The sequence below is a fragment of the Elgaria multicarinata genome, chromosome 6 (assembly GCF_023053635.1).
Source record: "Elgaria multicarinata webbii isolate HBS135686 ecotype San Diego chromosome 6, rElgMul1.1.pri, whole genome shotgun sequence".
In the NCBI taxonomy this organism is placed as follows: Eukaryota; Metazoa; Chordata; class Lepidosauria; order Squamata; family Anguidae; genus Elgaria; species Elgaria multicarinata.
In genome coordinates, this window is record NC_086176.1 from 59,264,878 (window position 1) to 59,553,235 (window position 288,358).

The 288,358-nt window shown below is 41.1% G+C and overlaps 4 protein-coding genes and 1 non-coding gene across 6 annotated transcripts; 1 reads left to right on the forward strand and 4 right to left on the reverse strand.

Moving 5' to 3' along the window:
* Positions 1-774: 774 nt before the first annotated feature.
* SPMIP10 (sperm microtubule inner protein 10) lies at positions 775-6,177 on the reverse strand. The gene is made up of 3 exons (XM_063129473.1): positions 6,025-6,177; positions 3,158-3,266; positions 775-1,516 (listed from the first exon to the last, which is right to left on the reverse strand). Exons 1-3 carry the CDS (start codon positions 6,102-6,104, stop codon positions 1,310-1,312), a joined length of 396 nt encoding a protein of 131 aa, XP_062985543.1. The 5' UTR covers positions 6,105-6,177; the 3' UTR covers positions 775-1,309.
* A 1,133-nt stretch (positions 6,178-7,310) lies between these two features.
* PHAX (phosphorylated adaptor for RNA export) lies at positions 7,311-23,060 on the reverse strand. The gene is made up of 5 exons (XM_063129471.1): positions 22,891-23,060; positions 18,942-19,573; positions 16,597-16,717; positions 13,039-13,122; positions 7,311-9,938 (listed from the first exon to the last, which is right to left on the reverse strand). The coding sequence occupies exons 1-5, from the start codon at positions 22,987-22,989 to the stop codon at positions 9,669-9,671; spliced, it is 1,206 nt and encodes a 401-aa protein (XP_062985541.1). The 5' UTR covers positions 22,990-23,060; the 3' UTR covers positions 7,311-9,668.
* Positions 23,061-28,757: 5,697 nt separating this feature from the next.
* Positions 28,758-55,301, forward strand: ALDH7A1 (aldehyde dehydrogenase 7 family member A1). Its single transcript, XM_063129472.1, has 18 exons — positions 28,758-29,005; positions 29,994-30,047; positions 31,816-31,881; positions 33,963-34,043; positions 35,209-35,332; positions 36,286-36,418; positions 37,604-37,648; positions 39,186-39,263; positions 40,048-40,145; positions 41,840-41,881; positions 42,886-42,980; positions 45,513-45,597; positions 47,309-47,415; positions 48,922-49,038; positions 50,826-50,923; positions 51,080-51,153; positions 52,907-52,982; positions 54,879-55,301. Exons 1-18 carry the CDS (start codon positions 28,787-28,789, stop codon positions 54,931-54,933), a joined length of 1,647 nt encoding a protein of 548 aa, XP_062985542.1. The 5' UTR covers positions 28,758-28,786; the 3' UTR covers positions 54,934-55,301.
* Positions 55,302-74,998: 19,697 nt separating this feature from the next.
* Positions 74,999-136,591, reverse strand: GRAMD2B (GRAM domain containing 2B). Of its 2 annotated transcripts, none has more exons than XM_063128595.1 (14): positions 136,381-136,591; positions 96,055-96,177; positions 93,145-93,232; positions 91,796-91,862; positions 91,111-91,214; positions 87,631-87,726; positions 85,965-86,036; positions 85,778-85,858; positions 84,112-84,223; positions 82,551-82,673; positions 81,597-81,684; positions 80,635-80,739; positions 78,024-78,117; positions 74,999-75,700 (listed from the first exon to the last, which is right to left on the reverse strand). In XM_063128595.1, exons 1-14 carry the CDS (start codon positions 136,515-136,517, stop codon positions 75,659-75,661), a joined length of 1,332 nt encoding a protein of 443 aa, XP_062984665.1. In that variant the 5' UTR covers positions 136,518-136,591; the 3' UTR covers positions 74,999-75,658. The 2 variants fall into 2 exon arrangements, with proteins under 2 accessions (XP_062984665.1, XP_062984666.1); XM_063128596.1 differs by lacking the exon at positions 136,381-136,591 and adding an exon at positions 115,376-115,464.
* A 116,804-nt stretch (positions 136,592-253,395) lies between these two features.
* On the reverse strand, positions 253,396-253,514 carry LOC134400997 (5S ribosomal RNA). Its single transcript, XR_010025629.1, has one exon. It is a non-coding gene; the product is annotated as a 5S ribosomal RNA (ribosomal RNA).
* Between the last annotated feature and the right edge of the window lie 34,844 nt (positions 253,515-288,358).

Genomic DNA, 288,358 nt, shown 5'->3' on the forward strand with positions numbered 1-288,358 from the left:
ACTGGCAATGCCTACCATGGCAGCCATTTTATGAATGGGCAAGGTGTGCTCATGGCAACCATTGACACACACTCAAAATTCCAAAAATGTCCACCAACGGCCAACCCCCAGAAGTTGGAGATCCCTGTAATACTGTTACCACATGTTTATGCAGTTATCATTTCTATATTTCAGATTTTTAAAAATTATAAGCTATTTCAAAGCAGGCCTGGAGTGAACGTTTGCAGCAGGGGCTGTGCAAATTCAAAATGGCAGAATTGAGGTAGGCCTATTCACTGCAAGCAGATGCCAGCCTCTATTCTGTTCACTTGCATGTCTTCTGCCTGCTAAGCAACTCCTAAGAAGGAAAGAACTCACCTTGTTTGTGAAACTGAGGTTTGTAAAAGTGTTGCAAAAGGAAAATGAAGGGAAAGAGGAAAGAGCCCTCACCGAGCCATTATGACTGAGGGCACAACTAGATGGGATGTGCCATTAAATGCATCTTTTGATTTAAAAACAACAACACACTGCAGGTAGTATCAGCTGGAGAAGGGTCTGGTAATGATCAAGACCACAGTAAACATGGAGGGGAATGTAACCCTTGCTTTCCCTTGAAGTAGTTCTGAGGAAAATCCTCCTCTGAAGACACTGCAGACATTGAGAGGAAATCCCTCACTGGTGCCAATGGGGTAAATACCAGCATTAGTGGAGGGATTTTTGTGAACTGCCCAGAGAGCTCCGGCTATTGGGCGGTATAGAAATGTAATAAATAAATAAATAATAAATAAATTTTCCTCAGGATTGAAAGGCTAATTTCGATCTCTTCTGGAATCTTATTAATTACCAGCCTCCGCCCAGTTGATGCTATTTGTATTATTTTAAACTTCCACGTTAAAGGCAAAGAGGCATTTAATGCTATCTCTAAGTTTATCCCTGAGGCAAAATTTAGGTGGGCTTGACTCGTTATGGATTGGGGCTTTCTGGGAGTCAGTTTCCAAGCCTTTTGATTTCTGAGATTCCACTCCATCCCATTTCTCCGAAAGGACACCAACTTGCAGATAGAAAGTTAAACTTTGCCCAAAGACTTGGATTCTCCTCAGACAGGAATCCAGCATAAGGGCCTGATTCTTAAATACATAAAAGCTCTAGCTCAAAAATTTGGGGTTGGTTCCAAGCGGATCAGATCTCAAATTATTACTTTAACAGAACATCTCACAGACTTCAGGAGGATTTATCCTATTTAGTAAGGGGGTAAAAATGTCCCATGCTGTTTTCTTGCAGCATTGTTTAATACATGGCCGATGCAATCCCAGCTGGTGGAAAAAGCAACTCAGAGTTTGATCCTGAAGCCATAAGCCACCATGGATTTGTGGTATCGAGAGAGGTGAGAATAAATGGGAATGTCCACAACGGTCATTTGGTGTGGAACTTTCATTAGAAGCTGCTTTCGGTCTTCTCCGTGGCAGTGCCTCTCGCATTTGTCCAAAAACAGAGTATCTTCAGGGGCACCAGTGTATAGCCCAACATTGTCAGCATGCTAGGGAAGGGAATTCAAACAATTATTCTGTATGCCAGTGAAATTGTTTTGTGAATAATAACACTACGATCCATAACCATTTTTAAAAAGAAAAATCCACATAAAATTATGGACTGAGAAACATTACAGTGGAGGATATATATAAATTGGGGTGGGCAACATGGGACCCTAGGCCTAGTCAATGGTGCAGCTATGTAATCTTAGACTTTGGATTTAAGTGAATGGTCTTCGGCCAGGAGTGGGGTGGGGGGCTTTAGATAGCCATTTTTATTCAGTTGTGAAACACACCACTAACATTTCTCTTCTCTCCCCAAGCCATTCCATGCTATTCAACATTCCTGATGCATTATGGGGGTGGGGGGACTGTTTGCCAGCCCTAATGAAAAAATATATTCTGAGCATTTTAAACTCACTTAAATCATAGCACCCTCATAATTAGGAATAAAATAAGAGTTTGCTTCTGCTGCCTTGATGTTAAACACATTTACTTGGGAATAAGTACCATTTTGTTGTAGAAAATAGATTTTAATTAATTGCATTTATATCTTGCCTTTTTTCCTCTTGCAAGGAACCCAAGGCAGCTTACATGATCCTCCTCTCCATTTGATCCTCACAACCCTGTGAGGTAGGTGAGGCTGAGAGTCAGTGACTGGCCCAAAGTCACCCATTGAGTTTCATGGCCAAGTGAGGACTAGAACCTGGATCTCCCAAGTCCTCTCACCACTGCACAGTGGGTTATATAAAGTAAAAATAATAAATGAACTTCTGTAACTATACACATGCCTGGCTGCTGCTCCCCTGACTTTAAAACGTCTTTTAAAATATGAAGAACGAAAGGATGCTGCAGTGAGCAGCATTAGCCTTAGTGGTCCTGGCATGCTGATGCTGGACTGGTTTGCCCTTGCTCCTATCCCCTGCCACTCTCTGGAAGGTCATTTGGGTTGTAGGGCCCTGGGCTTTGGCCCTGAAGCCCAACCCTAGCTGCACTACTGGGCCTAATTTCATGTGGCCCTTGCCTGCTTTCAAAGTCCTCCAGAAGCAATCAAGTTAGATCTCAGGAAGTGATCTGTCCTTCCCTTGTCAGCCTGCTGGGTGTGAAGGAAGGCTGGAGAGGAGAATGGGCTTTCAGAAAGAGAGAGAAAAGAGGTGTCCCCACCCAAGGCCCCAGACAGGGAACATTTTCCTCACCCCTGAGGTAAATAATGGGAAACTATCAGAAGAAAGAAAATGCTCAATTCTAAGGAATTCAGTGGGTACTTCGTAGGCCCTTGATGTCTTTCAAGAATAGGCCCCCCGTTATGCTGGGTCAGAAAAAAAGGAGAAATGGGTTCTCAGGATGCAAATAATTTATTTTCATGAAGCCCAACCCGTTTTGGACTGTATTTTATTCAAAGGCCTTCCTCAGGGGTTATTAGAAGACAATGTCTGCAAAATTTCCTCTAGATTGTCGCAGGGGACAATTATCTTGCTAGAGGAAATTCTGCAGACGAAACACATCGGGTGTGGTGAAAATTAATTATTGGCATCCTGAGAACCCATTTCTCCTCTTTTCTGACCTGGCTTGGATGCTCGCTTCCTTTTATTTTTGGTCCCCCATTATGCTGCACACAAAAAAAGTAAACATATCCCCAATTTCCTTACCTTTAATATCAGTTTTCGGTACTTCATATCTTGTTTCCAGGGCATCACATAGAGCTTTGGGAACATTCCATGTCTGTATGAAAATCTTGGCAAGTGGCAATGAACAAGCCTGGGAACATGGCAGAGGTTTTAAAAGCAAACAAACACGAATGCTTGTTTTTTAAAAAATAAATCTTCAAGTACAGAGGGGGGGAGGAAGAGCAATAAAGATAATACTCCCCACTCTAAAGCTCTAAGGCTCACTGTCTAGCTCCTTCCTATCTCTCCTCTCTCATCTCACACTATTGCCCTGCTCATGCTCTTCACTCCTCTGATGCCATGTTTCTCGCCTGCCCAAGGGTCTCTACTTCCCTTGCTCGGCTTCGTCCATTTTCTTCTGCTGCCCCTTATGCCTGGAACGCTCTTCCAGAACATTTGAGAACTACAAGTTCAACCGCAGCTTTTAAAGCTCAGCTAAAAACTTTTCTTTTTCCTAAAGCTTTTAAAACTTGATTTTGTTCTGACTTTATACTGTTAGTTTTACCCTACCCAGTGCCTGTTTACCCTGCCCTGTGTCTGTTTGCATTCTCTTCCCCTCCTTATTGTTTTATTATGATTTTATTAGAATGTAAGCCTATGCGGCAGGGTCTTGCTATTTACTGTTTTACTCTGTATAGCACCATGTACATTGATGGTGCTATATAAATAAATAAATAAATAAATAAATAAATAATAATAAGCATTTTGCCCAGGCTCCACTCCTCAAACCTGGAGCCAACCTAAGTCACAGCTTGTGATCATTAGAATTCAATTAGTCAGAAAACAGTGAACCATTTTAACAAAAAATTTACTCCTCTTCTAATATTTATTTAATACATTTATATCCCATCTGTTTTCCTCCAAGGAACCCAAGGCGGCGTACATAATCCTCCTCCTCTCCATGTAATCCTCACAACAACCCTGTGAGGTAGGTTGGGCTGAGAGTATGTGACTGGCCCAAAGTCACCCAGTGGGTTTCCATGGTTGAGTGAGGACTAGAACCCGGATCTCCTGACTCCCAGTCCAACACCTTAGCAACTACACCACACTGGCTCTTGTGGACGTGCATGTCAAGTCTATCAACTACTGCATAACTACTAACTTATATCTCATTGATTTCAGTGGGTCTACTCAAACATGGCTAAATCTGTATCCAGCCTATTATTATTTTCAATTAAAAGGAGAAAATAAACCTGCAGTTACAATGGGAATTCTCAAAGCATTCAAAAAAAGAAGACATTTCTAAGAGTACACTTGGCTTATTTCCAAGATTTATTGGAGGGGTAGTGAACAGACCCAGCTTCGCTCGGGTTAGAATTGCCAATAGGTTAATACAGAAAAGCCTTCAGGCAAACTTACGCAGCTGCCAGTTGACACATTGTGCCTGCTCCACCTGAGTGAAGGCATGCTTGCTGGCACCCCTAGGCACGGCCCCTGCCATGGTCCACCCTGATAGCCCGCTGAGGGAGGAGTCAGTCTATTCCATCACCCTTAGATGGAGCTGCCCCACAGCAGAGAGAAAGAAGCAGGCCTATAATATGGCCTACTAATCTTCCCTGGCTTCAAACTGTGCTTCTTCTTCTTTTCATACTCCCTCCCCTCCCACCCCCCACTATTTGGGCCTTTTTTTAAAAAAAAGGTCTAAAACACATTTTAAAAACCATGAATGTTATATGCTTAAAATCTCCTCACTCAGTGCTGAATCATGATGGGAGGGGTTTGGTTGAAATCAATCAAATGGTATTGAAGCAGTATTATTATATTATATTAGTATAACTTTAAGCATTTTGATTTGCCACCTTTTTCGTTTAAGATGGCAGTTGAAATTTTCACTATGCCTAAAACCATCCCAGATAGAGATATAACGAATCCTAAAAGTTTCATGTAAGGTTTTTGTGTCCATCAAGGACATACACCCAAACACTTCCTTTAGATAGATAGGCAGACAGACAGACTAGAGCTTTGCACAGCTTCCCCCTCCCCCACCTACCCATTTGCCTTGGAGGTAATTTCGGAGCTTCCAAATGAGCTTCGATTTGGCTTGGGGTGCCTCGGTACCACCACGGCCGATTTCAGATTTGGTTTTGAATTCGAAGCAGGCCGGGTGTTGCAGTTTCCAGGGTGCCAGGAAATCCAGGCACAAGGCTGACTGGGAGTACATAGGTCTCCCCTCCCGCTTGCCACTTCTCCCCTCCTACTGGCCGCCTGAACCCACAATCCACCCATGGCCTTTTCTGTCTTACTAGTGCAAAAGAGAGGGGAAAGAGCACCACTGAACAGAGGCGAAAAAGAAAGCCAAGCTCTGATGCTATAAAATGATCTTTTTCTTTATTCTTTAATGAGTTCTTCAAGAATGAAAAACTCATTAAAGAATAAAGAAAAAGATCGTTTTATAGCACCAGAGCTTGGCTCTCTTCCCCCCCCCCCTTTTCTGTCTTGCAATAGATCTATGGCAGGCCAGAGTGGTTCTCCTGGAGGAAGGACAGCTCGCTGGCACACGTGAAGTCTTCTGGTAAGTCCTGCGGGTAGGGGGCAGCAGCTGGCCTTCAGCCTGATTCGGGACCGAGGCAAAGCATACCCTGAATATTTGCCTTGTTTGAAGTGTTCTCTTCCTCCAAGAAGATTGCAGACCATTCAATATCCCTGTTTCAGCAGGGCCAATCTATTAAGTTTTATATAGCATCCTTCATTTCCAAAATGGTTTAATATGCTTATGTTCATCTGCACAACAACCCATTAAATGATAAGCAATCAGAATCCCATTTTACAGAAAAGTGAACAGGAAAAGGCCATTTGTTTCCTGCTGGAGATGATCACACTTTTTTCAAAGACTGAAGTCTCTCTCTTACCCTCTCAGGTTAGTGTTCACTGCCTTAGAAACCAAATTGGTTTTAGACCCCTGGGGGGCTGCTGCTGTTGGGTTACTCATGCTGCAGGAGCTGCACTGTGCTGTTTGCAGCCTATCAAGAAACCTGGCCCTGGAGCCTAGGTGGGGATTATGATGTATCCACTATTGTCAGGGTGATGACACAAAAGTTAACAACAGGGAAAAAAACAGGTAGATCAAAAGCTACATAAAAGGATACTTGAAAGACATGGCTAAAGCTAGGCTAATTAAGTCTCACAATAGAAATATGGAAGGGTGTTGGAGATTAGTGGAGATTTGAATCCAGATTTCCCTAGTCAGGCACTCTAATCCCAAGGGTAGGCAACCTGGTGTGCTCCAGATGTTTTGGGTTGCAACTCCATCAGCCCGTCAGCATGGGCATTATGGGGGCTGTAGACCAAAAACATCTGGAGAGCAGCAAGTACCTAATCCTGCTCTAACGACATCTCACTGGTACTCAGCACTAAGTATGCTTAAGACAGCAGCCTAAATCAACGGTATCTTCTCTAGCAGTGGCTAGAGATTTCAATGATGTATCAGACCTCTCTATACTGCTCACGGTATAAAATGTCATAAAATAACTTTCTTGCCTGAAGGGCTCAAACTTCAGGAATGAAGTAACAAGCTCAAAACATGAGATAAAAAGTGTGAGCTAAACTTGAGTGAAAGGTAAGACAATATTGATCAGTCCCAGAGGCAGAGGCCTCTGGCCATCACCTACTTTATCAACTTTTTTTTCCTTTTTGAAACATCAGAACAATACCTTAAAGAAGGATTAAAGGTTTCCAAGGCAGTATGGTTCCTTTGTAAGTATAAAGGGAGTTTTTACTGTTAGGTTTCTGAGTACAGCTGTCATAATGAAAGGACTGCAAAGTAATAAAGGGAGACCAGAGGAGCTGGGGGAAATAAAACTTTGCCAAAGGCAGTTAAGTGATCAAATGCTTTTTGACACACAAGAATATTGAAATGTTTGTGCTCAATGCCATCTCTCATCAAAATGTTTCTGATAGCGACTCATTCTGCAGGTCTGAATTGTGCAATCATGTACACATACAACCTATACTGCTAAGTGAAGCATCTACATAGTAAGAACATTAAGCATATAATGCTGGTGTTTATTAACACAGAGTACAAAATATAAAATAATCCAAACGATGTACTTTTTATTTTGCTCCCTGGACTTTTTTTTAAGAGGCCACACCCTGCAAATTCCTGAAAATATGTTAAGAAATTCAGCAAACACTAGAGTTTTCAAAACCAAGTCTTTATTTATTTATTTTACTCTACAAATAAAAATAAAACCAGATGTGTGCAATTCCACTTTGTCCTTTCTGAGAGCTTTTACAAATAGTATACTTGCATGCCTACAAGTAAGGTTCAAGCAAATATGTTGCTAACTGTCCTGTCCCTTTTTTTAAAAAAAAAAAGTTAATTGGAACTCAGTAGGGTGAAAGAATAGTGGATACATTTTATAGGCAGACCCCATTTTCAGAACTATTGGTTAAAGTGAACTTTAGAGTCTGAAGAAAAGAAAACAAAATAAACTACTCTGTAATTGAAGATGAAAAAACAGTTTAGGATAGTAAAATGGTCTTAATTCTGGAGGGAAAGTATCCATAACATATTTCTTAGACTTGCTGCACCTAGCATATGCCTGCTTAGAATGTGGCATATTGACAGCAATGTTAGTGAAATGTTTGAAAACCATAAACTACCAACATTACAATGTTACACTGACATCTCAGGCAGCCTATTCCTATACTCAGCGATCCCACTACATTCACTAGGACATGTTTCCTAGCAGAATATCTAAGGGTTGTAGGACCTTCGGATATTAAGAACAAGGATTACAGAATACCACATTTCTTAGTAAATGGTAAACAACCTTACCAAGTTTACTGCAAAAGAATGATCGTGTAGCAATATGGCATAGTCATCTTTTAAATACTTCAACTTTACATAAAAGAATTGTAATCCATCTACAAAATAATGTAATATTTTATTACCTAGAGAAATCAGCCATTACCTGTATTTGGAACAGAAGTTTTAATCCAATGTTTTGAAAAACAACAACACTAAAATATATCAATATTCGGTATACAGAATATCGAAGCAACTATTGGCTCAGTAGTTTCAAATTTGTTGGTCATTAATAATCTGTTGATACCTTAAACTGGTATACTTGCTTTTGTTTGTGCAGAGACTCACAAAACAATCACATAAAACAACATATTTAGATTCAAGGCAATTTAGTGTCATTAACTTTTTGTGTAAGTGACAGACATCAAGGAATCTTAACAGCTTGATGCACATCAGGGAACCACAGCCTATGCCTCAACAACTCTTTTGCAGTTAGCTGAAAGGATCAGCTTGGAAAGGCTACCAAAGTGACCACCCCCATAGGTCTTGGGTACATCTCAATACTTGTATTCAGCTCAAGTATGCGCAAGCCAGAACTTTTCCCCAGAGACAATGAAGCAAACAAGACTGTTAAATTTAGGAAGAACAATGGGCAAATCATGTATGATAACCAGCATTCTGTATCCCGTTACATTGGTTTCGATCCAGACTCAGTCATACCTACAGTAGACCCAGTGAAATCAATGACATTTAACTTAGCCATGACTGCTTGTGCCATTGATTTCAAGGGGTCTACTTTAACGGTGATCAAATCTGTATTATGATTAATTCTAAATGGTTTCAGTAGTGCTTAAGTACATTATCTCACTATATTACAGCATTAGCACAAAAATCAGGCATGAGCAGTAGATGACTGATAGGGTAGTGCAAGGGATCTGTTTATCTGAGCCACTGCAAACTTTTATTAAAAGTGCTTTTTTAACACTAGCGGTCCAGTTACCAGAAGGAGGGATCAGAGATTTGCATCATGCAGTATCTGCTGCTGCACATTTATTTGGGGTGGGTGGGGAATCAGGTGCTTTGTCATTGAAACAGGAAATAAATCTGAACACTCCTTAAAAATTCTTTTGAGAGAACATTCTTTTGGACAACAGTGGGCATCTAAATAAAGGACATCTAATATCACTATACTATATTCCTTCCTATTGTTAATATTCCATCTAAAGATACATTTTCAGTAATTTGCAAGCAGATGGAATACCATATCTGATTCATGACCCAAAACAGTGTTTCCAAACTCATCAATTGAGGCCATGGTCATGCTCAATGCTCCAAGTCAGTGTACATTTCAAACTGTGCTATATCACTTTGTTGCATACTACCTTTGGTTAGATGAAGAAGTGTTTCCATGCAGTTAAAATAGGCCTCATTCACAAGTTTTCCTCTGGAATGAAAGCATTCTGTTTTGCCCTTATCTAAAACAAATAATGCTCAGGTGAGTGAATATGACCTAACTAGGTGTTGAGTGAGGACTGAAACAAAGGATGGAGATCGTAAACATTCATGATCTGAAAACTGAAAGCTCAAGTATTGCATTAAGTTGGAAATAAAAAGGCTCTCTTCAGCATACCATTGATTGACATAACATGTACTATTGCAACTAATGAAAACAAGATATAGACATGATATAAAAACTGCAATTTAATGTATCTCACAAAGCTTATGGTGTCTCAAGTATCCAGTACATTAAAAGATGTCTAAATCCTGACTGTTATCTATTTCAATAGCATCCTCTGGATCCAATTTCATTTCACTGTGTCCCTCTTGCAAGTCATCCAGAGAAGCCAGCGCTTCGTTTGTATCGCTAGCAAAAGTCTCTCGAGAGGCATCGTCATATTCTTGAAGGTTGAGCCCTTTAATAGCTTTCTTCATCTTTTTCCCCAGGACTTGAATTCTCCTCTTCTTTGCAGCTTTTTTGTTCTCATACTCCTTTTGGTTTTCAATATAGAAGATTTCCTTCAAAGAGAATTTTAATACCCCATGAAGTGCTAAGGAATAATGGGTAAAGTCGTTTTTCAGAAATCGACAGCTGCGTTAGCTAACCTTTAAATTAAAGATGAAAGCTAACGGCATGACAAAGATCAAAAATATTTTTGATGAATGTTATATCCTTTCACAAAACTGCTATAGAACATTTGAAAATTAATTCTTCTCCTTCCTAAAGTAAAAGGGATGCCCTATTTTAAATATCCGCAGGTCTGAGCATTTATAATACTAAAAGAGAAGGACTTTAAAAATTGAGACGTATCACCACATGAAATAAAGTATGTATTAGAAAGATCCATCTGAACATTATAATTCCATCAATTTACTGCTGAAGTTGAAAAAACAGGCAAACATACTGACATTTTAGATATGAAAAATGCTGGTAGAAGCAGTTTCTACTGCCTTTTGTTTTGAAGAGTCGTAGTGTAGATATTCATAAGGGTAACTGTACCTATCTCCAAACTCAAATATAACATCAGAAAGACAAGAAAATAGGGATCTCTACTGCAGGCTTGCCCAGAGACACTTAGCTGGTATGTGTGGTAAAAACTATGAGTTCCAATTATTCCTTCCAGCCTCAAAGAACAACTGGTGTTTTAAAGTCAGGAGTCTCACCAGGTTTTTGGTAGTACCTATGTCCAATATCCAAAACACAGTCCTGGTCAGAGACCCTGCACTTGCACATTTTCCCCTTCCTTTTTAGTCAAAGATATAGGATCTAAACTGGAAGGTGGAGTGGACCCACACACTTCCAACTCAGGGTCAAACTACACATTATGCTAATTATATAGCTTGAAACTGACCCCTTCTTGTTCCTTAATCTACAGTAAGAAACAAGGAGAGGGGTGAGCTGCAAGCTACATAATTAACGTAACATGTTAATGTAACATGTACTTTGACCCACAGTTCTGCTTAGGTCAAGCCTTTTTTCATTCCAGATTTAAGAGCTCTGGTTCTGCATCTATATGTATATATTTATTTACTAACGAACTGTATTTATCAAATACATTTATATGCCACCCTTCAATATAAAATATTCTCAGGACAGTTAACAAAATACTAAAATACAATAAATACAATTAAATTCTATCAGAAAGTAAACGCCTAGGAAAATAAAGAGATTTTGCCTGATGCTTAAGTGACAGCCAAGTCGGCATCAGCAAGGCGCTGGATGTCACCAAATAAAATCCTCTCCCCAGTTGCCACCTTCAAACAGAGATGATCGTAGCACATGAGCAGGATGAGATTTTTGTGAACCGCCCAGAGAGCTTCGGCTTTTGGGCGGTATAAAAATGTAATAAATAAATAAATAAATAAATAAACAGAAATAAGTGTTCCTTGGGAATTGGAAGCACTGAATTGGGAGTAGGAAGCACTGTTTCATCATGAAGCACTGTTCCAGAAGGTGGTGCTTGGGGACTACAGTTCTGCCTCTTGGAGGCTCTGTGGTGCTGTCTCTCGGTGCTTAATTTTGTTCCCCATGTTGTTGTTTTTAAACATCTATATGAAGCTGCTGGGAGAGATGCCCAGGGAGATAGAGTGGAGTGATATCAATAAACAAATATCAACTCAGCTCAACCTTTCCTTTTCATCAGATGTAGGTGAGGCAGTGACTATCCTGAACATGGTAATGGGCTGGATAAGGGGCAAGAACCTGAGACTCAATCCAGAGAAACCAGGCAGTTTGTTAATACGTGGTCCATTTGTCTGGTTCAGTGGCATTCAACCTGCTCTAACTTCCTTAGAAGGAGTTAGTTCAGAGTCTGGAGGAAGCACATAAACCAAACTCAATCACTTGAAGCCCAAGTGACCTTGAGGCACAAAATTCCTTTTATCATCTCTGTCAGATATATCAGCTACAACCTTACCTGGACAGAGATAGCCTAGCTATAGTTATCCACGCACTGGTAACCTACCACCTGGATTATTATTTTTTTTGCAATGCATTATATATGTTCCTTTCTCTGAAGATGGTCCAGAAACTTCAGTTTGTGCAGAATAGAACAAGGCTGCTTATGAGGACTGGCCATTTTGAACATAATACTCCAGTGCTGTGTCAACTACACTGGTTCCCCATCAGTTTCCAGGCCCAATTCAAAGTGTTGGTGCTGATCTCTAAAGCCCTAATTGGCTTATGACCAGTTTACCTGAAGAAGCACCTTCTCCCATATGTTTCTGCTTGATTGCTAAGATAACCTTCATTCTAAGATAACCTTCTCTGGGTGCCACCACCCACAATGGTGCAATGGGTGGTTACAGGAAAAGAGCCTTCTAAGTTGTGGTGCCCTGTCTGTCGAATATCCTTCCCAGGGAGATACCCCTGGTGTCTTCGCTGTATTTATTTAGATGTCAGGTCAAGCCTTTTGTCTTTCAGCAGGCATTTACTCTTTAAGATGTTGCTCTGATTATCAACTTTAATGCTGACCCTTTAATATTTTAAACATTTTAATATTTGAATTTTTGTATTTATTGTTTGGTTGTTGTTTTTTATCATTGTAAACCACCCTAAGGGCAGCTGTCAGTCGGGTGGTGTATACATTCAATTAATAAATTCCTACAATATAATAGCCTGTCATATTAATATTTTGACACCCCTAGAGACATCATTCTGTATATACTTGGCCATTGTTTTAATATTAACAAGACTTTATTAGTATGAACTTGGGCTGCAAAGTAAAGCATTTAATTAATAGGAAATGCTAATGCTGTTTGTGTAAACTTCATTTGTGCCAATTATTCTCTGCAGAGACAAAATATTAAGTGATCATAAAAAACTAAATCAAACACCATAAACAAAGTTGGCAAGTTATATTTCCACATGAAACTGTAGATGCTGAAAAATCTCAAGAGAAACCCTGTTAATCTGTAACAGCAAGAACTTCAAAAGTGGCATCCAAGAGTAACTGGTTTATTGGGCCATATGGTTTCACAGGCAACAGCTTACTTCAGAAGCATCAAGAGAAGTGAGAAGGAAGTAGAAAGTGTACTCAGAAAATTCTATTTAATAAATGCTTTTTAAAGTTATCTAAAATATCCTGTTAACGGAGCTTATAAATATGACCATTTTTACCTTGATTTGTTCTCCAGTTACGCTAGGTGTGTTTTTCAGCAAGTTTAAATAAACTCCACCTGGTGTTCTTCTTCTAGTACCATTCTGTATAATGGGGAAAAACATTTTGGGTTAAAAGTATAAAACAGATTAAATATGCTGCTGCTCGAAAACTCGAATATGGATCTGAAGATAAACTTTGTGATGAAAATATTAGTTTCCTTAAAAAACATTTTTCGTGAAAGATTAACTATGGAAAACTCTTGTTTCAGGACCTAAGAATTCAAAGATGTAAAACTCCCCACCAGGATTGTGGAGAACATTGGTTAGATTCAGGCTTGCCTCTTAGTGAACAGGAGGATGGAAATGGTATTCAGTGGATGTTTTCTGCTGGAGAAACAGGGTGGGGCAATTTTCTCAGATTCTCCTATCCCCAGTGTCATATCCTATGCTGTTATGGAGGGTCCACCAACCATCCAAAACAGAGTGGGAGGTGGCACTGAGGGAAATAAGAGAAAATTGCTTTTCCATCCCCTTCCACCAGTTCCAGTGAAACTCTGTTGAGCTCAACTCTGGATTCAGCCCAATATATATCTAGTTTCCCTAATTAAAAACAATATTCTTCTGGCTGGTGATGTAGAAAGGAACAGTGGTGTGTTGCCCTAACAGACAGCTCTCTAAAGCCTGCCCTGCACTTAAAGCTACCTTTCTTCTGTCTGTTGAGTACTGATCACAAGGTGTGCACATCACAATTATCCCTTGGTTGCTTTGCGTATCACACATTCCCATATTATGCATTAGATTATTCTAGGGAATGCCCTTAGGATTCCAATTGCATGGCTTAGTTTCTATTATTCTCTTAGGACCTCCTTCCATTTAAAAAAATAACTCTGCTGTGTGAATAATATAATTCTGCATTATTATTGCTTTTAAATAACAAATAATGCAAAATATGCTCATGTTCCTTCATAGTGGATACTAATGTGTATTTCATAAATTTGCAAGCAGCACAATGACACAAAGTATAATTCTAATAGGAAGGCAAGGGTGTGTGTTTGGGTGATGGATGAGGAAGTGGGGAGCAATTATTTATTTTATTCATTGTTACATTTATAGCTCTCCATTTTTTTCTTTTGCCAGGAACACAAGGAGGCCTGCAAGGTCTTTCTCATCCTCTTCAGTTGATCTTCACAACAACCTTATGAGGTAGGTTAGGCTGAGTCTCGGTGATTGGCCCAAAGTCACCCAGTGAGTATTATGGCTGAGTGGGGATTATAGCCTAGATTTCCAACACTCTAACCAGTACACCATACTGGCTTTTTGTTCAATTAGAGGTGAACAACAGTCACAATGGGCCCGTTCAGACAACACTGAGGGATCTGTGGTTAGCTTAACCACGCTTCTCAGTGCTTAGCACTAACCACAAGCATAACGATCGCACATGATACCGGTAAACCTGTCCGGTTCCCAGTTTCCTTAACCACATGCTAACCACACACCTGTTAGATGAGCACCTGATTCCTCCAAATGCTCCACCCCATATCCCAGCAGTCCTTGCGCTAACAGAGCCGGCAGTTGCGCCTGCCATTTTAGTTCCATCTCTACAGTCAGCAGCCATTACTTGTATAATGAGGCCCTTGAAGCTTAGTGATTCCAGTGTTCAGTGGCTCAAACATCTTTTGCTGTTCAGGATTATTGAACTCCAACCCTTTCAGTGGCCAGGAGTAATGCCAGCAGACGTATTTAAACAGAAGGGGCAGTAGTGCCATCCTGCTCTCGCCACTATTTTGGGAGGGTCAAATGCTCTAATATATGTGGTCAGCCATTTTGAGGAGCCCCCAGAGCCATCCCCGCTCTCATCCCTTACTAGCACTGCAGCAATCAGGAACAGCTAGAGCGGCCCGGGCAATTAGGACCGCTCTATACTGCTAGCTCTATGATTTCGGCCCCTTAACCACAGGAGTGTTGCACACGACACCTTAAACCAAAGTTAGTGCTGCTAACCCTGCTGCATAACAGGGTTAGTAAAACCAACCCTAATGTGGGTGCTAGCACTGCAGCAATCAGGAACAGCTAGAGTGGTCTGGGCTACTAGGGCCACTCTATACTGCTAACTCTATGATTTTGGCCCCTCAACCACAGGTGTGTTGCACACGACACTTTAAGCCAAAGTTAGTGCCACTAACCCTGCTGCATAACAGGTTTAGTGAAGCCAACCATAATGCGCTTAGTAGGGGCACCTGGTTAAAGAAAACGCATTGCACGTGACACCGTAACTCTGCAGCTTAACCAAAAATCCTTAACCAGCAGGGTTAACGGTGTCGTCTGGACAGGCCCAATGTTGCATTTACAGCATTTCCAACCACACATATGCATACACTGCTGAATCAAGGGACTTTCCTCTTTTAACAAAAGGTATAATGTTAAGCATAGTAATATTGCATCTATACATGATTACGAGGAAGACCTCATGTAGATTGGTTTAAACTTAGTAACAGCTACTAATTTGTTTCAAGCATTACAACTAGACTTGAATTGCTTTCTTCTGTGTTAGAAACAACAGTTTTTTAACCACCCACTGCAATGAAAAAATAGTGTGTTGCTGACTTGCCCCAACTTGCCCTAGTTTCATTCCACTGCCAGCAGGGCAACCATTGCAGTGGGGTTTTCCACGAGTGTCCACAACGGACCTCTGGCATGACAGGTTCCTCTCTGCAGGCAGAGAGGGAGGTCGGCAGCATCCAACAGCCCCTCAGTTGCTCTCTCCAGGAGGTTAAATTACTAAAGCTAGTAATTTAAATAAGGTTCATGCTAGGTGGTCATGCTATTGCAAGAGAAAAGAGATAATTTGATCCATCAAATAATGGCCAAATATTGTCAAATGAATTAGCTAACAATTAGTAACTTTAAAAAATGTAACAGTCATAAGGTAAGGGGTGTGTGTGTGCGTATACACACACGCACGCACACACACGATTCTGCACAGTTCTTCTCCTTGGCTTTTAACCTTTAAAAAAAATAAAACAAAGTAACAGCAACTATTAAAACACAAAATTTGGTTTTTAAAGGTGTATGCTAAATAGGTAACAGGCCAATTCTTCGAGCATTAGCAGCATCAAGGCTCATTTGACAATATTTGACCAGAATCAAACAGGTGATCAAATGACAATATCCGATCGGCCAACTTGCCAGTCGTAGTACAGCTGATGCAATTTAATACATCACAGGATTAATCTGAATATTCCAAGTTTTCACAGCAGTATGACCAGAGCTACTAAGAAGGATTATAGCCACCCCTTTTCTAACGGGATTGGACTTCTTGTGGATGGGATGGCCAGGAAGGCACAGATGCTGCCAGGACATATCTGGCTGGCAACAAAGACTTCCCATTTTCCAGCACCAATGCTGCCTGGTGGCAGCTAATAAAGTTGGGTTGGATGTGGCTAAGAGCAGCAGCAATAGTGGTGATAACCAGGACAGAACAATCTGGAAGCATTGGTGGGAGGAGGTATATCCCTGTCTGAATAGTAATAGCTTAAGCTGCAATTCTAACAAACTATACAATCAGTTATTTCTTACCATTATGAAAAGGCCTCCATTTTGTTCCACTTCAGCTGTTTCCATCAACAGTTCAATGGATTTTTTCTTCCCAATGATTTTCACTACCCGTATAATCAGATCCTTCTTCGGTTCACAAAGCCTAAAAGGAAAATAAAGTTCTATGAAAAGAGGCAATTCTTTAATTTTGCAAGCAGTTTGAGTGACAAAATATTTTCATTAACAAACCTACCTCCTATTACTAGTATTAGTACTATTTGTCACTTTTTTGTTACCAACAACACAATTAAGTCAACTTTAAACCAAATTAACATTAGGAAAAAAATACTACAGCTAAAATCCTATGCACTCTATCTGGAAGAAGTTTCAACAGAATACAGTAAACATGTACAAGACTTGAGCAAGTAGGGTCTTTCTTTTTTGTGTAGATTTAATTTTTGAAAAGGAAAAGTTAAGAAAAGGTAGATCTCTGATTGATTTGGAGTAGGTAAGTAAGGGTTTCAGATTTCCAGTTGTCTAATAATAGTCAACCGTCTTGCTATAAAACATTGTTAATGACTCTGTAATTATTTTACCTTTAACAAAGCATGTGGGTAATCTCATCTTATGGATCCTAAATAGTAGAATGCACTAACTGCTTACTTGCTCAAGGCACAACCGAAGCCACTCCTACTAGGGGAAGGCCATTGCTCAGTGGTGGAGCACATGTTTTGTATGCCGGAGGTCCCAAGTTTGATCCCCAAATTTCTAGAAAGGTCTGGAAAAACTCCTGCCTAAAACTTTGGAGAGCCGCTGCCAGTCAATGTTGACAATATTGGGCTAGATGGACCAATGGTCTGATTTAATATAAGGCAGCATCTTATGAGCAAGACTGCACTGCCTTTTGCCTTACAAGCACATAAGGTAAATGGGGGCATCGGGTTCCCTTTCTCCCATAGTACATACATTCAAATTTTAATAAATGCATCTGTTAAAGGCCACAGAAGAAACTAGATGTTTATAAAAGATAAACAGAATTAAAAATAACATTATTAAAGTATATACAAGCATGACAAAGATATTGATAATATATTTATTGATAATATATTTAGCTCCATTTTTTCCAGCTAACACAAAAGAATCCACTGCCCTGGTAATTTTAGGAGTTTTGTCACAAATCATAATAAATGCTTAGGATACAGATTAGGAGAAGAAAGAAAAACAACATAGTACCAATATGAGAGTGACACACATTCTTAACTTCCCATAATAAGGCAATTCTTTTAAATTACACTTATATAAATTAAGGCCTATTCTAAGACCATAAAGAAAAGAATGCCACATGCAAGTCTGAAGATCTGAATTTTATTGGGACCTCTGGTGTTTCTACTTCAGTGGAGGGGATTGGACTGAGAAATCCTTGGACATTCTACTTAAACCTGTATTATTTTGACTGGATTTTAACTTTAATAGGTGTCCTACTTACCTCAAGTTATTAGTTGGGGTTGTGCCTGTTTATAAAGATAGAGACCATCTTTGAATTAAACTACTGCTAAACCATAGGTTAGCAGGGTGAGAATGAGCCAGAGGCTCATGCGCTTCCCCTCCTCTCCTCTCGCACAGCTGTGAGAGGAGTTTGTAAGCATCTGTTTCCATCTTCCATGATCACAGTTCAGCATTTTGTCTAAATTTTAAAATGTGGTTAATGTTAAGTACCATCTGTTTAAACAAGTCAGGTTTATAAATCATGGTTTGAAATTGGCTTATTTCAAACAAGCCATAGTTAACATTAAACATAGATTATATCAGATGAGACAACATGACAAGCTGTGGTTAAGCAAAAAAAAGAAGCAAAAACTTAAAAACTTCTTTTTGCGGTCACACCAGGAGTGGGGGAAGGACAGAGCAAGGCGCTCTTTGTGGCTTATTCTCTGCAAGCTAAACTATCATTTAACACGATGTTCAAACAGAGCCACTATTTTCGCAGAAGAAACTCTGAGTAGGTCTTATTTTCTGAAAAAGAAATGTCTCTTTATATACAAGAACAGGCCCAATTCATAATTTTAACTTTACTAACTTGAAGTTATCCAGTCAAAATACAGGTTTAAAGAGGAGATTCAATCGTTATTCAATCCAATCTTCTGCACTGAACCAGAACTCCAATAAAATTAAAACCTTTAAATCCAGATAGATGAAGCAATGTTTTGTCTATTAACGCAATATATTTTGTCTAATATCACACAACTCGTTAATTTAAAAACAAACTATTAAAGCGATTAAAAGAACAATCAGCCTCCCTTAAGCTTTGTTGATATTGCATGAGATGACATTTACTGAAGATCTACCCAAAAGATGAAGGTGTGTTACGTAAAAGATCAAAACCTTACCGGTAAGCAATTTCATCTGCCACTTTTTCCTCAGGATCTTCTTCAGTAATTTCATACCTCCCTTTATAATTCATTTCTTGTCTTTCACCCAATCTGTTCTTTATAGAACGTTTCCGTTTCAATAGTCCTTGTCCATTTTCCTCCTCCTCCTCTTCCTCCTTTGGTAATGTCTTTTTGCCATCGTGCATGTATTCATCCAACTCTTTGTCTAGTGTTTCAACCACTTCTTTCTCAGGTTTGTTCAGCAGCTTTTTTGCCAACAAGTAGTTGTAAGTCTCTGATGCCCGACTTCTGTCTATGGTGCCCTCCATCCCTAGGATCCCAAGTTCTGAGGCAACTGCATCTTGATTCTGCTCCTGAAGCACTGCACCCCAAATGTTGTTGATCTTTTTACCCCCAACGGTCATCTGTTTCAGAGGGTTTTGGTCAAACTGGAAGGGTTCTGGTTTAGGGGGAGGAAGGTTAGAACATTTCTGCCGCTTTCGCTTCCACAGGCAGCTATCTTCATCTGAATCTGAGAAGCTCTCATCACTCGAGTCTAGGCTTTGGGTTGCCCTATAAGGGACACTTGGTGCACATGGTGAAATGTTGCTTGGGAATGATCTGGCTGAGCTATTGGTATCGTGTTGTTTCTGAAAGTTAATAAGAGCAGATAGTACTTTTAAAAAAGAACTCTTCATATCCACTGCCATCCTCCAAATTATATACATGCTGATATTAGATGCAAAACATTCTGATGCAAACTAACATTTCATCCTCCTCCCTCATTGCCTCTCCCCAGAGAGGAAGGCAGGAGCATGAACAGAAAAAACATCAGGTTCTTCAAGGAGAATGGAAGCTAGAGACAAGGTTTGATTAACACAATAGCCCGTGACATGTTTATTTAACCCATCATGGCTTATTGTGTCATCTGTCGGGTATTTTTTTAATCCACGATGGTTTATTTGGCCCAAATAACCCACTCATAACCCACGGTCTACAGAGTGGGTTATTTAACCCATTGTGAGTTATCATGTTGTCTGTTGTACATGGTGGATTAATTTGCTCACCTATGCAACTTTTTTTGCAGGACCCTCTTGTCTTAAGATAGCAGAAGACTTCCTTTTGGGACAAAATAACGTTTCTCTACAAGATGAAGAACTGAAAACATTGTACACCTCAGATAGAGGACATTTAATAGGAGTACAAGGCCATCTATATAGGCTGTAATGACTGGATTTAGCAGGAAACCAATAATAATAAGCATAAGTCATGACACTGTGTCATCTATAATGCTTAACCTCAGGTCAGACACTTTTCTCCATGGAAAAATTCTCTTACTACTTTTGTATTTTTTTTAACATGTTGAAAATTCACTGCTAGTGGAATGCTTAAGTGCCCATACAGTGTATGACAGATAAATTACTGCAATACAAGAAACGTGTTGCCTTTTTTGACACCTGCAGGGCTTCAGGAAAGTGAACTTTATAAACAAGCTGTATTTTCACACATATTACATTATGAATTTAGACAAACATTACATACATTCTTTTTTTTTCTTTCGTTACAGATTAGCCCCAGAAGACTGTTTTAGATTGTCTTAGTCACATTATGAAATATTTAATGGCTTAAAGGACGTCTGATAGTCGAAGACCTATAAACAGATTTTAACAATGCCCAAATTATTGAGCTCTGTTACAACTGTTGATGTCAGCATCACACAGAAATTGTATAAAATGTGCTGAAAGTGAAGACAAAGCAAGCAACATCCTTGTGTCATCACAGAACATCTAGCTTTTTCTGCTATTTCTATAAAAAAAACTTAGCATAAATTGAGGCATGGGGAGTAACAGACAATCCTATGATCCTGTTACTTGGAGTAAGCTTCTAAGTATTATTTATTTATTTCATTTTTATGCCGCATAATAGCCAAAGCTCTCTGGGCAGTTCACAAAAAGTAGATATGCATAGGATTACACTTTATAAAGGTTAATGCAATAAGAAAGAGTAAGCAAAGTGAACAGATAGTAGTTTCAAACTAGGTAACAATGTACTTTGCATTAGGACATGAATTTCCTAACAAGATGGAGGGAGAAGGGAGGAATCTAGAACACTCTAATTCTTTTCAATTTACCCCCCCTTCCCAAAAAAAACATTCTTGATCAGCTTACAGTGTAACCATTCATGTTGCTGTTTAGAAGGCCACCCTGACCTGACTTTCTAACTAAAATAATTTCTAGTTCAACTATTACAGTTAGCGTTTGCTTTGTGTTAACTATTCTTAGCAAGGCTGCAATCAAATTCCCCTTGGGTTGGAGGAGAACCTCAGATGATTAACTTAATGTTATGGTAGTTGAATATGGGAGGAGACATTCTATCATGTAACCTGGTCCCAAGCTGTTTAGAACCAATTCACATGTAAAAATAATTAGGGTCAGTACAAATGCAGAAATACTGTATAGGCTTGTATGCCTCCACCCCTACATAAATGATACAAGATGCACATCCCTGAGTATGACATTCCTATATTTTACAATCTTTCCACCCTTTTTGGAGACTGCAGGTGTGCAAGAATTGAATGTGCGCCTGATGTACATGGCACGTTGTATCTGTAGCATTTATCCAACTGACCATTTCGTAGACGATACGTCTAATCTACATTTCCTACCAACACTAAGCCTCACACAGAAATGGCATTACCTTGTTAGTTTTGATTTTACTAAAAAAAGAATGATGCTAGAGTCTTATACAATCACACAAATACTTGGCCATGCTAAAAGTTACTGTAATCTAACAGTCAATCTGATGAATCCCCTTCACTGTTACATAAAGGCTAGCTGACTGACTTGGAAAAGGAAAGCTGCAGTTTCTTTTTATTTTTGTTCCAAACACACGTCAGCTGACAAATTTGGCATAAGTTGAAAGCCTTTGCAAACATTTTTTATGCAAGTGAGTCTGGTGTAATACATGACACCATTGTGTATTCTCTCCCTGCCCCTCCCCCCCAATTCATAACTGACAAAAGAACAGACTTAAATACAGAAACTGAGTTTTGAAATCTTCTCCATGGGGGTTCAGTAACTGTGACATTCAAAGACACCTCACCCCTACATATACCATTAGGAAGCCATATACCATTTAACGGATAGACAGCTGGATAGAAAATCAGGGAGAATTGAGTTGAATCCCGCCATGAGACATGGCCTTGGGGGAAGTCAGTCTCTCTCAGAGCTTCAAATCTTGCTCCGACTTTTTTCCTTTCTTTTTTAATAAACAAACCAGTATTGGTTAGCAAAGTTGACAGGCTGCAAGAAAGCTGTTAATCCTGTATACTGATAACAAACTCATTCTTCAACTATGGATCCTTAAAGCCAAAACAGAATCACAAGAAGAAGGTATCAAGAGACTTTCAGATATACAGAAGTACAAAACAACTTTAGAAGGAGAAGATGAAAAAACTGTTGCGGGACCGGTGAAAGGGAATACTGGGAAAGGGGCTGGCTGGCACCTTCAACAGGAACACTTCTTCGCAGGGCAAAATTCTGCTGCAGGCCGCACGTGTCTACTCTATTATCCAGGAGATACATTTGCAACATCTTACGTTTCAGTATTAGGTGAGCACATCAGCGCGTACCGGCAAATGAGACGGTGCTACAGAGTTTCCCTCAGCTAAGATTACCAGGTCGAAAGCCTCAAGGGGCTCCTGCGCACCGGAGAAGGCAGCGGCGGCGACCAGGGGCAGCTTTTTCCCTCTTTCGGAGCTGCTGGGAAAAGGCGCCCTCCCAAGCTCTGAACCTCACAGGCCAGCGAGTAGCCGCGGCCGCCGGTCTTTCACCTCCCTACGAGGGCGGGAAGCTTTGCCGCCGGCGCTGCAGAGGCCGCCATAGCCCAGCCTAGGCAGAAGCAGGCGGGAAAATGTGCCCACAAGCAGAGCTCTGGAGGCGGGCTGGTGGGTGGGTGGGAGGCTGACCTGCGGGGGGCTCCTGGCCGCGGCGGAGGCCGGCATTTCGCAGTCCGAGATCTCGCCTTCCTCCACGTCCTGCTCCATCCCTCGAGTTTCCAGCGCCATCTTCCCGCCCCTCAAGCAGCCGCGGAGAGAGGCGAAGACCGCGAGCTCTTTCCCTTCCGCAAACAACAAGGAGCAGACTGCAAAGTCCCACTGAGACTACGGAGCCCATCATGCTTTGCGCCGAGAGAAAGAGGCGGGCCGGGAGACGAGGGAGGATTTTGTTTTTTCTCCGTGAGGCATGTTGGGAGTTGCAGTCTTTCGTTTTCAAACGCCCTTCTGGGTGACAGAACACCCATCTGGGTTGTGCGTTACGGGAACTTAAGATCATGATTTTAAAGCTTAAAAATGGGTCAGGATCGCGTCAGGGTTTAAGTTACGAGCTGTTAGTTGTGAGAAAGTTTCTTGGTCATTGTGTCGTTTATGAACAACCCTCCAGTAGACTCCAGCTGGAAAGTACTGAACTCCGAAAGTACAGAACACGAATTTTTTTTATTATTTTATGGTTTTAATTATTAGTTTTATTGTATTTCCTACTAACTTCTACACATTTCTATACTCTCCTGTCTAAAACCCAGCCCGTACTATATGATTCATTCAGTACACTCAAGAAATTCTGAAAGACCACTGATTTTCACCTACAGTTACCAGCTAAAACTGCTCCAAACACTATCACTGGTGATCTACAGCTCAACCTAGGCCAGATGTACATCATAGAATCATAGAATAGCAGAGAAGGGTCCTACAAGGCTTCATCGAGTCCAACCCCCTGCTCAATGCAGGAATCCACCCTAAAGCATCCCTGACAGATGCTTGTCCAGCTGCCTCTTGAAGGCCTCTAGTGTGGGAGAGCCCACAACCTCCCTAGGTAACTGATTCCATTGTCGCACTGCTCTAAAAATCAGGAAGTTTTTCCTGATGTCCAGCTGGAATCTGGCTTCCTTTAACTTGAGCCCGTTATTCTGTGTTCTGCACTCTGGGAGGATCGAGAAGAGATCCTGGCCCTCCTCTGTGTGACAACCTTTTAAGTATTTGAAGAGTGCTATCATGTCTCCCCTCAATCTTCTCTTCTCCAGGCTAAACATGCCCAGTTCTTTTAGTTTCTCTTCATAGGGCTTTGTTTCCAGACCCCTGATCATCCTGGTTGCCCTCCTCTGAACACGCTCCAGCTTGTCTGCGTCTTTTTTGAATTGTGGAGCCCAGAACTGGACGCAATACTCTAGATGAGGCCTAACCAGGGCCGAATAGAGAGGAACCAGTACCCCCATGTGATTTGGAAGCTATACTTCTATTAATGCAGCCCAAAATAGCATTTGCCTTTCTTGCAGCCATATCGCACTGTTGGCTCATATTCACCTTGCGATCTACAACAATTCCAAGATCCTTCTCGTTTGTAGTATTGCTGAGCCAAGTATCCCCCATCTTGTAACTGTGCATTTGGTTTCTATTTCCTAAATGTAGAACTTGGCATTTATCCCTATTAAATTTCATTCTGTTGTTTTCAGCCCAGCACTCCAGCCTATCAAGATCACTTTGAAGTTTGTTTCTGTCTTCCAGGGTATTAGCTATCCCACCCAATTTTGTGTCATCTGCAAATTTGAGAAGCGTTCCCTGCACCTCCTCGTCCAAATCATTAATAAAAATGTTGAAGAGCACTGGGCCCAGGACTGAGCCCTGCGGTACCCCACTCGTTGCCTCTCCCCAGTTTGAGAAGGTTTCATTGATAAGTACTCTTTGAGTCCGATTCTGTAGCCAACTGTGAATCCACGTAATAGCTGTTCCATCTAGCCCACTTTTAGCTAGTTTGTTAATCAGAATATCATGGGGCACTTTGTCAAAAGCTTTGCTGAAGTCAAGATATATGACATCCCAAGCTGATATTACGCTATGAAAGCGATTTGAAAATGGTATATGGAGTGTGTCATGGGCCCCAACAGTTGTCAGTGCACTTCAATAAAGTTGTAGTGTAGATCCTGCCCTAGCTAATGAATACTTCTCTTTCACAGGCTTTGGGTGATAGATATTTTCCTACTTACAGAGAGAGAAACAACTAGCTGCCAGCAAAAATGGACCACCTAAACAAGAGACATAAATTCAGGGACTAAGGTCTATAAAAGGCCCAGGTTCCAACTCTGTTCCCATATCAGTACAGGCAACACTATTGCAAGTTGTAATAATAGTTGCTGATCATACCCTTCTTCTGGACTTCTTAGGTTTAATGCACTAGTCTTAAGTAGGCAAAATAATAAATGGGCACCAATTTGACAACAACAAATCAAAAGGAGCATCTAGCATTAAAGTGCTCATATATCTGCAAATTTGGTTCTGTCCATCTAGGTTTTAATAGATCACATATATTTGTCTCCCAAATGTTAAATTAGCAAGTGATAAATTAACAAAGCAAAACTAAAAAGATTGTGCTATATTGATGTTGTAAATGTCACAGATATACTGTTGTTCTTGAATTTAGAGTGGTCAGATGCAAAAAATGTAAGTCCTACTTAAAGAAGACTCATTGAAATGAATGGGACTTAAATTAGCCATTCATAACTTAAGTTCCATTCATTTCAATGGGTCTACTCTAAGTAGGGCTTAGGTTAGATTTTACCCCATATCACAGATCAGTTTCATATGATGATCCATTCCCAGACTATACAGAGGCCTTAAAATATGCATAAATGTGCTTCATTCTGAGAACACAGTCCTCACTGGACAATATTTCTAAATCTATGATTTGGTATGTTGGGCTTTTTTTAAAACAACAACAACAACATGCTAGACCCATTCTATATTCATTGCACACCAGGAACAGATTCTGGGTACACAGTGCTGAGCAAAGGAAAACACTGCCTCTTTCTAGTGGAAAAGCTAGCTACCATAGGGCACCTTTCAGACTTTATTGTCTCTTTGCCAGATGTCAGAGTCAGAACCTGTGAACAAAGTCTCTCTGAAGTTTCAGTAGGGTCACCTGAGTTCACAGTCTCTGTGAAGCATCTTGTCAGTTTCAAATGCTTGTGCCTGGGCTGCTCCCCTTTCTGGGGGTTCATTGTGCCAGTGAATGGCAGATCAGGGCAGTTGTGGTCACAAAGGCCTCTTAATTAACTGAAATCAGAGGATGCTCTTAAGGTATAGGTCCTTACTTGTACCACCTCTGCTGCAGCAGAAGTTCCAAGTGCATCAGAAACTGCATAACTTAGTCAGCTGGAATCTGCTTGAACTCAGAAACTCAATTAACCTTTTAGAAATAAGTGCTGGTCTAAGGGTTACTGGAACTAAGCAAGAGAATGGTTCAAGAGATATGGAAAGTGGTACAAAACATTTCTCAGATCTATTTAAAATCTTAACATCCAGGATGGCTGAAATTGAATTTTTCATAGATTTTATGAAAATAACCAATGACATCTGTTTCCAGTTTATACCTACTGGTAATTATAATAGCGATGAAAACTGGTCTGTATATGATTTATCCAGTTTAAGACTGCAGTGCTATACACATTTACTTGGGAGTAAAGTGCACTGAATTGAATGGGGCTTATTTTTGAGTAGACATGTTTAGCATTGCACTGAAAAAGCCCAACTGATATTCCTTAAGTTCTATTTATTGAGAAACAAATACTGAGGTTTTCCGATATCCAAAAAGAAACTAAACATAGAGATGAATTTAGCTGAATGTCATTCTAAAACAATCCACTGTAGGGAAATCAAATTTTCAGAACCAGGGTTTAGTATGAGTTGTGATTCCACCGTGAACATATTTTGAGTAGTAAATTTCATCCCTGATACATGAGTAACAGAGAAGAGAGTGCCCTTAACTACACACATCTGCAGTTAGGAATAGAGCCTCCATCCTGGATTCCCTGGCTTGAATCCCAGCAAACATGCTTTCAAAAATAAGAATGTAAGAAAAGCCATGCTGGATCAGACCAAGGGTCCATCTAGTCCAGTACTCTGTTCACATAGCTGTCGACGAGGGTCCCACAGGCAGGACATGGTGCAATAACACCCTTCCACCCATGTTCCCCCGCAACTGGTGTATACAGGCTTACTACCTCTGATACTGGAAAAGCACATAGCCATCAAGACTAGTAGCCATTGATAGCCTTCTCCTCCAGGAATTCAGCCAACCCCCTTTTAAAGCCATCCAAACTGGTGGCCATCACTACACCTCGTGGTAGTGAATTCCATAGTTCAACAATGCGCTGTGTGAAGAAGTGTTTCCTTTTATCTGTCCTGAATCTTCCGCCAATCAGCTTCATGAGATGACCCTCAGTTCTAGTTTTATGGGAGAGAGAGAGAAATATCTCCCTATCCACATTCTCCACACCATGCATAATTTTGTACACTTCTATCATGCCTCCTTTTTTCCAAGCTAAACAACCCCAGCTGTTGTAGCCTTCCCTCGAAGGGGGGCAGTTTGATTCATTAGCATCAAGCGGTAAAGCTTTGGACCCTAACACTTTAAGTGGAAAGTTACATGTCTGGTTCCTGCTCCCTTCTCCAAAACAGAAGTACACATTTTAAAAATCCTTAGCATGTCATACAGAATCTTTCATTTTAGCCTTCCTTCTGTTATTCTGCTTTGCTACATGCATGTATATATAGGAAAGCATTCAAACATTCACAGCCCTACCTGCAGCTTAAAGTGGTAATGTTGTAGAGTCCACTTGATTTTGCTGACAGCATAAACTGGGTTTCAGAGAATCAGACCTGCTATCAGTTAATTGATAAGAGGATGGGCCTGTTCAGAAGACCTCTTAAACCACAGCTTTAACCACAGTGAATAAGGCCGTGGTTTAAGGGGTCTTCTGAACAGGGCTGATGAGTCATACCTAGAAATCAAGCCCTATGACTTCTACGTGTTGTTTCATTATTTGTTATTGATCTCTACCAAGGCATTGAAAATAGCTTCTGACTTGCCTTGCTACTCCTACTGTCCCTCCACTTCTTTTTTTGTTTTGCCTGTCATACTCGTGTTTAACATGACAATTTGACATTCATCAGGTACAGAAACACTGTTAAGTTGAAAATGTTTGTTTAATTTCTGCCTGTAGCTTGCACGGGATCTCTGTGAGGTGTGCATGTGTGTGTGTGTGTGGCAGGAGAATAGCAAGCTGTTAGAAGAGGTTGGAGATGGTGAAATGAAAACCAGGGGGCAAGACATTGGTCAAACTGTGCCCAACCCCCACTCCACCCCACCTATCATTTGTTTTCCAAATTTACTCTCTGAAGCAAGACCTTCAGGGGCTGTTTCCCCCTTTTCACGCATGATCATTCTTGTCTCTAGAATTTAGCTGCAATAAGAACTAATTCAGGTTTCTGCGTCCTGTTACAAGAAATCTCTCCCTCTCTCTCTTAGACCTATAAAATCACCTTTTAAAATGCATGGAGTGTATGGACTCATGGCAGAGCAAAATGACTTAAGGAATATACTGTGGTGGGGAAAACGGAGCATGGCTGCCCGGCTAAAAGTCAGTATCGCAGCATCTCTGAATCCACTGCGCTTTCCTGACGCTACGACAGCTTTGATTTCCGCAGGCGCGAGCTCCGCCTCTCCCAACCCGGCGCCCTCCAGATGCCTTCGACTACAAATCCCAGCATCCCCAGCCTTCTCCAACCGGGTTGCTGGATAGCCGACCCTTTCCCACCGCCGTTGCTTTGATCTCGCTGGAGAGGAAGGAGCTTTGCGCACACTCGTCCGCGGAAACGCCGAGTCGTCTCGCGCTGGTTGAAGACGCCCCTTGCCGGATCCTGCCCGCAACGTGGACAGAGCCAATGCCGACTCTCAGAGTCGGGGGGCGGAACCGCTGGCCACCGCCTCCTCTTCGATTGGCTTTTGGAAGCATTACGGCCCCATCCCGCTATGTTGCTGCAGCTCGGCCTCGCGTCCCTCTCCAGACACGCTTTGGCAAGGAAAAGAGCCGCCTTTCTCCTCCGCCGCCGCACGCCTGCCTGCTGCAGACCAGCCGCCTTCATGTCGACCTTGCTGATCAACCAAACCCCGTACGCGTGGCTGAAAGAATTGGGCCTTCAAGAAGAAAACGAGGGCGTTTATAATGGCTCCTGGGGAGGAAGAGGAGAGGTAGGCGGCTCGCACCAGGGGAACTTGAGCAGCCTTGGCTGGCAGCCTAAAAGCAAAGAGCGCGCGCTCAAGTGAAGCCAAGTTTTGGAGTTTGCCCCCTTTGCGGCAAACTCTCCCGTAAGGTTCCCGAAGGGAAAAGCGTCGCTCCAAAAAGGCACCCACCTGCTCTTCTCGGTTACAAATCTGCGGGTGTGAAACAAGGGGTGAGTTCGGACGACACGCTAATCAACGTTTTTTTTCCTGTTGCGTTCCTATTAACCCTCCCAGTTGATTAGCGTGTCGTCCGAACTCAGCCAAAGTTTCTTTTCTTTGGATTTTCTGTGCAACTTGAGTGCTTCCCCTTATGCTGCTGCCGTTGTGCCTCTGCTGCAGAAGCTTGTCTGATTCAGGTACAGATCAGGGGGTAAACACGTCGGGGGTAAAATCCAATTTAAATCCTACTTGGAGGAGGCCCATTGAAATAAGTGCTATTTAAATAAGTTAGCCATGACTAATTCCTGTTCATTTCAGCGAGTCTGCTCTAAGTAGGACTTAGGTTGGATTTTGCTCTCAGAATTGAGATGTATGGCTGTACAAATAGACTGTTCAGACAACACACTTAGCCATGGTTAGGCTGCTAACCCTTTTGCAGCAAATGGTTAGGGAGCGTGTTTAAACTATGGTTATGTAGCCACCATAGTAAGGAACGGTTCTCATGACATGCTAAGTCACAGTTAGGCTACTAACTCATTTGCAACAAGTGGTTAGTGAGCGTGTTTAAATCATGGTTATGTAGCTACTATGGTTAGGAATGGTTCAGATGACATGTTAAGTCATGGTTCACACAACATACTAAGCCATGATGTTTAGCTCAAAATGTGGCTTAATATGTCAACTGAACAGGGTCAGAATCTTTTATCCAATGTATAATGACATTTAATTATTCATTTAAAGAACAAAGCAACTTATATTCAGAGTAACTAAATGGACTGAAATATCTTCTCTTCAGGTTGTGACAACATACTGCCCTGCAAATCATCAGCCAATAGCCAGAGTTCGTCAGGTAAGGTTATCCTTCTATTTTCATGGTCTTTAGTTACTAAAGGAGTCCCAACGTGGTTTACAAAGAAATAATAATATCCCCCCCTCACCAAATGCAGTATACAACAACATCTTAATTTAAACCTTGCAAATGTACACAACTATCCAATTCTGAAAGATTAACTAAAGGACAAAAACCATCCACTCTCCAGGACAGAAGTGAGCAATAAAAGTAACCACCAGAGTCAAGATATTAAACTGTGGAAGAACGAGCCCACTCTGCATTTTTAGGTTCAAAACACACCTGAGAATTTTATTAGTAAAATGGCAGAGCTGTATTAGGAGATTCTGTCATATACACAGAGCTCCTCCTCAGTCTGAACAAAGGTAGTTCATTATATAGAATAAATAGAACAAGGCAGGTTTTGAGGTAGATTAGTTTACACAATCAAGCACACTTCCCATGTAGAAGCTTCTCAGCAATTGTAAATTTTAGACAGACACACACACACCAGAATTGTGTAATATGCAAGCCTCTTAGTTTTTGCTTGAGCATTCACCTTCTGCCAGAATTCTTAGCAACTTACATAGCAGGTCAAGAGAGAAGGCCTAAAGGATTTGATTCTACAAAACTATCCAAATGCCCAGCAAAAGTCTTCTCCTGGCACCTAAAAGATGACAAAGTTGACACCAGGCGAGCTTCTGTGGGGCTACCACAGAAAAGGCCCATTTTCTTGTTGCTACCTTTCAAACCTCTCCAAATGGGGCATGGAGGAAGGGCCTCAGATGTCAATCTCAAGGTCCAGGCAGGTTTCTCTGAGGAAAGATGGCCCTTTAGTTAAATGCCATACTAGGGGAAAAATCTCCTTGCTCTTAACTAACCAAAGCCTAAGCTTGGAATGTTAAGAAAGGTGATAAAGACAATTGCAGAAAATGGCTGAGGGCGATGTAAGTCATAAGTCTCCCTTTCTCTGCTGGATAGAGATCATATGTGTTGAAATAGCTCTGCTCTGCTGATTATATCACAGAAACCGGTCCATACCATGCTCCTGTTCCTACTCTACCACTTCAGAAGCTTCTTAAGCTTTTGCTGACAAAGACAAGATATTCCAAAAAGACCAGCATAGCACTTCTCTTGTCTATCAACTTCTCTGGCATAGCATATCCCAGCTTTCCCCAACCTGGTGCTCTCCAGATATTTTGGAATACAGCTCCCCTCAGCCCCAGTCAGTGTGGCCAATGGCCAGGGATTATGAGAATTGTAACCCAACACAACTGGAGGGCACCAGGTTGCAGAGAGCAGGCATAAGTGAAGGCTTGTTCTAAATCAGATAAAGCAGGGGTGGAGAACGGTTTGTGGCTGAGGGACCAAATGACATCCCTCTGCCTAGTCCTTGAAAGGCTGGATGACGTCAGGGGGCATGGCCACGCTTTTCAAGGGTGTGGCCATGCCCCTGATGTAAGCCAAAGCACTTTGACCAGGAACTGGCTTTACTGCATGTGGATTTTTCCCAGCTGGGACAAGCTTGCATACGGCAAAGCCACCCCGACTGAGGTGGCGACTGGAGGAGCGCTCCAGCCAGTGTCTCAAATGGGGCTATTTTGCTCATGCTGTGGCCTCCCCAAATCAGGATGGTGCAGCATGGGCAGCAGCTGGAGTGTTCATGCACCACCCCTTGGTGACCACATCTCAACTGTTATCTCTGAATTGTGGTAATAGTAGATCTTATAGATACTTGTGACAGTAAATGATAAACAATTAAGGTTTTTAAAATTTCTCTTTCTTACAGGCCAGCTTGGAAGACTATGAAGAAACAGTAAAGAAAGCTAAAGAGGCATGGAAAGTATGGGTGGAGGTATGTTAAAGCATTTAATATTTTTCTGAAATATATGTAATTGATGTTCTTCAATGAGCTACAAATCCCTTAAGGCTCCCACTTACCTCGGAGTAAGTCCCATTGAATTCAGTGGGACATGCATCTGAGTAGACATGAGTAGGATTGCAGTGTAAACCCTCTGGCTTTCTTTGAGCTATTCACATTGAATAAAGCTTTCCCTTGAAACAAAGTAGATTTGATCTTGTGAGAATTACCACTAGTATAGATAACTGAAGTTCACAAATCTTGTAACGACCATGCTGCCTTTTTAGGGTTGTATTTAGCTCTTATCATACTTTGGCTCCAGTATCCATAGTACCACGTCTGTGTGATTACCTTTGAGGTTTATGGCCTTTTTTCTTGTGCGGAGATTGTACTTGTCTCATCCTTCAGTGATAAGCAGTCTGTTTGACTAATAAACCCTGTGCTATTTGAAATTTTTAATTTCTTTTTATTGTGAAGATCAACAAAACAGAACAGAAAATACATTGTGAAAATGAGGAAAAACCCCATACATTATGTATATAAGATTATTGTCATTTTCCATCATGTGTACCATTCATTAAAAAAAGGGAGAGAGTTATACAAAGGTTTCAAGAAAAGCAGACCAGATTTCCATATATTTATCCATTTGCAAGTTGCGTCTATATAAGACCCATTCAAAAGTTGATAATGTTATTAAGTCCTGGATCCATTGCATTATGGGAGGTGTGGATTTGTCCTTCCAATGTGGTAGTATAAGTCTTTTGGCTGTCATAAGGGCTCTGAAGCTCCATCTGTGCTGACCATGTGTTAACTTCCGAGAAGCCGGTAGGTAATTTAGGAGGACGTGCACATTGTTCTGTATTATAGATAGTTTCAGTACAAAGTTCATCCTTGTTATAACCTCCTCCCAAAAATGGGCAGCTGCAGGGCATTGCCAAAACATATGAGTTAAAGAAACATTAGATGCATTACATCTCCAACAATTGTGCAAGTTAGACAAACCCTCTTTGAAAAGGTGTTGTGGAGTCCAATAAATCTGAAACTATTTTTTTTTGGCGCTATTTGAAATATTCTAGGAAGATAAAAACTTTGGCTGAAGAGGAGTGTAAAGGCTCCTACCTTAATTTACACGATAGGCGAAGAGGGGCCGACCAAGGGCAAGATGGATGGATGATATTCTGGAGGTGACAGACTTGACCTTGGGGGAGCTAGGGGTGGCGACAGCCGACAGAAAGCTCTGGCGTGGGCTGGTCCATGAAGTCACGAAGAGTCGGAAGCGACTGAACGAATAAACAACAACAAAAATAGCAGATATACAGTTTCTCATACTGTATTTACTTACACCTTAGCCCCCATGGGCAGGATCCAACAGGGGCCTTCTTGTTTCGGGCCTTACCTCCGGAAGCACTACATTGTGGCTGCCAGCATGTGTAAAGCCTCCATTGCATCCTGCCCAATGCATCCATATATGTCCTAGTCTTTCAGCCACAGTCCTTTTCCTCTTTGGGTTGGGAGCAATGGTGAAACCTAGTGTCAATGCTAGGTAAGTGTTTCAATAAGAATTTGGTTACATGTTGGCATTAATTACATGGAATACCCATTGCGAAGCATCAGCAATGCTGATTTGAAAATAAATTCAGTTATTATCATGAAGACGTGGTTGAAGTGGTATTTTTTGGATTGGGAGGGGCAGGAGGTTTCAAAATAACGAGAAGGTGCTGGGGGAGCCAGGGGAATGGGTGAAATGATAGAGAGGAGACTGCAGGAACTGGGTGAAATGGTGTGATTTGTGCTGTAGTAGAATGAATAGCATCTGAATGGCAGAAGTGATCAGGAAGAAAGTGGAAGTACCCCTGTCATTCTAGCCAGTCTCTATATCTTGCCTCCATGTTATTTCAACCAATTTAGATTCCTTTGAATGCTTTCAGTGCTGTTGGATTATCATTCTAATGGAAACCTTGATGATTTGCTATTGGTGCAGTACATGCTTGGTAAAGTAAGTTTTAAAAAAATGTGTATGTGCTCAATGCTTTTTAAGTCTGGGCTGAGAGAATTAATTTCCATTCTTTGTATAGGTTCCTGCACCTAAACGAGGAGAAATAGTGAGACAAATCGGTGATGCCTTAAGACAGAAAATCAAAGTTCTGGGAAACCTGGTAAGTTTTACTGCTGAAACCGCCCAGAGAGCTTGTTGTAAACCGCCCAGAGAGCTTCGGCTGTGGGGCGGTATATAAATGTAATTAAATAAATAAATAAATAAACAATAATCACCCTGGCTAAAAATTACAGTTTGTTCTAAAATGCACAATGTCTGTAAAAGAAGAAACGGCCCAGTTCTGGCTGTGTTACGTCTAGCAATACAATATTCAGTTGATTATTAAATTAAACGTTAATGTTTTGATCAGTGTAGCCCAGTTCAAATTAACCTGGGCAGCTGGCCTTAATTTTTTTTTAACGCAAGTACTTAAAACATTTCAAATGCCAAAGGCAATCTTAAGAGGCGTTCCCATCTATGTGAGAGAAGAAGAGGAATGAACAAAAATATGCCTTTTTACGTCGGAACTGTTGTTTTCTCAGGAGTACCTTCATCCAGAAACCTATGCACTGGCCTCTTCCAACCTGGTGTCCTCTAGATGCTTGCAGTACAACTCCCAGCATCCCCACTCAGCATGGTCAATGCTTCAGGATGATGGGAGCTGTAGTCCAAAATATCTGAAAGGTGCTAGTTTCTGGAAGGCTACTAACTTAGAGATCCACCAACTGAAGCCAGGAATTTGCTTTGAGTACCAGAACTGAACAGAGATCACAGTTGTTCCATGCAAAAATAAAACCACTCCTGGTTATTCCAAGAGTGGAGGATGTGTGTGTGTGTCATTTTATTGCTGCTGTTGTTAAACAGCTGGGTTTCAGCAGTAAATTACCCAGAGATCTCCCCTTAGATCCAGATCTACCTTCTGCCCACCCTATACACCACATGTGGTTACTTTTAAGAGATGTTTACAATTAAATGGTGGACACAGTGTATAGAAAATGATATAAAACTAGAACAAAAACAACTCATTGCAATTTTTCAAAAGAACTAGGAGATGGCTACAAACATTTTAAATAAACCACTAAATGAAATTCCATGGGCATATTGGAGCATCTAAGGTACTTATTACCTATATTCTACAGCTACTGTTTTCTCCTTTCTTTCTTTTTTTGTCATCTTGTGTTCTAAAACATTTTGGCTGGGCCCTATTAATTATTAATGTAGTGCTTAGTGGAAATTTAAGCACTTCACAATTAGACAGCATTAATACTTGTCCTTAATGCATTCAGGTTTCTTTAGAGATGGGGAAAATCTTTGTTGAGGGTGTTGGTGAAGTGCAAGAATACGTGGATGTCTGCGACTATGCTGTTGGCTTGTCCCGAATGATTGGTGGACCTGTCTTGCCTTCAGAAAGTAAGCTTGTACCTTTCTTTTCATATGGATATATCCTGGTTGCTATAAAAGTAAACTGACACAGAAAATGTCAGTAGTGTACTAGCATTGACTCTGGGTCAAACTTCTCTGGGTATCGCATAGTGTGTAGCTGAGACTTTTTTTAAAAAAAATCTAGAGTAAGTGTATATGGTGTTCATTTTGGAAAGCAAACGGCAGTTGTGGTGGATGCTTAATCCTCCTTCTCCGCGTGCGTGGTGGTCCCTGTCCGAATTGAGGTTGCACATACTGTCTCTAGACTTAAAAGAATCCTCATGCTATGCAATTACTGTAACATGAAGTTTGACCATCTGTAGCAGCATTTATAGCTGTTGTCTTTAGTTTGGGGCTTAGAGGTTAGATTAGACAAGCTTGTAGGCTTGTATTCTTCTTCAGAAGCAGGTTGAGATCCCTTTTATCTATTCTAGCTGAAGATGGTATCAGCCCTGCTAATCACCATGCATAATCTTGACACCACAAAATAAATAATGTGTACTCAGGTTCTGTATATTCTTATTGAGAAGTAAGCCCTGCTATTTTCAAATGTGTATTAGATTGAAACCTTAGAAACTTTAAAATTCTCATTTCAGGCTAGCTAAGTTTGCCTATAAATGCTTTGTCCTTAAAAAAAGAAAAACAAAAAACAAATAAAGACTAGTTCATTAAGAAACTTGTGACCTACAATTGGCTTGGGAGCAGTCATTGTTTGATGCTAGAGTCTCCATTTTTGGATTAATGACCAAGATAAACTCACTGACCTAGGACTACTTGCAATTATTCAGGCTAACCTACTTCGCAGAATGGTTGTAAAGATAAAATTGGATACTACTTGTATCATTTGCCTGAGCTCCTTTTACAATGGGATGGATAAATAAAAATAAATGAAATTGTATGCTTGCCAAACTTCTTTTTGTTCTGTGGCCTCTTGTTTTCAGGACCAGGGCATGCCTTAATAGAGCAATGGAATCCTGTGGGATTAGTAGGAATCATCACGGCATTTAATTTTCCTGTAGCAGTTTATGGCTGGAACAATGCAATTGCAATGGTCTGCGGCAATGTGTGTCTCTGGTAAGGTATCTGTATTTCTTCAGGATGAAATATGTGAAATTATGGTCTCTAAGTTATAGTGAGAGTGTGATGTGCTTTGAGTTATGCAGTGAGTATCAGTGTCTAAATTTTCAGGAACAATCGATTCAATAACATGATAAACTCATTCTTTACTTTTTCCATGACTAGCTTTGTTAAGTTTCAGTTCAAATTCTATTGGCAGAGAGTCTTTATTGTTTAAATATGACTCTGGATATTATTCCTTTCTTCACACCCTTGTACGCTGATGGGTTGCACTTTTAGAACTAGACATACCAGTGCAGATGACCAGTGTGACTAAAACTGAGGTTACCTGTTCACAGTCCCATACCATGTACTATTTGAACTTGATGAGCATCTAAACATCCAATCCTTGTAAGCCTTGACAGTGTTTGTGAAGGGTGTTGAAAAGTGTTATCAGTGCCAGACATTGACAGCTGGATCACAAGGCAGATCATGCTAGTTTTGTACTTATAAATGCATTCAAATATCTGACTCTGAAATTATGCGGATGGCTTGTCAGCTCAGTTAACTACGACCCACATAGCAGTACACTATCAATGACAGACACAGAACGACTGAGGCAGGTTTTTGTAATGGAAGTTGTTCGATATTATTTGGCTGCTTAAAGCTTGGATACCTAAACGGCAACTGCCTGGTACTTCAGAGCTCCAGGTTGGACAGAGTTCTTCCAGACGGAGGGATCCACATTGTGGAGCAATTCCATCTTTTTGGCCTTAATGGTTTTGTGTGTTTGTGTGTGTGTAAAGAAAAAAGGTACAAGGAGTGGTGGAAAAATACATGCGGGTTAAGAAGCGGAAGATGGTGTTATTTGGACCCCCTGTAAAATTCCATCAACTAGGCAGGGTGACTACCCAATAAAAAAAGCCTTGTCTGGAAACACTCCATGATTTTAGTTTATGTTTATAGATCAGCCTTCCCCAACCTGATGCCCTCCTGATGTGTTGGATTACCACACCCAATACATCTGGAGGCACCAGTTTGAGAAATGCTGCTCTAGATGAAAAACTCCCTATGGTAATCATCTGCTTTGGTAGTTTTAAGTGACTTAATAAATGTAGCACTATGTTGTAAAATATAGTACAATGACCTTTTTAAAGTAGATGATTAGGAACTGGAATAATTTTCTCTCTTCTCTTTCTAAAGGAAAGGTGCACCCACAACATCCCTCACTAGTGTTGCTGTTACAAAGTGAGTTTCCACTTTCCTCCATTACTAGAACTTGCAGGCACCTTCTCCCTCACTTGTTCATTCTTCCATATAGTTTTAAGAAGCTGGTTCAGATAATTTTGGTCTCCTTACTGTTCTCCAAGGCTCTGATTAGTGATACTCAAGTGATGTGAGTGCCACTTCCCTCTGACTGCATCTTGACCTTTTGTAACATCTAAAATGAAATCATGCAGGAAGTTCCACTACACCCCTCCTGCAGTTGGGATGGCAGAGGTGTGCATTTGCCATGCGATCTGCTGCTTCATCGCACATTTCATACATTTTCCTGGTAGCTGAATCCCATGTTGTTTAGTAATGTATGAAATGAGATCTATTAGGGTAGGAGCACTGACAATGGAACTTCACATGTGACCTCTCTCTTCGATGTGACTTCCTCATTGCTGTGTTAACTGGAGCAGTATGGGATACAATTGCAGGAAAGTAGCACTCAAACACTTGAGTGACATAGGAATTGGACCAAGATGATAGTATTGTAACTACACATAACCTTATCTAGAGTTGTAAGAATTCTGGAAATTGTGTAATAATGGGAATAAAATACTTTCCCACCCCCCAGCTGGGCGGGGTCCAGAATATTTTAAAATTTAAAAGTAAACTCAGTAAATTTGTAATTATTCTCTGAATATACTTTTAAATTTAATATACCAAGCATAATAATTCTATGAGCAAGCCAAGCTACATATAATCCATTTTAGGGTTCTATTTTATGTCTGAAAAGAGAAATGTCAGTAAATAGTCCCTGTAGTCTTTCATAAAAGTCTTCCTATTATGTAGTTTTTAAAAATTATTTTGTCAGAGTTAAGTTCAGGTAGCAATATATGAATGCATTATCTTAAACGTTTTAGTTATCATTCAAAAAGAAAATATTTAATGATCCAAAATTGTTCAGTTTTTCAAAGAACAAAACAAAAACATGCTTGGAAAAAATGGAAAACCAATTTTCCCCACTGGGCCTTCACATCTCTAATCTTACTCAACAAAAGCAAATTTATTTTTATTTTATTTGTATTTATTTAAAATTCTTTTTAGCACCCCCCCTGCCCCTTGAAGGGTCGAATCCTCTTAGCAAAGGATTTGTGAAGCTGCTGCATTTATATTGCTGTCCATTCTTAGTAGCATGGCCATTTCCTGAAGATGAGAGAGACTATTAGAGTACTTTCGAAAATAACTGCTATGAATTGAAATATATATATGATATTGCCGTGGCTTGCTTAGTTTAAAAAATAGTGGAAAAGTGAAAGTTGGTTTAAAAACTAGTGTAAAAGTCCATTTTATACTTCTAGTAAAATATTGCCTTTAATTCTACTCTTACTCTAAAACCTAATTAAGCTGAGTTGAATTTCCTGTGAAACAGGTTTATATCAAGCAAAAATGTAGGTGTGCTTGCAAGATGAAACTATTCAAAGAAAAAACCCGTTAACTGAATGTCCATGTAGATTTCATTCTCAGCCAAAGAAAAATCACGCTTTCTTAATGAATGCTTTTGTTTCCTTTATAGAATAGTTGCACGGGTTCTGGAGGATAACAAACTCCCCGGTGCTATCTGCTCTCTGATTTGTGGTGGTGCAGATATTGGGTAGGTACAACATTTTGTGTATTTATGCAGAATTCAGAAATGTAGTCTGGTGGTTCTTAAATTGTGCTGTTCTCAGTTCATCTCTTAGAAATATTTTGAATCTTTATCTACCATCTTTTCCACACTCTTGATTGACTTGATCAAGAAGACCATTACTTGATGAACTCTTTTATTAAAGGAAAATTCATTCTGTCAATGGACATAGATTGACAGTGCAGCCTAGATGTGTCTATTCAAATGTAAGCCCGCTGAGTTCAGTAGGCTTACTCACAGGTATAGAATTGCAGTTTGAATCTGCTGCTACAAATGAGACAACAGCACAATCCTAGCCAGGTCTACTCAGAAGTAAGACCCATGGAGTAAAATGAGGCAAGCAAATGAGTATATGACTGTAAGAAATGCATACATTGTTATAATGCCTATTCTGTATATCCAGGAGGAGGTTTCTTGCACACTTAATTATGGGTGCTTGACTTCCATCAATTTTGGTCTGACTTACTTATATGGGACCTTCCCAACAAATATGGGCACTTCTAATTATATATAATACATGTTTGTAGAGCTGAACACTAAGGTATTTGATATTCTGTTGATACTGTAAAAAATAAATAACACTTTATGATTGAAGAGAGTAGCATGAATTTGAGTGTTACATATCTCATTGTCATAAGTGTAGCAGATATTAAAAGTAAATGACAAGACCCCCTTCTTATCTCCCCTGGGTACTTTCTGGCTTTACTTGTTCTAACACTGACTGAAAATATTCCTGTGTTGTCTTCTGTAGCACAGCAATGGCGAGGGATGAAAGAATTGATCTGCTGTCCTTCACTGGCAGCACACATGTGGGAAAGCAGGTAGCACTAATGGTTCAGGAGAGAATTGGTAAGTGAAATGGGATGACTCAGCCTATCTCCTTCCCTTCTCCCCATCTTCTTTAAAAAGTATGGGCGACAGAGGCATACATAGATGGAAATTGATTTGCACATGTACAGCGGTCATCAAATTTTGCACTTAGCTTTACTATTCAAGTCATTGATCCCTCCTTTGCCAGAGTCCTACGGCATTTGCAAAGGGAAGGGAGTGGTGTTTGCTCTTGAGCCAGTCTTTTGTGAAAGGTGCAAGCAGCACACCGCTGCTGCTGCCTCCTAAAAAAACACTCAAGGGGAAGGGAGATTGCTGTTGATGTCTCCTCTAAAAGCTCAGCAGGAAGAGAGGTAAACCTTCCCCTCTTTCTTCCCACCACCCCAATACCTGCTTCCATTCTCACACATGAGATGAGCTTTGGCAAAAAGCTCTAGTTGTGCCTTGCTCCCTCCTGCAGGCAGGACAGGGAGCCAAGGACTGAGACTATTGGAGAAACTGCATCTCCCAAAAACTGAACAAGAAGGGAAAGAGTTTACCCCTTCCTTCTTCCATGGAGAAGAAAGAGGGACTGGTTTCTGTTTTCCATCTTAGGCTTGTGCAGGCTGTAGCAGTAAGGTGCTGCTGTTTTTATGTCTTTATGTTTTTATGTTTTTTTCTCCTGCAAGTTGGGCCTTTTTTAAAAAAAACAATGACGACACTTTCCTGTCCTTCCTAGAGGACTGGAGAGGAAAGGAGGGGTAGCTTCCCACAAGGAGGGGTTTTGGTGGGAGCACAGATGGTTGCCCAATGGGGCCCACAGGGGAGGGACTGAATCTCAGTGGTTGAGCACCTGCTTGGCATGCAGAAGACCCCAGGATCAATCTCCGGCATCTCCAGGAAGGGCTAGGAAAGAATCCTGCCTGGAACACTGGAGCGCTACTGCCAGTTGGTGTTGATAGTACTGAGCTAGATGGACCAAGGGTCTAACACTCAGTATAAGGCAGCTTCCCATATTTAAGGAGGCAAGTGGATTTATTGAAACTTGTACACTTCTCTGTGTGCCAATATAATATATATATGTGTGAGTGTGTGTGTGTGTGAGAGAGAGAGAGAGAGGGAGAGAGAGAGAGATGTAGACTGTGATTAGTACCATCTTCAGCATTGAGGCTCAGATAAAAAAATGATGTTAAACGTGTACAAGATTACTAGTGTAACCAATAGAACTTAAGGAAACAAGCTCATTCCTGTAACACCAGACTAGCAGAAGAAGCCTGGGACTACACGATAGGAGCCCGGGCCACAGTTTCTCCCCACTCCAACATTACTCTGAAGGTTAGCGAGCTGTGAAGACCCTGATGGTGAGGAAAGAGAGGGATCCTGTTGTGACTCCCATACTGCTGAGGTAATGTGATTTATGAAAACAGCAGAGCCTTTTCCTCCTGCTTTCCAAAGTTCATAGCAAGCTGCATTTGCAATTTAGTCTATCTTGATTACTGCTTAGGCCAAAAAGCACTACTGAATCTGCATAGGCCATTGCAGGTGGGTAAAGGAATTCTGGGTCATTTTCTTCTTCTTTTTTGAACTTGTACAATAAGCAGCTTTCATTTGTTGCCATTTCCTTTTTCTTTATGGTGGTCCTGATAAAACCTGGTAACTGGGGATGGTTGAGGGCATGGTACTAGTTAATGGAGATTGTGGGTGATACTCACATGATTTATTGCTTATTTTAATAGGACGGTTTCTGTTGGAGCTTGGTGGAAACAATGCTATTATTGGTAATTAAAACCTCCATTTATTTGCTTATTACATTTATATACCAGCCAATAGCCAGATCTCTCTATCCAATTCACAAAATGCTACACCTGATTTGCTAATCTTTGGCTGAGTGAACACATGGCTAGAATGGTGTTTGCTTGAACAGTTGACTAAAACTTGTGAACTACTTTCATGCCAGGCTTCTCATCTTTGTGTTATTAGGGTGATCACAATCCTTATAAAGCCAAATATTTAAAATCCTTTCCTTGTAACTCTTCTCCCCATCCCACACGCTTTTTGCTTCGTCTGTTGCTTGCCGCTTTCTTGCCAACCTCCCCCCCCACCCGAACCTCCTTTGATTAGTTAAGCCCACTGCATAAAATACCAGAGGAAAATTCAGAATGCCCCCTTCCGGTCCCAGGCTAGGGAAAGGGAAATGCTATACATCTGACTCCTGATATTGGCTTTAACGAATGGAGGCCAGAAGTTGCTTCTAGTGGCTTCACAATATTTGCTACAGTTCTGGATAAATGATGGGAACTAGAAGAGATGCCGCAGAGGTTGGCCTCGTACTTTGAGGAACTAAAATATCCTTGATAAGCTTAATGTTCTGCTGGCTACAGAAACTCTGTATAAAATCTTTGGGAATCCTGATATGCTCTTGGTATGACGAGGCTAATTTTCAACAATAGATGCTGCTTCTGTCTTATAAACGTCTTGGAACAGAGATTTTGTTTTTACTCTGTCCATACTGCACTGTAATATAGCACTTGACTCACCAGCTTTGCAGGGGGCTGGATTACTTTCCTCAATTCAAAATGATGTCTTGTTGCTTGGTAAACTCTGCTCTACGTGGCCTTGGCAGGTGACTTGCTCTTGGCCATCCATGTCATCTGATGTATTTAGACTCGAAACCGCCATCAATTTCTCCCTTCCCCTAGTGTTTCTTGATTGATTCTCAACCCTATTTTGCCTCCAGTTTTCATCTAGTCTGCCACTTAACCTGCTTCTCAATTCCTTGTAGCGTTTGAAGATGCAGACCTTAACCTGGTCATCCCATCTGCCCTTTTTGCAGCCGTGGGGACAGCAGGCCAGAGGTGCACAACTGCCAGGCGGCTGGTGAGTAAATGTGATGATTTCGAGGATCTATTCAGATGATTTTTTTTCTGCACATCCCCTCTACCTCAGCATTCTTGGTGCCCTCCAGATGTTTTAGACTATAACTCCCAACATGCCTGAACATTGGCCATGCTGGCTGGGGCTAATGGGAGTTGTGATCCTAAACATCTGGAGGGCACCATTTTGGGAAAGGCAACAGTGACATTAAGAGTGGGTTTGGGGTTTTCTTCCTTCCACTTGCACACAGAACGTAATACCTGAACTGGGGGATAACATGCGGTATCTATTGTCTATTTAATGACATCCTCTCTTGCTTTGTGTTTTGTGTGCCGTGAGGGTAGGACGTGTGTGAGTCTAAAACCTGCCTCCTGATTCAGTGTTGTGCAGAAAATTCTAAGGGAGTGTTGTCTGAACAGGTTACTAAGTATAATGAACTGTTTGCTATAACAATGAATGTAACCTTCATAGACCTACTTCATATCATAAGGATACATCACATCATAACAATGACATTCTCTGCATTCCATGTGCTCATTCTATTTAGCGGCAAAACTAGTGCTTTCTAAGGTCTTGTTAATTAAGAATTCTGCTACCAATAGCCGGTGCCGTCCAGCCTTACCACATCAAAACCAGATTTTAAATCTGTGAATGCAGAAAAAAGGTCACCTCCTTTACTCCTTTGGATCCGAATACTTTTATGCAAGATGGCCCAAAAAGTAACACTGAGCTACAGCTGAATGAAAGCCAGTTTGTTCATTTGCAAAAACTTCTGCTTCATCCATCCTAAAAGATGTTTATGTAAGAGCCTGGCATAAATTTTCCCAATAGAAAGAAGACTAATTCAGCAATAATTACTAAGATCATATCAATCCCTTTTTATATATAGGCACTACCATTGCTTTATGCTGTAAATGGGGAAGACAACCTGTCTTACTGCATAACATATAAAAGAATGCAAAAAATTTTATTCCCACCCGTTCAAATTAGGGATGTGCTCCGCTTCTCCTCAAACCGGAGAAGCAGGAGCGGAGTGGGTGGCTTCGCCTGCCCTTAAGGCGGAGGCAAAGAGGATTGGGGGGCCGGCGGAGCGTGGCGAAGAGGATCAAGGTGAAGGTGGATCCTTCGCCTCGATCCGGAGCTCCGTCAGAAAGGTAAGTGGGGTTTACCGGGCCCTGCCACTGTCGCTGTCGCCCATGCGGCGACAGTAGCAGGGCCCGGTAAACCCCCCCTCCTCTCCCTTTCCTGCATCCGTCCGCAGTCCCTCGACTTCTTCAATTGAGCCCGCAGCTCAACCAGGAAGTCTAGGCTGCACTTGCGGCCCAGACTTCCTGGTTGAGCCACGGGCTCAATTGAAGAAGCCGAGGGACCGCGGACGGAGGCAGGTAAAGCCCCCCTACCCCTTGGTCCCTTATCAGGCTCTGCCGCCGTTGCCGCACGGGCGGCGACGGCGGCAGGGCCCAGTAACCCCCCCACCCTCCTCTCCCGGCGTTACCTGGCGCCACTCCCCTCTCTTGTGGAGCTCCGATTTGGAGCTGGAGCTCCGCGGCGAAGAGGAGCGGAGTATGGGTGGAGCGGAGCGGAGTATGGGCGGAGCGGAGCGGGCTGATCCGGAATTTTTGGATTGGCCCGCAGGGCGGATCGGGGGGTCCATGCACACCCCTAGTTCAAATTTTTAAGTGCAGATGGGGAACTACTGTTGAGCCCTGTACCTTATTCTATTTGATTTGTCCAATTAAACCACACTAGGTTGGATATCAGGCCAGTTAGGAAGATTTCCTAGACAATCCCTTCTAAATGAATCAGCACAGGTCTGTTCTGGAAATATACCAGAAAATGCTTTCCCCATGTTTTAGCTGTAATATCTAGTCCTTTTCATCCAACGTAGGTTTAGAAACCAAGTCCCAAAACAGGTTTTGTTTCTTTGTTATTTCACATGGCGAGACATAACAAACCCCATCTTTCTTGATCGCAAATGAGTAACTTGTAAGTCTTTTTCCGTTTTTTATTTATTTTATTTATTTATTGCATTTATATACCACCCTATAGCCGAAGTGCTCTTGGGCCATTCTTTGAACTAATTGCATTGTAAAGGAGAGCGCTCAAAGAGGAAGGTGACTAGGTCCAAGAGCCAAGGTGGGCAACTTGTGGCCTTCCAGGTGTTTTGGTCTACAACTCTCATCCCTAGCCAATATAGTCGATGATGAGCGGCTGATGGAAGCTGTCAACCAAAACATCTGGTTGCCCCTGTTCTTCTACTCATGCCATTACTCTGCCTTCAAAAATAGATTATAAATTTCTGCCATCTGGTTGAGAATGATATGTGCTGTTTGGTACATATATGGGGAGAAAGGCAACTTGCCACAGCTTTTTAGTTTAGCAGTGCTAAGGCCAGGAAAAAGAAGTACTTGAGCTGAATCTAAAACATTCTGAATACTCTTCAGAAGATGCCAGTGTTCTCCATTGGACCTTGAAATTTGCCCTGTAAGAGCTGTGATTGCTAAACTTACACAATATTCATGACTTTCTGCTTAGTTTTTGCATGAAAGCATCCATGATGAAGTAGTGGAAAAACTCGTTAAGGCATATGCACAAGTCCGCATTGGAGATCCATGGGATGGTAAGAGTTCATTTCTGTTCATGGAAGTGTAGCATGATAAATAGCTAATCTAATATCTCTACTATAATTTGATGTGATAGATTGATAATAATTTAGTGTTTATATTGTTTTTGATGTATGTGTATATATATGTGTATGTAATGAAAAATGTAATAATAATAATAATAACAATAATAATAATGTGTAACATGATGGTTTTTGATTGGTCAAGATTAGTAGGCTGGTGGCAGAACCCAGGAGAACTAAAGACCACTTTGAGGTAGTCATCTGGGGAGGGGCCCCTCTGCATATTTTCCCCTCAGGTATCTGAGAAGAAACTGTATGTCTATGCACATACATGTGGATTTAAATGGCATGACAAGGCCTAGTATCTGGAGTTCTTAAGCAAGTCATGGTGCTCTTTGCTGTTGGCTTGTTTCAAATACTTCTGCGAAAGAATGAGCATGTAGAGGAACCACTACAAGGGTGCAGTCAGTGTTAAGGTAGAATAGAAATGTAGATGGTGTCTCTTTATCACAGGAATGGCAATGTGTGCACACCCACCCACCCATGCACCCCGATGATATTAGACTGCAACTCCCATCATTTTCACCTTTGGTATGCTGGCTAGGGCTGATGGGACTTGCAGCCCACCAATGTCGGGGGGGGGGGTAAACGTTTATAATCTAGGCTTTACCAAAAACTCTAACTAATATAGGTGAGTCTACTATAGGTGAGTAGACACATAGCTGTGTCTACTAATCCATTTGGACATTAGTCCAAATGGATTAGTAGACACAGAAGAAACCTAGCTCATTGATGGAGCACATGTAGACAGTCCTGTCCTTGGCATGTTCAGTTAAAGGATCCTAGTAGGGCTGGGGAAGCTTGGAGCACTGCTGCCAGTAGAGCAGCTAGTACTGGACTCGGGGTGGTGCGTTGGCTTCCCTTGAAATGGCTGCTTCCTGTTTCCTTGGGTTCTGAGGCAGAGTAAATGGCTGGTATGATCCTCTCAGTCGGCTTAAAAAAACCCCACCTGTGGTGGATGTGCTTTCATGATTTCTGAGAGTCGCAATAGCTTAACTGTGAAGCACCTGTCCAGGTGTCATCAAACAGCTGCTTCTTTGTTTATTCAGAAGCAGCCACCTGCTGACCTCCAAATTTCAAGCACCTCCAAATTTAGCCAAGAAACCTTGAGCATTTTTTTTAATATGAGGCATGAAAATGGAAACCAGCCATACACATAGCGGATTTCTCAAGGCAACATGCGCCTTTAGCAGAAGCCATATGTGTCTCTCAATGCCAATTGCAGGGGAACCCCAGAGGGAGGGCGTTCTTGTGCTCATGTCCTGCTTATGGGCTTTCCATAGGCATAAGAAGAGCCAAGCTAAATCAAATTCAGGATTGACCTATTCCAGCATCATGTTCATACAGTGGCCTCCCATCTGCCTGTGGGAAACCTGCGAGTAGGACATGAGTGCAACAGCACCTTCCCAGTTGTGTTCCCCAGCAACTGGAATACAGAGGCATATTGTCTCTGATATTGGAGGTAGTATATATAGCCATCAGGACTAGTAGCTATTAATAGCATCTGGTTGGCCACTGGGGGAACAGAACGTTGGACTAGATAGGCCATTGGTCAGATCCAGCCGGGATCATCTTATGTGGGTAGGCATTCTTACAAATATTGTTTTTGGATCCCACTCAAATATATATATTTTTGTCTTTGCAGCAAACACTCTGTATGGTCCTCTCCACACAAAGCAAGCAGTAAAGATGTTTCTTGATGCAGTGGGCCTGGCCAAACAGCAAGGTGGCTCTGTGGTCTATGGTGGGAAGGTGATTATTCACATACATATTTCTATAGATCTATATAACAATTCAAGCTGTGGTGTTGAAAAGAACATGGTGGCTTTTTTTTCTAGGATGATGGAAAGCTCTTTCTAGATGGTCTTCTAAACTGCTGCTGCTGTTGTCACACTTCAGAATATTCTTCACATGGCATATACTACTTTCGTCAAACATGTTGCTTGTTCAGTATGGCATTGATATACTCCACAGTAATATTGCACACTTTGCAACCTCTTCAGCACAATCAGGCAGAGCAAATGCTTTCGATGACTGTTAAAGTCATTGACACCTGAGGGCCAGGCTGGAATTTGTAAACGAGGAAGTTTACAAAGGAGGAAGATGGCTTCTGACTCATCTTCTAGTTTGATTACAAAGTGTTTCCACAATAGTCTCTAGCAGTCTAGTCCAAGCAAAGGCAAGGTGGTGGCCGATGAGAAATGGACTGAACAGTTCCAGTGGTTTAGAAAAATGATCCAAATAGCTGCTTTATTTAGCTGCTAATTTGATGCCTCTTCTAGTCCTTTGCCACCACTTCTATTTAAAGTGTAACTTTTTTTAGTAGATAGATCGTTTTTGAGTTTAGGCAGAGAATAGTTTGAGCCCTTAAAATATTATTGGGGACAACAGTGGGATATTTTAAAAGAAACAAGACTCCTTTTAAGATTAGAGTAAACCACCTTAAACGACTTAGAACAGCTTTCTCCAGCCTGGTGCCCTGCATTCCTGCGCATTGGACTACATCCCTGCACATTGGCCATGCTGTCTGATGCTGATGGGAATTGTTGTCAAAAGTATCTGGAAGGCACCAGCCTGGGGAAGGCTGGCTTAGATTCTGTCTTAAAGCTGGGCATCTCCTGTGGGTTCTGAATGTGGCTGTTTAACCAACTACTGCCAAAGAATGCAGGCCCGCATGCTTAGAACCGAGAGTATATGAAGAGAATCCTTCTAGCAGCCCAATTCACACAAACATGTTTATGGTGTGATCAGTGGCCAGCTATAGTGTTTAGAGTTGCAATTTTTCAGCTATCATTGCCACTTCTATGCCGTGAATGCAGCAACTAAAGGCAGTTGTATGAAATCATGAATTTAGTGCCTGGGAGCTGCTTCCTTGTGAACCAATAGAGGCAATCAAATTGGCACAATAGATAACTTCTTAGTGCATGTAGTGATGACTGCCAACATGGGTGGCATTTAAGGGAATTAGACACTTTTATGGAGAAAAAGGCTATCAATGGTGGCTAGTCATGATGGCTACATTTTACCTCCAGTATCAGAGACAAAGTGCTTCTCAATACCAGTGGGAAGGTGCCATAATTGTGCTCGTGTTCTGCTCGTGGGCTTCCCATGGGTATCTCGTTACCCACAGTCAGAACAGAATGCTGGACTAGGTAGTCCTTCAGTGTGATCCAGTACAGCTCTTCTTAGATTCCTATATGTAGCATGACTTTGCTGAAATTAATGGGTACCATTTTGTGCGTGTCTTTTTCATTCAAGGTTATAGATCGTCCTGGAAACTACGTTGAACCAACCATTGTGACTGGCCTTCCACATAATGCACCCATTGTACACACAGAGACGTTTGCCCCTATTCTGTATGTGCTAAAATTTAAGGTAAGCAACCCAGTTCCTAGGTGATATACTGGAAAGCATAATAACACAATCTTAATCGAGTATTAGAGCTTCCTTTTTAATGTTTCTAAATGTTGAGGCTTAATAAAAGGAAGAGGGGAATAATTCAAAGATGAATTGGACAGTAATGATGGTGCTGAATTGCAGCCAGTGCAGTTGCTTGAGCCAGTGAACACTTGCAATCAATACTTAATATTTTGAATTTAAAAGCCTTCAAGCTTTGTTTGATGGATGGTGGTAGGACTGGGATTGTATCTTTTTAATTGACCTTTGTATAGGGAGTGCCACAATAGCCAAATGGTGCTGTGTACCCAGTGTTCTTTTCTGGATTATATTTATTAGCACACTTTACTCAACACAGTTCAAAAAGAGACATATATTTCCCATTAAGTTCCCAGAATAATGGACTGATGATAGACTAATTAATACTGATGCCTGGACCCCACTTTTCTTCTTTGCCTATTGGTTAGGGTTTAGGAATGGGATGGCATTTTCTGGGCCAGGGTGATGTTGCTGGGCTGCATCAGGATATTTATTTTTATGCATTTAAAGTATTTTTATACTGCCTTTCTAAAACCCACCAAAGGAGTGTACAAACTTTTCCAAAAGTAAAACAATAATCAGAAAAACATACTAAAGCAATAGAAAGAACATTCAAAATGATAAAAACAATTTCAAAAACCAAGTTACAAATATATGTCTTGACCCAATGCAGAGAGAGAGTGTGGACCAGTTGCAGCTCCAGAGAGAGACTGTTCCAGAGTTTGGGAGCAGCAGAGGAGAAAATACTTTGCCACATGCTTAACTTTGCAGGCCTCTGCAAAGTGAAGATGCCCAACTAGCAAGTGAGGATGCTTTCAAAAGAGCCTCTCCTGCTGATCTTAATAACTGAGGGTTCATGCCATGGCAGGTCTTCCATCTAAGCCATGTAGTGCTTTGAATGTTAGAACCAACACCTTGAATTGGTTGAATCCTTAATTCAACCAGCTTAATTCAACCAACCTTAATTGGTCCATCCTTAATGTCCTCCTCCCTTGGGAAAAGCAGAATGATGACAAACTCTTCAAACTCAAACTAATTCCCTGATAACGGCGAAGGGCATCTCTCAAGAACAGCAGACGGGAAGTTTCTTGGCTTGATAACAGGACACGGAGTCAATTCTTCTCATTCTTACTGTTTGAGGATCCACATTTTTAAATGTTCTAAATGCTTACCAAACTTACCTACAAGTCCAGCTCCCTAACTAATGCTGTATGTGCCTACTTTTGGTTCTGGCTGAAGCAATTAATCTGCATGATTGTCTTCTTTGGGGTTCTTTTGATACTTCAGAAATGAATGATCACTGATAGAACAAAGGTTTTTTTTATGCATGAAATTAGAGATGACAACTTAAAATATGGCTTAGATACTACTGTGCACAGTGCCCCTAGCCTACCAATCCTTTCATGTGATGAAGTTGCTACCCATGTATTGGCAGAAAGAAGGGGCATTCGTGCCTCTCTATTATAGGCAGAGAGTGGTAGACACTCCATTTTGGACCTTTTGGGAAAACATTATATACATATTTTAATAACATCCTCATGGTGGACTAACTTTTCAAGATGCACTTCAGTCCCTCTTGTGGCATGTTAGCGTTGTCCTCCTGATACACACAAGTGTGGCAATCTCTCCAGATACCATTTCTGCCCTTCCCCCCGCTTTTTTTTCTTGGCATGTTCAACTCTCAGTTCATTTAGCTCTGGCTCAGCTGTGTGTGCTTTCTTTTCCAGTCAGAAGAAGAAGCCTTTGCCTGGAACAACGAAGTGAAACAAGGCCTGTCCAGCAGCATCTTTACCAAGGATTTGGGCAGGATATTCCGGTGGCTTGGGTATAGCACTTCCCTTTTCTTTAAAGGGGGTGGGGGGAACCCCACAAATTTGTTTTTAAATAGGCTAGATTTTTTAAAAAAATAGATTTCATTATTGGATGTTCCGGGCAATCCATATTGATGTATGAGTTGCTAATCTTTTTTTCTCTCTCCTAGGCCCAAAGGGTCGGACTGTGGTATTGTGAACGTCAATATTCCAACTAGTGGAGCTGAAATTGGGGGTGCTTTCGGTATGTTGACTGTCTGCACTGATGATCATTGTCAGTTCTACAGTTATACCTAGATCTATATAGTTTCAGTAAAGCTGCCATTCCATAGATGGCATGGTCATAGCTCAAGACAACCTATAGTCCAGGGGCCAGAAGTGCATTTTGCTGCACATTCTGACACCCCTGCTCTTCCATGTACACAAGCAGTTAGGCTCTGTAATAAACCTGGCACCATCTACAAGTAAGGGCTTCCCAGTTATGGAGATATGTATGTGCTTAGGCATACATTAAATATAAACATTTATTTTGACAAAAATCTTAAAGTTTAAAATATCTCTTATTTCATCACAAGTTTCTACCACAGTGTTACAAAAGAACTTGGCTCCACTGGTGTCTTTACATTTACTCCTAATGCTGTGACTCTTAAGAATTTCCACCTTGACTGGGCAAGCTATTTCAAATAAAAACTTGGACATACAAGGCAGTTGAGTAGTTACACATGGGCTGTCTAATTCTGGTGTACACAACAGTTTCCACTCCTATGCAATGGATGTGGAAACATGCAGAAGCCTTCTTCCTGCCCAGTCCCTAACCCCGTCCAAGGCATACCCTTGATTGGTCATTCAGAACCCTAAAGAGAGGAAGCTCCAGGCTACCAAGGGTAAACATACTATACTCATTAGCATCTCTTCAGGTTAGAGACTAATACGCAGAATTTGCACATGGATCTTCTCCTTTCCACCCTACGCTTCTGCACTCACCATCAATGGTAAGCCCAGTAGTACTGTAAATACCCCCTCTCCCCTATTTCAGTCCTATGGGAAAACCCCACCCCTAAACCAAGGTGTTAAAAAGTGTAATTTGCAGTAAAACAAGGGCAGGGAACATGTGGCCCTCAATATGTTGTTTGATTCCAGTGCCCATCAGCTCCAGTCAGCATGGGAAATGGTGAAGGATGATGGGAGCTGTAGTCCAGCAACACCTGGAAGGCCACAGGTTCATCATCTAAAGCCACATGATGCAGCTATGTTGATGAACCCAAGCATGTCTGAGTCTGGTTGGTACCAGCCTATATTCCCTGACAGATCTGAAAGCAGCCTTGAGGTCCATCATGGAAGAAAGGCAGGAAATAAATTTAATGCCTTTGGCTTTTTTGCATAATAAAGGTTTTCTGTAAGCATTCTGTAAAGCAGAATTTGCAAATTGCTGAATCCCAAGAAAGGAAAACCAGGGGTTGTGAAGCTGACTTGTTTGAACAAACCATCATTAAAATTAAGCACAATTTCGGGTTTGGACAATACACCAAGCTGTGGTTACTTTAAAATCGAAGCAGAGTCTTCCAATCTTCTCCTTCATGGCCATGCTGGGCATTAGTGGGTGGGGAAAGCACACATGGTCAAGATTTTCTGGGTCTCATTCTCAAAACACCTAAAATATAGTATTAGTATTATGTGCAAAATGGCTCAGAGTGGCAGATAGAATAGATGTAACCTGCCTGCTCTCGAACTTTACCCCACTTCTGTGTAATTTTCTCTCTGGTTGAAAGAATGTGTGGAGTATATTGCTATTTTTTGAAATGGAATATTTTCTATCACAGCTATACAATTCAGATGACTTGGGTATTTTCAAGAGAAAATTGGGATTGCTCACCGTTCAGAGGAGAGGAAAGGCATCTGTTTTTTCTAGTCTGTCTGGTATTAACACTTCTTTGGGAAATATATCGCAACATCGCTTGGCTTTAGGCCTGTAACTTCTGTTTCCTTTCCCCTTCTAGGTGGCAATAAGCACACTGGTGGTGGAAGGGAATCTGGCAGTGATTCATGGAAGCAATATATGAGACGATCCACTTGGTAAGATCTGCATCGCCCTTGGGGGAACCCATTGTTTGACATATCTAGGGCAGCCTTCCCCAGCCTGTTGAGATATTTTGAGCTACAGTTCCCATCATACTGGAGTATTGGCCATGCTGGGAGTTGGAGTCCAAAACATCGGGGAGGGCACGAAGTTAGGGAAGGCTGCACATGTGTCTCTGACAACCCATCCTATATCTGCCATTGTTAAGACAGGCAAAACTGAAACCTGAGGACCAAATCAGATGATACATTAAATGTGTGCATATGCATTTAACACATAATAATAATAATAATAATATTTCTTACCCGCCTCTCTGTTTGGATTGAGGCGGGGAACAACAATAAGTATAAAATACATAAAACTGAATTAAAAACATAGTATACATTATTAAAACATCCTAAAAACATCCTAAAATTCCACTGGATAGGCCTGCCAGAATAGATCAGTCTTTATAGCTTTCTTAAAAGCTAAAAGACTGTTAAGTTGACGAGCCTTGTTTTTATTATAAAAATAGCAGTTGTAGGAGAAGCCAATGAGGTTTGGGACTGTGGCACATGGGGACGGGGTTAACCCTTTCCCCGTACACTATGGTCCCAGTGAAAATGCCCCATCGGCTGCTATTTACTCCAGGAGGAAGCTGTCATTGTCACCGGTGCTCCCTATCTGACAGCTGTTATTTTTAAAGTAAAAACAAGCTACACTGAATGCATGTATGCATTGTCTAGTTTGATCCCGATTTTGATTTTTTGCAAATTGGACTTTTCCTTTCAAAATGACAAGAACATTCTCTCCCCCACCCCCCAATTTGACATCCTGATTTGAATAGGTTTGTTTTGTTGCTTTAAGCATTCAGGGCACAGTATGGTCAACTGATGGAGCGTGCTATTATTGTGTGACTTGTTCCTACAGTATGATACCAAAACACCAGAGGGCACTGTTCATGTACAGTTCCTTTGCATGCATTACCTAGTTGCTTCCTCCAGTGTGTTAGACCCAGGTTCAACTTATGTATTTCTGCATTGTATGCTTTCATGTCCTTTTCATCCTGTCAGCCTCTGTTAGAGATGTGCATTGACGTTGTTAAATTTATTTTGTGTTTTCTAACAGTTTAATATGAGATGTGCATTGGCATAAATGCAGAAAGTCCTTTGTTGGAAACTGTATGGCTTTTCATAGTGGTGTGTCTGGGGAGAGTAGTTTCAGTTTAATCCACATTCTCCTTATCTCTGAGAGCCTTTTTAAACCTGGCCCCTGTCTATACAACAACGGGATTGCTCCTCATTAAATATAAACCCGAATTTTCATTTATTCGAATCTAGCTAAAGAACGTTACACTGCAACAGTGATTTATTTCCTGAATTTTTTTTATAGTGCAGTTATAAATGCGCACATACGATGGACAATGCTATGGAGGAGAGATGATGGAAGCTATAAATTTTATATGAGGAGCTCTGCAGATTCATATACAGACAAACCGGGGAGGGAGAGTAATGAAGCAGCAGAATCAGAGAATTCAAACTAAAACTGGCACGTGAACGAACAAGGCAGCTGATAGGTGGGAAAGTGGGAAATCGGCCAATCACGTTATCCTACCCTCAAAGCTCTGCCCACATGTCAGAATGCGATTTAACTCCCCCAAAGACACATAACCATAATGCGATGCAAACTCGGACATGATCTAAAAGTTGTGGTAAATCGTGAATGCGAATATGTGCATTATTGCATTAAAAAACCCAGCGCTACGGCGAATGGATGGCTGCGTCATGTGTCCTGAAATGGGAATATGCCCATTTAGGTCGGGGTAAACAAGCTGTGTAGACAAGCCCCTGGCTGGCCTCTGGAAACAGGATGCTGGACTATCTGCATTTCTAACTTCTCTGTTTATCTTTCAGCACAATCAATTACAGCAAAGATTTGCCTCTGGCTCAAGGAATCAAGTTTCAATAACAACCCTGTGAATGCAGTGCCTGGGCTGAACTTGGCATTTAGGAGTCAAGCACCTGTTGATTTGAACCTGCAGACGTGGCTACATGAAATGATCTAGCATTGAGGAGATTTTTAACTTCTGCAAGGCTCCCCTCCAGAAAACCCCATTATTGTGAATGGCTACAATCATTTTGATAATGTATCCAGACTCTGATGGTGTGCTCAAAAGTTCATGTCAAATGTGAGGAAGAGAATTCCCCTCCTTCTGAAACTTGGATTTTGACCTGCAAAATCCTAAAATGCCTTTTGTACTTCTGCCAAAATCATTTAGAAAGAATGTGTGATTAGTACGCTTCAATGCAGAAATAAAAGTTTTCAACCTCTTGCTATTATGGTGTGCCTGTACCTGGTTACTTTGTTTCCACTTACAGCATTCTGAAAAGGGAGATGCCTTCTGTTTGACCACGTCTTCACTGGGATTAGGTGGGATTTTGTATGGTTGGAGTACGTCGCTTGTGGCGAGGTGACACTTTCTTCCTCTGCCTTTAAACAGAATATGGAGACAGAGCAGAGCTGTGTATACTGTGCACTTAAAACAAAACAAAAACAAATGATGGCAACAAATTCTGCTTTAGGGCTAAGCTGAAGCGATCAATGCAGTTTGGGCTTTGTTCTTGTTATACAAAAATCTCTTTGGTTTTTCATAGTTTTTGACAGCTTCTCAAAATGTTTGCTATTATTCATCCAGGTGCTAGAATCAAAGCACTGCTTGTATGAAGCTGGGCAATACTGTAAGGAGCCTCAAAGAGCTATTTTTCCAGCTTGTGGGGACTGTGCAACTAAGCTCAGGGATGCTCCCCAATCCAACCAGGAAAAAAAGCTCAGATGTTAATTTAAAGCCACAGCTATGTCTTGTTCTCATATGTACTGTTGAATAGGTGCAGGGGGGCTGATCTAGATCAGGACCCTAGTGGGAGGGGTAGGGGGCTTTTGAGGTCACAACTGGGCCACCTGCACCTACTCTAGAGTAAAGATGGAGGGAAGACATAACTGCGAGATGCAGATTTAAAGTAATGTCTGTTTTGGCCCTCGGTCATAAGGAAAGAACTGTGTCTGGGATTCCAACTCTCCTCGTGACAAGCCTGATTACACTCTCACCTGGACACTTCCTCAGACGTTGCCTTCCGATCTGTCTTGCAGGGGTTCTGAGGTGGGGGAAGTGGGCAGGAGCCAAAACTTTGTTTTAAATCAAAGCTTGCAGAATTCTATGCTTTGTACCAAATGTGCATGTAAGATTTGTGATCACAGAATAGGTGCAGTCTTAGGAGCAGTTTTGGGTATAGGAGGGAAGTTGAGATGCCATTCTGTGTGTCTGAAATGCAAGAGGTACCATAGTTTGGTGACATTTCTTCTCAGACGTAAATGATGTATTTTCTAGGGGTTTGGGGTGCAATGCTAATTGCCCTTGTGGGCACAACAGGTTATCCAGGGAAACAATTTGTGCCACTCCTGCTCTATCCAAGTAAGAATTCCCCTTTTTCTAAGGCCTTTCTCATCCCCAAGCAGGAACCACATTCTCTCATACACTGAGTTTTGCTGCCACCAGGACCTTTAAGGCTCAGGCCCAACCAACCCTTACTCAGTTCTCTCTCTGTGATATCACACAGACTTCATACTTAACCTTATATTCTCCCTTTATTACCTTCCCCTTACACAGCCAGAAGCAGGAGGTGTAGCATTTTTCATGCTGTATTCTCCCTTTGGGAAAAAAAAAAGTTTGCTGAAGAATTGTGACTTCCATGCCAGAGGCCATGTCTTCTAGGAGACTGAAATGTTCCACCACTGGTTCCTTGAGGCTGCCACTTTTAACGTCATATTTTTGACTGTGCCAACCTAGCTGCTATTATCTGAATATATTGCACCCTTTCCTGTTAATTATGTATCTGCACAGGGTATAGGAACATAGCAGGTTTGTTTATACAGTCCTTTGGTTAGTATGCCTTTGGGGAGGGGATTCCTTTGTCCATGTAAACATGCCAGTGACTCATGGAAATCACCTGAAACATTAAGAACAAGTGTTCCTCACCTCCCTAACATGCAGCCAAATCTTCATGGGATCAAATCGTCAGTCATTGGCTCTCTGCTTATCACTAGAGCACTTTAGCTATGCCTGAATGCACAGCAGCAAGGTGAATCCACAGGACCTCTTTGTTGACGGCATTTCTACTGTGCCTACAGGCAATTTCAAGCAGACTTGCTGTAATTCCATCTAGGGGCATCTCATCTTGCAGAGTGACTACTATACTTAATAGTGCTGATAAGGAATTTAGTCCTGTGTGTCTCTGTGTGTGTGTTTGTTTTAATCTAATTGATTCTAGTGTGTCTGTGTATCCATTCCCCAAGCTCTATCTAGGCAATTGTTTTGTTTTGCACAGAGTTCCTAAGAAACAACAGCTAAAGCGTTAGGTCTGCTATCTAGGCTTCAGAACCACTCCAATGGGAAGAGCCATTTCAAAATGAACACATGTGACTCTTAGCAAACATTCTTGGCATGGATTCCAATGTTACAGATAAGCTTTTTAGAATAGCAGTATTTATGAGGAGCTAATAAAACAAAGGCAACTTTAGAGATACTGTAAACAAGTTGATGTTCCTTAATTTCTGGTTTAATTATCAAAGGCTATTGAGTAGATTATAAACTGCAGTAGCTGCTCCTTGATTATTGTTCCCAGAGGAACACTGTTTGAGCAGTTGTAAAATATGTCCTAGAGCTGCTACTGTATTATGGGTTGCAAAAAAAGAAGCTGCTTATAGTTTAATACAGCTGCTGTTTGTAGCTTCTGCTGTTGCGTACACTTAATTACCATTGAATGTGTAACATCGGTGAATCCTGAGTGTTAAATTACATGGATGATCAATAATTCATTTGCTAGCAGTGTATTGTTTTACTACAGAATGACCTTGCAAGAATATAAGGGCAGGAATTTACTGTCCCCCCCCCTCACAGCATCTTGAGTTTGGTCAATGAAACAGATAAAAATGTAACACTATAAGTTGCCTGCAAAACTCCTGCAAGTGGCTGTTGGGGTTTATTTGCTTAGTTACTTGGTGACTCGTTGTAGATGCTAATGCTATGACTGATGGAACGTAGTTGTTAACCAGGAGTCTAAAAGAGCGAATTCACTCAAGGAGCTGTTTCCTTCCCTCTATGATCCCTACTTGAAGACAGGATCAGTTGAAGAAATGTCGGTGTTGCATGTGGATATCACTTTCATGTAGGAAAGCTAGATGTAGTATCGCGTGTGACCCGCGTGTGATTGCTTTTTACCGCAGGGCTGGGCTGACCAATCTTATGTAGCCTTTTACAAGAATGTTAATGACCCAAGAATATGTGTTGAAGAATATAAGTTTATGGTGATATTTTTTAAAAAATAATATCACCAGTTGTTTCCAGTGTATTTTCCCCAATGGTTTGTATTTGCATCCCACAGAAGTCCATTGAAGGCTTTACTTTCTACGTGGTCACAATTGTTCAAAGGAAAGAATGAGGCCATGCCTGCCCTCCCATCCCTATTAGGTCACCCCTGCTGTTCACATATCAGCAAACATTTTTTTATTCATGTAATTAATTTCAATTTCACCCAATAGCTAAAGCTCCTTGGGTGGTTCCCAGAAGTTAAAACCAGAAAAGCAACTTAATAAAACATAACATGAAACCTCTAGAAGTTTAAAACTACAATATGAAACCAAAGTAAAAGCCAGCAGCAATGTAAAAATCTAAACATACAGTAACACATTCAAAAACAACAAAAAACTAAAGGAATAAAATGCCTTGGAGAATAAAAAAAGACTTTTGCTTGGTGCTGTAAAGATCATAATGTAGGTTCCAGGTGAACTCTCTGGAGGCCATTCCACCACCAGGGTGCCACAACTGAAAGGGCCCTCTCCTTAGTAGCTACACATCTTACTTCTTTAGTGGGGATACCCAGAGGATGGCCTCTGAAGATGATCTTAAGGTCTGGGGCAGTTATATATGGGAGGAATGCCTGTAAAGACGAAGCCTGGTATACACCTCCAGGCTCCCTCCATGTTTTGGAGTCCAACACAGTCAGCGTTTTGAATTACATTTTTCCCCTCAGTGTGATTTGTGACTGCATGGTGAGAAATGCCTACAAGGGGCTACAGTTATTCCAGAATTATCTTTGCTTTTCTTAGGTTTTGTAGAGACTTTCCAGAGACTGAGGCTTCAAATTATTTCCTGCTAAGATTGCTGTCATATCCTTATTTGTACACATGAACCTAGACTGTTTTGCTTAGTTTTCCTCTGATACAGAAACCCTCAGGGCTCATTCTTATAATCATTTCTACATGTGGTAGCCATGTGTTTGAGCTCAAAACACATCATCTGAGCCATCTCAGCACATGGCAACCATGTTTTGAAATCAACCCAGATTGCTTCAAAACTCCAGCTGCCTCTGGAATTCAGAAAAAATACATTTAATTTGGGCTTAATTGATAACAGCGGGGATCTTTCATATTGTAGGTGTTAACTTAGCATTACAGGAAACATAGTATTTATTTATTTATTGCATTTCTATACTGCCCAATAGCCAAAGCTCTCTGGGCGGTTCACAAAAATTATCACCAACACCAGTACTGAGATGATTAATTGGTCATTGTTTTGATCTTGTTTATATCTGAGCTCTGCAGGTCTACTGCTGCCTCTTGTATTTCATGGGCTTTTAGGGTCACTGTTTACAATTCCCATCAGGGATGTCAGTACCTGACAAAATGCTTCCCACCATACAGGGCTGGTGCCAGACTATTTTGCACCCTAGGGCGGATCCACACTTAAGGTTTGGGACGCCCTGACGGCGCATTGGGGCGTCCCGAAATCGATGATGTGAACCCTACCTTAAGCGTTGCAAGAAGAGGCGGAGGAGGAGGAGGAGGAGGAGGAGGAGGAGGCCGAGGCCGCCCCTCGCGGGGACGGGATGAAGAGTAAACCGCGCCCGGCGTCTTCGCCGGGCAATCAGCTGCCGCCCACCTACCCGCCGGCCTCCTTTTGCCGGCAAAAGAGTCACCCGGGGCCCACCCGGGTTGGAGAGCTTCGCGGAAGAAGCTTCCGCCGGCTTCCGCATGGGTCATAGGCAAGGTGAGCTACTTGCATATGCGCCCCCCCCCAAATTGCCAACTTTGATTCAGCTGTTCAAGAAGAGTTTCTGAACTATTATATTTTCCTTTTATTTATTTATTCTTAGAACAGCTAATTTGTATAAAACTGTGACCCTTAAAGAGCAGTACTGCACCCCTCTGAGGTCTGTGCCCTAGGCGGCTGCCTAGTTGGCCTGATGGTAGCACCAGCCCTGCCCCCATATATACTTGCTCATGCTTTAAGGTCATGAAGCCCTTCTTCCAGTGCCCCCTCCTGCTGAGGCTTGTAGAGTGGCAACCGGAGAGGGCTTCTTGGTGATAGCCCACAGTTCTGGGATGCTCTTTCTAGGGAAACATGCTGAGCTGACATTGCTATGTGTTTGGTGTCAGGCTAAGACTCTGTACTTATTCAGGCATTTTAAAGTAATTTCAGAAGGGCTGTGCAAGCCTTGGGCCTCGGATTTGGAAATCCAAATCAAGGAGGTCATTTTATGGCAGATCCATCATTTTATAATGGATCCGCCATTTCCTTGCACAGTCCTAGGTCCCCATACAGCCTACAACTCCCAGCATGCAGTGCCTGGGAAGGCTGTATTTACCAGGTTCCAGGAATAGAGGGAATACATGTACTCACTGCCGCCATCACTGGCTTCCTGGCATGTTCGCTAGTTCCTCCGCAGATTGGAATACACCATTGACCCTGGAGTGGTCCCCGCATGTTCCACAGGTGCCCTGCAGCCACCTGCTTCTCCTGAGAACCCACTCTGGTAATAGAGTATTCTGGATTGTGGAGGAGATGGCAATTGCACCGGGAAGCTGGCAATTGCACAGAGGGGCTGGCGATTTCACCTGTGGAGGAGCCAGCAATGGTGACAGCGAGTACATGTATCCCCTCTGTTCCTAGACCCTGGTAAGTACAGACTTCCCAGGCACTGCATGTTGGAAGTTGTAGGCTGTATGGGGGCCTAGGACTGTGCAAGGAAATGGCAGATCTGCCATAAATTGGCCTCCATGATTCAGATTTCCAAATCCAAGGCTTGCACAGCCCTAATTTTCAGTAGATAAAATGTACTGTAAATGAGCTCCTCTAAATGAGGAATGTATTGCATGCTTATGATTGGCCACACCTGGAAGTTTGCGGATCGATTACTTGACATCATCAAAGTCCAGGACATTTCCCATGCTATCTCCTGGAAATCCCACTTTAAAACAACAACAACAACACAGAGATATCTGGGAAATAACAGGATCTCCCAGTGTGTAAACACAGTGTTGCACTGTAATTCCACCACTAGATGGTGCTGTCTTATTAAAGTGAATGGAGCAAGCAGAGAGAGGAAGTATTGGATTCAAACCATGTAGCTCCTGTGGCTCCCAGCAAAAAATCAGAAGCAAAAAGCCCCAGTAAGGTAGAGGGATTTTTTTTAACGTACAGAAGCTCTTAGTCTCTACAGTGTGGCTTTAATTCTTGTACCTGATGGTAGTTTTAGTTTTTGTATTACGTGTTATGTTTTTATATTGGGATATTATGCCTATTGGTTTTATGTTGTGTTGAATTTATTGTTGTGATTTTGTTGTATTTTTATTATGTTTTTAACTGGACAAATATATATTTATATGCTGTTTAACAAGCATAATATATAAATAACATTTCCTCCCTCAGTACCTCTGTGTGTGTGTGTCAGAGAGAAAGGGGCAGGCTGTGGGGGGCGGGGCAGGAATATAATATAACTATGCGGCTAAGTAAATTGGCTTTAATCCACAAAACTCGTGTCACAATAAATCTGTTCGTCTTTAAAGTGCTGCAAGAATCTTTGCTGATTTTTCTTCCAACAGACCGGCACAGCTAGTGCTCTGGTATAAAACAGACAGTAACTGCAACAGTACCTCACAATGCCATATTTTCTTTATATATAAGTTATTAGTGAACAATGCCCAGGCCATTACAGTAATGTTTTATTAAGGACAGAAAAAGGAACAAAGAGATCTATGTATGGAAGTCAAGCTTGGAAGAAGAGGGAAACGATTGTGTGATATGTACGAGTTTCTTGACTATTATTTTGTAGCCTTTAGGTGTCACTGTTGGTCAGAGGGAAAACACACACACACCCTTGATCATTTGGAGGAGTGCGCTTTTCCCAGTTCACTCTTTTTCTTCTCATGAGGTCACAATAGATCAGCCTTTGCATTCATTAAGGCAGATGTGTGAAATGCAAGCCTCCACTTTTATGAGCTCCTTTACATTCCAGCACAGCTGGGGACATTACTTTTTTTTTTTAGTTGATAATTACATCTACTTCACTCAGCTTAAGTCTCAGTTGATTAATATCATTCTACACATACACACAGCTCCAACAAGTAAGATGAAAACAGTGTTTCAGTTTAATTGCAGTCTATCAACCATATTCTGCTGTGAACTGTACACCATATTATCTAAGCAATCCATACATTGCCATCCTACTTTTAAGGGTGTGTTTCCTCACTTCATGCACTAGGCTGCCTTCCAGTGTTAATACCAATGCTTTATCACCATAAATTGACAGGCATCTTTTTGTTTGATTTGCTTCTGTGGAGTGCAGTTAATGTCCCCCCACTTGAAGGCACCCCCTCCCAGTAAAAAACAACCATCGGAGTTATAACAAAATTAATGCAGCTTTTTTTTTTTTTAAAGGGGGGGGTCTCAAAGTGATGAAATACACATTTGACAACTTGGGTGCCATCATGAGAAACAGGAAAGAATTGGGGAAAATATGGTCTTGGATTCTAAAATAAACTTCTCTCCCCCTCCTCTCTCCTAAATCCACCAGTACCCCCAAAGAGCCCTTCGGGATGGTTAGGAAGATGTTCTGTTCAACATGGGATTGGGAGGGGAGGGGAGGGGAGGGGAAGGCACTCCAAATCAGGCATGCCGTAGTGATTTTTGCCTGCTTAACAAAAATAACTGTGTAAAATAAATCCCTGTTGGGGTAACCTCAAACAATAGATCTTTCCAAATGCAGGACAACTGGCTGCCTATGTACACATAGGAAAAAGGTAGTAATAGATGTAGTAATAGACTGATCTCACCCACAGCCTGTGAATTGGAGCCTAGATGTTGGTTTGGAATTTGAAATATCGTGGAGCTGCATATATACAAAATTTCTTCCAATACTGTTTTCCCACATGTTTGGCAAGGCAAACTTTGAGAAATGTAACTTCTAATTTAGTCCCTGTACACTAATTTGGCTTTGTTGGTGTAAGCCTTTCTCCTGTGCCTGCAGCGCTTGTGTTATTTAACTATAATGTCAGAAATGATCCTAAGATTTGCTGCAACAACAAACAAAATCTTTTGGATAGGTTTAAGCAGCCCCCTAGAATGATCTTGGGGTGATATGGCTTTGGAAATGGTCTTTTGGATCAAAAATTACATAGTTTAGCTTCAGTTGTTCTCTCTGTCAAGTTCACAGCAAACCTGATTTGTAGCGTGAACTGCTTTTGTTTATCTTAATTCCAGGTAAGATGTTTTTATGTACTAGATGCACTGTGCCAATATGCCTTCTACTAACAAGTCACACAGGGACTGCCCTGATCCGTGCTAGTACAGCAAACCTAACCCAACTGGGTTTACATGGGTGGCACCATCAATAGTGGTGCAATTTCTTATGCAATGAGGCAACTCTTCATTTCAATACTTCCCTCGTTCTGGATTAGTGCTACTGTACATTGATGGTGCTATATAAATAAATAATAATAATAATAATAACCAGGTGTGTATATGTGGAGGGGGTTGCAGAAGAGGATAAGTAATGCTGATATATTTTGGTCAGCTTTTGCTCCTGGTGAATGTTATTTCCTCTTACTGCTCTAACCAACTAAAAGGAAAAGAAAGTTAAAAAAGTAAAGAACTTCAGAATATTGCAAAATAAATCAAAGATTGACATTCATTATTAATCTGCTATCTGAGAGCAGGGAGAAAATACTTCTTTTCTGAGAGTATTAAAGATTTTCCTGTATTACAGTTTCAAAAACAAGAGGCGTTATGGCATTGCAGAGTTCTGAAATGGGGGGGGGGGGAAATCTGTAGAAGGGTAGATCTCTAGCCACCCAAGTTTTCTACTTGCAGTTTGCCTAGAGAATTCCTTCTCATTCAACTTCCTGGAATGATGGGCAGAAAGCTAATTGAAGGATTAATCTAGGATTTACTTACTGTATTTGTACAGGGTGGCAGCTAATGATAATTCTGTATATGAATGAGCCAAACGCCCTACTTAGTGTTGCTGAGGTAAATTTAAGCTTTCAAATCACTTTGCAAATATAAAGGAGGTTTGTACAACCCCCGTGAGGTAACTGTAGATTTAAAAAAACCTCAGCAGGATAAAAAATATGGCAGATTTTTTTTTAATAGCAAGGACAGAACAAAGTACAGCCATTAAGGTTGCAATCCTATGGACCCTGGGAGGGAGGTCCATAGGCCATAGGATGTTTTGGATGCCAGGGATATACATTTGAGCTTGGAGAAGGAGATATGACCTTGTAACTCCCTTCCAGCTGTTGCCAAAATGTTGGTGGCCTTTGCCTCACCTGTGTTGGGGCTCTAACTTTGGTAGAGGCAAAAAGGGTGGTGGTGTTCTGGATTGTTGGGAAGGTTTGGATCTGCATGATCCATAGCTTTCCAATTCCTCTGACATGATCCCATAATAGGGGAATATTTACACCAGCTAGTGGATATAATTTCTTTCTCAATACAACCAAATGGAAGGAAATCATAAAAGAAAAGAGAAAACCTGAAAATTGGTGTGTGTGTGTGTGTGTGTGTGTGTGTGTGTGTGTGTGTGAGTGAGAGAGAGAGAGAGAGAGAGAGAGAGAGAGAGAGAGAGAGAGAGAGAGAGAGAGAGAGAGAGAGATGAGTCATCCTTCCCTTCCACACCGTTGACACAAGCTGAACTGGGCTTTGGATGAAGCAGTTCCTCTGCCTTCAGATCTCCCACCTACCAGTAGTATTGCTCTGTAAGTAGTTTATCCATGTAATTCAACAGGGCTTATCCCGAGGTAAGTTGGACATATGATTGCAGCAGGTATCTTCACTACCCTGCTTCTGAGTCCTCTGGAGGCTGCTACCTCATTATAATGTAAGGCAAATTTCTGTGACAGGAATTCTCATACCAGCTTTAAAATGAAGTCCCTCATAACAAAATCCTACCCACATACCACACTATTCAGACACCAGTTCCTCCCCACTCATGATACAGCCTGAAGTGGGTTGCTTCACCCTGTTGCTTGGCAGGGCTAGTCTGCTCCTGTTGTTAATAATAGTAGTTTAATGAAGCTTTTAGCCTAGCCTAGTAAGAACAACAGTGGCTTTTTAGAAGATATCAATGGCACTCCATTGATGAACAATGGGAAATATTGTAGGTAGCTAAAGAGAACAAAGGTAAACATTGTACAGCACCTTTGCTTCTATCACTATATGGTATATGTAAAAATATAAAGGCAGATTATCTTAAAACAGCAGCGTTCAAAAGGCAACGTTCAGAGTTTCTGAGTAGATTGATTTCAGTAGGTCTGAAGCTATACAGTACAGGTCAGGTTCTACTGCTCTTATGAAAAAGTTAAAACAACACCCCAAGTCAATGTTCAGAAAGCTTCCAAGCTTTCATTTTGTACACCATTGATAAGATATTGCTAATTTTTAAGTAATAGAATACTGCACCCCTGTTTAGATGCTACACATAAGGGGATATACAGACTGTCATGACTAGGCCTGTTCCCCTTAGGCTGGGGAAAGGAGTTTCAGGCAATCAATCTGAATCAGATTCTGAAGCAGAAGAGACAATGCCAGAAATGTACCAGCCTATGCAAGGAGTGGGGGAGGTGATTCTCATGGGCTCTTCACCAGCTGGGAATGAACCTTCTCCAGACCTTATCTCTGAAAATGTTAACAACACACAGTCTGTGGGAAATCAGTATTCTTCTGAGGGGAAGGGCACTGCAAGGCTAGCTGACCCTAGAGTATGCTGCATACTAAAATGGGCGGAGCTAAAGGAAGGTGAGAGAAGGTTGGCCTAGCTAGCTTCTCGCCAAAGCCTCCTTCAGAACTAGTCTCCCTGAAGTTAAAGCATTTTGGGAAAAGGCTTTCCATTCTTCTTGAAAGGACAATTGTCTCGCTTAGTTTGCATAGTTGCCTAGAAGAAAGTTCCTAGAGGTTGAACTCTCTTCAGGTGGGAAGAGATGTTTATTGCCTGAATAAAGCTTTGTTGATTACATGGCAGACCTCCTTGTTGTCTCCCAACAAGGCAGGAGGTTTTGGGAAACATGGCGCAAACCCACATAAAAGGGAAGGAGTTGCAGATGCTGGCTCCGCCCCATATCCCATTGTGTACCAGGCTCTGCCCTCTCAGTCCTGCCCTTACTGCATTGAGGTAAACATTTGAAGAGAGCCTACTTTCAGAAATTAGTGATTTGACTCATTTCTGATTGCCTCGGGAACTGCTAATTTCCCACTACACAAGAGGGAGGTAGAGGTTGGGCAGTATGGGAGGCTGCCCTAAGTGGATAAATGATGGTGGCAGCATCAGTCCTACACAAATAATGCTGTGATCGCCATGTGAACCAACAAAGCTTTCTGTGGGGAAAGCTTGGCACCAGCAGTCATTTCATACATGTTATTTTTTTTGTCTTAAATATCAAGGACTCTCTCCATGTTGAGGCAGAAAGACTCTCACAGTATGTACACTGTATCCAGGGTGAAGAGGTGCTGTCAGCTCATTCTTTCATCGTTGGGTAAAATTTTTGTTATTTATTTATAAATAACGATTTTAAGGTTAGAACCCTCTCAAAGAAAAGTGTGAAGTAAAAACAATACAAATCATGCAAAAACAAATAGAAAAGAATATACATTCCATGAAATATTATTAAGCAGATAACATCAATACAATCTGCAGCCCATACATTATGGATAGGGCTTTGAAATGCCATAACTGCCTTTCTGAGTACTTCCAAAGAAGAGGCCTGATGAACCCCTGATGGAAATTGAATGCAGAGGTGTAGGCCACCACTAAAAAGGCCTTCTCCCTTATCAGCCTAACTGCACTTATCCATAAGCAGGCAAGAAGGGCCCATACTGATGACCTCAGAAGGCTTCCCTATACTCGGCATTTATTGTGTGCTTGTCATGCCCTATTCATAGTGGTTGATGGGCTCTTTAGATGACATTGTGAACCTTCAACTAGGAACTGGGTGACTTTGGGCCAACCACTATCTCTCAGCCAAAGCTACCTCCTATGGTTGTAGTCAGGATAAAGAGGATGAGGAAAGAACCATGTGCATTGCCTTCAGCTCCTTGAAGGAAAGGATGGGTATAAATATAATTTTCTCTCCTGTACACTTTTAGGGTGGCTTCACATGACTGGAGGGCACACATGATTCAGTGAGTCAGGTATACCCAAGTTTTTTTTATCATATCTTTTCTGAATGACTTTGTGGTCTCTAAGATTACACTAGTGTAGCTGCAATGTTAACCATAGTTTACTCTGGTGATGGTTGTTATAGTAGGAGCCTAGGCCATTCTCCCAAGCACCCTGCCATGGTTAGGCATATGGGCAATGTTATGTTTGCAGCTGGCCTTTCTGGAATAGCAGCTTTAGAGTTCAACTGAAATACTTCCTTGATTGCTGGCACAGTGGGTTATATCTAATGTTAGTCTCTCTTAGGTCCCATTCATTTCAATGGTTCTGCTCAAAGTATGACTCAGATTATATTTTAAGGCTGGCCTGTTGATAAGAGAGAAAGTGTTTCCGTAGAATTTGCTCTTAAATCAAAACACATGTTTTTCAGGACTGGAAAGTTGCATAATATGCAATTTTGTTGCTATTCATTTATGTATTGCTTGTTAAGAATTAATGTTCCATGCTTTTCTTATCTAGTCAGTGATAAGATTAGGTGATGTGTTATTAAAATTTGGATCTAGTCTGGATTCTTATAGCTTTTTGTATCCTAATTGATCACTTTCCCTATTTCTGGGTAAACATGGTGGGTCCCCTCTCCTACCTCATCCTCTGCTGTTACTCTTCTCTTTAACTTCCTCTGTTTTAGCTGGATTTATGCCATAGATTTATACCATAAAAGTAGGGGTAAATTATCCAGGATTTAGTCAGGTTATGCATTCTAAAAGTAACAAAAAAATGTTCAATGAACATGATGACTTTTTCTTTTTTTAAAAAAAAGAAATCAGTGATATACTATTCCATTCTGCACATTCTTTTGGTTCTTTGTCTATTACCCCTGGGCCATATTGGTACTCAGTTTATTTTCCCCAACACAGAGATTGGTATTGGCGAAAGTAATGTGTGAAATCACCCACATTATTTGTGGCATACCAGTCTGCCTGGACAGCTAGTGTAATACATGGTCAGTGACATAATGTTGGCATAGCAGGGGGAATGTATGTCCAATCCCATTCCACACATTTCTTTAAAGTCACAGTGATATTTAGGTTTGAACTTCCAGTTCTTTCACTTTTATATTAGTAAGAACCATTTTGTATATATCTCTGACTAGTACAAACAGAGTAAATTTTTAATTTTTCACTTGGCAGCACAGTCAAATTATTGGCTTCCAATCTCCTGCTAAGCACTGGCAAAATGCTTTCTCAATGGAAAATTGCTTCATCAAATCATATTATTTAAGAGAACAGGAGCTGGCAATTGCCCTCACGTTCTTGACCTACATCTGTGTTATCTATATTGTCAAAGATAACAAAATTGTTTATGAAAAGCTGGTGGTATTTAATACTAAAATAAAACTGCTTAAAACAGCAGTTTGCTTTTTATTTATCCTGATTTTTTCTTTTTTAAAAAAGCATTATTAAGGGAGCTAACAATTTAGATAATAAACAATAATATGCCAGGCTAAGGAGGGTGGGACAAATAAGCAGTTAAACAAATATTTTAAAATGAGAGCAGACTAGCACAATATTAAGAAGAAACACCCTAAACATATGTATAGGAAAAGGTGAACAGACATAGAGTAGGGTGGAGCTCCCTTAGGAGGGCATAAATGCAACCAGAATAAGTGCAAGAGGATTTAAGCCATGATTAGACAGTGTGGAATGCATTTATAGTTGGGGTAATAAGGGAGTACTAAAGCTGAGCTATAAGAAAAATGTGCTTCCAGGTACAGCTGTAGGGCGACTTAGAGATAAAGATGCATGTGATGAAGTATGTAAGCTTTTCACAAAAGCTTATGCTGCAATATATTTGTCATCTCAGGGCCAAACTGGATGTCATGCTTAATATGTCATTACAAAATACGTCAGGGTTTTTGTTTGTTTTTTAAAAAAAAGTACTGACAAAGACACTTACACAGATAATTTATTTTATTACTTTTATATATTTCTTCACACAACCAATTTTCAGAAAATAATAAAACATAAAACCCATATAGAGTAGCATATTCATTAAAACCACACAAATTGGCTGAGTATGAATCCACAGACTTAAAGCCACCCTCCCCTTCAACATAAGAACAAACAGCAAAAATAGCACTAAAATAGTTATTAAACTATTCAAATGCCCAGGAGTAGATGGAGCATAAGGCCTCCTCTAAACAAATGACTCGTTATTGTCCACTCTCAAAAGTTTGTGGGTCTTTTACATGATGTCATCAATGACCAGGACATCTCCCTTGGTATCCTCTGGAAACTTCGCCATGAAAATAGCCACTTTTAAAGTGGTAACATTCTTAAAACTGTGGAATCTTCCTCCATTTGATGGTGCTGTCTCATTGAAATGAACAGAGGGGAAGTATTCAATTCAATTCAAAACACATGATTGCCCCTCTCTGTTGTGTAATGCAGCCCATAACAGTCATGCCAAAAAGCAGGAAGCACAAAAGCCCTGGGTAAGCAACACTCAAAAAGATGAGAAAGTTGGGGCTGGGCAAGCTTTGAGAGAGCTACCACAGGAAAGGCCCATTATCTCATAGCCACCCTCTCTTGGGGAGGGGGCATGGAGAGGAATGTCTTAGATGTTGATCTTAGAGTCTGGGCAGGTTCATACAGGGAAAAGTATCAGGCATCTTATGAATTATGTAACAAACATAGTATTTTTAACTGCAAAATAAAACAAAGTTAGCATGTTGTCATTAATATATTTTAATAAGACAAGGTTGTTCAAAGAAAGGGGTTGCCCAACAGTTTTTTTTTTTACTGGACCCCTCTTTCAGGAGGATCTTCAAGCTGTAACCTTTGCTGTGTGGCTAGTCTAGAGAACTGCCTCCCACCTCCTCTCAGCTCCACCTGTGGCAAACTGTGGGATGTGTCAATTCTGATGCTCCCTCTCCCTCTAACAAAGACTTTGTTCCCAGGGACGGGGCGAAGGGGGAAGATGATCTCTGAGCCTGGGCCTCCTGTTTGAAGGAGAAGATTCCTCCTTGACTCTTGGAGAATTTCCTCCTGCTCTTCCTCTTCCTGTCTCAGTTGGTCTTCTTCTCCTCCTTCTCCTTCTCCTCCTCCTCCAAATTGAGATCCACACCAAGGAGACTGGGCCTGATCCTGACAGAAGCTTTGTGGCTAAATGCTCTGTAATGTATGGTAGCCTCAGAAGCAAATGCATTGTAGCCTAGCCTTATGAGCCATATTATGCTTGTAATCAATAAACTCAGGGGGTGTACCTTTTGCCTTTGTAGTCTAGATTTCTGTTCCTTACACTGTTTGTATAATCCTGGCAAACCCTTATGCTGAGCAATGTCTGTGCTTACATTGTTATAAAAAAAATAACAGCAACAATCCTGATGTAGTTCATAGAATCATAGAATAGTAGAATTGGAAGGAGCCTATAAGGCCATTGAGTCCAACCTCCTGCTCAATGAAGGAATCCACCTTAAAACATCCCTGACAGATGGCTGTCCAGCTGCATTTTGAATGCCTCTAGTGTGGAAGAGCCAACGACCTCTCTAGGTCATTGGTTCCATTGCCATACTGCTCTAATAGTCAGGAAGTTTTTCCTGATGTCCACCATGAATCTGGCGTCTTGTAACTTGAACCCATTATTCAGTGTCCTGCACTCTGGAATGACTGAGAAGAGATCCTGGCCCTCCTCTGTGTGACAACCTTTCAAGTATTTGAAGAGTGCTATTATGTCTCCCCTCAGTCTTCTCTTCTCAAGGCTAAACATGCCCATTTATTTTAGTCTCTCCTCATAAGGCTTTGTTTCCAGACCCCTGATCATACTCGTTGCCCTCCTCTGAACCCTCTCCAGTGTGTCTGCACCCTTCTTGAAGTGTGGTGCCCAGAACTGGATGCAGTACTCAAGATGAGGCCTAACCAGTGCTGAATAGTTTGTGATGATGCATTTAGAGTCACATGTATTTGAGCTCTCAGGTACCATAGAACTCTTTGTTATATTTGTAATCATAAACTGGCACGGTTTGGGTGCTCTTCTGAAAATATGGAACCTGGATTTCTTTACTGCCCTATCTTGGGGGCACAGGTCAGGTTAAATACATCACTTTCTAATTTACTGTACAATCCTATATATGTCTACTCAGAGTAAGACCACAGAATTCAATGGAGCTTATACCAATGTAGGTGAGTATAGATTGCATCCATAATCCTCTGTGGTAGCCAGTGACTTAACATCCTGTGGTTAAGTGGAGTTTCACATATTACAAAATACCATCACAAGGTCAATTTTTGCAGCCTATAAAGCTGCTCCAAGTTGTTGTTGATCTGACTCACTTGTTGATCCATGTCAATCCAACCAACTGAATAGACAACCGTTGTCATGTTAGTTCCTGTGTTTAAGCAATAACTGTGTGATACTAATTACCAGAATAATTTCTGTGGGTACAGGAGAGCATTCCTATATCTTTAATTTTAAGCTAGGCAGCCAAACCCAATATTGGAATCTGAGTTTCATCAGGCAAACTGTTTTCTAGTAGCACTTAAGGGAGCTAAGGCCTTAACTAGACCTAAGGTTTACCCTGGGATCATCCCGGGGTCATCCCTGCCTGCTTCCGGGATCCCCTGTGTGTCATTTACATGAACAGGGATGACCCCGGGACAATCCCGGGATAAACCTTAGGTCTAGCTAAGGCCTGTCTCTCACCGTTTAAGGGCAGCCACATTCAAGAGCTTGGGGCCAGATTATTTGAAGGAACCCCTTTTCTCATGTATACCTGCCTTGACCCTAAGATCATCCTCAGGGGTCCTTCTCCGTGAGCCCCTGCCAAAGGAAGTGAAGTGGATGGCTACCAGGAGGAGGATCGTTTTGGCTGTGGCACCCCAGCTGTGGAATGAGCTCCTGAGAGAGGTTTGCCTGGCACTTACATTATACTTTTTCCTACACCAGGTAGGAAAATATTCTCAGTATTTTAACATTTTATCATCCCAGTCTTTTAACTTTGCTGTTTTAAATCTGTAGTTTAAATCTCTGCATAGCTGCTTGGTTTTATTTGGATGGTACTTTTATGTTGTGGTTTTATATTGTGGTTAAAGTTTTATATTTAAGTTGTACTTTATGGTTTTAATTTTTGTGAACCGCCCAGAGAGCTTTGGCTCTTGGGCAGTATGGAAATGCATAAAAATAAATAAATCCTACTTCTAGGTAGGGAATTGCATGAACCCATGTATATTTTATTTTATATTTTATTTAAAATATTTCTTGGATATTTTAGGTCAGAAGACCTTTGAAGGCAACTTACAGCAATATGTTGAACCCTGAATACCTAGTATCTGTCTGAATGATCTCTGTGTTTTTCCAGGAATGAGATTGTGTGAATTGGCTCCTGATACGTCATTAAAGAGTTTTGGATCTGCTTTTAAAGTGTTACTACTAGCTTTATTTTAAAATTGGAAAAATGTCTACAGACTACTGGTTTTTGTCTGCAATGTGCCAGGCTCATATGATTTATTTAATGTATAACATACCTGTAAGATAAGTAATGATAGTATCAGTGTCCAGATCTTGCCATTATGCAATATTCTTACCTAATATGCTTGCTTCCATTTAGCTTTACCTTCATTGGAAAGTTGCCATATAGGACAAAGGACATTTCTGCACCCAGACCTTTTCAGTTTGCTCAAGAACAGCAAAATGACAGATTGGAAATCTACAGTGAATAGGAGGGTTTGCTTTTGATTTGCAATAGCATGCTAAAACTCAGTAAGGTGATAGGTCATATTTCTAGACCAAAGGTAGAAAGGGAATATAATGAATAGGAATATTGTCTCAGGCAAGCTCTTCTCCATCTGTATGACTCAACCATTTTTTTTTAAAAAAGACAGAATTATATACTGCGAAAAACTAAACTCTTCAAGTTGTATTCAATTATTCAAATTAAGCAGATTTGCATCTATATTACATAATTTATTGTGCTTCAGCTGGTTATAGGAGAGGCTGTGAACTAGAGACAGCATTGCATCTCCAGTCATTGGAAATTCTATGCCCACTTTCTCCAAGCTTCTGAGATTTTGCCGGGCATTGCCAGCACACGTTCAGGCCTACCCTGGCAACCACAGGAGTTAGAAAGTATGCATGTGTGTTTTAATGACAGCAAAGATCTTTGAGATTCGGGTTTTGCTCCTAGGGCCAAATTACACACTTTTGCTGCACTTGCGTAGGATCTCAGCATTCACACGGCTGCATGTGAGCAGAATACAATTGCAGCCTTTGCCTGCAGAAACAATTTAAGGTATCTAAAACTACTGCTATGAATGACCTATTTTATTTACATATAGAATTTCTGCAAATGGGTTTGTAACTTCATTCTATTCTCTCTTTGTCCCGGTTTTCCATTCATGGCACTGAGCATTTTCAGTCCTCATTTGATTGTTTGGGGACAGTTCCTTCTCCCTTGCACTTCTCCCCCAAAATATTTTGTGTACTTTTGCAAACCTTGGGGTTTTCCTTAGCCTGCTGACACCACCTCTTTTGGTGTGGATAGTGCTGTTTTTTGACTACATAAGAGATCATTGGAAACAGAAGGAGTGGTCATATGAAACATTACCTAAAACCACTATTGCAATTCATACCTCCATTTAGCCCAATGTTAGGATTATATAAACACTGTTCAGAATTAGCCACCAATCCAAATCCACTGGAAAGGACACTTGCACACTGCACTTTTAGACATAGTTTATTTTAAAACCAAATAAGTTACATTTCACAGAAATGATAAGATATATATCTACTATGTAAACAGAACACTGTATTTTAAAGATCTAAGGTATTTTAAATAACATTAATATGTGGCAAAGGAAAATAATTAAATCACCAGATTTGTCATTGGTAAGGCACTGTGAAGGTGACAGCATATAGCAGAAGATGGGTTATATGGATATTGTAGTGGCAAGAATAATGCTTTCCTTCACAATTAAAATATCACTGAGCTAATGGAGCCCATTACACCATCACTTTTGAGAATTTGCCCTCATTGAGTTGCCATTATCTCAACAGATTGAATAGAAACAACATGATTAAAATCATAATGAGAATATGACAGGTTGCAACCCCACAAGGGCATTTAGGGCACAATCCCCCAAACCCAAGGCCATGTAGGGTGCATTCTCAAGCCGGCAGAGCTGGCTTGGGAATGCTGGGAGTTGAAAGACTTTGTTCCCCATCTAATCATGTTTAGGATGGCATCCTTAATGGGCTAAATCCTGCTAGTATATTTCAGCTCCAGTAAAATGCATGGGTTAGATCCAGACCAAGTTAATTGCACTTGGGTCCCAATGAAATTAATATATGAAGTTAGTCATGGCTAACTTAAATTCCCTTGATTTCAAACTGACCCAAGTTGAGCTAACTTGGTTTGGTTCCAACTCAATGTATTTAGGCTTGTCAGCTTCTTAATTAGCCCTTCTGATAATGCTTCTAGCAACAACTGGCCATAAAGGAACATTAGCAATTGAAGCGTCCCTCCTCAACGCCCCCCCCAACTCCCCCCCCCCCGCTCTATACCAGGAAAAGTTTCAATTGTTAAATTTTGTTAACTGCAGTTTAGCTTGCAGAAGTCATTTGGCAACTCTGTATGGAATATGCCAACTCCCGCCAGGCAAGAACATGATGAAGGAGAAACAGAGTTCACTGAGTACCTTGCAGTATGAAGCCCATAGGGGCCAACTGATTAAATATTAGACATATTAGACTCCGATGTCTGGAAAGGAAAGAGAGTAAAACAAACTGGAGTGTGCATTCAGGCACAAGGATGTGAAAGGCATGAAGCTTTCCAGATACAGTTGTACAGCAAATTGTACATCCAAGGCCAAGCATTGCTCTTAGTCATACCAGTTTAAGTCTAAAAGTCAAACAGTCAAAGAAAATGGAATTACTGTAGATACTAGATATAAGCAATATAACAAAGTGTCAAGATCAGTCTTCTCTGTTATTCACACACCATTATAGATAATAGAAAGGCATCACCCCCTGAATAGACACACTTTATTGCACAGATGCAAACCTTCATTGCTGAATACAAGAGCTGCAAAACAGTGCAGCATTGGATTGAGTTGAAGTACATCCACCCTGGCCTGCAGAGCCTTATGTCACCTTTAGAGTTGTTTATCAGGAGGAAAATGAGGTATGAACAAAGTCGTTCAAAGGGAACTGGCAATTCATTCATTGTCTTCAAGTAGTCTTTGTAAATTGCTTTGTATCTTTAATAAAGGAAGAAAAGCACAAAAGAAAGGACTTAGATAAAACTGGCTGCCCCTTGCCCAATGCATAAACAGCCCGGTGCCACAGTCTATTATAGAATACTATTATTCACACCTGAAGGCAATGGGGCCAATCCGGTTAAATCTATCATAAGCAGGCTATGGATTACATTATATAAAATGATGCAGGATAAGCTGTGTGAGCCCGTTAATTCTGTTGCAATGAATTGTACAAACAAACAAGTCCTCCTCACCCATCCTCCTCAGGTATTCCCTTGCCTGGAGAAACACATTAGGTGAACTTGCCAAATCCATTTCCCCTCATTATGACACTGGAAAAAGTGCCTCCACAGTCACAGAAAATGCTGGTCATACATATGATTGCTCATATCTATGATTGCTCAGTTTGCACAATATGTTTCTTCACATGAAACCCATCCAGGGGATCGGTTGGAAGGGGAAAAAAACATTTGTGTGTGAATCAGCTAGAGTAGGCTCATTGGGTCTAGTAGCCTTAAGGCAGTTTGATTGCCTCTTCTCCAAGGTCTATGAAGACTCTGCTCTTCTGCTTGTGATGCAAACTTTATTGTTGACAAATATAGTTTAGGGGGAATTTTCTATTGTCTGCTATAAAACACATGTACCAGTATTAACCTATTACAACAAAAGGACAATGTGCACCATGGCTTCCTGTTATGCCTGAACTTCCACATCTCTTTGAATGTGGGAAGTGAAATAAGCTAATTCATTATTTATTATTACATTTATATACTGCCTCCCCCCCCCACTCTTATAAGGAGCCCAATACAGTGTACCTGATCCTCTTTCTTTCCATTTTATCCTCACAGCTACCCTGTGAGGTAGGTTAGGCTGAAAAACAGTGACTGACCTTAAGTCACTCAGTTAGCTCCATGGCTGAGGGGGTACTAGAACCTGGATCTTCCAAGTCCCGGTCTAACACTCTAGTCAATACATTACACTGACTTTCCATTATTATCATGGTAGAAGTACACCTGACAAGTTAAGCCATTCAGACAGAACACCTCATTTTAAATACGTCATTACAATGGAGAGATTATTAGCACACTCCTATCCATGACTACTCAAAAGTAAACCCCACCAAGTTCAATGGTGCTTACTCCCAGGAAACTGGATATGGGATTGCAGCTTAATCGAGCCAAGTAGACGGGGACCTCCTGCCTAATTTTAGACTTAATTCAATCTCCCTTGTAGGGGTTAGAAAGTTCATTTATTTCTGCAATTAGCAAATGAACCAGAACTGATACCATCTGCAGGGAGCAGACAAATAGACAAACAGTGCTCGGAACAGCAGAAAGCAATTGAAATTCCAATAGAATTCCAAGACTGTTTAGGGAACAGAGAGAATGAATAAGGATTTTTTTTGAAGATAGGTTTTCTTATTTATTGTGGGTTGGTTTACACACTGTAAAAGGACTTAGCATGCCTTGTTTCAACTTTCCTCAAGGACATATTCTCATGGAAAGCTGCTGCCTGTGAAATGAGCCCTCTGCAGATGACTCAGGTTCCTAGTACTAATTTCTGTATGGTGGCAGTAAAGACTGTACCATACATATAACTATGAGAAGCCTTGTCTCTATCTGTGGAAGGGATGGTTCACGTCTTGGAATTCTCCATGCAAAACCATTCCCATATACAGTATATGCAACTATTCTGGGGGCTTTCAGAGTTAAGGCTAAATCCTTGACACCAGTGACAAAGTTAGGACTGCAGCCTTTATTTATTAAGGGATCTGCCTTCCATGAGAGTAAGGGCTCCACTCACAGAAGCTTCCTCTGACAATTTTGGAGGGGATCACCCCTCCCCCCCATACCACAGCTCACCCCATTCAGAAGGGTCTCCTGACTCTCTGTGTACCATGTTCAGGGGGCTGGAGGGGCTGCCATGGTGGGGACAAGGAAGTCTTCTTCCATCAGGGCAGATGTTTCAGCATAAATCTGAATCCAACCCAATTATTCTCCACTCCCCTGTCACACAGGTGTGCACAAATGCACCAATAAGGTTTGGGATTTGTAATTAAGCACCATGCCACAGCACTTATCATTTTGGAAGATCTCCCCTTCCCCTTGCTGAAAATCTCTCTTCTAAACAACTATTAAAGGTGCAGGAGCCCTGTCCTCTTTTGCACCCAGCCACTCTACATGCTACCATTATAAACATTATTTCCATCTTCCATATCTACACATCTCTACAGTTTACCCCCACAAGCATTTTCAAGACATGGCTACTTTTGGTATTTTTAAAAAACCTAACCATTATTTGTTTATCAATTCTCTGTATTCACCTTTTCCAATTTGATAAGATTAGCTGTTAGCTCCTCACAGAGACCATCAACATTAAGATGCAGAGGAGATTCCAAGTCTTCTTGTACTGGATGTCTGAAATTGAGGATATGGTGGGGAAAGGAAGATAGAGGACAATTACAATTTAAATGAATTAGATAATTGGAGTTTATTGAATAGTGGGAGCAAGCAATCAGAATTAGAATGTACAGGAATACAGCAGTGAAGGAAATGCAATTTTATCATAGATTAATATCCTTAAGAACAGAAATTTTGAGACAAAATACTTCTATTGATAATCCATATCCAAGTCACATATTTAGTTCTAATATTGGTATATATTTAGACCAAACTGACTTCTCTGTAGCTCAGGAAAACTTGGGTAGTATCCAAGCTGACATGAATGCTAATGTAAATTATGTTGCACTAGTGTAAGGGACCTCCAGCACTATGCTAATAGCATTAGCAGGCACAAAAGGGTTTCCAGTGAATGTTGTTAAGAACACAGGAATTGCTGTGCTGAGTCCATGTAGTCCACTAAGGGTCCATCTAGTCCAACACTCTGTTCACACAGCTGTCAACCAGGAACCCACAAGCAGGACACAGGTGCAACAGCACCCTACTGCCCATGTTCCCCAGCAGCTGTGTATATAGGCTTATGGTCTCTGATACTATTGCTGATGCATCAGAGGACCCTTACATTAGTGCTTGTGTTGGCTTGGATACTGCCTCTTAGTATTTATTTATTTTACTTATTTAGTAATGGAAAAGATGAAGGAAACATGGGCCCAGTTCACTGAAATTGAATGTCCATCCAAGCTCTTTGGGAATATGACAGGCTGTCAGGCTCTCCAGAATTGAATGGTTGGGGCTACTGCCATGATTAATAATGATCATGGCAGCCTGCAAAAGGAGCCCCATTACCATATACATTGCAGTACTGGAGCAAAAGGCATGATGTGGAGGTGCTAGTACTCACAAATGGTGGCAGGGCCAGCCTCACCATTAGGCAGAGTGAAACAGCTGCCTCAGGCAGCAAATGCTGAGGGGTAGGAACAGATGGAGGAAAAAGACAGCCTGCCCTGTCTTGCTCCACCTCCCCAAGCTAGTCTACGGTCTTCAGGTGTGGTGGGGATTCAAAGGCCAATCCAGTTAGCTTCTACGCATGGAATAGACAGAGGTGCCATTTTCTCCATTACTTTAGCCAGCAAACTGTCTTAGGAAGCCCTCAATGGCAGGTTCTGAATTTGTATAAATTGCTTTCCATTAAGGTTGCTACAATCTGTGTTTGGCACAGTGTTTTTCTATTAACTATCTGCTGAAATTGCATAAACGTAACTGGATAAAACTGCATTCTGCACAATATCAAATATTTTAGATTTTTTTTAAAAAAACACTGCTTCCGTTTCTGTGGCTTCAGCAGTAGCCTGGCCTGCAGAAATTTAGCAGACAGATATGTCCCCATCATTCTATCTTGATGCCAGGAAAAGATCCACATGCTACATTTCTTCATGTGTGGGTGCTTGTAAAAGGCACAGAAGGAGAAGCAGTAAAAATCTGGCAACCCCCTTTTATACCATGTCCAACTGTACATTTCTCAACAGGGTAGAGATGCCAAAGGTAAATATGCAAAAAATAAAATAAAATAAACATCTCTCAAGTTTGGACCCAGCTTCATATAGTTTTTGCTTTCTAGATTTTGAAGTGTTTCATTTCATGTTTGCATATGCTTCTTCTCAATCATGAATTAAAAGCTCTTTCACTAAGGAAACAAAAAGATAATCACTTAGGGACTTAGGGTTGGGAAGAAGCATGCATTTTTAAAAACTAGCTCCATTGGTTAATGGTGTGATCTCAATAACTTTGTGGTATGAGGTTTGTCTCTTTGAGGCTTGCAAAATGAGAAAAGCCATTAATGTGTGCATTAAAAATGATTATTTTTAGAAGGCTGATGTGGGGGAGGAAGCCTCTATGACCCTGTTTAGAAGACACACTAAACCACAGTGGTTAAGCATTTTCAGCTATACATTATGGCTTAGAGTGTCATCAGATGAGTGTTTTATCATATGCTCGTTACTGCCCACTCACAGTTTTTTATCGGTGATGCTGTCTGCCTCCCATGCATCTCCCGCTCCTTCTGGCCTTCTTTCAATCACAAAATAAGACCCGGTGAGTCCAATTTATTTTCAGAAGTGAAATTTGCCGCAATCTCCTTCTATGTGCAGGAAAAGTGGCACAATGAAAACGCCCACTGAATAGGCCACACAGTCTTTGTTTACTTCCTCTTTCTCCTCCGTGGCTAAGAGGAAGTACTGTGTGACAGAAGGGGAGGGGGAGAAACGATAGTAGGGAACCGTGATTTTCCCTGTCTGATGATCCTCTTAGTGTGTCATGTGAACCATTCCTAACTATTGTGGGTATGTAACCATGGTTTAAACACACTCACTAACCATTTGCTGCAAAAGCCTTAGTTGCCTAACCATGGCTTAGTGTGTTGTCTGAACAGGTTCATTAAGTGTAAAAAACAGAGAAAGACAGAGAGAAAGAGTAATGATATAATCATAAAAAATGGAAGATGCAGAAGGTTCCAACAAAAACGATATGCACACTTACTCATTAATACGTGAATCCACAACTGAAGCCATGGAACCAACTTGCTCTTCCAGCATGTGGATTTTATATCTCATGTAGAATGTAGAGCAAATGAGTACACAAACCCTGCAAGAGAAATGTGGTGGGAAACAAACATTCATGTGTGATTGCTGTACATCACAGGGATGTATTTGTTGATATGGAAACATATTAAGATACCTAGGTTGTTGTTATATTAATGAAGCGATGTAAAACCATTAAGAATTCAACCATCAAATCTCCATCCCAGTTAAGTTGGCATGCTTCAATTTAAGACAGCAAAGCCATGCAAAGGGACCTTTGGAATAAGGTTGGAGATATTTTCCCTCATGTAGGCTTAACAGAAATAATAGAAAAAAATCCCACATGCTACAAATAAGGAAAACAAATTTAGGTGGCCCTTTGACCATATAAACTCAACCAGAGCTTTACCCTTTACAATCTCCTAAAGTTTTGAAGAGTCCATGTGCTTATCTTCCCACTGCATGCTGCAGCCAGGAAGCCATTAGATATCACTGCACAATGCAGCATGATTTACTCCATGATGTTCCACTACTCTCTGCTCCACCAAGCCACATATCTGCAGCTTGGGTTGTGACATTGCTGGCTGCCCCAATTTGACAATAATCCTTGAACATATCTATCAATCTTCTTTTAGTTAGCATCTGGGAGTTTGGCAAAATGCTTTTTGGAAAAGTACATAACAACTCTGAGGAGTTTATAAAGGTCACATTCCTCTCTCTCTCCATTTTCCTGTGGAACATATTCAGGTCCTTATGGGTGTGCAGAAAATAAGAAAAAGGAATGTGTAAGCTATTTATTTCACCACAGGAAGTCCAGCTTTCTGATTAATACTAGATTAATACCCATTCAGCCCCAGGGAAGATGCCTTGAGCTTTGCTTTTAAGCCTTATAGTTTGGGGAAATGGGTTATATATACTTACAGAATTGCATAGAGAATAAGAATGTGATTCACAGACAAAGACCTATGGTAATTCACTCTGTAGAAGAATCCAAGGACTCCAGGAGGAACTAGGAGATGAACAAAATATTTATGATCACCAACCTAGACTTTGAAAAATTGGAAAATGCCACAACTAAACACATGGTGGGAGACTAGAACTGCCAAACAAATATACGTTGATTGTTGTTGTTTTTCTCACTAATTAAAAATATTCCAATATGTTAATGCAGGTTATGTTTTGACACCACTTAATGAAGGTTAACAGGCTTTGTCTACTATGAAACACGAATATAATATATGTTAACCCTACTGAGCACGTTGCTGACAGTAATGCCATCAGTGCTGGACACGTTTACACCTCAGGAAGCCTTGATTAAAATCTACAGCTTAAATATGTGATTAATAAATTAGTGAGCTCATGTTCTCAGCCATATGGGAGATAGAACTCCAAAGTTTAAACTGATTTGAATGGAGCTGTAGTCAGAACAGTGGGGCAAAGAGACGAATTCTAGAACTACACAAGGCTGTAATCCTGCAATGCAATGCAGAATCTGCTTAAACAAGATCTGGTGGCATATGCAGACTTCCAGCTGTAAAGCAAAGGAAAGTGCAAAACAGCCTTTGTCAACAGAAAGCAGATCCTGGATCGAGCCTGTTATCTTATTATTATTATTATTATTATTATTATTATTATTATTATTATTATTATTATTAATTATTGTTATTATAATATTTCTTTATCACTTGTGGCAGCTTTTCTAGATGGACATGACAGGCTTTGCCAGGTCATGCTGTCTTTTACAGATTCAAGAATTTCCTGGTTGCTGCTGCTGCTGCTGTTGTTATTATTATTATTGTTGTAGGAACCTAACCTCACCTGGCTATATTAGCCTAGCTCCAGCACCATCTACAAATGCGGATTTGGTTTACTTACCATTTCTTGAAACATTCCTGACATTATCATCACACAAACATTGAGACCGTGCATCTGTATGGCCAGGCTTTGTTTCCATCTTGGAGGCTTTCAGAAGAGTTTGGGTCTCAGCAACACGGTAATCTGTTGGAGAACAAGATTTTTAAACTAAAAGCAGAAGTACATAGAACTTTATTAACAACTTAAGACTGCACAACTCTGTGGAACTCAATCAAGCTACATTAATGTTAATGTGAGTTTTGCCTCATTTCAGTAGGATGTGCCTTGCATAACGATGGGATTTTTGTAGCTGTAAGAATTGAGGAACAGATGCTTAATGGTCAGGTTAACATTTTAGTATTTCAAATGCCAATTGCATTTTAGTATTTAGAATAACAGTATTCTAAGGAGACAAAGAGCTTTTCTACACAAGGTTATTAATCAGCTGTTAATCCACTGTTTTTACTTCCGTTTTACAGATTTGAAATCCAAACACTACACAAAGAGCTTTTCCTTTCTGATTTTTCCACTACATAACCTCTAGGTGACACTGTGGTATAGCAGCATAGCATAAAGACAGAAATAAAAAAATGCTTTCTTTTGCTTTTACAATTATATACCACACTTTTGTTGTTCTAAAAAAACCTCGCTGAAAGTGCTCTTTACACACAGAAGCAAAACTAGAGGGTCATGACATCGTCTAAAGTACTTTGAGTATTTATTTATTTATTTATTTATTACATTTTTATACCGCCCAATAGCCGAAGCTCTCTGGGCGGTTCACAAAAATTAAAACCACAATAAAACAACCAACAGGTTAAAAGCACAATTTTGAAATACAGTATAAAAAGCGCAACCAGGATGAAACCACGCAGCAAAATTGATATAAGATTAAAATACAGTGTTAAAACAGTAAAATTTAAATTTAAGTTAAAATTAAGTGTTAAAATACTGAGTGAATAAAAAGGTCTTCAGCTGGCGACGAAAGCAGTACAGTGTAGGCGCCAGGCGGACCTCTCTGGGGAGCTCGTAGGGAATGACAAGTGCACAATAAATGCTTCATGCAGAAAAGCTCAAAACAGTTTATCTAGATTCTGAACATTTGGTAAGAGACAGTGGGAAATGGGAGGAGATGGTTAAAAGTGGTGATTTCAGGCTGCTCAAGGGAAGCATGAATATGTGGATAATAAATACTTTGATTTGCCATAAGGACTTGACGAATGAAACTGAAGCCTCAAGACAAGGCTTCATGCAATTATGTTCCCTTGATGCCAGTGAATAGCTCATGCTTCATTGGCAGTGTGATTTTGCATAGAGGATGTTAGGACTAAGCTATGAATTCTCTTGGACAAGTACCAATCTGTTTCAAACTAGGAGAATAAAAATAAAAACCAGGCATTATATGGACATACCTCATAGCTACATTGTGAAAACAACAAATATAGAGAATATAAAACTCTTTGCACATTGAAGAAGTAATGCAAACACAACAATGGCATTCCCCACTTTTGGGGAAGGCATTCTAAATGCATAGACAAAAAGGCTTTAGTCTACATAGCCTCAAAAGAGGTCATTATCCAACCTTGGAAATGTTCAAGTTCTGGAGTCTGAGAACCAGTGCTGCTCGATTCTTCCATCTCCCGTCTGCGCTGGTGGATGATGCCATCTAGTTCAGAAAAATCTTCATTGAAATCCTGAAAAGGGTCAAAGTATCAAAAATGACACTTAATAATTAAGAGTCTATTAGATATTACCACCATCCCCAGATGCCCTCAGTAATTGCGATTGCCACCAGCACTATATAACAGACATTCATGGTGCAATCCGATATGTCTACTCAGAAGTAAGCCTCACTTAATTCAATGGGGCTTATGTCCAGGTAAGTGGATGTAGAATTGCATTCTTAGTGTATCTGAGGCAACGTGGTGCAGTAGATAGAAGACTAGAACTGAAAGTGGAAGTTCTAGGTTACAGTCCAAGAAAGGTAAAAAGATAAACTTCATCAAGTGAGTACTTTCTCAAACTAATATAGTCTGCAAATAATATAATTTATTTCAAATTCTTGGAATATATTGGGACACAATACTGGGGCTTGATCAGATGTTATTTAACCGCTTAGTACAGAGACCAGTAAGTGCTGTTTAATCTGAAGAAGCAGCAAGCCTATATCTAAGCAGTTGTTAGAGATCTACCATAAAACTGCAGCCCTCTGCTCATTTAGCATAGAGACTGAACATTATGAATAAATGTTGCAAACCTATAAAATGTGAACAAAACTCCAAGCTTATACAAATAAAGAAACTCACTTAACCTCAAGCTTAAAATTCTGAATGTCTGGGGAAAGGGCAAAACAAACTTAACTACCCAAAACGTGATCTACCATACAAAATTATATAAACACTGATTAGCTCATTTAAGGGAGGTGTAGAACAAGGGACCATTTACAGTAGCATGCAACAGAGAAAAACATACTTGATATGCCACATCTGAATCCATGAAAAATTATTACACATAGTTTCTACAGAGGGCCACAGTAACTTATATGAGTAAGTGCATAGATAGGCTTTTGTGTGCTAATCCACTGCAGGGAGTTTTAAATAATCAGAATGATTTCAAGTCCGGTGTGTACCTACATGCACACACACAATCAAGAGATTGTCCATGATGAGGTTTGAACTATGAATTTCTTATAGATCCCCAAATACTGGTCAAATTCACACATACAGGGGTGGGAAACAAGCCCCTCTCATTTGCTGAGCAGCACCTATGCAATCGATGACATTCAGTTCTACTTGCTCCATCCACCCAACCTCGAAGTATGGCAGCTTCAAGTGCTGCTTGACCTATGAAAGTGGGCTCTTACATAGTGTATACTCCACTTTTCCTGCTTCATGTGCTGCTGACAAACCAAAGTGATTTCATGAAAATCTGGAAGAAACCAGAAAACGCTTCTGAAAGTGTTTCCATGTAGATTGGGCCCAGGTTTCAACATCAGGACAAGGACCGATTAGTCTAAAATGTATTTACCATGAAATAAAAGCAAGACCCTCTGAAATCCTTATGTCATTGCCTCAGAGGAATGGAAGAGTGCATAAGCCTGAGGTCACTGCAGTGTGTTCTCATTACATGTGAATGCAGTCATAATAATAACATAATTTTTTAAATTGAAAATTATCAGTGTTTATGCTAATTCTATGTTATCCATCATTAGTATTTCACTATTCATTTTGTTATAAAACCAGACTTGCCAGAGGTAAGGTTGTAGGACGATGATTCCTGAAACTATTTTCTGGAGAAGGAAGATTGGGACTGCTGCCAACACTGACATCCTGAAAACACAGTTTTAAATTAAACAGTTAGATAAATGAGTAATACTAAGCATGCCCGCACACACACACACACACATAGACACATCTAAAGATAATTGTAACTCACCTCTATATGCCGACAAACAGATTTTAATAGTTTGTAAGCGGTGTCCCTTGACAGAAAGGAGCCGAATATATACTGAAAAGAAAATTGCCAGTAATTATTCATTAAAACCATGGTAAATTGCCAGAGCTTGCCTTACATAGTATTGGTATACATCTGGTTTAACAGTTACTTCTAAGGACCTGAGTTATCTAAAAAGGCACTGCATGCAGTATAATGCAGTAAGCTACTTCTTATCATAGATCTTGATAATTCTTGTTCAAGCTTATACAAGACTCTCTGGATTGGCTATCTTGGGTCAAGCATTCCTTTATGTCACCCTTTGCCCTTTTATATTGAGATATGTTTACTCGCTCATTTACTTTTGGAATCCTTAAAGCCCTTCTTTTTCATCCTGGTATGTATGGTTGCCTCCTTTCTCCTGACACTGATCCTTCATCTTTAATAGTTGAACAAGCATGAAATTCAACAGGTGAAGTTTCTTTCCCTTACTACATTTTCATGCTGGGAAAACCTTTTGCCGATTTCCTGTCCTACAGCTGTTAAAAGAAAACCTTTCTACGTGTGCAAGACCCATTTCAACAAGATATATCTGGAAGGCATCCTATGTTCTCCATTTGTGGGGGTGGGAATGCATTTTTAACAGCACCTAGAGACTGCAATTAAGTTAAAGAACAGAACTTTAATATTAATTAAGGCAGCAATCCTAAACATATATATGTTTAAAAACAGAGCACGAACATAAATCACAGTTATACTCCTGTTTGGAATGGTTTAACATGCAAGACAGAGCTGCCCCTTCAGAATCCATGTTGCCCCTTTCCAGTATCTTTCCCCCCTTGTGTCAGTATTGACTGGTATCACTAAACAGCTCTCCCTTTGGCTCCAAAGCTGCAGTACAGCTCTCAGGGGTTGCAGCTTTCTCTCCGATTGCTTCAATCCCTGACGTGGAAGCAAGAAGCAGCAGCACATGCTGCTGTCAATATTGAGCTCAACCTATAAATCGGCCACTACTGGGTTGTTCCAGTTCAATGGATGCAATCACATATAAGCCTGGTCAACAGCTAGATTTCCTGGAGGGACTTTGATGAGGGAGTAGAATATGGTAGGCCTGTATTTCCATTGTCACTGATCTAAGTGGCGTATTTGCAAGCCCCAAGGATGTAGCCATCACTCTGGCCATATACCCTGAAAACCATAGATCCAGATTTGACAACTGCAGAGGGCAAGTCTCAGGTGACTAGATTGGTCCAGGGGCTCTTGGTTGCTTCTTCCTACATTATGAAGAAAATATTCCAAATATCAATCTTCCCACTGCATTAACTTTAGATGCCTCTGTTCAGCATCTTCTGGCTCAATCTTTCCCCTCGCTAATCTTTTCAGAGTTAGCATTTCAGATAGGGGCCTGAGAGTGTACGGTACTGGGCTAAGGTACAGGTGAAAACACAGGATATGAGGAGAATTAAAAAGTAGTAGTAGTAGTTATATCCAGAATTTCTTTTTTTGAAGAAATTCAAAGTACTAAATCAAATAAATAAAAATAATAAAAAACATCAATAAGGAACAGAACAGACAATTGACAGAAGAAATCTTAAAGAAAGGGAACATAGAAAGGATAGGACAAAATGAAACAAAATGGGAAATTAAAAGGTGCTAAATGAGAACTTACCCTATCAGAAGCTGTTGTTATAACCAGAGCATTTGGCACTAGAAGGGCAGTTTTAGTTTTCTTTAGTTGTGTTACGGAGAGCACAGGTATAATAATCTGAAATGAGATCATATCACTCATTAGAGCAGACGTGCAGAACCTCAGGCCCAGGAGCCCATCTGGCCCTCCAGATGGACTTCTCCCTTCCCTTGCCTCACCCCTTCCCCCCCCCCAACCATGGATCATTTTGAGGATTCCTGGCTTTTGTGCCTCTCACCCCCCACCCCCACCCCCACCCCCATTATAAAAGAAGAGACATTCTAAAGGTTTAGTTACTAGCAGTAAGTGCTAAATATTCTGACATTTCTGGCATTTGGCCCCAGCAGTGTAGCCCCCAAGAGCTTCTTGGAAACAGAATTTGAACCTCAAGGTGAAACTGGTTCAACACCCCTGCATTAGAGTGTTAAAATAACAACTTACAGGGCAATCCTGTGTAAATCTACTCAGAAGTAACAGATACTGTTTCCATCGGATTTGCTCCCAGGTAAGTGTGTATGGGATTTCTCCCAGGTAAGTGTGTATGGGATTAATTTCTATAATCTTTATGGTTACTTAGAAATAGCTGTTGTGAGTCAGTGGATTTTTGCATGGACTACTTGCAATACAGTTTCTGCTTTGATGATACCTAGACACTTTCAGATAAACTAAGGGCGCAAACCTATCTGGACATCCATCAGCTTCCATATTTGGAGGCTGTCAGTCATCTTATGCAGGGCAGAAGGAATGCAGATGTGATCATCGCCTCTGTGCTCCTCGTGCCCTGCATTTTTGCTAAACAGGTGATTTTGCTCATGTAGCTGAGGCTCTGCAGGAATGGGAGGAAAGGAGGTGGGGGAAGCTTGAGGATTCTTCGTAAGCCAGCTGCCCTGGCCTCTTCCTTTCCCCACCCATAGAACTGTGCCCTTTTTCTTCTCTCCAAACTCAAGCTTGCAAGCTCATAGAGGCAGCTGGCCCAGTTCTCTCTGCGCTAGCTGCAAGGGGGAAGGGCGGGGAACTTGAACTTCTGGATTCAAGGACAAAGCGCTGTCTCTGATCTTCAATCCAGGAAACCAAAGTATCCTATCTCCCCCTGCCCCGACCATCTCTAGGGGCCATAGGATTGCTCTCTAAAACATGTTCCTCTTTTTGTACTTATGTTTGGGTGTGAGTGCCAATTTATTGGCTATACTATGTTATGACAGAAATAATAAAATGTGTTAAATAGATGGCAGTTATTTTCATGAAGCTTAAAAATTTTGAAGTTTCCATCTGTCCTAATAAAGACACCAAACTTGTGAACAGTGTTTGTTGTGGGTTGTCTGTTTCATTTGAAACCAAACAGGAGATAATGGTTTTAAACACGTTAGTCTAAGTTACAAAAATACTCAGTGTTGTAGCATTTATTTCCCTTAAAAACCCAGTTATGACATTTCCAAAAATTCAAAAAAGAGAAATTAGAAATGCAATAAAATAGAAGTATTAGCAAACATGTTGATACTAAAGACTACTCTGAACAAAGCACAATGTTCCATGGAGTCAATGGAGTCATGTTTCAGCTACAAGATGCGAAGCACCCCACAGTTTTATGACCCTCTTAATAACGTTACAATGAAATAAATAGTTCCAAGGGTTCTTGTTATGAAAATTGTGACTTAGGGCACTTTCTATTATTCCTATTTTCTATTCCTATTTTCTCTTAATAAGGAACTTGCAACTGCTTCTCAGTGCTGGGCTTTCAGGAAACATTTAATGCTGCAGTCTTAAACTCTAGGGCCAGCCCAAGACATTTTGCTGCCTGAGGCACAGGACAAGGTGCTGTCCCTTTATTCCATGAAGCCAACTGGTCTGCAGTCAAATCTTACCTCAACATTAGCAATGGGATACCCAAGGACAGCAAGTTGGCTTAGTGGGTGCAGTAGAGGCTGTGGGGCACACACAGTTCTGTCCTCCAACAGAAGGGAATGGCCAGGGTTGAACAACTGTGGGTGTTGCCATTGTGACCCCTAGTATTTGCCACCTGAGGCAGTTGTGTCACTATGCCTCATGGTAGGGTCAGCCATGCTAATCATACCTCTCTGAGAGTAAGTCCCACTGAAGAAAATGGGGCTTGCTTCTGAGTAAACATGCATAGGCTTGCACTACATGAGGCTGCAATCCTATACTTGGGCATAAGCCCAATTGAACCCAACGGGTTCTATATGTGAATACATGCAACTTTAGTTCAGGAGGGAAGTAATAGTTTGTTGTTTTCTTCTAATTTGTCCTGTACAAAGGGGGGCATCTAGAACTGAAAATGCTAGTCATCTGGGTCACAGCAGCAGTTGGGCTGCAGATAATAATTTACATTAAACAAAAAATCTACGGTTTACAAAACAATGTTAAGGCTCTACAGTTTTCAGCCAAGCACCAAAAAGCAGGGAAATTGGGAGTCAAGTCTCACAAGCCTTGATGCCACATCCTCCCTAAGGAGGCAGAAAGTGCAAGTGAAATTCTCCCAAAGCAGATAAACCATGAGGATATGATATGCAGAGGTGACTGTGGGGTTACGGAAAACTGATGATGAACAATTTAGGGCCAACTACTTCTATTTTTTTTGTTTAGAGCAACCTTTCCCCAACCTCCAAAGGTGTTGGACTACAACTCCCATCATTGGAAGTCAGTATGTCCCATGGTCAGGAATGCTGGGACAAACATCTCAAACACCTGGAGGGCAGCAGGATGGGGAACGCTGTTCTATATCCTTTCCAAGGGGCTGCCCAATACAAGTCCCATAGGTTTTTTGTTTAATGATTCACTCTAATAGGTTGAATTAAAAATTAACTAAAACTCAACCAAAGGGATTTTTTTAAAAAAGAAAAGGTATTCTACCTACTAGAAGGAAGGAAGGAGGAGGAGGAGGAGGAGGAGGAGGAGGAGAAGAGATGATGACACAACCACTGGATTAATGAGTAAGGGCTCATTCCTCCAAATTTCATGGATAAAACAATTGCCAACCTAAATTCAGTAATCACAGTGAGCCTGAGAGGCTTTTTTCTACTTTAAACTGCCCTCCTTACTTCAATCTTTCACCAATTTTCCTGAAATTTTCAGGGTATGTAAAACCTACATTACTTTCTGGCACATGTAAATTTCTGGAAGATTGGTGAAACATTTTTTATTTTATGAATGTTTGAATGACCAGCCAATTACGCCTTTATAATGGTAGAATGCGCCTTTTTTTTTTTTTACTGTCCAACCTTAACTAAAGAAACACTGCCATGTCTTTTTAAATGAAATCACTTCCATTAAGAAACATGACAGTGTTAAGGAAGTTGAAACAATGAAATATTTTCTTATTTTTGATTCCTATGTGTATCATGTTGTTTCCATTCACATTTGCACCATTGACATCCATATTAAATAAGAATTAGGCATTACTCTACTGAATCAATTTTTTTTAAAAAACCCTATGACTTTACATACCTTAGTGTCTTTGCCAAAAACTTTAGAATGGAAGCAAATCCAGTTCTCTGATATGAATAGCTTCCCTTGGTATAAGATTTCTTTCTGTAGGGCGCAGGTGAAATCTACAAAGGTCACATGTACCATGTTATCTAACTGTTGCACTTGTGCAATGCTGCAAGCAATGTATTTAATATGATCTACACATACCAGATAAATTCCTTTAAAAAAAACCCACCACTGTAAGTTTAAAGGATATTATTAATGGGAAACTTTGCAAAAGCTAGATGGTCTTGGATCACATGCTAGTTTTCTATTAACCTAAATTTTGATATTTAGGAAAAAACTACTCAGTACTATATGGCCATTGGATTCTATGGGTTGTATCCAATGTTAATCTAAGCCACATTAATTTCAATTGGTCTGCTACTTTATATAGGACTAACATTGGATACAATCCTATGTGGAAAAGCAATCATGCAATTACATCTTGGTTGTGAACCAGAATAGTCCAACAAAAGATCAGACTTCTAAGTTCATGAACCATTGGTCAAAAATCTCTCACTAACATGGTAAGTAACAACAGACCCCACCCCCGCCTAATCATTGTAGCAGAAAATGCATTAAAATTGGGTAGTATGATGAAAAATCTAATCTATAAGAATGCAGCATAATAAAACCAGTAAAAGGGAAATATTCAGCTTACTTTGTCTTAAAGGTTCATCAACTGGGACATCCAGAAACAGCTTGTGAAAGTGAGCATTTGACTTAAACTAAAGTTGAAAAAACAAGGAAATATATATTGGTTATTGTTGCACTCATGTTATTGACTACATTCCTACTTGCCACTTCTCAACCTGTGCCTATCTTACCATTAGCTAACTGGGAGCACTTTTTTTGCAATAGCAAGTGGAAGGAACCGGGGATCATGTCACAAAAACCCAAGGGCTATTTTTGAATTGGGGTGGTTCAGAAATCACAATAAGCCAGGGTGACGTTCACAGTGCCCCCCAACACACACTGCAACCCTCCATGCCACAATGAAAATTACAGGTGCAAAAGTAGGGATCAAGTGGTTAAAATTCACTAGCCCGACACTAGAGTCATGATCCACAGTGGGCTGTGGTAATCATGCAAACTAGGCTAATGAGTACCTATGCTTCTCAGAAATAGAAGGACTGTGGGTCTGATAAGAAGCAAATGACATTCCATGCAATGGATTCCAGTGGCAGTGGAAACAGAAGTCCAAAAGACCCATATCTTGTGTGCATCTTTTGATACTTTGCCCAGGATGTGAAAATGCCCAACACTAGTCCTGAACACAGTTATATCACAGGGCCCTCTTTGTACTTTGGCATAATGATAATATATAAACCATGCATGTGTGTGTGTGTGTGTGTGTGTGTATACACACACGCATGGATGCACACATCCACCCACACCCCGTATTTGCCTAAACTGGGTAAATAGCCTCAACTCTCTTTCTTCCCTACTGTTGAGAATAGGAAGGCCTATGGATGCACCAATTCACAATAGCTTGCTGTTTCATGGCATTAGGAGTAGGCCGGGTGAGTCAATAATATTTTAGTATATAGTTTATGCAGCGGAAGGGAGAATTTGGGGGTAAGGGTGCTGAGCTGTATAGCTGTGGGGCTAAGAAGAGAAAGGCGTGTCACAGGGACAGTTGCAGCATTCCAAACCGCTTGACACCTGCTCCTGCGCTGGATCCTTTGGTTCAGGAAAAGAATAAAAGAGCAGTGTAAGGTGGGGGTCATCCCAGTCACTAGATGGTATTGGACTCAGTTGTAACTGGGTGGAGTGTTTGTGTTGAAGGGAGCCAATGAAGTTCTTGTCTAGCTTCCTGACTGCTGTTTCACGACCGTGAGTAAAATGAGTTAAATAAGCAGAAGTGTAAAATGCTTCTAGATCCTGCCCCCACCCCATTCAGTAGGCGAGGGAGTTGCTTGTCAGCTTTGCCTTACTATTTCACCACTATTCTTTGCAATACTTTTGTTCTCCTACTCAACAAATCCCAAACAAGTGCATCCTCAGTACCTGATTTGAGGCATGTTTCTTCCTTTCGGACTTTGAGTCATTTTTGCCATCTGTTACCAAGAAGGTATTATCCACAATTGTCTTTGACCTAGAGTAAGGAAAGATCCCATGCTTAGTACTGTTTTGTTATTCTAGTTCACTAAAGCAGATCCCCCCTGCCCAAAATATAGTAGCTAAGTCTTGAACAAATGCACTTATTTTGAGGTTTGTAAATTACTACCACTGCAAGCTTTGAATTATTAGGTCTCACTCAGACCTAAGCAACATATTACTTTGAAGATACAGCTAGGAGCTATATTATGCTTTTTTTTTTTACTCTTAAGTAAAAGAAATGAATCACCTTTAAGCAATGAAAATTACAGGTGCAAAAGTAGAGGTCAAGTGGTTAAAATTCACTAGCCTGACTCTAGAGTCATGATCCATATCAAGCCCCTGCACTTACTTCAGAGTAAATGAGAAAGAAAGACCTGGCTACTAGCTATGTATTAAAAGTAACATGTAAATTATGCATTGTAAGGATAGCATGGAAGTACAACATGGGCTACAGCGTACCGGACAGGCTGTACACTATGTCATGCCAAGCTGATGACTGAAGACTCTACCTTTCTCACAGGCAACGAATCCACACGTCGTTCTCAGGGTGCTTCCATCCGCCCCCAGTGCACCCCGAAAACGATCGTGTAACTCGCCTGTAAAAGAGCCGAGGAAGAAGCGTCCTTGCCGCCGCCACCGGCGCCACCCAACTCCCTCCTCGCCAGCCGGCTTGGAGAGCTCGGCAGAAGAAGGCCGGGTGGAGAGCGGAAGAAGCTCTCCACCCCGCCTTCTTCCCCCGAGCTCTCCGTCCCAGCCGGCGAGGAGGGAGTTGGGTGGCGCCGGTGCTGGCAAAGACGCTTCTTCCTCGGCTCTTTTACAGGCGAGTTACACGATCGTTTTCGGGGTGCACTGGGGGCGGATGGAAGCACCCTGAGAACGACATGTGGATTCCCAGGAGTAACTTGACTGTACCCTGTCCAAACCCCTAATTAATTGACAATGTTGCCTTATTGAGATGCAGGCTAATGAAGCACGGCAATCACTTCTGTTATGCCCTGTTGTTCAGCTGGGAATCTATCTCAAGTGGAGGAAAACAAAACTAGCTGCTCCACTCATCATGTGGACAGAATAATGAAGGATTTGGCTGCATGTCTATCCCATACAGATACACAGGAAAGGATGGGAAAATGAATGGGGAACGGGATGAATGCGCACACAACGTCTGTCTATAATTGAGACGGAGGAAGAGGAGAAGAGAGAGAGAGAGAGAGAGAGAGAGAGAGAGAGAGAAAGAAAGAAAGAAAGAAAGAAACAGGCAGGCCCCTGTGGATAATTTGGGATGGGGGAACTCCACTGTTTATAGAACATAAGGATTTTTTTAATGCCTATTGGTTCTATACAAGCATGTCACAGGGCACATACTAGCATCCTGCTTGTGGCATGTGACCCCTTGACATGATTAGCCAGACTTGATTCACACATAAATGCACCCCATCTATTGAGGGTTATGCAAGGATTGTTTAACATGTAAATTATGCATTGTAAGGTTATCAGTATGGAAGTACAACTTGGGTTACAATGTACTGGACAGACTAGACACCATGTTAAGCTAAGCTGATGACTAAAGACTTTCCCCTTTTCACAGGCAACATTAATAAGAACATAAGAAGAGCCATGGTCCATCCAGTCCAGCACTTTGTTCACACAGTGGCCAAACAGCTGTTGACCAGGAACTCATTAGCAGGTCATGGTGCAACAGCACCCTCCCACCCATGTTCCCCAGCAATTGGTGTATATAGGTGTAACCTGACTGTATCTTACCTTGTCCCAAGGTTGTTTAACCCTTGAATAACTCATGGTAGCTGATTCACATGACACTGTGTAACCCCTGATCACCCCAGTCAGGGATTGTATATTCAAAATGATGCCCACACATTGCAGCTTGTCATGAGAAATTTAACCCACAATAGCCTGCCATATCATGCAAACTGGGTCACACACACTACCCGCTCATACACAAACATCCATTCATTCACACATGCACATCCATTTTCACCCGTAACACATACAAACAGGACACACACGGAACATGCGGACACAACAGACACTCCTCACTCCTCCACCCGCTCCATGTGGGAATCAGGTTTTTTAAAAGTCTCCATTTGCACCAATGGAGGTGTGTTCAAAGCCTGATAACAGAATGCAGAATGATTTTTCAAGGGGACTTGTAGTGTTTGCAAAGAGGAGGATTAGCTCTTCCCTGCCTAGCAGCAACCCCTTCCCTGGAAATGCCACCATGTGACCATTGGAGCACCAATGGAGGCTTTTAAAAAGCCTGATTGCAGCACAGCCACTGTGGTTTCTCAAAGGTGGCTGCAGCATCGGCCGGGGCAAGGGGGGGAACAGTTAACCCTTCCCTCTCCAGCAATGACCCTCCCCACCACCAAAATGCCCCTCCATGCAGGAATTAGGCTGCCTTTTATAAAACAAATAAATAAATCCTGATTGGAGCATGGTATGTGTGCTGATCAGAGATAAGATGGCAGGAAAAATATTTGCACCAAGGAAAACCTCTTATCTCTGATCAGCTCCTTGGGAGAAGAGTAGGAGGCTGGGGAACACCTACATAACCTGCAGTCAGTATGTTTCCCATGCTTTGGCTAGGGAGTAACTCAAGGCCTTATGTAAGTGAGGGTTGCTGATTCAAAAGGTAAATCCAACACAAGTCCTACTTAGAGACAAACCATTGAAATGAATGGGACTTAAATTAGTTATGTCTTACTTAAATCCCTATAACAATATAGTCATGCTTCTAATAACTTCCTCTGTCAGAGTTTTAACAGTTTAAAAGTTTCTGCTATTTCGATGCTTTATTACCGTGAAGTTGAAACTTTCTTCTGGTCTTCATAACACTCAATATCACTAGGTAGTCTCTGTGACACCCCAGGGGATGGTTTTCCAGTCTTCCTCTTTTCTTCTGCTCCATTTTCTGTCTCTGAACTGCAAGAAAGTAGTGCTGTTTCTTAGATCTAACAAGAGATAAAATCACTGTCTAACTGCCCATATTCCAGTTGCCAATTCCAACCTGTACTGGTATAGTCTAGCTTTCTACATTTTAAAAGCAGAAGCTTAACAAGGCAAACAAAACCAGTTCCTAGAATTAGAGTGACCTCAGATGTTATGTCCTGTCAGAGGTGGAAAACCAGAAGCACCTTTGCATATACTTTCGAAAAATGGAAAGTTGAACTTGCTTATATCTTCCCTATGAGATGCACCAGCTCCTGCCCCAGGGCTAAGCTTGCACATCAACTGAAATTTTATTTATGTGTAATAACAGTCAGATGTCTGCATCTGAAACCAATGGCGTTAACATTGAATTGATTATACCAGCCTTCCCCAACTCGGTGTTCTCCGGTTGGGTTGCAAATCCCATCATCTACGGCCAGCATGCCAGGAGTCAAGCTGTCTCAGCATGATGGAAATTGCAGTCCAATACATCATTCTGACACCATTTTCTACCTTCCTCCAGTAGTGGAATTCAGCCTGGGCCCATGGTCCCTCCAGCTTACCTAATTATTTTAAAGGGTGGGCCTAGACTACCCAGTTACCATTATCTTGGAGTCTCAGTATTTAAAAACTTAGGTTAATAAAAAAACACAATACAAATGTTTAGAAAATGAAATTTCAGTGTTTTTTTTTTAAATCAAAACATTATTACATCTAAACAATTAAATTGACTATTCCGGAATGCCCTGTGTATGTTTGGTGCTCAACAATGAATGATAAGAGTGTCCTCCTATTGTCTGTGGGGACCAACCTTCTTCTTGGGCTAGAATTCCAGCCCTGCCTTCATCTGCCCCCTGTACTGTGGCCAAGTGATTTCTTTTACAGAGAACAGTCCTCTATTTGAAGGGTTGCCAGAGGACTGTCCTCAATTTTGAAGATTACCTCTATTTGAAGTCTGGTTTAAAGATGAAGATCAGAGGGAAGAGCTTCCCTCTTTGCCCCCTTTTGGGTGATTCATCAGTGGCCACCATATGATGCTGCCTACCGCAGGTCACTTTACCCTGCTACATGGTAGGGCCGGCCCTGGGATGATAGCCTTAGGAACCATAAGGCACTATCATAATAGAGAGACTATTGTGTCCATCTGTATATACAACATTTCAGAGTTTTTTGTGAATATTGCCAACACAAGCAGGATGAAGGTAAAACACCTTGTCAAAAGGCAAATAAAGGAAGCTACTTGGCATGTTGAAATAAGAGGACTTTGTTTTGCTAGTGGAGGAAGCAAATATTGTATCTGTTCTGAGCAACATGAGCTGCCATTTACAATTCTCCAGCAAAGGTCAGAGAAGAAATAGCTGCCTCAGTGACTTTGCAACCCATAGAATCACTTGACTAGTTCTGGACAAAAGGACTAGATCCAACTTTATAGCAGTAAATGGCTTGATTCGCAGTCAAATGCAGAATGTACTATGCTCAGTCTTAAACACATTTATGTGGAAATATGGATGAACAAATCTGTCAAGATCAGTTTCTCATTTTTTTCAGCCCTAAATTCAGGTCATCCCAAACTTTAAGAATATCTTTTCTAAAGTTTGCATGAAAATTTATGTGCATTTTTGTGCACATTGCTTCAAATAAATCCAATTTGGATGCATTTTTGCTTAACATACAGTACACATATTTTGCAAACCATTTTTCTGATATAATGCATATTTGAACATTATAATTTTGTATGCTTTTTTTTAATTGGAGAACACCATTCAAAATTGGGAAAAGTGCAAATTTGGGAGGATAACTGAGTTTCGGTATGCATAGTGGCTCGGAAATGCAAAATTAAGAAAGTTTGTGTTAAAGTGTGAACTGAAAGAATTTATATCCCATCCTTATGTGGAAGCCAGCTTCATTTATTTCAGTGGCACTTGTTTCCATGCAAACAGTAGTAGTGTAACCTTTAGCGATTGGCAGATTGCAACCTTAGGAGTGTAACCTTTAGCGATTGGTAGATTGCCACTGGAAAATAAAATTTAAGGTAAAAAATAAACCATTGCTCCCCCTTCCCCCACTCTCCTGCACAGGTAACTTGAGTTAAGTTCCCTTTAATAAAAAGTGCTGAAGTTCAAGCATTCTTCAAGCTTATATCCAGTGACAATGAAAAATGAGAGACTGTTTTCCTCTGTAACTAGACAGTTTGCATAGTTTTTAACCAACAGAAATTGATTCAGTGTGTCTCATTCTTTAGGAACCCAAGAGTTCAGAATGAGAACTCTCCTTGAAAAGTAACTTCTTTTGAAAAAAACCCCTCTTTCTCCTTTCTGAACTCCTGAGATAGAAGTGCTATGGGATTAATAGTCATGAATAGCAAGAGGGGGATAAAAGAGCACAATATCAAAGCTGCATATTTTCATCTCTACTAGACAATATTATTGGCATTTTTTTCAGAGATTGTATCTGAGCTTTGTAATCATTATTTTCATTGGTTTCTGAGAAAGCAGAACTTAGAATGTTATTTTTGCTTTATACTTGCTATGTATGAGGGGAAGGAAAAAAGTCATTAAAATGATGCAGTTTTAGGATATACACTGTTGTTTTAGCAACTACACTTTTATTTATTAATTAAGACGTTCGTATTTTGGCAACCTGTGCCAGAGCACTTTGAGGTGTCTTACAGTCAGAAAGGATAAATAGCAATAATATCACATAAGCATAAATGCCAATAATATCACACAATAAAACAAACAATAAGAAAATATAAAACCCAAGCACCAGTACAAAACATTCCGCCTATACCATAAAAGCACAAATCTTAGAACAGCAACTCAGAAGGACCCAATGGCCTCTGAAATGTGATGGCTTTTACTGCCAGAAAGATAGCAGTGAGGGGGCAGACTGTACTCCTCTACCCAGTAGAAGGAAGTTCAAACTCTTATCACTGTTTTAAAAAACCTGTTGTAATTTAAATTAAGCCATATGGTAGACGCCTCTTTAGGATTTTTTTTTTTTTTTTTTTTTTGCATATGGAGGTTGATTAGTTAATAAAAGACCATAAATTTAAGTCTTCTTCAAACCTTGTTGAAATTGGAACGTAGCCCCCATCAAGTAGTTACCAGGATTTGGGTGTCAACTTTTATTTTTAAAAGAAACATCTATATTTAAAAGGTAGTTGACTCATTTCTTCACTTTTGTAGAACAGAACATGATGGAAGGGTTAAAACAAGTCTTGGCTTTGGTTGACAAAGTGCATTGCACTGAAAATGTTTTGCCTTCCACACACGTCTTTGAACTAGTTTGGGAGTACTGGGTGCTACCACCCAATTTCAACCTTAACCCCTGCCTCCCCTGCCACTTTCTGGTGGAGATGCAGATGCAGTGAAGTCACTAACCAACTGGGCAATGCAGCACAAAACCCAGAGTGTTGCTGCTAACAAGGACATTTTAGCCAATCAGTCTTGGCTCTCATTAGGTGGAACGAGGCAGATTCATCAGGCAGAAGATGGTTGGTGCCATGATAAGGCAGCAAATGGTTAATTATCCATTTATTACTTTTGTATTTTACTGCCAGGGAGCAGGAGAGGCACCCCCTTAGTCTCAAGTGCCAAAGGAACTTGGTTGGCTTTGGGTGCTCCTATCCAGGTTGACTTCGGGGTGGGGTGGGTGCCATTTGCTGCTCTGCCTCAGGCAGCAAAATGTCTTGGGCTGGTTCTGTAGCCAATGCAGCTTGCATTCCCTAGATATTCCCCATCAGTGATGGCTTTGCATGAGCCTCAATTTGCTGAGGAGAAGAGATGGAGCAAGTAGCATTGGAGAGAGGGAAGAGCAAGGGTGAGCAACCAATTTTGGAAGGGAAGCCTCTTTCACGTGCCCATGTGCACTCCTTTTGCCTACTTGTAAAGTTTCACAGGCCTTTTGCTATTTAACACCTAACTGGCCAATATTACTGATCTGTGTGTGCCATAAAAAAGGTAAAGATAATTGTAAAAGTCAGGATTTTTTTAAAGCAAATTTTCCAACTGCACAAATGCCCTGTCAGACCCCCTCCCCCTGCCCAAGCCAAACACATTATTTCTCTTTCATAACTGAACAGATTATCACCAACACTAGTAACACCTTAAACTTAAACACAGATTGACAGGGCCATAAGGATACCCAGGAAGGTCAACAGACCAAGAGAAGCACACCACTGGTTGTCACCTACAGCCTGCAATTGAAACCACTACAATGGATCATCAGTGAACTCCAACCCAGCAGCAGCAGCAGCACAGACACTTCTCTCTCACAAGCCTTGGGAGGCAGACCAGTCCTGGCTTACAGACAACCTCCCAACCTGAAGCAGATGCTAACCAGCAACAGTACACAGGACAGAGAGGGACCAGACCATACAACAGACCCTAGAGCCAACTCTGCCCCCAGATCTATTCAGGCAACACTGTCACAGGACCCAACAACATCAGTCACACCATCAAGGGCTCTTTCATCTGCATCCTTATATAATTTGTGTTACATGCCATCCCTGATTTTGTCTATTGTTAAGTTCTTACTAAACACACACACATAACATGTCTTACTTTTTCACCACTTTTTTTCAACTGCACATTATCAGATTTCCAACTGCACACTAAAAAAACAAAAACAAAAAACCCCTGGTAAAAGTACCTACTTGTATTGCCCAGTTAACAATACTGGAATTAGCATAGTCATAACTTCCACAGTTGAGAGAAGTGATTGCTTGTAACCATGTGAAAGAATGAACTATTTAGACCTAGTGGAAAAAATACAGAGAAGTATTAATTTGTTACTGTATCTGTGCTACAAATCCCAGCAATTCCCATTTAAATGAGAGAATTTGCATTTGTATCCTGTCCTTGCTTCCACATAATCAAAACAGCTTGATCTGATTGATCTTATCCACAAAGAAGCATTGTGTTTTTCACAGTAGAACCCCTAGACTATAAAATGTGGATGGTAAACATGCTGAATTAATCATGTTTGGAAATCTGCAGAAGAGGAAGATGACATCCTTCCTATATGCACATTTCTGTTCTGTCTTTGGAGTTCTTGAATGGCAATCTAATTGCTGTGTGACATGACATTTACAATTGGTAAATAAAAAAGGGGGGCTTGAAATATAGAAACAATGTTCGAAACTCTCCATTGAAATGCTTTGAAAGAGAAAACAGAAGCACCTTTAGATTGTTTAATTAGGGTTTTTGGAGGTGCCTTATTTCAAAGTCTCATAGTGGAAAGATCTCCCCTACTTCATGAAATTTAAGAGAGATCATAGACAAAAAATGTCCTTCCAAAAATGTAATTGGAAGATGGTTTCCACCATTATAATTTTTTATCTTTAGAGAAACATTCCAGAACTGCTGCGAGACTCTCTCAAAATTAACTTTGTCCACCTATGTTTTGCTTTTAAGTAATATCATGATATAAATTAACATACTGCTCTGTGTAACTTGCTTATTAACCTTCATGAAATACATCATATGATGGGAACCTATTTGTCTGACAGCTGTATGTGTGAAATTGAAGATATTAACACACCAACTGCAAGCATAATTTAAAAGGATGACTGAGTAATTAGCTCATCCAAGAGTGGAAAGACATTTCTTCATTTTTACAGTAACATTAAACTTAGTATTACCAAAGCTTTTGAAATGGCATTGTCCATGGGCAATTAAAAAAGAGCCATAAAGTGATCTGTACAGGAAGTCAGATTAATAACTCATACATTTGCAAGAAGAGGAAAAGGATTCATCATGTGTTTAGCCAATTTTAGCATGAAACTGCCAATTATTTCCAAAATCTGTACATCATTGTTGACATCTACTCCTTAAACTTTAGTCTCTACATCCTAGTGTGATATGTACTAGGTGGAAACAAATCCATGTCAAATTTCAGCCGTAGTTAGCAGATTTTTCAGCAAGTGGTATGAATATTACATGTCACTCTGCCTTTATAATTTTCAAAATTATAATTTTCTACAATCTTTTATATTAATGACCTGAAATAACAGAAAATATCGTTCAAATCTGATGTCTGAATACAGAATGTACATATGAGTCCACAGGAAGCAATACACTGGGGATCTTTCTGCCAGGTCCATTTTTTTTGGTGCAATACATGCATACTTGTGCACAGTTCATATATTTTCCCCTCAACTTTGCACCTCTGAATTGGTTCCAAGACAAGGCAAATGAGTTATAACTAGTGTAATATGCTTTAGTTCATTCAAGATGTAGCAGCTCATAACAGCCATGCTGGATCGGACCAAACCTCCATTGAGTCCAGCATCCTGTTCACACAGTGGACAACCAGCTTCCTGTAGGATATGAATGCAGTAGTATCTTTCTAGCATGTTCCCCTGAAACTGGTGTACATAGGCATATTGCCTTAGATACTGGACATAGCATATAGCCATCAGGACTAGTAACCATTGATGGCCTTATCTTCCATGAATTTGTCAAATCACCTTTTAGAACCATTAAAATTGGTCCCCATCATTATATCTTGTGGCATAAAATTCTATGGTTTAATTATGAGCTGTGTGAAAGAGTATTTCATTTTAGCTGTCTTGAATCTCCCACCATTCAGTTTCATGGGATGGGCCCTAGTTCTAGGATTATGAGAGAGGGAGAAAATGTCTCCTTATTCACTTTCTCCAAATCATGCATAATTTTGTACACCTCAGTCACGTTACAGCTTATTCCTGTTGGTGTACCAACATTTATTGATGAAAAAAAATGCACTAGTACAAATGTTGCTTAAACTTGTCACTCTTTTTTTTTAGGAAAGAACTAAGGTAAAATCCAAAAATCCAAATGTAACAGCATACTGCTGTCCAAATATTCTGTACTGCACTGAGGGTGAGAGGCAGGGATGAGTATACATCTTCCTTGATTTACAGGGGAAATCTTTTCTCCCCACTTGATTAAATGCAAACAGGATAATCATAATATGCTATTGGCACTGAAGAGACTTTGCTCCTGCTGTGGAAAAATGCTGGCAGGTCAAGTGGCTTTGTTTTAGGTAGTTTCACTTGAGAAGGTTTTGAATAGTTTTAACCAAACTAAAGATGAATGGTGCTTCCAGATGAAGTTTTAATTGCACAATCGCCCTGCACCAACCATGGAATTTTACATGGGAAGGGCGAGTTCCAAATGTTGTTATCCTCCATTTGTAGCCCTCCTGTGTTTTCCCACCACTTCTTCCATCCTTTCTCTTTCCATAACCCTCCCCCCATAAATAATCAAGTAGCTGCACAATGTCTTTTGATTAATAGTGCTAAGTGCTGTCCACCTGGAAGCACTGTATGACCACATGTGAGAAATTGCATTATGAGAAGTAAACCTTCTCTTCCATTGAATTCAATGAAACCTTGCTCTTGATTTCTCCCCTCCCACACACACATACACTGTTCTTTTTGTGCAGTTCATATGACCTTTGATCACAGAGCCAAAGGGTTTTTTCCAACCTAGGTTCTCTTGTTGTTGTTGTTTATTCGTTCAGTCGTTTCCGACTCTTCGTGACTTCATGGACCAGCCCACGCCAGAGCTTTCTGTCTAATGACCCCATACTAATACTCTTACTCATGTGAGTTGAAACAAACATTTTTAGTGTGTGAATTGCCTAGAGAGCTTTAGCTATTGGTAGTAGAAATTAAAAATAAAAAGGTAAACAAATAAACTGGATTTCTCTAGACTAGAAAAGCCTACACATTTGTAAGGGCTGTAGCCCGATTAAAGGCATTTTAATCAATTTATCATGACTTTTAGTCAATTAATCATTAATTAAATTTGCTAATGGGTCAAAACAATATTTTGAACTTCTTTAAAAAAACATTTAATGAATTAATCAATTACACATATGCATTGAGCCTATAATGTGAATGCTTCCTGACTCTGAAGTTACCTTCCACAATGAATGGGGTTGTTCCTATAACAGATCACCTTTTCAGCTGTGTTATTTGAAATGTAAAATGACAAATTCCATGCCTTATTCTCAAAAAAATACTCAAGGACTGTTGAACTTTAGGCTGTTAGTCCCTGAATAAATGAATAGCTGAAGCTCTGAGAATAATTTCCATTGTTAGTCACTGAAGCCAAAAGCAGAGCAGATGCCCAAATAGCTAGGTTTGTTTGCATACCTATATGTATGGGTCTTTGGATAGAAGGTATTGATGTCTTGGATGAGGGATATGTAAAAGTGATGATTGCATGGAATGATTTGGCGTCTTAATATGGCTGGAAGCTCTGAAACTTTGGTTGGTCGTTGTCCCATGCCAATTGAATTTGTTTTCCTGATCAAGGAAAGGCCATTGAACTTCTATGCAGTTCAAGCTATACTGGGATCTAGCCAGGCTCCAACTATGAGATGGATGCAGTTTACTAAACTCTGCCATGAATAAAACTGAGTGCTTGCCTTCTTCAGAGCTCATGAACCATTAATAAAAGCAAATCTAAATGAGTCTAGCCTTTATACTGTACATTTCTGTTCTTGCTTGTTTTGTGTGTCTGTAGTTAAGTACTTGAAATGGCTTTTGATAAATCACTTTTGATTTTGTCTGGGAATTCATGGGATCCTCAGGCCCTATTTTGAAAAAAATCTTGCTTCTAATGTGCTGCAAAAAGTGCTGGGTAGGAAAAGGTGGAAAGACTCTGCTATAATGTGAACACAAGTCTGTCTAATCTTCTCAAGCCTGTCTCTGTAGTCCTGATGTGTCTCCATCTTAGCTTACAAGCCAGGTATTTCTCATCACAGAAGCAGCAATGGTACCAACATGATGGTTTGGGGGCCTCTATTTCTTTTTTGTTTTGGTTTATACAGCCAGATTAGGCTTTGAGTGCTTCTAAACAGAGGCACAACCAATCAAAAGGCAATTTCATCTTTTCCTCCTCAACAATTTATTTTTTCTAGTAAGGAAAAAGATAGAAGAGGCTGTGGGAAGACATAGGAGGGTTACAAATGGAATATGGTGATATATAGAGCTCCCCTCCCCAGGTAATTTTCCATGAATGAGGCACTGAGATTTCACAATAAAAGCCTCACCTGAAAGCATATTCAAGTCTGAGGGAGTATAGCTACTCCTCATGGATCAGATCCCTGCTTTTAGCAATCACACGGCATTTGTAGCATGCATATGGCGTTACAGTACACCACCCACAATCTTAACATTAATTAAGAATTATATCCCACCTTTCAGGTTCTAAAATAACAGCCACCCAAAGCAGCTACAATCTAAAACAAAGGTTAAAACTGGCAGATAAAACAACAACTGAAGAACTCATACAAAAATGGAGACAGAATATATAACATGTTTGTGAAAGTCTTCATAAATAATCCCTTTTTTGGAATACCATCAAAGGGGTCAAATGAACCTCCTGAACCAGAGGCTTACAAAGGTTGGATGACACAACTGCGAAGTTCCTCTCTTGCGTTCCCATTAACTATGCCTTGAATGAACACACAGCAGCAGGGACAACCTTAGGATAAATAATGCCCTGGGTGAGGAGTGCCTTTGGTGCCCCCCCCCATGTCCACATTTACAGGGATATCCGGAAGGTTTGTGCAGGTGTGATGCTGGCACCCCCTCAGCTCTGCTTGGCTGCCCAGCTTGCCCACCCTTAAGGCCAGCCCTGCACAAGACGGCTTCCCCCACTGAACTTGGTAGGTGGGCAGGATTATATGGGTGGAGATAGCCTTTCTAATTATCCTGGTCCTAAGCAATTTAAGGTTTTAAAAGGTAATGATCGGCACTTGAGTTACATTCAGAAATGAATCAGTACTTCCTCCTTCCACAAGCCACATTGCTCAAGTACTGCTTTACTTGACAGCTCTTCAAGTACCTTCCCTGTGAAATATTCAGGGATAGGGAAAAGCTGTTTTGTTTGACCAAAAGCACACCTAAAGCAAAGCATTAGTATGATGCAATATTTGAGGAAATAGCTGTGGTAATGGTTATTGGATGAATAAATCTTCATTCATTGACAGAAAACGTACAGTGCAATCCTATGCATATACGTTCAAACATAAACCCCATTTAGTTAAATGGAACTAAATTGTATAGGATTGCAGGTATAGGTATAAGGTATAGGATTGCAGCCCAAGTATTGGATTAAAATGTCAGTCACACTTTGCAGAAGTCCTAAAGTATGTTATTTATGACATTACTATTTTTATTTACTAAATTGTTTCTCTGGCAGACACATCTAAATGCTGAATGAAATGTCTTTATGTTCCCAGTAACAGATCTAGTACTGTGGATGCTCAAGAAGTGATTTCTTTCCAAAACAGAAGGCAGAAAGCAGTCCTTTCATTTGTGTGACAATGTCAGAGCCAAATTTAGCATCTATCTGGGTGATTATATAAAATGATGCTTTGACACCTGTGCAATGATTTAGTATAGGAGAAGGGAGGATTGACCAACCCAAAGTAAACATACAGCAATTTCAGATATGGTTTTGTGGAGGTGGTTTCGGGAATTAAGTGGCCAGATGCTCATTAGATGTACAGCATATTAACATAATTATAGACACGTGGTCATGAGGCAACAGGAATACCTCCTGGCAGGAGATACCTGATGCAAATTGAAACATCAATAGGCAATTAATTTAAAAGAACAAAATACACTAACAGGGCAAACCTGTGGATGTTTACTCAAAAGTAAATCCTATTATGTCTAAAGGGGCTTACTCTTTGTAAGTGTGTTTAGGTTTGCAGCCTGATAGTGCAAGTTTAGTTAGGGCACAGACAGAAAATATCCTCCCAGTATGCCCCTGCCAGGACTTTTTTCTGTCTAAATATGCATAGGATTGTGTCTTTAGTTGTTCAATTAAAGCATTTTAACCCCATTCTTTATGCAGAAATTCTCCTAGAACAACATATAGGTCAAGACTGCAAAAGACAACTGAGTAGGCAATGTGCTTGAATGCTTGCATGATATTGCAGACACCCAGAGACAAAAACAAAGTAAACTGTAAAGAAAAAAATGTGGATTCACAGGTGCACTGGTAAAATGAGACTGTCAGAAACAGGCAGCACTTTTCTTATTTTTTTTTTTAATGGCCACAAACGGTAGCTGCCCAGTCTGAAAGGCAGAAGGAAACAGCCTCTTTTGATAGGTCAAACACATTAGCAGCAGCCTAGCACATAAAAAAGAAAAAAGAAAAAGAGGGGGAAACTGCAGTTTCAACTTCTCCTTTAGAGAAAGGAACAGAGAGACTGCAAGGCAAACTGTTTCCTAAAAATGCCAAACTGCTGCAGTATCTGTACTGGCTACCTACAGTATTCTAGATACTGCTTGACCAATAAAGCCATTAATGACATGAGCCATAATTGCCGAGGGATAGGCAACCTGTGGCCCACCATATTTTTTGGCCTACAACTCCCATCAGCCCTAGCCAGCATAGCCAATCATGAGGAATGATGGGAGTTGTGGGCTAAACTATTAGTTGGGCCACAAGTTGCCTGCCTGGTCAAGAAATAGGCACCGAGTCACAATTCTACAAGTGCTTGCTCATGTAGGATTTCCGAGGAACAGCATTTTTCATCAAGCATGTGATATGCCCAAGACCCACAGCTTAATTTGTTTTCTTCCTTGTTGAGCAACATACAAAGCATACTGTTGTCACAGTTTTGAAACTTTAGTGCATCCTCCTAAATAAGGAGATAAGAGTAACTGTACAAGCAGGGCAATGGGAAGATGAAGTAGAGCTCCTTATCGGGATACCAATCTAGCTACCTGGAGTTACATTTCAGAGAACTTAAGTTTTCACAGCACATGGAGACAACATTCCTGTGAGCCTTTATCCATTGAAAGCTAATAATACTGGGCAATAAAGTAGCAGCTGCATTTGCTGCCGACCTTTAGGCTTCATCTTTCTTGACTGATCACCATGTGTGGAAAAGTCAAACATCAGTGCCAGTGAAACTCTCATTCTACCCTTCCTAATTTTGCATAGTATCCCAATATACATTCTTGGTCATGAATCAAATGTCTGAGTTTTAAAAGAAATTGAATTTCTTTAGCAATGACAGATATAATAGTGATGAGAGGTATAGGCAAGCAGTAGATAGGAGGATGACATGGGAAGGGAATGCATTTGGAAACCTTGAGAAAAGGAGCACCAGTGCAGGGCAACACAACAACCTTTGAACTATCCCTTGAAATATGGAGCCTTTAGTAGACATTGCTGGCATGTTCTCAGACTTGACTTCCAGAGCCATGAGGGCTAGAAACTTCAAAATTAAAACGGGAGTCCTAGAAATCACTGCTAAATTCCATATATGATGCTGCATTCTGTGTAAAAACAATACCGATACAGTGCTAATTTTAGTATATGTGGAAACAACACATGGGATTCCATCTGCTCAGCTTGTGTTTTTGTGGCCAACTAAAAATGCAGCAAAATGAAGTCTTGATATTCACAGTAGTCTTCTTGCTAAATACCTGCTCTTTTGACCTGACTTCTGAAGATATTCTATAGCAGTAATGATTATTCTAGCAAGAGTTTTTAAAAATATACATGCATGAATTTGTATAAATCCATAGCAATGAATACATATGAAAGGCATCTCTCTCTGTGTGTGTGTGGTATTATACATAAGCTTTAAACAAAGCAGACAAGATATCCAAATAAGTATCTATTTGAAGGTGGTGTCTATATGCCACCTGCTCAAATGTTGAAAGTATTCTACGTCCTTAATACATTGCATTATAGGAAGGGAGCGTGCAAAGTTGTAATACCAATCTTTTAGCTGTCAAAAGAGAGCGGAGAATCCATTTACTTTGACTTTTCGTTAATTTCCATCAAGCAGGTAAGGGCATGCACATTAGTGAATATTAAAGACTGTTCCAGTACAACATTTATCCAAATAATAACCTCCTTCCCCAAAGAAGCAACTACTGGACATTGCTAAGACATGTGTTTAATAGAAACATTAGTGGCATTGCACAACCAGCAATTAGCTGAATTAGACAATTTCTTATTAGAGATGTTGTGGCATCCAATAATAACTGAAACAAAAGTATTTGAATTATTGTAGAAAGAATCCAAGGATGCGGGCAACACCTTGGCACTCCAAATAAAATGAAACATTCACACCACTTGATTTTTACATGGCCCCATAGATATTAATGGAATATTTACAGTTCACATTCACATTATCAAAGCGATTAAACAGAATGTGAGCAATATAACTTTAAGAAATTAGAACCAGAAGGACCCTTAAGCGAAATCATTAATCAAATAAGCAGAGTTTCCATTTGCTATTGCTTGACTTTCTAAATGGAACTTTGTCGTGTGTGTTTTGACACAGATGATTACTTTTGCTCATATGACAAGAACAAAGCCCGATTCAAAACACTATTAGTAACTTAGAAGAATGCAGGACATTAGCCAATTAGCAGAACTTTCCTGTTTCCTGAAATGTTTCAGTTGCTGGAGATGGGGTGTGTGTGTGCAGGGGGAGGGGGAGGGAGGGGAGAGAGAGTCTTAATTGTCCTTAAAACTACAAACCATGGCAGCCTTCTCCAACCTAATGCTCTCCAAATGTGTTGGACTACAACTGGTTGGAGATGCTGGCTGGCTGGGGAATGTTGGTAGTTGTAGTCTGACATATCAGGAGGACAACAGGTTGGCGAAGGCCATACAATGTGACAATATTTGGGAGTCAATTCACACCCTTGCTACTCCTATTTCTTTTTCTCTCTGTGCACTGTTACCCTTGCACTCTTTCCCCCCTCCTTCCTGTTGTCTTTTTCACCATCAAAGTTTAGTTTGTAATCTGCTTTAGGCAGGGAACTGCTTTTGTGAACTGCCCAGAGAGCTTCAGCTGTGGGGCGGTATATAAATGTAATAAATAAATAAATAAATTTTCCCCCTTTTTCATATATTACCTTGTAATGTTCCATGGCCTTATACATAATAACATGAACATTGTGAGTTTCTTTTTATTTCTAGAAGCATTTCTGCCTTCATCCACAAAGGAATTTTATATATCATAAACAGAACAAGTTCAAATATCCAATATTAACCAATTCCACAGTAAGAATAAGGATGTGTGTTATTTTTATATGCCCTGTAATTACTGAAGTGATGCCTCTAGGTTTAGATACTTGGGAACACATTTCCAATAATTTTGAATACCCAGCTGTTTTACCCTAGACCAGGGGTAGGCAAACTAGTTCCCTCCAGGTGTTTTGGACTCCAATCAGCCCCAGCAGCATGGCCAATGGTCAGGGATGATGATGGAGGGTGTACTTCAAATCATCTGGAAGGCACCAGATTGCCTACCTTTGGCCTAGACGCTAGGCCCCAGAGTAAAAGAGTTGGAAACCATCACAGTGCTTCTACAGGAAGTAACACAAATTGTTTTATATAACCTGTGGGTAGCCAGCTTTCCCCCCAACTGCTTCTTTAATGGCTGCATGATTAGTAGAAATTTAACCACAGACGCTTTCCTGTTATGACATTTCTGTTTTAGTAATTACTTTGCCTGCTAAATATTTGCCTGCCATGCAGTTGTTAAGAACATAGGAGCTTAGGCAGAAAACCAGGGTGGGCAGCTTGCAGTCCTTAGACCTTCAGTGTAATTTCAAAAGCTCTCAGTAAACAGTCAGCTCAGACCTCTGGCAACAGCAGCCTGCCCCTTTCTTGACAGCTTGCTGGACAAGGAGAAGGAGGGGAGGAGTGTCAGAGCGAAAAAAGGGAATGTCAGAAAGAGAGAGAAAATGGAGGGTGTGTGTGAGTGAGGGAGAGAGGAGAGGAGAGGGAGGGAGGGAGGGAGGGAGGGTTGGCCTGCTCATTTTTGGCTCTGACCCTGCCCACTATTGGTTTCAACCACACCTGCCATTGGCATGTGGCCCTCTATAGATTATCCCTGAGAGTATGTGGCCCTGAACAGAAAAAACATTTCCCCATTCCTTGTCTATGCTGTCCTGGAAACGTACATGATTCAAGAAAGTAAACTGAGCCTGAAAATTATGGGGATTAATCTATTTATTTACATTTACATCAAGGGCACATTGCATGGATTGATATTTGGCATCATTTTGCATGCAAGTATTCCTGTCCGACCAGGCACTTACCCAAAGTATTAAGAGATGACTTCTAATGCAATCCTATGCATGTCTACTCAGAAATGTCCCAATGAGTTCAGTGGGCCTTACTCCCAAGTACATCTGTATAGAGTTCCAGACTTCACCTAGATGACTTATCTTGTGTATATAGCATTAGACGTCATTTATCTGATATTAATTTTTTACTCTACACAGTTTGGTAGAATTTCATATTTCCATTATATAGCATGAAGATTTTTTCAGTCCCTTAGAATAATTTGCCTTGATGGAGTACCGATGTAGAAAGAATCACCAGGTGACCAAACTACAAACAAATCTATAATAGCATGTTTAAAATGTTTTTTTTAAGGCAACATGAAAGCTTAGCTGTGAATATAGTCCTCTGTGTAACCCGCTGGGAAAAATATAAGAGGAATATTGAGAGTAAGCAAGTCCTTGCCGTTTCTGATGACACCTGAAATTAAACTGGTGATCTCCGGACAAAAAGCATGATTTGTTGTATTTTGGAGTTTAAAAGCCTGCCTTTCTCTACCTGAGGCTGTAACCTCATCTGGACTAGATACAGAGGTGGCAACCCAACATGATGGCCCATAAGTTAGACAACAGCAGCAAGACAAACTACTAAATTTATAAGAAGCTGTTGAGCTCCTCACAGTCACAGAGAGAAATTGACCTTCAAGTGACAAGACATTTACATGGAAAGATGCCTAAGCTGAATATGTTAGGCATTCATACTCTTTAGGGCCTTCTGCAGACAAGTGGGAGCTTTCTGCATGACAAGTTTCATCTAGATAGGGCAAAAATGACAAGAGCTGCAGAAAAAAGCATCTTTAAAAAAAAGCAGCATGTTATGGAATATTCTAGCTCTTTTACTTGCACCAATACCCATTTGTATTCTTGAACTGAAGGAAGGAAGGAAGCAAGCAAGCAAGCTGGGATAAAATCCTGGATAGAAACTTAGATATGTGACCCCCTACTCCCTAAACATGTTCGAAAATGTGGAACCTACTAGCTTAAAGCGAGAGTCCAAATTGGGGTGGGAGGAGCAGGGAGACCAAACCTGAGCCCTTCACATTTAGAAAGCTACAGATTTGTCCCACCTCCATTCAAAGGCCCTTCATAATTATTGCCCCCCAGAAGTTTCCAACATGTGTGGCCATCAGCCTGATTAAAAAGGGCAACCTGGCCTCCAGTTCTGGATTGCTTTGTCTTTCCTGACCCATCGATGCTCAAGATGTCTATCTAGATCCACTCAAGTTCAGTGCTTGAATTATAGAGGGATTAGAAGGGGGCTGGCCTTGTTCACTTTGAGATGCCCCTTGTTTGCTCCTGTGTTTAGAAGGCTATAGAAGGCATGGTTTGGCTAAAATTGGGTAGGGGAGAGGGATAGTGTTTGTGGATTTCATTATCCCCATCCTTTCCTCCATAATTTGAGCACTGGAAAGAGAGACCTGTGAAATAGTATATTTAAGATGACAAAGAACATAATAAATTGCCTTATAGTGAGTCAGACCATTATAATTGCCTTATAGTGAGTCAGACCATCTAGCCCAGTATTGTCCACACTGACTGGCAGCAGCTCTCCAGGGTTTCAGGAAGGAGTTTTTCCTAACTCAACCTGGAGATGCCAGTGACTGAACCTGGGACCTTCTGCATGCAAAACAGGTACTCTATCACACTGGGCTCCTCTTCTTTATGAGAGCAATTTTGCAAGAGCAACTTTTCAAGATCATAATTCTTGGAGTCTAGTTACTTTCTGGCTGAATTCTCATACAGATTTCGTGTTTCAATTTATAGATCCCTAGCCACTCAATACAAATCCCATTCAATACAGACCATATAGGAGCAAGGGGTGGAAGGAGGGAGACACACACACAAAATGTATTCTGAATATATCCTTATTATATTCCTAATACAATGGTGCTGTCAAGCACATTAATTTGAAAACTTTAGCTTTGCGCAATCTCATATTTATCATTTCACATATAGAATGCCACTGGTACAAGATACAAAATGAGTACTACCAATATGAGCTACTTTAATTAACAAAGTAATTTCAATCTTCTATACAATGTGGTACTAGTAGAAGAGATACATTCTAGTTCTACAAAAGCCCAATGCAAAGAGATAGCAGCAGAACATTGCACTGGGTACCAAATCTGAGTGGGTGGCAGGTGATGTCAGTGTCCCTGCTAATCAAAAATTGCTGGTGCTGAGTCCCAGCAAGCCCTGGCTCCATTACATCATTGCTGTGCAGAATGCCTTCCTGTTTGCTGCTGAACACAGTCCCAAATATGCTAATTGGAAGACAGAACAATCAAGGTCTCCTCTCTTGTCATCTTACAAATTAAGACCTGCCTAGAATCTATATAATCACAAACCATTGAATAGGAAACTTATAGACAATGCAAGATATAGGACTTTTCTATATGCACTCGTCATAGTTTATGGGCTCCTTAGACAATGTTTTGAATCTCCAATTTCACTTTCATGTATAACCAACATTTTGGTGAGGTTGTTTTTATTATTGTAAGAGCAAGGAAAATGTGGCATTTAATTGTGAAAGCAAAAGGAAACATGATTTCCTCTTGTGTATTTGCACTATTCCGTTACACCAAGTGCCACCTAGAGGTTCTATAGCAGAAAAGCAGGAAAAGAAATGCTCCTCATCTAGTGCTCTCAGTTCTGTGACAAAACCAAAAGTACATACAGCAGATTAACAGCTGATTTAATGCCTCATATAGAAAAGCTTTCCATGTGCACCTTCATTATTACTGAATTTGGAATGAGTAATAACTTCATCTGGCTACCAATTGGGGTTAAAACAGATAGGGAGGAAGTAATGTCCAAATCAATGGCCTTGTTCAGAAGACACTTTAAACCATGATTTTAACCATGGTGAATAAGGAAAAGCCTTATTCACTGTGGTTAAAGCCATGGTTTAAGGTGCCTTCTGAAAAGTGTCAAAGAGATAACCTGCTTTCCAATCCATAATGCTATCCAGGGGCAAGGGGCAAATCCATCACAATATATGCACAGCCTTATATCCCAGTCCAATTGTGGCATTATTGTTATATTTGCACACATTGCAGAAGATGAAACCACCCCTCCCCCCAATGAGATCTACTCACCAGCCATATGTGGAAAAAGAGATTAAGGAATAGTGCATACCTGCATTTTCATCACTCACTTGCAACATCAAGTGAAGACTTAGAAATGTGGAAGAGACATCACAAATGACGTATCAGTCATCTGGTATCATCTCATATATACAGTGCTTTTGAAACACTTTCAGTTAAAACAGCCTTCCCCAAAATGGTACCCTCCATATGTTTTTGGATTTATTTATTTATTTATTTATTACATTTTTATACCACCCAATAGCCGAATCTCTCTGGGCGGTTCACAAAATTAAAACCACAATAAAACACCCAACAGGTTAAAACACAATTACGAAATACAGTATAAAAAGCAGTATAACAACTCCCATCAGCCCCAGCCAATATAGCCAATGGTCAGAGATGAAGGGAATTGTAATCCAAAACACCTGGGGGGGAACCAGATTGGGGGGAAGACTGAGCTAAGAATGATCAAGTGAAACATTACTGATTTATATAAACACATACATGAGAATGAGGCACAACCAGACTTCGATAATGGAAACTTATACACCATCACATGAGAAATTTGGGGAAACCTGTTCCTCCTTCAAGATTACACTGATCAAGCCATATTACTTTGTGGGTATTGCAATCCATTTTATTGTATCCACAAATAAAAACTGCTCTGTCTCTCTCAAACATTATCTGTAACCCTTTAAACTACCCAAATGCCCAGCAGTGCAAAAAAAAAAAAAATACTCTCAATGACAATCTGAACCATTCATTAATTCACACAAGGCACCCTTCTAAAACTGGCCCCGTGGCTTTGTTTGTAAAATTTGGACAAAGAAAGGACGCAATCCTCAAAGCAGACAAGTAATGAGAGTCAGAGGGAAAACTTTTCATGAAGTTTTCTCTGATATCTATAGATAGATAGATAGATATAGTTGGACTTGACGACAGGCAAGCATGGAGCTCTTTCACACAATACATTGCTCTGTAGAATACTTACTGGATTAAGGCAGCATTTTCTTTTTTACTGGTCCCCCTGAAAGACTTTAGTTCTTCCCCATTATGCTGAAGATCAGTCATTAGCACCATCGGAAGAAAAAAGCCCTCGCTTTGGCTCAGACGACTCCTCTTTTTCCCCACCACCTCCCGCTCCTAGCAGGACTCACTCCAAGCCTTCCCAGCCTTTTCTCCCGCCTTCCTGTCACATTACACTGCTTTGCTACCTCAGAACACAAACTGCGAACAGCTGTTTTCTTTTTCTTTTTCTTTTTTTAAGTCTCCAACTAACCTGAGCAAGTTTGAACTGGTATTGTTGTCTGGCTCTTTACGTTGAAGTGAGTGAGGAGAAGGGAGGGGGAAACCCCTGGGCCGGAGAAGACACAACCCTCTTCTCAACTCACACACTAGTTAGGCGGAAGAGAATAAATAAATAAATAAATAGAACCGGCTCAACGAGCTTATCATACAGGAAAGCGATTACTCAAGTGAAGCACGTGAAAACATTCTAATAGTTCGAGAGGTGCGTTTTAACTTGGGAAGTAGTATAATTTTTTTTGGTTTTGTTTTTTAATGTCAAGAAGGCTCTTGAAGTGGGATTTAGAAAAGCTTAAAGTAGGAAGTACTAATTACAACTCAGCCAAACCAGAAATGGAGAAGTGGCGGAAGAGAGTTGCACGGCAACAGATCACGATCCTGGCTCTTTATATGACGCCAAGGAGCTGGGCCTTTTTACACAGCTTAAAATATTCATACTGGATGTTGCCTCCTCAGGTACTCTCTTGGTTACTTAAAGCAAAAGGTCAGCTGAATGTTTTATATGAGAATGACAAAAGTGACAAGGGAAAGAAAGTCGAACATGACTAACCTGTTAGTGCCCAAGCAAGTGTAACTGTAACAACAACAACACACACACACTCCAAGTTGATATGAAAAAGGGCATTTTAAAGCCTATTTCCAGCTGGGCTTGAATAACATGATGTTACAGTGACAGGTATGTTGATGGTGCTCTCAGGCACTGTTGCCAAAACTGTAGAAAGACAACATATAGCTGGGTTTCTTTAGAAGTCATTTCGTGTTTGCATGACGCAAGAACCTTTGTGTGTGTTTTTAAACCAAGTGTTCTTGTGAATGAAACAGGTGCAAGTAAGTGTGCTGCAGCTGGGTGGAGCTAAACAACCCAGGGACAGACTGGCTGAACCCTTAGTTGTGGGTTGTTGGGGGGAGACAATGCAGAGAGAGAACCCAAGAAATAACCATGGGCTTGAACTCTGGCTGAGTTCGGACGACATATTAGGCAATGGAGCAGGGAATAGCACACTCACTGTGCATTACTTTGCTAATACTCCTCACATGACATGTTGCCCCTCCCCTCATCACGCAGCTAAAAGTCCCAGTGTCCTTCTGGGCTGCTGCTGGTCCGTCCTCCTGGCTGTATCCCATCAGCCATTGCGAGTTCTGTCTGCTGTACAGGAGCAGCCGGGGTGTGTTCGGCCGCTCCTGCTAGAGAACTATATGGCCAATGAAATAGTGCACTCAACAGGGGAAGATGATACAATGGAGGCCTCCACACAACATTTTAATCAATTGATTATTTGATAAGCAACGGAGCAGCCTGTTGTTTTTCCACATTGTTTAATTAATTTTTTTTTACTGTACTGTGTGTTTGTTTTGTCCCTCCCACATGACACAATAATCAACTCAACAGACGGTTGACTCCTCCCCCCGTTGATTAGCGTGTCGTCTGAACCAGGCCTCTGGGTTGTCTGTGCCCAAACAACCCATCATTATATATTTGGATGTCACACTAACCAACCCAGAGACCCTGGGTATTTAACTCAGTGGGGGTGGGGAGGCAACATGTTTGCTGGCTCCCACTGATTTACAACTATTCTTGGTTTAAACAAACCATGGATAGCTGTGATATGTGAAATGAAATATATCTGCGTGAAAATAGCCCCTTCCCCACAACAACATGTCACCCTACTAGGAAATGCTTTACTTTTTGTGCACCAGGAAGCTGTAAAGGTCATGATAACGCTACCAGAAATAAAAATGAGAAGCCCTATGCCTCCTATACTTCTGTGAATCCCCCCTCATAGATTTACATATCTGTTCATGCTACTTTCTCCTGGATTACTTAATCTGCAATTGCATTTATAACATTGGTTTGAATTTCATAACACAGTGGAACTCTCTTCCTGTTGAAATGTGCCTAACCTCTTCTCTACAAGCATTTATGTGAGCAGTAAAGTTGTTTCTGTTTAAGACAGCATTCAGCTGAATTTGTAATTGCTTGTTTGATTATCAGTAGTTTTGCAAAGTATTCTGTTTGTTTGCTACTGTGGCTTGTGTCTGACTGTACTTTTCTTTGCATACTGCTTTGTGAGGGCATAACCCTGAAAAGTGGCTAATTATTAAAAAAATATATAGAATAAAATAAATTACAGTAGTCCACACATCCCAGACTAACATTTGGCTTGGAACCTAGCGAGCCACTGCTCCATCATTTTTCCTGATAGTTTTCACCTCAAATAGTGTCAAAATACATTTGAAATGTGTATTTTGAGAGAGAGTACATCTAAAATGTGTACTTAAATGTGGGGGTTTTGGGTGCAGTTTAAAAACATTTGCAGATTAATGCAGAAAGTGGGCTAATGAGTGAACACATAAGAAACTAGAAATAAACTGATTCACCCATTACCAGTTTGAAATACCATTCTTTATAGAAATGTGCACAGAAAGAGGTTCATCCCACGTACACTTCTGTTCTGGTTTATTTTATTTATTTATTTATTACATTTTTATACCGCCCAATGGCTGAAGCTCTCTTGAATTATCCCATTTTGGTTTTATAGTGCTTATATAGCATATGAAAACTTGTAAACTTATACCTCTGCTGTAGCACATTGCGGAGATCACACTCACGTTGTTATCCCCACCCCCCAGATCTTCTTTGTACTTCCTCCTACCATTTATTGGTTTAAGAAAAGAAAAAGGTGGAGAGATGCAGGATCCCCCCCCCATGGAGAACGTTTCCATCTCTGCTTCCCCCTGTTTGTGTCTCCTGCCATCCCCCACTCAGCTTCACATGCTCAAACGAATGGAAGTACAATCTGTGTCCTTCCCCCACCAACTCCAGTTCAAATAAGAACAAGAGCAACACATGTTTTTAGGGAGACAAATCAATAAGGGAAGAGACACACAGCCTGTGTCTGTGATGTTGTGAGGAGCCCCATCCCCATGGAGAGTAAGGAGGGGTAGGGAAAGGGGTAGAGTAGGATGGAAAAGGACACACACACACACACACGCACAGAGAGCGATTCAGAAGCGGCCAAAGGACTTAACTTGAAACTGACAAGACATTTGGGTGAAACTGACCAGCTTTGTATTGCTTTGAATAGTGCTTCCATGGACCCATGGACTTCCTTTGGGGTGGAAAACTATAAACTGTAAGGGTTTAAGGGAGGATTTTTTTTAAAAAAATCATATATAATCAATGGATAAAGCAATCTGATTAAAACTTGGTATACTGAAAGCACTCCTTAAGGCCTTCCACTGTGCCAATTTGGATCTCTTTATCTTTAAAAATGAGGGTGCTGCTGATGAGGGTGCATTTTCCACATGCTTTGAAGCAAAGGCTCTGTTAAAAACACACACAGATCTAGAGAGTCTCTCTCCCCCCCCTTCCTTTCTTCCCTCACAGACCTATATATATGAGGTTGAGGGTTGTTGCTGCTGCTTTTTGCTTGTAAAACTGGGGATTAGCTGGTCCTGTTTCCCCCGCGAGGAGAGAATGGGGGATTTTAGAAACAGGAGAAGGAAAGGTTTTCAATTGGCACACCCCTCTCTTTTGTCAGCAATACCCCCCTTTGAAACCACACCCACAAAACAGCGCAATTAAACGATGTTTGAAAATACATGTTAAAGTTTGAGCGATGTGCTTTCACATGATTGGAAGAACCAGACTTTCCACACAACAAAATATTTCGCTATGAGGGGCAGAAGAACCGCAATCACAGCAGGACATAGTCGACATCACTGTAGTCCTTCACAGGGAAAGCAGACTATAATGTCCGCATCATTTGAGTACATTGTATAGAATGCGCTGCAGCAGCACAATATAAGGCTGGTGGGATGAAGCCTAAAGATGGAGAGACCTGTCCCCCACATCCTTTTATTTAGGACATAGAGTACAATCATGTCTATTCAGAAGTAAGCCCCACTGAATTCAATGAGAGTTACTTCCTGCTAAATGAATATAGGTTTGCAACTTTAACTACTTGGATTGTGTTAATAATTGGGTAAGGGTGGACTCCTTGAATATTTAGACAGATGACAGATGCATAGGATTGTGGCCTAAGTCTGTCAGACTATTTTAATCATGAGATTGTTCCAACAACTACAAATATGAATCACCAATACCCTATTTGCATTACATTTTTATCAAGTTATTTGACTAAGAACTCATTCACATGCACACAGGATTAACTAAAACATCGGAGCATGCTAAAATGAGAATTTTCTATAATTTCTCTTCATGCCATATTGATCCATATTCATTTATATCAGATTAAATAATTTGTGAGTGTTCTCACATCCAAAAATGAGGATTAAGAAAGGGGATTGCCAACTTTTCAATTACTGAATTAATTTATTTCTAAAATATGCTATCTGCTGACTAATTCAAAGGGGTTATTGCAACACAGTAATAGAAAATGTAATTAAATAGATGTAAACATTGAAAACATCTTAAAATCACTAAAGGAACTAATCCCAAATCAAACAAGCAGATTAATATACACTTACTTGTGAATAACTCCTTAGTCACCTTGAGTTACTTAAAACACATTACTTAAAACACGTTACTGAAGGAATTGCTGTATAAAGTTAGTCATATATCTTAAATTGCAATTTCCTGTAGCTTGTTGTTAGAATCTTCCCTGTGTATAGTATTTTCTCTTAACGTGACAGATAAAATGTACCCTTCTGTAAGATGCTATATCCTTCCCCACCAAATTTATTTATTTTGAGGGTTTATACTCTATCATTCAGTAAAATATCCTTCTACACCTACTCTCAATTGCTACATTGTTATGATATTTCACATACATGCTGCTTAGTTTGCTTCTGAACAGAGGGCTCCAGCGGTAGCAACCTGAAGGCATTTATATTATATAGAGGGTTTTCTTAAGTAAATTATCCTTTGCTGTCCATTGACAGAAGGGAGCTCTGAGACACATACACTCTCACACACGTGTGTGTGTTGCTTACCAAGATCAGTGACTTGTTTGTAGAGATGCTAGGATGCAACCCAGAAATTAATTCTAGATAAGATGGAATTGGAAGAAGCCAGGGTTTTGCTTCACTGTTTTTCTTCAACCAATATTTGTCAGTGGATATTAATCATGATGGCTGCATATTACCTCCAGAATCAGAGGAAGAAGTATGCTTCTGTAAACCAGTTGCTGAGGAACATGAGTGGGAGGGTGCTGTTGTACTCATGTCCTACTTGTGAGCTTCCCTTTGGTCTGATCCAGAAGGGCTGTTCTTATGTTCAGCACTACCCAACCTCCTCCTGTTTCAGTGACAAATACAGAAATACAGAGGGTATTTCTAGACTGTGATTGGAAAGCTTTATTTAGCAGGAGGAGAGAAAATCAATCTTCAACATTGTCGGGGGGGGGGGGAGGGGAATCTTATTTGTGTACATGCAGTGAGATGAGGGTGGGATGGGATTCCCACAATGGTCTATTATGCAATTTTGTATTTTCTTTTGTACTGTATCAATGTCAGGTTAATTGGGACAGAAACCCTCCTTTAGACCCTTTTAACTAGTACACAAAAGAAACTAATTGAATTAGATACATCTTTTATTTAATGAACTCTAATTATTAAAAGATGTTTTGTATGTTTTTGAACTGTGCCAGGCTGTTCATTTTAGCTAGAAATAAATTGGTTTTGGTTTGTACATGTTTAGCCTTTGCCCTATGGTTCTTCCATTGACTCCTCTCACCCTTTACTGACTATTTAGTCTTTTGTGATGAAATACTTATGTCCAGGGTTTATTGGCAGTCAGGTCTCATTGGGGTCAATTTCCAGGATCAAGGCTATACAGGAGTTGGACCTGAATTTGGTGCATGGTCAAAATCAAGCAGAAGTCAAGGACCAGAGCAGCAAACAAGAACTGGAGGAGCCTAAGGGGATCAAGCATTTTATAGCACACTCATTACTGGGCACTCAAGGATTTTTGCTGATCCTATTCACAATGCCATCTGCCTCCCATGCATCTCCTGCTCTTTCTGGCCTTCTCGTGAAAAAAAAAAAAAAGAGACTCTGGTAAGTCTGATTTATTTTTTAAAATGTAACTTGCTGCTATCTCCTGCTGTGTGCAAGAGAAACGGCGCGATAAAAACGCTCACTTAATGGGCCACATGGTCACTATTTACTACCTCTTTCTTCTCAGTTGAGAAAGAGGAAGTGTTGTGTGACGGAAGCGGGGCAGAGAAGTGACAGTAAGGAACCGTAATTTTCCCCATCTGATGAAACTCTAAAGCAGCAAAATCCAAGAAAGCAATAGTTGCTCAGCACTTAATTTTTTTAAAAATAATTTTATTGATTTTCTATAGTTACAAATAATAAATCATATACATACATTAAAAAAATATTCATCTTCAATTCTAACTATACGTTATACTTCTTAAACTAACTCACATTAATAAGTGCACCCCAACCACTGGGGTCCTATTCTACTTTCCAAAATTGCATTGAATCCTCTGGAGGTGTTCTTCCTCCCCCTTTTACTAATACATATTCTAAGAAGAATTTCCATATCTCTTCAAAATCGCAGTAAGCACTTAGCCAAAGGCAGGTAGAAGTCAAGATTCAAGCACCAATTAGGAAAAGAGAGCCAAGCACAGTCCTCACTCTAGAGCCTGAGAACCAAATTCAATTTCATAGAAACTCTCTGGGACCACATTCCAGTGGTGGGTGGGGCCAAATGCAAAAGGGGCAGACCCAAAATACCAGCTTAAATCAGATACTACTAGAAACTAAGCCTTAGGAGAGGCTTTTCACCCTTTTGGAATGGGGAAAACCCTGTGCAAGCCCGGGAAACTTCTGAATGGTTGCAAGTAGATGGTAAGGGGGTGGAGCAAGGGAACATTGCCATTTTGGGGAGCTAGGATTGGGACCTGAGGTGAGCTGGATCTGGCCCCAGGCCTGAGGGTTGGCACCTCTACTCAGACTGAGTTCTAAGCCCTGGGCTTGATGTGATGGGACTGGCCCTTGGGGTCAGCTGTTTAGAAAGGCAGGGATTGCTGCCTTGAAGCCGAAGCTGAGTCTACAAGGCTTGCAGTTGGAACAAAGTGCTGGTGATACAGAAGGTAAGGAACTGGAACCTGACAGCTGGGAACCTGGGTTTGAGACACCCCCATTCCCCCTGGACTTATCATGTTGTTGTTTAATTTTTTCAGTACATTTGTTTTGTCTGCTTTTGCCCCACAAAGAACTTTGAAACTCAGAAGTGAGCTTCACTCCCTAGTATTAGTGCAATAAAACAGATATGCTACCTTATTTTATCTCTGTTATGTATGTGCATGGATTTACTGAGTTCACCTGGAGGATTTTGTCAGAATGCATATCTTCCCTTTGGAAGCCAAGAATTAGGAGCAGCCTATTTACAGCAATCCTTAAAATGAGGTAGAGGCTATAGATAGCTATTTTATGCTTTATTCAGTAACCAGGAGTTGGGGAAAATATATAATCTCTGAAACGCAGTAAATCACTTCTCTTTGGGTTTTGAGGAACTTGAAAACACTAAATCCCTCTAAGTGACACAAACAGAAAATATATATGTAGATTTCAACACTTGTTATTGACTTTTCAAAGCAACCTCCCCTTTTGGGGGATTGTACTCATATTTTATGTAGCATAGAAAGTTCTGGGCCTGACCAAACGTACTAATTCTTGTCCTTTAACTATAAGTAAAAGAGTCCAGGAATGGGAATTATAAAAGTTGAGTTCCAACACACAGTGGAGGCTGGTGGCTCTGATGTCAGTAGGTCAGTGAATCTGCTCTGGATTTCAGTCAGAACCAGTCAAGGAACTTTGGATATCTCCTTTAGAACTCTGACTGAAACCAAGAGCAGATTCACAGCCCCACTGACATTGGAGTCACCAGCCTCCACTGCCAACACATCTGGTGGGCATCACGTTAGCGCAGGCTGGGGCATTTGCACTCATTTCCTTTGAGTGCAAATGCCCCTTTTCTTCCCTTAACCATGTGACACGCTATACCTGCACTGATGAAGGCTAACCAGAGTTTTCAGTTAAGTGAATATTTGAAACAGTTTCCAAAGGGAAGGGGAATGAGCAATTCCACAGCCTGTTCTCCATTGCATAAACACCGTTAAATATGGAAATGATTTACATATTTACTGTACTGGTCCTCTATAGTAACTGGAAAGCATCCACAGTTATTTAGGGTTGCCAGGTTGAGACTCTGAGAGGGAACCTGCTCCTTTAAGAGTTGCACAGAAGAGAAAATTCAGCCAGCTGTGGATTTTCTGGCTCTTGCAACACTGTGATGGGGAACCCACAAAATGGTGACAGTCTACCTTCTATTGTATGCATCATACTTATCAAAAAATTCAACTAATTATTATTACAACTCATTGGAAAATTCAGGGCAGAAAAACTTGGATGGTAGGAAAAGAAACAAATCCAATTTAACTGATAATAGTTTCTAGTTACTGGTCTATATAGGCCCAGGCTTATTCTGGCCCCTAAGGAGATTATGGACGCCCAGACACTGCTTTAGGCTTCTGCTACAAAAGTGAAACTATTTCTTCCAGTTCATCCACATGGCAGCTCTTGTGTTGGGACTTCTGACATGTCTAGGGTGACCATATTTGGGAAACCAAAAAAGAGGACACCTAGTGTGTGGGGGGGGAAGCAGCTTTCTGAGTCCTGCAGAAAGTACGTTATTCCCCCGCCACCTTAAAGAACCCGATTGGAGTGGAGGAGGGGAAAGGATTTCATTCTGCACCACCACCACCCACTCCAATTGGGGCCTTTTCTATAATGTCCACGAATGACCCACTTTCCCCTTTAAGACCTCAACTGGAGCTCGGGGTGGGGAAATGATGTGCCTCAAGAAAGCATGTCATTCCCTCCTGCCATGCTTATGGCAGCCTTAAAGGGGAAGGTGTGTCATTCCAGGACATTATTGAAAATTATAGAAAATCCCCCCTGACACCATGGAAAGAACAAAAACGAGGACAAATCCGGGGAAATCCTGACAGTTGGTCACCCTAGACATGTCTCTTAAAGAGACAGAATATGTCACCTTCCTTCTCTGCAACACTGAAAGACACACGAGACCTCTCAAACTCTGGATCTGGCAACTTTACACATGCTATTACCACCAGAAGAATTAATGGCAAAGCGGAAAGGTTTTTACCATACCTCAGATTTTTGTGGCGTGAACTGAACTACTCACCATTTAACTGCCATTAAAACATTAATGTCTTAATGTGACCTTATGTTTCAAGCTCACAGAGTCTTATAAAAGATAAATAGGAAATTGAGTAGTTGCCAATGTGGATGGAAAATCGTCTCAAACTGTAAGCTTTTATTCTGTGGTAAGATCTTGTTACGCAAGTATGAGGCTCAATAGTAGCTGTATTATTATGTAGTCTTAATAGCCTATGTATTATGGATGCAGTAAAACATCTCTTTGAAAAGCAAATGCAACACAAGTGAAACCCACTATTCATTCTAGCAATCCAAACCCTAAAGGCCAATCTGGATGATTATCAAAAATGCAGTTTTCCCCTTAGTGTGACATTCTAGTCATGATCTACCACCAGCAATACTATATATAGAGATGAGCAAAACCCACTAGTTAAATTCTATCATTGTTGCATTTCCCCACACCCTGTTAAGTGGGGACCCATTCCTCTTATTTTCTCCTGACCATTCTGAAGTGCTAAATAATTCCAGATCTTGAGAGATGCGTCTTCTTTCATTTGGCCTATACTTTAGAGAAGGCTAGAAAAATCAGATGTCCCTGCTGTTTCTTTGCTTCCCTGTACTTCAGTATTGACAACTTGAGGCTCTTCTGACGTCTTGGCCTAGAACCCCCATTATCCCTCACCCTGCTTTTAATTAATGTATTAGTTTTAAATGTTTTAATTAGTTATATGATGTTTGCATTCATGTTGTACCCCACCTCGATCTAGAGGGAGAGGCGGGTAACAAATAAATTTGTTATTATTATTGGCTATGCTGGCTAGGGCAGGTGGAAGTTGTAGGACAAAGATTTGGAGGGCCACAAGTTGCCCACCCTTTCTTTAGTGCAAGAGAAATTCCAGCCTTCGGACATACACAGATGCAGACTCTGTTTCAGCATGTGACATCCATCATAGGGATGCTTGAGAAATTTGACATTTTACTGAATTCTGATTGGAACTGACCAGATCAGCACCTCCCAGACTAATGGGGAAATTGGAATGTCATTGATTTCACACCCTATGAATTTTGTGATGCAGCTCTTGGCTCATACCCAGCCCCCAAACCAAAATGGGATTGAAAATGCTTGTTTTATTATATATAATAAAATATATTTAGAATTGTGTTCATTCAGATCAAATGTGTTAATGCAGAAATAGGGTTGGATCTATATTTAGTTAATTTTAGAGCAATGGGACCTAAGTTAGTTATGACTAATTTAAGTTCCATTTATGTCAATGGGTCTACCCTATGTATGATTAAATATAGATCCAACCCACAAGATGGAAGGGACTTATGAATGAACGCATGTGAAATTGACATGGAATGGAAATTGGCTGATCCCCCATTCCCTTAATCCTTTAGAAACAGCCGGGGGCCCAGTGGAGCCCATCATCAACATCTGCTCTAGGATTCCTCTCCCTTTCCACCATTTAAATGATGTAGCATTGCTCTGGGGCACTATGAGAAATTGAAATAGTGGCCTCTAGCTATCTAGCACTGATGCACAACATTGTGACTGCTAACATTTAGAAGCAGCTGGACACAAGATAAGCCCATGAGGAAGCCACTGAGGTAAGAACAGGTCCTTTTATGTTCAGAGGCATTATGTTTCTCAATACCAGGTGCTGAGAAGCAAAGGACAGGGGGCCTTCATGACCTGATCACATGTTTTCTGGCTGATCACATCTGTCTGACAGAAATAGGATAATACTTAACTAAATGGAGTTTTGGTTGAATCCAGCAATGCTGGATTCAACAATCTTGTGGATGCCTACAGCAGTGAAGATGGAGGTACGCATGTGTGGTCCCTTGCCTCTGTAGTATCTGATTCCCCTGATGCATTCTTTCCATGTGTGTGGGCATTTGTGTGCACTTTTGGAATTTCTATCCTCCTGGATGCAGACATTCAGACTGGGTTTAGACAACATAATAACCAATGGTGGTTTAAATAGTCAACGATTGGTTATTTGACCCACTGTGGGGTATCGTGTTGTGTGGAGGGAGCTTTTTAACCAACTGTTGGTTATTTGGCAGAAATAACATATGCAAATAACCCCCTCCCTCCTGCTGTCACCTGTAACTGCTGAACTTTCCAACTAAGATTGTAGTGCCTGAATTTGCTTTCCTTTTCCCCCTCCTCCTCCCTCCCAATCCCCTTTCCTTTTGTGTCATGTCTTTTAGATTGTAAGCCTGTGAGCAGGGACTGTCAAGAAATACTTTTGTAAGCCGCCATGAGAGCCTTTTTTGGCTGAATGGTGGCATAAAAATCCTTAAATAAAAATAAATAAATAAATAATCGGACTGGCGAATTAGAAGCAGAGCGGGGGGCTTTGCCTGCCCTTAAGGCGGAGGCGAGGAGGATTGGGGGGCCAGCGGAGTGAAGGCGGATCCTTCGCCTCGATCCGGAGCTCCGCCGGAAAGGTAAGTGGGGTTTACCGGGCCCTGCTGCTGTCGCTGTCGCCCATGCGGCGACAGCGGCAGGGCCCGGTAAACCCCCCCTCCCTTACCTGCGTCCATCCGCGGTCCGTCGGCTTCTTCAATTGCGCCCGCGGTTCAACCAGGAAGTCTAGGTCGCACTTGCGGCCCAGACTTCCTGGTTGAACCGTGGGCTCAATTGAAGAAGCCGACAGACCACAGACGGAGGCAGGTAAGGCCCCCCTCCCCCTTGGTCCCTTACTGGGCTCTGCTGCCGTCGCAGCACGGGCGGCGACGGCAGCAGGGCCCGGTAACCCCCCGCCCTCCTCTCCCGGCCTTACCTGGCGCCACTCCCCTCCACTGCGGAGCGCCGATTCAGAGCCGGAGCTCCGCAGCGAAGAGGAGCGGAGTATGGGCGGAGCGGCGCGGAGCGGGCCGATCCGAAATTTTCGGATCGGCCTGCGGGGCGGAGCGGGGGGTCCGTGCACACCCCTAATTATCATATTGTGTGGGGAGTACTCCCCAAATAAACAACTGATGAGTTGATTAATACCCCACCATTGACTATTGTATTGTCCAAACGCAGCCTCAGTGTTTGCTCACCTGCTAGTCAACTGTTTCTTGAAAGCCCTTAGCAACCTGTGGTTCCCTGAAACAATTCCCATTGCTCTTTGGAGTTTGTCCTCTTATCCAATCGATATGGAAACACTTCAAACCTATGGCTACCTGCAACCTTTATCTCTTTTCTTTCAAGATAGGATTCCTGGGGCCTATCACCTCTTCCAGGAAGAAAATTCGTTTTCTGCTCTCTAATCCCCCACATCTATGTATCTACCAGGACAAAGTACTTTTGTATCTAGGGGGGATTCCACACGTCGTACTGAGGGCGCTTCAATGCGCACCCAGTGCGCACCCAAAGTGATCGTGTAACTTGCCTGTTCGAAGAGACAAGGAAGAGGCGTCCTTGCCGCCAACGCCAACCACCTACCTCCTCGCCGGCCGGGTCGGACAGCTCGGCCGAAGAAGGTGGGGTGGAGAGCTCTCCACCCCGCCTCCTTCCGCCGAGCTCTCCGACCCAGCTGGCGAGGAGGTAGGTGGGTGGCGGCGGCGGCAAGGACGCCTCTTCCTCGTCTCTTCCAGGCAAGCTACACGATCGCTTTGGGTGCGCACTGGGGGCGCATGGAAGCGCCCTCATACGACGTGTGGAATCCCCCTAGATATGTTTATTCTTAGGATTTCTCTAATATTCCTTTTAGACAGCTCCTTCCAGTTTTCATGCCTGATCCTAAGACTGATACTGAGTCGGCCCTCCAGACCCCTAGACATTTGGCCTTCTGACTTGAGAGAACAGTTCCTTTCTTCAAAAAACATGAATCACTTGATTTGGTTTGGATAGCCCAGTCTCTTCTCAATGGTTTCTCACTGGATTGTTTTCACCATGACTTTATGTTATTTGTTGTTGGAAGGTCAGCCTCTTTGGCAATCACCATATGCTCTACCTTTTCTGAAAGGTTCCTGGTACTTGAAATCTGCAGAGAAACTCTCTGGTTAAATTTATCTACATTTGTAAAACATTATGACCTTGTTCCGACACCAAGCTAAGCCATAGTGGTTAAGCATTTTGAGCTAAACATTATGGCTTAAGCATGTCATGTGAAACTTGACAATATGTTGTGTGAACCATTCCTAACTATGATGGCTACATAACCATGGTTTAAACATGCTCACTAACCATTTGCTGCAAAAGGGTTAGTGACCTAACCATGGCTTAGCATGTTGTCTGAACAGGCCCTATGTCTTGAGGTCTTGAGGAAACAGACCAATACTCCTTTTAGTAGAGCTGTCCTCGACAAGCTACTCAACTGCTGTTGTCCACACACTCATTTGGGTATGTATCAACTCTTTAGTTTTGCCTGAATGGAGAACATGAAAAACAAACAAACTCAGGTCGCTTACCTGTAACTGAGCTTCTTTGCATAGTCATCCATGCAATGCAATCACACCACCACCCTCCTTCCATACTGCAGGTGCCTCTTTCTTATATGGAGTATTCTTATGGCAGTTATGAAAGAACAGGGTGGGACTATGCTTGTCCTAGCTTTCAAGGCACGCACAAAAGCAAAAAACACCACCAGCATGTTTCCATTTGAGAGTTGGGCTACCAATGTCAGTTTCTAGGCTTTAGCTCTAAAAAAAAAATGCCCGGACATTGCTCTATGCTGGTGCATATGTTCATGGGCATTGTTATATAAGGGCACATCTTAGCATTTTCCCTGGATCTTTTTATATACCTCAGTGACATTGTCTGCCTTAATATAAGCCTACCTGTTTCCTCTGAGCTGAACAAACTAAAAGATATTAGAACTCACTTCCTTGGCATACCAATAGTTGTAGCATGAAGGCAGAAGCCTTTTAAACTGTACAATACACTGACCCTCTCAGACGACATCCTAAGACATGGTGGCTAAGCATTTTAAGCTAAACATTATGGCTTAGCATGTCATGTGAACCATGGTCATGTAGCCACCTAACCAAGGTTTAAACACACTCACTTGCTGCAAAAAGGTTAGTGGCCTAACCATGGCTTAGTGTATTGTCTGAACAGACCCCTACCACCTTCCCTTCCACAGTCTGTTCATTGTTTTTTCTTCTTCCCCTTCTCTCTGCCTTGCTTCTCTTATATGCCCACTTCTAGGAGCATGCTTGCAATGAAAGTTTGAAGAGAGAGGGGGAAGGAGAGGAAGCTAGACTGGTATTTCATACAGCATTTGATTTTATTGCCCCAGACTGGAACAGAAGGTCAGTCGGTTCAGCATGACAAAGGATAAACTAGCCTTCACAAACCTCTTTCCCCCTTCACCTTTAATTTCCCCCCACATATCTGTAGGCAGCAGATTATTCCAAAAGGAGAATTAGGGCTATATGGCATCATGTTCCAGGAAGGGCTGGGGAGGCTACGTGCAGAGTTCCTCATGGCACTGCCATAGGAACACAAAAAGCTGCCTTATCATGAGTCAGACCATTGGTCCATCTTGCCCAGAATTGCAGACAGCAGCTGGCAGTGGCTCCCCAGGGTTTCAGGCAGTTTTTTCCCTGTCCTATTGGAGATGCCAGGGATTGAACCTGGAATCTTCTGCATGCACACCTAGTACTCCACCACTGAGCTATGGCCCCTCTCCAGTGGGGTTTTAAAATACGTTTTACTGTTTGTTTTTAAAAGAAAAGAAAACCTTTCAGCCACATCACCTCATAAAGTCAATTAAGTATGTACAACCCTCATGTACCTTCCAGCCCAATTTCTCTTCCCATCTGAAAAGAGCTACATGGGTTTGGGAATTATTTCTCTCCTCCTCCTTTTCCAATCACCATTTTTCTTTTCCTCTTCTTCCCTCCTTTATCCCATCCTGGGCTTTTCCCCTCTTCTTTATTCCATCCAGAGCAAGTATTGGGGAATTCTCAAGAGGGGAGGGTGGTGGGTAAGAAATGTTCTGAACTATATTTGACAAGAGGATTTATTTTTCTCCTTGTCCAATTCTTTGGGGAAAGTGGGCTAATGACATAGTAGTAGAGGAATGATTCTGGGGCTCTTTCGTTTGTCAGTTGAGATCCAGCGATGGATTGAAAAGCTTTAATATAAACAGGAAATAAATGTGTGTGAGGGGGATAACTGCTCACTTATACAATCCTATATATGTCTACTCAGAGGTAAATCCCATTATGTTCAGTGGGGCATAGTCCCAAGAAAAGTTCAGTGGACTGAAGCCCAAGTTATTTTTTGCTGCCTGATTCTCGATATGCTTACTCAGAGATAAGTCATGGGATGTGACCATGGCACTGCAGGGTTAATGAGCTGGCCACTGCATTCCACTCCACTGATGTAGCTACCCTTTCAGCTAAGTCCTGTGCATGATTTGTCATTTGGGCTCTAGCTTCAGTGGTGAGGGAAAGGCACTTTGTACATGCTCAGAGGTACTTCTTTCATAAGTAAGCCCTGATATTGAAAACAGACTCCTTGTCTGAATTGTGGTGAAGTCTTGGCACAAATTAAGTTATTAGAAGGAGGAGAAGAGCTTGCACATAACAAGGAGGATGTAGTATCTGTTGGATGGAGCATTGCTGGAGGATGGAAAAATGAGGAGGGATTGTTGTTAGTGGGGAACAGAACGTTCATTTGTATGGGATATATTCCATGGAGGGATAAGTTGCAATTGCTATGTTCAGAGGCACTTTTAGTTTTTGCTAACATTAGTGAAATGTAAATAAAGTCTAGTAATTCTAAATTTGCACGCACACACACACATGCACAACATGTCTGTCTGTCTGTCTGTCTCTCTCTGTGTATGTGTAATAAGCATGTGCATATTCCAGGGGTGTACTATGTATGACTTTCATCCCTCCCTGAAATAGTGTGTTTGTGTGTGTATAAACATAAACAAAATCTGCAGTAGCCATTTTGAAGTGTTTTTGGCCCTCAGAATTCTCCATAGCAAATACAGTGTGTCCAACTGGGAAGTCTGAGGAGTAAAACTGGCCCCCTGACCTCCCAAAGTTGCCCACTGCCAATATATACATATACATAGTATATACATAGACAGATGCAATTTTATGTCATGGGCCTGTGCCCCAGATCTTTCAAGTATTTAGCAACGCCCCTGAGCATGTGTGACTGAATACAGACTACCTAAAGAACATAATCTATTCTTCTTCTACAACCATTTAAATGTCAAGTATGGTATGAAAGGAGATGTGGAGAATTCTTAAGTCATATCTCCTCAGCAGTACTAATCAAATATATATGAGAAATGGATACTTTCCCTGCCTCCTCTCCTCAGGTTGGCTCCTGATTGCCAGTTTTCAGCTATTCATCTAATTACTGCCTCAGATCATTTACCTGTCACAGCTGACAATGATATGGATGTTGGCCAACCTGAAATCGCCTCATTAAATTATTTAAAGATCAAATATTTGTGAATACTATTGTGAAGAATATCCATCCGGATAACAAGAGTGATTTTGTATTTTTAGCTGTGCCTCAGAGTATTTAAGCAATGCTGTACTTTGATCAGCTCCACTTAAAGAATAGATTGACTGCCCACCAGTAATTTAAAAGTAATAGGGAACATTATTATACCTGAATTATTGACTCTGCACTTAGATATAAAATGACTTTCCAATATTCAGACAGATCCTTGCTTGAAAATAAAACTTGGTGCTGGCTCAGACATTTCATTAGGCCTGGGGCTACATCTGCTCTGCCTGGGGTCCCAATCCAGTTCTCCGGGATTTCCCTTCCCCCGGCCCTTCCCTCTGTCTGCAGATCATTTGGTGGTTTCCTGGCCTTTTCAGTGTTCTTTCATATTTGGAATGGTAGAAATGCCTCCCCTAAGGCTTAGTTATTGGCACTAAGAGCTGTAAGCTAAAACAGGCTGCTATTTGGGTCCCCCCCCCTTACCTTGTGGCCTGCCCAACACTGGAGTGCAGCCTGTGAGACCTTCTCTGAAATTGAATTTGGCCTTTGGATTCAACACCCCCTTTTTAGTGGGTACACATGGTCAAATGTATGCACTCATTTCCCCCTGTGCATGCTGCAAGTTATGTACAGAGAACAGTCACAATTGGCCCTTCGCTCCCTGCAGTACGATTAAGATATATATCTATATATATATCTATATATATAGATATATATATAGGGTTGGATCCACAGCAGTGCTGCCACACATGCTGGAGGAAGGAGGTGGGGAAGTGATCTTCACAATTCCTCCTTGTTCCTGCAGCCTCCTCTGAAAGCTGCTCTGAGGGTCTGAGCGATCCTTTGGAACAGCATGAGAGGTGATGCAGGGGAATTCAGTGGAGAATGCTACCCCACCCCTTTCCTCCAGCAGTGAGTCTCCACTGGATCCTGATGCCTTCTTTGAATAGGACAAGCCCTTCTGTTCACAGAATGACCAATCTAGGAGCGTTTTCAGATGGGGGAAATCACATCACTTTGCCTCCTGCTTCTGTCCCACAATAGGGATGAGCAGCTTCCTCTTCCTTCACATGGAGAAGAAAGAAGAAGCAAGTAGTGACCACGTGGCCCATTCAGTGGGCATTTTTGTAGTGCAGCTTCTGCTGCACACAGCAGGGAATGGCGCTAATTACCATCAGAGCCAAGAATAAATGGATTTTCCAGGTTGTATTTTGCAGCAGAAAAAACAGCACAAGAATATTAAAAATGGCTAGCTGCAGGCCCTGACACTCAGCATAGCCCACTTTGGCTTAATCAATATTCTGAACTGGCCTGTTATGACTACTCCTGGAACCTGATTTTTCTGGTAAGGCTAGTATGCCTTTAGTTGTTGCCTGTCCTGAAGAAATTTAACAGCTGCAGCTTCTTCTGTCATGAAGACAAAATCACTAGTAAAGTTTTAAGAAACAACATGTCTTTGAATCCAAACTTTATTAGTTATTTCTTTGATTTATACTCCACCTTTCTACCAAAAAATAGCACTCAAGGCAGCTGTAAATCTTCTCCACTGTAAGATAAGACTATAAATCTTCTCCACAGTAAAATATTTACTTACAAGATGTTTTTAAAGCAGTGAAGTAAAACATTAAGAACAGGAGTATCTCCATATTCTCAAAAGTATTTTTTGGAACTTTATCATCCCTTACATTTTAAAAACAAAACAAACATACAACCATACAAACAAAAGCAATCAAGTAAGATAGGATATTTTCCAGGCAACTCATCACTCTGGATGCCTTCCCCAGCAGGGGAGTAACAATGACATTATAACAAGTACATCGGAATGTATTATAGCAGTATCCATTTTCACACAGTAATCCCCATTACTTGGTACATCGGTCAGCTGGGCATGATTCAGACTAATATTGCTTGTTACACCACAGTAATTTCAGATTGATTCCATCTACATTCTCAAGTTACAGATACTTCATCATCAGGAAGACATGTCAAGGTATGCACTTCTATAAATGATTGTACCCTTGCTAGCAACTTCCTTTGGTAAGGTCAAAACAGCAGTCTAAAATCTACTGCACTCTGAAGGTAAAATACAATTTGTGAACAAAACCTGATAGTCTCTTTCTGATGTCAAATACAATATGATCACCAAAGGTGTCTTTCATATGGCACTCTATGGTTAGCTTTCTAACACTATCTTGGAAATCAAGCATGAGTAAAACATGTAATGGAGTTTTATCCGAATCTCTTTTCTAGTATTGGAGACAGGTTCCAGAGGGTGGTAAGGTCAGATATTTGCTGTGGTTCCAAGACTGGCAAAAGCCCACCAGTTCCAGAAAGTCACTATTTACTTTACATGAGCATCCAAGATGTCAGAGGCTGAATGAGAGAATTCTTGATTTGCATGTACCCCTCTAGCAGGGGGAACACTATGAGTACTTTGCCCAAATGCCCCCTCCATGTGTTTAGGGCACTTTCAATTAGGGGTGGGGAACCTTAGACCCAGGGGCTGAATCTGACTCTCCTGGGGACCCAATCCTGCCTTCCACGACTTCCCAGGTACCCATACTTCCTTCTCCCCAACAATCAGTTATCCTCCAGGGCATTTCCTATGCTTTGCAACCTTTATAGAGATGCCCCACTAATGTGGAAAGTCTGGTATTTCTGTGAATGTCAGCATGAGACCCTGGTTTATTTGCACAATTCTGCTATACCACCACAGTGCTACTTAGTGGTTGTATAATCTAAAACATAGAAAGGCAGAAAAAGAAAAACCTGGGAAATCAAACATGAGTAAAGGAGCCAATCTCAATCTCCCAAAGATTCTGGAAGCAGAATCCCCGGTAAAGTGGTGGCTCAAAAGGCTTATGAAGAAAAGCCCTGAATCTAAAATATGCTGTATTATTTTTTGTATGTTGAGCACCACCCCCTTTAGCCCTGTCCCCTTTGCCTTCAAACCCACCCACCATTGTAATGTAGCCTCCAAGAGCATCTCAAGAATTGAATTTGGTCCTTGGGCTGAAAGAAGTTCCCCTGCTTTAAATCAACTATGTGATGAGATTCAAATATACTTTACAAATAATATGGTCCCAATTCACTGTGGAAGCGTGAAGTTTTACATAAGCAAATGCAAAGAACTTTGACATCCTTTCATATCGCTGTCAAAGTGCTGATTATACACTCTAGTATTGCTTAAGTAGCAAATGTTAGACATTGTACAGAATTGAATATTTGGTCTCCCCACCCCCTTCCTGAATTCCTTTGGTGGCTTGTTTGATTTAGCTATAGAACGTGAAGAACTGTCAATAACACTAGTAAATGCAATCATTTCTGTGTGCTTTGTGCAGGCGATTAAATTAGGTTTGCATTGCAGTTTGTAAAATGTACACTGCATGTCTTAGACTAAGCTGCTGGTTGTTCAGACAGCATTTAAAGTGTCATATAGAGAATTCTGTATACCTGTGGGCAGCAGTGTTGAGATATATGTGGAAGGGGTTATGTGAAAGGTCCAGCATTACCTGGCACATAGGTTTGCTAATTGTATTGGTTGGGAAGCCAGAGCACATTGGCTCTAGAAATGAGAGAATTTGTCTGTTTCCAGTCTGGGTCACTTTTGTATATTTTACCCATCTTTCAGTTCAGTTCCATTTCTGAATTAATCTGCAATTAAGAAGAAACTCTTTCAAAATGCACATTTAAATGTGTATTTTCTCTCAAAATACATAACTAAATGTGTATTTTGATACATTTAAACTGCCAAGAACTGCACCAAAAGATTTGGAAAACCGCAACATCCAGGGACAACAAAGTTTCGATCTGCACATTCATCTGAGAGGTGCGGGGGCTGTCTTGATGGGGCTGCATTGGTGCTGTGTCCCTTCAAACCCTCGCATTTTCACTCCCTTGGGACTGCGCCAGGTAATCTCCATTATTTATTTATTTATTTATTTATTGCCAGGCTTCAATTTTATCAAATACAATTGCGGCCGTCCATATGGTGTGCCACTTGGAAGCAAAGCCATCACTGTCTTCATCATCACAACAACCCATTAAGTCAAAATACTCACAAAAAGTCTGAAGGACCTCCCCCCCTTCCCACAATGTACCTAGCATACCTTATAAACACAGATCCGGTACTTTCAGTAGGGCTGAGGGGGGAAGGCTCGCCACTTGATGTCCGGAAGCTCTGTTGATTCTTGTATGAAGAATCTGAACGAAGTTCCAAATCAGCACAATGTCTTTTTCTTACCATTTTAACAAAATGAAATGGATATTAGAAAAAGAATCTGTGTTTCTCCTCTGTCCCTAAGCACAGATTTCCACAGCACAAACATTTGCTGGCATTCGACGTGGATTTTTACTCTGAATCCAGCTCAAGCAGGACTTTCTAAGTTAATAAGTTACTTCTTGGCATGATGTCACATGCTATTTTGCCTTCTCACGGTCAACCTTTTGTGTACCTGTCTGAAGGTAGTCTTATTGACTTTAGTACTCTGGATATTAGTAATACTAATGTGCTGCTAAGGCATCAGAGTAAAGGTGGGGGAAGAGATTGGACATTGGACACATTTTCTTGTGGTAATTGAATCAGTATTTGAAAGTATTCTCTTGTAGTATGGATCATTTATTTATTGCATTTCTATACCCCCCAATAGCCGAAGCTTAACCTGCCTTTATACAGAACTGAGTAACATCAGTAGTCATAGCTTGCCAAATCTGTGTTATAAACTGAGCACTGGCATTGGAAATAAATTATATAGTTTAAAGGCAACCTTCTTCAACCTGCTGCCCTCCACACGGGACTTTAATTTCCATCAGACTCAGCTAGCATGACTAATGGTCAGCTTCTAGCCCAAAACAAATGGAGGACACAAGGTTGGGGAAGGCTGTTCTAAGCAGTGGTAAATTAGGGAAATCTGTCAATTTCAGTTACTCTCAGTTTCTCATTATTTCAATCTTAAATTCAGTTTGTCCCAAATATTGGGATTTTAAAAATAAAAAAGTTTGCAAGAAAACTTGTATGCATTTTTGTTTGCACTTCTCCAAATACATGCATTTTATGTGCAATCTTGCCTAATGAGAGCTTCGGCTATGGGGTGGTTTATAAATAATAATAATAATAATAATAATAATAATAATAATAATAATAATAATGTGCACATTTTTTGCAAGCAGTTTCCCTAATATAATGCATTTCAATGTTATTTTCATTAATATGGCATTCTCTGATTGGAGAACTTCATTGAAAAATTTCGGGAAGTGTGAATTTTGAAGAATTGAATTTTGTGTTGGGTATTACTTTAAATGCTAAATTAGGCAGGTTTGCATCAAACAGCAAACTAAACAATTTCTAGCCCCTCCCTATCCCACATGCAACCCTGCTGAATTCATTGATTTTAATGGGATTTCAACTAAGTAGCAGAGCACATCTTGTATATATGCGAGGTTGTGGGCAAGACTAGGAAAAACTTTCCCCTGAGACTTTGGAAAGCTGCCAGCACTTGGGGTCAAACTAGATGAGCTATAGGAGACCTGTGATTGGATCTCCCATGTTTATTTCACAGCAGCTATGTTGCCCTTGGGTTGGAGGAGGGCTGCAGTGCTGGGAGAGGACTTTTGAAGCCTTCCTTCCCATGCCATTCTCTGAATTTCAGCCAATCACTTCCAAAGCTGCTGTTTGCAGGTTAAAGATGATTTTTCCAGTGGAGCAAATAGCAGCTTGGGGATCATTTTGAGTGGAAAAACAGCACTGGAGGAGATGATTTTAAAAAAGTACTCCTCTTCTGATTCCATGGTTTAATAGCTGCTTTTAAGAAAGAACAAAATTAGGACCAAGTGCCGATCTACACCAAGCAGGATATAACACTTTTAAAATGGTATGAAAACAGTATATGTAATGTGTCCTGGGCCTGAACAGTTGTCATAACCCTTATAAACTGTTATAAGCAGTAGTGTATATCCTGCCCAAGAGATCAGATCATGAATCTCCCTGATATACTCTAGTTTGGTATAAAGGCTGTCCTTCCAGGAACTACCATAATTAGGAAGTATCCAGTACTGCCACCACTGTTTCTGTTGCACTAGCGGGACCGCCGCTAGTCTAACACAAGCCTAGCATGTCATAAAGCAACCCTAGAAATGCTCATTTCCAGAATGGGGCAGGTCAACAGAGCTTGCAAAGTGGACTTTGCAAGGTCTGTTGATCTGCCCCATTCTGGAAAAGAGCGTTTCATTTCAGGATACACTAGCTTCTGATTGTACTAGCAGTGGGTCCCACTAGCGTATGAGAAACGTTCAATATTGCCTTTTGTCTACATGTACAAAATTTCATATAACATCAAAAGTGGGTATGCCAGGGCTAGTAAAACTCACAACCAAGCACAATCCTAAAAGCCTTTTGGTTAACATCAAGTAATCTTTGAGTAAAGGGGCCTGAATTTTAATCCTGATTCAAATCCCATTGAGGTAGAGAGAACATCTTTTAAGACAGTGACTTTTCTTAAGCTTGCACATAAGCTTAACACACACACACCTTGCAGAATTGGAAAACTGCATCACATCCAGCAATCAACTTAGTCTAAAAAAGTCAACGGGTTGGTTGTATTTATTCTGTGAGGAAGTAGGTAACGTATGGCAACGCAGGAGAAAGCCCACCTCGCCTCCCCCACCCCACTCTTTGTTCAAATGTGAAATTGCATTCAACCAGCACAGTTTTGACACTGCAGTGGTGCCTTCCACTTGGGATCATGGAGTTGAGTTATGGCACCCTGTCTTCCTCTCCTTATTTCAGAAGCTCGTTAGTGTCATGGCAACTTAATGTTATTATTTTTAATGTTATTAATAGAAATGAACAAAAATGACCTGAATTTGACTCCAGAGAATTTAGGGAGGCTATTTTGTTGAACTTTTGGGGCTTCATGAATTTTTCCAAAATCTTGGCCTTAAAATTTACCCAGAATGACCCAAACAGCATCATTTTAGGAAATTCTTTGGGTGGTGGTGGGGGGGGAGAGAATGGTTGGTCAACAAAAGGAGCTGCTAATGATAAGGAACCCTTACCTCAAACTTTTAGAATAATCCCACTTCCCATAAAGCATCACCCTTTTTACCTGCTTCACAAATTTGAGCTGAAGGTTCTCCCCAGATAACTCTTGAGTCAGCAGCAGTAATGCTGGAGGAATTCAGACAGAACAAATTGCATTTCATACTTTATGAATCCCTGCTATATGGAACAACTAACAGATCAAACAGTCTCTTCACTGCTTCCATAGTTTCCAAACTCTGTAGTCAAATTGTATGCACATATAACAACTGCCAGGAACACCGAACAACCAATGGTTGGGGGAAATGTGTGGAGGCCAGGGGAATGGAGCATGGCAAGTCTAGGGAAATGCAAAGGGCCACATTTAGTCTGTAGGCCTGTGATATGCCTGGCTTAAAATCACAAATAAAGAATTCAGACAGAACAAATTGCATTTCATACTTTATGAATCCCTGCTATATGGAACAACTAACAGATCAAACAGTCTCTTCACTGCTTCCATAGTTTCCAAACTCTGTAGTCAAATTGTATGCACATATAACAACTGCCAGGAACACCGAACAACCAATGGTTGGGGGAAATGTGTGGAGGCCAGGGGAATGGAGCATGGCAAGTCTAGGGAAATGCAAAGGGCCACATTTAGTCTGTAGGCCTGTGATATGCCTGGCTTAAAATCACAAATAAAGCAGCCACCTGGTCCTCCATACGAACCACCATTTTTATGGAAGATGGGGGCTCTGTATTTTCGTAGATCTAATGTTGCATACAAGGACGGCTGTAAAGCACCATTTCCCCTTCCTTTCCTTCCCCTACACTTCCAAATCTGTTACAGAGGAACCCCCAACCCTCTAGAAAAGATCGGAGGGCTATGTAGGGAGGCACAGGGTGGAAGGGGAAACTATTTCCCCAGCAGTTTCTGTTCCATTTGTGAATAGTCCATATTGGATACAACCCAGAGTGTTTAACTTTCAGAGAGGTAGCCACGTTAGTCAGTTGCAACAAAAGAACTAAGGTCAAAACAGCTTTTAAGTTAAAATGTATCAGTGCTATCCATTAATAAATAGAGCTGTGAACAGACCCCCTAACCTTGTAAGAACCCGACATTACAGAGGCCAATTTGGACCTTCTGATTCAGCCCCAATCCACTTTAGACCCAATTGACCCATTTTGGATCTGGATCCGAATTGGGCCTTGAACATCCAAATCATTCAGATGGGCCCTAGCTCCATGTGATAGAGCACCTGCTTTGCATGCAGAAGGTCTCAGGTTCAATCCCTGGCATCTTCAGGTAGGACAAGGAAAGAATCCTGCCTGAAACCCTTGAGAGCCACTGCCAATCAGTGTCAGCAATACTGGGCTAGATAGATAAATGGTCTGACTCAATATAAGGCAATTTCCTATGATCCTATGTTCCTATTTGGATGCCCACCTTCCTGGATGCCTGCCGAACAGCAGTGCACAGCCCTATTAATTAATTGTCAGCTGGTGTTATTTTAAAATGTATTAATGTTATCTATTAATTAATTGTTTTGATTGTTCTGCTATTGTTAGTTGTCTTGGATATTTGATATAGAAAGACGGGATACAAATATTTCATTAAGTATAGCATGAAAATATGTTTACTAATAATTTAAATTAAGTACAGATATGACGGCTGCTGTTTATTACTGTGAGCAATAATTCAAAACTGCAGGATTCATGTTTTGCAGGAACTGAGTTACTCAATCCGAAAATGTACTAACACACTCCCAAGGACTCCAGGATCAAAACACATTGAATAAGAGGGCAAGGTCTCTCATCAAAACTGCAAAGGAGTGATGTGAAAGGCCTGCCTGTATCAATCTATCTAGGCGAACTGAATGCTGTTGAAGAGAAGCTGACATATAGCAGAGTATTTATCCATCAAATCTGATGGTTTTGACATCCTGTGGTTTATCAAGCACTGTTGGGAGATGGATATGTCCCAGGAAAAATAAAGAGAATTTTCAAAGGATTTTGACAAATATCGAATGGCTAACACACTTTTTAATACAATCATTCTACTGTTTATTTAGAAGAGCAGCGAGAATATTTTTTTATTAAAAATATTTTATTTCCAGTTTCTATTGTAGAAGTTTTGAACCCTAGCTATCAGCTGAACTTATAGATGCCACCATAAATGAATGTTTCATACCCTGGGGGTGGTGTTGGTGTTTGAGCACTTGACACCTCTATAAGCAATGACCCATATAAAAGCTTCCAAATGTTAGATGGAATGACTTATTCATCAGCACATCTGATAGTCATGAGCTGAGTTATTCATAATCAATTGTGACACAAATCTCTCTGTCTAAACTGCTAGAAAGCTAATGCTTGATCATGGGTTCCCATGATAGTGATTTGCTTTTAGACAGGAATCTGATTTGTTTAAATAAAGAGAAGTATTCCACATGGCATAATTGAGCACAATATAATACAATTATCCAATATGCCAGGCTATATATTGTGTCCAATCTACATATTCAATGATAAATGGATTTTAATTGCATCAAGATATGGGCTACAAGACTAGACTGTCATAGCACAAGTTGGGAAGAAATATGCATGCAAATGGAGGGGTTTTGAAAGCTTTTGGTTCAGTTGAATACCTGGCAGAACAGGAAGTTTCTCTAAAGGAACGATTTATTGTATGCTCATGATAGGCCTCTCACAAACGTTTGCAGGTCCATTATATGACATTGTCAACAGCCAGGTCACCTCCCATGCTCTCCCTTGGAAATAGTGCATTTAAAAACACACACAGAGATAATGTGGTATTATCCAGGATATCGCAGCATCTCTTCGTCTCTAGATAGCACTATCTCATTAAAAAACAATGAGGATTTTCCAAAAAGGAAAGTTTTCAATTCTAAATCACATGGCAGCATGTGAAGGAGCGCATCGTGATGGTGGGAATACTGAGAGGATGAAAGCCCTGTTAAGACTATGAAAAGCTCAGGCAAGCCAATTTTCAATGTGGCTTGTCTGTTCTGTTTGGTGGTCAGTTGCAGTAGACCAGTAGTGGGGAACCTCTTTCAGTCTGAGGCCTGGATTCTGGAGGGTGGGATTGGGATCCCAGGAGGCCACATTTGGCTCCTGGGCTTGAGGGACATCACCCCTGCAATAGACACTTTCAAAAGCTCTCTGGCTGTGCATGTAGTTTTCTTTTGCTTGTGCATTGCCTGCCTACCACTGTGGCCAATGGCTGCTAAGCCATGGAGCTGTAGGGCACCCTAGCACACTATCAGCAATTGATGCTTTAATGCTGTATATTGTCATGCATATGAACTAGTTTAAGTGGGATACTTATGAGGACAACACATTGGCAATGCCTATTTAAGTCAATGCCAACCTTTATGCAGTTTCTTAGTAACAGCAGCCAAGGTATCTAGGAGAGCTCGAAAGCCTGATTCAAAGGAACAGTTTAAACTGCCCTCCTCAGCACAAACAGTGAAGGAGTCATATGGATCTCCTTGGGGACAACCACTGAAAACCCTCTACACTCATGTGTTGTCACCTTATGAAAGATAGTGAGAGCATCTTCTGTGGAATATTTTAATTCTTGGGCAGGATTATTATTATATGGAGGGAAGCAGTCCTTCAGGTAACCTGGTCCCATGTTATTTAGGGCTTTTTTTAGGTCAATATGACATTGCATTGTACACAGAAACAAATAGGTAGCCCAAACATTTGGTGCAAAAGGGAAGCTAAGATGGGCTCTATGTTCCACCCTCATAAGAAGCCTGGCTCAGCATTCTGAGCCAATTAAAGTTTCCTAATGGACTTTAAATGCAACCCTACATAGAGCACATTACAATAAACAACCTTGAAAGAGAAGAGGTTCATCAGATGAGCATTTGATTGCACGCTTGCTACTGCCCACTTACGGATGTGCGCACATCCTTTAGACGATGACGTCCACCTCCTACTCCTTCTGCTTGTTTTTCCACAGCAAATAGATCCCTTTTATTCTGACTTTTTTTTAAAAAATGGAATGTGTTGCAATCTCCTGTTGTGCGCAGGAAAAGCAATGCGATTAAAAACAATCTCTGAATGGTCCATGTGGTCTTTATTCACTTCCTCTTTCCCTTCTGGAAAGAATGAGGAGGTGCAGAGAAGCCAAGGTAAGGAAACACGATTCTACCCCATGTGATGATGCTCTAAGGTATGGATCACTGTAACATATAGTTGCTATTGTAATGTATATGCTTCTATTGTTAACTGTAACCTGGGTGAGACAGGGTTAATAGTATGCTAGAGAGTGAGTGAAGGGTGGTAGGTGTGTGTGTGTGTGTGTGTGTGTGTGTGTGTGTGTGTGTGTGTGGGGAGAGAGAGAGAGGTTCTAAGGTTATCTAAAGGGAGATCTGACAGTTAGTCAGATGGATAGGGCTTAAGGATTGAAGAAGCAACATATAGGATTTTAGAAAGGGTAGAGTAGGTAGGGAATTTAGGAACAAGCATTGATTAATTCAATAAACAAAGAGAAGTAGGTGGCCCTAAGTTGTTCGTCATCAGTTTTCCACAACCCCACAGTCACCTCTGCATATCCTATTCTCCATCCTGTCCTCATGGCTTATATCTGCTTTGGGAGAATGAGAATTTCACTGGCACTTTCTGCCTCCTTAGGGAGGATGTGGCGTTACAGGCCTGTGAGCCTTAACTCCCAATTTCCCTGCTTTTTGGAGTTTGGTTGAAAACTGTAGAGCCTTTAATGTTGTTTTGTAAACCGTAGTTTTTTTGTTTATTGAATTTCATGGTTTTGTGTAATGGATGACCACACAGTAAAGGAGCCATATAAATGTATGGGATGTGGGGAAAACTTCTGCTGTAGTGGGACCTTGAGTAGACATCAAAGAACCCACACAGGGGAGAAAAAAATATTTTTAAAATAATTTCCCAAATTACACTATTTAAATTTTTTAAATTATGACACTATAGTGTAATTATTTTAAAAATTACACTAAAATTTATAATTTTTACTATATTGACATTAAAGAATCCACTTAAACCAAGGATCAGAGTATCTAGCATTTTTCATATAACTGCTTGATAACCCACATATCACATAACTTCCAGATGAAAGGCATCACCAAATGTTGCTTCCTTGCTCGTATTTTCTTGCTATGTCAATAACTGGAGATCATTGTTAACAACACATTTAGGTATTTATTGCAGAGCTTTGGCTATGGGGCGGTATATCAATTTAATAAATAAATACACCCAGGCTATGGGGTGGTATATAAATGTAATTCCTTATGCCCCCCCCCTTCCCGGCTTTCCCTCAGCCTACACTACCTCACAGGGTCATTGTGAGGATAAAATGAAGAGGAGGATGAAGAGGACTACATGCCCTGGACCACTACAACTACTGAGGGGCATTGAATTCTATGATTCTGTGAATCTAAGTCTACAGCAACTGGAGGGTGCCTGGTTGTAGCAAAAACTAGGTCCCTTAACCATTTCTCTGGTGTGAAGTAATGTTTTGGGTATAAGATTCATGTATGTATATTTTAGAAAATGTTTTCCTTTCATACAAACATAAAGCAGCAGATTTAGCTTATAAGAAGCAGGTACACAGAGAAAGGAAAATATTTTCTTCCTTCACACCAGAGATTTTTTTTAAAGAGACCTATATCTGTGTTCAAATTCAAAATACACACACACACACACACATCTATAAAAGAAAGCTTAAAATGTAGTTCAGCATCTTTTAAAGAAACACACACTACCTGAAGAAGTTTAAACTCATGGCAGATAGGCCAGGGTTAACCTCCTCTCATTCCTAGTTTCAAAATATTTCTTTCCATAAAGTTTAAACTTTAAGAGGCTTGGGTGAGGAACTGCCACCCCAAAGGAAAGTTTGCAATATATTCTTTACTTTGAATTAAGAAGCATGCACCAGCACTTCACACACTCCCCCTCCCTCTTCACAATCATAGACACACAACAAAGTCAATCAAATCCCTACCTGAGCCAGCCAGGTTTTCTTTTTCCTTGGAGGCCAGGGAAGGGCCTCCCTCCAAGCAAGGCAGATAGTTTCTCTCTCCCTCCCTGGCCTCCACAGCACTGTGGGGAAGGAGAGGGCCCAGACAGGGACTTGGCTTATCTGCAGAAGGAAATGGCTCCTAAATGAGCCAGGTGGCCATCTTATTTCAGCCAGGCAGCCATCTTATTTCCAACATTCCAATCTATTTGAGACAGGAGGGAGGGGGGAGAGCGACGCTACTGAGCATGCTCCATTTAGGAGTTATGAGTCTGTACTCACTTTAATGGGGCAAAGAAATGTTCATTAAAAAACAATGGAAGCGAATTTTGAAAAAAGAAAAGCCATTCCACCAACTAGAAGGAGAGGGGGACAAGATCCCACCACTGGTTTGAAGGGTAAGGGTCCCAATTTGGAGCTTTTAGTGAGCAAAAAAATCGTCGCCACCCGGAAATAGAAAGCCATTTTGAGCCAGAGAGGTTTTCCCCATTTTTGTACTTTGAACTGCCATCCTGCCCTCAATATTTCACAAATCTTCTTGAAACACGCAGGGTATGTAAAACCAGCATTTCTTTCTGGCAGGTCTCTGTTTCAGAAAGATTGGTGAAACATTTTCCATTTTATGAACGTCAGAATGACCCACCCCCAATTTCAGCCTTAACATGGTGGAATGCTCTTTTCACTGATCGCCTATAACACAGGGAAACACTCCCGTGTTTCCCTGTAATATAATTTGTGTGGTGTTGTTTTTAAATGCAAACTTCCACATGTTGACTGACTTATTATGCTATTAAATCTGTTTCCTTGTTACTTCTCTTGAACCTAGAGAGAGAAAGGGCTGAAGCTTGAGTGTCAGTGGGGACAACTGAACCAAGTTAAAGTAGGCATTCCTGAGGATTTTGCTTCTCAGTTTCTGAGGTAAAAACTGGAGAAGAGTGGAACTTGCGGAGGAATGTCACAATCACCATGGATCAGGGAAGGGATGTAGAAAGGGATGCAGCTGGTGCACCAATCTTATCTGTGCAAAGGTCACACTTGAGCCCTAAAAATCCAGGTCTAAGGTGATTCTGAGTTTTCAGAGGGAGTGGAGCCCTTCCCAACACCCAGTGAACATCCAAATTGAACGCCTTCCAGCTGATTGGAAGAATCACTGTCTTGCCTGGATTTAGTTTCAGATTTTCAGTCTTATAGAAGACTAACATTATATTTCACATTATATTTGCATATTTAGTATTTTTATACCTTGCTTTTCACCTTTCAGCCATGATTAGCTCCTGAAGTGGCTTGCCATTAACATTCACAAAAAGGTACGAGATGTGAGAAACCCTTGAAGGAGTGTCTCCTGGACCTGACAGTTGATGACTTAGTCCAAGCTCTGCTATCTGGGAGAGAGGGGGCAGAAGGAACTGCAAATGGATATAGGGGCTTGCAGATGTTGAAGGTAAACCCCACAGAAGCAGCCCTTCCAATGATCTGCAGACTATTCTAGTCCCTGGATTAAATGGTTTAGTGGGAAGGAAAATAATATTGTATACAATCCAACCAATGTTAAACTGCTTGAACTCCTATTGATTTCAGTGAGAGAGTTAAGCCCATGCTTAATTCTCTCCCATTATAATCAATGAAACTTTAAAGTGCTTAGCTTTGACTGGATCATATGCTGTCTTTGTATTCTGATGAAGATCAAGAATGCATTCATGACACTTCACTCTGCACCACAGTGTAATTATGCCATCTACTGTTCTACTTCAAGTATCACATACAATTTGGCTTGGTGTGTTATTTGTTTGGTGAGCCCATTTATTTTACTTAGGATCAATTTAGAAGGAAGCTTTAGATCCAAAAACCAAAGATACCCAATGTGGAGGATGCAGCAATACAGGAATACAAGGAAATCTACTCCAATGAAATATAACCAGTTCCTAATGATGTATAGAAGTAGAGCATAAATCTGCCTTGAAAGGCACCAAATGATGGTAACGAAATCAGAGAATCATAGAGAGGTTAGGGACCTTAGAAGTAATCTAGTCCAGCCCCTTGCACAATGTAGGATCTAAACTTAGGATGCAATTCCAGGATCCCTGAGATATGGCCATCCACCCTTAAATGCCCCGAATGATGGAGAACTCATCTGGTTGACTGTTTTATAATATATGAACATAGATAATCATAAAAAAATTAAACAAACCCAGAAACAAAATCACTTAAAATATTTGTTTCTATGTTCATGCTGACTCCATAATTGCTGTATTCTTTTGAATCAAAGATCTCTGAATTCATCAAATTTCATGCCTAGAATTTTAAGCATAGAATTTTGGAACAAGCATAGTTCATGAACTTTTAGGTGCAAGGTTTGAAGACATCTAATAAGGACTCTAGCAGCACTGAGTTTCATGATCTGTCTCATGAGGACCTTCTTGACACAGAAGTCATAAAGTTTTGGAATAGTCACAATCCACAATGTGAACTGGTTTATCATACAGGGACTGGCAATTTATTTATATGTTATTTTTGTACAGCAGTCACCTATATATTTGCCCCATATTTGATATTAATTTCAAATGTTTAAAAAATCTCCTTTTTGCTTTCTATCTTACATCAGCAACATTCACAGGTTCCAGACTAAAAGGTGTTTTTGCATCGCTTGTAAAACCTCTTTAGAAACAAGCTGAATGAGACATCCAATGGCCAGCTCTTAGTGGAAATGAATCTCTGGCCTCAGCTAGACCTACTGGTCTAGTGCGACGGAGGGGTGAAGATCTCACAATATTTTTATTGTGAGATCTCCCCCTCTGTTTACACGTGGTGCGCAATGACTTCAGAGGGAGAGGATGTTGCGCCTGCCATTTTTTTAAAAGAGGAAGCAGCGCTTGTGCACAAAAGGTAAGTGGTTATTTTTTTTAAAAAAAAAATCCCGCTCCCCCCACCCCACCTCCAATGGGCGCAGAGCTCCTGAGGAACTCTGTGCCCCATGCATGGGTCCCAGCTCCTTGTGAGTAACTGCGAGGAGCCGGGACAAACCATGACTGTGGGCCACACTTTCCGTGGTCTCGGGAATATCCCGAGACCACGGAAAAAGCAGGCCTAAAGTGTAGGGCCATATTCCGGTGCAAGGGAGGGATCATCCCTCCCTGATCCCGGGATCCCCTGTGCATCAAGTGAATGTACAGGGATTATCCCGGGGATCACCCCGGGATAAAGCCCCATGTAGCTATGGCCTCTGTCTGTCTCCTTGGTCCAACAAAGCGATAGTTACCAATGATTCACCCTTTCTCTTTTTTTGTATTATAAGATTTTTTAAAAACAGCAAAAGTCCATGAAAAAGCCCCAGGTTCAGTAGATGCTACAAATAGTGTGTTGTATCAAACTATGATCATTCACCAGTGGAACAGGAAATGCTTGCCAAAGGGTTGGGTTGAGGGACCCTCCAAATCCAATTGGGAAGGTGCTCAGTGGAGGGCTGCAGGGAGACAAGAGCAAGATGAAGTTGCAGTGCAAGAGCAGAAGTCCACTAGCACGATGCTGGACTTAAGCCAATGCAATATTCTTCAAAGTGCCTGCAGGTTGGTCTTAATTTACATTATTTATTCTGATCACACACTATAGGTCTCAGTAATAAAATCAGATTTGGAAAACACATATAGAACTTTCCCTTTGTTTTTGAGGGCAGCTTTTGAATACTTAAAAAAAGAACTTGGCATGATAATGGTAGTTCGAACTGCTTTCTCTTAGCTTTGATTATATTCTTAAATGCCCCCATAGCTCACAAAAGAGGAAATACATGGAGAAAACAAAAACAGCAATGACAAGAACCTGTATCATTTATGAACAGGATGGCACCTTCATGTGAATATAAAATGATGAGGTGGAATAAAGGCTTTCAGTGAATAAGGTTTAATTATGTAACAGCAGCAGAAAGAGGCAAATTACTGAGCATTTAACGGTGTTTGGGATTTGATTTATTTTTCTTGCTTTCTCTTTTGCGATGTGATGCCTTTTCTTGCCTTCTGAAATTCTGAGGTTTTATTGTATTTTCATTGAGTGCCAGAATATCTGCTAATGAGGGCAGAAGGGATGCAAAGCAGGCTCAATTGAACATATCCAATAAGCTGTTAGCAGCTTCAGCAGATGATGCTTTTGCATCCAGACAAATGGAACCCAATGCATTTTTTCCTATTAGAAGCTACAGCCAGTGTGAAAAGCTGCTAAACAGCCACTGAGCATTAGCACAAGTGCACAAAATTCATGATTTACATGAGGGATTCTTTATAATTAGATCTAATTGCATTCATCAGAACACAATGGTTTCTATAATCATTATTGCCAAGGATTGCTAAAAGAAAATAGTTATTTTTCAGCTTCTTTGTCAGCATCATGAGTAGGCATGTCTGGGCCCTTGCTGTGGGCCCACACCCCAACTGTGGCCCACTAATAAGATCTCCCTGGACTTATTTTATTATTTATTATTGCATTTATATCCCAACTTTTTTCCTCCAAGGAACCCAAGGTGGTGTACACAATCCTCTTCCTCTCCTTTTTCTCCTCACAACAACAACCCCGTGAGGTGGGTTGGGCTGAGAGTCTGTGACTGGCTCAAAGTCAACCAGTGGGTTTCCATGGCCGAGTGGGGACTAGAACCCAGATCTCCAACACTTTAGCCTGCTGGAGGAAACTCGTCAGCTTGACTGTCTTTTAGCATTCAAGAAAGCTATCAAGACTGATCTCTTCCAGCAGGCCTATCCAGTGGAATTTTAGGATGCTTTTAGTATGCTTTTAGGATGTTTTAGGATGTTTTTTTTAAACAGTGTATACTATGTTTTTAACCAGTATTTTATGTATTTTATGCTTGTTGTTGTTCCCCACCTCGATCCAATTGGAGAGACGGGTAATAAATAATAATAATAATAATAATAATAATAATAATAATAATAATAATATCACACTGACTTGTTCCGCCCCTTCACTGCTTGTTCTCCTGAATCTCACTCTGGGCCAGAAAACAGTAGTAATGAGAAGGAGAAGAAGTAGATGCCACTGCCTACTTGGTCACTGGCTCCCTGCTGTCAAGCAAGCTAGTGGAACAGTGATGAAGAACAAGAGCAACTGGTGACAATGGTGGTGTGGGGGTTGACTCACTGAGCAAAGGGGCTCATGGAGGGTGTCTTGTCCAAGGGCCCTAAAAAATGAGGTGTTCATATATGTAGATTTAGTGCATGACAACTATGCAAATCCCTGTACTGACATGTGAGGCCAGATCTACACCATGTGACAAATCATTATGACCCCAAAAAGTTTTGTTTCGGGCTTATTGGGCTCCACAATGCCTTTTCAATAAGGGTTTGTCTAACTTGCATAATTGTTGGAGATGTAATGCATCTAATGCTTCTTTAAGCCATATGTTTTGGCAATGCCCAGTAGTTGGCCCCTTTTGGGAAGAGGTTATAATAAGGATGAACTTTGTACTGAAACAATCTATAATACGGAAGAATGTGCACGTCCTTTTAAATTACCTACTGGTTTCCTGGAAGTTAACGCATGGTCAGCGCAGGTGGATCTTCAGAGCCCTTATGACAGCCAAAGGACTTACATTATCACATTGGAAGGACAAATTTACACCTCCTATAATGCAATGGATCGAGGACCTAATCACATTATCAACTTTTGAACGAGTGTTATATAGATGCAACTTGCAAGAGGATAAATATACAGATATTTGGTCTGCTTTTCTTGAAACCTTTGTATAATTCTCTCCCTTTTTTTCCAGTTTATATGATGTATTTTCTGTTTTGTTTGTTGATATTCACATTTTTTTTAAAAAAAAAGATCCCATCATGGTAACACTATATCCCTTTTTTGCATTGATATTTCGTAGGATCCACAATGACATTTGTTGCGGTATTTTGGATAATGTGGAATAAAAAGCAGGAAACAACAGTATGAAAGAGGGACTATGCAATGTGTAATGTGCCCAACAGTTATCAATGCACTTTAATACAAGAAGTAGTGTAGATCTATCCATAGATAGCAATGATTACCCTTCATGTATCACATATCACCAGAAGGGAAGGGGTGGAACCCTTCAAAAAGTACTATGCCAATACATTTTTCCATACTTCTTCTTCTTGTAAAACAAACTCAAAGATTTAAGTGGCTTTTGGCAATTGTATGGAACTGTTTCCAGACAGCTGAACACAATTAGGCCCCAGTGCTGTTAATGTTTACTTTGAACAAATCGAATGCTGCTGGACAAGTCCAACAAATAATGCAACATCCCTCCTTCTCTGCTCTGTGATGTTCTTATTTATGGTATCCTTAATTGATTCTGTGAGGCTGAGAGATCGCTTCGGCAGCCAACAGAATGATTCCAAGCAGATTGAATTGTAAATAACTAGATGTTACTGGAATTTTAGACAGGGGTCACTGTAGGGAAACACAAAAGGGTTGGCCTTTTCACTCCATTGTAACACTTTTGCCGTATGATGTCAATACCTTGGTCTAATTGATGCACAATACTGAGAGGCTAATTTAATATTGTCTAGTAATCAAACCAAGGAGCAGGACCAGGGCGCTTTTGCGGCTTTGTTTGAGGCAAATGCATTCTCTTTTCATAAGAACTTTTTCTTTTTATCTGTAACATGGGGATCAAATGTCCATGATTTACAAGGCAATGTAGCATTACTTAGAGCTGAAATAATATTTTGCACATTTTCAAAATCTATAAGAAGTTGAAAAACAAATTATGGCCTCCATGTTTGACTTCAACAATTGCTGGAATGTGAATGTATTGGACTTGTGGGGCAGTTTCCTTGGTTGGACCCTGTCACTTGGATTAAGGAATGATTTTTATTATTTCAGATTAGGATCCCTGACCCCATTCTTCTGTTCCTCTATTGTCTGTCTAGCAAAGACAATGGTCCTCCTGAACAAACATTATTTCACTAGTATCCTTTGCATAGTGACTAGTATATTACTCATAAGCAACAACAATAATTATTCAATGTTTTAATCTGTTTTATTGTTTTTTATCTTGTACACCGCTCCAAAATTTTCAGTGGGGAGCAGTATATAAATATTGTAAATAAATGAATAGCTCAAGAAGTGGATGTCTGTGAGTTTTCTAAGGCATTAAATACAATACTACTATGGTGCTGTACTAAAACAGATGAGTCTTTGGGCTCATCTACACCAAGCAGGATATTCCACTATGAAAGCATTATAAAAGTGGTATATAAAAGGCAGGAGCCACACTACTGCTTTATAGTGTTATTGAAGTGCACTGACAACTGTTAGGGCCCACGGACACATACCATATACTGCTTTCATACCGCTTTGATAGTGCTATATCCTTCTTGGTGTAGATGTGTCATGGGCCATAATTGATGTCAGTACAGTTCAGTACCACTATAAAGCAGTAGTGTAGATCCTGCAGTGCACTTCAATACCGCTATAAAGCAGTAGTGTGGCTCCTGCCTTTTATATACCGCTTTCATAGCGCAATATCCTGCTTGGTGTCGATGAGCCCAATGACTGTGTTTGTGTTTAAGTAGAATTTTATTTGGATTGTTTCACTATCCAGGTTGATTCTTAATTTAAACATATGCACATATCTCTTATTTAACTATAATGCCAGATGTATAATGAACTTGTTAGTTTATGATATGGTTGAAGCTGGACAAACACTCTTCAGAGGCCCATTTCATCATGTACTAGGATCCTGAAATGGCCACCTCAGGCACCCATAAGCTCATCCCTCCTATATTGCATTGCTCAGGCAAATGGTGGTTCTAAAAGGACTTGGGTGAGCAAAAAGTAGCTCAATGTGACACTTAAACTGGACTTCAGAGTACTACTATACTACTGCTATATTATATACTACTATACTATATGGGAAGAGGTATGGCTACCATACCGGTGATCTAATATGGCATAAGTTCAGTTATAACATCAAAAATAATTTGACTAGTGGACACATCCCATCTAATGGCTGAAATGAAAGAACTACTGATTGCCCATAATTAGAAGCGGAAATTCAGGGGGTAGAAATGTGCATCTGTCCTTCTAATAATAGCTCTTAAGAATTTATAACGTATTTCCACCATCTAGTTATATCCCTAGATGTAATTCTTGACTTCACAAATCACTTGAGGATCTACATGGATAGTAGGAATAAAAAGCTTGAGTAGGTAAACCTGGTGTTATTTTATTCTAAACTTATTTGATGACTACAGATTATTAGCAGTCATTTGTACTCCATCTAAAACAGCCTGATGACCTGTAATGATGAAGGTTTGAGTCCCATAATCTGAATTTACTTAACAAGATAATTAATATTTAAAGTCAGTTCATTTACAGGCTAGAAGGGATTATCACTCAGCATACACAGAATTCGGTCCTTTCATTAGTATGCATGGCTGCACTTCCCCAATTTTTGTTATGGCTTGCCTTTCAAATCTCATATCTCCGTCTTTGGCATAGCAATTAGGGTTGTAAAAAGCTTTCGTTGTCCTAGGAACAAAGGGAACGGAGAAAAAGGATGAAATGCTGAATAAGGCAAAATGGATCCAGTCTGCAACAAGGTGGAGAAAAGCACTCAGAAAAGTTAATTAAGCTCAGGAAACAGGCAGCAGGATAATTAAAATGGGGCTTAATTTTATACGGTATGCATTCTGGGCTGTTTTGGCCCAAGACGAAAAGGATGTCATGTAGAGAGAGAGAAACTCCATGCCTTTGATCAAATTCTCAGAAAATCATTATGCCTGATGTTAAGCAGCCAGATGTATGAACGTGGCAAGATAAATGCTTTTTTACATTTCTTAACAATGTTGCTATAGCTGTCAACAAACAGGAGCAAACAATTTGCTGCTGCAGGCAAGGATATGTGTAAACTGATTCTCAGCTAAAATAAATGTTTTTAAGAGGTGCTGTGGTTAAAATGTTCCATGCCAGATGAAAATCTGTGCTTTAGGTTGCAGTGAGTGTTCTAGGAAATTACTGAGCAAACATTTTGTATTTAATTGAATCAGTCAGACTGGAGAAGTCTGGCCATATCCTCGCCTCTCCTGCCCCGCCCCCGGAATGCACACTAAAATAAAATCTGTGATATGATATCTTTGCATTCCAAATTCCCTTGCACCCACAAGCTGCACCTGATGAATGGGAGGACAGTGACATCAACCATGTTCTAAATGGCTTAGGACCCAAGTATCTCAGGGGCTACTTCTGCCTGCATAAACTCATTATTTATTTATTATTTACCATTATTTTATAGAACCTTTAAGAGTAGAAGCCTCTCAAGGTGGCATAGATGATCAAAAATCTATACAAAAGCATACAAAGATAAAGAGGCAGTAAATAAATATACAGTAACATACTATAAAAACAGACAACAGCAATAAACCTGCACCTTACAAGATTATACAAAGGCCAGTGAAAACAAGTGGGCCTTCAGAGCCTTCCTGAAAACCTGACAAACCCCTGATAGAAGCAAATTCCAGAAGCATGGGGCCCACCCTGTAAAGGCCTTGTACTCACATTAGGCCAGATCTACACCAAGCAGGATATAACATTTTGAAAGTGGTTTGAAAAATGGTATTTGGAATTTGTCCTGGGCCTGAACAGTTGTAAATACCATTATAAAACCTTATAAAACAGTAGTGTAGATCCTGCCTAAGTGTGAGTACAGTTAATCTACCTCCATATTAAGATCTCCTTCAGAAATGCTTTTCTAGATCACACTGCATCCACAAATGAGGAGGATGAGAAAAGAGAAAACAAATCAATAAAAGGTTTAACGAGCGAAATATACAGAATATTAGTGGAAAAGGGAGAGACGGAAAGTGTAGGCAAGATGGTATGGGAAACTGATTCGAAGGAACAAATAGGGCAACAGAGTTGGAAAGGGATATGGAAACAATGAGTGTTGAGAAATATGTCTGTGAGGATAAAAGAAAATTATTACAAGCTTGTCTGGAGGTGGTACCTAACCCCTGTGAAATAAAATAAAATAAATAAGATGAATTCAGCAATATGTTGGAGAGGTTGTCAAGAGAAAGGATCGTATTTACCTATGTGGTGGGAATGTGAATTTGTACAAAAATTATGGAAAATGGAGTTTAAAGAGATAAAAGAAATGATAGGAATGGAGATTGAAGAGACACCTACTGTGGCATTATTATCAGTTTATGGAGAATTGAATTGTAATCAAGAGACAAAAGAATTGATAACGAATTTGTTAACAGCTGCTAGACTAATGATATCCAGGAATTGGAAGGTTCAAGGGGATTATCATATAGAAGTTTGGTATAAAGAAATATGGGATATTGCTATTAATGATAAATTAACATGTAACATGAAAGTTAGAAGAAGAATGATAAATACGAATGATTTTGAAGGAATATGGAAAAAGTTTTTAGAATTTGTACTATTAAAGGGGAGAGGGAAAACACCTCCAGAGGAAGTAATGAGATTTTGGAAATATGAATAAGATCCCATGGTTGGGGGGAGCACACTTTTGTTAATTATGATTATGTTAAATGCAATTAAGTTAGAACATATATTTATTAAATTGTTTACTTTATATTATTGTGTATTATGGGGCACTGTTTTATATTGTATTGTTGTATTGTTTGGATGTTTAAAAAATATATTAAAAAACAAAAAACAAATGAGGATTCTGACTGAAGAGAGGGCTTTCCCTGTGGTTACACCCTAGATTTGGAACTTTCTCCTGAGAGAGGTTTGACATGAGGTGAAATCCTTTTTATTTTTCCAGTCATTATAGATTTTTGCTCTCATTTAGTTAGGATGTTATTGTGTTTCATAATATTGTTATTGATTTTAGCTTATCATTGTTTTATATTTGTTGTATGGAAATTACCCTGAGAATTTGTGTTTAATGTCTAAACAAACAAACAAATTTTTATTTTATTATGCAATAGGGACCAAGAAAGAAGGTAGACAGGGAGCTGTTGCAGGCTGAGTAGCTGTTGTGCATCTCTGCTAAGGTCTATTTCCTGACAGGCAGTGGTTGTTTGTAGATTTAGTTATTTCAAAAATGAAAAATCACTCCACTTTCTGTTGCATTTCATCTATAAGCAAAGTTTGTTGTGAATGCTGCACCTACTCAGAAGAGAAATGTGAACAGGAACACCATCATTTCCTGACAGATTGTTTGCATGTATTGATAGTATGATACAAATTTTCCTACAAGCTCTGCTACACTTCGCAACAAGCATCCTGGGAGTTAAAGTGTAAACACAATCTGTGCCACTCCGTTTATGTTCAGAAGCTTGAAATAAGGACCTTTTTTTTGTTTGCTCATGTTTACAGTCAATTAAATGCTTGAACCACTTGCTCAACAAGATAATGTCATTTCAGTGGGATAGCTTGATTAGTAATGACATTTGCATGGGATTCTGTACAGCCTGTTTCTCCTTTTCTGTGTTTGGGCTGGAATTAACCTTCACTTTCAACATAAAGAAATATTAAGGATGAGCTAAAGCTATAAAGAATGGTTTAAATGTACAACGGAAGCAGAATTTAAATAATAGACCATATTGCTGTGAAATGTTCCATTCACCCTTGCCTTTGGTATGCACTCTTGCCTTTGTTGCCAACCTGACTTAACCAACATAAAACTCAGAGGCTGTCTTGATGTCTTTGTTGCCCCAGGGTGGCTCCAAATCTGCATGGCACGGGTTAGATGATACAGCCACAGATTCAAAGCCACCCTGGAGCAAAAAGCCAAAAATGTGTGGCTGAAAAGTTGGGGATGTACCCTGACTTTTCCAGCCAGAGCAAGGGCAGCCCAGCTTTTCCACCGGTATGTCTTTGCTTCAGAGCTGTTCCGAAGCCACTCTGGGGGAGTTCATGGTGGATGGTGACTCCTAATTGGTCATCGTCTACCAGGGCGGAGGGCTGGCTGGCAATTGGAATGGACACTGCAACGCCCCGTGCTGCCTTGCTGTGGGGAGAAGACTAGTCTCTTCCAGCAGGCCCACCCTGATGAATTTTAAACCTAAGAATTGTAAGATGTTGTGATTATTTTTTTACTATTGTATTGATTTTATATGCTCTTTAAACTAGTTTTATGTAGTGGGTTTTTGGGGGAATGCGGTGCCAATTCGGCACCATGAAAATTACCCCCAAGATTGAAGTCAGGTTCCCCCAATGTATTAATCTGATCCTGTGGTCCACTCTTGATCCCTAAATGGCATTTTCTTTTCACATCAGAATCAAGCCTAAGAAATTCATTCATGGTATAAACCCCAGTTAGGTGGTGGGTGGCCTTCCTTGGCATAATGTGGCTTTAACTTGTATGTGATCTGCTATGCATGATCACACTTCCAGTTAATTAAATGTATCATTTTCAATTAACGTTCTTCTCCTGGATGGCTAGCACCACTGTTTTTGAGATCATAGATTAATGGAAAATGGAGAGCATGTTGGAAGCACAGTCCTGCTGGTGACATTTCATCTTCATGTGCTGTTTCTGGCGAAAAATCTCCCCAGTTTTATATCAGCTACCCTCACTGCATCTTGGCTGCAAATTAAAATAGTAATGCCACCCCAACCCCCGCCTTGTGGCTTTGCAATTGGGGACATACTTGATCTTGTCGCCAATTATGCCTTTTGCGAACAATGTAGCCTGTCTTGTCTTATGTCTTCTGAAAGGACAGCATATATTGAAATTAAATCAGGAAATCAGAGGAGGAGGGGGAGGGGGCAAGAACAGAAGATTAACACCCAGATCATTTTTCACTGTGGCAATTTATTAAAACTTAAAATACAATGTATGGTCTCATGTGAAACTGACTCCATTAGATGTTAATTATTATTCTAAGATCAATAAGCTCATGCACTTGCAGAAATTCCAGTTAGTAAAGGCTGAAAAGGGTGATCTTTCAGCTACTTTTCTTCCAGGACAGTCCAAGGTATTGAAAAATAGTGGGAATATTTTTAAAGGCTTATTGACGTGGTGTTTTGTTTCTAGAGCTGCCTATTGCTCTGTCCCATTTGTTGTCGTTTGTTGTTGAAAACTAGATCATTAGACAAGGATTCTAGAAGTATGTTTACTTAGTATCAGATGATGATGATGATGATGATTTATGCTCTTCTTCCAAGGAGGAGTGATGCACATGGTTCTCCCATAGTTCATTTTATCCTCACAAAAGCTCTGAGAGATTGGTTAAGCTAAGAGATGTAGTACATGGCCCAGGTCACCCAGAGGCTTGAAGGTTGAGTGGGGATTTGAACCCAGGTCTCCCACTCTTGCTTATTTATTTATGTGGTTATTTTTTTACGCTACCCTTCAGGAGGTTCCCAGGACGGCTTACAAAAAGTTAAAATTGCTCTAACCACTAAACTAAACTGTCTCTTAATTAGTGGTAAGCACAATGGGACAATTTAGTAGGTAGGCTTAGGACTGAATTCATCACACATATAGGTTCATCAGAAGAAAATAAGAAGAGTCATGATGGATCAGATCAAAAGCCTATTTAGTCCAGCTTTCTGTTTCTACAGTGGCCATCCAGATGCTCAAAGAAAGCTCACCTATAGGATATGAGCACAATAGTACCCTCCTGCTTATATTCCTCAACAACTGGTACTGCTTCATGTTACCTCTGACCCTAGAGGTAATATATAGCCATCATGACAAGTAGCCATTGCTAGCCTTATCTTCCATGAACTTATCGTAGCCCCTTTTAAAGTAGCCCTAATTGGTATCCATTGCTACATCTCATGGTCACAAATTCCATTGCTTAACTATGTGCAGTGTGAAGAAGTACATGATTTGACAACTGGGGTGCCACTACCAAGAAAGCCCCTCTCCTTTGGAGACGATCGTCGTACTTTTGGTGGAACAGTGGAGAAAGGCCTTGGCAGAAGATTATAAGGAACAGGCAGGGTGATATGGCAGTAGGCGTTCCTATGCAGTATATGCTATGTGGTGGAGAGCTGCTGTAGCCAGCATGTGGAACTTTGTACATTGTGCTCCTTAATATAGAGAGACTGCATGCACATGCCAGCCTTGTCATATACTGCCTTATACTGAGTAAAACCATTCATCCATCTAGCTCAGTATTGTCTATACTGACTGGCAGTGGCTCTCCAGTCTTTTCCAGCCCTGACGGGAGATGCCAAAGACTGAACCTGAGACCTTCTGCATACAAAGCATGTGCTCTACCACTGAGCCACAGCCCATTAGATAAACTCTATCAGCAGTGATAGCAATAATGTTTGTTTGTGGTGTGGATGGAGACTCTCTTTTCTCTATGCTACAAAAGATCATCAGTGCTGTCAAAACAGATATTTTTAAGCAGATTATGGATTTGATGACCTCTGGGTCAGGACCATACACATAACTTACCTCTCTTATTCTTATTTTATTAATGAGCAGTAAGTCAAGATGATGTATATTTTTATGCTCTTGGAGTCAGTAAGAAACCAAGCCCTGTACATATTTTTAAAACTATAGCACAATTTATTTTCCCTCTTGTCTAATTTCTGAGCCTTTGCACAGAGTTATACTCTCTCTCTATATATACGTACGTATATTCATATTCTTTTGGCTATAATCATGAAAGTTAGAAACTTAGAAAATCAAAACGAGACCCCTTCTATTGCACCAAGGGGCTCTTTCCACAATGCACTTAAAAACAAAAACAAAACCTCAGTGTTCTAGGAGGAGGAACAAGTAAGGTAAACTTTATGTGTTGATGAAGTGCCATTGATTTAGCAGAGATACATGAGCAGATACGAAATTTAATCAGGTTTTATGTAAATCAAGCCCCTGGTGTATCATTTTAATGACAACCGAAAATAACTCACTCTCTTCAAGCAAGACTTATTTCCGTGTGCAACACTCTTGTCAAAGGAGCCTGGGTTTTGCACCAGACAAAAGAGAAACTATCAGTGAGATCACTGAATCATGCTGCCTTCTAAGACATCAGTTGTTTCTCCCACTACATTTAGTTAAGAGGCAAGCATTGTGATTTTTCATTTCAATGGGTAAAGTATTTTTTGTGGAAGGAAAAGCTGGGGATTGGGATATGTGTGTTGGCAGGCGGAAAGGAGGAACACTACATTAAAACAAACAAAAAACCCTGCAGAACATTATGCCAAAGAGCTACATATACCTTTTAATTCATTAGTGTAAGCATTTAAGTATGGCTCTATCAAATAATCATATGTGAGAAATTTTGCACAGCCACATCCCTAGCAACCAAAGATGTCCAGATTCTATGTATGTGGATATAGCCACACTCACACGTAAAGAAGTATTATAATTCTTTATCCCGCTCAAATTGGAATGGATAGTATAGTGCCAATGGTTGCTTGACGGTTGCTGCGGCCATTTTGTAATCGCTGCAATTTATGTACTATGTTTGGAAGGCATATTATTGAATAAGCTTTCAAAACTTTATGTTTTGAAAAGGACCTATATTGAGGCCAAAACACAAGTTTAACACCAGCCCTATATCCTGGGATTGTCCCGGGATTGTTCCTGTGTATCCAAATGCCACAAAGTGGATCCCAGGAGCAGGCAGGGACAATCCCTCCATTTTCCTGGGATAACCCTTAGGTGTAGAAAGGGCCTAAATGGGCTATTGGTTTATCTTTATTATAACATCTCTATGCAATTGATCTCATTTCTAGTTCTCCATTCATTGGCTACAGAGCTGAAGTGGCATATGAGCGAGTCAGATGTTTGCAGGTGTTGTGGTCTTTGTATTGCTTCAAAAACCTCTCTGCCAAAGATTTTTATTTTTGTTTAAGCAAGTGTAACTGCATACTTTAAAAGCTTCACCTTCAAATATTACAACATTCTTAAAAAGGGGGGGAGGGGAGGAGTAAATCACACATAAACTTCAGCAAAGACAGACCAAACATCCAAATATAAGTCTGTTTGTGAATGGCACCTATATACCACTCTTTCAAATGTTGCTAGTGTTCATTGTATTATAGGCAGTGAGCTTTTCTCTTTCCAGTGTTGTAGTGTCAGTCTTTTAGCAGTCAAGAGGGCATGGAAAGAAGCAGGTACATAATTTAAACTTACATGTATATCAAAAAATATTAAAGAGTTTTCCAATACAAAGTTTATCTGTCTGATGACTTTCTCCCAAAACGAGGCAACTATTGGGCATTTCCTATCTGCCAGAGATGACAGAAGGACAAAAGCAATGTGTGCTCACCATGGAAAACTACTATGTTTTTTATTGTACCACTTTCAAATAGGGATGGGTGAATCTGTGAAATTAGCTCTCTCTCGTATTTGATTTTAAACAAAACAAAACAAAACTCAAGTTCTCACCAAAATATGAACTTTGTAATTTTGAGGAAATAATTATCAAAAACAAACAAATTAATTCCTTACTCATCTGCACTGGCTGAATTCAATAGTTGTTGCTAGCATGAAGAGAACCGTGTTGGACTTACCTGACATGTAGCTCTTGAAGATGAGGCGCCTGTCAGAAAGAAAGAGATGCCAATCCAAGTTCAACAGCACAAACATAGTTGAATACACAGAGATTCAAATGCAGATGTTTTAACATCTATGTACTCAAAACCCTGGGCCTGGATGAACAAATCTGTCAGTTTGGGTTTCTCCCACTTTCAGTTTTTTTGATATCACAAGTTCTCTTTGTCTTAAAGATTGAGTACTTTTCAGAGTTTGGTAAAATGTTATCAAAAGTGAACTCAGATGAATTTCTTACCCACTTGTCCTGTCAAGTCTCTGAAGGGTCATAACATATCTCCAGCCTTAAAGGCAGCCACTTGGACTACATATGACCACAGATAGGGTCACAACCCTTATCCTTGACTGCTCAGATCTTATCACCCATATTAATAAGGGATTGTATATGGCTTTTTTTTACTAGAGCTGTGTGCAAATGGTCTCTTGAGGTTGTCCACCCTATTTGTGGGCAAAGAAATCAGTTAGACAACTTCACTGAATTTCTCCTGGTGGAGAAGTTCTCAACAGTTTCTCACAGGTAGGGTTTGCCATTGGCAGGGGTTTCTTTTTTCTGATGAGATTGTGTGTGTGTGTGTGTGTGTGTGTGTGTGTGTGTGTGTGTGTGTGTTTTGCTGCTCTGCAAGTGGCCATAGCATCAACTGTATAGACAGCCTGGCCTCCATTTTGCATGTTCCACAATACCCCATGCATAGTATTATTCCAGGGCACGGGGGTGTGAGGAGAAATGCAGCCACTACAAAAAATAATGGTGAAGAAAATTGTGGTGGGGGATTTGCTTGATTTCTAAGGGGCAAGAAAAGAAATATCTCTGGACTTTTCTGAGCAAAATGGCTTTTGGGAGATTTTGATTCTGCTCTAGTTGTCATTCTTTAGGGTGTTAACTGTTAAATTTCTGAGGACTGGTTGTGGCTACATCTTGTATTGAATGTGGGTATTGATAACACCACTCCTTCTCTGTAAGCGCTGTAGCAGGTGCAGGGGTGGGGCAGGGTGCATCAAGTTCCAAGGAAGAGGTCGAGCTAGTGCTGTGCCAACAGCTGGCCACTAATTTCCTGAATGTGTTTTCCCCCCATGAAAGAGGACTCCATTTTTCTGCCTCATTCCCAATGTATTTTATAATTTCTTTTTAATTTGTTTTGGTGGAGTTTTTGACCTTACTGAACACTGTGAAGGGACCAAGGGTACTGTGTTCCTCCTCCTCTTTCTTTCTATTAGACATCTCTCAATTGCTCTGCAGTTTCCCAGGCTGCCTGCACTTCCTGATCTGAAAAACCTCTATGGGAATAATTATCTCACGATATCTTCCCCTAGGCAGGAAGTATGGGAAGCCAAGGAGGTTACAGGCTGCCAGAGAGATGATTGTTAAAGGCAGGTTATTCATGCACACTCCTCAGACACCTTGTAAGTAAGGTAAGCAAAAGAACCCTGAACCAAACCCATGAGAATTTCTCCTAAATTTATTCTTCTTTGAATTTCTTTTCAAAAGCAATTTTTTTTCTATCAAACTGAATGAGAATGGTTGAAAATGAGCAAGAAATCATTGGAACAGTGTTGTGTTTTACAATCATGTTTAATGTGGTGGTGGTGGTGGGAAGCATCATTGTGACACCCTGTAAATCATCAAAATGTTGCAGAAAAGAATCTGTGATACTGCAATACCATGAAGTAAATTTAATCAAAGCTCAGCTTATCACAGAATAAATCAGGAGTAAACCCAGTGAATTCAGCAAACTTTTTCCACTTTACAAAATCCTCAGTAGATGAAAATTCAGTCTGCATTTAAGAGAAAATGTTAGACTTGTTAGACAATATATTCTGCTATGACATTTATGGCCCCAATGAACCATCTCAGTGCACTGCAGTAATTAAAAACTCATTTCACAGGAGCGTATTATTCCTTGATTCACAATTACTGTGTCTTTCAAGAGCCTCCAGGACCCAGGCGTTATGAAAACATGATGCTTCCTTTTCTTGCGTGATTCCTAAAATCTTCAAAGGAGCTGTAAAACCTTTCTGAAGCATGCTTATAAGAATCATGAATTTAAAAAAGGGGGATGATATGAGCATTTTAAATGAAAATAATTAGGCCACAGTGGATGCTTTCAAAGATTTAAGAGCTGTGCAAGTATGAGAGAACACCCCTCCTTCCACCATTAAAGGATGTGCCACAGAGCCATGTAAATAGGAGAGAAACGCTGCATTAATTAATGTGACAAAATATTAGATCTGCAAAGATTGCCTCAGGACCTCTCCCCTTGCTGCCTACAGAATATAAGATCTATGTCCATTCATGAGCTTTCTAAAGCTACGAATCCTTGACAAGACTGGCCCTACCATTAGGCAGAAGGAGGCAGCTGCCTCAGACAGAAGATACTGAGGGGAGTGTGGCAGACCCCCAGGCCAGTCCCCTTGAGCCCTCAGGACATTCCCATTCTCCTGAGCCCGAGGGAGAGTTCATTTTGTTAAAAATAAATAAAAAGTGGTGTGTTTTTAATGGAAGAGACAGAAAAGGATATAGGATCCACCTACATGTGGCCTGTAAAATTCCAGAAAGGTACTTCTGAAACAGTAACAGATTCTGACATTTTGAATTCTGCTCTGTTAAAGATATCCAGAACAGTACAACCTCAGAATCTGGTTTGGGATTCAGCAAAGCATCTGCGTTTTTTAAAAGCCTTTGAAGTGTGTGTGTGTGTGTGTGTGTGTGTGTGTGTGTGTGTGTGTGAATTAATCTAGAGTAATATAATGTGTATATGCTTCAGGCTAGTTGAGTTCACTTTTGCTTTATTAAAGGTGTGTATGAAATAAACTACCAGTAACTACACTGTTAAATATTGATTTAGTCATTTGAATTAATGTAATTTTCAGTTTCCTCTCCTTACTTAATGCACTGCAGGACTTCAGTGACCCAGTCAATAAGATCAATAGTCCTCAAATGAAGCAGCAGTTGACTTACCTTTGCCCTTCTGTCTGCTTATTTCAGCAGGAGGCCCAAGATAGCTCTATCATAACCTGTGCCACCTATGATGGGTTTGGAAATGCCCTAATGTTTGAAAAGAAAGTATTTCTCAGCTGTTACTGAAATTATATTTTTAGCTAGGAATATACTCTGCTTTCCAGTACTTAGCATGTAATATAGTCCCAGTAGAAGAAAATGAGTTTGTGGGGGGGGGGGGGGGATTCATTATTTTGTCTTGCAGTTTCTGCTAAATTGACACATTCTATATAGGTCAGAAAAGGAAGACAATGCTGTATCTCCTTTATAGAACACTTTTAATGAATACTGGAAAAACAAAAAGTATGCCTCTGTAAGCAAAGAGATACATATGTAGCATTGAGAGAGAACAGAAACTTCCCACCTCATGAGTGGGGAAAAATTCATTTGGACCACATTTTAAAGCAACCCTACTTAATTTGCACTAGCCCAGCAGCTACTATGTAGAACAGAACACTTCGGATTGCACAGTTATCTGAATTTTGTGGTGCAGCCCTTGTGTCAAAAATTGCATGTATATGTTAGGAAATGTATACATTAGGGAAAGTTGCATGTGAAAATACCTATATCCAGGAAAACTGCATACAAAAATAAATGTAATTTTTTAATGTGCTTTTTTAAAAATAAAAATTACAGACTCATGCAAAAATGGGCAGAATGGACTAAAGATTGAATACATGCAAAACTGACATCAACCAGAAATAGAATGATTTGCCCATCCCTACATAAGATGCACAAATGAACCTTCTTTTGTACTGGGTTGTTTGTGTTTCTATAGCAGTGTAGAAATAGCACTGGACTATTTTGGATTTCACAGCCTAGTGGAAAGCAAGAAGAATTGTATGTCCTGTGTACTGCATCCACTCAGTGTTGCCAGATAATCAACTTGCAATCCTTGGCACAGTGCCTTTGTGTTTTTCATTGTTTTTCAGTTTTATTTATTTATTTTAAAGGCTTGTGTCCTGCGTATTTCCTGGGGAAGTCAACACAGCAAACAATTGAACTCAACAGTATTTAACACAATCTTAAAAATGCAAGACCCAGATAAATAAATAAATAAAAATATGTGTATGAATACAGCAATTAATCAAAAGGCCTAAAATATTCAAGGGCTATTAAAACTTTTAACCAAGTGTCTTCCTTAAGACACTTGGTTAACTTTTTTTAATAACCCTCGAATATTTACATGCCACCTTAAACAGTGTAGTGTCAGGACCTGATAAATCTCTGCTGGCAGAGCATTCCACAAGGGCATGTGTGTGAAAACACCAAAAAAACACACCAGACCAGCCTCTCCCCCCACCTAGGGTTGTCATGTTCTGAATCCACAAAACTGGGATAATTTTTTTTGTGAGGGGCTAGGATTTTTTTTAAAAACTCAGCAATATGTAAAGGTCTAGGGAAAACCCAATTTTCAATTAAATCATCAACAACTGTAAAATCAGACATCTTAAATTTACTGCAACTTACTTCCAAGTAACAGATTTGAGGCTTGCAACCGAAATCCAAGGATTTTTGAAGGGCGATTTTTTGGGAAGTGACTTTCCTTTCCTTTCTCCTCTCTCTCCTTTCCTCTCCTTCACCCCCTCATCCCCCACTCCCTCCCTCCCTCCTGTCCCCCCCAAACTCTCTTTCTTCCCCCACAAATAACCCAGCAGCTCCGCCCCACGCTTACTCTAAAGGTCTGACCACAACCAGCCAAGCTCACCAAACTCCTTTGCATTGAATGGGACTCAGGTAGCCTGAGGAAAGAATGTGCGCCTTTCCTCACTGTTGTTTTTCTTCTATGCAGCCACAGGCGCAATAAGGTGAATCACGGTGAGTGACTCAGATGACCCTATGGAGGAGCGGTGATGCTCTGGAAAAAGCACTGGATTGATGCATCTTTTTCTCTGCTGCCACCACTTCGCTGAATAGGCTCAAGGCACCATTTTGGAGGTCAGAATTTCTCCAGCCAGCTGGACCAGGAATCTGGGATTCTTGCCCAGCCAGTCGGGACATTTCAGAATCTCCTGGAAATCGGGACATTCCCGGTTTTCTGGGACGTATGGCAACCCTACCCCCACCTGGTGTCCTCCAGATGCTTTAGACTACAACTCCCAGAATTCCTGATCATTAGCCATGCTAGCTAGGGCTGATATGACTTGAAGTCCAAAACATCTGGGGGGCACCTGGTTGAGGAATGCTGCTCTAGGCGTGGCTGCATTTGTAGCTTCGTGAGACTGGGGGAATCTGAAGTAGGACTCCAGATGATGTGCCATTGTACGGTGCTGCAGTTCCTGTCTCCCCTATCTGGACAAGATGTACATTGATGGTGCTATATAAATAAATAAATTAATAATAATAATAATAATAATAATAATAATAATAATAATAAGATTTGGGCGTGTGCATTGGGCATCTCCAGGAGGGGAGCGGTCTCTTGTCTCTTCAGGTCCATGAATTACTACTAGAATTCTTGTTAGAGTTTTGGATGAGCACAATGGAAAAGCAATAATAATTATGTGTGCTGAATATTTAAAGTATATCACTATTTCCTATATAAAATTACATACCTGTTTTGTTTATACTAAGGGTAGAGATCCACACCTAGGCCTTCTAAGGGTAGTTGCTTTCTCGTTGCATATTATGGAAACACTGCAGTAGATGTTTCCTGGTATTGAATTAGAACCCTCTAGCGCTTGGGTAATGCAGTGACAAGATTACAGAAAGCAGCAAGGATAACGCAGGCACCACATCCTCACGTTTGATGTGCATGACAGGCAAAAGCATGCAGTCCACTCTCATCTCCCCCGGCTTTGTACAGCTTAGTGAATGTGATTAGAAAACAATGGCTTAAACTGGGTAAGAAGAATTAAATTAACTGGAACAAAAATGGTAAAGTGGAACCAGGCCTTTTGTCCTAACTCCAGGTTACACAATGGAGTACAGCGATCGATAATGAAAGCCACATGCTTTTCCTGTGGTGCCTTTCCACTTCTGAGAATGAATTCAGATAACAACGCCTTGGTTATTTTATGCACTTCACACAAACCTCTTCAGAGCTTATATAACACTTTGTGTAGGTAATACGAAATTGGATTGCTACCAACAGACACAAGAAGGCCAATGGGCTGAGCAATAAAACAGATCAGCTATAGGGGTGTGCGTAGAAATCATAACATTAAAATCTAATTTATTATTTGGACAATTTACCGATGGGAAAAGGGCCACCGGAGTCCTCTGGATAGCCTATTAGATTTTAGAGCTGGGACTTACCCAATCCCAATTTGCAAATGCATTATTATGTAAAGCTAATCTAAATTTGCTTTTGTGCTGAAATAAACAGCCACTCTTCAGATACGCATAGACAGCCTTTGTCTTTCCTGGTTATATTTTCATTCCCTTTGTAACCCTTACTATTGTATGGGAGTGTAACAGATTAAAAACACCTCCAGGGAACCTTCTTTCCAAACTGCTGGTTTCCTTGTTTATTTTGAAAAGCCTTTCTCAATGAGAACAAGGACCACATTGGTCTCATGAATATTCTCCCTTTCCACATCCTCCTCCTCCTTTCCCTCCTCCCCATTCCCTCCTTCTCTTCCTCCCCCCACTTGGCTTCTCTCCCTCTCCCTCTCCCTCTTTTCATTGTCTCACAGACACACTGAAAGATAAAGTGATGATTAAAAATGCTCATCATGACCATCTGTGTGCGTGCCCTGTACATTGTCAGTCCGCTGTTGGGTATCAAAGCTGTATCATCAATGTTCTTTGAAGACTAAGCAGGTTGGACATGCAATTTAGATGAAAAACAATTACGCTGTGTTAGCTTGCTTTTGGCAAGAGTAGAGGGGCTCATCTCGGAGACGGGGAAACAAAAGGAGCACTTCATCTTCATGAATTTCAAATGAGGGGAAAAGAGAGAAAGCGGGACAGAGAGCGTTGTCTGCCAGGAGTCATTCCATATAACCTTCCTCTAACTAGCTCCTTTCTCAGAAGAATATGCTTTGCTTCTGCCACTGACTGCGGGGAAAGGAGCATTTATTTCATCTTTCCCCCCTCCTCTTTGCGAAGACAGATAATGCTAATCATTCTGTCTTTGTAGTCACCTTTTGTTAGAGTATTTACATTTTAAAAGGCAACCACAACTGGGACTAAATTCATCATTCAAAAGTAAAAGGATCCATTCAACTTAAAACACATGAATGTCACATTTATAAAGACATAGTGGCTGGTTTTGGGTGACCTAGCAGGTGGAAAAACCCTCATTCCCTGTGGATACAAGTCGGTTTTTTTTATTATACTTTTTCTTTAAGCCATCACCTTCACTTTTGAGGATTGTTTGTTCTAAATAAACCAGCCAGCCAGTGCCAAACAGGGACTTGCAGACTGTAAATGTTCTTTTAAATAAATTTCTTATGTTTAACCTTTTTCCTCCCCAGATGTACACAGGCTCCTCTGGTGTCATACATTGCTTAAATGCAGCTGACTAAAGAGCATTAAAATGTATGTAATCCTGAATATTAGGGACTATCATATACTGGCAAGCAGTTATCACTTTGGTATTTGTTTCTTTAGGTCAGGACCATGGTAAGGTAGATAGATGAACCTCCTGTGGGAATGTCTGCTCTGATTCCTGCACCCCTCCAGTGCTAATATTTTATTTATTTATTTATTTATTACATTTCTATACTGCCCAATAGCCGGAGCTCTCTGGGCGGTTCACAAAAATATCACATGACCAGTGGTCACATTTCAAAGGGGTCATGAATACAAACAATGCACTCAGCCCAGCAGAGCTTTTTGTAGCCCTGACTGAAGTAAACATGCAAAGTTAAATGGAAGACACACATTCCTAAATGTTCAGTGGACATAGGCTAGAGTGTAATGGTCAGTCAAAAAGCAGAGAAAAGTATGTTGGTCCATTAGAAAAATTCACAATTGGGCAATTACCTGAGCAACCCAAATGCCACAAATTAGCAGCAGCAACAACTTATTTTCAATATAGAGGTTATTTTTAGGTCGCCTGATAACAATGGTGCTCTAGGCAGCTTATAATATACAAAGAAATATACAAAGAAAAAGAAAAGAAAAAGGTGAGAAATAAACACAACAATAGTTCAAAAAACTTCACTTAAAAACACTGGACTATAAAAATACACATCACCAAACCACTTTAAAACAGAATAGAGGAGTAAAACCCATCAAGCTAAAATAATGTTAGAACTGCAACATAATTTGAAGGTCCTGGGAAAATAAAAAGGGGTTTTGCCTGGCCCCATAATTACATTAAGATAGGCACCAGGTGAGCCTCTCTGGAGAGGACATTCCCCAATCAGAGCCCACTACTGCAAAGACCCTGGCTAGATTTACACTACTGCTTTATAGTGGTATTGAAGTGCAATGATAACTGTTGAGGCACAATCCACATTCTCTATACTGCTTTCATAGTGTTATACCCTGCTTTTTATTCCACATTTAAAATGATTTGACACAACCATATCTCACTTGGTAGGAGCACTCCTAAAAGGATCTCAAATGACAATCACAGGAATTTGGAAGATACATGCAGACACAAGTTCTCCAGAATGTACTTTGCTTGATGTTGAGCAAAATGGGGTATTGAGCAAAAAGGGGAAGGAGTGAAAGAGAGAGAGAGAGAGAGAGAGAGAGAGAGAGAGAGAGAGAGAACGGGCTTAGGTAAATCAGGTCCAAATGAAATGTTTGTCAAGTCATATGTAGCAGTCCTTTGCATGACTGGATTATTTACTTCACTGTAAATGCATGCAGCCCTGATGTTTATCAATGGAGATGTTTTCTCTTATTTTAGCCCCCCCCAACCATGGGTATGTGGAATTTTGGGATGAAAATGGGTGCGGGAAAGCTTAAATTCCCCCTCCTGGAGCACCATGATCCTCATCGGAATCAGGCTCCATGCATGCTTACACCAATAATATAAAAGACTAAGCAATGTGATAGAAGTTCTGTTTGGCCCTGTGTGTAATAATATTCTCCTCTTGGTGTTTGCTTTTTAACCCTGAAGCTATCTGGAACTTCTAAAAAATATGTGCCTCCATTTAGGCCACTCAGTGAGGATTGTAAATGGAAATAGGCCAGGTGACTGGACATTAAAGGTTGAAGCTGTTGCTATTTCCCCCCACCAGAGATGTAGGCCCCTGCTCAACCTCCACAGTTCTTGTTAAGCCTAAAGCCTTCGCTAGACCTAAGGATTATTCCAGGCAAATGGAAGGGTCGTCCCTGCCTGCTCCTGGGGTCTCCTGTGTGTCATTTGGATGCACAGGGATGATCCCGGGACAATCCTGGGATATAGGCCTGATCTAGCCATGGCCTAAGTGTTGCTTGGTACTCTTTCTCTTCTTTTTGTTTCATACACTTTTGTTTCAAATGTGTTTATTTGACATATATTTGTTCAACACGTATTTCCGAAAAACAAACAAAGCAATAAAGCTGATTGCATAACATAAGCTTCTCTTATGGCTGTCACTAAACCCTAGCATGGTTAACCCATAGGAAATTTGTGATGGCATTTTGATCTGCCTTCCCTTCATCTGATTGAGCCCCATCATTGGCCAGGTAAGGGAGACCCAAGTTTGGGAGAACAATGCTGTTTGTTTCATCTACTTTTCAGACAGGGCACACCCCTTCCTCTCGCTTATATTATGCAAAATTACACATGCAGAAATCACAGATGCTACGTTCTCCTCTGCAACCTCCAATCTGGCAGAAATGCAGCATCACCGGCTTATAAGTCTCCCAAAGTTGTGTTCCATGATGCTACAAGCCCTACTTAGTCTATAATTGAAATAAGACTGCTTGGGCTCCAAATTACTGCTGTGTGGCTTCATCAGCCAGGGATATATCGTTATGCCCCCACAAAGTCCACCTTGGGTTATTGTGAACAAAAGCCCCCACCTCCATTGCTTTGAACAGTGCCTAGTTGTTTTTTGCCATTCCACCCAATCTCGATATTCACAAAGTGACTAGTATGGTCTTTGGTGCCCTGCAGAAGCATTGAGTAGAAGTGCTTATGATTTATGAAGTCATCTCCGTGGCAAATTGAAGAGATAGTGGAAATATGCATCCCATATGCCATGGAGAAGCCCAGAGCTAAGAAGCTGTCCATGATCTGAAATTCCCACTCTCAGCTCCCCAAACCATAAGAATACCATACATTAAAATGCATGCGTACACAATTAGTGAAGACTGTCAACCTATATTGGGCAGCATCCAATGGAGAGACACACAGCTCGTGATCATCGGTCAATTAAGCCAGTCTTCATATCACACACATACACCAATTCTGCACACGTGCAAAAGTAATCAATTTTTAAAAAAACCAAAACAAACTTCAGCAGGAAAATGAACTTCATAATGTCTTCTAGGTAAACTGTCCATCGCAAAAGTATGTGCTCCATTTCCAAGCATACTTCCACAATCACTTCTGCTACTGTAGAATGGCCAACGCTGAACTACTCAGCAGCAGTCTTGAAAAAGCCAGGTTTTTCCAGCTTCCAGATAGCAATGGCTACATGTCTCTCCACAGTAAATGGATCCCTCCTTGCTGTATGTTACCTCTGTAGCACCGGGATCACCTCAGCAACAATTTCAAAAAGTGTGCCACAGGGTCTGTAGAAGTGCTCTATCCAATATGCTTTGGTCCACACCTTCAGCACAAAGTTCTCCCATCAATCCTTGCTGGAAGTCTGACCCAGTATTTATGAAAAACTTTAGGCATTCACATGAACCGAGTGGCAATATTGAGATTACTTTGCATTCTGGAGGTGAGGAAAGCCACCATCCACTGTTAACATTTACACAAGATCAGATGAGATAGTCTATGGGCCTTGCTAGACCTGCCGGATAAGCCGGCAGGGAGGAGGGGCGACGGCGCGATAGAGCTAGCGCGCGCCATCGCCGGCTTCTACACGCACGACGCGATGGGGCAATGGGAAGCCCCGTAGCGTCGGCCATTTTTTTTTAAAGGAGCCATGTGCGCCGGAGCCCCGCCGGAGAAAGTAAGTGTTTTTTTTACAAAAAGCCCCCCCCCCGCTCTCCCTGCCCCTGATTCCCCCCTGTCTGCTCGCTCGTCCTCCCCCATCTGCCATCCCCGATCCCATCCCCGATCTTCTCCCCCCCGTGCCATCGCCGATCCCCGTCTTTCCCCCCCCTTGCCAGGCCCGATCCCCGTCTTCCCCCCCTGTGCCATCGCCGATCCCCATCTTTCCCCCCCCCCTTGCCATCGCTGATGTCCGGCTTCCCCCTCCTTGCCATCGCCGATGTCTGGCTTCCCCCCCTCTCTCCTGGCGGGTCCGGCCTTCCCCCTGCCCCTCTCTCCCCCCCCCCGGCCGGATGGGCACAGTGCTCGTAAGCGAGTAGCCGCAAAAAGCCACGGACCCTGCTAGATGTTCTGCAGCCCCAGCCTGACGCCGGGGCTGCGGAAAAGCTGGGCCATAAGCAAATTCGCTTATGCCGGCTTAAGGCAGGTTTCAGCGCGGCCTGACCCCGGATTCCCCTGTGCCAATCCCCCCCCCACTCACTGGAGGACAGTGGTTTTTGGGCATGAATGAAGTTTAATCTGTTGAAATGTCTTACCATGTTTTTGAGAGATCCCAGGAATACCAAACTCAAAAGCCTGATTTTACATATTATCTACAGCTTGCTTTCACCTGTGGCCACTGGCCAGTCCCTTTGCTGATTCTTCATGAAGTATATTACTTTGGCAATGACTGTGACCACCTGAGCTAGGCTTTGATGCTGGAATAGGTATCTCATTTTTAGATTCCACCCAAAAGAAAAAAAACTTGTTCATACTATAAGGTTACGGAAGGGCAGAGAAAAAATGAATTCTTTCGGATGTGTTTGTTTAGGATGTGTTCGTTGACTCCTCTTTGAGGGTCCTTCCTTCTAGTTCATGCCCCCCCCCCCCAATTTTCCTTCCTGGGTTGATTTTCCGTCTAGAAAACCCTGATAATGAAGTCCTGTGATTTTTTCATTTTGTTTTTATGTAACAATCCTTAATTCTTTCAGGCAACCCGGATTTCAGCTATGTCTGCTGTTGATTTCAATCGTATACTATTTTTATTCCTTTAAAATACCCCTTTTTATTTTGACAAGTATCCAGAAAGTATTTTTTCCTGTTTATTGTTAAGACAAACACAATGCCACCTGTACTGAAACTTATATGCATACGTTTGTATTCCACAGCTGTCATGTTATAAATACTTACAGCAATGGGCAGATACTGTTTTATGTTTGACAGCTTGTAGTTTTTCTTCTTCTTCTGGCTCTTAAAAATTCCTTTAAGTGTACTTTTGACTGTTTCCCATGAGCTATAAACATTCCAAACAGCATTAATGACTCTTAAAAAAAAGAGAGCACAAAAGCTAGATGACACTATGCCCAAATTTGTGGGGTAGAATTTAAATCTTCAAATGTTTACTGTGGTAGTTTCTACTTTTTCTTGCTTTTAAAGCCTTACCTCCTCTCTAGGAATAATAAAAAAACCAACCACATTTGTTTGCATATATAATGGTATACATTTCCCTCTATTTACAAAGTTCAGGGGTGGGTGTTGATCCTTATGCAGCAAAAATGGCTCCATTCAAGCACAAGAGGGAAGTATAAGCAGACTTGGAAGAACCCCAAGGTTTAGAGTAGTACAAAAAACAATCTTTATGGAAAAAACCCAAAACAAACCTAAGGGGGCAGCCCCTGTCCAAACAGCCAAGGAGGGTAGAGTATGCTCAGAAGCCACAGAAAAGTCAGTTGAAAAAGAAAATTGCCCATCAACACCTCTTCCTTCTGGTGGTTCTTTATTTTTAAATCAGACTTCGACTGAATAGCCCTTCAAATAGAGGACACCTCCAGATAGAGAACTGTCCTCTGATTGCCCTTCAAATAGAGGACTGTCCCTTGTAAAGAAGGACACATGGCCACCCTAAAGGGAGATCAAGTTATCCTCATCACTCTCAACTCCCAGGCAGTCTATTGATTCACATAACCATTACCTCTCCCCACCCCCATAAAACTGTTGGTCCCCATGTGATAGGAATTGAGCAGAGCTGTTGCCCATTCAGCAGTGTTCAGAATTCTAGCTTGCCCAGTGCAGGCTGGCAATGATATCCATCATTCATTGGACCTCTTCAGATAACCTAATCTCACTCTTTCCCAAGTACTTCATGACTAGTAAAGTCAATGCTTGTTGTATCTCTTTGCCTGTTTTTCTCCTCAGACTGATACCTGGGTTCTAGTCATTGAAAGTAGCACAAGGATCATGTTGGCTGCTCTACCTCAACCCTGATGAATTATCTTCTCTGCCTCATTTTCTTACAAAAAAAATGGGAAACTGGCCAGCAGGCAGGCAAAGAAACAAAACCGCTCCAAAAACACAGTGATATATTTGTCACTTTGGCACCGTTAAGACATATGGCTGTGATATACTGCGATGTGCATCACGTCTTACATTTAAGCTCCCATTGTAGCTAGAACAATTCATTATAGTGTCAAAGTAAATGTGATGGCAGCAGTTTTGTGGGCTTAAACTAGGAATGTATACTGTTTTTTTATACTTTGAATGGTTTTAATTTTTGTGAACCGCCCAGAGAGCTCCAGCTATTGGGCGGTATAGAAATGTAATAAATAAAATAAAAATAAAATAAATAAATAAATGTATGAGAAAGCAGTCACAGTTCGGTTTTGATCAGGATTTACTCAGTTTCCTTCTTCTTCATTGAGCACGGGCTCAAACACAACCTCCAGTTGAAGTCTGTTCATTTCCAAGCTAGCAATATGATTCATGGATCCCCGACCAAAAGCATCTGACGGGATGCATACAAAAATGTGCATGAAAAATGCACACTTTTGAAAAATGTGCCCAAACAAGGTTTTAATCAAGGGGAGAAGAATGCATCCATTTTAAAGACATGCACAATTGATGCATACATTTGGAAAATTATGCACAAAAATATGCATCTCTAGTCACCACACCACACCACCACACCACACCACACCCCGACATCGGCATTGTGAAAACCAGCTGCTCTGTTACAGCCACTTCCCAAGCAGAGGGAAGAATCATTTCAGTTGGCTATAGAAAAAGGTATTATGTTGAGAGGAGGAAGACCTATATAGCATCTGCCACCTGTTCTTTTAATGCAAGTGAAACCCCATTCATCCACATCCCTTACTTACTAATTAAATCATCTGTGGCAGTGGGATGTTTGCACATTGATCTGTGACAATGGGGACTCTGTGCATGTTGAAACAACGTGGGAGTTTCCTATGGATGATCAGGCAGTAAGGGAGTGTTGTGGTACTTGTCCACAGGAGCCAGTTTGAAACCCTTTGGGCCCCAGTGCCTGCAGTGCTCACGTGTAAGCCACATGTGCGTGTGAGATAAAAATGACAGCCACATGCCCGCATAGTACCTTGAAAGTTACACTGCTATCAGGTCTGTGCTAGATTGATTTTTTTTCCTGCTCCAAGAGACCAAGTGCTAGTCAATGCCCTTAATTAGCTTCTGTTATCAATACACGCCTGAACTCCTGCTACGAAAGCTAATCCTGGCTGTGGCACCTGCCAAGATAGCGCTGCCACTGGTTAAAGGCTGCAGTTTTGCTTTTATTGCTTATTTATGTCATTCTTTTCCTGGTGGCACTTTTAAACCTTTGCAGAATTGCTTAAATAAATGAAGTAGCAACAGTTTGTAAACTCGTGAGGAGAATGATAGAGCAGAGATCTCCCTGAAGGTTTTTCAGATAAGTGCATGTTTGACTGTCCTTTTCCAAAGTTCTTTGGGAACCATCCATTTAGGGAGCGTGTGCTGTGGAGACCTTAGAATTTGCTATTTAAAACTAAATGTCATTTTTAATATAACTGGCAGATTGTCCTTCTCTCATGCTCTTTTCTTCCAAAGGTCAAGTATTAACAGGCACTTTAACTCATCGATGACTTCTAAAGATGGGTCAGAAGAATCATAAGACTTACATTTAGCATGTTGTTTTTGTTGCTCTGCACCAACAGTTATACTGTCATTCCATATTTGTTTTTCACTCAGACCCAGAAATAAAAAAGCGTTTCTACATGATGATTTTAAGCACTATTTTATTAGGCTTCTACTTCCAGGTTTTTTGAGAGATTAAGATCAGATCCTTTTCATGTCCCCATACCCCCCAGTTTGCAAAGCACCTGCAAACTACTGTGAGTGAGAAATCATGAGTACACAATAAATGCCTCACACAGAAAGGCTCAAAGAGGTGAGAGCTCATTACTGGGTTTCCAATGAACAGTATTTATTCAGTTACAAATGGTGACCTGTACATTCAAACTTTCAAATATGCTAACTAATTAATCACCCTTCACTGCAGACCTCTAACAGGCTGAGGGAAGAAATAATTTTCTTCCTCAACCCTTCATGGGTGAATACCCTGGGCTCCTGGTCTGGAACCAAGGGTGGTCTTTCTTTTAACCATGACCCTTCACAGCCCACACATTTACATGCTAAGGAGGATATGCCCCACTCCACCCCTGCTTTGGGTACCCCTAAGAGGAGATCCTGCCCCCTCCCTTATGGCCCTAAGGAGCAGATATGAGAAGCCCTCTCTTCATCCAGAAGGATGGATCAAGGGACTCATCAAATTAATAATTCTGATCTACTCCAAATGCCCACACTGCACCTGCTACTAGGAAGGGACAATTCCTCTAGCATAGGGTGACCAACTGTCAGGATTTCCCCGGATTTGTCCTGGTTTTTGTTCTTTCCATGGTGTCAGGGGGGATTTTCTATAATTTTCAATAATGTCCTGGAATGACACACCTTCCTCTTTAAGGCTGCCATTAGCATGGCAGGAGGGAATGACACGCTTTCTTGAGGCACATCATTCCCCCACCCTGAGCTCCAATTGAGGTCTTAAAGGGGAAAGTGGGTCATTCGTGGACATTATAGAAAAGGCCCCAATTGGAGTGGATGGTGGTGGTGCAGAATGAAATCCTTTCCCCTCCTCCACTCCAATCGGGTTCTTTAAGGTGGCGGGGGAATAACGTACTTTCTGCAAGACTCAGAAAGCTGCTTCCCCCCCCCCACACTAGGTGTCCTCTTTTTTGGTTTCCCAAATATGGTCACCCTACTCTAGCATGGTTCCTGTTGGGCCTACCCTTTGCTGTCCATCTTCAACAGCTACACTGCCATTCCAAATTTATTTTCATAGCATTTTAGTCACTATGAACCCTAAATGGAACCACAATATTGTTTCTCTTAGGAGATGTGTTTAGGATGTGATGGTTCTTAAAATGCCTTAGAATTCCTCTAGGGTCTCACCATCATTCTTTCAAAAAGGAAAAGCATAGTCTCCACGTAAAACACAATCCCGTGGGCTTCTGCCCAAATGCTCTTTCTCTCTTTCGAGTTTTGAAGTCCCAAAGCTAAAACAAGCAATGAAGCCAGGGGACACTGTCTTTTCACTGGTCTGGTAGCAGTTTCTTTTCCCTCTCACTCCATATATTTCAGATGACATCTGAGCAATGGAGGGTGCATATCGATGTAGCTTTAAACAGGACTCCCTGTGTTTTTTTCCTCCCTTGGGACAATCACGACAGCTTTCTTCTACATTCATGACACATTCAACGGGTATGCTTATCAACAATTTGAATGTTGATCACAGTCTGTGTGATGGGCTGTCATTTTGAAGGCCTCAATGAAAACATTGACCCAGCAGTGAAAGAGACAAAGTCTGTACTAGGGATTATTAGGAAACAGATTGAAAAGAAAACTGCCAGTAGTGTCACACTGTCATAGGAATCTATGGTACAACCACAGTGGAATGCTGTGTACAGTTCTGGTTACCACATCACAAAAAAGACATCGTAGAGATGGAAAAGGTGAAGTAAATAGCAAGAAAAAATGATCAGGATCTGGGACACCTTTCCTAAGAGGAAGTTCACAATAATTGGGGCATTTTAGGGCCAACTTACATGTTATGCTTATCTCTTCTCTTTCTCAAATTAATTACACACATGGGCAAGATCTACACTACCACTTTATAATGGTTTATAACAATATTGACAACTGATCGGTCTCAGGACACATCCCATATACCATTTTCAATTGCTTTGAAAGTATTATATCCTGCTTGGTGTAGATCTGGCCATGGAGGTGATTTGGGGGATACAGTACATAGGGAGAAGAGGCTTCCAGACCCCTCCAATCTTCCCCCCTCTGTACTGATAGTAAAAAAAGTCCCCCGTTGGTGTCATGGCAAAACAGTAAAGTTTTGAAGTAAATATTACATACATTTGGCATTAATGTATAATTAAGAAATATGTTATGTTATTAAAATTATTTGGTTGGAAACTAGTTAACTGAATGAGACTAAAAGCTTACCTCTAATGAAATTTAAGAAATAAAATGTATATCTGTAGCCAACATGTGGCAGTCTGCCAAGAAACAGCTAAGCTTATAGAGTAACTAAAAAGGTGACTATGTGTCTTGTGGATTTTTCTTTTTTTATCAGGTGTCATTAGAGACACTGCTTTTATATTATTATTATTATTATTATTATTATTATTATTATTATTATTATTATTTATTTATATAGCACCATCAATGTACATGGTGCTGTACAGAGTAAAACAGTAAATAGCAAGACCCTGCCGCATAGGCTTACAATCTAATAAAATCATAGTAAAACAATAAGGAGGGGAAGAGAATGCAAACAGGTACAGGGTAGGGTAAGCAGGCACAGGGTAGGGTAAAACAGAGGAATCAAAAAGGAGGACAAAGGTCTGGCTGTGTATGTCTTTAAGTGACCATTCCATTTAAACTCATTGGTCCTTAATTCTAAACCAATGACATGTCAGACTGCAAGAGTGTAAGTTTTGATTGGTTTGAGCTTTCTGGGTGAAGTGAATAAAAGGCGACAGATGCAGCACTGTTAGAGGTACTCTGCAGTTGGCAGTCAGTCTGGACCTGGAAGCAAGGAGAAGGAGACAAGACCGGAGCTGAAAGGTCCCTGTGTCCAAGGAAGGAAAATGCCAGAGACAGGAAAACAGTGCTGAAATCACATAGGACTGAATATGAGAAGTTCTGCAGGGAGAAGAAAATTCCAGGAGCAGAAGCCAGATTGCCCACTATTGGCAGTTGCTTAACAGAAGAAAAGGTCCTCTGTTTTTGGCTGACTGAAGTAAGTTCTCCCCAGAGGACCTGAGTGTGCTGGGCGTATTGTACGGGAGAAGGCGATCCCGCAGGTATCCTGGACCCAAACCATGAAGGGCTTTAAAGGTAATGACCAACACTTTGTATTTCATCTGGAAACTAATTGGCAGCCAGTGGAGTGCCTTTAATGTTGGGGTAATATGCTCAACCATAGATACCAGTGACCAACCTGGCTGCCATATTTTGAATGAATTGAAGTTTCTGATCTAGGTACAATGGTAGCTCCATATATAGTGCATTGCAGAAGTTGAGCCTTGAGGTTACCAGAACGTACACTACCATCTTTAGGTCTTCCAAATCTAGGAAAGGGTGCAGCTGGCGTAACAGCCGAAGGTGATAGTAGGCACTCCTGGCTGCTGCATCTATCTGGGCTGTCATTTGGAGCTACGGATCCAGGACCATCCCTCAGCTGTGAACTCAGTCTTTCAGGGGGAGTGTAACCCCATGCAGAACTATTTAACAGTTGCATAGAAAAAGGAATTTTAGCAAGTGTCATTTGTATGTGTGCAGCACCTTATGAAATTCCCTCTTCACCACAACAGTTAAAGCTGCAGGAGTCCTGCACTCTTTTGTATCTTGTCAAGAGGGCAGGGCTCCTGCAGCTTTAACTGTTGTCATGAAGGGGGAATTTCATCAGGTGCTGCAGGCATACAAATGACACCTGCTGAATTTCCCATTTCTATTCAATTTTTAAAGATACAGTAACCCTGTCCTCCTTTTCATATGGTCACCCTACATAACTAATCTATCATATTTGCTGTCACAAGAGTGGAGATGGCCACTGGCCTAGATGGCTCTAAAAGGGAATTAGATTCATTCAGAAAAGCCTATCTTTGGATACTAAGTCATGATGGCTATACACAAGCTCCTGGTTTAAGGGCAGTAGGCCCACCAGTAAACCTCAGCACCAACAATGAGAGAGGGCTTTTTTGCCCTCATGTCCTCCTTTAGAGCTTCCTATAGGATCTGGCCGGCCACTGTGTGAAACAAGAGGCCAGACTAGATGGTCTTTGACATGGTCCAACAAGGCTCGCCTGATGTTCTTCTGTCATGGGTCTTCCTCTCACCCAAAACATTCCATCCATTTTTTAAAAAGTGCAACACAAATGTTTATTCATTTAAATGGCAGTTATTTAAAACTAATTAAAAGGAAAGGAAAATCCACTTTCAAAGAACTGCAAAGTGCTTCTGCGGATGATGGAGAGGTGAGTCTATCACACTGAAATAACCAGTAGCTGCAATGTAGGTCAAAATGAAGAACTTTCTCTTTGGCAAGTGCAAAGAAAGATGGGAAAAGAGTCCACTTGAAACCCATCAAAAAGTAAACATTAAAGATGCTTTTCTTAAGGAAGTATGTGGTCATGGGTCTTATCCTTTTTTCTTTTTCTTTTTTAAAATCCTGTGTAATAATTAACTCCCACGTACATTTCCAAGGTTACCTTAACAGTATGCAAGAATCCTCTTTATTGCAGTTCCCAGAAAAGAAACTGTGGGAGAACACTTGCTATTTCAAAGATTAGCAAAGTTTCAAATTACAAAAGAGGGAGGACATTTTTAATTTCAAGGTGTCAGATGATTGAATTTGTTATGACATGACATTACTTACAAGAGCTGTTCTCTGACTGAACAAAAACTTTCAAATGCTGATTGAAGAGTGTTTTCTGAGTCTTTTTTTAAAGTATAAAAACTGGTTACAATCCTGCTGTATAAAAACTGGTTACTTTCGTCAATGGCTGTATTTGGACATAACACCAAAATCATGGCTTAGCATTCTGAGAATAAGCCCAGCCTCTCACTGGGCCCAATGTTCCCCCATTCTCCCTGCCTTTGGTGTGGACACAAGAAGGAGACTGGAAGCACCTGCTTCCATTTTAGATTAACTGCCATTTAGCATGTCATTTGAAACCTAAACTGTGATTAATCTTAACTATGGTTACTAACCATAACTATGGTTACCATTAGTAAGTGAAAAGAAGCTAGTATCATAAACTATGGTTTGATATAGACTTGTTTCTACAAACCATAGTTAAGATTAACCATAGCTTGTTTGGGTTCGGACAACATGGCAAACTGTAATTCATCTTAAATGGAACTGAAAGCTTCCAGACTCTTCCTTGCAGCATATTCTCTAAACATTTTACTTTTTCCTCCATCCTCTTGTCCATCAATCTGGCCTGTGGTGGTAATATTTATTTATTTATTTATTTATTTATTTAAGTATTTTTATGCCGCCATTCAGCCAAAAAAGGCTCTCATGGCGGCTTACAAAAGTATTTCTTGACAGTCCCTGCCCACAGGCTTACAATCTAAAAGACATGACACAAAAGGAAAGGGGATTGGGAGGGAGGAGGAGGAGGGGGGAAAGGAAAGCAAACTCAGGCACTACAATCTTAGTTGGAAAGTTCAGCAGTTGCAGTTGACAGCAGGAGGGAGGGGGGCTCTCAGCTGGAGCTGGACCCAGGCACGGTGGAGAGATGCCTGGCTGCTGCTTCCTCCCTCACTGGTGGCCTCTGCAGTGACAGTTGGTAGCAGGAGAGAGGGGGCTCTCTGGAGCTGGACCCAGGCACGGTGGAGAGATGCCTGGCTGCTGCTTCCTCCCTCACTGGTGGCCTCTGCAGTGACAGTTGGTAGCAGGAGGGAGGGGGCTCTCTGGAGCTGGACCCAGGCACGGTGGAGAGGTGCCTGGCTGCTGCTTCCTCCCTCACTGGTGGCCTCTGCAGTGACAGTTGGTAGCAGGAGGGAGGGGGCTCTCTGGAGCTGGACCCAGGCACGGTGGAGAGATGCCTGGCTGCTGCTTCCTCCCTCACTGGTGGCCTCTGCAGTGACAGTTGGTAGCAGGAGGGAGGGGGCTCTCTGGAGCTGGACCCAGGCACGGTGGAGAGGTGCCTGGCTGCTGCTTCCTCCCTCACTGGTGGCCTCTGCAGTGACAGTTGGTAGCAGGAGGGAGGGGGCTCTCTGGAGCTGGACCCAGGCACGGTGGAGAGATGCCTGGCTGCATCTATATATATATCTATATATCTATACTAGCTACTCCTGCCACTTGATAGATAGAAGCTTCCCACATCTGACCTACCTTGAATGACATAATTGTGCCTGCCTGAACTGGTTTCTTTGGTATGTTTCCAGTACAGCTTCTATTTGATCGGAGAAGAAATGCCAATGGCATCACTGGAGGGCATTTCTTAATGCTGTCAAACATTGAAATCGACGATTGGGGGAGATACTTACGAAAAACATATTGAAAAAGAAATGTGACTCTTAAATCCCAGCACTTATAGTTAAACCTCCTGTATCAAACAGCTGAGCCAGGTTACAACTTGGAAGGAGTATTTCCTAAAACAAAGTATATATAAGAAAAGTGGCATTCAGAAACATTTCCATAAAAGTTATGTTATTTTTGTTTTTATTATTTATTATATACCAGCAGCAGTAGACAGGCTGTTTTAGAGTGTAAGATGAGCCAAAGGCAAGTCCCCGCCCAAGGAGTTTACAATCGGAATTAGGGTGGGCAATTTCTGTGGATTCAGGGGTCAATGCGCCATCCCATAACCCAACAGAGACTACCCTCCTCCCTGGAATTTCGCAGCTGAAATTTGGTGGTGGCAAAAAAAGGTGTCATTTTACTTTAGAACAATGATTCCAGGAGAGCAATTTTGCTTGGGAATAAAAGGTGCACACTCCCTGCACACCTTGTTTTAAAGCACAATTGACCCCTTTTTGCTGCCACTGCACTGTCAAGTTTGCTAAGCTGTTTTGCAGTTGCTGTGGCAAATTTGGTGCTGGTAGTGGTGTGAGCCACAAAAAAGGATCCCACTTGCAACCCATGGTTCACATGTTGCTCATCTCCAATATAAGTGTCTATGGAAAAGGAGGGAGGGAGATAATGGAGGGAAGAAGCAAGATGTGAAGATAACAAAGATAACAGAGAGGTGAGGAGTGGAACAGGCAAGGGAGGAATGATTTGTGAGCAAATGCATATATATATATATATATATATATATATATATATAGTTTAGTTTCAGTTTGAAATTAGAACTAAGGGGTAAAACAACAGATGTGTTAGAACAAACAACCATATTTTTTTTTTGTTTACAGGAAACATAACTTTCTTTCTCCCATTTGTTATTAATTCTGTTATGTTCGCCCCCTTCCACAAGAGGTGAAACGTTGCATTGATGCAGTGGTTATCCAAGTTCAGTTTCCTTTGGAAGGAGGTCACTGGAACAGCTGAAACACTCCAACAGACAGCCAAAGTCCACTGCTTCAACTTCAGCTCTTCAGAGGCACCCCTACACCTCAAGATGAACATAGCTCCAGTGGGCAAGCTGTTTGCTCCCCAATGTACATTAGATCATTTCAACCATGCCATCAGAAATCACAAACAAAAACGGTTACATTGACATGGCAGAAATGGAACCACATTGGCAGCTGCTTCAGATTAATCATCTGCATCATAGGAATGTAACTCAATGGTAGGGGAAGGACCGAATTTTAGTGGCAGAGCGCATCCTGTGCATACATAACATCCGAGGTTCATTGTAGGCAGAACTGAGCTAAACAAACTAAGGGGACAATCCTATGTATGTTTAGAATAACGAAGTCCTACAATTCTCAGCATGCCTCAGTCAGCCATGCTGGAAGCTGTAGGACTGTTTTCTGCCTAAACATGTATAGGATTGTGCCCTAGTTGCCCAATTTGGTTTAAGGCAGTGGATATGTACTTAACTGCTCCATGCAGTTGTACTTCAAGCAGCCAGCCATGGTACAGCTTGCACATTTGAATCATCCCTAGGATTAGTGTAATGTCCATGGATAATTCATTTATTTTACAGTATGCTAACTAAAATAAAATTAAAAAACTCTTTATTTTTCGTAATTATAATTATTACACAAACCGAGTTGTTTTGAGTTTGCATTTGAAGGAAAGTGCCTTGGCTATTTAACTTATATTACTGTCAGTACCTGCTGTGCAGGATGCTTAATCCAATGCTAGAGCAAATTTCTCACAGAAAATTTACAAAGCTATTTCTTTCAAATGAGGGAATCCTGATCCACTATACAATATTTTCAGTTCTTATGAGATGTTAATAAATCTGACCATTTTGGATGTGCATCTAAGAGCAATCATTGTTCTCATGTACTGGGGAGACAAGAAACAAATGGGCCAAATTAGGTACAATTGACAACAATAGCAAAGCTTCTATTGTACATAATGGTGATGGATTACACCCTAAAACCCTAACCAAACCTTGAAAAACAAGTAAAACACAAACAAAACAAATTTGAATCTGTTTAGCACAGAAGTTTTTATGTACAGGAAAAAAGCATTTTCCTCAGAAGTATGAGTTCTATTTTATTTTAAAGAAATAAAAAAACACCAACCAGGATATTCTTTTGTTCCTGTTTCTAGCTTACTGGGAGATGGTAGCTCAATGAAAGAGGAGAAATGGTGGTGGAAAACATTAAAATGGCTTTATAGACCTTTGAAAACAAAGACTCTCTTCTGTATTGAACCCTCTGGGCTTGCTGAGAAACATCTGAGGAAGACTTTACTACAAGTATTTCCCCTTGGCTTATTGGAGAGCCATTCCATATTCTCTTTGAGAATGAAGCAGGGCAGGAATGCTCTTCGAGGGTACTATTCTGTCTTTAAAATTCGGACAAGGGAAAAGAAGGTTTCTTTCCTTTTCTTTTAAGTTTGGAAGTGTCTGTAGATACACTTGCGCCACAAGTATTTTACTTTGGCTTATTGCCGGGCCATTCCATATTCTCTTTCAAAACCAAGTGAGCCAAGTTCCCCTTCTGCTCTTCTTTGCATGTCTTACAAGCTGGTGCTAAGATATATTAGTTTTTAAGAACTGAATAGGAAGAATTCTTTGATGTTTGAAAGTGACCATTGCGATATGCAGATTGCACACAAGTGATTGAGGAGAACAGACGATCGAAAATCAGCTCACTACTAAAGGCAGCAGGCATCCGCCTAAATGAGAGGGGTGGGGGGAGAAACGGATTGGCTGAACAGGCCAAACCTTAGAAGTATCTTCAAATCCTTCCAAGGAGAAAATAGAGAAGAACATTGTTAAATAAGATCTAAATTAAACTAGGTATGAGAACCAAAGTTGCAGTTATAAGTGCAGAGAAGCTTAGAATACTCAATGCTTTTAAAATAATTCTGTTTGTTGCTGTTCTTGGGTCTGATGTGTTTTCCTAGGCTCATTCTCCACTCCACCTCCAGACTTTGTTTCAGTTCCTCCTGTGGGTCCCAATTTGACCTGCAGCAGGCCAGTTCATGGGTTTTCTAGTAATTTTGCACATAGTGTGTGTGTGTGTGGGGGCAAGGTTCTGCAATTTATGCAAGTTTCTGAGCAATTGGTGCAAATTTGGCCAAAATTTGTGCAAGTTTGGCCAAATTTGTGCAAAATGCAAAACCTTCTTTAAAAAAATGGAATCGTTCACAAAGTTTAGGGAACAGTCCACAGGTTGCAAGTCAGGCATGCCCTGGGACTCCATTGAGCAAAAACTACAACCACACCTCCCAGTGATGGACATCATCCTTCATTGAAACATGATGAATTTCTTGATTTTGCTGGGACCTGTTGAATCTTTTCACTTCCTTCCATGTCTGATTCTCCATTTGATCATATAAACAAATAAGAAACTGAGGTTCAGCAGTTATTGTTGCAGGAAAGCCCATTATGTAAATAGGCCTAGAACCTTACATTTAGGCTCTGATAAGAGTAACTTAGAATGAGAAAGGTAGCTGAATGCTTCACAGTCCAGAGGACTGCAGAATTGAGGCATGCCCCATGCTTTGTGTACACCAGATGTTTATTATTTCTATTTCTATTTTATTTAAAAACATTTATTCCAGGATAATATTGATGTTGCCCCTACCGGGCCACATGATGCACAGCTGTTCTCACCGTGATCCTGGGTCAACCCCTCAGTTATTCAGGAATATCGCTGACTGCTTTTGTCATGTTTATTTTTTGGCTCTGTCACTACAATTCTGAAGCTCGTAACTGGTGTGTCAAGAAGCTATTGCTGTTTGGCGTGAGCGCCTGGCTCAGCAAACAGCCAACTGCTGTCTGGGGCAAGTGCATAGACATCGGCATGTTTCATCACCAAGTGTCTTCTTCTTCTTCTTCTTCTTCTTCTTCTTCTTCTTCTTCTTCTTCTTCTTCTTCTTCTTCTTCTTCTTCTTCTTCGCCTCCGCCTTCCATATCTCTGTGCAGGAGTGCATTTTTGACGCAGTACCTAACCCCCGTTCTGTTGCTGCATATCTGTGCTGGTGCACATCTCTCAGAAGTTATTATTTAAAAAAAGTCCATGCCCCATAGCCATCTGCCTAGTCCTGCCCACTTCTGCTGATACACATTTGGAACTGCCATAACGGGGCATACATGCTCCTGCAACGGCTCTCCTTAGTTGTGGGAAACATTGGTGGCGTGTGCCCTGTGAGTGTTGATCACAGAAGCTGGGAACCATCAGAATCATCCCTCCTCCATTGTGAAAGGGCAGACTCTGTTCTTCCTTGTCCTGCTAATTTTCCCCTAGGCTTGAGAAATTATGCCTTCATTTACCAGGCTTTTTGGAATTGTACTATACAATATCCACAAATTGCAATACTTAGTTGGTGCATTAAATCTTTACTTTGCTCCTTCCCTGACATGAACTGGTCAAATGACTAATGCAAATGACACAATTGCAGCCCTAGTAAATGCCAAGCTTTTGAAAAGCTTTCTCTAAAGTTGTAACAAACTAACATTTTCCTTAGTCAAAGATTTGAAAAGAGAAAAAGGAAATTATCCAAATGGGAAAAGATATTCGTATAATAGAAAATGATACATGATGTGGTATGCGCTTGCTACAGGCCAGGCTGTGCCAAAAATTTTATGGGCAAACATTTGCAGTGTGAAAAGGATTTTTTAAGAGGTCATGAAATATTTGCTGAAAGACTAAGAAAAAAGCTTGCATTTTTGATGGCAGTACACTCCTGATTCCTCCTAATGTCAAGGCACCAAACATGATGCCACAAAGCCTTTTCATAATGGTGACAAGAAACATTGCCCTCACCCTGAATAGGCATCCTGATGATGTCATGTAGCATATCAAATGTGGTTATATGATTATGTCAAAAGCCAATTTAGAGTAAAGGTGATACTTCCAAGTCTCATTATGAAAAATGTGGGGGAAAAAAAAAGAATTATTATTCCTGGCTGGGGTTTGGTTTGATTTTGGTTCAGCAATACTATTGACAGCCATGCATACTGGATAAATAAGCATCAGCACGGCATGATATAGCCAAAATAAAACACTTCAAATCTCATTTATTTCAATTGAGCAATTTAAACATACAATTACACTCCCCATTGAAATAAATGGGACTTTAAAGTACTTAGCTTTGGCTGAATTATGTACCAAATTTGTCCATGTGTTTATTATACAACCAGATTTATAAGGCCAATTCCTGTTTAGTAGGGGTGGTCTCTCCACCCTGGAATTATCAGGTAACCGTGAACATCCATGGAGCATTCGATCTTCCAGAGCAGAGATTGGCCACTGCTAAACCCATCAAACAATATAAGAGCGGAGATGTGCCCAATCAACACTCCCAATTAGACACACCACACACAAAAAAACAGTAGGATTTCAGAGGAAATTATCTTACCGTTTTTTGTGTGTGGTGTGTCTAATTGAAAACCTCCTGATAAGGGTGGGGTAGTTTTGATAATTGATATTGACATCAGTGGCTAACCAATTAGGAATTGCCACATTACTCTCCCTCTCTGTTCTCCTCTCCTCTAATAACAGTGTTTGGGGGAGGGAATGACAATTAGTGAAATTAGGGGGCGTTTGTTTGCAAAGTGAGATTTAGAGGAGAAAGAGAGGAGATCTTGTGCATTTCTGTTTGGACTCATAGAAGTCAGCCACAGTGTGAAAGTGTGGCTGGGCTGAGTGAGTAAGCTTCTACACCTGAGTCAGGCAGGCTGTTTTTTAGTTCAACTATTACTCCTATTGGCTGGGCTTCCAGTGCAGGAGGGGGAGGGTCCTTGTCCTTGACTTGTCCTCCTCCTCCTCCTCCTCCTCCTCCTCCAAGCCATGAGTAGCCTCCTATGGGGAAGCTGTTGTAGCCTTGCCTTGCCTCGCTCCAATGCCCAACCTACAGTGGGGGAGGGATGCCTCCTCCTCCTCCTGCAAGCCTCCTGTCCTCTCTGAGAATATGCAAGCTGTGTGCTGCTGTTGTGGCATTTTATGAATATATATTTACTTATTTATTATTGCACCAAGCGCTTCCTGCTGCTTTGTTTCTCTCTCCATAGAGATCAAGGCATGAGAGATGCCTGAGAGGACATTTGAGTTCAGACTTTAAAAATTCTCTATAAATCACTACATGCAGGGATCTACTTCAAGCTTGGCATGCCTAAAATCTGTCACAGTGCCAATTTTCCTGTGTTTATCTTTAAAACTGAGGGAGTTGTGAGCATTTTTGTTAATTCCTATTGATGATAATGTACTGGTTACCTGAAAAAGGAGCAGTTTTTCATCGAACTATCCAGCAGAGTGGAGGGAGGGACCTGCTCCGGAAATCAGGGTGGGGAATTGCCTCTATGGAGCTCTGGATCTAATTTCAAGGCGGAGAAGACCTAATTTGCACACCCTAGTAGTGTAATTAAGCAGGGATTCAAGCATGGTAAATTTGTCCTATAAGTGTACACTTGATATATTATCCAAATCCAAATCCTTAACTTTGGATTCAACTCCATTAGGTACTTCTTGTGTTTTATTCCATGCTGTGTTGGCAGCCTGCTTCCCATCTTGCATCCTCCACCATGCTCCATAACTAGGATCATTCTAGGCATGGGGGAAGGGAAGAGGGAAGGTGACCACCCCCACCCCAAAAATGTTGAGGAAAATTTGGAGAAAATTTTGCAAAGCACACTTTTATTTCTAGAAGGTAAGAACTATCCCAGAACTTTAATGTGAAAAATATATTCTGAGACATTTTGGCTCAGCTAAGTTGGCGTTCTTTAGGGTTCAGCACCTTCTGTAGGGCCTTTGAAATGTTATATTTCTGAGAGGGGATTGTGGATACATCTTTTCTCTAAGCAGATGCTTACAATACTGCAGTTCTACTTACCTAAAAACCATATAGCAAGTGTGAGGGGGACAGTGTTGTGTCTAGTTCCAGAAAAGAGATAAAGCTAGTTTTGTGCTAAAATCTGCTGTCCAATTTCCTGAAATTTCTTTCCTCATGACTGAGACTTTCATTTTTCTACCTCATTCTCAGGGTGCTTTATAATAGGGCTGTGCACGCCCCCCCCGAACCGCTTCGTGGCCTGATCTGGAACTTCTGGATTGGGCCCGAACCACTTCGGGTTGATCTGCCCGTCCCCCGCTCCGCGGAGTGGGATCCAGCTCTACCACCGTCACCGTATGTCCGGTGGCTCTGGTGCCAGCACCAGGTAAGCCAACCCCCTCCCCCTTACCTGCCTCCGTCGTGGTCCGTTGCGGGCTTCAATTGAGGCCCCGGTTGAAGCCGGAAGAGAAGGCCGTGGCCTCTTCCGGCTTCAATTGAAGCCTGCGACAGACTGCGATGGAGGCAGGTAAGGCCCCTCCCCCCTTACCTGCCTCCACTGCCGCATGGACTGCGGCAGCGGCGGCGCATCCAGGGAAGCGAAACTCCCCCTTGCCCCCTTACCTGTGTCTGTTGTGGTCCATCGCAGGCTTCAATTGAGGCCCCGGCTTCAAGCCAGAAGAGAAGGCTGCGGCCTCTTTTGGCTTGAAGCTGGGGCCTCAATTGGAGCCCACGATGAACACAGGTAAGCCCCCTCCCCCTGTCCCCTTACCTGGCTCCATCACCGCCACCAGGTGAGTCCCCCCCCACTTACCTGCATCCAGAGCTCCAGATCGAGGTGAACCACTTCGCCTTGATCCGCAGCCCCCTGACCCGATTCACCTCCGCCTTTGTTGGAGGCGAATCAGGCCACTCTGCTATCGCTTCTCTGAACCAAACTGAAGTGGAGCACAGCCCTACTTTATAATTCATTTTGGTAGTGTTGTTGAGCTTACTGAATCACTGTGAGATGGCTAAGGCTGCTCCATGCATTTATTCTTTCTGTTACACTTCTCTCTATTGCTCTGTAGCCTTCCAGGCTGCCTGCTTTTCCTGATCTGGGGGGTGGGGGACCATTGGAGGAATTACCTCATGATGTGTTCCCCCGGGCATCAATTGAAATATGGGGTGTCCATATTTCAATTGAAGACTGCTGGAGAGATTATTGTACAATGAAAGGAGGACACTCATGTACACTCCTTGGCCACCACAAAGTAAGCACAAGAGCCTTGAACCTAGGCCAAGAGAATTTCTCTGAAAGTTTCTTCCTCTTTGAATTTCTTTTCAAAAGCAATTTCTTTTCTATCAAATTGAATGGGAATAGTTGAAAAAAGGTGGAAGAATATTTCAACAGAGCACTCATTGTAATCATATTTAGGAATTGTATATTTTTCTGCTCAGAACAGGATGAAATTTCTTAAACAACCCGCTCACCCAAACTGGTGGAATTGCTGGTGTAACCATGTTATAACGAATGTGGTTCTGAATTAGATGTGATTTAAATTACCACAACTTTTTGCATCTTTTGACACCCAGTTGGCACTCCACTGTTAATATTAACTGAAGCACATATTTCATTCCTTAGTCATTCATGGATCCTATTCAACAGAAATTCAATATCCACAACTGTCGGCAATGGAAGTTACTGTGGGAACCTCAGATGCTAATTCTGATGCAACAGGCAGAATGGTCTTTCTGGGCTACATCTATATTTGCTCTATTGGTCTGCAAACAGCCAGCTTCTTAATAAGAAGTGGCAAGTGTTTTGGCCCTATGGAACTCATTGCTAGAAGATATGGTGATGGTCGTTAGCCCAACTAGTTTATAAAACTGATTAGACAAATTGATGGAGGATTGGTATGTCAAAGGCTATCAGATAGCCTAGGACTGGAAATTTCTTGTTCAGAGTCTGTATACAACTGACTATCCAGCAGGGCTTTTAAGAGAACTTCAGTGCAATTGGATTCATAATTATTCAGAAATAAGTCACATTTACTCCCTAGTGAGTGTGATTAAAATAGTAGCCTTTAGTTCTTTTTGTAGTAAGAAAGATCTTGAAACAAGCTAATAAAGAAAACTAAAGATAGTTTTGGGACATAAACTAAGCAGTTGTAGTTCTTTCAGTATTTAGGAGTTTTGAGTAACAATAAGTGGAATAAAAGCATTCATATTTTTTTTACAGAACAATGGGAAGCAGCCCATGCAGCACTACTGCTAATGTGAGTTCTGTCATACAGGAATTACAACAGAAAATCTATCACACCAGCAAGTACAACTGGCATTGTGCTAAAGGCAGTTTATGCTAGCACAAAATAATTTATGTTAGCAGTAGTGTTGCTTTGGATGCTGCCCAATACGTTACAAACTACAGGCTTTTTTGTCATTTGATGCTGATGCAAGGGGTAGCATGAAGTTCTCGTAGCAGTTAAGAGTTAACTGTGCATAGAAAAAAACCCATTCACCTCAGAATGCACTTCATTGGCTAAAGTAGGGGCTGTCTCAGCTCAAAGCCTCAAAATAACATTGCGCTTTGGCTCAGATCTGAAGCAGAACCTCACCTCATCTTCCGAAGCCAAAGCTGTTTTGACTATAAAGGGAAAATCAATAAATGTGCTTAACATATTTTTTTGGCAGAATTGGATGAAATCTGCAGATATAGTAGCCTGCTCTTCCCCAATCTGGTTCCCTTCAGATGTTTTGGATTACAATCACCAGCATTCCTGAATATTGGACATGCTGGTTGAAGTTGATGGGAACTGAAGTCCAAAGCATTTGGATGGCACCAATGTGAGGAAGGCTAAATTAATTAACATCTTAAAGTAAATACCCAGATAAGAGACATGTGATAAAACAGATATACAATCTGTTGATGGTATCTTGACCTAATAATGTTGACCATGGTGTAATAACAATGCAGCATTAAAATAAAACTTCAGAATTTGTATTTTGTTAAGAATGGACTCCCAGGAAGAAAATCATATCTCAGGAAGGATGTAGTTTGAGATGACAATAGGGAACTGATGTAGGCACCTACAATCAAAGACAAATTGTGTTTTAGGTTAGCATGCAGTGGGGCATCACACACTGGGTTCACACAACATGCTAATCCACTATGAGTTATTGTGTGGTCTGAACCCAGTGTGTTTTCCTTTTTATATATATATAATTTTTATTTACACAAATTAAAATACATCAACATAAACAATCAATCAAAAAAAAATTTGAATACACAAAAAAAACAAAGCTCAACTATTAACATTTGTAATTTGTCAATATTCATAATCAAACAATACAATACAATACAGTTGCTCCCCTTCACCCTTTGGGATCTATTCCTGCTTCCAAAATCTCATTACTTCTTCTGGTGGTGGTTTTCCACTTCCCTTAGAGAACACATATACCAGGAATTGTTTCCAAATTCCCTCAAATTCATTTGTATTTGTTATGCCTCTTCTTACTTTAATATTACATGTCAATTTATCATTAATGGCAATATCCCAAATTTCCTTATACCATTCTTCAATACAATAATCTCCCAGTGTGTTTTCCATAGGGTGGGTTTTTGCGTTGTCTGAATGCAGTCCATTTTCTGCACGGGGGTTTGTTAACCATGCAGTGTGGTTTATTTTTTTCAAACAAGCCCATGTTTGAGGACCCAAGGCTATTAAGGCGGTCATCCTGCATATGTTTATTGGGGAGTAAGTGGCATCGAACTCAATGGGATTTATTTTCAGTTAAACATGCAGGGCAAAATGTAGACAGGGCCTAACTAACAATGAATACAGATGTGATATTTTTAATATTATTAGGGAATAAAATCTTGGCAGCATCGCTAAGATCCCTTAGCATGAAATGCCACTGAGAAGAAATGTAATCACACCATAACACAATATTATACATTAATTTTGGACAACTGATAATGCATTAACAGGCAAAGATGTGGAATAATCTTAATGGTACATACCGTAGTATAGCTCCATAAAATTACTGTTTCACTAAGGGTGAATGCTGGCTACAACTTCGCTCACTAATGGAAAGATGTCAGCTGACTACAATAATGGACATTTTCTGAGTCAACCATTTCACTGGGAGATCTTAGTGGTAAAAGCTTAGTCTACTCTCTCTTCTATGACCTTAAAACAGATGCACTTGTACAATGAGAGCCTCTAAGAGTACTGGAGTCAAACACACCACCCCAACTTCAAAAGTATGGAGAATGTGGAAATGTCAACAAGGGGAGAGGATGAGCAACACCTTAGGGGCAGGATTAAAATTTTGTGTCTTTTCACCAACGGACAAGTAGGGAATATATCTATTTATCTATCCCACTGCAACAGGGTTTCATGTTAATCTCTTAACGCACGCACGCACGCACGCACGCACGCACACACACACACACACACACACTCAGCAGCCTTTGTAACTGTCATCTTAGTTTTAAAAACAGAATGTATTGCCTTGTTTTCCTCTTAGTCCTTGGCATTGTCCACGTGCAGCTGGCTTTGCAGATGTTTTCCGAGTAAAGGCAGTCAGTGACTTTTAAGACCTTGCAAATGTCGGCAGAATTACAACCTTCTATGCTCCTGCTGGCTTGGAAAACTGCGACATGCAAAAGTGCATCTGTCTTCCAAGACTGCTAGCTCTTTGCCTTCCATTTCCTGGCTCCGTCTCTTGTAAACCATTTGGAAGGGGGTGGGGAGAGTGTAGAAAAGAGTGCTTTCCTGACAGTAAATATAACACAGATGTCCTACTAATATGTACGTACATATATCTATATGCCATGCTCCTATTCTGTTTACAGAACTGAGATTTCAGAGTATGATATCATAGACTGTATCACAGTATGGAAGACATAAGCTCAGTCTAGTGACAAGAGAGATGTGGCAATTCAAAGTTTAATTAAAAAAACACTTGAGAAATTATATTCACACGTGCAATAGAAAGTCACATTTGTTCTTATGTGTTTCAGCCTCTATGAAAGTGTGGGCTTTCCCTCTCTCCAGGAAGAGAGCGGAGAGAGAGAGAAAAGCACATTTTTCGTTAAATGAGTAGAAGAAGGAAGAAAATACCCCTGAGGAAAAGCTTTATAACTTGAAATGCTCTGACCTTTTAAGATGAAAAGTGTCTTGTTTTTGACAATTGAATTTGTAACAGTTTTTGATAAGTGGGATCTCCAACCAGAAAACAAAAAAACTGCATTAGCAGTAAAATATGGAACGAATGGAGAAGGGCGTAGGGTGGGAGGGCAATTCACTTGCAAGGCTGGCCCTACCATTAGGCAAAGTGAGGCAGCTGCCTCAGGCAGCAGATGATGCAGGTACCACCCAGTGGCAAACTGCTGGGGACAACAATTGTGTGTGCCATGCAGCCTCACCTGCACCCCATGAACGGGCTTGCTGACCTCAGGCAGGATTTCCAATTTCTGCTCTGGGGACACACGGTAAAGAACTGAGCACAGTATGAACCACGTTCTTAACATGATAAAGTGCCACACAGTCAAGTGCATTTTATAATTTGTATTTGTAGCACAAGCACACGCTGCATGCCACAGTATAGTACTGCAACTGTGGGAGAAATGGAAGGGCATGCTGCGTCCTCACAATCCCTTTTTGTTTTAACCACCTTAAATAATTTGGTGTCATCGCCAAACTTGGCCACTTCACTGCTCACTCCTAATTCCAGATCACTTATAAACCAGTTGAAAGGCATTGGTCCCAATACTATTGTACCCCACTATTTACTTCCCTCCATTGGCTCTACAGCTTTAAAGACACTCCCACTGGTAAGAGTTATAATACCGCTACATTGGATCACAGATTTTTTTTGTAGCACATGGAAACTGCGAAACCATATTGAGGGAGAAACAGCAACAGAACAATAGGTTGAGGAGTGCATCATTTGCCCCACACATGAGCCAGATGTTACACTACCAGGACAAAATGCTAGTGTAGATTCGCCCCCCAATCAGCACATGATTTGTAACATTATTAACATGAGCCTTATTCAGGTGCTCCTTACTAAATATGTGGCTGGGCCATTAGGAATCTTCACCCTCTCAATGAGTCTGTGCTGGCAATGGCCCCCTAGCTGATGTGTGATAGGCTGAGTCTGCAGGAAGCAGCTTCAATGCACATTGGATTTCATCCAAGGTGAGGGGAATCAGGACTCCTGTATATGTGCAGGATACTGTATACACATGGAAGTGGATCCCTTCAGAATGAGTTGATCATGCATTGGCTTGGGAGATAATGATGGTATGCATTATGTTCCTGCTGATCCTTTCACAAGTTCGGTACTGATAGGTACTGAGTGCCTATATTGTCTGTATACTGTTTGTTTGTTTTAAAAGCCAATGTGGCTGGTAGACATCACACCAGCAATGTTAACATCATTGGGCACAATCCACAGGGGAGTTCTGTCCTGGATAAATGTCATTGCAGTGTTAGATCTACAGAATGATACTGCCCATTCATTTCAATGAGGATTAAGCAGGAGACCTTCCTTTTGACTCTCAGTTTGTTTGTTTGTTTTTTCTTGGCCTGAATTCCATATTGCCCAAATATTTGCTTTCAGAATGTTAAAATTAGCAGGCCTAAAATGGTATTGTCTCATTTGCTGTAATTTGATAATACGTTTTTCCCCATTGACAGCAATAAGATATTTGAAGATTGCCATTTCTGTTTCTGGGTCTGTACTTACCAGCAGTTGTGCAGGATTACACTATCTAAAGCATCAGGAATAATGGTTAATGTCTTCTGACATTGTCAGTGTGTGGATAACTCATTCCCAAATAGCTATGTTAGCTTTCTCTACGCGCTTACATATAACATTCATCTATTTTATTTGGATCCTGTCATTTGTGAAAGGGATGTTTTGAATTAATTCCTGTTTGCAAGAAACATAGATTCAAAGTGTGTGCTACCACCATCCTTAGATTTGATATGACAGATATGTATTTAATGCAAAGCAAAATACAAAATACACACTAAATTCACATTGAAAGTGCATTGTAACTGTGCTCGAGCAAAGTGAATTATATTAATAACTTGTTATTGTTAAAATGTCAAGAATCTTTTCTTTCCAGTTTGAAGGATCATTTCTCTGTTCAGGGTATTTGGCTTTGCTTATTGCTCCTGACATGGAAAGAGAAATGTAATCTTATGTGAAATATTCACCTTTTTTTCTGAATAGAGAGGTTATTTTTTTTAGATGAGTTGAGGAAATAGTTACAGAGCTGACACACATGGAATGTAGCTGAACAGAAGTAAAGCAATTCACTGAAACTGAAAAATTCTTTATTTAAGCCACTGGTAATTCAACCCATATTAAGACTCTTATCTGATCTACTCCAGGTAACCCAGTCCATAGTGGTCAGAAAGAGGTGTGTGGATGATGGTGAAAGATTCTTTGCACTTCTTTATGATCCATATGAATGTTCTAGTCATTTTAGTGGATTTTAGTTATTGCATAATATAATAGTTGTGGCATATCCATTCCTTGATCTATGAGAGGATTTCAGAAAGCCCTGGGCCAGAGTTGAGCATCTGCTCCACCCCCAAGGCCAGATTGCCTCCTGTAACTGTCCCTAGGGACCAGATGATTTCCAGGAGTGAGTCCCTCCCCCTGACATCATTTCAGGCCTGGTTTTAGAACGGAAACTGCATTGGTCGCCCTGTGGGATGACCTCTGTTGGGAGAGAGACAGGGGGAGTGTGACCCTGTTGGTTCTCCTGGACCTCTCAGTGGCTTGCGATACCATCGACCATGGTATCCTTCTGGATAGGTTGTCTGAGCTGGGAGTTGGAGGTACTGCGTTGCAGTGGTTCTGCTCCTACTTGGATGGCCAATTCCAGAAGGTGGTGCTGGGGGATTATTGCTCTGTGCCGTGGCTCCTAAGCCATGGGGTTCCACAGGGCTCTATCTTATCCCCTATGCTGTTTAACATATACATGAAGCTGCTGGGGGAGATTATCCGGAGATGTGGACTGAGGTGTCATCAATATGCGGATGATACCCAGCTCTACCTTTCCTTTTCATCAAACCCAGGTGAGGCAGTGGCTGTTCTGAACCAGTGCCTGGGTATGGTAATGGACTGGATGAGGGCTAATAAACTGAAACTCAATCCAGACAAGACAGAGGTACTGTTAGCGGGTGGTTCATCTGTCCAGCAAGGTGATGTTTGCCTTGTCCTGGACGGGGTTGCACTCCCCCTAAAGGATCGGGTCCATAGTTTGGGGGTGCTCTTGGATCCAGAACTGTCACTTGAGGCACAGGTGAACTCAGTGGCAAAGAGCACCTTTTATCAGCTTAGGCTGATATACCAACTGCGCCCTTATCTGGACAGGGATAGCCTAGCTACAGTTATCCATGCTCTGATAACCTCTCGTTTGGATTACTGCAATGCGTTATACGTGGGGCTGCCTTTGAAAACGGCCTGGAAACTTCAACTGGTACAAAACAGGGCAGCACGTTTACTAACAGGGACTGGCCGACGAGACCACATTACGCCAGTCCTTTTCCAGCTTCATTGGCTGCCAGTCCAGGTCCAGGCCCGATTCAAAGTGCTGGTATTAACATTTAAAGCCCTAAACGGCTTGGGGCCAGGTTATCTGAAGGAACGCTTCCTCCCATGTGTACCTGAGGTCATCCTCAGAGGTCCTTCTCCACGAGCCCCTGCCAAAGGAAGTGAGGCAGGTGGCTACCAGGAGGAGGGCCTTCTTTGCTGTGGCACCCCGGCTGTGGCATGAGCTCCCTAAGGAGGTTCGCTTGGCACCTACATTATATGCTTTTAGATGCCAGGTGAAGACCTTTTTATTCTCCCAGCATTTTAACAGTCTATAAATAAATTTTAACTTGGTGTTTTAAATTCGTAATTTTGCATTGCTGCTGTTTTTATCTGGTTGAGCTTTTATATTGTATTTTATATTATGGTTTTATACTGTTGTTTTATACTTTGAATGTTTTTAATTTTTGTGAACTGCCCAGAGAGCTCCAGCTATTGGGTGGTATAGAAATGTAATAAATAAATAAATAAATCATTGGAGTCCCTTTCTCTGTGAACAGGGAGCCATGGAGGCAATCCCACTCTGTCCGTAAGAGGAAGGAAACCTTGTTCTTAGGAACAGAGAAAGGAAACATCTTTCCCTTGTCAGTACTAGAGAAAGGCAACCTTTTCCCAGCACTGACAAGGGAAACTCTGCTCTTATATCTAATCACTGATCAGAGATAAGAGTGGGCTATTCCGTTTTCACACTAGAGAATGGCAGCCTTTCCTAGGGCTGAATATTGGGCTGGGCTTGGGAGAGGGGGTAAGGAGCTGGTAAGCCCCATGGGTCAGATCCAGGCTGTGAGCCAGAATTTCAGAGCCATCCTGCCCTGGACCAAACACAGGCTTGTTCAACCCAGTACATACTAGATGGACAAGTCAAGGGACATTCTGGAAGGAAGAATACTGGTCTGCATGTGGCTGTTTTCAAGGAAAGAACTATGACATAAAATATATATCTACTAAAGCTTAGTCTCAATCCAGATTCTTAGTTCTAAGAACTTTTCTACACAGGGCATTTAGTGTGCACTCATGATTCCTCACTTATAGTCGTTTGCAGATGCTTTAGACAATGTTGTCATCCTCCAGGGCCTCTCTCATGCTTTCCAAGCATTTTTGCAGGGTTTTTTTTTTAATTGGAGAAATTCTAATATTTTGGGGAATAGTGGAATGAACCTCTAGTGTAGTTGTGCAATTCTACTATACCACAGCACCATCTAGAACAGTGGTTCTCAACCTTTCTAATGCTGGGACCCTTTAATGCAGTTCCTCATGTTGTGGTGACCCCCAACCATAAAATTATTTTCGTTGCTACTTCAATTATTTCTCCTCCCTCCCGCCGCCTCATGAGCAATTGCTCGGCCCGGGCCTCACTTGGGCCAGACCTACACATCGATTCGAAGGCGCACTCCAGACGCAGGCAAACGCCCCGAAGCTCCACGTGCCTTTGAGAGGTGGGAAAAGACGCCTTTTCTATTCTTCTCAGTTTTCAACGGGGAGATTCCCAGCTGCTGTTGATTAGCTCAGGATTCTAATACTGAGCGCGCTTACACGTGAGTAAATCCTGTTGAACCCAATTGGGCTTCTGAGTAGACACGTATATAGGATTGCCTTGCTCGTGTCAGGTGTGTGTGGGGTCAAAAAAGAGAGGCATTTCCCTTAAAAGGCGGGAAATGTCGCTATTTTGGAGTTGTGATTGGCGACAGCATAAATTACCCGTTCTCCCGGTTGCTGCTGCTGCCGCTCTCTCCCTCTCCCTCTCTCTCTCTCTCTCACACACACACACACATGCTGTTCAACCAGCCGCTGCCTCCCCTCCCACGCCCTGGTCACTCCACGGTAACAGCAGAGCAGCAATGTTGCGGGTGAATGCGAGGAGTTTCCCATGGACAAGCAAGGCAATCCTATATACATGTCTACTCAGAAGCCCAATTGGGTTCAACAGGATTTACTCGTGTGTAAGCACGCTCAGTATTAGAATCCCGAGCTGATCAACAGCAGCTGGGAATCTCCCCATTGAGAACTGGATCATTCTGAACTCCGACAAAGACGGGCGTTGGCCCACAGGTTTGGAGGTTGGGGTGGGAGCGGAGCCCCCCCTTTTGTTTCAGTGGGGCCAGCTCACCCGGGACAGCCTAGCACAGAGTCCCATAACTTAGAGTAGGCTTCTCTCCCTTCCTCGTCTTCCATCGGCCTGCTCAACTTCCTCATCCGAGCCCTCTCTCTCCCGGTGGCAGAGGAGGAGGAAGCCCCACATGGGAGAGTCCCTTACCTTAGAGTAGGCTTTTCTCTCCCTTCCTCGGCCTCCATCGGGCTGCACCTTTCGGCCCCTCTTCCCCGGCCTGCCCAACTTCCTTTGCTGCGCCACGCGGCGCGGACAAGGCACGGACAGCCTTCCACGTGGGAGGAGTCGCGCCCGGAGCGAGGGGCCGGAACCGCCTTGCCGGCCGCTCGCGCCGGAGCCACGTAAATGGGCGCAGCCACTCGGGCACGAACACGTGCAGTGAGGGAGCCGGCCCGCCTCCTCTCCTGCATCCGGGCACCGCCTCGCCTACCTCCTTCGCCTTCAACGCCCCCCCTTCCACCGCTTCATCCCGGCCTGCTCTATTTCTTCTCCCCCTGGCCTGTGGCGTGCGCGCTCGCAGAGGGGAGCCAGGACCGGCTTGCTAGCCCAACCAGCGCAACCCGGTGCTGCCAGCTCACTCAGGTGCCGGGCGATGTTGGGCTGTCGGAGGGTGGGCCCATCCACTGCCGCTCCTCACGGCCGGGCTCTCGGCCTACACCGGCCTAGACAAAGCGCAGGAGGCTGCGAGGGCCTGAGATCCCAGAGCTACTTTGGCATGGGCGGGCCCTTTTCCGATGGTCTTAGGCGACCCCTGCGAAAGGGTCGTTCGACCCCCAAAGGGGTCACGACCCACAGGTTGAGAACCGCTAATCTAGAAGTTATGTAGTAGAACATAAAAAGGCAGAGAAGGGAAAAATACGGGAGGGGGAACCTGTTTAGAGGATCAGATCTTAATCCCACAAAGTAACCAAAGTATCCAAAAGCAAAAGACACAGTAAAGTGATGGGTTAAAAGCCTCATCTAGAAAAGCACAAAGAGTCTTAGGCCATTGCTAGACCAGGCTATATCCTGGGCTGATACCTGGGATTGCCCCTGTGCGTCCAGATGATGCACAGGGGATCCCGGGCTCAGGGAGGGATCAACCCTTCCTGGCCCTGGGATATAGCCTACCCCTTTCAGCCTGATTTCCCCCACGATTTCCCCCACGAGTGTGTAGCCCATTCTGCGGCTTTCCCTGGCTCCATGCAATTACTTGCGCATAGCTGGGAGAAGCCGCACATGAGGTGCAGTGCTCCCCAGGAGTGCTGCGCCCATTGGGGGCAGGATGGGGGGGTGCGGGGAAACTGTTTTTTTTTTTAAAAAAGCTTACCTGGGCGCACGAGTGTTCGTGCGCATTGTCCCTTTAAACAATTAAAAAATGGCTGGTGCGACGGCTCTCTTTATGAGCTCGTCGCGCCTGACGTATAGACTAGCGCGACAGCCCGCGATAGTTGCATTGCATGCTCTCCCCTCCTCCATTGCTCTTTCTAAGGTCGGTCTAGCAAAGGCCTTAGGCTACTGAACACAAGACAAAATGCATAGAGAGTGGCTGTAAATTAGGAACAGACAGAATTAAGGCCAAAGCAGATGTGAGGTTAAATACATGCTTTTGATTGGTAACTCATGGAAGGTTGTGGCTCCTTTACTTGATGCCATCAATCTCCAGGATGTCTCCTGCACTTTCCACCCTTTATCCCATTTTCATAAACATTGGAGATGAGCTGTAATAAAAGTTAATGATGGCATATTGGCAAAGTGTAATGCTAGTGTAATGCTATAATTCAGCCACTAGATGGTGATGTTTCATGGAAAATATAAGCATTGCCAAGAAAGGAAGTATTCAATTCCAAATGATGTGTTTTTGTAAACCGCCCAGAGAGCTTCAGCTATGGGGCGGGATATCAATCAATCAATCAATCAATCAATCAATCAATCAATTTGCTGTCTAAAGGAGCCCATTATAAACCTGGAAGGACTCCAGAAGAAGAAATCCCTGTACGGATGCAGGATTTTTGCTTAATGTAGAGAAGTTCCTGGACACAGTCTAGTTAGGTTAGCTGGATAGGTTTATCTCTGGTGCTTTTGTTATCTGATTCCTCATATGTTTGTGTGTGTGTCTGTGTCTACGTGTATCAATTCAGATTTTAAAATCTTTTCTTATTGACATGTTTCTTCAGTGAAATTCAAACCTTGTTATTTGAAATTTTGTGGTCTCTTGTTTTGGGGTATCCACCCCACATCTAAAAACTAACCCACATGACCTAAAGTAGATATCTGAGACCTGGAGAGTTTTAATGAAGGTTAATAGGCGGTAGCCAGAGAAAAGAAGATTTCTACTTGGTGGCAGCAGAAAAGGCCACAGGAAGTGAAAAGCACTATTTAGTGCAATCCTATGCACACTTTCTTGGAGTTGAACATTGTGGAGAAGCTACTTCTGAGTAAAACTGCATAGCATCAGGCTGCAGAATAAAATAAAGGCAGGAAGGTGCCATGCTTTGGAAAGTACTTTATTTTCCCTCTAACTTGGAATCTCATTTTCTTTAATTGTCCAAAACTTACTCAAAGCAAGAAGGACAGCTTAAGTCATTGTTTTAGTATGCTAGCCAGGCTACAGGAGCAATTCATTCTAATGGCTTTGCTCCAGCAAGCCAAATCAAATTCAAAGTGATGTTTTCATCAGAAAGTCTATTTGGATCTAAGATGGATGAAATGTTTTATTTTAATTAAAGCCATTCCTCTCAGCCCCATAAATAAATATACTACTTTATATTCCATCAGTGACAAAAATCTGGCTACAAGGTTGGCAACAGCAGCAAAGCTTTCTTTCCTCTTTTCAAGAGGGAGAAGAAAAAGGCTCAGCTGGCACAGATCAAAAGTATGTGTTTATATTCTGTCTACATTTCCCTTTAATTTCTTTACCATCTATCATTGGATTCATGTGGCTCAATGGTTGCCGATGCTCAGTTTTGCAGGATTTGCAGATGTATATTCATTCCCTTTTCACATTTTAAAGATATTTTCATTCGCTGGCTTGCATCCCAATGCAGTATAGAAAACTGGCCCTATCTAGAAGCTCCTTTCTTGTGCAGGAGGTATACAAAATTATGCATGGTGTGAAGACTGTGGACAGAGAGACATTTTTCTCCCTCTCACATAATACTAGAACCCATGAGGCTGGCTGGTGGGAGATTCAGGACAGATAAAAAGAAGTACTTCTTCATACAGCACATAGTTAAACTGTGGAATTTGCTACCATCAGATGTAGTGATGGCCACCAATTTGAATGGCTTTAAAAGGGGGTTGGATAAATTCCTGGAGGAAAAGGCTATCAATGGCTACTAGTCATAATGGCTGTGTGCCAGTATTAGAGGCAGTAAGCCTATATACACCAGTTGCTGGGGAACATGGATGGGAGGGTGCTGTTGCACCCTGTCCTGCTTGTGGTTCCCTGGCCTACAGCTGGTTGGCCACTGTGTGAACAGAGTGATGGACTAGATGGACCTTTGGTCTGATCTCGCATGGCCCTTATGTTATTAGGAGCGATGATGAGAATATAAAAATTGATGTGCACAAGTGCTTCTCTATTTAGTTTAGGGGCATAAAGTTGTGCCAATGTTGATGCGATTGGGAAGCCTGTGGGTGCAAGAGTACCATGTGTGCATCTGAGCAGCACATGTGGAACTTGAGAATAAGGCCTTTGAATATATCCCAGTACTGAGGCAGCTTTCTATAATCCTGTAGCACACCTGGCATTCAGGAAGTGTTTTGAAGAAAGTATTTACATTCCCACATCCAGGACATGCCCTGCATTTCACTTTTGGGTAGACACCCTTGTAGTTTCAACATTACACGGTCAGCTCATCTGGATATTGCAGAGATTATGGGTAGTGAATTGGGTAGTATGTCTATTGTTAGCAGAAGTGGCTGACTGAATCTAGAAAGTGAAGTGAAGCTTGGCAAACTTAACTGACTCAAATGAAACTGTAACAACACTGCTGTAAGTAATAGTTTAAAGGCAAAGTCCCCTAGCTAAGCAGCCAGGAGTATAAACAGCAGATCAAACCATGCTAAGCTTCTGAGAGAATGAAACTACTACAAAACATACTGAACATGCTATTATCATTATACACAAGGCTAAGAGTTTATTTGGCTTCACCTGGCTGCTAGACAACATTCCCACCTTGTGATCCCTATTTGCATTTAAGGCTTTCTGAAGGTTGTGGAGCTGTTAATTACCTGAGCACCTCAACTGACCTTTGCCATGTACCTACTCAGTGGGCTTGATCTCTCAGCGAATCTACCTACTCACTGCCAGCGGCTGAGTTCGGACAACATGGTAATCAACTGGGGGCAGGGTTAATAGGAACAAAATGGGAAACAACCATTGTTTAGCGTGTCGTCCGAAATCAGCCATTGTCATCAGCTGCTCTTTCTCCTCATGCTCTTTCTCATCATTGCCACACCTTGTTAATTTGACAGGTAGAGAGCTGGGGAGAAAGTAGGCCATGGCATCTACTGCTCACCTTCTCACCACCTCTGTTGTCTGGGCCAGAGCGAGAGGCAGGTAAACAAGCAGGCTGCAATGGTGAAGAGCGATTCCAGGCGGTTCTTGTCAGTGGTCCTTGCCAGGTGCCCAACAATGCCTACCTTTGACAGTGACCCTGTTTCAGTTGATCCAGAGTGTTGCCAGAGTGTTATCACTGGCTAGCAGGACAGACCGTACCCTGCCAGCTTTATGTCAGGTTCGCTGGTTGCCAATTTGTTTCTGGGCTCAATTCAGGGGTGATGGATTTGGCCTCTAAAGCCTTAAATAACCTGGGACCAGATTATTTCAGGAATTGCCTCTTCTTATATTCCTACACTCAAGAATGTTACTCAAGAATGTCACTGCTGAAGCCCTTGTTGTGGAAGTTCAGGTGACGAGGATGAGAGAACAGGCCTTTTCGATTGTGTTGCCCAGACTATGGTCCAACCTCCCCCAGAGAGGTGCATCTCTCCTCTTTGCCTGACTTTAAGTATTCATTGAAGACACTTTCATTTCAGCTAGTATTTTAATTAGGGTTTTTTTTTTGTTTTTTTAAAAAAGTTTGCTTTTACTATTGTTTTTTTTTTACTGTTTTATGCTTGTTTTCTTCTGTTTTGTCATATTTTAAAATGACTAAATATGAGTTGACATTTGCTGAGAAAGTGTAATGTAGATTTTAGTATAAAATAAATAATCCTCTGTGATGACTGATTGGGGATTTTCTGACACTGCTTAACTTCTGCTCTGAGCATCTTGTAGCCATTTAGTCAACAAGAAAATGCAGGTTACTTCAAAGTTAAGCGGCATTTACTTTGCAAAAAATACATTTTCTGTACTGGTATTTTGTTTTGTTTTAAATAAGATATATTCTTGAGTCTAAAATACATCTGCATCCAAATAACAGACCTTGCTCTTTTCCTCTTAATGAGTCAGGCTAGACTTTAAGGATGGATCCAGACTTGTAATTGACCATGCATAATCTCATTTCTTTGCATTAGCCCATGCCCTGCACAAATGGGCGTATCCACATTTGTCAATATATGTCTGATCAGGGACCAATAAGATGCCCCCAGAAAGCAACTTCCTTGGGGTTTTCCACGGACATGCTAGCAACACCTAAGGGTATGCATTGAGTTGCCTTATGCTGATGTGCACAGCAATTCATGATACAAAGTAATACAGCTTCCCCCAATCTGGTGCCCTTCAACTACTGTGGACTACAACGCCCTCCATTGCTGAACATTGCTCATGCTGGCCAGGCTTGTGGGAGTTGTAGTCCAAAATACCTAGAGGGCATCAGGTTGGGGAAGGCTACATTTGTGAGTGCAGATCTTCAGTGGAGATTTGAGATAATGTTTGGGACTGTATTATAGAAAAGTTAATGTAGACCTTGGAAGCTGTTTGCATGCATTTTACAACTATATTTGAAATGCATGTCCTCTTTGTAAAACACTGCAGTCCAAGAACCTTCTGTTCCTAAAGAAAAAGAACTAGGTCTATTTTGGATGGCTTTTAGTGATGGCTGGAAGCAGTGCTCAGCAGTATCTTGCTGGTTCTTAAATTATACAGCACAAATCAATTATTCTTCATTGTAATGAGCTGGAAATATGAAACATATGGAAATAGAATCTATTTCCATCACGTCGTCTAGTAACTGAAAAATACCTTCCTTTAGTTATGAGACATTTTCAATGTGACAAATTGTTCTTATTCCCCTGTCTTTCCCCAAGAGCCCTTCCATTAACCGGTCAAAAGTTTATTCAGGATATATTTATTTATATTCCTTCCCTGCTTAAGCCTTATTTATCAGCCACCATTTTGTAGTTAAGGATTGTTAATGAGTTTCCCCCCCAATAATCAGAGCTTCTGTTAACATAGTAAATATATTGCAGCATATAGTTTCCCTTTGTGAGATAAAAAGAACAGTACTAGATAATGTATTTTATTCACATTCTTAAAAGATAGCATGAAATAGTGCAGTATTCCAAAGGGCTGCATTTTAGACAAACATTATTTTTACAACCATGAAATAAATCCCCCAGACATTTAGAAGCCAGACTTTTTTTCCTATAAAGAAAAAAAGACAAGGCAGCACTACCAAAGTAAAGTTCCCCTGCAGCCTATACCTACAGGAGCCAAATTGGCAAACAGATCTGCTCAAAATATTTATTGTGTGTGTTTAATGAAAGCAATTAAACAGCCACAAAAATCCAGAGGCTACAATCCAACACAGAGTTAGCACACTGATTTCATTTTCAGCTGTGCTGAGTTGATGTGACTCTTCTGTAAGAATACCCAGAATTCAGTGCTCTAAGCTATGCCTTTTTTGCCATAGGCACCTAGGTCATGCGCTACAAATGTCGATAGCCTGTCATCTCCCAGAAGGAGGGTGAATTCACACAGCCATTTTTTTCAAAGCTCATATGGCAGTTATCAAGTGCTACTCAGCTGACTTGAAACTTCCATCGTGTCTTGGTACTCTTTCCGAGAGCCACTTCAACATACACAAGCTTTAGCTGTCAATGGAAAGTCAGCTTGGCCTCATCGAATTAATTATCACATGGATAAGTTGTCAATGGGTTGTGTGAATGCACCTGAAGAGGTCCGCTCCATCCACCTACTTCCCAGTCTAGCGATTTTCCCACTCCAGCTCTATTGCAATTAACAAGTTTCTGTTTATGCTGTTTTGTTTTGCATTTTTTTAAAAACACACACACACACATGTCATCTATTTATAATAGGGTTTGACATAGTGAATTATCTTTCCTACAAGTTGTTTCCCTTTGTATTTGCCAGACTTGGCTGTTCTCTCAGTTTTCCAGTAAATTATTATTTTCTCTGTATTACCTTACATGTTGTAATTGCTTTGTTAGCTGTTAAAAAAAAGAAAGAAAAGAAAGAAGGTAGGCTCAGTTTATTTCTTTCATCCTTGACAGAGCCTCGATGAACGAATTGCTGATCTCTCCTCATTACCATAGCTTTCTTCTACTTGGTTTTAATATAATTGCCCTTGTCAGCTCCATGTAACATTAACTACAAAATCTTGTGGTTAAACACACACACACACACATACACACGAAACAAGCGAGAGATTAATTAGGCAGAATATTTTGTTGATAAAAGAAATATTTGTCTCTCATATTACAGAATAACTGGGTTAGAATTCACAGAGTAAACATGACAACAGAAATGAAAGCTGACAAAAAAAATAATTGCTTTGATAATTTTTTTATAGAATTTGGGCCAAGTGGCATTTTTGTTAAGCCAAACTAATTTAAAGTTTTGTTTGCAATTTTACAAAAGATGCATTTAGGCCTCAAAGATAATTTTACAGCTAACATTTCTTCACTCTGCTCTTCTTCGCTATCAGCTGACACACAATTCTTTTCAATAGCGGGCTTACAAACCATACTGTGAGGATTGGGATCTTAAGACTCGTCAATTAGGCAAACTCACACATCATGGTTTTCCTATATTGAGATCAGTTCTGTGTAGGAAAAATGACACACATTGTCATTTATAAAGTGCATTGCGCCTGGAGTGCTCCATGGGTGGCCCTCCTGGAAGAGGCACCCAATAATTTACACAGAAACAGTTTTGGGGTATAAATTGCCCACAACTTTATTGGTTACAGCTTAGAGTTTGACATGACATGAGGGCTGGATCCCCCAATTGGTCAGCCTGCTTGCTGGCCAATTCACACCACAGTCCACGTGCTGGGAGGCTCCACCAGGCAGGGGCGGGGTCTTAGGCTGGAGCATGGGGGTTGACCATGCCACTTAAATAGCTGGCTTACAAATCATACAGTGAGAATTGGGATCTTAAGACTAGACTCTTCAATTAGGCAAATTCACACATCATGGTTTTCCTATACGGAGATCATTTCTGTTTAGGAAAAACTACACACATTGTCATTTATAAAGTGCATTTTAATGTCAAGAATACATAGGCTGGAAATATAACTTACATCAGCTTCCTGGCACTCACACCAAATATGCTCTCACGCTATACTTGATAAGTGACAATAGATATTGCTTCTCTTATGTTAGAGGGTCTGCTTCACACATGCATGCCCTTTGTACATTTACAAACTAGGGTGGCCACTCATGCATCACCCCAAAATGAGGACCAAAGAGGGTAGAGATTTGCATAACATTTGTATTTGATAATTTGTACTTTTATATGCAAAATTAGAAATGATTATTGTGATTTAAACAGAAGTACAATTTTACAGGGGGAAAGGCTGTGACCACGTGATCTGTGACCACCTGTTCAGCCTACTGTCCAGGTGCTAACTGTTGTAGGGCAGCTTCAGGGCCCCTGCTGCTCTCTCCTTTCTCAGGTTTAGTTTTCTTTAAGCCAGACTGGGACTGGGCAGGCCTTCAAACAGAGGAGTGTCCTCTGTAAAAGAGGAAAGATGGCCACCCTAAAAGCAGCTCCTCAGGAAATTCGCGTAGGGTCCTGCCATGCCAGCAAGTGGTCCCAAAGAAAATAACAGTCAAAATTGTCTGCAGTTTTACTGTAGTCCCCCTTCCCCCCAGTATAGAGCTATACCAAATATAGGAGACTTTGGGCTGCATACCAGTGTGCAGAGGCAGAAATGTGTTTCATGGGGTTGAATCCTTGCTCCTATGATGACATTTTGTATAGTACCAAGCACATGCCTGAACTTTCTGGCCAGATGGTGGACAAGAAGTGAGCACACGAGGTGGGCTCAGTCACTGTTAGCAAGGTAGCACTGCTGCTGAATGGACTGTTGCACTTTTAGAAACGACATGTCCATCTGTAAAATTTCAGCTCTTCTAGGTGCACATCTCCAGCATCTATCACACACTTCCAGTGGTTATGATAATGTGGGTGAAAGAGGGGAAACATTGATAGTGTTGACCTGTGTCTTGCCTGCATCTAGCCAGTGGTGCAATGGTAAAATTTCAGGTGCAGGTGTTGTTCATGACAGTCCCCATAGCCATGTCCCCAAGGATAGCCCCCAAATCCAGGCAGCTGCCTTCAAACATATCGACAAACCACTCCTAGCAGTTTTATCTCCACCAGAAGCAGGGCTTTTGTAAAGCAACTGGGGCTTCATCTTGATGATGGCGCATTTGTGCCGCAAGCCTCCAAACCCCCACTTTTGCACTCCTTTGTGTTATCCACACGTGAAGGAATGAGCATGGAGGTTTGCATGCGAGGAGGAGCACCTCCTCACATCCTTAGTTCCCCCTTTACTCTGGAGGAGGCACCGCACCCATACATGGGGCACCCATACTTCCTCACATCCCCATTTTTTCTTTACTTTAATTTGGAGGAGGCACCGAGCCCATGCATAGGGCACCCTCATCTCCTTGCATCTGGTTTGTTTGTTTACCTTTTGGGGGGCTTCTCCCTATGCCGGAGAAGCAGAGAGGTGGGCCAGCGGCCATTCGGCCTGCTGATCCACCCCTCCCCCCTTCTGGGTAGATGACGACCAACCCATTTTACAGGTTTGAACCAAGACCAACTAAGTTGGCATTTGGGCCCAAGTCATCTGATTCTGTCCTACCTGGCACAGAACATCCCTTTTTGGCATGAAGTGGGAAGTTCCAGAATTCTAGGTAAAAGACTGAACCAAAGACAGTGGTTCTGAGTTCACCCCAATGGCCCTCATCATCTCATGTAAGAGACTACATCATTATTATCACAGTCTTATATCTGCCATGAAAACCCTTTGGCAACTGGAGCAGGAAGAAGGTATACTAGCACAGAAGTTTAAAAACATATCTACATTAAGGAAAAAAAACAACCCTTCAGAGAGCGAGCAATGGTGACCACATGATTTTGAATTGAAAAGGGAATGCTATAGCAGCCTATTCTTTTACATGAAAATGCACCATCTAGTGGCGGAATAAATCCTGTCATAAATTAGATACTAGGTTATCTCTGTGTTTTTAAAAAAGGGATTACCAGTGTGTGTATGGGGGAACCCCGGGGGATATCCTGGCTGTTGAAGATGTCATGTAATGAATCCACAAATTTCCTTGAGTGGATATAAATTGCTCATTTGGAGAAGCCCTAAATCAAGACCTGGTATCAATAGCATGTATGTGAACCATTATCACCATTCATTTGTACTCCACTTTTCTCTCCAAAGGAATGCCCAAAGCAGCTAACAACACTACATACAACAAATATATTATCAAAATCCAGGTAAACAACCATTACAACTGAGCCAATGAATTCAGGACCCACAGAGTGGCTCATAATGTTGGACAGTTAAACACTATCTCAGAATCTTGGAAATGCCATTCCACCGAGAAGGCCCGTGTCTTCTATCTGATGAAATACTTTTTAGAGGTAATTGCAAGTTGAAAGAAACACTTTAGAGCAGGTTTTCAAATTTTTATAGCTGCTTCTAAGCAACAGTTATCAGTACAAAGCCCTCTAAAGTATAATGGTGCACAAGAAAACCACTTTAGCTGGTTTTTAATTATAACAAAAGGTGAAATAATAGTTCACCAACAAAGAAACGCAACCCCAAACAATTTGTTCCAACTCAGTGAGGCCAAATGAGCCTTGAAAGAGAGCTAACACATTTTTCAAAGTAATTCCCTGTTTTCTTCTTTAAAGGTACAGATGATACCAATAGCCTGGAGTACCTGTGGTAGTGACATTCATTCTCTCCTTGTGCGTATTCTGTTGGTTCAACAAGAGTAAGAGGTATTAGGTGGTGAAGTTGCCGAAACTCAGAATTAGTCACTCCATAAATTGAACCCACTGTGTTCGTAATTCTTGATGGTATAATGAACCTTGACTTCACAAACTTTAATCCACCCCCCTAAGGTGACCACATGGAAAGGAGGACAGGGCTCCTGTATCTTTAACAGTTGTACTGAAAAGGCAATTTCAGCACATATCATTGTATGCATGCAGCACCTGGTGCAATTCCCTCTTCATCACAACAGTTAAAGCTGCAGGAGCTATACTAGAGTGACCAGATTTATTTATTTGTTTATTACATTTTTATACCACCCAATAGCCGAAGCTTTCTGGGCGGTTTAAATTCACAAAAATTAAAACCATAATAAAACAACCAACAGTCTAAAAACACAAATACAAAATACAGTATAAAAAGCACAACCAGGATAAAACCACGCAGCAGAAATTGATATAAGATTAAAATACATAATTAGAAGAATAAAATTTAAATTTAAGTTAAAATTAAGTGTTAAAATACTGAGAGAATAAAAAGGTCTTCAGCTGGCGACGAAAGGAGTACAGTGTAGGTGCCAGGCGGACCTCTCTGGGGAGCTCATTCTACAGCCGGGGTGCCACAGCGGAGAAAGCAGGTTAGGGCTCCTATTTTCTAGAGAAAATATTCTGCCGTCAAATAGCACCATTTCCAGGGGAAAATCGAAGCCCATTCTGAAAGTTGCTTCCTAGCCACTTGGAGTGGCTTTTACCTTTAAAGAAGTGATAGAAAACAAAGAAAATGGTTTAAAAGCCCTCGGACCATCTCTTATGACTGTAGGATTAAATTAGTTATTAGTTCGAAAGCTTGAACTGAATAGGAGAGAATAGATAAAAGAGAATGTTCAACTGAAGTTAAAATGTAGGTGTAACTTGGTGAGCAGATTATGACAGGTTGAAGTCACCAATCACAAGTATCAGGATTATACTGCATTAACAACATGAGCAGAGAATATAAGAAGAGCCCAGTTGGCTCAGTTTAAGTGTCCAGCTAATCCAACATCCTGTTGCCAATAGGGGCCAGCAAGATGTCTTCAGAAGCCTACAAGGCAGCAAACATGAAGGCAGTAGCCCCTCCCTCTGCATTTCCCCATCTCTGGTCCCAAAGCACAGAGGTCTGGCCGAGGCACTCTCCAAACACCGTAAAGGTCCCAATTGGCTCTTTCTGTTTTTCTTTTATTTTCTGGCGCTTGTGGCCTCACCGCCACTGCCCATGCAATCGTCTGCCCACCTGTGCGATCCAGGCTGTTCAAGTCCCTCGATGTGTCACCACATGTTCTGCGGGCAACCTGCAGCCGCCTGCTTCCCCTGAGAGCTGCTTTCTTCTCACTGTCAGCAAAGGCTGGGCTCTCCAAAGCAGGTGTCTCTCTGGGGAAGCAGGCAGCTGTGGGGTGCTTGCGGAATGTGCAGCGACCCATCCAGGGACGTGTGTGGTCAGGATCTTGCAGATGAGTGGGTTTTGTGCAGTTGGCAGTTGTGGTGCCAGTGGCAGCGAGGTCATGAGTGTGTGCTGTTCCTGGACGATGTAGGGGTTATTGTTGTTCTTCTCTGGCACACATTCAGTATTGGCAGACCATACTGAGATGTGCTGAGGACAATGATAAGATAGGCCTTGCTAAGGAACATCTTGGCACTGGCTAACCATGCCAAGAATGTGCTGACGCAAGACCCACAGAGAATACAATACAGTACTGAAGGCACCATGATCACGCATTTCCTTAACCCTTATATGGTATATTCATGCTGAACACACACTAACAGCACCTTCTGTGCACGAGGTAATCATGCATTAACATGCTGTACGCAACAACCAATCATAACTTGTAAACAAGAAATGTAACCACTTAGTTCTTAATAAAAACCAGGACGGGGCCGCCTGTTTGGGATGCCTCATCTTCATGCAGTTGGACTCCTTGCCAGTTATTTACCACAGTGCAGTTGGCAGTTGTGGTGCCGGTGGCAGCGAGGTCATGAGTGTGTGCCGTTCCTGGACCCCAGTAAGTCCATTTCTCCCTAGCAATGCATGCTGGGAGTTGTATGCTCTTTCCCCGCTTTGGACTAGGGCTGTGCGCTAAATGGCGGATTCTTCATAAAATGGCCACCGATGCTTCGGAAATCTGAATCTGAACCTTGCACAGCGCTAGTAATAAGAGGCTTTTCTGTTTCCCCCCCCCCCAGTTGTTCCCAGTGAAAGGGTTTTCATAGGGAAACACCAAGCACTAACTAAAGTGGGTGCCAGGCAGCTGTTCTCATGTCTGTGTAGTTACACTAAATACACTTCCAGTTCCTTACCTTACTTCCTTGTTTTCTTATTATTGGAAAGGGGTGTGAATGGGGTGTTGGATTTTCATAAATTCCCCAAAAATCAGGGGATGATGGGACTGCCTTGAGTCTTGGCGTGCGTGTGTATCCCTGGATAAGCTGTCATGGTGGCGAGTTTGAGGTTTCTAACGTGCAAATTGACGGAGCTATCGAAAGGGGTGTGAATGGGGAGCCCGATTTTCATAAATTCCCCAAAAATCAGGGGATGATAGAATTGCCTTGAGTCTTGGCGTGCGTGTGTATACCTCCATGAGGTGTCATGGTGCCAAACTTGAGGTTTCTAACTTTCACAGAAAAAAAGTTGTATACTTTTTTAGCTTAATGCAAGCCTATGGGGGGAAAAAACAGAGCTCCGATCCGGATCCGGAGCTCCGAGTGGAGCAGAGCGGACATAGGCGGAGTGGGGGTGGGGCGAAGCGGGCCGATCCGAAAATCACGGATCTGGAAGTGAAGCAGAGCGGGGGGTCCATGCACACCCCTACTTATTATATATAAAGTGTAGTGGATGTGTAGATAATGGAATAGAATGATATGGACTGATTCTAGAGTCTAAAAAATACCTATGACTGTGACATCAGCATGTGACAGGCCTATCTTCCAGGAAAACAAAGCAAAAGGGGTTTTCTTTTGCATGTAGCCAGGGCATCCCAGAGGGAATATTTTCAAAGTGAAAAATTTGACATCTGTACCCAGCTTTTGTTATACTATACTGAACAAAAATAAGTTTTTGCATACAGCATGAAATCTATTATATATTCCCAGCTTGGGAGGCAGTGAAAAGATAATTGTCAGAGATTACCATGATGCTTTTGTTGAAAGTAGCACACTGAAAAACTAGCAAGTGTGTTATAATGGCCGCTTAGGACAATGTGTCAGCTCAGGATGATTCATTGTGCTGCTTTTAGTAAGATGACAACCAGGGAATATTTCTGAATGGTTTGGCGGGGGTGGGGGGGATATGCCACTGCTGAATAAGAGGATACATATATTACATCTTAAAGAAGCTATAGTAGAAGCAGCTATGATTTTTAATCATTGAAATAGCATAGATCTGGATTTAATCTCTTAGCTGTGACTAAATTAATGCTTTTGGCAAATGCAGTTCTTTACTAGTAAATGCTATGTAGATGTATTATGAGTTGCAGTTTGATTTTATGCATGGTTACACAAGAGAAAAAAAGTCCGCTGTACCTCAGGAAATCTACGTAGGACCGTAGTCACATGGCACAGTCCTGTGCATGCTTACTCAGAAGTAAGTTCAACTCTATTCAGTGAGGCTTAGGCCTTAGCTAGACCTACCTTTTAATCCACGACAGAGGAGGAAACAATCCCGCAATGTGAGGAGAGGTGTTGTGCCCGCCATTTTTTTTAAAGCAACAGGAGCGTGCGAGCACCGAAACATATATATATATATATATATATTTAAAAATACTTTTATTTCCCCGCTCCCCCACCTTACCCCCGATGCGCGCAGCGCTCCTGAGGATTGCTGCACCCCGTGCATGGCTCACTGCTCCGTAGCAACGGGTCACACGTTCCGCAGTCTCGGGCTCAGCCCAAGACCACGGAAAAAGCGGGCCCAAAGTGGAGGGCTCTATCCCAGGGCAAGGGAGGGATGATCCCTCCCTGATCCCAGGATCTCCTGTGCATCATGTGGATGCACAGGGACGATCCTGGGGTTTGCCCCAGGATAAAGCACCATCTAGCTAAGGCCTTACTCTCACAAATGTGTGAATAAGATTGTGAGCCAATAAAGGAGGCAAAACCTTAAAGTAATGCTCCAAGTGGAAAAAACCACTAGAAACAATGTGCCCAATCTGCTCTGACTGCTTTATAGAAGTAAACATTTCTTTTCATGTGTCTGAAAAAAGCAATATGCCAAAACACATTGGACATTTCTTTCCCACTTGTGATCCATTCAAAATTTGTTTTCTTATGTTGCATAAAATAAGATTGCAGCTTTATTGAGCTCGCCCTATATGAATGCCAGGAGGATCCCTACAAAAGCCAGGAAATGACAGTCCTAAGTTTCTGAATGAATTAAAGTTGTCCAAACCACGCATTCTGAGATGTGTTATTCTTATGGCCACATTCATATAGGGTGAGCTCAATGAAGCTACAATCTTATTTTATGCAACACGAGACATCGGATTTTGAATGAATCACAAGTGGGGAAGAAATCTACTAGAAAATACAATATGCCCAATCAGGGTCGGTGCCAGACTTTTTTGCGCCCTAGGCAAGGTGAGCTGCTTTCACCCCCCCACCCCCAGTGTACCCCCACCCCCACCCCACTATACCCCCCACCCTAGGTAGGTGGAGACAGGCAGGGATGGAGACTGCGTTACCTTTCCCTTGCCTGAAGTCATCCCGGCTTGGCTTCGGCTGGGTGGGATGCCGCAGTGGAACGGGCAGGCAGGCGGCTCCACGTTCCGATGTCCTGTGTGCCTGGACGCCAGAACATGGAGCCGTCCGTTTGCCTCCCCCAGCGTCCCGGCTTGGCTTTGGCTGGGCAGGCCCAGCCGAAGCCAAGCTGGGACGCTGGGGTGGTAGTGGTCGGATGGCTCCACATTCTGATGTCCGGCGCACGCCAGAAGTCAGAACATGGAGCCGTCTGCCCACCACCACCACCCCAGCGTCCTGGCTTGGCTTTGGCTGGGCGGGCACCCAGCCAAAGCCAAGCTAGGGATGCTGGGGTGGGGGACGGAAGGGCGGCTTCAGAACGGCGCACCCGGAAGCTGCCCTTGCTTGGCCAGAGCGGCTCTGGGAGTGGGAGGGCGACTTCCGGGTGCGGCGTTCAGCGCCCCCTTACTTTGGCTCTCTAGGCCAAATTGGCAATATTGCCTTCTCTAGGAACATCAAAAGAATCTCCCCCTTCCCTCACTTTGAGCATACTTCTGAGGCTTTGCCTCCACTTTTGTCTCATAATCCCATTCATGGCAGGCTCCTCAAATGAACGACTCTAGATTATTTTAATGCACAACACAGGCTCTTTTACCATAGTTATGGTTAGGGATGTGCTCCGCTCCGATTAGGAGCGTAGAAGCAGTAGCGGATTGGCCTGCTCCGCCTTACCCAGAGGCGGAGTAGGAGCGGACCGCGGACCCCCTAGAAGCAAGGCGAAGAGAAGCGGCCATTTTTCGGAGCTCCGAGTTCAGGCGGAGCGCTCCGGTCGCCATCTTGAAAACATTTCGCCATAGGATTGCATTGCGGCAAATAATCGCGCATAACTACGTTGTTTTTGAAGCTATCATTCTGAAAATTATTGTGCACAGAGAGTCGTGGATGGGGGTCATTTTGAGACCACTCTCACCTCTCTGCATCGTACGGGTCGCGGGCTATATTTTTGTGAAAATCGGGTCAACCGCGCGGCTCAAACTGCGTTTCCGGCTTTTCGCCCATAGGATTGCATTGAGGGAAAGAATCGGGGATAACTGGGGGGGGGGTTTAAGCTATCATTCTGAAAATTCTTGTGCACAGAGAGTCGTGGATGGGGGTCATTTTGAGACCACTCTCACCTCTCTGCATCGTACGGGTCGCGGGCTATATTTTTGTGAAAATCGGGTCAACCGTGCGGCTCAAACTGCGTTTCCGGCTTTTCGCCCATAGGATTGCATTGAGGGAAAGAATCGGGGATAACTGGGGGGGGTTTAAGCTATCATTCTGAAAATTCTTGTGCACAGAGAGTCGTGGATGGGGGTCATTTTGAGACCACTCTCACCTCTCTGCATTGTACGGGTCGCGGGCTATATTTTTGTGAAAATCGGGTCAACCGCGCGGCTCAAACTGCGTTTCCGGCTTTTCGCCCATAGGATTGCATTGAGGGAAAGAATCGGGGATAACTGGGGGGGGGTTTAAGCTATCATTCTGAAAATTCTTGTGCACAGAGAGTCGTGGATGGGGGTCATTTTGAGACCACTCTCAACTTTCTGCATCGTACGGGTCGCGGGCTATATTTTTGTGAAAATCGGGTCAACCGCGCGGCTCAAACTGCGTTTCCGGCTTTTCGCCCATAGGATTTCATTGAGGGAAAGAATCGGGGATAACTGGGGGGGGGTTAAGCTATCATTCTGAAAATTCTTGTGCACAGAGAGTCGTGGATGGGGGTCATTTTGAGACCACTCTCAACTTTCTGCATCGTACGGGTCGCAGGCTAGAAGTTTTTTAAAAATCGGCGGGAAAAATACCTTTTTCAAAGGGCTGAGGGGCAGAGTCAGCTCCCGGTCATGATGATCCCAAAGTTGGAGGAGGGCATAGGCAAAACAGGTAACTTGGGATTCTGGGAAACTTCTCTTTCTTCATCTGAACGGGCTTTTCCCCGTGTTTTTTAACACACCTCGCAGGGATGTTGTGTGTGGGGTGCCCGATTTTCAAAAATTCGCCAAAAATCAGGGGATGATGGGATTGCTTTGAAACTTGGCGTGCATGTGTATATCCCCATGAGGTGTCATGGTGCCAAACATGAGGTTTATAACTTGAACAGAAAAAAAGTTGTATAATTTTTTAGCTTTCAATGCAAGCCTATGGGGGGGGGGGGAAACGGAGCTCCGGATCCGGATCCGGAGCTCCGGGCGGAGCGGAGCGGAAGTGGGCGGAGCGGGGGCGGGGCGGAGCGGCCCGATCCGAAAAATGGCGGATCTGCAAGTGAAGCGGAGCGGGGGGTCCGTGCACACCCCTAGTTATGGTCTGCTTATTTAGTGATAGATCTGATATATTGCCTTGCTGGTTTGGGTACAACAAATGAGACTAACAGTGGCTGCAAGGGAAGGGTTGAGTGTGAATTTTGCTTAGTTTGTTTTTTGATAAAAACTTACTACATTCACAGATTTCTTTATAAATATGAAAGAACTAATTTGAGATTATTATTATTATTATTATTATTATTAAAAAATCAAATGTAAGAAAAAATGACACTGACCTTAGTTAGATGGCATGCTAAGCCATGGTGGTTACACATTTTGAGCTAAACATTATGGCTTAGTGTGTCATGTGAACCATTCCTATCCATAGTGACTATATAAACACGGTTTTTGCTGCAAAAGGGTTAGCGGTCTAACCATTGTCTGAACAGGCTTACTGACAGATTCATTCATCCAGACAGAGGGTTTTGAGTGCTTAGCTCTTAAAAGTCTGTGTTTGAATCCCTGGGTATTCAACTACGTTTGTGATATGGATGTTGTCACTTTCCCCCCTGACCTTTCCTCTCTCAATTTTAACAGCAACATGGCAGAGTGGTACAATGTGGGCCTCTCCATGCTGAAACGAATGAATTCAGCTAGCACAGTTGGATGAGAATTTCATCTGGTTTACTTTTGATAGGACGTGTGCATGTGTGCGCGCATGTGTGCAAATTTCTTCACAAATAGGATGAAAAGAATTGGGATTTAAACAATTTGAATTGGGGAGAAACAAACTGACAGATATTCTATCCCTACAGATTTCTCATCCCTTTATGCCTGTGATGGAACATGATCCCAGCCCCTGCTGGCTGTGAAGCCGTTCTCATCACCAGTGCCAAACTGGACATTTGATAGCACACATCATTGGCATCATAACGAGCCATTAGGGAGAGTGCAACCCCATCTAGAGCAGGATCACCACCTATTCTGACATTTGAGGCTCCTCCATTTCTTAACACCTTGTCTTATTTGGATTGAGCTTCCTTCTGGTTACTCTCAATTGGTCAATCTCTGACCTCAATTACCTATTCAAAACATCTACCACCATCTGGATTCAAGGAGAAGTAAAGCCAGGTCTCATCAGCTTACTGATGCTACTTTATCCCCAGATCTTCAAACAACCATGTCCAGATGATGTCAGACTGCCATTGTCTGATTACTATGGTCTGCAGGAAGAGGCCAGAAGGGTCTTGTTGATTTTGGAAGAACAGAAAGGTTTGAGCACTGGCAGAAAAAGAAGAAAAGGAAATTAACCATGATAGCAGTGACTGATGGTTGCTGGCTGGGGAAAGCAAGGCAACCTCAGAGAGCAACAGCAATGCCAAGAGGTTTTAGGGAACCAAGAGCAGCTCAGATTTCCATGGATTCTTCAGCTTTCCCCAAATCACATAGATTCCACAGACTTGTGCACCATTTTTTAAAAAAACTTTTGTGAATTTTGCACAAATTTAGTCATTGAAAATATGTAAAATAAAAGGACACTGGCTGAAATGCGCATTTCCATCATAGGCTAAAGCATGAAAACGTGCATTTGGGTGGGATTTGCACATTTGGGGGGATTTGTACATTTGAACAAGTGCTAATTTGTGCAAATGCAAATTTGTGCAAAACTGGGAAAGTTGTGCAAAACTGGGAAATTGGAAAAATCTGATTCCTTCATTGAGTGGAGGATGGAATGACAAGCACCTCACCATCTGTGAAATGCAGGTGGAATGGAGTTTACAAAATCTGCCCATCCATTTCTGGCCCTGGCTTTCCTTATTCTCAATGGCATTTGAGATGACAGAGGCTGACCAAGTCCTCTTCCTAGATTCAGCTGATCATGCCTTGTCTGTTAGGAGCAAGGAGCCACAGGGATCCTTCCCTTAGCCCAGGGTTGTTGAACCTCTTTCAGTCTTAGAGCCAAATTCAGATTTGGAGAAGCTCTTGGGGGGGGGGCGTGTGTGCACGCATTATAGCAGTGGGCGGAGGCAAAGGAGATGATATTTTTGTACTCTTGTTTTTATGTCTCTGATGGTTTTTAAATTTTGTATACTTTTAATGTTTACTGTTTTTAGCTTTTGTGGACTGCCCAGAGAGCTTTGGTTGTGGGGCGGTATATAAATGTAAATAAATAAATAAATAAGGCCAAAGGCAAAAGGGGCTGGTGCCAAAATACCAAACGTACCAGCGTATTTTGTTTATGGTTCCTGTGGCCAGTAAGTGAGCCTTAGGAGAGAAATTTCAGCCTTTTAGAACGATAAAGGAATTTCACAAAGGAGAGGGAACTTCCAAAGACTAGGCAGTCGTGGGGGGGAGGGAGGGAATGGGAACCATGTGGTGCTGTGGGTAAGGGGGAAATGGTCACCTGTGGAATGCCAGAGGGGTGGATTTTGCCCCCAGGAATGAGGTTCAACACCCTTAGTTTAGCCTCTTTTAAAGAGGAAAATGCACCAGAGCTGCAATAATAGATGATGATACATGAGATTATATACTAAAATATAAAAATGAATGCCTAACTGCTTCTTTGAAATGGGTAATATAGTGTTAATATAAGAAATATCTGATAGAATATATATATATATATATATATATATATATATATATATATATATTCCCTTTCTTGAAAATGTAGGATGTAACTTGTTGTGAAGAACAATCATCCCGGGAGAAAAGTTGACACATGTTATAACATATTGTTGTATATTTTTTTCATCCCGACGAAAAATCCAGATGGGAAATGTTCTTCTGAGCATCTGGGTTGTTCCCCTCCACCCCCGCATCAGGAATTTCTTTACAAGTGAAAATGTGAGCAATAAAACATAGTCACTTTTGTTAATTTTGTACACAAAACAAGGACCTGTAGTCATTTTATCACTGTGTTTATTTTATATTTTGGCGTGCATGGACTCCATGAAAGTCATGGTTGCTTGAGGGTTGCTTGAACCATGTCAGAGATGATGTGGCCTGCAAGAAGAACGTTGCCATGCTGAACCACATATGCTCTGCAGACATCAATTGAATAATTCTTGGCCTGCAAAGGGATCTATGGGACTATCTTCTAAGTAAACACGGAGAGGATCAGACTTTAATGCAGGCAAGGGAAGTTTATTTCCCTGTCAAGGGCGGCATTTCCTCATGGGTAATCTATGGGAAGGGGTGCATGTCAGCAGTGGGTGGGGCTAAAGCCAGCAGTGGGTAGGGCTAGAACCAAAAGTAGGTTTGTCACCCCATTCCTCTTTCTGCCACCCTTTTCCAAAGGGTTCCAAATGCAGGCTCACTCAATCTGGATCTTGATTTAATGGGGGGGGGGGGGAAATGGGGAAGGATTTCAACTTTTTATTGTAGATTTTGGTCTGCTTTCTGTATTACATTCAGATGTTGAATACATGTTGATATATGAATCCTTCACAGAAAGATCTGGATTTTTAAAATAATGATCTGCTCCCTTTCTTTATTGACACCGTTTGGCAGGCATTCAAGAGTGGCTAAAGCCTGGATTAGCTTGGCTTGCAGGAGACACACTGGCTCAGTTATATGGATAGATCTGCCTTTTTATACATAGAGACTAAAGAGCTCTGGGTAATGCCATTCAATTCCTATGCCGCCATCCGCCTCTAGATTGTGAAGGTGGGCAGCTCAGTTAAAAGGAAATGCTTGTTTGCCCTCTTCCATCTGTCTTCAGCCTAAATTAGGGGAAAGAAATGTGGATGTTATTAGTTCACTAGGATTCAGTCCAGGTTGCAATCACAACGTTTCAACAAATACTGCTGTTGTCTTCTTTAACAGATGCTTCATAGGAGGTAGAGTATATACTCTACCTCAAACACTCGCACATTAAACATAAGAAACAGAATCTTACTGGATTCAGATCACATGAATTGCATATGCTGTGGTCTCCTCATGAGTGGAAAAGTTGTCTCCTATTTTGTTCCTAAGGAATGTTTAAGATTGAACATGCCATCTAACACTTGGGGCAGGTGGATGAAAAGTGGCTTATGCTCTGAATTTCACACAGAATAAAATTACACACAGAACTAGTGCTAAGCGTTTCACGGACAGTGTTACTTCAGGCTCTAAGTGCAGCAGTAACATGATTAACCATCTCTGCACATGGAAAAACAGCTCGTCAGGGACAAAATTCAACTGAACTTTTCCTCCTGACATGCTAGTTTCTATGTACAGAGAGTATTGTGTGGATGTGTGGATGAGGTGGAGGCTTCAGTCATGCAGCTTCCTCACTTGCAGAAGTGGTAGATTTGAAGAAAGAACATAATAGTCTATCTAGTTCAGTATTCTCTTCACAAAGTGGCCAACCAGCTGCTTATGGGAAACCCACCAGTAGAACATGAGTGCAATAGCACCCTCCTGGTCATGTTCCCCAGCAACTGGTACACATAGTCAACTGGTGTAGAATGCTTCTGACACTGGAGGTAGCATATGGCCATCAGGACTAGTAGCCATTGATAGTTTTATCCTCCATGGATTTGCCAAATTCCCCTTTAGCACCATTCAAATTGGTGGCCATCACTATACCTTGTGGTAGTGAAGCCTACAGTTAAACCCTTCATTCTGCTGATTGTATAAATCAGCTAATTGAGGATGTTCTGGGATTCAGGGGCCATGTTGCCCTTGATGAGCTCAGCAGGGGCTGCACGAGTGATCAGGGCTTGTAACCCACCATCTCATCCTCTCTGTCTCTCTCTCTCTCTCCACTCCCTCCTCCTACAATCCTCCTTCTGGGAATCCTGATCAGGATCATTTAAGGGGTAGGTAAAAGCCTCTCCCCTAACCGAAGTGATCCTCATCATTGGAGGAAGAGACTTTGATCTGTGATCCTGGACAAGGTATCTGTATCCCCCTATTAGCAGTGAGGAAACAGCTTAGGATCACTGGGATGGGCAAGGTTAAAGCCCCTCCTCATCTGCTGATTGTATAAATCAGGAAACAGCAATCTTCATTAGGATGGAACCGGGGCTCACAGGAACTGACCACGAGCATTTTTTTATTAGCTGATGCCATTTGCCACTCTCCTTCAGAATTCCCTCAGAGTTTAGCTACAATCCCAACAGTAGCTGGTGTGTGTGTTGGATGAATGGTCGTAATAACAAATATTTTGAGGTGGTAATTAAGACCCATGAGCTTTTCACCTTCTGGTGGAGATGAAAATGGCTAGAACAGGTTTATTTCCATGGATCAACACAGCTGCCTGCATTTTGGGGTTCTCCTTGGAGGTGTGGCTATGGGGGCTGTCATGATGAGTGCCCACACTTCCAAATGCACCAATATCCCACTGGATCCTAATCCACTGTTTCCTGCTGAGACCAATTATCTGAATGAGCATAGCAGTCCTTACATTTTTATGAGCCAATCAGAATTCGAATTGCTTGTATCTACAAACATGCTAGTCCTTGAATCAGCCAAAAGATGTTGATTTGTATGAATCTTGTGCCTTCTGAATACAGATGTCTACATCTTCCTACTATGTCAGTGTCTGCCAAGAACATTGCACATTCTGAGTCATGAAATGGAATTTGCAAGTGTCGTTAATGCTGTTAATGGATCCAAAATATTTTGTGTTTGGCATAGCTCTGGGAAGATTAAAATAGCATTTAATGGATAGCAGGCATGTTCTCTTGCTATTCTCAGAACATCTCAGATACATCTGAGATTTTATTGTATGGCTTTATTTTTATTTTTGAGAGAGTTGTACTCTATATGTAGGGAAGATATATATCCTGTGAGTATTAGGTGGTGGAAGTGGATTTGGAAATTTAGGAGAACTTCTACCTTTTGCTGTGATTTTGTTCATTGCTACTGTTAGGCCAATGGCATAGTCCTGTACTGAATAAGGAATAACTAAGAGGATCTCTAATAATAAAAAATGTTCATAAGACTACAATCATAAATATGCTTACTGGGAGACTCAGTGTAATCCTAAGTGGGATGGATGTGAGAGAAATGATGTACCTTCCATGACTTCCCAAGTCCTGCTAGCTCACACAGGGAAGTATGTATCTGGGAGAGGATGGCTATGTATTCTCTTTTACAGAGGACAGTCAACTACTTTGAAGGCATCCTGTACTTAAAGGGTTGCCCAATCCAAGTCCAGTATGAGGATAAAGTACCCACAGGAGGAAGAGCTGGGCCTTGAAGTTGCCCCTCAACAGCACCCGGACAGCAGACTGAGCAAGGCACGCAGTCCACCTGGTCACAGTCTCCCACACTACAGTGAGATGTACTAATTTTCTATTTAGTAGACTTATGTTGAGTAGGGGTTCTGTTGCCATAATTCGGGCCCCTGAAGCAGGCATGGGCCCTCACTGGAGTAGGCATGGTCTGTTGGTGAGAAGTGCTCTGCCTCCTCCTAATCCCACACCAGCCAGTAGATCTGGGGGTTAGGAGGGCTTTATAAATCCCAGTGAACTCAATAAATCCCAGCGAACTACATTTTAAGCATCTCCCTGTTTGCCTCTGTGTAATGTGTCGAACGGCCCTAATGTTGCATTTCTTCAATAATATGGAAAATACTCACAGAATGTTGTTCCTGCAGCCCAAATATGATTTTTAAAAAAGGGAAAATTGCAGTGCAGATGACACTATAAAAGCTATTCTTTGAGGTAAGACTCTACTTGTTTCCCAAACTGTTATTTTAAGTGGCCAATTTCAGGGAGACCATGAATGAGTGTGTACTACAATAAGAGAGAATGTCTGCTGCATTGGCTGTAGATGCTCAATCACAAAAATAGTCAGGCAGCCTTGGAAAGGGATATATTATAAAATGGCTGGGTATTTTTGGCTGCTTGTACTTAGTCACTAAAGCTGGCCTCCGATAGTCTCATAAGGCTTGGTGACAGACAGTAATCTAATCTGTCCTCCCATTTGTTCTTTGTTCTTATCGACTAAAAGCAACTCCATCTTCTAGTTGGCTGAGCTGTGTGCTATTTAAAAGATGAACATGGCATTCCATCTTGTTGACACCAGGGTAGCAGAGGTGTTTATAATCATCATGGTGTAGAGGCAACAAACACTGCCAATGATTTTTCATGAAGATACACTTAGTTGACTCATCCCCCTGCACCCCTCCCACACAACTTATTTTGTTGTATTTTCTAGAATACATAATCATCAAATGCCTGTAGGCCAAAATATCCCTTATTAGAAAGAGCATCACTCTTACAGGTTGTCTTTTATGCCAGAATGTCACAGAGCCCTGAGTGCTATTTCAGAACACTCCATTACAAGTGGAGAAGGCATCTGACAGAAAGCAAAGTCAGCTGAGGATGAAATAGTCTCTCTCTCTCTCTCTCTCCCCCCTCTCCCTCCCTCCCTCTCTCTCTCTCTCTCTCTCTCTCTCTCTCTCTCTCTCTCACACACACACTCACACACACACACACACACACACACTTATTTATTTTTATAATTTTCCTGCTCAAGTTCCCCAACAACTGGTGTACACAGTGAATTGATGTACGACACTGGATGTATAGCTATCATTGATAGCCTTACCCTCCATGGATTTGTCTAATCCCCCTTTAAAGTTATCCAAATTGCTCTCCATCACTACATCTTGTGGCAGTGAATCCCACAATTTAACACTTCATTCTGCTGATTGTATCAGGGGCCACATTGGCCCTTGATGGGTTCAGCATGGGCTGCATGAATGGACAGGGCTTGTGGTGATTAGTAAGCCACCCACTCATCCATTCTCTCTCTCTCTCTCTCTCTCTCTCTCTCTCTCTCTCTCTCTCTCTCTCTCTCTCTCTCTCTCTCATACACAGATACATACATTCCCCTCCTCCTCCAGTGACCCTGATCAGCATCACATTTTTTGTGGGGAACTAAGTCTCTCCCCCATCCCAGTGATCCTCATCTATGCAGTTCTGTCCAATTCAGACCAGCATGCATGGCTCCTCAGGTTAGGTAGAGAGAGTGTAGCTAGCTCACGGTGAGCAAAGCATGGATTTGAATGTGGGTCTCCCTGGTTCTAGTCCAATACTCTAACCCAGTGGTAGGCAACTTGTGGTCCTCCAGATGTTGTTGGACTGGAACTTTCATCATCCCTCACCACTGGCTAAACTAGGGCTAATGGGCGATACAGTCCTCCAACACCTAGAGGGCCACATGTTCCCCATTCCTGCATTAACCATTACAGCGCACTGGATTATGTCACAATAAATGTGTTTGCTTTTTCTTAATGTGTCATAGGATTCTTGTGGCTCTGAAACGTTTGATTATGGCTTCACTGAGGGGACCCCACACTGTCCTCCTTCAGCAGATGCAGTCTTTTACCCTTCAACTAAGCATCCGGAGTGATTTACTAAAACAAGATAAAACATACAAATAAAACAAAATTACAACATTAAAAAAGAAAAGAAAAATGCATGACAAAGCCTGGGAACTTTTTAAAGTCTTTGCCTGGTGCCAAAAGAATAAACGTTGGCACCAGACAGGCCTCTCTGAGGAGGGAATTCCACAAACTAGCCCCCATCACTGGGAAGGTGCTCTCTCTGTCTGCTACCTGCCTTATTTATTTATTTATTACATTTTTATACCGCCCAATAGCCGAAGCTCTCTGGGCGGTTCACAAAAATTAAAACCACAATAAAACAACCAACAGGTTAAAAGCACAAATACAAAAAATACAGTACAAAAAGCACAACCAGGATAAAACCACACAGCAAAATTGATATAAGATTAAAATACAGAGTTAGAACAGTAAAATTTAAATTTAAGTTAAAATTAAGTGTTAAGATACTGAGAGAATAAAAAGGTCTTCGGCTGGCAACGAAAGGAGTACAGTGTAGGCGCCAGGCAGACCTCTCTCTCATTCCACAACCAGGGTGCCACAGCGGAGAAAGCCCTCCTCCTAGTAGCCACCTGCCTCACTTCCTTTGGCAGGGGCTCACAGAGAAGGGCCCCTGTAGATGATCTTAAGGTCCGGGCAGGTACATTGTAGATGGTGCCATGACCCAGGAGTCTAGTAGTAACATGGACTCTGAGGCCGGAGACCTGGTGGTGCTAATGGAAGAAACTCTAGGTCTGAGCACCACTGCAGAACTGCCAGATACTCCTGAGTCCAACCTTCCAGAGACCTCTGAGCCTGAGTTACCAGTGAACTTGAGCTACCAGAGTCCCCTGAACCTAGCCCCAGCACTGGACCATCACCCTCTTCTACAGGAGCCCCACATTCCAGGGAGCTAATACTGGCAGCATGCTACAGGTCAGAGGCCTGGCCCTTTAAGGCTTCCATTCTGTAGAAAAGGGTGGAGTTTGGGACTATAGCATAAAAGGCTCCAGTTTGCTCTCAGACATTAGAAGATGTTGGATGGGTGGGAAATCGAATTTCCTTACCAGTGCTCTGCTTCCTGGTTCTTTTCCACAACAGGGATGAGCAAAATCACATGGGGAAGAAAGGGGAAGACAGCAGCGACCACATGGCCCATTCAGTTTAGTGGGACAGCACCCTCTAGTGGGTATTTTATAGTGCAACATCTCCTGCACACAGCAGAAAATAGCGACAAATATCGCTATAGCTCAGAAAAGTCAGGTCTTTGAAGTCTTATTTTTGTGACAGAAAAAAGAGCAGAAGGAGTGGGAGATGCACAGGAGGATCACTGCATCATCAAAATGACTTGTGAATATCCATGAGTGGCCAGTCATGAGCGCCCAGTCATGAGCGCATGATAAAACACTTGACTGAAGAAGTTCCTTATTGGAGCAAGTTGCATAATAATAATAATAATAATAATAATAATAATAATAATAATAATAATAATAATTCTTACCCACCTCTCCGTCTGGATTGAGGCGGGGAACAACATTAAATACAATATAATACATAAAACTAGTTAAAAGAGCATATAAAACCAATACAATATTAAAATAACTATCACAACATCTTACAATTCTTAGGTTTAAAATTAATCTGGGTAGGCCTGCTGGAAGAGACTAGTCTTTACAGCTGTCTTAAACTCAGAGAGAGTGTTAAGTTGACCCAAACCATGTAGGTCTTTAAAGGTAATAATCAACACTTTATACTTTGCCGAAACTAATTGGCAGACGGTGAAGGGATTTTAAAGTTGGTGTAATATGGTCACCCCTAGGTGTACTAGGAGCTCTCCTGGGTGCTGAAACCTTTGGCCTGCTTTGCCTTGATTCCTTGATTCCCCGTGGGCTTCTGAACCGTTCAGATGGCAAGAGCACCTGGAGGAGAACCTCTGAAGATGTCTTTGACCAGTACCACCATTGCTGTGCCTTGATGTGCGTATCTCCTCCTCCTCTCCCAATGTCTCAGTGCAGGCAGCAGTGTCTCACCAGAGCCAGCACAATGGCCTTTGGATGTCTGACAGTCTCAGTATTAGAAGAATGAGAGGTGCATGTCCTGGCTGCCTGAATTAGAGTCCAAGAACATGGCCACAGATTAGGATGAGGCATGCATATGCAGCACACGTGAACTAGGCCAATTCTAACCCCTCTTTGGGGGAAAGTTTGCACCCTTTTGGGAGGGGCCATTTTATAATAGGATTTCTGGAGGTATGATTAAACCCTTAGGTCTGTTCATGGCTGACTCCAGTTTGTTTTCAAAGTAATTGGCATAGCCCCCCACCCACCCCAAGTTCAGTATTAGAAGGAATGATGACAATGTTTTGTTTAGAAATCCCCAGACATTCTCAAAACTACAGTATCCCTAGAAAGACAGAATGGCTGATAAAACCAGCGCAACTGTACAATACTATTCATATGTACTCACAAGTAAATTCCACTGTTTTCAATGGTACTCAGTCCCCAGCGTGCATCTTCATCTATCAAGGCTGGGTATTAAGATAATTTAAACGGAATATTTAAAATGAAGTTAATTCTGGTTGAATCTAGTTCTTTTTTTTTATTATTAATGACTCCAATCTTGCTTTAACATAAACCGCATTCTCTGGCTGGTAAGATATCGTCTGTTCACCGCGAGTTACAAATGAACTTGTCCTTGCCTTAACCTCCAATACCTATTCAGTTGCATAAATTCTTCTCTTCAAAATGTCTCACCCTTTACTCCTGAGGGAAAAATAAGTGTCACTCAAGCTCAGTGAGTCGTGCCTTTAACACCCAGCTGTTTGCTGAAGTCCAGCAGAGTTCTGCCGTAAGTAAATGCCACGATCTAAAATGAAATATGGATGTGGTGGATTCCCCTCCCCCTTTTTCTTTTTCTTCTTGCTGTTATTTTTTTTTTAAAAAAATCAATAAAAATGTCAGCAAGTAGGGTGGTGGGTAAGGAAGTGCACATTTGATTGGAGCGAGGTGTTCTTCTTAAACTCTTAAAGATGCGAATGACCCAATTGTAACATTCTGTCTTTTTTCAAGGGCTGAAGAGAGACTGTAAGCCAACTAACAGCTGGCTTGGCTTTATGCTTGCAATTGTAAACCTCTTTGAGGAATGCTCGTATTTTGTCTCTGATTTGATGTGTTCACGCATGGCTTCCAGAATGTGAATGAGTCTTCAAAAATGGATAAGTGAAAATTGAGGAGGGAGGAATCTGTATTCTGTTTTCTTTTGCAGATTAGTGGTCTGCTTTTTGTCTCCTTAAATCACCATCCACTGCATTGTTGTTGCAAAAACTCTTTACAAGACTGATGAAACTCAGCTGTTGTGCACCCCCCCCCCACACACACTGGAAAAGGATCTTTCTGTAACTTGGATAACTGAACTGGAAAGGTTACCGAAAACTACTTCATCCCTGGAAGAAACAACAGTAAGAATTAAAATGTGTTGAAATGGAAAATGACTGATTATTATTAAGAAGTAAAATATATATATATGGCCGTTTCTTATGGCTTTCTCAGATATATTTTTTAATCCCATCAAGGCCTCTTAAAGGAGTCTGTGCACTAGCTCCAGTCCAGTGCCAACAGTGGGATTCTCCCACTGTAAACATGGTGTGAAATGAAATGAAAATTGCCAATAAATTTCATCTAGAAAGAATCTTGGCCCCCATCTTGATGGCGGTGTGTTGGTGCTTTGAGGCCTCCGGCTACCACATTTGTGCTCCTTCCTGGAAATCTGCAGGGGAAGGAACACAAGTGCAGAGTTGTCGCCTCCACTGCTGCTGTGCTGAGCACAGTGGGGATGGGGGAGGAACAAGGCAGCCAGAGGGGCGCCTGAACCACCTCTACTCCCCCTGACCTCCCTCTGTCCACCTGTTTCTCCCCCCCATTTTTATTTTTGTTTTACCATTTTTTAAGCCATAAAAAATGGGGAGAGGAGAGGGACAGGGTCCATTCCTTCCCCCCTATTTTTAATTTTTTTATCTGTAAATACGAAGCTTCACATTTACAGATAAAAAAAAAACCCAAAAAATGGGGGAGGGAGGAACGGGCTCTGTTCCTCTCCTCCCCCCATTTTTTTTTTTATTTACAGGGATATGCGGGGCTCTCCTGAACTCCTGGAGGACCACCCCCATCCCTGTTCAGGTAATGGTGACCAATCAGGGGCACAATCGGCTGTGACATGCCTCCGCAGCCAAAAAAGTAAGGGTAAGTGCCTGACTTTTTTTCAGCGGCGTTTCTGAGGTTTGCCCCTGGATGGCTTCATAATGGTGGCTGCATCATGTAGATGACCTGCCACTACTCCAAATCCACCCTGGGGCAAACTCTTCATCAAGACAAGCCCTGGGAGGCAAATTTGCAAAGTTACTATGGTGAAATGTCAAAGGAAGTTCAAAAGAATAAGATCTTAGAGATCTTAGATAAGGTATTCCGGGGGGTGGGGGGATCAGGGCAAATCTGTAGTTATAGTCCTGTTTGCTTTTTTAATGAGCGCAGCAGGGGGAGGGGCAAATTTTAGCCCTCCTGGGCTACAACACCCATCAACTTGAGCTAGCATACCCAATTGAGTGAGATGATTGGTGTTGTAGGCCAAAACATCTGGATAGCCACAAGTTGCACACCCATTAGCTAAGATCAAGTGTAGACAAATGTATTCTTACCATGCCGGATGGGGTGAGTGCACTAAATGAAACAAAAGGAAAGTTATGAAAGGTGGAACAGTCTTCGTTCTATCTCTGGTCTGACATAAACAGGCTAACAACTTCTTGTCTTTGTAACGACAACCTCTTTACTCAGCCTTTCTTTACCACAGTGTGTAGAGCTCTTTATTCCCCCCTCTGGTAGCCTGAGAGAATGCATCCTTGACTATTTCTAGATATTACAGTCTTGTGGGCCCAGGAGAGGTGATTGTCTTGCTAACATAAACCAACTACTGGGAAGATTTCAGGACTAAATCAGTGCTCTCCCTTCCCCACCACAGCAGTCACATTATAAACAGTTATGTGATCCCTGGGCGAGAGAAGGGCTGACAGTTTCCCAGCAACTCAGTTTACCTTCTGAAATATGCTTGACCCACAAATGAAACATTTCTTTGAAGACAGGGTTTGTCCTACCAATAGGCAGTGAGGGACCCCGCCCCCAAACAACTCTGAAAAGGTGCATTTACAGTGCAATCCTATGCATGTCTACTCAGAAGTAATTTCCATTGTTTCCAGGTAAGTGTATATTGTTTCCAAGTAAGGATTGCACCCTTTATTCTAACTACAGCTAAACAATGAATCAAATTGATCAATGAATCAATTAATTCAGAATCTTCATAATAGATAAACTGAGCCTAATTTAACACACTGACAAAGGAGAGTACCATGGGCATTCAAAATTAATTATGAGACTGTAACCCTATTACCAATATTGGGTGATTTGTGTTTGTTTGTATTACATTTCTATCATGTTGGACCTTTTGTCTAAACGTATCTCCACATGATTAAATTTAATAACTATTGTATCCTGCAGAGCTTTGCGTTTTAATTGTTCTCTGTGATGCAGTAAGTCTAATAATAATAAAAATATTTATTTCTTACCTGCCTATCACTCTGGATCGAGGTGGGGAACAACATTTAATACAAAAGTACCATATAAACCAAATGCATAATAATGATTAAAAACATATAAAACCAATGCAATATAACAATCAGACATCTTCAAATTCATCTGGGTAGGCCTGCCTCAAGGGTGACCATATGAAAAGGAGGACAGGGCTCCTGTATCTTTAACAGTTGTATTGAAAAGGAAATTTCAGCAGGTGTCATTTGTATATACGGAGAACCTGGTGAAATTTCCTCTTCTTCACAACAGTTAAAGCTGCAGATGCCCTGCCCTCTTTTAAATCCAGTCACTCTAGCTCCTGCAGCTTTAAATGTTGTGATGAAGAGGGAATTTCACCAGGTTCTCCATATATACAAATCATGACACCTGCTGAAATTCCCTTTACTATGCAACTGTTAAAGATACAGGAGCCCTGTCCTCCTTTTCATATGGCCACCCTACATCAAGAGACTAGTCTTTATAGCTGCCTTAAACTCAGAGACAGTATTAAGTTGATGAATCTCTCGCAGCAGGCCATTCCACAGTCTGGGAATGGTAGAAGAGAAGGTCCTCTGGGTAACAGTTGTCAGCCTAGTTTTGGCTGACTGAAGTAAATTCTTCCCAGAGGACCTGAGTATGCAGGGTAGATTGTATGGGGGAAAGATCCTGCAGGTAACCTGGACCCAAACCATGTAGGGCTTTAAAGGTAATAACCATCACTTTATACTTGGCCTGGAAACTAATCGGCATCCAGTGAAGTGATTTTAATGTTGGTGCAATATGGTCACCCCCAGGTGTGTCAGTGACCAACCTGGCTGCCATATTTTGAATTAGTTAAAGTTTCTGAACTAGCTACAAAGGTAGCACTATGTACAGTGCATTGCCGAAGTCAAGCCTCGAAGTTACCAGCGCATGCACTACCATCTTTAGGTCTTCCAACTCTAAGAAAGGGCGCAGATGGTGTATCAGCCAAAGCTGATAGTAGGCACTCCTGACCATCTGGGCTGTCATTTGGAGTGACAGATTCAGAAGTACCCCCAAGCTGCAAGTGCAGTCTTTTAGGGGTGTGTGTGTAAAATCCCATCCAGAACTGGCTGACACACCTCCAAACCCAGGTTAGGGCCCTTGACAGTAAGCACCTCTTTCTTGTCTGGATTCAGCTTCAGTTTGTTTTTCTTCATCCAGCCCATCACTGCCTCCAGGCATTCATTCAGAGGAGATACACTATCCTTAGCAGACACTGTTTTCAAAGGCTTAGAGAAATATATTTGGGTGTCATCAGCATACTGATAGCACCCTGCCCCATACCTCCGGATGATCTCTCCCAGCGGTTTCATGTAATTATTAAATAGCATTTGGGAAAGGATGGCACCTTGTGGAACAAAACACAGCAGCTCCTTCTTTGAAAAGCAGCTATCCTCAAGTATCACCAGCTGGAATCTACCCAAGAAGTAGGACTGGAACCACTGGAGCGCAGTGCCCCTGATTCCAATCCTTTCAGGCATTCCAGAAGGGTACCATGGTCGATGGTATCGAAAGCCACTGAGAGGTCCAAAAGTACCAGAAGGGACACACTCCCCCTGTCAATACTCAAGTGTAGATCATCCACTAAGGTGACCATAGTAGTCTCAGCTACATATCCTGCTCTGAAGCCAGTTTGAAATGGGTCTAGAAAATCATACTCCCATGTCAGATGAGATTCACATGAAATATTCAAGATAAGAAAATAAATTTATATTCTACAATAAGCACAAGCATCTAGCTACCATGAATACATTTTGCAGTGCTGTTATAATGAATGGAACACAGAAATTAGAAGCACCATGGAAGGGGTATATAGCTCCTTTAAAACATACATTCTTTTACTTTAATTGGTAAATTTCAGAGTTTGTCATCTTACTACCAGCCTGTCATAGAATAGAGAGTTGGAAGGGGCCTATAAGGCCAACCCCCTGCTCAATGCAGGAATCCACCTTAAAGCATACCTGGCAGATAGTTGTCCAGCTTCAACTTGAATGGCTTTAGTGTGGGAGAGCCCATGACCTCCCTAGGTGATTGATTCCATTGTCATACTGCTCTAACAGTTAGGAAGTTTTTCCAGATGTCCAGCTGGACTCTGGCTTCCTGTAACTTGAGCCCATTATTCTATGTCCTGCACTCTGGGATGACAAATCTGATTAGTGAATGTGTTTAAAAAAACCTGTTTGACAAGATGGGGAACATAAATATCATTTATGGTTTATGAGCTGAACTTACATATAAGAAAACAAGATTTCACCCCTTAGCGTCCAAATGTCAGAAGGTTAGTCTGGATTAGTTCTGCATTTTTTAATGTCATCACTTGAAACTGCTCAAGACTATAATTCAACCATTTGTCAGACTGGATGGTATACTAAACAATAAAAACTAGCTTTATCAAAGCCACATGTGGAAAATAACCATGCATAAGGATTTTTTTTCTAAAAAAATAAAATTAATGAGTTTCATAATTTCTTCTATTAAGTCAAATAAAACTTGTATGAGATGTTTCTATTAAGCAACATAAGAAACAAGACTGTAATAACAAATTGTGAATCAGTTAAAACCAGGCTTTGGAAAGCACATCTTTTATTAATTAAACATTGCCTCCAGTTCTTTTTCTTGAGATCAATTTTAAAAAGACGTAAGAGAATTGAACATCCAAGAGGCAGCAAGTTCTGTTGTACCAGGAAAGCTGCTCTTTCTATCTGGGGATAGAGTTAGCTCTTTCATACTCAGTATATTTATACCTGGATTTCTGAAAGGGCAACAAAACACCACGGAAGAGATTAAGAAAGAAAGAAAGATAGATAGATGAGATTCTCAGGAAACTAATTACTATGCCAGAGTGTAGTTTCCATGCTGTACAATATACACAGACGTGTGTAATATAAGCATCATAGCATGGGGAGCCAATTGTAGTTAGTTCAGGCCTTTGGTACTTCTTTCATATTGCAGATTGCTCTTTCCAGATTTTTGCAATACTGCTGTCACTCGCAACAGCTTATTCACAATAAAAATAATAATCAAGGGGCTCCCTTAATCATTTTTTTGTAACACAATTCTACAACCCTGAATTGTCGTTCTGGGTAAATCTCCCCCCCCCCAAAAAAAAACCCTGGATGAAAACATCTACTCAAGTGCAACATATTTTGGATTTTAAAATATAAAAGATAACAGTGTGGCGTAGTAGATGAAGTGTTGGACTGGGAGCCGGGAGATCCGGGTTCTAGTCCCCACACGGCCATGGAAACCCATTGGGTGACTTTGGGCCAGTCACAGACTCTCAGCTCAACTTACCTTGCAGGGTTGTTGTTGTGAGGATAAAATGGAGAGGAGGAGGATTATGTATGCTGCCTTGGGTTCCTTGGAGAAAAGAAGGTGGGTTATAAATGCAATAATAAATAAATAAATAAATAAATAAAACAGTTCAGTTCCAGAAGATCTAAATGGTGACTTTGAATATCTGCTGTTGCAATACAGTTCCTGGAGGCAAGTTTTAAGATTTATTTATTTATTAAATTAAATTAAATTAAATTAAATTAAATTAATTCTTGCATTTATATCCCACCTTTTTGTCTCCAAGGAACCCAAGGTGGTGTACATAATCTTCCTTGCTCCATTTTATCCTCACAAGAACTCTGTGAGGTGGGTTGGGCTGAGAGTCACTGAGTGAGCTTCCATGGGCCAGTAGGGACTAGAACACGGATCTCCCAATTCCCAGTCCAACGGTTTAGCCACTACATCTTTCCAGTGTATGAAAGATTACACCTAGTTCTGTGTAGGAGTAATGAGGATTATTCATGAGCAAATGAGGGTACATTAATACCAACGAAAAGTAGATTCCCCTAAATGTAATGTCCAGGGGCCACTTTTGACAAAAGGAGGAGAGCATCCATGCCAGGTCAGAAAAAAAGGTTTCTCAGGATGCAAATAATTGATTTTCACAAATCTGTTATCTGCCCAGCCAGCACAACTTGAGAGGGAAAAGCTGGTGTTGCGGGTGGGGAGGAGGGAAATAAAGGCTTCACATGTCCTATGCACATAGGCCATGTGAGGCAAGGACCTATAAAAGGCTGGCTCCACCTTAAATTGGTCTCTCTGGCTTTCCAGCTCCCATCCTCCCTCCCTTCATCTAGCATGGGATTTAGCCAATTGCTCCCTTTGGAGAGAGGGCTGAGTAGAATGTTTTTCCTTTCGATAAATGGTAGAGAGCTTTTCGCTTACTCCATACTGGAGGTTTTATGAGGAGGGTGGATAAATAGGTTGATTTGCTGTAGGGACATGCAGGAATTTGCTATATTAGAATAGGAACAGTGACCTCTCTGGAACCTTCTGGTGATTGGCATGTCTGGAGGTCCTAGTCCTCATGAGTTTTACGGCTCCTGTGTCAGGATACGGTATGCCTTTGGAGATCTTCCTGCCTCATCTACTCAGAGTTTTATGGCTCTGAGTGGGGGTGATGTGGCATGGTCTCCCCACACTCTAAAGTGTCGCATAAGAGAGGGGTGGGTTTACCCGACTCCTGGCTTCGGAGAGTGGCTTGCCTATAAAGACAGGCAAGTGGCCTGAGATAAGGACATAGAATCCTGCACTTTCATATGCAGATCCAAGGAGGGGTTGAATCTCCTTTATTGTTTAATAAAGAGACCCTAGCTCTGGTGTCTGTGTCTTTATTCCATGCTTCCTTCTCCACTTGCAAAGCTTGATGCGTTTCGGCCTGTACTTTATTCAAAGACCTTCCTCAGTGGGTTGTTAGAAGACAGCATCTGCAGAATTTCCTCTAGCAAGATAATTGTCTCCTGTGATAATCTATGGTGACTGATAATAAAGTACAGGCCAAAACGCTTTGGGCTTTGTGAAAATAAATTATTTGCATCCTGAGAACCCGTTTCTCCTTTTTTCCGACCCGGTTGTTTTAACAACCAAACATTTTGGTACAGTTTGGTGGAAGTTTTTTGAGGGGGATGAGTGTGTGTGTTTAAAAAGAATGCCTATATGTAATTTTAGCTGTCTCCCCAAGAAAGGAAACTTTCTTTTCTGAAATGCTTTGGGCATTGTAGGTGCTTCTGAGAAGTTTCTCACTTGGTCACCTGCTGCATTCATTGTCTCTCCCATGTGACTTTTGTGTGTCAGGGCAGCCTAAAAATAACACAGCAAGGGCAGGTTATTGCCACAGGGAAACGATCCTGCCTTTCAGACCTTTAGACTCTATTAACTTTGCTGCCTCTTTTCCTGGTGAAGGTGTCGTGTCAACTTCCTTAGCCTCAGGGTTATGTTAGAAGACTCATAGTTAGCACAATGCTGTAAATACAGCTTTGCACTTCTGGAATTAGTCAGAGTGATTGTTGTACCTTCATATGTTTGCTGGTATCACTGACTGGCTGGGCTTTCTCAAGTCCCCTTTTTTTGTGCCGTACTGGATTGCTATACTGGAATGCATATCTCCAGATGCTTTGGTGTGCTGGAAATGTTAACACTCATTTTAATCTTTCATGTGTATTCTCTTCACTAATTTGATGTAGTAACAGAATGGCTGACGCTACCAAATTGTGAAAATGGCTTTGGGTGAGATAATGAGATAAAAGCAGAAGAATTCCCTTGCTGGATTAGATCATGGTCTATTGCATTCAGTGTTTTATGTTCAATGGAGCCAATTCACATGCATCTGGGAGCTGATCAATAGATAAGGCTGGAGATAGCTATTTTTAGTTTTCTCCTAGCATCATCCCCTGAACTCAAGAGGGCTTAAAGTGGGTAAAGGGTTGGGGCCATGCACATTACACCCCCCCCCATGTATCTGGGCATGCTGACCCACTCCACTCAGTTGAGTTGGCTAGTTCTGAGCAGGAGCTTTACTTGCGTTCACTACTGATAATGTCTTATCAGGGCTCTGGATCGCACAGAGGGTTCTACTTGCATTCAAGTGAACAGGAGTAGAGCTCCTATTGAGATCTCGCCAATTCAACATGGCAAGTTCTGAACTGAGGGGGGAGGGGAGGCGTTCTAGGTGCCCAGATACAGAGGGGGGTATGGCTGGTGGGTGTGGTCCTGACTCCCTGCCCACTTTAAGCCCTTACACATTCAAGGGCTAAAGAGATGGTCAGATTTGGGTTTACATGTCGTCTGTATAGGCCCTGTTGAGTGTAACATTTAAAAGCTCCTTACCATGTTCATAGTTCCTGGTGTGTGCAGCTTTGGATTTGTGAACTACCCAGAGAGTTTCAGCAATTGGGCAGTAATGAAATTAATTAAATAAATAAATAATAAAAACATTACAGGGGCCTGCAGTGCTGACAGCCAGACATTATACACACTGGGAGCTATGAATATATTAATGGAGCAATCTTATGCATGTTTACTCAGACATAAGACCCGCTATGTCAGGGTGACCATATTTGGGAAACCAATACAGAGGACACCTGTAGGAAATTACAGAAAATCCCCCTTGACACCCAGGATAGAACAAAACTCCAGGGAAATCCTGACAGGTGGTCACCTGCACTCCTGGGTACGCGTGTATGGGATTGCAGCTTTTAAACATGATTTATGCTTTAGCATGATTGTGATCGTTCCAAGAGTTTGCCTTCTAAGGTCAAAAGCTGATACCATTACTATAGGAATTATATAGCTCTTTTCAAAAGTGTGCAGGGTCACAGCCTTCATCAGCCCTCTGAGGCCACTTGTTGCTGGTTTCATTTACAAATAAAGAACTTGGCTGGGTAGGGGCCCATGGTTTCTTCTGGGCCACATTGGCACCGCTCATAGACATAATATAAAGCTTTAGTTTATGGTCTGCTTATTCAGCTATGCTTCACAGACCATGCTCATGCTTGTAAAATGGACAGACTTGCTATCCTTGCTTTTTCAGTTTACCTTGCAGCTTTGCATTTCATGCTGATCTTTCACAGCCAGGCCTAACTTATTTGCACCGTATTTAACAACATGCAGTACTTCTTTTCTCAATAGATGCAAACAGGCAACAAATTGGAAATACAAGCTCAAGAGATACAGGTGGATGTTATCATGTAAACACTACTAGGCTTTCTGAAATTACAATTATGACACCCCTGGATGATCTCTGATCCTGCCGTATTATGATGTGACAGATGTATATTGCAGTGATTTCTCTTGTGATGCTTGCTCTTGCTTCCTTGTCAACTTTAATAATAAAGCAACTGGACAGACTAAATTGAAATGATTTATCTTCTATGAATGTTATAGTCAAAGCATGCTGTCATAGTAACAGTTTCAGCATCCTCCAATGAGGTTGTCACACACAATAGGCTGAAGCTGTTTAAAACCACAACACGTCTTATAATGTCACTTGTACAAATCACCCTCCTCCACCCCCATCAAATAGTATGCCACTGTTTCTTTGCTCCTACTCTTGGTCCTTTCCCTTCCAATTTTATAGGAATCAAGGGCATTATTTAACAATGATTCAGAGAGCATCTTTATTAGGAGGATTTTTAGGTCTAAAGATTTAAATGTCCTGGAACTCAGAGAATAAATCTTTGGTTTACAAAGTTTTCAGAAAATAAAAACTGAAGTCAAATAAAAACATAACAAAATGTTGTTGTTGTTTTAATTTTTGTGAACCGCCCAGAAAGCTCCGGCTATTGGGCGGTATAAAAATGTAATAAATAAATAAATAAATAAATAAGTTGTTTTAAAAAAAACTTTAGAAAGACTAGCTAAAACAGATGTGTATTATTATTATTATTATTATTATTATTTATTTATTTATATAGCACCATTAATGTACATGGTGCTGTACAGAGTAAAACAATAAATAGCAGGACCCTGCCGCATAGTGAGGGATTTTCTCTTTTTCTAACTAATCCTGGTAGAAAGTCATTTAACTATGAGCAAGTCTTTGGGATAGTAAAATCCAAAATTTCACATCTACTTTTTGTACCCCATGTCTTCTCATAAAACAATTTACCTACATGGCTACAACCTTCATATATCGGAAATGACCATTTTTTCAAGTAGTGACACTGACAAAACCAAATCCATTGGAAAAGCAGAGTTTTGAATCCATAGTTCCTAGTTCAAAAAGGCAAAAGAGCCTTCAGACGACATTGATTACATCCAGAAATCATCTATTTCTCTGTGTTGTAAGTGGCTGGGACTCACAATAGAAAAAAAGGGATAATGCTCATAAATTTTATAATCTGTTCTAGTTAACTTCTCAGCACTGAAGTCAGTCTGACTGGTCTGTAGTATCCTTGATCTTCCTTATCTCTGGTCCTGTGGTACCTCTCTATTGTTCAGGATTTCTCAGAGATGATAGATAGTGGTTCTGAGATTGCAACAGTAAGTTTCTTTAGTTCTCTAGGATGCAACTGATCAATCTGGTTCTCACGTAACAATAACCAAGAATATGGCTTGTTCTTGAATCATGGGTTGTTACATACAAAACCTGCACTGTGGTTTAGCTATGGTTTGTTAACCACAATTAACCCAGACTTCACAACTCTATTCTTGGGTTGTTCATGATTATTAGAATGTAAGCCTATGTGGCAGGGTCTTGCTATTTACTGTTTTACTCTGTACAGCACCATGTACATTGATGGTGCTATATAAATAATAATAATAATAATAATAATAATAATAATAATAATAAACAACTCATAGTCAAATCATAGTTCAGAGTCCACACATAACAAAAAACAAACATTTCAGTAATAACCCATGATTAATTGACAACCCATATTCAAAACATTGAATATGGGTTGTCATGATGCGTGACCCAGACCATAATATACCACTACAGCTTCACAGGTTTTAACCTATATATATATTTTTGTGTGCATAGAACTTGATCATTGTATTCTAAATTTGATATAAATATAAAGCAAGATAAATATAACAGGCTACAATTATAATTTTCACTAGAAGGGGGACTTATTCTTTCTTTAGTTCTGGATACTTTTGTGAAAATGCAAATTTATTCAGATATTTTGATGACAAAGTATATTGCAGGATATTACTGTTCTTTTAAAGAACATGTTTTAGTCAGGTTCTATACTGGGGGTATATTTAAATACCTTTTTCACGTTGAAAGGAAGAAGGGTTTTTTTTTAATATGCTATAAAGGGTAAAACTGAAAAGCTGTACCAATGAGAGATTCATCAATTGTTAAAAGTGTCTATGATAAAATAAGTCTCCTTGGCACTTTTGGGAATAAAACTCAGTCTGTAGCTCCTATTAGCAGTAATGGGGCTTCTTATTCATCCCCCACTGTGTTGAAAATGTGTGCTATAATGACTAATTTAAATTTTCCTCTGTTAGATTTAGTGAGTTAGAAAGTTTATATTGGAAATGGACCCGCTGGTAAATATTCATGCACTGCAGACTACTATAAATCGTTATGTAGTTGGGTGGAAGAACATTTTTTTTATTTTTCCTCCTTTTCTGGGAAAACTGGATGTTAGATTTTAACCAAGTCATGTAACTCACCAGATACTATTTGGAGCTAAATGACCCGCATGGAGCATCCCTTTCCTTTATGGCCTTTCCTTTCTGAAATTGTCAGCCCACAGGCAGGTTATGTTCTTTTTAAAGACAAACATTGTATAGGAGCCTTTCCCAATTTGGTACCCTGCAGATGAGTTGGATTACAACTGCTATCATCCCCAGACAGCATCTAGAGCCCCCACTTGTAGTTGTTAACTTTAAGGTCAAGTGTATAATTGGGTCAAACCTGCAAAGTGAGTTTTGAATGCTTTTAAAGGCAGCTTGAAAGAAGTACTGTATTTTTTTAAAATAATAAATCTGTCTATTTAGAGATGTACATGCCACCCTTCAGCCCTTGGTTTTCAGGATTCCTCTTTCATTTTATTTTATTATGCCTTCCTTAACTGTATTCAAAAGATTGTTAACGGTTTGAGCCATGGGCAATTGGGCAAAGCTTTTTTCGAAATTAGATAAATAGATTAGATAGACAGACATCTTCCATTTTGAAATGGATTTTATTCATTTAACAGAAGACAAGCCAGCATTTCTTAAAGCAATGTTTTCTAAGGACAGGAGCTAAGGACAGTAAAGTCTGGATTGAGTTCCTATGTTTTTAGGAAGGAGCTTTACTGTAGTAACATAGGAGTTCCTAAGGTTGGAGCAAAATCCAAGGGTGGAGTTCCAAGAATATATTAGCAGGATGGTAGAGTATAGGAATCCATGGAACTGTTTCCAGGAACTACGGTTTGGAAAGAATGGAGTACTTGGGAACTAGTGAAAGGATATAATGTGTCACACCTCAGAACATATTTGTTATAACCCTTGTGGGGGGCACAATTTTATGACCCTGTTTATTTTTTAAAAATTTTAATTACTTCCCAAATGCTTTTTTTTGAGGGGGGGAGCTACTTTGTCATGAAAGAGAGATATAAGGCTATCACACCATAATGCTATAATATTAATCGATTTTAAAAAAAGCTTTTCTGGTTGCTACCTTTAATTATGTTACTGTAATGGTAGTAATCTCAAAGGTTGTTTTTTCATTTTTTTAAAATTAATACTATTGTATTTTAGCACTATAACACAAAAATTAACATTATAGCATAATGACTTATAGTGCTATACCTCTCTTTGGTTTCAAAAAGCGAAAAAAAATTAATTAAAAAGTATGAATTTAAAGATCAATGAAAAAGAAGTGGGATCATAAAATAGCATCCACCACAAGGGATGTCAGGATTTTGTGAAATCCATCCCATTTATGTTTTGTGGATTGTGTGGTGTCATTCATGCTGGCATCCATTCACATACAGATCCAATTTTTTCCCATTATGTGGGAAAATATATAAATAATTTCATAAGTTTACGAAACATTAATGGAAGTGAGGAGGGGGCAGGTATCTAACCTGAAAGTGAAGTTGAAAAATGAGAAACTGTGTTTCAGTTCAGCCCTGTTTTGCTGCCCTCCCTCAGGTTGCATAACTTGTTCTAGGGAAAGTTACTAGACTATCCCTTTTTGCCTCCAAACATTCTGGTGCCCTTCCATTCCCAATGTGTGCTGCTGGGTGCCAGACCTTAGTAGCATGCAGACCTGAGTGCTTCATACTTTATTGTTTGGTTCTGTTTAGAGATTGGGTAGAATTTGTTCAGTTCACATTTTAACATACTGTTAGAGCAACCATGTGGATCAGACCAAGAGGTCCATCTAGTTCAGAATTTTTTCTCCCAGTTGCCAAGCAGCTGCCTTTGGGAACACACAAGCAGAATGTGTGCAATAGTACCATCCTACTGGGGACTATTGCACACATTAGTATACCAGTTAATTCAAACTTCCCTAACCTCACAGTTTGAACCATTATGTGAGCCAAAGCTCACATATCCTTCAAAATCCCCACTTCTATTTTTGTAAGAATTCTCCATTTTTAAAAAATGTTTATATTAGGAAAAATATTGTTAAAAATGGAATATATTAGGAAAATTGCTTCTTTCTGTATATTAGGCAATATTACATATAAAATGCATGTATTAGAGAAATGTGTACAAAAATACTTATACATTTTCATGTGAAGTTTTTTAAAAATATAATAATGTTCAATTTTAAGATTGGAAAAATGAGAATTTGAGTGAACTTGAAATTGTCAGATTTGTCCATCTCTAATTTTCCAATGGATAGGTGGCATACAAATTATATATATCATCTGTGAATGTTGTTGCTTTCTGACACCTAGTTTACCTGCTCTTTCAGTTAACACACATTGTTAGTGGTTTTGAATCAATGTTATCCCTAGCATTTTATTTTGTTGCATAGAATTTGTACTAATCATGCCAAATTAGATTTTTTTAAAAACATACATTCTTGTCTTTTTAAAGTTAAGACATGCACTACTCAGAACCCAAATTCTAGATGCTATTCAAACTGCTGATTTTAAAAAAACCACTCCATAAATAATGAAGTGTGATGATCAAGCAAGCCCCTGTGAATTTTTTCCTATTTGTATAAAGAATCTGCAATCACTTATCCTATGTCTGTCATAGTTCACTGAGAGACAACCCTTGACAATATAATAGCTAGATGATCTTGGGATTCAAGGGATGCTTCAGATGTTTTCAGAGGCTCGTTGAAATGTGCTTCACTCTTGACAAAAGCAGGAAATGTTAATTTTCACCTCTCTTATAAACACTGAGATGATATGTAAAGGGAATGCTATTGTCACAGCAAATGCACACTTGAGTGATTCAAACCCAATTAGTGCTTATATGATGCACTTTGAATAAATCTGATGCAGCAGCACGCAAACTGGTAAACAGCTTTTCAGATTTGGTTGTTGTTGGGGGTGGGGAGTCTACCCATTTATTTTCTAATGTAATAGCGACCTCAAAATCTTTTCACTTGAATTTGGTTCAATGTCACATCATCTCCTGACAGATTACAAAGATCCTCGTTAAATCATCTGGCACTTTCCTTCGTGCTCCTCCCCCTTGCTTTTTACAGGCAGCACAAAAGAACCTGCGGCGTTAGGGTGTCATGATGACGTGTACTAGAGGGCATAGCTGTGGAGGGCTCATGTTGTTTAGGGTGGCCAGATAAAAATGTGGAGGGCAGGGATCCTGCAGATGTCATAGCTGTGTAGAAGAGGCAATGCAATCCACACCCACAGTCACTCCCTGCCAGAATAATTTTAGTGTAAGGTGCCACTGAACCCATGTTCTGCTTGTTGGCTTCCCGTAGTCATTTGTGCGGGCATTCTGGGAACAGAATTCTAGATAGGCCTTTGGTCTCATCCCGCACTACTGTGCTCTTCTAGGTGCAGGAGCCCTGTGCTCTTTTGTATCTGGCACCCTATTGCTGTTAAATTTATTTATTTATTTATTTATTTATTATATTTTTATACCGCCCAATAGCCGAAGCTCTCTGGGCGGTTCACAAAAATTAAAACCATCATAAAACAACCAACAAGTTAAAAATACAAATACAAAATACAATATAAAAAGCACAACCAGGATAAAACCACGCAGCACAATTGATATAAGGTTAAAATACCGAATTAAAACAGTATAATTTAAATTTGAGTTAAAATTAAGTGTTAAAATACTGAGTGAATAAAAAGGTCTTCAGCTGGCGACGAAAGGAATACAGTGTAGGAGCCAGGCGGACCTCTCTGGGGAGCTCATTCCACAACCGGGGTGCCACAGCAGAGAAAGGGTTAAAGGGTTAGGATTAGATCCAGACACCTCTCTTAGCACCCACCAGACTTCTTGCACGCATTTGTATCTTCTCTTGTGTCTTCCGATTCATTTGGTACATCAGTTCAGGGTCCTTTTGTGTATATTTTTTAAACAATCTCTTGCTAAAACTCCCAATAGTGTAATAGTCCTTTCACAGTTTTCTTCCCACATAACTAAATTGTTTTCTAAATAGCCTGTATGCCTTTATTTTTCTGTATCCACAATATACATGAATGTGGTTTCCTGTGGCACTTGTTACTACTGCTGGTTCCTAATGTCCATCTTGTTGTTGAACCTTTAAAGAATCTCCTTCCTTCAGTAGTTTGGGTAATTCTGCACCTCTGACATAATATATTTTCAGTTTCAGCCTTGAGTTTATTCCTGATCTTTCAATTGTCTACTTGTTGTTGAAGGACTTTAGTCATCTGCTCATTATCAGCTGTGCTGGAGATGAATCTCCCACTCCTGGTGTGTTTCTGCAGCTCATTCACCCTTTTGCAAATGTTGCAAATTTAGTTGATGTATACTGTGAGTCCATTGTCAGGTATAATTTCATCACATATACCATGTTTTGCTAAAATCTATTTTCCCTTCTGGTAGCCTAAGATAATGCATTCCTGGCTAGTTCCCCAGTTCCTTGGCATTAGGGTTGGTTTGGTGATATGGAAAATAAACACAAGTAAAAGAGTTAAGTTCATTCTTACTATTCATGAAACAATGTACCCGTTGCCCCTTTTTCATAGAAGCAGGTGTGAGTTTTTGCCAATTTATTCTCACAGATACCCAGCAAAGTAGGTTGGCTGAGAGCTAATGAGACTTGTAGATGATCCAGGATTTGAAGCTGAGTCTCTCCAGTCTATTGCAGCACAGCATGTACCGAAGCACACTTGCTTTCTTAAGCTGAACACTTATGCACATTTACTTATGAGTAAGTTTCATTAAGTACAGTGAGATTTACTTCGGCATAAACATCCATAGACTCCAGCTCTTAGATGTATTGAATTTAGGTACCTGTCCATCACTGAGAAAAATCTAATCAACCTGGTGGGGAGCTGATCCCAGAAGACTCAGAATTGCCTGCACAATTTATGGCTAGGGATGGATTCTGGATAAGAACATAACAAAATGTGGAGATTTCTTCCTAAACAGGATAGAAAGAACATAAAATTAATAAACAACAACGCCTGAACCTGGGAGAAAGCAGAATTGACATCCCTATGTAGTGCTTATCTAAGACACATTTTGCAATGCAAAATGGTGCCTTTTTTCCAGCTCATCTGCAAATCTATTCTAGAAGCACGTTTATTATATTCACACAGAACACATTCTACTGTCTGCAAAACATTTTTTAATGCTGTCTTTTGGAGAGAAAAATAACGGGGACTTTTTGAAAGTAAACGGAAAGAGTATAGCATAGCGGTAAGTTTCTCCACAGGGCTCTTTCCTGTCCTTCCAACAGAACATTTCCCCCCCATAAGGGTGATTCAGGTTTTAGCTCTATTAGCTCTTGTTTGCCTGATATTACCAGGTGCTGTATTAGACTTCAGAGGTTCTTGTTTTCATCAGCAGGGGAGCAGAGAGATAGTATTCCATGGTGTCACTTGGTCTTGTAAACCAGCTAGTTCCCTGCAGTGTTTCAGTAATGGGTAAAAAAGCAGTTTTCTTGCTAGATATTGTTGTATGTCTTTTTGTTTTGAAATGCCCAAACTGTGTCATGTCTTTTCATTGCCAAAGTACGGGTGCAATAGCCCACATTACCAGCTGCTAGGGACACACGGTGGGGGGAGACATTGTTAACAGCAGAATGCTGAACTAGAAGTATCTATGGGCCAGTAGCCACTGAGTTTACATTCTTACAGTATATTAAATTAGGTCTTCCCATCACTCAAGCAAGTGGGAGTGGCTTCAAATCATTTAACGCATAATCCTTATAAACATCAACAGCTAAATGTGACCATTGTCTTCTGAAAATGTATGTGCTTCCTTATTTAACAGGAAAATATTCTGTGAAACTAAAAATATTTTTCAGCATATGGAGAAGTGTTAAGATTTTGGGTAACCTGAATGTATAACTAAATACCATTGTTTTACCCAAGCTATTGCTTGTTTCACTATGCTGATTTAACATCTGCAGGGAACTTTTTGTGTAAATAACAAGCCCAAATCCATATTAAAGCATGCATAAAACACATCAATCCTTCTCATTGTGTTTTGTAAGCCCTGACATATTTGATGACTTCTTTTCATTGTGCATATTTCAAACCTGTTTCCTTATGACTCCATTATGGAGGAGCAAAATCTTCATGCTTTATCTCATTAGCATGTGTTTATCATATGTTTTCTCCATAATTACAATCTTTGAATAATGCACACAACTTATTAGATCCTATCCTTCTAAAATGTGTCATGAAAGAATCAACTGCTAATCCCTTCCTCTGCTTAGGCTCTTGTGCATTGACATTTTGATTTCTTGTCAGGAATAATAAGGATTCCTACTGTTTTGCCACTTTATTTTTTTTTAAAGCGAACAATAGGGCTTTCTTCCAGTAACCATAACTCTTTTTCTGCTGCTCTGCTACAATGACTTTTAGTCAAATATTTTGCGATCTAAACATTTTCATAAGGTATATTTCTACCAAAGAATTAGCAACTACATCTTTGGCCTTTGACTGAACTGTTATTTTGCATTGGGTTTTAACTCTGACTTGTAGTGACTTTACCTCAAACAATTCAAAGTGCTGATATTGACTTATAAGGCCCAAATGGTTTAGGGCCCTAGGAACCAACTTCTCCTCATAAATAGGCTTCTGTATTGATCTTTCTGGAGGGCCCTTCTCCATGTCCTACTGCCATCACAGGTGAGACAGGTAATGACTGGCGATAGGAACTTTTCTGTAGTGGCACCCTGACTCTTTTACTCTCTCCCCAAAAGCTTCGCACTAAGTCTGTAGTCAGATAAAAGGTTGACCATAATTTAGCAACGAGGTCAGTATGTGTTAAATTTCACATGTGGAGACATTAGCAGGCAATAATGTTTATTGTGCCTTTAACTGCTTTAAGTTATGTTTTATTAAAATATCTTTAATCTGTATTTTCTTATCAGCCACTTTAAGCACCATTTTTCTTTCAACAGAAAGGCAGGATCTACGCTAAATACTTAAATAATAATACATCTCTATGCTTACCTGCTGGTTCCTGCACCTCAAGTTGCTGTTAAAGGCAGAAGAGCAAACAAAGCTGGTTACTATTTTCCTCTCTGCCAATTCTTCTTTTAAAATCAGTCCTTGATGGTGCTGCTGTGTTCCATCTACTGGCAGAAGACTCACGTGCCCATATTCAGGCAAAATTAAAAGATCAGTTTCTCCCTGTCCTTCCTAATGATACTTCATCGTGGCTGAAAACACTGTGAAGAAGGGAACAAGTTCATGCTAAGGCCTGTTTCGGATGGCAAACATAGGACTTCAAGGGAACAAGTAGCAATAAAAATTAGTTGAGCAAGATGTTGGCTTTCTGAAATGGTCAGATCTAAGTAAAGCCAAGTTGAACATCGTTGCAACATGTAAAAAACGTACCTGTGATTGGTAGCTTACATCAGCCACCCATGAAACCTGGAATCTTAATAATCCTACAGGGAGCACATTTCTAGTGGAGGAAAAGGGCGAATTGGATAAAGGTGTGTCAAATCCAGTGAACAGAAATAGCTTTTCCTTTTGCAATGAGCAAATCAAGTTTGCTGAGATGAACCGTGTAGATTGGGAGCAAGGTATAATTATAGCTGTTCTTCTGTCTGAAAATTTACAGCTGTTATATGTGTGTGCATGTGGCTAGTACTTTCCTGGAAATGACGATGCGTGTCACAGAAAGGGTCAACTTGCAGTCATGTCTATTTATAGAGTTGTAAATTTGGACATTGGTGGATGCTACTTACACTTACAGTTGCCACCCTTTTTTTTCTAGTAGGGCTCCAGTGAGTCCTCCAGTGGTGCAGCAGGTCTAGCAAGGAGGTGTAGTGGCAGGTAAGTGCTTCACCTGTTGAATTCCAACCCCCACCTCGAGCCTTTGGCTCTTAAGGTTGACAGTTTCTTCTAAATAAAACTTCTTCACCTTTACAGATGCACAAGAAACAGTATTTCAGTAGCACAACTTTTTATAGCATAAGAATAGAAAAACTGCACCTATTGGATTTTATTTTATTTAATTATTTTTTAGCCTGTCATACATCTACAAAAAGGCATGGAACCTTACTGCAGTATAAACAGACTCTTGACACCTTACCTTGTGGATAGTCAGCTGTACTATGAAAAATGTAAACTGAATGTGTGTGTGTGTGCATTTTTCCCTAAATTTATATCTTGATATTCTATTTTCCCCTAAATAAATAAATAATAGAATTGAAGTGCGGTCCTACACATGTTTAGACAGAAAATGTATTGCTCTGCTACTGGAACAATGGCAATTTTGGATCCCCCCCCCCCGCTAACATAATGTTGGATATTATTCAGAATCCTGCAATATAGGGACTATCTAAATTAAATTAATGTAGAGACGACAGACTGTTTATCCTCTATTTGCATCTCGTCATTCTTCCACTCAAACACAACGGCACATTCTGAGAGTAATTTTTACATTTATGTAATAGAAAATGAGGCAAAAGTTGACCTAAGACCTCTGCCTACAGGGCTTGTTTTTTTAAGCATTGAAAGGATTTTTCTTTCTTCCCTGAAACAGAAATAGAGCACATTGATGGTGCTATATAAATAAATAATAATAATAATAATAATAATAATAATAATAATAATAACTAATAGCTTCTGGTTACTATATTCTGTTATGGTTGTTTGTTGTTTTTGTTATACTGTATCTATTTCTTCGAGTGAAATAGTCTTCTTCACACTTTTGTACAGTGCCCTGGAATCCTTTCAGTGAAAGGCATGTAAGAAACATTTTAGAAAAATAAAGCAAATCAAATATAATAATGCATTGCAGTGTAAACCGAACTTGCAAATCCACTGGCTTTAAAGATTAGGATGTGGAAAATATTCCTCTTTGCTGGTAGTGAGTAGTTCCACCAGTGGGGGGAGGTGACACCCTGGGGCCCCAGTTACACCCATGGAAAACTCAATGAGTGTAAAGTTACAACTGGGGCATTCTTGGGTCAGGGTGGAGTGGGGGCAGCTCTAGATCTGTTAAATCCAAAGCCCCAGTGGGGCCTCAGAATCAGCTAGTATTTTATGATTGCCAAATGTCCTCTACTTGAAGAACTGTCTTGTATAAAGATGATCTGTGGATAATCTGACTATTAAGGATGACATTTCATACATCCAATGGAAGCTGGTGGTTTTGTTTTTTGTGGGTTTCAGTCAGAACCATCCAGAACTCTAAAGGAACTATCCAAAGTGCTGAATCCTAACCCAAAATAGGTCCAACAGGATGGATAGCTCCTTTAGAAGTCTGATCGAAACCCAGAATGGATTCACAACCCCCCTGAAATGAGAGCCACCAACCTACACTGCGGGCGTTACTAGACGAGGCTCTAGCGCGCGTTACCTTCCGCAGTCACGTCGAGGCTTCCAGATGACGTTCACGAGGATCCGCCGTTATCCTGCGGTGAAGCCTCTTTCTCCCGACTTTAAAAAAGTGAGTTTTAGGGCGCCTTTTCCTGCCGTCCCGCGGTAATTTGGAGTACGTGTGGGAGGATGTGAGGTCAATGCGGTCCGCACTGGGCAGGAAAAGGCGTGCTAAGGGGGAGTGGTCAGCGGCTTCGGTCAAGCCGCCTCCGCCATTTGCGCGCAGTCTGCCAGCTGGGGCAGCGCGGCGGAGCGTCTTTTTTTTTTTACTCACCCACTGATAGTTTGCGCAGGAACGGAGGAACGGAAAAGTGGCTAGTGTGCTGCTGGGGTGTGTGGGGGATGGGTGGGGGATGTGCGCCTGTTCTAGTGGTTTTTTTTATTTCCCCAGTGACAGTTTGCGCAGGACCGGAGGACCGGAAAAGTGGCTGGTGACTCCTTGCGGTGGGCAGCTACCGTGGCCGCATAATGGCGGTGCTGTACGCTGCCTGTTAGTGTGGGTACCAGGCTGGCAGAGGGCAGAGCTGTTTGTGGGCTGCTGCCATGGCTACGGCCAGATGTGGGTTGGCTCCTTGGGATGGGGCACAGGGCACAGAGGCGGTCATCGCCGCCGACACCTCAGAGGCATGATGGGAGATGTAGGCACAGAGTGGCCATGCAGACGATTGACCTCGGGTCATATGACACCCGCCACGACCCCCATCAGGAAGTGAGCGCATCAATGTTGACCCTCAACAGCACCAGCAGCACTTCAGCTGGCACTGGCACTGCCGCCGCTGCCGCCGCCAGGGCCGGCGGCGGCATCGCTGACGGCTGCGCAAGTTTGCGGTCTTTCGGACGTGCGCAAACCGTGCAGCGAGCGAAAAAAAAAAGCCGCGGCAATCAGGCCGGTGTGGCTGCGCAACCGTGCTCGCGGCGGCAGCAGCACAACCGGCGCAAACTTCCGCCACAAATCGAAGGCAGGTGTGGATCATGAGGCGTCACGGCTGAACGGGAAAATCCGCTTTCACCGCTCCTCAACGACGGAACACCCGGTAGGTCTAGCAACACCCTGCATGTCTCTCATGAAGTGGATTATATCCCATAAAAGTTTATACCACAATTAGTCTTCTCTATACATATCTACTCAGAAATAAATTCTATTAACTTCTATGGAACATAATCCCAGGATTGCAGTCTACGTTATGAGCTAACCTGGTAAATGTAGCACGGTCTAAATCTACACTACTGCTTTATATCTGTATTAAAGTGTGCTGATAACTGTTGGGGCACATTATACATTCCATATGCTGCTTTCATGGTGTTATTTCCTGCTTTTTATTCCACATGATCCAAAATACTGCAAAAAATATAATTGTGTGTCCTACAAGTTATAAATGCACAAAAGGGATATAGAGTTACCATGATAGGATCATAATTATTTGACACAGGGTGTGTGCAGATGTGCTGTAGAATGCTCTTTGCCAGGAAAGCTGATGTTCTGTAAGGAAAAACTCAAAGGTTTGAAGGAAAGTAAATAGAAATGTCATGGTCCGAAAGTATGATTTGACAAGATCCATCCCCCCTCCGTACACTCATAATCACACACATATAATTGCCTCCAAGGTGCCCAGATGTGAAAAAAAGGACAGGGCTTGTTTAGAAGAGGTAATTTCAGCAGCTGCGGCTTGTCATGCAAGCTCCATAGTTTCTCTTCTTCACAACTACTACATATTTATTTCTTCCCCCCCTTTTTTTTAAGCCTACAGCACCCGGTATTCCCAGGCGGTCTCTCATCCAGGTACTAACCAGGCCTGACCCTGCTTAGCTTCCGAGATCAGACGAGATCGAGCGTGTTCAAGGTAGTATGGCCGTAGGCCTACATATTTATTTCTTTTATTTTTATTTAAAACATTTCATGGCCGCCTTTCAGGGCAGAAGCTCTTGCAAGATGCCTGCAACAATAAAATACATATAAAGATTTAAAATATTAAAAGCAATAAAAACAAACACAATAAAAAAGCAATTAAAAACAATAAGATTCAACAAAAAACAGGAACAACAATAGCAGCTCCATGGTAAAATAATATGTTTTTAAGGCCTTCTTAACGTTAACCCATCTAAAGGCTCAGGAGCCCATTCTTATTTTGCATATGGCCACCCTAATTGCCTTCAGTTGAGAGAGAGAGAGTGTGTGTGTGTATTTGTTTGGTGGTTACCATTGATATATCTATATCAGTATTGCTGTAGCTGGATAGAAAACATTTGTATCTTAAATCATGTTCTCCCTCTCAGCTGTAGCTGTGAATTTTGTAAATCCAATCATCTGATCTTCTTGAATTAGATATGCATGGACTTGGACACTAAAATGGAATGCAAAACAGTCAGCTGATACAAGTGTTGAAATAAAATGTTCCGTTCTGCATTGCATCTGTAAATCAGAAAATGAGTTAGGTTTCAATTTTAGATGCAAGCTGTTTAAATCCCATTAACTGGATTTTAAACAGCACAAACTGTGTGTGCAGGATAGTAGCTTCAATGTTTGTCTATACATATAGTGTGAAGATCAATAGTGAAGTTATTTCAACGGCATAGTTTTTTTAAAAAAGCCATTTAATTCTATGGGAAGTGTAGGTACAGTTAATTTACATACCTCCTTGCTATTGAAATGTGTCACCCTTTTCAACATAATACAACATGAATTGGGAAGTTCTAACACTTTATAAAAATAACGATAAGTGGTCATCTTTGCCAGTGTTGAAGAATGAGTTTGTTTGTGCCATTGGATAGCAGGTTGATTCAAAACAATGAGCCAGCAGTTGATACAGGGCTTGTTTAGCTTAGAAGGAACACACGGATCACCCAACGAGCAAGGCTGTGTGTGCTCAAGGGGGATCCTTCCCTCAACATGACAACCCTCCACCATGCATGATGGGAACATGAGATCTCTGTTTACTTTGCAACTAAGGATCAAATTAAACATTCCTTCAATCATACACAGCTGAGCAATGCACAACTGTCTCCCTAAATCTCCTGCATAGTCTCAGTTTAGACATTTTTTGTCCTGAAATTCCTGTTCCTCCCACTGCAGAGAGTTTTTTTTTTTAAAAAAAGGGGGAGTCTTTGTTGGACGTTATTTTTTGTCTCTGGAATTCTTTTTATATCTTTGGACATCCCAGTTTGATTAACAAATTAATGCATTCTGATGCTTCTTACAAACAATGTCCAATTAATTTTTTTCTATTTCTAATAAATATTGTGGAAAATCTCTAGTGTTTTTTTTTTTTTAAAAAAATCTTTCTTGCAAGCCCATTACTTTTTTCTTTTTTTTCTTATTAAAATAGAAATACAGAATAGTTCATTACAAACACTAGTAATCTCAAACGGGATTACTGTAATGCATTGTATGTGGGGCTGTCTTTAGCTGGTGTAGAAGATTGTCCATTTTTAGCATGCAGCTCCTTTGCTGAAGGAACTGCACCAGCTGCCTATTCGCTACCAAGCCAGGTTTAAGCTTTGGTTATAGCATATAAAGCCCTAAATAACTTGCGACTAGGATATATGAGAGAACACCATTCCCCTTATCAACGTAGCTGGTCACTGAAGTCATCAGATGGGTGCTTCCATATGTAATCATACTTAGAGCAGACCCCTGGAAATCAATGGGATTTAAGTTAGTTGTGGTTAGAGTAGACCCATTTAAAACTGCTGAGTATTAATTCTGGATCCAACCCAATGTGTAGACCTATATATATTGAAAACAATTACCCCTCACCCCAAAGATGAATAGTCAGCTATGATGGTGAACTCTTGTCGTTCCAGAATGTGGTAAATGAAGTCCATCTCCATCACATTTGTTGCTCTGCAATGTCATATAACAATGTCATATAACAAATAGGATAGCAGTGTTCCAGATTCTAGTCTACCATTCTGAAACTGAAGGAGCAGCTGTTTTATTTCAATGCACATCTTAGCAACAGTGAGTAAATTCACAGTCATCAAGTCTTCTACTTATACACACTCATGCGGACTTCGCATTGGAGTCAACCACTGCCACCTAATAAATCTAGCACAGCAACTTTATTGACTTTTCCTCCCCATGACAGTGAGAGAGACCTGACTGTATCTTGAAAATAATTTGAATTTGCTTGCTGGATGCTTTTGAGACTTAAATTGTGTGTTAATTATCTGTAACAGAGATTTGACTGATTAAATTTATTCCAAAATGCTTGCAACCAACAACTGTGCTGAAATGCTCTTAACATTCTCGCCCTCGCTTCTCTTTCCCTGACAAAAGACTGTAGCTCTTCTGTGTTGTGTTAACACTACAAGTGAACACTTAAAATTTTGAACAAGGAAGAAAATAAAAGCTTTTCATCAGTGATAAAAAAAATGTTTTGTGTAGGCAGAGTAATTCAGCAGTGGCTCATTTCCATCAGCTTTTATTTCAGAGCAATTGTAAAATAAACCACTTGGAGCACATGTTGTTAATCTCTAATCCCTGGAGTGTAACTGCCGCTACACAACATAGGTCACGTACTAGCTGAAGTGTGCAGTAAAAAGCTAGAAATTAATAGCAGTAGTGCTGATATTATTCAGTGGGCAATTTAAATCCCTCTAATAGCACCATGCCAGTATAGTACCTCAACAGTTGCCATTCTGCCATAAAGCTAAACTCTAGTTTGTGGTCGTTTTTGTTGAGTAACAGAGTAAGAACATTTTTCAAGGAGAGTGAGGCAGGTTCACAAGTTGGGGCGAAGTGAAGTAAAGTGGCTGCTAATAATTCATAGATCTGAGGGGCAACCTCCATATTACCATGAAGATGCATGTAAATAACCAGAAATAGCCCCTTCCCCATTGCAAGTGCCAGAAGTAATTGAGGCTATAATCCTTTATACACGTACCTATGAGTAAATCCTATTGAACAGAGCTTACCTCCAAGTAGACCTGCATAGATTGCACTGTCCCAGTTCAATCCTATGCGTGTCATCCCAGAAGTAAGCCCTACTGAGTTTAAGGGTTTTTTCTTCCAGTTAAATGACTATAGGATCGCAGCCTGTTAATGCAATCCTATATGTCTACTCAGAAGTAAGTCTTATTGCATTCAATGGAACCCGCTTTCAGCTCTAAGAGCCCCATTCTTGTTCGATGCAGCACAGGACTCTTTGCCCAGGGGCTTTTAACAAGGCAGCAGCTCCTTCAGGAGACTGTAAGCAACATCCGACAAGCGTTTTACTGCAGGCTTGTTACTGGGCGCTCACGGATTGCTCATATGATGTCATCTGCCTCTCTCACATCTTCTGCCCCTTCTGGCCTTCCTTGCATCGCAACCCCCCTCCCCCCCCCCCGGAATGTCTGCAGAGGAGGAAGGAAAAACACACAAACAGTTTGCAGCAAGCAACTGAAGGTCAGAGGAAGGACTGAGGAGATAGACATTTAGGGCAAACCTGGACAAGAAACTATGGACATGTCTACACAATCCATTTATCCAGGGGTCACCTCTGTGTATCCAGGGGATCCCAGGGTGAACTGGGGGATGACCAGAGACTTTTCCCTGGATAATTGAAACCGGGGGCATGTCTAAACCTACGGGCTTTCTGGGACTCAGAGGAAAGATCCCGGGCTTTCTGGCTTCTGCTATCCTCCCCAAGCGTCCATACGCCAGTGTGGCATCCCAGAAGGAAAGAGGGATGTCTGGCATGGTGGCTTTTGGGGTTTTTTTTGAAGGACGAGCTGGTTGTGCAATTGTGCAGCTCTGATCCTCTGAAAAAATAAGTAAATTTAAAAAAAAAACTTTAAACAAAAGTGCCGGCAGCCATCCTGGGGATGGCAATAGCTCCCCCCACCCACAATGGGCATGGAGTCAACCTGTGGAGCTCCATGCCCGTTTAATGAGCCCCTGCTACTTGCGGGGAGGAGGGAGGACCCGGGAGCACTGGCCACACTGGCTGTGGTCCTTGGGGTTGTCCCTGGACCACAGGAAAACTGGGAAATCCCCAGTTTCAGTTATCCCATGGAAAGTCTCTGGTCATCCCTGGTCGACCCCGGGATCCCCTGTGCATCATTTGGATGCACAGGGATGACCTAGAGATGACCCTGGGATAACTGGATGGTGTAGACATGCCCCAGGGATTTCCTAGTTATCCCACAGTCCTGGGACTACCCCGAGGACCACGGCCAGTGTGGCCAGTGCTTGTGGGTCCTCCCTGTGAGTAACGGGGCCCTTTAAATGGGCACAGAGCTGCACAGGGTGACTCCGTGCCCATTGGGGGGGGAGCAATTTTGCCATCCACAGGATGGCTGCCAGCAGTCTGTTTAACATTTTTTAAATATTATTTTTTACTAACTTTTTTTGAGGATCAGGGCTGTGCAATTGTGTGACCAATTCCTGCTTCCAAAACACACACACGCTGCACTGGACATCCCTCTTTCCTTCCAGGATGTTGTGCTGGCATATGGATGCTGGGGGAGGATCATGGAAGCCAGAAAGCCTGAGATCCTCCCCCCGAGTCCCGGAAAGGCCGTAGGTGTAGACATGCCCGAGCTCTTGATTGGTTAGAGAGGAGAGGGAGTAAGGTATTTTAAGCTATAAAAGCCTTGCACAGTAGGGCTGACATTCAGAGAGAGAGAGAGAGAGAGAGAGAGAGAGAGAGAGAGAGAGAGAGAGAAGATGAGGATCAGAAATATCAGAAAAGAAAATCAGAAAAAAGAAGCCCAGAGTCATAGAGAAAAATGCTGCTGCAACTGAAGAATTGATAAGAGAATTTATTTTCAGTAAATGTTTAAACTTTGTTGTGAACCGCCCAGAGAGCTTCGGTTATGGGGCGGTATAAAAATAAATAAATAAATAAATAAATAAATAAATGTATTGTGGTCTCTTTTGTTGTTGGGTTCCCATCTCATGTCTAATGACAACCCCCCCCTCGTAAAAGTAGATATTTGACACCAGAGAGTTTTAAGGATGGTTTGATGGATGAAGCAAGGCGGGGAGAGATTTCTACATGGGGGCTGTCTTCACAGTGCTGAGTCGGTGTCACCCTCCCCCCCTGTGGTTTTACTTATTGGGTTAGCATCAGGTAATCAGAACGCCAGAGAGAGAGCACAGGTTTTGCGGTGGTCATCTGGGTACTGAAGCTGCCCCCGCCCTCTTTCTGGTGGAAGGCGGCCAATCACCAGTCACCTTCCACCAGGACCCCAATGCAGATCACCCCCAGAGCAAGGGCAAACAGCAGAAGTCCCCCACTTTTCAAAGCACAGCTTCGCAGGATAGCTCCACAGTGGCTGCGAATCTGCAGCAGCAACATACAACTGATGGAGCGCAGATACGCAGTCACTGGTGGTGTCAGTGGACATCCGTGGTGTCAGTGGAAAAAGGCAAAGGAAGTCAAGAGCAAACATGAGCGGGGCACACTATTGTGCCTGAATTCCTTTCCATACATGGAACAGGATGTCAGTGGTCCGTCATAGCCAAATTCCATTCAAGTATACATAGCTGCAGTCAAATTCAACATGCCACTGCCAATATTTTTCTTAGTGGTTCTTATTAATATTGTGGGATTCTAATAAATTTAATTTAGAAAATGGATCTCCCTGTAACCCCACCTATGTCAGGGCACTACGTCATGGTGGTCAATCCATGGAGTAAGCCAGAGTCTCAGCAGAAGGAGAAGCCACCCCATGAAGCTGTTGCAACTGCTTTCCAAGTGGAGCCATATTGCATTCTGGGAGGCCGCCCTTACACTAGGCTAAAAATAAATACATTGCACAGTTATCGAGCCTATTCAGATTGCAGAAAATAAACCAATAGTCCATAGAAATGGTTTGATTCTCTTCCCTGCTTAAAGAAGTAATATTAGCTTGAAGTTTCCAAAGTGTCATAAATGTTTTTGGCAGACTGGAGTTTCAGATATATTTTCATACGCTGGAAATGTTTGGCTTTGTGCTGTGGTTTATTAGTTGGATTAATTTTATACGACCTTCCAAGAGCCCCACATTGGACCATATGGCAACATATGGGAGACATTTGGTTTTTATTAGCAAGCTCACTTTTGCCCTTGTTTTTATTGCCGGTAAGAGCTTCAGTCTCTTTAATAATATTCAGCTCTTTGTTTTCTGTATGAAATGTTTAATATCTTATATAACTATATCTTCATTTAGGGTTTGCCTAAAGGTATAATATTTAGGGTTGAGCCAAAATTTTTGCAGTGTTTGAGTTTTTCACTGGAAAAACTTCCATTTCAAGGAGAAGAATTTTATACAGGTTTATTGAAAAAATGGGGTTTTGTTCAAAAAATGTGATTTCCTTTTTACTAAAGCAATCTTTCTTTCTTTTTTACTGTAAACACAGAACCCCTTTTGTGCGTTACTCATATATAGGGTAATCCCAGATAGGACGGAGAGCTGGACCATGCTACGGGCCCCACCCCAGAGTTACGCTCTCCTTTGCCCCTTTTCCGTGAATGCATTCTGCAGCTGCTGATGTCCATGTGGACTGCATGGATGGCAAGAGAGCAAGGCCCATGGAGGATGCGATGTTGGAGGGAGGACCGCTGGTGGAGTCCTGCTCCTACTTGTATCCATGGTTGCCATTCTCATGGACCACGAATGTCCTATTCTGAGAGCGGAAGGGAAAACAGGGGAAATTGTGTGCCCACAATCCTTTCTCCCTTCCATTCCTGTGACCATCTCTACTGCCATCAGGTGGAAATCTTCCCTAGTAGGAAAAAGTTTTAAAGTTTGAATGGGTATGCGTGCATATGTGCATGTGCACCACCCTCTCCAGTATGAGCAACGGGGCAATAACAACCAGGGATAAGTGGATCCTGGTAAATGGCATCTTGTTTTTATCCAGATCCCTCATTCAAGTAATATCTTACTGCCCATGGTCCAGCTATCTCAGGACTCATCTACACCAAGCAGGATATTCCACTATGAAAGTGGTATGAAAGCGGTATATAAAAGGCAGGAGCCACACTACTGCTTTATAGTGGTAATGAAGTGCACTGACAACTGTTGGGGCCCATGACACATCTACACCAGGCAGGATATAGCACTATGAAAGCGGTATGAGAGCAGTATATGGTATGTGTCAGTGGGCCCCAACAGTTGTCAGTGTACTACAAAGCAGCAGTGTGGCTCCTACATTTTATATACTGCTTCCATACAACTTTCATAGTGGAATATATGCTTAGTGTAGATGAGCTGTCAATCAGTTCTCCAGTTCCAGCAGCTCTTACTATTTCTTTCCTCTATGGCCTAATCTATACCAAGCTTGATATCGCACTACGGAAGCGGTATATAAACGGCAGGAGCCACACTACTGCTTTATAGAGGTATTGAAGTGCACTGACAACTGTTAGGACCCATTGACACATTCCATATACCTCTTTCATACGGCTATATCCTGTTTGGTGTGGCTCCTGCCTTTTATATACTGCTTTCATACTGCTTTCATAGTACAATATCCTGCTTGGTGTAGATTAGGCCTATGACTCCAGACAGACAGGCATCCATCCATCCCTTTCTTTCTTTCTTTCTTTCTTTCTTTCTTTCTTTCTTTCTTTTCCTTCCTTCCTTCCTTCCTTCCTTCCTTCCTTCCTTCCTTCCTTCCTTCCTTCCTTCTCTCTCACAGCCTTCTTCTATTTAGTTTCTATTTCCTGCATTTAAATTATTTCTCCCTGTGTTCCTCTGACCTTTTATTCAACTTTATAATATTCTGGGTACCTGAGCAAATTTCCTGGCCTCTATTTTCTAACTAAATGTTTGAGTTCTAAACAAGGGGTAGGCAACCTGGTGCCCTCTAGATGTTTTGGACTACAAATCCTACAATCCAAGTCAACTTGCCACACTAGGTGGGCACCAGATTGCCTATGCATGCTCTAAACTATTAATTTTTTGGCTGAAATTGATAAGTGTATTCTCTCTCTCTCTCTCTCTCTCTCTCTCTCTCTCACACACACACACACACACACACACACACACACACACACACACAGCACAGAGATTTAATCCCATAATATCTTAAAAATCAAACTAAATACGAAAATCGAGGGCAGTTCTATTCCTTCATCTCCCTACACATGAGTAACAGGTGAAAAGTTATGTAGTATTATCTCTTTTTGAGTGATATCCCTTGGTGATTCCATACTTTCTAAGGTATCCTTAGAGTCAGGAATAAAATTCTTCCAGTTTGGCTGTTCACCTATGTCAGTCACTTAGTTATTGGACTTTGCTGTTTGGGTGAAATTAAGAAGGATTGAGCACTTGAAGAAAAGGCAGCTGTGAGTGAATCATATGAAGCTGCCATTCTAAGACAGACTATTGGTCCATCCAGTTAAGTGCTGTCGATTATGGCTGGCAGCCACTTTCCAAGACCTCGGATTGAAGTTTCACCCAGCCCAACTATTTAAGCTCCTTTAATCATAGATGTCTGGGATTGAATTTGGGATCTTTTGAAAGGATAACGTGTGTTCTACCACTGAGCTGTCCATGTTGCTACTTACTTTTTTTTAAAAAGTCCCTGCCATATATTATTGGTGGATGATGGATCCCAACCCATGATGTAATATGCCATTACATCAGTGAGTATTGGTATTGCTCTTATGCAGCCTGTGTTTTTTTATCTGTTAAGCTGTTTTTAAAGATGTTGTTTAAAATATTGGAATTATTAGCTTCCATCAAAGAGTTGCACAGAGTAGAACTCTCCATCCAGATATTCCAGTTTGAGTGGGTGAACAGTTCTCCAGAGCAGTGTGTGCGGTAGTACTGGGGGAAGGAAGAAATGGCATTGCCACATCTCCTACCTCCAGTGGGAAAGCTCCTCTGGATTCCTGTTAACTTCGCCAATGGAAAGAGCCCTTCCATTCTCAGAATGGCAAGACTGGATCCCACCCATTGTTATCCAGTTTTAGAATTCCATTCAAATTGCATAGCAGGGTATAATGTATCAATACATAAATTATGTGGGCCAAGATAGCAAACGGCATGCTGCATTTACATCAGCGAGTTGTACCATTGAAACCTGACAGGCTGTGTTTTATACTGTGTTTTATATTTTGAATGGTTTTAGTTTTTATGAACAGCCCAGGGAGCTTCGGCTGTTGGGCAGTAAAATGCAATAAATAAATAAATAAATAAATAAATAAATAAATAAATAAATAAATCATAGTAGAAAACTGCTATGTGAAGGCATCTAAAGCATTCTCAGAGAGAATTGGCTTATTCTCTTTTTATAGGCTACATCTGTTAGCACATCCCTTTCCAGGTCTCTGACTCTTGGTTTATTGGCTTGTAGTTGGATGACATTTTATAGATAATATAATAATAATGCAGGATAGTTCAAAGGGCAACACCCCCTCTTTAATTCTATTCAGTGTATGCATGGTGTATATCTGTTTTTAAATTAGCAATGGTTTAAGAGATGAGATCAACTGTGGCAAAAACAAAATCCTCCCTTTCTTGATGCATTTTGTCTTGTTTAGCTGCAGATGATTAAACGTGACTTGATTTACAATTTCATTCCTGTTTGTTTAAATGAAACATTGGCTGCACCAGCTGAAATATGTCTTACAGGATATGGAGAATGGAAATTCAAAACTCAGCTGGGCTTAGTTTGGGCGCGGGGGTGGGGTGGGGGTGGAGAGGAAATGGCAATAAAAATAACCAAGCTGAATTCCTAGCATTCTTAACAGATTGTTTGTCTTTAACATATGCTTCTATTAATTAGAAGCTACACTCATACATTTTGCCTCATTATAAGATTTCATGAAAGAACACTTTTGCTTTTGATCTATAGATGCTACTTTCATGATGAACATATATTGCTGGAGTCTCTTGGCTCTCTATTTAAACACCAGACATTAGGATTTCTTAGAAACTCTGGTTAGCTAAAAGCTGTAGTGTACCACCATGTCTTTTCCCTAAGAAAGGGTATTAGTATTTCAACTTATCTGTGTTTTTGATATACAGCAGTAGGAATGCTGGAGGGATTCGATCTTTGTGAGTTCCATTATAAACTGACTTTATCAGAAATCCATTGGTTTTTGCACCTCTCTGAACATTGCAACACAGTTCTTGGGTCAAGAACTGTCAGGTTTCAGGCCTGGTTTTAGCACGGAAACAGCCTTGGTCGCTCTGTATGATGACCTATGTCGGGAGAAAGACAGGGGGAGTGTGACGTGTTGATTCTCCTTGATCTCTCAGCTGCTTTTGATACCATGGACCATAGTATCCTGGGATGACTGGCTGAATTGGGAGTGGGAGGTACTGCATTGCACGGGTTCCATTCCTACTTGGCTCCAGAAGGTAGTGCTTGGGGAACATTGCTTGGCCCCGTGGATTCTCCAGTTTGGGGTTCTGCAGGGGTCAGTCTTGTCCCCGTGCTATTCAGCATCTATATGAAACTACTGGGTGTGGTCATCCGGAGTTTTGGAGTGTGTTGTCATTAGTCCACTGATGACACACAGCTCTATTTCTCATTCTCATCTTCGTCAGGTGAGACTGTGGATTTGCTGAGCCAGTGCCTGGCTGTGGCAATGAACTGGATGAGGGATAATAAACTCAATACAGACAAGACTGAGAGACTATTAGTGAGTGGCTCTTCTGACCAGATGCAGCATGTTCAACCTGTTCTGGATGAGGTTGAACTCCCCCTGAATGAGCAAGTTCATAGCTTGGGGGTTCTCCAAGAATCATCTCTGTCACTCGAGGCTCAGGTGGTCTTGGTGGCATGGAGTGCCTTCTACCAACTTCAGTTGGTGGCCCAGCTATGCCCCTATCTGGACAGGGATAACCTGGCTTCAGTGGTCTATGCTCTAGTAACCTCCAACTTAGATTATTGCAATGTGCTCTATGTGGGGTTGTCTTTGAAAATGGTTCAGAAGCTGCAGCTTGTGCAAAATGCAGTGGCCAGATTGATATCAAGAACTAGAAGGTTTGAACATATAATACTGACTCTTGTCTGCTTTCATTGGCTGCCTGTACATTTCCAAGCCCAATTCAAGGTGCTGGCTTTAACCTATAAAGCCTTACACAGCTTGGAACCACAATACCGGACGGAACGCCTCTCCTGACACGAACTACCTGTACACTACACTCAACATCTAAGGTCCTCCTCCAGATGCCTATTCTGAGGGAAACTCAGAGGATGACAACAAGGGAGAAGGCCTTTTCAGTGGTGGCCTCTCAATTATGGAACTATCTTCCTGACGATGCTCACCTGGGACCAACACTTTTCTCTTCTCCAAGGCATTTAACAGCCTACGTTAAGTTTTTTTTTAAACTGACTTTAGAATAATTGTTTTAAATAGATATTGTCTGTCCTGTATGTAATCTGTTTTTATGCTTTTATGGTTTTAAAATGTATATATTGGTTTTTAATGTTCAATTTTTTAATCTCTGTAAACGACCCAGACAGCTTCGGCTATGGGGTGGTATATAAATGTAATAAATAATAATCTATAATAATAATAATAATAAAAAACATATCAAGATACATTTATAAATACATAGTTGGATTCAGGATCTACTGCCCTTAGCTGTCCAAGGAAAGATATATTACAGCAAATTAGTAAAAGAAAATAAATTACAATTAATATGGGATGTTTTCTTGAATTATATGCAGAATAATGTGATCCATCACAAACCCAGTGCAAACTAGCAAAAAGAAGCCCGCTTCCTGCCCAGATGGAATTGCTTGAGGGGGGGGAGTTGTGGGAGGGGGGACAGAGCAGAGGAAAGACATTGCACATGCAATGTGCACGTGGGCCACATTGACACGTGGTTGTACAAAGCCTATAAAGAGCAGCCCACTGAAGCTTGACCTGTGGCAGTGTGTGTGGGAATTTGCATGATATTACAATAGGGACGGTGAGCCCTCTGGCTCCTTTTGGTGATTGGCATATCCGGAGAACCTGCTCCTTGGTGGTTGTGCAGCTCTCGTGTCGGGATATGTTTTGCCTTTGGGGGACTTTCCTGCCTCACCTATTCAGAGCTATGCAGCACTGGGAAGGGGTGATGCAAGTCAGTATCCCCACATTTTCAAAGTGTCTCATAAGAGAGAGGCTGGGTTTACCCAACTCCTCGCTTTGGAGAGTGGCTCACCCATAATGGCAGGCTAGGTGCCTGAAGGAAGGATCTAATAGATTCCTGCACTTTCACATGCAGATCCAGGGAGGGGTGAAGCTCCCTTATTTAAATAAAGAGGCCCTAGTTTATCCCAAGCTCTGGTGTCTGGGTCTTTATCCCATGCTTTCTTCTCCACTCACAAGTGATGAAGGGTGCTGTTGCACTCGTGTCCTGCTTGTGAATTTCCCATGGGAGCTGCACTATGCAGACCCTTGGTCTGATCCAGCATGGTTCTTCTTGTGTTCTTGTGTTACTCTTGAAATACAGGGTGACATGATGAAGGGAAATGGGAATCTAAAGGGCAAGGAATGGGATGGGGGAGATTTACTGTTTGCATTGTATTGGAAAATGGAAAAAAAGTGCATTTTGAGAGCAAGTGCATATAGAAATGTGTATTCTTGAGAGAAAATACATTTAGAAATGCAATTTTAAATATTAATTGTTAATATTATTATTAGTTTAATATTATTAATATTAAATGTTATTTTGGTTAATTAAATGTTAATTTTGTGCAGCTTTTTAATAATAAACATATCACAGATTAATGTGGAAATGGACTTATGCAAAAATGAAACAGACCAGAAATATCTGTAGATACCAGGATAGATCCAAGGGGCTTTTTTTCAGGCAAGATGTCTGATTCCTAGTGGGGTTCACACTCAAAAAGCTCTGTGTGCTCAGAAGTCTCTCATTGAGCCAGATACATGAACAATGGGCTTTTCTACATGAGGCAGTTAATCTACTATATCTATTTTATGTTTAATCAGAGAATTGAGAACCAAGCACTACATAAAGAATGTTTCGTTCCTGTATTTCCACTCCACAACCTCTAGGTGGCACTACAGTATAGCAGAACAGCACACATACACATTTTCTTTTGCTATCACAAATAATACCCCATTTCCCTCACTCTTAAGAGCTTGCTGAAAGTGTTTAAAAACAAAAGCGAAACTAAAGGGTCATGGTGTCATTTAAAGAACTTCTAAACAACTGTGAGTAGTGAACGATGAATGTACAAGAAATACCACATGTAGAAAAGTCCAGTGTTTCCTGCAACACATAGACATACATTGGTGGGTGACCTGGTGTCTACAAAATGTGATGCAAAGGAAAAAGAGCTATCTGTTCAAGTAATCTGAACTTTAGATGGCTTTTAAAGATTACCTTTTGGCATATGCTTTCATTCTCAAGGCAGGTATTTGTAACCAAACAGGAGATTTAATCTAACCTGATTCAGATGTTTTCCTCATTTCTTTTTTTTTTTTTTAATTTTTATTCATTTTCAACACTATATAAACATAGATAAACATTTCCGAAATATAACTGAAACTAACACAATAAGAAAAAAAAATACATCAAATATCTGCTGCATACATATTGAATAATTGTTGAGTACAAATATCAAAAACTATTACATATGCCTTATCACACTACAACATCTTCATTCTTAACATAAATGTGCACCCCCCACCTCGGGATCATTCTTGAGTCCAAAATCTAATCATTTCTTCTGCTGGTGGTTTCCCACTTCCCTTAGTAAACACGAACACTAGGAACTGTTTCCAGATTCCTTCGAACTCATTTATTTTAGTTACGCCTTTTCTCCACTTAATATTACATGTCAGTTTATCATTAATGGCTATGTCCCATACTACTTTATACCATTCCTCAATAGAATATTCCCCTTGGATCTTCCAGTTCCTAGCTATCATCAATCGTGCTGCAACCAACAAACTCGATATCAGCTCTATAGTTCCTTTTCCACACTTTATATCTTCAAATAGTGACAGCAATGCTATTTTTGGTGTTTGTTCTATTTTCATTCCCACTATTTCTTCAATTTCTGAAAACACCATCTTCCATAATCTTTGTACATATTTGCATTGCCACCACATATGTAAATACGTTCCTTTTTCCCCACATCCTCTCCAACAATTTGCTGAATGTTGATCACTTATCTTATTCAATCTAACCGGGGTTAGGTACCACCTCCATAAAATTTTAAAATAATTCTCCTTTATTCTTACTGATAAACTTCTCAACACTCTTTGTTTCCAAAGTCCCTCCCAGCTCTGTCGCCCTATTTGTATCTTCAAATCTGATTCCCAAATCATTTTCTCTGTATTCTCTCTAAACTCCTTCTCTAACAATATTTTATATATTTCACTCATTAATCCTTTTGAAACTATACTACTTCCTTTTCCTTTCTCCTTACTTACTACTAATTCTTCAAACCTCGTCATCTTTCTGCACATTCTATTATCTTTAATCCACTTTTTATTCCATTGCTCTAATTGACCATATTCTAGCCAAGATAGCTTCTTCTCCTTTAACAAATTTTCCATATCTTCTCTTGTTTTAATATCTCTTACCCAATCCTTTAATTTTATTTTATTTTTCTCTTTTAATATTTTACATAATCTACCCTTTAGATCCTCTGGGAAATTCTTTAACATTATTATCGGTGCTAAGGGAGAGTTGCTCGGAAGCAGCTTCCCTTTAAATTTACTCCAAATTTCCCATTGAGTCCTCAGGAGTGGATTATCTATACTTCCAACCCACTTTCTTCCTCCATCTTTAAAAAAAACATTCTCCAGATTCATCTCTACCTTACTTATAATTTTTTCTTCCATCCAATATAAATCTCCTACTCCCATAATTGCTTCTACAACATGTCTTAATCTATTTGCTACGTAGTATAATTTTATGTTTGGGAGACCCATTCCCCCCTTTTTTTGGCTTAGGTACCAATTATTTTTATTCACTCTTGCTCTCTTTTCTCCATTACAATATTTATTAATAATATTTTGCCAACTTTTTATCTCGGTTTCTGATATTTTTATAGGTAACATCCTAAATACAAAATTAATTTTAGCTAATATCTTCATTTTTATCAAAGCTATTCTCCCAAACCAAGATAAATTTAATCTTTTATATTTTTCCAATTTCTCTAGTACCTCCTTCTTTAACCTCGTTAAATTTTCCCTTTCTAAATTCTCTAGATTTTTTGTAATTTTAATTCCCAAATATTTAATCTCGTTCTTAACTTTCAATTCCATTCCCTTAACTTCCCAATCCTTTTCTTCCCTCTTAGTATAGTTAAACAACATCATCTCTGATTTAGACCAATTTATTTTTAACCCTGTAATTTCCTCAAATTCCCTCAACTGATATTTAATTCTTTCTAATTTTCTTAATGGATTCTTAATGGTCAATAAAGTATCATCCGCAAACATGTTTAGCTTTATTTCCCTTACCTCTCCAATTCCTTCTAATTCTTTATCCTCCCTTAGTGCCTTCGCCAAAACTTCCATAACCATTACAAAAAGGACCGGCGAGAGCGGACATCCTTGTCTTGTTCCTCTGGCTAGTCGTATCTTTTCAGTAAGTCCGTCATTTACCACCACTACCGCCGTATTTTGGGAATATAGCTGTTCTATTACATTTTTAAATTTATTTCCAAATCCCAATTTATCTATAATACTCTTTAGTGCCTGCCAGCTCACACAATCAAAAGCTTTAAAAATATCTAATGCCATAATACCTGCCTTAATATTTGCTTTTTTTATTACATTTATTACATTTAAAACTCTACCCACTAAATTATGCATATGTCTTCCTACCACAAACCCACATTGATCTGCTCCTATATATTCTGCCAAGAATTTATTTAATCGTTTGGCCATAATAGATGTAAAAATTTTAGCATCCTGATTTATTAAAGAAATAGGTCTATAAGAATCGGGATTAGTCAAATCTTTATCTGGTATTGGGATCAGAATTATCACTGAATGTTCCCATGATTCAGGTATCTTCTCTCCTGATAATATCCTATTATAAAGTTCCATTAATTTTGGAACTAGACAATCTTTGAAGACCTTATAATATTCTGGACCCAAACCATCTGCTCCTGGTGATTTACCCACTTTTAACTTATCAATAACCTCTTCAACTTCTCTTTGAGTTATTACTGACTCCATTAACTCCTTATATTCTGATTTTATTTCCTTCTTTATAAACCTTCCAATATACTCCTCCACCTTTTCTTGTTGAATTTCTTTACCCTTGTACAATTCCTGATAAAATTCCTGAAAATTTTTTATTTTAGCTTTCATTGCATGACAATAATTCCCTCGGCTATCTTTCAACGTTTCTATCCCATTCCTCCCTTTTTCTTTTTGTGTGAGCTTGGCAAGCAACCTCGAGTTCTTATCACTATTTTCAAAATATTCCCTTTTCATATACATTAAATTCTTTTGAATCTCTTCTATATTTAAATTTTCTAATTGTTTCTTCTTAGCTTGTATTTCCACTAATTTATATTTATCTTTACTTCGCCAATATCTTTCCTCCAAGTTTTTAATTTCTATCTCTAACTTTTCCTGTTCTGCACGTTGTTGTCTTTTTAAACTACATGTTTCTCTAATACAGATTCCTCTTGCTACAGCCTTCATGGTGTCCCAAATGACTGACCCAGCTGTTCCTCCTTTTTCATTAATTTCCCATGACTCCGACAGTTCCTTCCGAATTTTATCTACTATTTTATTGTATTTCAATATCTTTGTGTTCAACTTCCATCTATATGCCTCTTTATAATCTTTCTTAACTGTAAATTCTAAACTTAACAAGGCATGATCAGTTACTTTTATTACCCCCATTTCCATTTTACAAATCCTCGTTGCAAAGTCTTTTGAAACAAATATATGATCTATCCTGGAGTATGTATGATGAACTGGGGAAAAATATGAGAATCCAGGCCTATTCCCGTTAAGTAAGCGCCACGAATCTAAATAATCATTTTCTTTTATTAATTTATTCAATATAGTCATATTGTTTCTCTTTTCAACATTAGTGGGATTTGACCTGTCTCTTTTATTATCCATAACCATATTAAAATCCCCAGCTAATATAACATACCCCTCCTTAAATTCTTCTATTTCTTTAAACAACTTTATAAAAAACTCTCTATGCCTCTCATTTGGGGCATAAACATTAATCAAAGTATAGACCTTTCCCTCAATTTTACCTTTTAACATAAGATATCTACCCTTATCATCCTTTTTTACCTCTTCTAATGTAAACCCACTTTTTTTTGAAATCAAAGTGGCCACTCCATTTTTTTTTGATGTCCCTAATGACTTTTCATAATAGGCTAGCCACTTTAATTTTATCATATTCGAATTCTCGGAGCCTTGGTGTGTCTCTTGGATCATTATAATATCTGATCCCTCTTTATTAAGCATTTGTTCTATTCTCTTCCTTTTCACGACTGCCCCTAAACCTTTAACATTGAGTGTTGATACCTTTATCTTTTTATCCATAATCACCCTTTTGAAATCTCTTCCGATCCCTTGTGCTCAGCAGTTCAAACTTGCTTACATAAAAACACAAACTCCATACATAAAACCCCCACCCTCCTACCCCAATCCCTCCTCCCCTACCTTCCCCCCCTCCCCACCCCCCCACTCTAATCCCCCCCCCATATCCCCGTGAGTCTAGTACTCCAGCCATCTACTTTAAAGGGGGAGGGGGGAGGCAGTGCTGTGCCTGGCCGGCAGGTTTCTATATTAGCATTTTTATTTGCAATTATCTCCAAACATAATTAACAATTCTCTTACTCTCCAGATGTCCCAGCCTCATTCCCTCCCCCACCCACTCCAGCCCCATCTGCTTCCCCATCCAGACCCAGCCTCTTCAGCAAATCTTTACCTTGATCCAATGAGGTTACTCTGTGTTCCCTCCTCCCATATGTAAATCTTAAAAAAAACCGGATAACCCCATGCATAAGGAATTTCATTCTTCATTAATGTTTCCATTATTAGTTTAAGACTACTTCTCCAATTTAATGTACGTTGAGAAAGATCATTGTAAATTTACACTGGTTTGCCTTTATATTATATCTGATTCTTAAATCTCAATTCTTTCATAATTTGCTCTTTTTTATAATAATTACCAAATTTCACCAAAATGTCTCTTGCCCCTTTGTGGTTTTGCCCCCCCACACGATGGACTCGATCCGGATCCAATCCGTCTATTGATATATCGGCATCAGCTCCTTGAACCAGTTCACGATGATTTCTCTAAGATCTTCTCCCTGCGACTCCTTTAGCTGCTTTATTCAAAAAGTAGATCTACTAGATTAATCTTCCGAGGCAATCGATCACAGTACCCATTCTTTAAATTGTATATTAGTTGATTTCTCAAAAGCCTCTTATTCCTTCTGGTCCAAGTCCGCTTTAGCCTCTATCTTTTTGATCTTATCCGAATTTTCCACCTTTTTTATCCGCTAAATACACAATTAATGTCTAAATTCACTCATATGCTGATCCATTTTTTTAAAATATAACAATGTTATTTTCAGCTATAATGGGCCTGATCTCCATCAACGAGGGAGGGTTACTACCACTTTCTCCTCCTTCAGTCATATTTTTTCTTTATTTGGTATTGTATCCAAAGGGACTGGGTCTTTATCTTCCTCCTCTTGCTCAACTCCAGGGGCTGTCCTTTCCAGGAGGGAGAGGCATGCCAAATTATGATTTGAAAGTTCCTTTTTTTTTATAATTTGAAGGTTTCTTATTTTTTTTTTTCTTCTTTTTTTCTTTTTTCTTTTTTTTTTCTTTTTCTTTTTTTGTATATTAAGCTTTGCCCAACTTTTGATCTTTCTTTTAATGTTAGGCATGGGACTCTTCTGGGTAGGGCATAAATCTTAGAGTGTAACTCGCTTCCTTAGCAACTTATGCTGGCTTCTCTGTTATATATCAAACACTTTTTCTTTCTTCATGAGGGGGGGGAATATCCAGTTCACAACAGCATTCACTAGAGGGGATCAGTTTAATCATTCGCAGCCTCTCAGCTTCCCACATCTCCCTCACCGAATGCCGAATGCAGCTTCTTCCACCTTCTCTCCCCCCCTTCTCACCACGCCAATAAATCCAATCAACAACTTCCACCTTACAAAGCCAGCATTTCAATCGTTCCCATGTGAGATAAGAATGAAAGGTTGTAACACAAATCAATGTCCAGCAAGCATAAATTCCTTCTTTTTAAACTGCGTCAGTGTTTGCTCTTTAACTTTCGGTTTCGATAGTGTTGCCGTTTACAAGACATTGTATTAAATATCAATCATCTCACCTCCCTTCTTCAAATCTCTCTGCTTTTCCAGCTCCTGTGACTTTTATAATCATTTTCTGTCGTTTGCTCAAAGATTTATGCCCATTAGAAGAGAGATAATTGCTTTTTCCGGCAAACGCCGCTTAGAGCCTCAGAAGAAACCCGCCATTGCTCAGGCGGCCAGCTCCGCCCCCGTTTTCCTCATTTCTGAGATAATGTTCATGAAGCACTTTGACCATTTTTTAAATATTAAGTACAATTACCTTATTTATCATGGGACTTGTCTCCCAATAAGAAAAGGTTATTTTCTATCCCTCGTGTAGCAATGAAAGTCGCAGAAACCTCAGTCCATAAAAAGGTACAAACCAACCCCCTATGTGAGGCAGTATGGTTGGTTGGAAGGGAAAAGTGAGCTTATTTAAATTGTGACCTATCAATTAAACTGTACTTAATGAAGTGATCTTCCAGTTAAAAAATCAGTGAAGCTGATCCCACAAAAATGTTAACTAAATTTTGCAATTCAACATTTACAAAGATTGATCAGTCAGGGTGATAACTGAACCTGCCTGAAGACTTGAGTGTTGTTTCTACATTTGTGAATTTAAAGGGAAAAAAGAAGAAAGGAAGGAAGGAAAGAAAGAAAGAAAGGTACTATAAATAATGCAGCTTGTATAAACTTCAGAGACATCATCCTTCCAAATTGTCAAGTCATCTGAACACATCTGACACAAACGGTTTTCAAGTGTTAGGAAATCTGACTTAGATTATTAAGCCTTTTCTTTCTCTGCCAACTCCCTTAACAAAAAGCGGCTGTTTCCAAATATCTTTGAAATTGGTGGTATCGCATGCTAACACAAGTAGTGCCTAAGAACATCAGATGGAAAATCCAAGCATATTAATTACATCATTAAAGTAACATTTGGTATACCACTGAGATACATTACAATAACAATAACCTTCATGTATAATAAGATGCAAAGACAGCATGCAATGCAGTAGGAGATTCCACACGATTGCTTCCTGGGGGTAACTGAATATAATCAGGGACCAAGAACAATTTTCTGTTTCCATTAAAAATGACATTAAAATTCAATGTTTGTTACGATTAATTATGGGTATGCATCTTGTATATAAAGGAGGGTGGGGGTGAGGGAGACAAACAAAGTGAGATAATTGGAGGAATGGTGTAGTGAAGGTGGACTGTGAAGGTGGACTGTGGAGGACAGGGAAGAAGGGAAGAATTTGAAAGCCAACTCAACTGTTCCCCAAAAAGCCGAGCCACCACTATTTTATTATTATTATTATTAATTACATTTATATCCCACCTTTTTTCCTCCAAGGAACCAAGGTGGTGTACATAATCTGCCTCCTCTCCATTTTATCCTCACAAGAACAACCCTGTGAGTTGGGTTGAGCTGAGAGTCTGTGACTGGCCCAAAGTCACCCAGCGAACTTCCATGGCCGAGTGGGGACTAGAACTCGGATCTCCTGGCTTCCAGTCCAACATGCTAACCACTACACCACACTGGCTCTTGAGACCTCATGTTAGGCTAGTAATTGCCAAAGAGAGGAAAGGGTGAGAATTTCATTTGGGTTCTTTTTTTTTTTGACAAGAACCTAGCAACATTTGCTTTTTTCATAAACAGAATGGAAAAAACTTGAGATTTTTTTTTAAAATGAACATGAGAGAAGCGAAACTCAGAGATTTATCCATCCAGGCCCAGAGCTTTGAACTGGATGCTTACCCTCAGAAGTCTGGGTTTGAATTCTTGTATATCCTATGATGGTTGTGGTGCTGAAGTTGGAGTGTCTGCTCTTTTTTGCTGACAGGCTTCTCATGTTCAAGAACTACTGGGCAGGTAGGTACAACATGGTCTTTTCTATGCTGGGAATATTGAATTTGGCCAATTCAGATGAATAAGAAATTCACTTTCAATAAGAATTCACTAAAATTTGTGTTATTATTTTTCATATACAGGATGGAAGGAACTTGAGAGGTTTTTGTGTGTGTGTGTGAAATGTAGGAGAAAAGAAACTGATAAATTAATCCATCCTTGTCCACAACTGAGATAAAGCCCAGGCCTGGCAGTAAGCTGCCCCCACCCGTCCTCTGCCACTGCTGCCTTTTCTTCCCAGGTGTTGGGAGCTCACCTGAAGTCTTGTGAAACATGGCCAATGTCTCATGGGAACCAGTTGTGAGACTTTGGGTGAGCTCCACAAAGCCGGGAAGAAAGTTGGTTGTGGAGAGGCAGCATCCCTGGGAGAGTGAGTGGAGGTGATGGTAGAGGTGGTGGTGGGCTCATTCTGCTACTCCCTGGAACCTGCCACCTGAGGAAGTGTGTTTCCTTATATGATGCATTTGGAAGGAGGTGGTGTTTTGTGTGTGTGGAGGTATTATGTCCCCCTGATTTATTTATTATGATACTGCTTTTAATACATGAAATACCAAGATATATGTTTTGAGAAATTTCATTCATTTCTATAGCCATATAGTCAACAAGATAATAGGGTCTACAGCCAAGTATGCAAAGAAGTAGGTTGAAATATTCATGTATTGGCAGTATGTTGTGGGCAAAGGCAAGTATCTGAGAATTATACGTTGATATTTCCAAGTTTAGAAGTTGGAGATTATTTCTGTTTCATAATCCCTGATACTGTACTTACATATTTACAATATTTACATCCTACTTTCAGTAAAGTTGCTCATGGTGGCCTTCAACATAGATTACAAAAAATATATCATAAAAATACAACAAAAGAGCACCAGCAGCAACAACTTCGCAGAGACCAATACACTAGCTATCCATTCAAAAGTCAACGTATGCTCTAGTAAACGGGCAATAAATAAATACATCTTTTGAGCTCTCATCAAGGGAGCTATGGGCTCTTTGGATACTTCTGAGAGTCCATTCGATGCAGAAGACCTTCCTCTCTTCCATCGGGGGTTGGACTCGATGGCCTTGTAGGCCCCTTCCAACTCTGCTATTCTATGATTCTATGATTCTTCTGGGAAGGGAGGTCTCGCCACAGAGTTCTTCCCTGAATGGCAATGGAAAGCTCTCCTGCCACCATTGCTCTGCCATCACTGCTCCAGCTACAGTGTTTGGAGGGTGTGTGTGCTTGGGGAGGTATTGTATCTGCTGTATGCAAAGGCCTCTCATTCCCTGAGATATCCCCCAAATGGTGAAAAATTACACCAGTTTTGGAGATACCGTATTTATTTTCAGTTCCAATGGGACAGAAAATGAAACCAAGAAAATAATGGTGGGGGAAAGACACTACCCTTCCTTCTGTCTTGGCAGTGCTTAGAAAGTGAGAGTTACTCCACTACAGACTCTTCCTTGTCCCATAAGTTTATTTTGCCTATGTGAGTTGAATAGGCATGTCACCCTTATGTCCTGATACCTCCTACTTATCTGTCCATCTCCATCTCAGCTTTCTCTCCCTGTCCTTCCTGCTTTCTTTTCTGCTGACCTACCCATCTCTTAAACATGCGGAATGATTAGGCCTTCAGCATGAAACAACCAAATCTACTGAGAAGTAGAAAAACTTGGTCCACTAAGACCACCCCAGCATCGCAGCTTGAGTGGAACGTATGGCCAAGAAGAAAAGGTTTCAGACAGGATCATGTTAGTTTCATTTTATGTTATCTGAAAGGCCTCTTGGTTGGTAGAAATGTCAATATGCCCACCTAATTAGTGGTCTCTCCTTCCACCATTGCTTATGTTAGAATCTTTATTTGAATTATCAGCCGTAATGCACACTTTGTTATGTAACATGGAAGTTAATGAACAAAGAGTTGATATTCACATGGGGGGGGGGGGAATCAACCACTGAAACATTCACATTAAATTGTTCATGTCCTTATTTATGCACTATTTTGTGCACTATTGTTTGACCTTTGAAATATCTAATATATTGAAGAGAACATATTACATATTTAATGAACAAAGAAAGGTTACACAGCAGGGCATTATGGAGTCCTCACAAGTTAGGTAAGGTACAGTTCCCCCCCCCCCCCAACTAGCAAGCTCTATTCCTTTTCAGTGGAGATACATTGGAAGTGAGAGCTGCAGGAAAGTCTTTGTCTGCTTCCCTCTGGCCCGTGATTTTATCAGTTGAAAAACACTCTTTATAAGAGTAAGCCATTAATCAAAGATAAGAAAGTATTTGGTACCATGGTGATATATTTCTCTTTCTGTCTTTCTTTTGAATTCCATCCTCCTGGTCTGAAAAGGAAACAAAAAAACACACACATTGGAAATGGAAATAATGAACAAAGGTAGATGGAAAAAAAGATGGCAATACAACTAACTCGTATCTGTTCCAAGGTCATCTAAAGGAGTGACTTTCAGAAATGTTGTCAGAGAGCACAGATTACTTTAGCAAAAATAAGTGTAGAAGAAATCAGAGAAGAGGCATGTAGTTTCTCAGTACAAGAGAAATCGCGCTTTCAGTGGATTTTGTTCTGTTGTCGGTTTAGTTCAACCTGACAGAACAATGACTCTTCTGTGTATTTACTTCCTGACCCATATCAGTACATCTATCTGTCTGTCTGTCTGTCTATCTATCTATCTATCTATCCTTCCATCCATTCAATTTATGATTTGGTCTACAGCCAAAGCTCTCAGAGCAATATACGTAATAAAAACAAATATACTAAAACTACTAATAAAACATATTAAAACATTTTTACAAGTTTTAAAAGCAACAATAATTATTTAAAATATTTTAAAAAGAGGATATAAGTATCCAAGCAGCTAAAACATGGAACTGTTTTAAAATGCAGCACTATACACGCCATTAAAAATAAAACAAGCAGCAATTAATTTTTTATAAGATGCCTTGAAGAATAAAAGATTATTGCTTGGTGCTGAAAAGTCAACAAAGTAGGTCTCAGGCAGGCATCTCCAGCCAAGGCATTCCACAATTTGTGGGCAACACAGAAGCACCAAATAACGAACATCCAGCAATTTCATTATTGTGTCAGGTAGAGGTTTTATAGATTATTTTAAGTTTTCTCGCTAATTTTTGTTTAGTTATTTTTTAAAGTTGAATATTGATTTTATATAGTATTTTATACTATGATTTCAGGTGGGACAGCACCATCAGACTGGGGATGTGATCTTCTGAGGCATTGGAAGATACTATCAGTCAGGTCTACTGTCATACTGAAGTCCTTTGGGCATGCAGAGATGACTGCATTGTTCTTTGGATCTCAGCCAATGTAACAATTCCATATCGAAGTCCATTTTTAGAATTCATTATTATTTACGGATCTTTGTGCTTTGTGATGCCCTTCTCATTTATCATCCACAAACACCATTGAGGGAAGTCATGTAGAGATAATTAGTGACTTGCTGAATGTTACCCAGTTTTCATGACTGAGCAGGGAATTGAACCTGGGTCTTTCCTATGTTTCAGATCTGTGCTCCTGTGGATTTTGGTGTTTTCGATGCTGGAGATATTCAAGACAGACTAAAATGAGTTTGGATTTCTAAGAATCTGACCTGTGGAATCCACTGTGAGGCTATGAAGAGTCTGTGGATTTTTGGATCTTTTTTTATTTTTACTGTATTATTTATTACATTTATATCCCACCTTTTTTCCTCCAAGGAACCCAAGGCAGTGTACATAATCCTCCCCTTCTTCATGTTATCCTCACAACAACAACCCTGTGAGGTTGGTTGGGCTGAGAGTATGTGACTGGCCCAAAGTCACCCAGTGAGTTCCCATGGTGGAGTGGGAACTAGGACCCAGATCTCCCGATTCCCAGTCCAACACCTTAGCCACTACACCACACTGGTTCAAAATTCATGCAAATTTATTTACAGGAAAATATGTGTGTTTCTGCTGAGACTGGAAAATATATGCAGGAAAAAGTTGAATGGAACGACAATGCTCTAAATGTTATGTACTAATATAAATTACATAAATTGGTATGAACCCTCCAGATGTTTTGGTCTTCAACTTCCATCAGCCCTAACTAGCATGGCCAATGTTCAGGAATTCTGGGAGTTGTAGTCAAAACATCTGGAGGGCACCAGGCTGGGGAGGCTGATTTACACCATCTCAAGTAGCAATGTTAAGTTGATTTGGAATATTTCTTATAAATCATGCTTGCTCAATATTTAATCCGAACAAGAGCATACATTTCTAACTAGCAAAATATATAATTAATAAAATACCAACAGCAAAAGAGAAAAATGTTGAAAGAATAACTAATATTAATGCTTTATCTTCTCTACTTATTCCATAGGCAGAATTATTGACTGAAAACAATAATGTACAAATAACAATCGCTCACTTCTTATAGTATTCTCATACAGCCACGTATTGCTTTCCATTTAAAGAGATCAAAGTGTAATAGAAATTTTCATTTTACAAATTGGGAGACTAACACAGAATGTAAGTAACTGGCTAAGGAATGAATTTATTGAAGATTAAGGAGCAAGAATGTAGCAGAATCTATCATTCCATTCTTTCCTATCACTGGTTACTTGTTCTGCTTCCTACATGCTTGTTTTGTTTAATATATATACCTAGTCTGAAAATGATGACTTGGTTTGGCCATTTGACAATAAGAAAGCAAATGGCTGAACTAGTATAAATGCAATTGCTCAGCTTTTTCTTTGCTATTATACCATAGAGAGGTTTCTTTTCTTTTTTCTTCATGGCTTACTGCTGTTTTCAAAAATACAAGAATTAAATGGCCTGGCTTTTTAACACACTATTCTTTGTGTGAATCTTTCTTTTTTTATAAAGAATTTAATCATCATTTTACAGAATGGGGTAGTTGAAAAATTCTGTAGTGCATTAAGGAAAGGTCTCAAGGCTATTGAAAATGTTCCAGTTGAAAATTAAATGCACATGTGCTCATAATTGCTTTAATGGAAGACACAGATAACTCTTTTCACACAGTTTGAGCTGGCTCTGACAAACACTGGGTGGGATCCAAAGGGCTACATGCAGTGTTCCCTGTTCTCTGTGCATTTCAGGGCTTTTCCGATTATCTCTTCCTACTGTAGCACTTTGAACACTGTGGCCTTAGCTAGACCTAAGGATTATCCCAGGCAAATGGAGGGGTCATCCCTGCCTGCTCCCGGTATCCCCTATGTGTCACTTGGATGTACAGGGATGGTCCTGGGCCGATCCAAGGATATAGGCCTGGTCTAGCCATGGCCTCAGAAAGCTCTTCCTGATGATTTGTGGAAGGTGGCTTCTAGAGCAGGAAGCAATGACCTGGTTTTCAGGATCAAAAAGACTACCATGGCTTATTTAAGCCATGGTGGGTTGTGGCATGTGCTGGTGGCCATTTTGAATATTCAAGCCATGATGGGCAGTCACTGTGGCTTGTCATGTCATCTGAATCTGGTAAGGGTGGGTTGTTGGTATAGTTAATAAAGAACCCACAACCCTAAAACAGCCCATGGGTTGTGGGTAGTTTGTTAATCACAGCAACAACCCACTCTCACCAGGTGTGGATGACATGATAAGCCACAGTGATCATGCACCATGTCTTTAATATTAAAAATATTCAGTATTTAATATTCAAAATATTCTCTGCTGTGGTGCCCCCGCTGTGGAATGAGCTCCCTAAGGAGGTTCGCTTGGCACCTACGTTATATGCTTTTAGGTGCCAGGTGAAGACCTTTTTATTTTCCCAGCATTTTAACAGTCTATAAATAAATGTTAACTTGGTGTTTTAAATTTGTAATTTTGCATTGCTGCTGTTTTTATCTGGTTGAGCTTTTATATTGTATTTTATATTATGGTTTTATACTGTTGTTTTATACTTTGAATGCTTTTAATTTTTGTGAACCGCCAAGAAAGCTCCGGCTATTGGGAGGTATAGAAATGTAATTAATTAATAATAATAAATAATAAAAATAAATGGTTGCTGGCACATGCCGCAATCCATCATGGCTGAAATAAGTAATGGTTGGCTGCAGTGATCATGTGAACTGGCCCTATGTGGTGTGAACGGTGGCAGTTGGAAAGCAAAATGGGTTGGATCCAGATTTAATCATATGAGTAGAAGCATTTCTTCTTTACACACAGCCTAGCTAGAACTCCATTTACTTATACTTTACTAACTCCTTATCAGCTACCTCAAGAACCACCCAGAGAGCTTCGGCTATTGGGCGGTATAAAAATGTAATAAATAAATAAATAAATAAATAAATACAAAAAACAAATTGTTCCTTGTGTTAAGCAGTAATTTCCTTGTGTTAAGCAGTAAGAAATCAGATTCTCTTTTGTTTACAGGTGTAAATAATATCACACAGGTATTATGACAATAACCCTATTTTAGACAATAACCCTATCTTAACCACGCCAACAATCGTCACTGGTGTGATGGGCTTGTGGGGTGAGGTCCCTTTAAGACTACTGGTAAAGTTGGCCTCTGGGCAGATCTGTGACCTGGATGCCAAGGACTTTGAGTAATCACTGTGTTGAGTCATCCTATTTTGCACCTGGCTGATATTTCCCTGTTGTATGTGCAACCAAGGCGATAAAAGATCAAGGCTGAGTCAGTTGCGGGGCTTCCTTGCAGCAGTGTGGATCCTGGTAACATAGGCTGAGAAGGAATGTTTTTCTGTCTGTGAGGCTACGGCCTGCAGAGGTAGAGTTCGTGTAAAAGTTAGTTTAAGGGCTGGATGTCTTGGGAAAGGAGTGGCTGCTTGTTCAGCCGGGGTGGGGGGAGGGTTGAATGTATGAGTGTGGGGAGGGTGTCCTTCCTGCCTTTCTTGTTTTTGTGCTGTGTCTTTTCCCCTATGTGTTGTCCTGGCCCTGGGACGTGGGAACCCTGCCAGACCTTTTTGTGTGCAACTAATAAACTGTTTTAGACCCTACTGTGATGTGACTGTTATTTCTGGTGTGCCAGACTCAACCTCGATCAGGAGTTCAGGTGACTGGCTCCTTGACAACTGGGTTCTGAAGACACAACAACCTACAAGCAGGGGTTGAGTTACGGAATGGGCAACAGACACATGCTGCAAATCATAGTGGCTTATTTAAGGCACCATGGCTTAAAATGATTGTGTGAACCAGGTCTCTGTTTTGCTAGACATATAGCTAATCACATTTATCTGACCTGGTTTGCATGATTGCAGCATGGTTAACAAGACATTGTGACTTGTGAACCCCATCACTTGTGCCAGTTGGATTTTCCTAATAACCCTCACTGGCATGGTCACTGGATGCTGGCTGTGCCACCGCTATCTCCACTCACATCACCGTGTGATCTTCTTTTGTGACTTGGGGAGTGTCCAACAATGTCATGAGCCTGTCTGCACTCAGCTGTCTGCACTCAACTGAAGCCACCATTGTGTGCAATAGTGGAGGCTCTGGAAATTATGTGATTTCTAGAGCCTCCATTGTCATGCACAATGGAGACTCTGGACAAGTGTGGACAGCTGCCATGCACTCATCAGGCCACATGGTCACTTGACAAACAGGCCCGTGAACATGCTGTGGGTTCCCAACTGGGTCCCCAGAGGGGGCAGATGCAGGTAAGTCCATAAGATTTCTGGACCCAGTCAGGTGTAGCAGATGATGGGGGGTCCTGGAAACAGGCCCACTGGGATTGATGCTGCTCACTGCACCATCCTTTCTGTATTCTTATTTTCTAAATGTGTTGTAGTCAGCGGGCGGCCAGCTGGGCATGTCCATGGTTACAGATGCTCACTGTATTCTTTTTTTAAAAAAATGCATATTATTCTTTTTCTGAGTAAATGTGTTTCTCATAAGGGCAGCAGAAGCAACTCTGTTTTATTCTATAGCATCATGACGGTGCTAGGATTTGAGTTTAAAATGTGAAAGTGCTCATGCTCAGAATGTTTATTGATTTTTTAAAATCTGTGTTGGCAAGTAGTTTTGAGGGTCTTCTGCTCTAACATGCCAGGAATGTAGAAACAATGTCAGGGGTTGGGTGGGAAGAGAAATGCTAGTTGTGTTCTTCACATCTGATACACATGGCTATCCAAAGAAGTGGCGGTGTAAGGCCATTACATACAGGGTTAAAAATCACCTTGCTGCAACACTGATACTTCTGCCTTCCCATCTTCCTCCAGTGTGGCTGCAAAGGGTAATTTGGAAGCTTCCCTCTCCATGCAGTCACTCCAGGAAAAGTGCTCATGCTGCAGTGTCAAAGTTACAGTGCGCACATATTTCTTTACATGGAGATCATCTCTAAAATGGATGAAAATGATGTACAATGAGGCTCTCATGATGGAATTAAAAATTACACAAAAGGCAGGGAAGCTACAGAAGATGGCACCTTATTGCTGAGTTTGTCTCTACCCTTGCATAACATGTAGTACAACCCTGGCCCTTTTTACACCTAAGGGTTATCACAGAAAGGTGAAGGGATCATCCCTGCCTGCTCCCAGGATCCCCTGTGTGGCATTTGGATGCACAGGAAGGATCCCGGAACAATCCCGGGATATAGGGCTGGTGCAGACTTGCCCCCTGTATCCTGATGACATGCAACCCCACCAGCCACCACCAATGATGTAGAGTGGGAATGAGAAAGGATAAAAGAGAGCTACATGGCCTAGCAGGACACCATAACTATATTTATCATACAAAGGCATTCACAGGGAAATTGCTATTGATTCTTCATATCAATGCAAATGGGGGGGGTAAACAGAAACACTACCATTTTTCTCCTAACCTTCCTTTTCTATTCCATTAAAATTATTTTTTAAAAGAAAATTAAAACCCGAAGGCTTTTTCTACCATGTTAGTAAATGTTGCACGTGACGTCACATTAGATTTGTGTGTGCCCATGTGTGCAGAAGTTCCCTGGTGCAATACCCAGCATCTCCAGTTAAAGGGTCTGGGGGAGAGAGAGCTAGTGTCAAGGTTAAGCAAGTGGGACTTGCTTCTCTTCATCATTGCAACCTGCTTGTTTGCCTGCCTTTCGCTCTGGCCCAGACAACAGTGGTAGTGAGCAGGAGATGGAGATGCTACTGCCTACCTGCTCACTGATTCTCTGCCTGTCAAGCAAGCAAGAGGTAGCAATGATGAGAATTAGGCTGAGACAATGGTGGTGAGCAGGCAGACTGAGGGAAGGGGTGCAATTGAGGATGTCCTGCCCAAGGGTTCCGAAATATCTGGAGCCAGCACTGCCTTGGAGTTCCACTGCAGTCAGAATAGACACTATTTGGCTCAGTGGCCCATAGGACTGAATCAGTCAGGTTGCGGCCGAGGGTCGAAGAATCATTAGAATCAAGGCCTTGTTTCCTCGCTGCTGATATTTCTTTCAGATTTGTTCTATACAGTCTTGCATTTCTTTCATTATTTGTTTTTGTATCACACAAAATAGTCCACAAGTACACCATAAAATAACATAATTACAATTTTATTTGCCCCAGTATTAAATATATGACAATATTGTGTTTATGATTAAATACAGCCGCAAGGACCTTGTACTGGTGCCAGACAAGGAAGTTGTTTTCAATTAAGTACACCAAGTCAGGACTTGGGAAGAATACAAGATTATTTATGTATGAGCACGGCTTGATGGTTTTTTGGTGTTTTTTAAAAAACAAACAAAATGGGCAATAGGCACATTTGCCTTGCATTTATTTGGGTTTAAATATCTAAAATTTAGAGAGTAATAAAAATATTGTGCCTGCAATATGACCCTTCTGTAACTACGTTTTGTTAGCTACTGCGGTCCCCATAATGTATGACTGCTTCTAATGATTCTGTTAGAGCTTAAATAACAGAATTCAGCACAAATGCATTTGTTGCGAGCAGCAGAAACATAATTTCCCTGGAACTGCAGCTGCTGTAGTTGAAGATTAGGCTCTTACTATCCATTAGGGAGATTACCGTCTCTGCCAGCTGACTTAGTTTTTATACAGCCAGCGATTTATTAGATTGCTTTGCTCTTAAGTGTGATAATAGGCCTTATGCTTAGCAAGGTTTAGAGACTTCCAGTACATTAATATTTTATGGCAATGACAGTCAAGACACATTTTGTTTACCTAACGAGACAAGCCAAGCTAGAGCTGATGTGTGCTAGAGATTAGCACTTAACTCATGCAGGAACCCTGCCAATTTAGTGCTTTAGTGCTCTGCAATAGCTTTGGAATTGTAATCTAATAATTTACATATTTGGTGCATTAACACTGTGTGCAAATACTGTGTACTACTGGGGTTCTGCATGAGGTATTATTAGCAGAAAATACCTTGCCTGCCATTTATGACTAGCAACTCACACACAGGCACACTAGTACTATGGCCCTGTGATGCCAGAGCTTATGCTAGCAATACTTTTAGCAGCAGTCAGCAAAACGACACCATGGTGTTAACACAGTAGTAACACAAAGGTAAGTCGGTATTATGTATTTTGTTGTTGTTGTTGTTGTTGTTCCTCACCTTGATCAGAATGGAGAGGCGGGTAAGAAATAAAATTATTATTATTATTATTATTATTATTATTATTATGACTGACTTCCATAGTTTCTCTGAGAACTTTGCTGTTGCCCACCTATCATAGAGCATCACCAGATGAACATTTTATAGTATGCTCGTTACTGGTCACTTACAGATGTTTGCAAGTCCTTTTGATGCGAGCATTCATTTCCAATGCATCTTCCAATCCTTCTGGTCCTTTTTCCATGAAAAAATAAGACCAAGAAAATGATAAACTGCCCAGAGAGCTTTGGCTATGGGGTGGTATATAAATGCAATAAATAAATGCAATAAATAAATAAATAAATAAATAAATAAAATCCGTCTTTTTTAGTTTGAAGCAAAACGTGCTACTGTTTCCTGCTGTGTGCAGGAAAGCAGTGTGAAAAAAACACCCACTGAATGTGCCATGTGGTCTTTGTTTACTTAGGTCTTAGCTAGACCTAAGGTTTATCCTGGGATCATCTGCCTGCCTGCTCCCGGGATCCCCTGTGTGTCATTTACAAGAACAGGGATGACCCCGGGGCTATCCTGGGATAAACCTTAGGTCTAGCTAAGGTCTTTTTCTTTCTTCAGCATCTGAAGAAAGAGGAAGCTGCTCATGCCTATTGTGGGACAGGAGCACAATTCAAAGTGATAGGAGGCAAATGTGATTTCTGAAGAAGCTCAGAGTGTTGCTGGTTGACAACAACCCCATCTCCTGTTGCCCAGGCATAAAAGTCACCAATCAGCACATGTTGACAGCAGGAATGCCATGATGACACCAGTCAGCTGCGCGCACACACATTCTTTTCTCACACACAAGGGACAAGCATGCTCCCTGAAATAAACAACAGCATCTCCACCACTGGAGGCTTCCCCTGTCCCAGCGGTCAGGAATTTTGCATGTATTGCTAGGGTTGGGGGTGAATTTCCTTTGATTTGCATTCTGGTAAGAACATTGCAAATGTGTACTTCCAGAATCAATATGTGAACCAGAATGCAGTTATCTTTCAGTACTCACAGAATGTTGCGATGCAGTTCTCCGAACAAAAGATGCACACAAAAACAGCTGTTCTTATACATCTTTATATTTATCTATTACTATACTGTTATTTTGCATTGCATTTTATTCTATCAGTTATTTGTTTTATAATTTCTTAACCCTTTATTCTTTAAATGTGTCATGAGTCTCTGCCAGGAATAGCAATAGGTGGCCATGCTTCACGTTCTTTTCACCAGGACAGCAACACACAAGTACTTGTAAGGGATCTGAGGAGGAAAGACTTATTAATCTGCCTCTATTTCATTTTGTTCTCCATGGCTGTTGGGTATTTGTTGCAAAGAGCTCCCTGTATGCAAAGCGAGTAGGAATGTCCGGATTTTGTGAAATACATTCCGTGGGTGTTCATGGATTGTGCAGTGTCATTCGTTCTGGCGTCCATTCACAGATGGATTCAATTTTTTCCTTGTTTTGTAAACCGCCCAGAGAGCTTCGGCTATTGGGGGGTATAAAAATGCAATAAATAAATAAATATGTGGAAAAATATGCAAATAATTCCATTAAAAAGTTTGCAACAATTTACATAATTTATCTTAGTATGCAACATTTGTATGTAACATTTAGCGTATTGTTCCCTATTCCATTTGACGTTTCCCAACTGTTGATCATTTGATGGTTTCCCACCTTTTGCACAGAGTTTTCCCCATTCTAAAAGGTTGAAAATGCCCCTCCAAAGCCTTAGTTACTAACAGTAAGAGCTTTAAGCTAAAATATTTGGTAGTTTGGGCATGCTGGCCCCACTTGTTTTGCCTCTGGTCCCACCACCACTACTGGAATATGACCCGAAATGGAATCCAGCTTTCAGGCTGAAAGGGGTTCCACACCTCTGCATTAGAGGGACAGGGACCAGTCTGGCATTGGGTATGTTTGTGATGCACATGCAAGAGCAGCACTGCATAAAAGGGATCCCTATTATTTCTATTTGTGCATCCTAATTTTTGTTTGTTTGTTTGTTTTGGCTGGGGTGGGGTGGATTTTCAAGCATATTCTACTAACCCAAGTTTGCCTGCAAGCCTTGCAATGTCTACTATCCTCCTAAATAAAATTATTTTACAAGATCCCCAAATTTCACAGGATCCCCAAAGTGGCAAAACCACAACAAATTCATGCCAAATTTCATTTCAGCTCTTAACTATTTTATATTAGAGCCTGGGAACAACAAGGCAACTTTCTGCTTTATCTCTTGGCATTCTGCATGGCGGGTGGCATGTAAGCATAGCTGCATGATGCTAATGAGCTCTGTCAGTTACTCAGCGCAAGCTGATTAGCTAATCCACAGAGCTCCAAGAGCAAGAATTATTCTGGCCTTGACCTGCATGAAGTTAGATGCTAGCCATGTTAAAGAAAACAGAAGAAGTGGAAGTCTGAAAGGGAAAGCTTACAAGAAAGCCAGATGTAATGGCAAGACCACAACATTAATGCCAGACCCAGGCAAAACAGTCAGAAGTGGGACTTTCTGACACATAGAATTCAACTGTTGCTTGCAAATATATATTCCTGCATTCAAAGCTGCACAGTGAGGACAAAATTGATGAGTACTTGGTGGGATCCACAATTGGAAAGGGAATATCATGCAGAGTTCACTTACGCTAATGAACTATAAAAAATAGTTTTGAGGAGACACATGGAAGAATTTTGCTTGAATTTGGATGGCTAATTCATATATAATTTCTCTATGCGTGGGGTTCTGACCTCTCCCTGGCAAACCGTGTGTAAAACAGGTAATTGTGCATATGGCCAGCTGTAATCAAAGGAATTGCTGGTAGCCATATCCCACAAGCAGTAGTTCGTAGAATAGGCTTGTTTGTAAAATGGGTCCATCCCTTCAATGGGCAAATCATGCTGATCAGGCAGGTCATGTGAACAGACAAATGTGAGCAGGATCTCAGGACACAGAAAAGCAAAGAGGGGCAACTTGGAAGCCATGGCATGCAGCTCGACATTACAATGAGTTCAGACCTCCCATGAAAATCTTATTAGTTGAGACTTCATGAGTCTTCATTTCCCAAGTTTAATAG

Bases quoted from the DNA above. Each gene is read 5' to 3' on its own strand.
- PHAX (XM_063129471.1), bottom strand. From the start codon at position 22,989: ATGGCGCTGGAAACTCGAGGGATGGAGCAGGACGTGGAGGAAGGCGAG. The intron at 19,574-22,890 runs GTCAGCCTCCCA...ATTAACTTTCAG, and splicing joins CGGCCAGGAGCCCCCCGCAG to AAACAACACGATACCAATAG. The intron at 9,939-13,038 runs GTAAAAATGGTC...TTCTCTTTGAAG, and splicing joins TAACTGGAGAACAAATCAAG to GAAATCTTCTATATTGAAAA.
- GRAMD2B (XM_063128595.1), bottom strand. From the start codon at position 136,517: ATGGTAAGAAAAAGACATTGTGCTGATTTGGAACTTCGTTCAGATTCT. The intron at 93,233-96,054 runs GTAATAAAGCAT...TCCTTACTCTAG, and splicing joins AAGAAAGTTTCAACTTCACG to GTCAAAGACAATTGTGGATA. The intron at 84,224-85,777 runs GCAAGTCTGGTT...GACCCTTTTCAG, and splicing joins GTCCTACAACCTTACCTCTG to GATTTCAATGAAGATTTTTC.
- ALDH7A1 (XM_063129472.1), top strand. From the start codon at position 28,787: ATGTTGCTGCAGCTCGGCCTCGCGTCCCTCTCCAGACACGCTTTGGCA. The intron at 29,006-29,993 runs GTAGGCGGCTCG...TCTTCTCTTCAG, and splicing joins CCTGGGGAGGAAGAGGAGAG to GTTGTGACAACATACTGCCC. The intron at 42,981-45,512 runs GTGAGTAAATGT...CTTTCTGCTTAG, and splicing joins GCACAACTGCCAGGCGGCTG to TTTTTGCATGAAAGCATCCA.
- SPMIP10 (XM_063129473.1), bottom strand. From the start codon at position 6,104: ATGAGTAACCCAACAGCAGCAGCCCCCCAGGGGTCTAAAACCAATTTG. The intron at 3,267-6,024 runs GTAAGAGAGAGA...CCATGTTCCCAG, and splicing joins GTGAACACTAACCTGAGAGG to GCTTGTTCATTGCCACTTGC. The intron at 1,517-3,157 runs GTAAGGAAATTG...TCCCTTCCCTAG, and splicing joins ACCGAAAACTGATATTAAAG to CATGCTGACAATGTTGGGCT.